This window comes from Pogoniulus pusillus, chromosome 7 (assembly GCF_015220805.1).
Source record: "Pogoniulus pusillus isolate bPogPus1 chromosome 7, bPogPus1.pri, whole genome shotgun sequence".
Classification (NCBI taxonomy): Eukaryota; Metazoa; Chordata; class Aves; order Piciformes; family Lybiidae; genus Pogoniulus; species Pogoniulus pusillus.
The window spans coordinates 40,301,716-40,583,587 of record NC_087270.1 but is presented as its reverse complement, the minus strand read 5'-3'; the positions used below and the strand labels follow the sequence as shown (position 1 = coordinate 40,583,587).

The window sequence follows — 281,872 nt, the reverse complement described above, 5'->3', positions numbered from 1 at the left end:
TGAGCAACAGGACCTCCCTTAGAGCCCTGCTCTCTGCTCAGAGGTGTGCTATAAATACCAGGATCCCCAGCCTTGCCACTCAGCAGCATCCACACCAAGACTTCTTCAGCCCTCCTCTCTCCAGCCTTGCTGAGCTCTTCACTGAGCCCCAGCCATGAGGTTCCTCTGCCTTGTCCTCACTATCTTCCTACTGGTCTCCTTCACTGTCCCAGGTAAGAGGGTGAGGGAGGTGATGGGAGGTGAGCAATGGTGGGAGAAGCAGAGTGATGAGGGGCAGAGTGGACCATGATTGACAGGCAGCTTGGGCAAATGTGGTCTCTGCTGGCTTTGAAGGCTGTGATCTTGCTGCCCATATGAAGCTGTCAAGTCCTTTGGGGGTGGAGATGGGTGCTGGTCTTCTGCAAGTGTGCAGGTGGTTTGGTCACTCCAGATTGCCTTCAGTGGGCCTTGATCTTCATGTTCTTTAAAGCAAAACCAAAGCATGCTGCAGTGTGCACATTTTGAATGTTTCAGATGTATTTGACTCCTTCCAGGTCAGGGTGAGCTGGGCCTGGTGCAGCTAATCCAGTCATGGAGTGCCAAGGGTGTGCTGGATGTCCTCCTCAGGCAGTAGTGATGGTTCCTAGTCAGATGATGCCACCTTCTGTAGCAAACCAGGTGTCTTAGGCAGCAGTGTGGATGTGTGGAGAATGGAGCAGGACCTCTCCAGAAGGATCCAGAGCACAGAGAGTGGTGATGAATGGTGCCACATCCAGTTGGCAGCTGTCACCAGTGGTGTGCCCCAGGGACCAGTGCTGGGACAGTTCTGTTCAATGTCTTTATTGATGATCTGGAGCAGAGGATTGAGTCCAGCATCAGTGAGTTTGCAGATGACACCAAGCTAGGAGCAGCTGTGGAGCTGTTGGAGAGTAGGAGAGCCCTGCAGAGGGACCTGGCCAGGCTGGATGGGTGGGCAGAGGCAAATGGGATGAGACTGAACAAGGCCAAGTGCAGGGTTCTACACTTTGGCCACAACAACCCCAAGCAGCACTCCAGGCTGGAGCCAGAGTGGCTGAGATCAGCCAGGCAGAGAGGGAGCTGGGGGTGCTGGGAGAGAGGAGCTGCAGAGGAGGCAGCAGTGCCCAGGTGGGCAGCAGAGCCAATGGCATCCTGGGCTGGCTCAGGAGCAGTGTGGGCAGCAGGACAAGGGAGGGTTCTTGTGCCCACCCCTGTGCTCAGCACTGCTCAGGCCACCCCTTGAGTGCTGTGTCCAGTTCTGGGCTCCTGAATTCAAGAGAGATGTTGAGGTGCTGGAAGGTGTTTGGAGAAGGGCAGCAAGGCTGGGGAGGGGCCTGGAGCAGAGCCCTGTGAGGAGAGGCTGAGGGAGCTGGGGGTGTGCAGCCTGCAGCAGAGGAGGCTCAGGGCAGAGCTCATTGCTGCCTGCAGCTGCCTGCAGGGAGGCTGTAGCCAGGTGGGGTTGGGCTCTGCTGCCAGGCAAGCAGCACCAGAAGAAGGGGACACAGCCTCAAGCTGTGCCAGAGGAGGTCTCATTTGGATGTTGTTAGGAAGTTGCTGTCAGAGAGAGTGATTGGCATTGGAATGGGCTGCCCAGGGAGGTGGTGGAGTCTGTGTGGCTGGAGGTGTTGAAGCCAAGCCTGGCTGGGGCACTTAGTGCCATGGTCTGGTTGCTTGGCCAGGGCTGGGTGCTAAGGTTGGACTGGCTGAGCTTGGAGCTCTCTTCCAACCTGCTTGATTCTGATTCTAAGAAGGAGTTCATCCTTCAGACCAGTGCCACACATCACCTGGGTGTGACCACAAGGTACAGAGACTATAATCTTGACCCAGCCACTCTCTCTGTGTCTCTCCCTTGCAGGCTATGGGCAGATGGTGAAGTACTGCCACAAGTCTGGGTACTGCTCCAGCAAGTGTGGCAAGGCAGAGGTGTGGTCCTTGTCCTCTGACTGCAAGCAGTACTGCTGCATCCCATACACCTGGAAAGGGAAATAAGAGCTGGAAACCAACGTTCTGGGGAAGAAGAGGCACCAGGATGGCTTCAGGAGCAGCTTCTCAACTGTCTAACCCTTTCCTTGTTCTCTCTTCTCAATAATTAAAAGGAGTCAAACAAAAAAGGGGCTGTAACTGTGGTGTGTGTGGTGTGCTGATTTGTGTTCCATGATCCTACAGAAAGCCCTTGGGCAGCTTGGGCAAACAGAATCCCAGCTTCTCCAAGCCCAGCCCAAGGAGTTCCTCAGCAGTAGGTCTCACTGTCCTTGCTGCACAGAATTCACAGCTAAGGCACTTAGCATAGGGAGTTTTCCTCTCCCTTTCCCACAGTGAGTGGTGGGTGGAACAGGTCTGGCTGGAATAACACTCTCCTGGGTGTCCCTTTCCCCACTCATCCTCATGGATCTTATGTGTGGGAGGGAGCCTGATTCAGTCCTGGGGCTGAAGAAATTGCTGTGCAGCTGAGATGCTGGCAAGAGTGTTGTTAGCATGACTGGGTAAGAAGTCATGCATGGGGACAGGATTTTACCCTCCCTTCAGCACCTCCCAGGGACCTTCTTGAGCAGGATGTGTGGGACATGATCATCCATGGGGGCAGGATTTTACCTTCTCTTCAGCATCTCCTAGAGACCTTCTCAAGAAGGATCTGTGGGACATCATCATCCATGGGGGCAGGATTTTACCCTCTCTTCAGCATCTCCTAGAGACCTTCTCAAGAAGGATGTGTGGGACATCATCATCCATGGGGGCAGGATTTTACCCTCTCTTCAGCATCTCCTAGAGACCTTCTCAAGAAGGATCTGTGGGACATCATCATCCATGGGGGCAGGATTTTACCCTCTCTTCAGCATCTCCTAGAGACCTTCTCAAGAAGGATCTGTGGGACATCATCATCCATGGGGGCAGGATTTTACCCTCCCTTCTGCATCTCCCAGAGTTATATATAACTACTATATATGACAGTGATTGGCATTGGAATGGGCTGCCCAGGGAGGTGGTGGAGTCTCTGTGCCTGGAGATGTTCAAGCAGAGCCTGGCTGGGGCACTTAGTGCCATGGTCTGGTTGATTGGGCAGGGCTGGGTGCTAGGTTGGGCTGGCTGAGCTTGGAGCTCTCTTCCAACCTGGATCATTCTATGAATCTAGGATTCTACTGCCCACACTGCTCCTGAGCCAGCCCAGGATGCCATTGGCTCTGCTGCCCACCTGGGCACTGCTGCCTCCTCTGCAGCTCCTCTCTGCCAGCACCCCCAGCTCCCTCTCTGCCTGGCTGCTCTCAGCCACTCTGGCCCCAGCCTGTAGTGCTGCTTGGGGTTGTTGTGGCCAAAGTGCAGAACCCTGCCCTTGGCCTTGTTCAGTCTCATCCCATTGGCCTCTGCCCACCCATGCAGCCTGGCCAGGTCCCTCTGCAGGGCTCTGCTACCCTCCAGCAGATCAACACCTGCTCCTAGCTTGGTGTCATCATTGTGGCACTTACAGAAGCAAGAAGGCATGAAGAGGCCACAGCTTCCATGCTTAATTTCAATAAAGGTGTCACAGAAAAAGAAGGTGATTGGTGAAAAGAAGACAGAAGGGACAACTGAAAGAGTTAAATCCTTGCAAATAGAATCTTTGCAAGCAGCATGGGAGCTATTTGAGGCCACTGCAGTGGAGGCTCAGGGGAAAAATGTGTGAGACCTACTACAAAACAGCCCCAAGACAGAGTAAAAGAAGAAAGGTCAGAGCAGAGCAGTGGGGTGAGTGGGGCTGTTAGAGGGAAGGAGCTGAAACTGTATCCAAGCAAGGAAAATAGAAAAGATAATAAGCTGTGCCTGGCAAAGTGTAAAGCACAATCACAGAATCACAGAGTCAACCAGGTTGGAAGAGAGCTCCAAGCTCAGCCAGTCCAACCTAGCACCCAGCCCTGGCCAAGCAACCAGACCATGGCACTAAGTGCCCCAGCCAGGCTTGGCTTCAACACCTCCAGGCACAGAGACTCCACCACCTCCCCGGGCAGCCCATTCCAATGCCAATCACTCTCTCTGCCAGGAACTTCCTCCTAACATCCAGCCTAGACCTCCCCTGGCACAATAAGGTAGCTCAGCAGAAAATTGCAGGAAGAACTTGCAAAAGGCAGAGAAAGCTCTTAAAATAAGCTTGGTTTTTTTTATTTAGACATGAGGAAGAGGAAGGCTGATGAAGAGCTTGCAGGGCAGGAGATGGTCAGAGCAGTGAAGTCAATACAAGCTAAGGCCACTCCATAGAAGCTGAATTAAATCCCTGCAGCTGTGCTGCTCACCTTGCAAGACAGGAGGGAGGTCTTGATGCTGACCTCTCCTTTGTGGGAACTCATCAAAGGACTCAAATATAAAGGAGGCAGAAGACAGCAAACAAGGAGTGCTGTGTCCAGTTCTGGGCTCCTCAATTCAAGAGAGATGCTGAGGTACTTCAATGATCTCTGATCACGTTGGGTGCTTCTGTGCTCCACAGCCTCCCTGGGCAACCTGTGCCAGGGTCTCACCACCCTCACTGCAAGCAATTTCTGCCTAACATCCAGTTTCAATCTCCCCTCTGCCACTTCAAACCCATTCCTCCTCCTCCTTACATTACCAGACCTTGCCAGTAGTCCCTCCCCAGCCCTCCTGTAGCCCCCTTCAGATCCTGGAAGGCCACTCCAAGGTCTCCTGGAAGCCTTCTCCTCTCCAGGCTGCAGAGCCCTAACTCTCTCAGCCTGTGCTCAGAGCAGAGCTGCTGCAGCCCTCTCAGCATCTTGGTGGCCTCTTCTGGACTGGCTCCAACACTTCCATGTCCTTCTTGTGCTGGAGGCTCCAGAACTGCACCCAGGACTCCAGGTGGAGTTCTGCTGTAGAACCTCTCCTGGTGCTCCCCACCCCAGCATGTGAATGAATCACACAGCACACAGAAGTCAGATCTGCCTCTATTTACTTCACAACACTGAAGGTCTGCATCACAAAATGAGCACAGGGCTGGGAGCCCCTCCATGAGTGCTGCTCTTCCTCCACAGCTGGGCCCTGTCACAGTCATCTTCCCTTTTTGGGTGGGGGGATGCAGCAGTACATCTTCCCGCAGGTGTGGCTGAAGGTCCACTCGTCTCTTTTGGCACACAAGTGGGCACAGTACCCATCACAAGCACCCTTATACTGCCCACACCCTGTGATGAGAGGGACAGAGAGATGGGTTAGAAAACCAAATGACAGAGGTTGTAGGAGGGCAGAGCTCCTAAAGTTACCTACTCATTGACTCCAGGGTGGCACTGATGCACAGGACCTCTGTGTTAGACTCACACAGGATTTAAATGATATAGAAGCATAGAACCATAGAATCAAGCAGGTTGGAAGAGAGCTCCAAGCTCAGTCAGTCCAACCTAGCACCCAGCCCTGGCCAGTCAACCAGACCATGGCACTAAGTGCCCCAGCCAGGCTTGGCTTCAACACCTCCAGGCACACAGACTCCACCACCTCCCTGGGCAGCCCATTCCAATGCCAATCACTCTCTCTGACAACAACTTCCTAACAACATCCAGCCTAGACCTCCCCTGGCACAACTTGAGGCTCTGTCCCCTTGTTCTCTTGCTGCTTGCCTGGCAGCAGAGCCCAACCCCACCTGGCTACAGCCTCCCTGCAGGCAGCTGCAGACAGCAATGAGCTCTGCCTTGAGCCTCCTCTGCTGCAGGCTGCACCCCCCCAGCTCCCTCAGCCTCTTCTCACAGGGCTCTGCTCCAGGCCTCTCATACAATCATAGGATCGGTCAGGGTTGGAAGGGACCACAAGGAGCAGCCAGTTCCAAGCCCCCTGCCATGCCCAGGGACACCCTACCCTAGAGCAGGCTGCACACAGCCTCAGCCAGCCTGGCCTCAAACACCTCCAGCCATGGGGCCTCAACCACCTCCCTGGGCAACCCATTCCAGCCTCTCACCACTCTCCTGCTCAACAACTTCCTCCTCACCTCCACTCTCACTCTCCCCACCTCCAGCTTTGCTCCATTCCCCCCAGTCCTGCCTCCCTGACAGCCTCAAAAGTCCCTCCCCAGCAGCTTTTTTGTAGCCCCCTTCAGATCCTGGAAGGCCACAAGAAGGTCACCTGGGAGCCTCCTCTGCTCCAGCCTGCACAGCCCCAACTCTTTCGGTCTGTCCTCAGTATGCAGATGTGGTGCTCAGTGACCTGGTTTGGTGATGGTCTTGGCAGTGCTGGGTTGATGTTTGGACTCAATGATCTGACAGGTCTTACCCAACCTGAATGACTCAATGATGCTGTGGTGGGACCCTTGCCTTCTGTTGCCACTGAGCTGGGGGACTGCTGGACCAAGCTGGGGAGGGGCCTGGAGCACAGTCCTGTGAGGAGAGGCTGAGGGAGCTGGGGGTGTGCAGCCTGCAGCAGAGGAGGCTCAGGGCAGAGCTCATTGCTGCCTGCAGCTGCCTGCAGGGAGGCTGTAGCCAGGTGGGGTTGGGCTCTGCTGCCAGGCAAGCAGCAACAGAAGAAGGGGACAGTGTCAAGTTGTGGCAGGGCAGGTCTAGGCTGGATGTTAGGAGGAAGTTCCTGGCAGAGAGAGTGATTGGCATTGGAATGGGCTGCCCAGGGAGGTGGTGGAATAGCCATCCCTGAAGGTGTTGAAGCCAAGCCTGGCTGGGGCACTCAGTGCCATGGTCTGGTTGGTTGGGCAGGGCTGGGTGCTAGGTTGGACTGGCTGAGCTTGGAGCTCTCTTCCAGCCTGCTGCATTCTGTGGACACTTAGGTGCCATCTCTCCACCAACATCAGGGCTGCAGCTTGCTGGCAAGATGCCTTTCACAACAGACAGGCACATGCAGTGTGGAACTCAGCTCCCCCCAAAGCTGAAGCTGAATTGGGTGAATCATCAAAGCCAGCTTCAAGCAGCTGATCTGCACTGCCATAGCTGGGGGAGGCAAAGCAGCTCACTCCACCCCGAGGTGTAAAGGCTGGAGAGGGAGCAGGCAAACGCAGCCCCAGCCCTGGGTTTAGCCTCACTTTCTCTGCCCTCATGCAGGGTTGCCTTACCTGGGCTGGCCAAGGAGAAAAGCAGGAGCGTAGCAAACACCCAGCAGAGCAGCCTCATGCCTGGAGGCCAGGCGAGATCTCAGCAGGCTGGGAGCAGGGAGGGTCGCAGGTGGCTGCAGGAGGCGCCTGGGAGGCTCTGGGTTTTATAGAGGGACTGCAGGCACAGGGAGGGCAGCAGAGGAGCAGCCTGAGCAAATCCCCCTCCCGGCAGGTGCTGTGTGCCTGCTGCTGTGGGCAGTGTCACCCTGACCCGCTGCTCCTGCTCACAAAGAGCAGCCACGGCCCTGTGCCAGGGGGCTTCTCCTCACCCCTCACCAGCTGCATCCACCCACCCGGGCAGACAACAGCAATATCTCCTCCCCGAGAGCCGGCTGCCAGCTCTCCACTGGCACCAACCTGCCCTGCTGGCCAGGGGCTGCCAGCTCTCCACTGGCACCAACCTGCCCTGCTGGCCAGGGGCTGCCAGCTCTCCACTGGCACCAACCTGCCCTGCTGCCCAGGGGCTGCCAGCTCTCCACTGGCACCAAAGTGCCCTGCTGGCCAGGAGCTGCCAGCTCTCCACTGGCACCAACCTGCCCTGCTGGCCAGAGGGCTGCCAGCTCTCCACTGGCACCAACGTGCCCTGCTGCCCAGGGGCTGCCAGCTCTCCACTGGCACCAACGTGCCCTGCTGGCCAGAGGGCTGCCAGCTCTCCACTGGCACCAACCTGCCCTGCTGCCCAGGGGCTGCCAGCTCTCCACTGGCACCAACCTGCCCTGCTGCCCAGGGGCTGCCAGCTCTCCACTGGCACCAACCTGCCCTGCTGCCCAGGGGCTGCCAGAGCTCCACTGGCACCAACCTGCCCTGCTGGCCAGAGGGCTGCCAGCTCTCCACTGGCACCAACGTGCCCTGCTGGCCAGAGGGCTGCCAGCTCTCCACTGGCACCAACGTGCCCTGCTGGCCAGGGGGCTGCCAGCTCTCCACTGGCACCAAAGTGCCCTGCTGGCCAGGGGCTGCCAGCTCTCCACTGGCACCAACCTGCCCTGCTGCTCAGGGGGCTGCCAGCTCTCCACTGGCACCAACGTGCCCTGCTGGCCAGGGGGCTGCCAGCTCTCCACTGGCACCAACCTGCCCTGCTGGCCAGGGGCTGCCAGCTCTCCACTGGCACCAACGTGCCCTGCTGGCCAGGGGCTGCCAGCTCTCCACTGGCACCAACGTGCCCTGCTGCCCAGAGGGCTGCCAGCTCTCCACTGGCACCAACCTGCCCTGCTGCCCAGGGGCTGCCAGCTCTCCACTGGCACCAACGTGCCCTGATGCCCAGGGGCTGCCAGCTCTCCACTGGCACCAAAGTGCCCTGCAGGCCAGGGGGCTGCCAGCTCTCCACTGGCACCAAAGTGCCCTGCTGGCCAGGGGCTGCCAGCTCTCCACTGGCACCAAAGTGCCCTGCTGGCCAGAGGGCTGCCAGCTCTCCACTGGCACCAACGTGCCCTGCTGGCCAGGGGGCTGCCAGCTCTCCACTGGCACCAACGTGCCCTGCAGGCCAGGGGGCTGCCAGCTCTCCACTGGCACCAACCTGCCCTGCTGGCCAGGGGGCTGCCAGCTCTCCACTGGCACCAACGTGCCCTGCAGGCCAGGGGGCTGCCAGCTCTCCACTGGCACCAACGTGCCCTGCTGGCCAGGGGGCTGCCAGCTCTCCACTGGCACCAACCTGCCCTGCTGCCCAGGGGCTGCCAGCTCTCCACTGGCACCAACCTGCCCTGCTGCCCAGGGGCTGCCAGCTCTCCACTGGCACCAAAGTGCCCTGCTGGCCAGAGGGCTGCCAGCTCTCCACTGGCACCAACGTGCCCTGCTGGGTTCTTTATAACCCCCTTTTAAGTACTGAAAGCCATGATAAGGTCTCCCTGAAGCCTTCTCTTCTCCAGGCTGAACAACCTCAACTGTCTCAGGCTGTCTTCCTAGCAGAGGTGTTCCAGCCCTCTGCTCACAAATGAGAATCACAGAACCATAGGATCAAGCAGGTTGGAAGAGAGCTCCAAGCTCAGCCAGCCCAACCTAGCACCCAGCCCTGGCCAAGCAACCAGACCATGGCACTAAGTGCCCCAGCCAGGCTTGGCTGCAACACCTCCAGGCACAGAGACTCCACCACCTCCCTGGGCAGCCCATTCCAATGCCAATCACTCTCTCTGCCAGGAGCTTCCTCCTCACATCCAGCCTAGACCTCCCCTGCCACAACTTGACACTCTGTCCCCTTGTTCTGCTGCTGCTTGCCTGGCAGCAGAGCCCAACCCCACCTGGCTACAGCCTCCCTGCAGGCTGAAGTTGAAAGGGGCTGCAAAGCATCAGATGACAGGATTAACATTCCAGTGGATCTGCTCTTGCTTAAAGAGATAACAAAGAAAACCTTAATTCAGTGGCAGGGGAAGGCTGCTCTCTGCTCTACAGGCAGGAATGGCTACCTAGAGAATACAGAACAAGGAGTTTCTGCCTGCCTGCCAGCTCTGCAGGGAAACTTGGGGTTGCAGGCACAAGTGAGCAATGTTATGGCGTTGGGAAACCAGCACCAATTGTCCTCCATGGGCAAACAAAAGCTGAGCTCCTAAAGCACAGGACGTACACACTGCACCCTGCAGCCCTTTCAAGTGCCTTCATCCAGCTTTGTGCTCCAAGGAAGCACTCAAAGGGCTTAAGGGCTCTGAAAATGACAGGGAATCATGATATGACCTTTGGGGGAAGACTGAAGTGAGTGGGATAGTGATGACCAGGAAAAAGAAGACATGGCAAAGACAAAAGTCCTTGATCCATGAAAAGCAACACCTGGGAAAGCTGTGGTTTGTTCCTGGGGGCCAGGTCAAAGAGTCACAGAATGATGGGGATTGGAAGTGGCCTCTGGAGATCACCAAGCCCAAGCCCCCCCTGCCACAGCAGGGTGACCCAAAGCAGGTTGCACAGGATCACATCCAGACAGGTTTTGAATCTCTCCAGAGAAGGAGACTCCACAACCTCTCTGGGCAGCCTGTGCCAGGGCTCCATCATCCTCACAGGGGAAAAGAAATGTATTGCCCTGTGCTGAGGTGGAGTTTCCTCTGCTCCAGCTCTGCCCCTGTCCTGTCACTGGGCACCACAGGAAATAGGCTGGCCCCATGCTCTTGGACCCCACCCTTTAGATCAGAGAATCAGAGAATCAAGCAGGCTGGAAGAGAGCTCCAAGCTCAGCCAGCCCAGCCTGGCACCCAGCCCTGCCCAACCAACCAGACCATGGCACTGAGTGCCCCAGCCAGGCTTGGCTTCAACACCTCCAGGCACACAGACTCCACCACCTCCCTGGGCAGCCCATTCCAATGCCAATCACTCTCTCTGACAACAACTTCCTCCTCACAGCCAGCCTAGACCTCCCCTGGCACAGCTTGACACTCTGTCCCCTTGTTCTGTTGCTGCTTGCCTGGCAGCAGAGCCCAACCCCACCTGGCTACAGCCTCCCTGCAGGCAGCTGCAGACAGCAATGAGCTCTGCCCTGAGCCTCCTCTTCTGCAGGCTGCACACCCCCAGCTATTGATCAGCATTGATAAAATCCCCTCTCACAGGCTCACAGATGTCAAGGGTTGGAAGTGACACTAAGAGATCATCCAGTCCAACCCCCCTGCCAGAGCAGGACCACACAATTTAGCTCAGGTCACACAGGAACACATCCAGACAGGCCTTGAAAGGCTCCAGTGGAGGAGACTCCACAGCCTCTCTGGGCAGCCTGTGCCAGGGCTCTGGGACCCTTCCAGGCAAGAAGTTCTCCTTGTGCTGAGCTTTCCTTAAGCTTTTTCTTTTTTTAATGGCAATGTCAGGTTGGGGTTTTTGTTTGTTTGTTTGTTTTGGGTTGGGTTGGGTTGGATGTTTTTCTGGGTTTTATCTGCTGTTTTCCAGGCACCCTCTTATGGTATCCTAAGCCTCCTCCCTAACTGGCTGTAAGGAATTCAGACACATCATTTGTACAGAGTTTAGAAATGTTTTCCAAGTTCTCATCTTTAGTCTAACTGCCACTGAGACAGCAGCAGACATTTTGCTGCCCTCATGCTGAGACTTGCAAGTAGGCTGCAGAGGAGGCAGCAGTGTGCCCAGGTGGGCAGCAGAGCCAATGGCATCCTGGGCTGGCTCAGGAGCAGTGTGGGCAGCAGGACAAGGGAGGTTCTTCTGCCCACCCCTGTGCTCAGCACTGCTCAGGCCACCCCTTGAGTGCTGTGTCCAGTTCTGGGCTCCTCCATTCAAGAGAGATGTTGAGGTGCTGGAAGGTGTCCAGAGAAGGGCAGCAAGGCTGGGGAGGGGCCTGGAGCAGAGCCCTGTGAGGAGAGGCTGAGGGAGCTGGGGGTGTGCAGCCTGCAGCAGAGGAGGCTCAGGGCAGAGCTCATTGCTGCCTGCAGCTGCCTGCAGGGAGGCTGTAGCCAGGTGGGGTTGGGCTTTTCTCCCTGGCACCCAGCAACAGAACAAGGGGTCAGTGTCAAGCTGTGCCAGGGCAGGTCTAGGCTGGATGTTGTTAGGAAGTTGTTGTCAGAGAGAGTGATTGGCATTGGAATGGGCTGCCCAGGGAGGTGGTGGAGTCTCTGTGCCTGGAGGTGTTGCAGCCAAGCCTGGCTGGGGCACTTAGTGCCATGGTCTGGTTGCTTGTTGAGGGCTGGGGGATAGATTGGCCTGGCTGAGCTTGGAGCTCTCTTCCAGCCTGCTTGGTTCTATGATTCTATGATTCTATGATTCTGTGATTCTATGATCCATCTGCTGCCTTTTGCAGGTGCAGGGTTGAGGATATTCCCTAATTTTGGATCATCATCAGCTTCTGTCCCTTCACCAGTTGCCTTTTTTTTTTCACTCCCCATCCCCTGTCCCCCCCTGTCTGTTTATAAATCCATTAAAGAGCCCAGTGATCTGTGGTTGGAAAAGTTCCTTTGCAGGGCTCTGCTCAGGTTTGAAAGCCCAGGAGGGGGTTGTGAGGAGCAGGTGATGATCAAAGTGCAGCTGGCTTAGCAGGAGCTCCCAGCCCCAGTGCTCCTGCCCATGGCTGAGTGGAGTGAAAGGGCACAACAAAAGATGCTACAGTGGCCAGGAGCTTTGCTCCATTGATCAGAGGAATGTTGTAGATGTGGTCCTCCTCAGAGATGGAGCTGGGAACAGAGGTCTCTTCCCAGCCAACAGTGCATCCCTCATGGGGATGAATCTGGACAATGGAGGCAGAGTTATCTGTGTGCCCTGGCCACAACTCAGCCTGAGCCCAAGTGCCAGAGGTTGGGAAAGAAAGGCCTGGAAGGCTGTGATAGGGATCTTGTTCCCCACTCCCCATTGTGCCTGCAGATCCCCATCAGGTCCCTGTGACCCATCAGCTGGCTCTGCTGCTGATAACCACTTTTCATCTGTGCTCTCATCAAAGCCAGTGTGTTGAAATCCTACTTGCTGCTGGGGTGAGGAGGTGGCTGCCAGCCCACTTGGGTGCACATGGGGAACTCTGGTTCTTGTGCCATCACTGCAAGTCCAGGGATAAAGAGATTTGGACTCATTCCCACTCTCTCCTCACCATCCTCCACTCAGCAGGGAAGTGCTCTATAAAAACCAGCAGCTTCAGCCTCCCTGTATGCCACATCCTCCCTTCCAGCTCTCTCTGAGACTCCTCTCTCCAGCCTTGCAGAGATCCCAGCTCAACTCCAGCCATGAGGTTCCTCTACCTTGTCTTTGCTGTCTTCCTACTGGTCTCCCTGGCCACCCCAGGTAAGATGGAGAATAGGGTGAGAGGAGCTGACACCAGCTGAGATTCTTTTAAACTAACCTTACCTCTTTAAAATGCAATCACTAATATGGAGGAGGCTGCTAAAAGCTGGCCAGGACTTCTTTCCAGGGACAGTGAAATAAGGACCAACCCCAGACAGACCTGTGGGCATTGAGTCCAGCAGCAGTGAGTTTGCAGATGACACCAAGCTAGGAGCAGGTGTGGAGCTGTTGGAGCGTAGCAGAGCCCTGCAGAGGGACCTGGCCAGGCTGCATGGGTGGGCAGAGGCCAAGGGGATGAGACTGAACAAGGCCAAGTGCAGGGTTCTGCACTTTGGCCACAACAACCCCAAGCAGCACTGCAGGCTGGGGCCAGAGTGGCTGAGAGCAGCCAGGCAGAGAGGGAGCTGGGGGTGCTGGGAGAGAGGAGCTGAAGAGGAGGCAGCAGTGCCCAGGTGGTCAGCAGAGCCAATGGCATCCTGGGCTGGCTCAGGAGCAGTGTGGGCAGCAGCACAAGGGAGGTTCTTGTGCCCCTGTGCTCAGCACTGCTCAGGCCACAGCTTGAGTGCTGTGTCCAGTTCTGGGCTCCTCCATTCAAGAGAGATGTTGAGGTGCTGGAAGGTGTTGAGAGAAGGGCAGCAAGGCTGGGGAGGGGCTGGGGGTTTGGAACTAGATGATTCTTGTGGTCCCTTCCAACCCTGACTGAATCTATGATTCTGACCACAGTTGCACTCACAGTTGGAGGTAACAAAAGGGCATTGCAGAGGGCCACAGAGGCACCTATCCTCTCCTGACCCCTCTCTCTCTGTCTCCTTGCAGGATATGGGCACGTAAAGTACTGCCACAGCGTTGGGTACTGCTCCACCAAATGCTCCAAGGTGGATGTGTGGTCCACTTCCTCTGACTGCAAGTACTACTGCTGCATCCCACCCATCTGGAAGGGGAAATAGGAGCCAAAGAGGAAGCACCTGGGGAAGAAGAGCCATCGTGGTGGCTCTGGGAGCAGCTTCTCAACTCTCTAACCCAATTGTCATCCCCTCCTTGCAATAATTAAAAAAGAGGGGGAAAAAAAGTAGAAGTAACTCTGTGTGTGTGTGTGTCTGGTGTGGGTTTTTGTGTCCCCATGGCTCCACACAGAGCATTAGGACAGGCTCTGGATCTCCCCACCTCCAGCTTTGCTCCATTCCCCCCAGTCCTGTTACTCCCTCACAGCCTCAAAAGTCCCTCCCCAGCTTTTTTGTAGCCCACTTCAGATCCTGGAAGGCCACCAGAAGGTCACCTGGGAGCCTCCTCTGCTCCAGCCTGCACAGCCCCAACTCTTTCAGTCTGTGCTCACAGCAGAGCTGCTGCAGCCTCTGAGCATCCTCCTGGCCCTTCTCTGGACACTCTCCAACATCTCCACAGCCCTCTTGTAATACGAGCTCCAGACCTGGATGCACCTGGCATAACAGGAAGCCTTCACCTCCTACATGTGCTAGGGGACAGGAGCTCAGTTCCAGGTGTGGTGACCTACAGTGGTGGTCTTTCAGTCCATGCAAGCTGAGCAGTCAGGCAGGTGGTGCCACGGCAGCATGCACAGCCTCACTCTGCTTTCTCCTGCAGGTGTTGTTCAGTTGGTGCATATTGGGGAGCTCCTGGGGGTCTGAGCTCATGCAAGAGGAGATTTCCAGGACAGTGACTACAAACAGGATGCTCACTTAGCACTTTGGAGTGAGCCGCCCAGGGAGGTGGTGGAGTCTCTGTGCCTGGAGGTGTTGAAGCCAAGCCTGGTTGGGGCACTTAGTGCCATGGTCTGGTTGACTGGACAGGGCTGGGTGCTAGGTTGGGCTGGCTGAGCTTGGAGCTCTCTCCCAACCTGCTTGATTCTATGATTCTATACATGGCTGGCAGCTATAGAACCATGGGTGGCCATCACCCTCTAGACACACAGCTGGAGAGCAGCTGGGACATCTCAGATATGTACCCAAGATGCCAGAGTGGCTGAGCTTGGAGGTCTCTTCCAACCTGCTTGATTCTGTGATTCTATTTTCTGATCTAGGAGAGTAAGAGAAAATTGGAAGATTTCAGGAGGTCTCAAATGGTGCTGTCTGCATTCAGGCAACTGCACTGAGGCCCAGATGACTTCAGCCTGCTGTCCTCACCTTCAGGCAGTCAGAATGTTTTTGCAGGGAAGCTTATTCCAAATTCATAACAACTTGCACATCCAGTGCCACAGCACTTCACATTCTAGTAGAGGGTCTAGGTCCTGGCATGCAGATGGGAAGGCTTTGGTCTGCATAAGACCAGTCATAGGATCACAGGCTCACAGGATGTCAGGGGTTGGAAGGGACCCAAGGTTGTCATCCAGTCCAACCCCCTGCCAGAGCAGGACCCACAATCTAACACAGATCACAGAGGAACACATCCAAACAGGCCTGGAAAGGCTCCACAGAAGGAGACTGCATAACCTCTCTGGGCAGCCTGTGCCAGGGCTCTGGGACCCTTACAGCCAAGAAGTTCCCCCTTGTGCTGAGCTGGAACCTCCTGTGCTGCAGCTTCCATCCACTGCTGCTTGTCCTATCCCAGGGAGCAGTGAGCAGAGCCTGTCCCCACTCCTGACCCCCAGCCCTCAGATATTGAAAAACATTGATTCAATCCCCTCTCAGTCTTCTCCTCTCCAGACTAAGCAGTCCCAGGTCCCTCAGCCTCTCCTCACCAGGCAGTGCTCCAGCCCCCTCATCATCCTCACAGCCCTCTGCTGGATGCTCTCAGGTCTTTGTTTTGGAAGGGAGGAAGAAGAGATTGCAGACTGGTTGCTGTTACACTGCCTACCACAGCCACCCCTGCAAGCCACCAGCAAGTCCTCCTGAGCAGGGACTGGTAGCCCAAGCTGCTCAAAAGCTTTGGCAGTCAGACTGAGTGGGAGCCCAGCTCCCAAGGGAGAGTCACCTGTAGAGGCCACATGAGATCTCTTCAAAGAGCCTGTGCCAAATGGGCACACAGTGGCCAGAGAGTCAGGTGGCCACTGGGTTGGAGTGACATAACATCCCCACTCAGCAGCAAACAATGTGTCCCTGCACAGCAGGCAAGTCATGCTCCTCCTTAGCACTGTCCTCTCTGCCTATAAATACCAGGATCTCCATCCTTCCACTCAGCAAACTCAAGACCTCTCTGCAAGGCTTCACCCCACACCTGCTGTGCTCCAGCCATGAAGTTCATCTATGTTGTGTTTGCTGTTTTTCTCATGGCCTTGATGGCCACCCCAGGTGAGATGGCAAATGATAGGGAGCAGGATGAGACATAAGAGAGAATCACGAAGGAACTAAGGTGGAAAAAAGACTTTTCCAGGCAAGTAGGTGTGGGTATCCACCTGGAGTGCTGCAGCCAGGTCTGGAGCACCCAACACAAGAGGGATGTGGAGATGCTGGAGTGTGTCCAGAGCAGGGCCAGGAGGATGCTCAGAGGGCTGCAGCAGCTCTGCTGTGAGCACAGACTGAAAGAGTTGGGGCTGTGCAGGCTGGAGCAGAGGAGGCTCCCAGGGGACCTTCTTGTGGCCTGCGAGGATCTGAAGGGGGCTACAAAAAAGCTGGGGAGGGACTTTTGAGGCTGTCAGGGAGTGACTGGGGGGAATGGAGCAAAGCTGGAGTTGGGGAGAGTCAGAGTGGAGGTGAGGAGGAAGTTGTTGAGCAGGAGAGTGGTGAGAGGCTGGAATGGGTTGCCCAGGGAGGTGGTTGAGGCCCCATGGCTGGAGGTGTTTGAGGCCAGGCTGTGTGAGGCTGTGTGCAGCCTGCTCTAGGGTAGGGTGTCCCTGGGCATGGCAGGGGGCTTGGAACTGGCTGCTCCTTGTGGTCCATTCCAACCCTGACTGATTCTATGATTCTAAGGTTTTGGCTGGGTTCAGCTGGTGAGACTTCTGCACTGGAATCACATCATCCTACATGTAGACATCCAGCATTTGGGGTTCTCCATTTGAACTGGGCATCCTCATCTCCATTTGAACTGGGCATCCTCATCTCCATTTGAACTGGGCATCATCTTAAGAGAGTGACCTCTTAAATTCATCATGGTAGCTGGGCATGAGCAGATAGGACCATAGCAATTCAGTTCACCTGGAGCTGAGCACCCAGGGTGTGACTGCAGAGGTAAATTCATCAGTGGCAGCACTGAGGTCTCAGCTTGACATTTGAACCAAGTCTTCCAGCCCATGTAATTGGCAGCAGTGTCTTTGGCTCACTCTTGCCCTTGGCCAAGTAGTACATACTCAAACCACTGCTGAGACAAGTGCCCATGGTCCATTCCCAGGTAGCAGTGTGGCTGTGGGCACTGCAAGGAGAACACTGACTGTGCAGTGGAGGGATTTCTGTGCTGCTGACCCTGATGAATTAGTCACTGCAGACATAGCTCTCTTCCTTCTATTCTACAGACACCAAGCAGTCAAAAAAGAGCTGCAGTGGGCATTGCTCCAGGACATGTGGCAAAGGAGAGGAGGAGGAGGAGGAGCACACTGAAGACTGCAGGAGGATGCACTGCTGCCTGACACACAGGAAGAGGAAGTAGAGCAGAGACTTTTGGTGCTGAGGAGGGACAGAGTGATGTCTGCATTAGTTTCCTCTTTGATGGAAATGCAGTTTGATGCTTGCAGTAAAAACCATCACTTCTCACCCCAAAGTGTGCTGTGTGGTTTGTTATCTCCCACATTTTCACATGCAGAGGATCAGGAAAGATCTGGTCAGTCTTGCCAGAGAAGTTTGTGTTTGTGGGGATGCTGTGGTCCAGTGCAGATGCTGCACTTTCTCACACCAGCCTCATCACAGCAGCAGTCCTGAGTGAGCCTCTCAGTAGTCTGCTCATGTGAAGTTGCATCTCTGTGTGGTTTGAACCCTGCAAGGATGCTCAGATGCAGGCAGTGGATTGGTATCAAGGAGAAATCCACTGTGTGCCACATCACTGTCTTGGTGGGAGAGCTTGTGTCCTTTTGCAATGCAGATCAACTCAGGAACAGACTCCACAGAGCAGTGTTCTCCTGCCTGCTTTAGCTGCCCCCCACTGAGTTCCCAATCCGACCACACATCCCGGAGGAGCTGCTCCAAGCACCGCAGCTGTTGAGGAAATGCTGTGGGAACAACCCAGACTGCTGGATAGAATAAAGTCAACCAGGTTGGAAGAGAGCTCCAAGCTCAGCCAGTCCAACCTAGCACCCATCCCTGGCCAAGCAACCAGACCATGGCACTAAGTGCCCCAGCCAGGCTTGGCTTCAACACCTCCAGCCACAGAGACTCCACCACCTCCCTGGGCAGCCCATTCCAATGCCAATCACTCTCTCTGCCAACAACTTCCTCCTAACAGCCAGCCTAGACCTGCCCTGCCACAACTTCACACTCTGTCCCCTTCTTCTGTTGCTGCTTGCCTGGCAGCAGATCCCAACCCCACCTGGCTACAGCCTCCCTGCAGGCAGCTGCAGGCAGCAATGAGCTCTGCCCTGAGCCTCCTCTGCTGCAGGCTGCACACCCCCAGCTCCCTCAGCCTCTCCTCACAGGGCTCTGCTCCAGGACCCTCCCCAGCCTTGCTGCCCTTCTCTCAACACCTTCCAGCACCTCAACATCTCTCTTGAATTGAGGAGCCCAGAACTGGACACAGCACTCCAGGGGTGGCTTGAGCAGTGCTGAGCACAGGGGTGGGCACAAGAACCTCCCTTGTGCTGCTGCCCACACTGCTCCTGAGCCAGCCCAGGATGCCATTGGCTCTGCTGCCCACCTGGGCACTGCTGCCTCCTCTTCAGCTACTCTCTTCCAGCACCCCCAGCTCCCTCTCTGCCTGGCTGCTCTCAGCCACTCTGGCCCCAGCCTGCAGTGCTGCTTGGGGTTGTTGTGGCCAAAGTGCAGAACCCTGCACTTGGCATTGTTCAATCTCATCCCATTGGCCTCTGCCCACCCATGCAGCCTGGCCAGGTCCCTCTGCAGGGCTCTCCTGCCCTCCACAGCTGCTCCTAGCTTGGTGCCATCTGCAAACTTCCTGCTGCTGAACTCAATCCCCTCAATCCCCCTGGATCTGCCAGCACGTTGAGGCTGATGTACAATGAAGAGGAAATCCAAATCCCTCTTCCAGGAGGAGGCAAAACATGACCACTTTTGCGGGCAGAAGCCAGCAGCAGCAGAATCCCCAGAGCAGTGCTAGAGAAAAGACATAGAGCAGCTCTCTGCTGCTCCTGAACCCAGGCTCCCAGGGGCACTGCCAGCTGCGGCGCCAGGCAGGAAGGTGAGAGGGAGCTCCTGGTGGCAGCCCAGGTGGCTGGCGAGGAAGAAGATTTGGGGAAGGCTGCCATCTTTTGGATGTCTTCAAAACAACGGCACTTGCTCAGGGAATGCTGCTCAGGGACCTGGGAGGTGTCACCTCAAGGCTCTTCAGTCGGGGGTGAGATGCAGCTGCAGCTGACTGGAGTCTGCTCTGCTCTAGGCTCCTGCAGACCGGTTCAGTTCTTTATTTAGGACAAACTAGGATCAGGTCTGGAAGAGATCTGGCAGATTTTCTGTCTGGCTTTTCGTGCCCTCCAGCAGAGGCTGCATCTGCAAGGATGGAGCTGCACATCTGGAAGGCAATATTCAAGCTGCCTGCCACTTGGCTGGCTCAGGTCCTGCAAGGCAGACAGAGGATGTGGGTGGAAGAGCTGCAACCAGGCTTGGGACATTGATCTTTGGGGGTCTCTCTCCCTATCCCTGCTGCTATCAGGTGCATTCAGGGGGTCCTTTTACCTTTCCAATGAAACCTTTTGGATGTTTGAATCGTAGAATCAAGCAGGTTGGAAGAGAGCTGCAAGCTCAGCCAGCCCAACCTAGCACCCAGCCCTCAACAAGCAACCAGACCATGGCACTAAGTGCCCCAGCCAGGCTTGGCTTCAACACCTCCAGGCACAGAGACTCCACCACCTCCCTGGGCAGCCCATTCCAATGCCAATCACTCTCTCTGACAACAACTTCCTAACAACATCCAGCCTAGACCTGCCCTGGCACAACTTGAGGCTGTGTCCCCTCTTCTGCAGGCATTTGTTTTATCTCAACCTAATTGAAACCTCAAGTTTGAAATGCTCTTCCTATAATAAAGATAAAGCAACTCATCTTTTGCATGAACAACGTGAACAAATGAGTTTTATAGCATTAAAATAATTGCTCCTCAATTCAAGAGAGATGTTGAGGTTCTGGAAGGTGTCCAGAGAAGGGCAGCAAGGCTGGGGAGGGGCCTGGAGCACAGCCCTGTGAGGAGAGGCTGAGGGAGCTGGGGGTGTGCAGCCTGCAGCAGAGGAGGCTCAGGGCAGAGCTCATTGCTGTCTGCAACTGCCTGCAGGGAGGCTGTAGCCAGGTGGGGTTGGGCTCTGCTGCCAGGCAAGCAGCAACAGAAGGGGACAGAGTGTGGAGTTGTGCCAGGGGAGGTCTAGGCTGGATGTGAGGAGGAAGTTGTTGTCAGAGAGAGTGATTGGCATTGGAATGGGCTGCCCAGGGAGGTGGTGGAGTCTCTGTGCCTGGAGGTGTTGAAGCCAAGCCTGGCTGGGGCACTTAGTGCCATGGTCTGGTTGCTTGGCCAGGGTTGAGTGCTAGGTTGGACTGGCTGAGCTTGGAGGTTGATTCCATGACTCTATGATCTGACCCATATAGTAAGCAAATACATAAGACCAAAGTCCCAATATAAGCACTGGAATCTAGGCAAAGAATTCCAGCAGCACTCCATGCCCTAAAATCAGGAGGATTCCTGGTGTGAGGTGCTAGGTTGGACTTGATGATCTCGAAGATCTGTTGCAACCTGGTTAATTCTGTGGTTCTGTGCCCATCTGAGGCACCAGATCCAATTCTGGCCACCTCAGTCCTATACCCCTCTGATCAAATGTTCTCTCCACCACTCTGTCTTGCAGGCCCAGCTGCTCCATGGCCTTACAGCATGCACCAGAGCACCTGCCTGCCTCATGGCCCACTTTCCAGCAGATTAAACATTTGTCTAATGGTCATAAGCTGCTTAAATATGTCTTGGGTAAAGCCCCTTTGTTAGTGCCCTGAGAATAAGTGGTTCCCTGCTGGGACCACTGCTGTGCATCCCCCCACACCAAAGCATTTCTTATGTTTGTGTCATCTGCTGTCTTTTCCTTTCTTGCATCCAGCCTGTTTATCTCCTTTCCATTGGCATGGAGGAGGGAAGAGTTTGTCCCAAAGACAGTCTGTAGGCCTGCATCTCTTTGCCACCCTGTCCCACCTCTTTGGGATATTCCAGTGCAAGTTTCTACCCCTGATCCCATTCAGGCACTTAGTGCCATGGCCTGGTTGATTGTTGAGAGCTGGGTGCTAGGTTGGACTGGCTGAGCTTGGAGGTCTCTTCCAACCTGCTTGATTCTGTGATTCTATGGTTCAGTCTTAATCTAGGAAGCCAATACCACAGTGTTTAGGCTCTTCCAGTGTGTGATATTTTGAGCCACCTTGACAAAACCCAGATAAAACTGCAGCTGGAATATCTTTTTCTTCCAGGATTTTCTGTCTTCACAAGCCCAGCATCTCTACACTTCCACAGCTTGCCCTCCCCTGCCATCTCTGACCAAGCTGAATCCTTTAGCCTAGCCCCAGAGAATATCAAATGGGAATCACAGAATCACAGAATCAGTCAGGGTTGGAAGGGACCACAAGGAGCAGCCAGTTCCAACCCCCCTGCCATGCCCAGGGACACCCTACCCTAGAACAGGCTGCACACAGCCTCAGCCAGCCTGGCCTCCAGGCATGGGGTCTCAGCCACCTCCCAGGGCAACCCATCCCAGCCTCTCACCACTCTCATGGTGAAGAATTTCTTCCTAACATCCAGTCTGAATCTACCCATTTCATTTTCACAAGGAGGAAGAATTTAAGTGAGAGTGCTCCATAGCCACTTCAGCAGCCCCTTGGACAGCACATGGCATGGGAGGATGATCAAGTTGGGCAGTGTAGGAAATATCTAGGAGCAGCTGTGGAGCTGTTGGAGGGTAGCAGAGCCCTGCAGAGGGACCTGGCCAGGCTGGATGGGTGGGCAGAGGCCAATGGGATGAGATTGAACAAGACCAAGAGCAGGGTTCTGCACTTTGGCCACATCAACCCCAAGCAGCACTACAGGCTGGGGCCAGAGTGGCTGAGAGCAGCCAGGCAGAGAGGGAGCTGGGGGTGCTGGCAGAGAGTAGCTGAAGCTGAGGCAGCAGTGCCCAGGTGGGCAGCAGAGCCAATGGCACCTGGGCTGGCTCAGGAGCAGTGTGGGCAGCAGGACAAGGGAGGTTCTTCTGCCCACCCCTGTGCTCAGCACTGCTCAGGCCACCCCTTGAGTGCTGTGTCCAGTTCTGGGCTCCTCCATTGAAGAGAGATGTTGAGGTGCTGGAAGGTGTTGAGAGAAGGGCAGCAAGGCTGGGGAGGGTCCTGGAGCAGAGCCCTGTGAGGAGAGGCTGAGGGAGCTGGGGGTGTGCAGCCTGCAGCAGAGGAGGCTCAGGGCAGAGCTCATTGCTGCCTGCAGCTGCCTGCAGGGAGGCTGTAGCCAGGTGGGGTTGGGCTCTGCTGCCAGGCAAGCAGCAACAGAAGAAGGGGACAGAGTGTGGAGTTGTGGCAGGGCAGGTCTAGGCTGGATGTTAGGAGGAAGTTGTTGTCAGAGAGAGTGATTGGCATTGGAATGGGCTGCCCAGGGAGGTGGTGGAGTCTCTGTGCCTGGAGGTGTTGAAGCCAAGCCTGGCTGGGGCACTTAGTGCCATGGTCTGGGTCTGGTTGCTTGTTGAGGGCTGGGTGCTAGGTTGGACTGGCTGAGCTTGGAGCTCTCTTCCAACCTGGTTGACTCTGTGATTCTCTGATGTGACCCAGCCTGTAAGCAAATACATAAGACTAAAGACCCAATTTAAGCACTGGAATCAAGGCAAAGAATTTCAGCAGCACTCCATGCCCTAAAATCAGGAGGATTCCTGCAGGGCTTATGCTATTAGAGGGGGACAATGGGACGTGCACATCATGTGATGCTAAGCTCTGGCTCCTAAGCTGTGGCTCCTTGAGGATTACAGAAGGAAAGTATGTGGGGGAGGTGACTGGGATGGAGGAACAGGGAATGGCTTAGCATTCCCAGGTTTGAGAGTGTCATGGGGGTTGGTGGCTGTGATTCTCTCTGGGAGAGAGTGGTCTTGTAAAAGGGATGGACTTGTGGGCTGAATGGGGAGATGGAAAAGAGGAAAGGTGATGCTATTGCCCAGCAATGCAGGGAGATGTGGGATGCCCACCTCACGTGGGAAGTCTCAGGGCAGTGGCTTTGTGGGCAGTAGGGTTGGAGCCCAGTCCCTCAGCTCCCACCACTAATGGGGCAAGTGCCAGGAGAGAGGAAGCAGCACAGTGGTGTAAGGGAGATGTGGAGGAAGGAAAGGAAGCAAGATGACCAGCTAGGGAAGGCAGAGATAAGGCAGGAGGAGTTCCAGGTGCAGAACATGGCCAGAGACATAAAGGGGGAGGTTGTGTTAGGCAAGACAATGTGATGGTTTGTAAGTGACTTTCACAGGGAAGGACTGGGTAGGAGCTGGGCCTGTGGCTTGGTGGAGGAGAAGAACAAGTGAAGAAAATGGTGCCAGGGAATGAAGACAATTCAGCCAATGCCTGTGTGACTAAAAGGGTTTAGATGTGGTCCTGGGGGACTAGGATGGTCTGGTGTTTTGCTGGTGGGAAGAGTTGGGTGCTCAAAGTCAACAGCAGCAGATGATTGCCTATAGAATCAAAAAGGAATCAAAGTGCATCCAAAGCTGCTCCTAAGGTCAGGTGTACCCTTGGCAAGAGAGGGTCCAGGCTTATCATGTCCAAGTCTGGCGGCAAACACAGCCCAGCATGGACATGTTCAGTATCATAGAATCATAGAATCAAGCAGGCAGGAAGAGACCTCCAAGCTCAGCCAGCCCAACCTAGCACCCAGCCCTCAACAAGCAACCAGACCATGGCACTAAGTGCCCCAGCCAGGCTTGGCTTCAACACCTCCAGGCACAGAGACTCCACCACCTCCCTGGGCAGCCCATTCCAGTGCCAATCACTCTCTCTGACAACAACTTCCTCCTAACATCCAGCCTAGACCTGCCCTGGCACAACTCCAGACTGTGTCCCCATGTTGTGTTGCTGGGTGCCTGGCAGCAGAGCCCAACCCCACCTCCCTAAAGACTTCTCTGTGGTGGGAGTCCCAGGCCCAGTTGGACAGACTTGTTGTCAGCTGTGCTGCAGGCATTAGTGGTGTCTCCAGCATGCTTTTGTGGTATCCACACATCACACACCTGGAGGCATCTCCCATCCCAACCCACAACCAAACAGTCCCTTTGTCACCCTTGGAAAGGCTCTTACAGCATCTGCCTTTGAGCTTGACTTTGACCACCTGCCCCTGTCAGATGCCCATGTCCTGCTGTGCTCTAGGAGGGTACATCCAGACCCTGTGCTGGAGAAGGATCTCCTGTTGGAGGCATCTGTAGACTACAGAGGGAGCACAAGATTATGAGATGCAGGAGAAGCACTCCCACACTCCTGTGCAAAGCCACCCTGAGGGACAGAAGCCTGAGCTATGCAAATATCTCGTAGTAAAGGGTGGCAAACAGAGATAAAGCACATTCCTGTCTCGTTTGGGTCTGTACTTGTTTGGGTCAGTACTTGTTTGGGTCAGTGCTTGTTTGGGTCTGTACTTGTTTGGGTCAGTACTTGTTTGGGTCAGTGCTTGTTTGGGTCAGTGCTTGTTTGGGTCAGTACTTGTTTGGGTCAGTGCTTGTTTGGGTCAGTGCTTGTTTGGGTCAGTACTTGTTTGGGTCAGTGCTTGTTTGGGTCTGTACTTGTTTGGATCAGTACTTGTTTGGGTCAGTGCTTGTTTGGGTCAGTGCTTGTTTGGGTCTGTACTTGTTTGGGTCAGTGCTTGTTTGGGTCTGTACTTGTTTGGATCAGTACTTCTTTGGGTCAGTGCTTGTTTGGGTCTGTACTTGTTTGGGTCAGTGCTTGTTTGGGTCTGTACTTGTTTGGATCAGTACTTGTTTGGTTCAGTACTTGTTTGGGTCTGTACTTGTTTGGGTCAGTGCTTGTTTGGTTCAGTACTTGTTTGGGTCTGTACTTGTTTGGATCAGTACTTGTTTGGGTCTGTACTTGTTTGGGTCTGTACTTGTTTGGATCAGTACTTGTTTGGGTCAGTGCTTGTTTGGGTCAGTGCTTGTTTGGGTCTGTACTTCTTTGGGTCAGTGCTTGTTTGGGTCTGTACTTGTTTGGATCAGTACTTCTTTGGGTCAGTGCTTGTTTGGGTCTGTACTTGTTTGGATCAGTACTTCTTTGGGTCAGTACTTGTTTGGGTCTGTACTTGTTTGGGTCAGTGCTTGTTTGGGTCTGTACTTGTTTGGGTCAGTACTTGTTTGGATCAGTACTTGTTTGGGTCAGTGCTTGTTTGGGTCTGTACTTGTTTGGGTCAGTACTTGTTTGGATCAGTACTTCTTTGGGTCAGTGCTTGTTTGGGTCTGTACTTGTTTGGGTCTGTCCTTGTTTGGGTCAGTACTTGTTTGGATCAGTACTTGTTTGGGTCAGTGCTTGTTTGGGTCAGTGCTTGTTTGGGTCAGTACTGGTTTGGGTCAGTACTGGTTTGGGTCAGTACTTGTTTGGGTCAGTGCTTGTTTGGGTCTGTACTTGTTTGGATCAGTACTTGTTTGGGTCAGTGCTTGTTTGGGTCAGTGCTTGTTTGGGTCTGTACTTGTTTGGGTCTGTACTTGTTTGGATCAGTACTTGTTTGGGTCTGTACTTGTTTGGATCAGTACTTGTTTGGGTCTGTACTTGTTTGGGTCTGTACTTGTTTGGATCAGTACTTGTTTGGGTCAGTGCTTGTTTGGGTCAGTGCTTGTTTGGGTCTGTACTTGTTTGGATCAGTACTTGTTTGGGTCTGTACTTGTTTGGATCAGTACTTGTTTGGGTCTGTACTTGTTTGGGTCTGTACTTGTTTGGATCAGTACTTGTTTGGGTCAGTGCTTGTTTGGGTCTGTACTTGTTTGGGTCAGTGCTTGTTTGGGTCAGTACTTGTTTGGGTCAGTACTTGTTTGGGTCTGTACTTGTTTGGGTCAGTACTTGTTTGGATCAGTACTTGTTTGGGTCTGTACTTGTTTGGGTCAGTACTTGTTTGGGTCTGTTCTTGTTTGGGTCAGTGCTTGTTTGGGTCAGTACTTGTTTGGGTCTGTACTTGTTTGGGTCTGTACTTGTTTGGGTCTGTACTTGTTTGGATCAGTACTTGTTTGGGTCAGTACTTGTTTGGGTCAGTACTTGTTTGGGTCTGTACTTGTTTGGGTCAGTACTTGTTTGGATCAGTACTTGTTTGGGTCAGTACTTGTTTGGGTCAGTACTTGTTTGGGTCTGTTCTTGTTTGGGTCAGTGCTTGTTTGGGTCTGTTCTTGTTTGGGTCAGTACTTGTTTGGGTCAGTACTTGTTTGGGTCAGTACTTGTTTGGGTCAGTACTTGTTTGGATCAGTACTTGTTTGGGTCAGTGCTTGTTTGGGTCTGTACTTGTTTGGGTCTGTACTTGTTTGGGTCAGTGCTTGTTTGGGTCAGTACTTGTTTGGGTCAGTGCTTGTTTGGGTCAGTGCTTGTTTGGGTCAGTGCTTGCTTGGGTCAGTGCTTGTTTGGGTCTGTACTTGTTTGGATCAGTACTGGTTTGGGTCTGTACTTGTTTGGATCAGTACTTGTTTGGGTCAGTACTTGTTTGGGTCAATGCTTGCTTGGGTCAGTGCTTGTTTGGATCAGTACTGGTTTGGGTCTGTACTTGTTTGGGTCTGTATTTGTTTGGATCAGTACTTGTTTGGGTCTGTTCTTGTTTGGGTCAGTGCTTGCTTGGGTCAGTGCTTGTTTGGGTCAGTACTTGTTTGGGTCAGTACTTGTTTGGGTCTGTGCTTGTTTGGGTCAGTACTTGTTTGGGTCTGTACTTGTTTGGGTCAGTACTTGTTTGGGTCAGTACTTGTTTGGGTCAGTACTTGTTTGGGTCAATGCTTGCTTGGGTCAGTGCTTGTTCATCTGGGATGAAAGCAGCAATTTAGCAGTGTGGGTGACAGTCTGTGCCCCAAAGGCTTTCCTTTCCAGCCTTAGACATAGTTGCAGGGGCTTTAGTTTCAAACATGCTAGAGCAGGACAACGCTGTGCAGCTGCTGTGACCAGGACAGGGGCAAAGCAGAGGAACTGTAGAGCAAAGACCTTCATCAACGGTGTCAGCTCATAAAATAGGAGGCAAAATTGTAACTCATGCAAAGAAAAGAAGCCTCCCTTTTGCTGGAAAAGTGAAAACGCTGCAACCAAGTAATTAGCCCAGCCCTGGCTAAGCAGTCAGAAAGCATCAGGCATTGCTGGGCAGTGCTGAGGGAAGGACCGACAGGGCTGGCTGGCATTTCAGCCCAGCTTCCTTTCACTTGAGCAATTCACTCTTGAGGCTCTTGCTTTAGTCACTTTTACAGCTCCTTGCACTCAAGGCTGCAGCAGCATGGGCTTGAAGAGAGCTAAATGACTTTTTTTGTGGCATTGTTTTGCTTGAAGCCAGCATTGGGTTGTTTTTATTTCCTCCTCCTTAAGTAGCTGTTCCTGATGGTGCTTGGGACACTTGGAGGAGGTTCAGTGAGAACTGTGGCCTCTGGACTTCTTCTTCTCTACAATCTCCCCTGAAAGCTTAGCTAGGTGTATCAAGCAGGTTGGAAGAGAGCTCCAAGCTCAGCCAGCCCAACCTAGCACCCAGCCCTACAAAATCAACCAGACCATGGCACTAAGTGCCCCAGCCAGGCTTGGCTTCAACACCTCCAGGCACAGAGACTCCACCACCTCCCTGGGCAGCCCATTCCAATGCCAATCACTCTCTCTGCCAGGAGCTTCCTCCTAACATCCAGCCTAGACCTCCCCTGACACAACTTGACACTCTGTCCCCTTCTTCTGTTGCTGCTTGCCTGGCAGCAGAGCCCAACCCCACCTGGCTACAGCCTCCCTGCAGGCAGCTGCAGACAGCAATGAGCTCTGCCCTGAGCCTCCTCTGCTGCAGGCTGCACACCCCCAGCTCCCTCAGTCTCTCCTCACAGGGCTCTGCTCCAGGCCCCTCACAGCCCCCCTGGGCAGCCTGTGCCAGGGCTCTGGCACCCTCACAGGGAAATAATTCTGCCCCATGTTTACATGACACTGCCTATGCCTCAGCTTCCACGACTGCCCCTTGTGCTGGCACTGAGCATCACCCAGCAGAGCCTGGCTCCAGCCTCCTGGCACTCACCTTTACATATTGATAACCATTGCTGAGGTCTCCTCTCAGTCCCCTCTTCTCCCAGCAGCTCAGCCCCAGCTCCCTCAGGCTCTCCTCCTAACAGAGCTGTTCCATTCCCTTCAGCATCTTTGTGGCTCTGTGCTGGACTCTCTCAAGCAATTCTATGTCCCTCTTGAACTGGGGGGGCCCAGAACTGGACACAGTACTCCAGATGTGGCCTCACCAGGGCAGGGTAGAGGAATAGGAGAACCTCCATTGACCTACTGGCTGTAGCCCTTCTAAACCACCCCAGCATGGCATTGGCCCCCCTGGCCACAAGAGCACACTGCTGGAGGTTCAGTGTTTCAGTGTCCCCTGAGGACTGAGGGCTTCTTCATCCATCCTCATTCCTCAACTGGGCAAAGTGCCACCTGCAGTCTCCAAGGATATTTCAGACTTGGCTGCATAAGTGCCCTCTGGTCCTTTCTTGACGTTTCAGACTATGGTCTGCTGTTGAGGCTCCCTCCTGAGGCAGTTTCCCACCCGTGGCAGCAGAGTGGCTCACTGTAGCACATTAATTGCACCCTCCCCGTGCCGTCATCTCCCCAGCTCTCACGCTGGCATTGCCATGCCCACTTAGACCACCAGCTCATCAAATCCTGCTTCCTGCCTCCAGCAATGGCCAAAAGATGAGGCTTCAAAGCTCCCCTTCCTAGCACACCAAACCACCTGCCCAGTTCCGGGGGGGCAGGTGGAAAACCTCTCTCCATGCTGCCGCTGCAGATCCACTTATGCGCTGAAGCATGAGATTGGATTACCTTTATTAGAGGAACTTTGCATGCAGAGCTGCAAGGCTTCATGGCTGTGCAATTAGCCAGTCACAGCAGCTGACTCAGTGACCTTCTTTGGCAGGGAAGGCCATAAATGTGCTGCAAGCAGTGGAGAGGCCTCGGATTTGCTGCACCTCCCATGGAACTTTACCTTCAACAAGTGGTGTCCAGTGGCTGATAGAATCATAGAACCATAGAGTCACAGAACCATAGAGCCACAGAACCACAGAGCCACAGAAACATAGAGCCACAGAAACATAGAGCCACAGAATCATAGAGCCACAGAACCATAGAGCCACAGAAACATAGAGCCACAGAACCATAGAGTCATAGAATCAAGCAGGTTGGAAGAGACCTCCAAGCTCAGCCAGTCCAACCTAGCACCCAGCCCTGGCCAAGCAACCAGACCATGGCACTAAGTGCCCCAGCCAGGCTTGGCTTCAACACTTCCACAAACTCCCTGGAGGTGTTCAAGACCAGGTAGGATGAGACCTTGAGCAACCCCTGTACTCAGCACTGGTCAGGCCACACCTTGAGTGCTGTGTCCAGTTCTGGGCTCCTCCATTCAAGAGAGATGTTGAGGTGCTGGAAGGTGTTTGGAGAAGGGCAGCAAGGCTGGGGAGGGGCCTGGAGCAGAGCCCTGTGAGGAGAGGCTGAGGGAGCTGGGGGTGTGCAGCCTGCAGCAGAGGAGGCTCAGGGCAGAGCTCATTGCTGTCTGCAGCTGCCTGAAGGGAGGCTGTAGCCAGGTGGGGTTGGGCTCTGCTGCCAGGCAAGCAGCAACAGAAGAAGGGGACAGAGTGTCAAGTTGTGCTGGGGGAGGTCTAGGCTGGATGTTGTTAGGAAGTTGTTGTCAGAGAGAGTGATTGGCATTGGAATGGGCTGCCCAGGGAGGTGGTGGAGTCTCTGTGCCTGGAGGTGTTGAAGCCAAGCCTGGCTGGGGCACTTAGTGCCATGGTCTGGTTGCCTGCACAGGGCTGGGTGCTAGGTTGGACTGGGTGAGCTTGGAGCTCTCTTCCAACCTGGCTGATTCTATGATGCTAAGGTCCTATACAGTGATCTGCAAGACTTAGATGAAGAGTTATTGTTTGCTGCTGTTTCAGCTGCTTCTACTTCTTTTTCTGGTTGGTTTTTTTTTTCATTCTGGCCTAAAACTGCCAGAGCTTGTTATCCTCTCAAAGATTCAACCTGAGCATTTGTGCTGCAGAATCCCCTGTGCCCCTTTTTATCAGCCTAACTAGCAGATAACTGAGTTCCTCATGCTTCTCTTTGAGGAATCTTTGCTATCCTCCAGCTATGCTTTACTCCCATCCAGTTTCCCTTCTCTATTGCCCTCAGCAGAGCAGGAGGCACAGGTTTCTCCAGTTACTGGCTGAGCATCCTGCAGGAGATGCAGCAAGGAGCACTTTATGACACTCCTCCAAAGACCAAAGACTCTACTCATAGTTTTCATGCTCTGGAAACCCAAGAAGCAAGACTCAAAGCCTCACCTACTCAAAGCATCCAGAGCTGTTGAAGGACAGGTCTGGCTCTGAACATTCCCTTGCTCCCTTTGTCTAGTCTGGGTCCCTCTTGCCTAACTTCAGCCCTCTAAACGTTGGGTTTCTCATGCAGTGCTCAGCACTATCACCACAGTCAGTGGGAAAGAGGATGGGCTTCTCCAGACCATGGTTCACTTTGTTCCAAGGTGCATGTCTAAACCAGAGGAATTACCTTCAAGATAGGCTGCCATCCTCTCCCAAGTCCTTCAGAAACAAATCTGAAGGACCAGCTTGAACAAGATGTGCAACTTTAGATGCCTAAACCAAGGTGAAACAAATTCCCATGCCTGGCTTCATATTTAGGAACCTTATACAGGAGAAGGTCAAGGGAGGTGATTCTCCCCCTCTGCTCTGCTCTGCTGAGACCCCACCTGGAGTACTGCATCCAGCTCTGGAGCCCCCATTACAAGAGGGCTGTGGAGATGCTGGAGTGTGTCCAGAGCAGGGCCAGGAGGATGCTCAGAGGGCTGCAGCAGCTCTGCTGTGAGCACAGACTGAAAGAGTTGGGGCTGTGCAGGCTGGAGCAGAGGAGGCTCCCAGGGGACCTTCTTGTGGCCTGCCAGGATCTGAAGGGGGCTACAAAAAAGCTGGGGAGGGACTTTTGAGGCTGTGAGGGAGTGGCAGGAGTGGGGGGAATGGAGCAAAGCTGGAGGTGGGGAGAGTGAGAGTGGAGGTGAGGAGGAAGTTGTTGAACAGGAGAGTGGTGAGAGGCTGGACTGGGTTGCCCAGGGAGGTGGTTGAGGCCCCATGGCTGGAGGTGTTTGAGGCCAGGCTGGCTGAGGCTGTGTGCAGCCTGCTCTAGGGTAGGGTGTCCCTGGGCATGGCAGGGGGCTGGGACTGGCTGCTCCTTGTGGTGCCTTCCAACCCTGACTGGTTCTGTGATTCTAGGAAAAATTCTTCCCTTGCTTTACCAAGGAATATTCAAGTTTATGTATCTCTCCCTTCCAGTCAACTTTAAATGCCACTGAAGTTGCTGTCACTGTAAATCAGAGTCATCAGAACTGCCTTCCAATGCAGAACTTAGAGCTGAGAGGAAAGGAGACCACTGTGAAGCAAACACCACTGGATGAGGCATTGTAGAGGCAGTAGCTCAGGGATGACTCCAACCTCAACTCACAGCTGGGCAGATTGATGGACCTGTGGCATGCACCACCCTGGGGAGCAGCCTGCCCCAAGGGCATTACAACAGCTGGACCTGCTCAAACCAAGGATACACTTAGGATTTGCTCCCTCATTTTGGCCAGTGGCAGGTTCCTATGAGAAAAGCAAGGCCAGGGCAAGCAGGTGTGATACAGACCCCTTCTATCTTTCCACTTTATGATCATTTTCAGCTCAGGAGATGCCTTAAGCCTGTTGCTATTTGCCTGCAATGGGTTGCTCTTCCTAGTTCTGGAAGAGACAGTGAACAGTTGGTCCCTATTCACAATTCTCAAGTCCTCCAGGGCTTTGCAGCCTCTTGGACAGCCCATGCAGAACATGTCACAAGTCTCACTGCCTAGCCTTGGTGAGTGGATGTCCCAGAAGTACTCATGCTCTGGTAGTTTTGCAGGCAATGATTTCTTTTCCAAGCACTGGCACAACCTGTGGCCAGCTGCTGGTCCCCAGTGATGACTGATCAGTTGGCAAATGGAGCTTTCCTCTGACAGAAATGTGCATCAGCTCCAAGGAGGAACTGCAGGCTGTGTGGGTTTTGAGTCCCCAGTGAGCTCAAGCTGGACAATGAGAATTGGGGATGATGGTTTACAGAATGACAGAATGGTTTAGGTTGGAAGGGAGCTCAAGGATCAGCCAGTTCCAACCATAGGCAGGGACATCTCCCATTAGAACAGGTTGCTCAAAGCCTCATCCAACCTGGTCTTGGACACTTCCAAGGAGGTTGTGGAGCACAGAAGCACCCAACGTGATCAAAGATCAAAGATCACGTTGGGTGCTTCTGTGCTCCACAACCTCCCTGGGCAACCTGTGCCAGTGTCTCACCACCCTCAACCTGTGCCAGTGTCTCACCACCCTCACTGCAAGCAATTTCTGCCTAACAGCCACTTTCAATCTCCCCTCTGCCACTTCAAACCCATTCCTCCTCCTCCTGTCATTACAAGACCTTGTCAGTAGTCCATCCCAGCCCTCCTGTAGCCCCCTTCAGATACTGGAAAGGCACTCCAAGGTCTCCTCAATTTGTTTGCTTTTGTTTTGGGCTATTTTTGCTCATTGCTGTCTGCAACTCCCTGCAGGGAGGCTGCAGCCAGGTGGGGTTGGGCTCTGCTGCCAGGCAAGCAGCAACACAACAAGGGGACACAGTCTCAAGCTGTGCCAGGGGAAGTCTAGGCTGGATGTTGTTAGGAAGTTGTTGTCAGAGAGAGTGATTGGCATTGGAATGGGCTGCCCAGGGAGGTGGTGGAGTTGCTGTCCCTGGAGGTGTTGAAGTGGGGCCTGGATGGGGCACTTGGTGCCATGGTCTGGTTGGCTGGATGGGGCTGGGTGCTAGGTTGGACTGGATGATGTTGGAGGTCTCTTCCAACCTGGTTGATTCTATTTTAGTCTATCCTGAAGTGGTGTAGCCTGGGAGCTTTAAACATGTGCTTTCCACATAGTAAGAAGTTAACTGTAATTTAATATTTGTGTTAATTAGGAGGGTTAGGTGCTAGGTTGGACTTGATGATCCTAGAGGTCTCTTCCAACCTGGTTAATTCTGTGATTCTGTGGTTCTGTAGTGATTGGCATTGGAATGGGCTGCCCAGGGAGGTGGTGGAGTCTCTGTGCCTGGAGATGTTGAAGCCAAGCCTGGCTGGGGCACTTAGTGCCATGGTCTGGTTGATTGCTGAGGGCTGGGTGCTAGGTTGGACTGAATGAGCTTGGAGGTCTCTTCCAACCTGTTTGATTCTGTGATGCTATGAAAGAACTTGGTTGCCCCATGCTAGGACTCTCTAGGCTTGGTCTTTTCAGTATTACTGTGGAAGTGGAGTAGGTTGGGGGGGGGTTTAATTTATTCCCTTAGACCAACAGAAGATGCTTTTCTCAGGGACACAAAACAAAGTCCACTCCATTTCCTGCAGCCCAATTTCCTTCAGTGCTGGCACTTCATGAAGAGGTCTATAAACACAGCAACTAACTCAGCTTGGCAAGGGTACATTTCCCCAAGCAGCACACTGCTGCTGTTTGAGGGTGGCCTGACAAATCCTTTGACATGACATAAGGAAAGATTTAGGAGTGGTTTGGGAGCATAATAAATGAATCTCCCATCGAGTCAACTCTACATTCCTTGGATCTACCAAGCAATCACAGTAAGCCCTTTAGGATTACCTGAGACAAATGCCTGTCTGCACAACAAATCACCTCAGATTGCATATGACAGCCGAGTGAGACGTCCTTTCAGAGCAGCACCCAGCAGCTCTCTGCTAGTTTGAGGCTAACTGGAATGGTTTAATGAGAGAAATCAGGTGCTAGGCTGTGAAAAGGAGACAGTGGGGATGGCTGCTGCACTCAGGGGCTTGCTGAGATGCCCAAAACCAAGAACACAGACAGTAGATAAAGCAGTGGGTCTCTGTTGCAGCTGGTGCCTGTGCTTTGTCCCTGGGGCTGCTGTGATGTAAGTAATCCTTCTGCTTTCTAACCCCCTTGGCTGATCCTCCAAACTCACCTTGCACATAAGGTATACTCTGGGGTGAGGTAGAAGGGTGGAAAGAAGGTGGAAGGGTGGTTGAGAGTCCCTCCTGGGGACTGCTTTCTGGGAGGGCTGCTGTGTTTCTGTGTCATGGAATCATAGGATTGTAGAATCACAGAAACATAGAACAATAGAATGGTAGAATCATAGCAACATAGACTCATAGAAGGTTGGAATCATAGAATCAAGCAGGTTGGAAGAGACCTCCAAGCTCAGCCAGCCCAACCTAGCACCCAGCCCTGGCCAATCAACCAGACCATGGCACTAAGTGCCCCAGCCAGGCTTGGCTTCAACACCTCCAGGCACAGAGACTCCACTACCTCAATCCAGAGGGACCTGGACAGGCTGCAGAGCTGTGCCCAGGCCAACCTCATGATATTCAACAAGGCCAAGGGTTAGGTCCTGCACCTGGGTGGGTGCAATTCCAATCACAGCTCCAGGCTGGGTGGAGAATGGCTGAGAGCAGCCCTGAGGAACAGGCCCTGGGGGTCTGGGCTGATGAAAAGCTCCACAGGAGCCTGCAGGGTGAGTGCAGCCCAGACACAACCCTGTGCTGGGCTGCAGCAAGAGCAGTGTGGGCAGCAGGGCAAGGGAGGGGATTCTGCCCCTTGGCTCTGCTCTCCTCACACCCCACCTGCAGTCTGTGTGCAGTTCTGGAGCCCCCAGCACAAGCAGGACATGGAACTGTGGGAGCAAGGCCAGAGGAGGCCACCAAGATGCTGAGAGGGCTGCAGCAGCTCTGCTCTGAGGACAGGCTGAGAGAGTTGGGGCTGTGCAGAATGGAAAAAAGAAGGGTTTGAGGAGACCTTGGAGTGGCCTTCCAGGATCTGAAGGGCTGGGGAGGGACTATTGACAAGGGCTTGTAATGACAAGAGGAGGAGGAATGGGTTTGAAGTGGCAGAGGGGAGATTGAAAGTGGCTGTTAGGCAGAAGTTGTTTGCAGTGAGGGTGGTGAGACACTGGCACAGGTTGAGGGTGGTGAGACACTGGCACAGGTTGCCCAGGGAGGTTGTGGAGCACAGAAGCACCCAACGTGATCTTTGATCACGTTGGGTGCTTCTGTGCTCCACAACCTCCCTGGAAGTGTCCAAGACCAGGTTGGATGAGGCTTTGAGCAACCTGTTCTAATGGGAGCTGTCCCTGCCTATGGTTGGAACTGGCTGATCCTTGAGCTCCCTTCCAACCTAAACCATTCCATGATTCTACTACTCATCGAGCATCACCCAAACACACCCAAATGCCCAAAGATGAAGAGTTTGAACACACACAGAGACACCCTGAAATCTTCTTTGCTACAAAATTCTGCCTCTGAAGCCACATCTGTGCTTGTGCAATTAACACTGCTGGTTTAGCAGACACTAACTGCACCCTGAGTGCAAAGAACATCCTTCTGGAGGCGGCACAATACCAACTCTTATTTCTTAACCATTGACTAATTACCAGGAGATCTTAATTACATGGTGTGTGGAGGCACTAATAAGTTTACACATGTGTCTTCTCAAGCATTTGCCTCCCTCTCTCTTAAATAAAACCCCAACAAAACAACAACCTCACCACTCTCTCTCTTTTCTTCCCCCTTCAATTAGGCAGCAGAAGATACTGGAAAAGGCTGTAATGGTGGCTGATTAGAAGGCCAGCATCTAAACACTCATCCTTGTGGAGAGAAGAAAGGCTCAGAGCATGAGGGAGACTCCTAAGAGAAGCTAAGCAGAGCCTGGAGAGCTTGGACAACTTGAAGGCTGGCCAGGAGTTGGGGGGGACAGGTTCTGCTCACTGCTCCCTGGGATAGGACAAGGAGCAATGGATGGAAGCTGCAGCACAGGAGGTTCCAGCTCAACACAAGGGGGAACTTCTTGACTGGAAGGGTCCCAGAGCCCTGGCACAGGCTGCCCAGAGAGGTTGTGGAGTCTCCTTCTCTGGAGCCTTTCCAGGCCTGTCTGGATGTGTTCCTGTGTGATCTGTGTTAGATAGCATTGTCCTGCTCTGGCAGGGGGGTTGGACTGGATGATCTCCTTGGGTCCCTTCCAACCCTAACATCCTGTGAGCCTGTGATATTTGGTGAGGTGAGAGAAGAGAGACCTTTGGAGTAGTTGACCAGTTTAAGAGGGACAGGGATCTGCTGGAGAAGATCCAGTGGAGGGCAGTGAGGATGATGAGGGGAATGGAACACTGCCTGGTGAGAAGAGGCTGAGGGACCTGGGGCTGCTTAGTCTGGAGAAGAGAAGGCTGAGAGGGGATTTAATCAATGTTCATAAACATCTGAGGGCTGGGGGACAAAGATCACATTGGGTGATTCTGTGCTCCACAACCTCCCTGGAAGTGTTCAAGACCAGGTTGGACAAGATCTTTAGCAGACTGTTCTTTGATCACATTGGGTGATTCTGTACTCCACAACCTCCCTGGAGGTGTTCAAGGCCAGTTTGGATGAGACCTTGAGCAACCTGTTCTAGTGGGAGGTGTCACTGCCTATGGCAGGGAGGTTAGAACTGGCTGATCCTTGAGGTCCCTTCCAACCTAAACCATTCTGTGATTCCATGGTTCTCTGGTTCTACTCTGGCATCTTGGGGCAAAGCTTTGGCTCCTTAATTAACAGACTCAGCAATGCTGTGCATGCTGGCAGACAGAAGAACTGATAAGAACACTTGCCAAAGCTGGGCAGGCTGCTGAGGTACACATATCAGGAAGCACAGCATGTGCCTGAAACAAGACTTCTAAGTATCCATACTTCACTTTTAGCTGCTGTCTGAAAGAGCCACACAATCATTTTTGCCCTGCAGATGAGAGACCTTAAGCGTCCGTTTCAAGCTGGGCAAATCTCCTCTCTCTCTCTCCTGAGAGATTAAATGACCTCTTGCAAGGCCAAATTAATTGTAAGCACTTAAAAAGAGAGAAAAGGAAAGTGGTGATGCTTTTAATATGGTATGAGGATAAAAGGAACTGTGAAATAATGTGTTTCTGTTCTCCTACCAAGAGATCTTTGGTCTATCATAGAACAAGCTGTACTTATGGCCCATGTCCTCATACCACTTAATGCCAAGTGGTGAAGCCAGATGGATGTTCCTCTTCAAAACAGGTTGAAAGTTCATAATGCTGTGTGAAAGTAGCACCTGCCAAGGATGAGGACATGAAGGAGGAAGATTCCTGCAGAAGCAAGCCCTTTACTTCTGCTGCTGTTGAGAAGAAGCTGACAGCTTTTAGACAGAATAGATCTTATAGAATCACAGAATCTAGCAGGCTGGAAGAGAGCTCCAAGCTCAGCCAGCCCAACCTAGCACCCAGCCCTCAACAACCAACCAGACCATGGCACTAAGTGCCCCAGCCAGGCTTGGCTTCAACACCTGCAGGGATGGTGACTCCACCACCTCCCTGGGCAGCCCATTCCAATGCCAATCACTACCATACAGAAACATTCTTTGCCTCAGTTAAGATGTGAAATCCAGCTCTGCTTCTTCCCATGGCCCCTGGCTGTACAATGGCTCTCCCAGGGCCCTAGAAGAAGAGAAAAGCTCTGTGCTGTGCAGTTTGCATTGGTACAGTGGCCAATTGCATGCAGCCAGTTCAGAAGGGCAATCATCACCTGATAAGGGTATTTTTCACTGAGCTCCAAAGAGCAGTGTGACACACTGACAATAGCAACCAACCACTCCATGAGACATGTCTCTGCCCTTCATAGTCAATTAAATCATTGGAGCCCCATGGGGGGAAGTACGAAATGCTGTGTAGTTGCTTTTCCTAAATCCCAGCTTGGAAAAGCACCAAGCAAGTGCATCAAACTGGAGGTCTTAGCTGTTAATGCATTTCCAAGGGGAGAAATATATAGTTCCCTGCATCACTTCCTACCTTTTTTTGGCTGATGAAGTCATACTGCTTCTTCCTAAGGGGTAAGCACTTAGGTAAGCACTTGAGGACAACTGAGGGGATCAAGTGGTGCTGAGCTTCATGGGGATGCTGCAAGCATTGCCAGGCTTTGCAAGGGAAAGGCTTTACAAAGAACCACAGAATCAAGCAGGTTGGAAGAGACCTCCAAGCTCAGCCAGCCCAACCTAGCACCCAGCCCTCCACAACCAACCAGACCATGGCACTAAGTGCCCCAGCCAGGCTTGGCTGCAACACCTCCAGCCACAGAGACTCCACCACCTCCCCAAGCAGCCCATTCCAATGCCAATCACTCTCTCTGACAACAACTTCCTGACAACATCCAGCCTAGACCTCCCCTGGCACAGCTTGAGACTGTGTCCCCTTGTTGTGTTGCTGCTTGCCTGGCAGCAGAGCCCAACCCCACCTGGCTACAGCCTCCCTGCAGGGAGCTGCAGACAGCAATGAGCTCTGCCCTGAGCCTCCTCTGCTGCAGGCTGCACACCCCCAGCTCCCTCAGCCTCTCCTCACAGGGCTGTGCTCCAGGCCCCTCCCCAGCCTTGCTGCCCTTCTCTGGACACCTTCCAGCACCTCAACATCTCTCTTGAATTGAGGAGCCCAGAACTGGGCACTTCTCAGTTAGCTCTCACTTCTGCCTGTGCCTTCTTTCTGGCAGTCTGGTCTCTGGTTGTCTCTGCCTTAACTCTTTAATCTGACCTCACCCTTTTTCCTCTAGCCTCCTTGTCATCTTTTTTTTGGCATCCCACCTCAGATCTCCTCAGATTAACCACGTGAGATATATGTGGGCTGATCTGGTTATTTCTGAAGGGAGAAAAAGAGGGAGGAGAGAGGAGGTTTTGGGTTAAGGATCCTCCTGGGGACTCTGATTGTTCTGGAGGGGTTTTATTATTATTTTTAATTAGCATATAACTGTAAATCTTTGTGTATATCTGCTTGCACAGTGTGCTAAGATGTAAATAGAGCTTCGTTCCTTAACTTCCAGACATCTGAGTCTAGTCTGGGTGGTTTTCTTCAGTGTGTGCGTGGGGGGTGGGTGCAGGTAACTCCCAAACCATCACCATTTGAAAGGCATTCCCCCTAAAGTGTGAACCACTCAAAACTTCTCAGCTGCATGTGAGATTGTAGAACTGCAAGGAACAGGGATTAGGAGTCAAGAAGTTGGTCCAGCTGTGAGGACACACTGTGTTCAGCTCTTTCAAGGTATCAGTGGGGGCTAACATGTGACTACTGACAGCTCCTGATAACACTTCTCTGTCCATGGCATTGCTAAACTGAAAGTGGAAAAAAAGAACCTCCTAAGCCTTCAAATAGAAAAGTGCTGCAACTGGAGAGCTTCATCAAACATTCTTCACACTCTTAGAGGCAGTTCTGAGGAGGACTGTGAGGTGGCTTCTCAATATGTAACATTTTGGCACTTAGAATCATAGAATCATAGAATCAAGCAGGTTGGAAGAGACCTCCAAGATCATCCAGCCCAACCTAGCACCCAGCCCTAACCAATCAACTACACCATGGCACTAAGTGCCTCATCCAGGCCTCTCTTGAAGACCCCCAGGCACAGAGACTCCACCACCTCCCTGGGCAGCCCATTCCAATGCCAATCACTCTCTCTGTGAAGAACTTCTTCCTAACATCCAGCCTAGACCTACCCTGGCACAACTTGAGACTGTGTCCCCTTGTTCTAGTGCTGGTTACCTGGGAGAAGAGGCCACCCCCCACCTGGCTACAATGCCCCTTCAGGTAGTTGTAGACAGTAATAAGATCACCCCTGAGCCTCCTCTTCTCCAGGCTAAACACCCCCAGCTCCCTCAACCTCTCCTCGTAGGATTTGTGCTCCAGGCCCCTCACCAGCTTTGTTGCCCTTCTCTGGACATGTTCCAGCACCTCAACATCTTTCTTGAATTGAGGGGCCCAGAACTGGACACAACACTCAAGGGGTGGCCTGAGCAGTGCTGAGTACAGGGGCAGAAGAACCTCCCTTGTCCTACTGGCCACACTGTTCCTGATGCAGGCCAGGATGCCATTGGCTCTCTTGGCCACCTGGGCACACTGCTGGCTCATCTTCAGCTTACTATTTATCAGTACCCCCAGGTCCCTTTCCTCCTGGCTGTTCTCAGCCACTCAGTCCCCAGCATATAGCGCTGCTTCCTGCACCTTTTCCAGAGACCTTGATGCCACAAAAGAGCCATCACAGGGAGACAAGCATCACCCAAAGCAGCCTTGTGTCAGTTCTCCTCTGACAGATACACATATCACAGAATCACAGAGTACAGGGAGTTTGTGGGGACCTCTAGATATCATCAAACCCAACTCCCCTGCTAAAGCTGCTTCATCCAGAGCAGACTGCACAGGATTGCATCCAGGTGAGTCTGGGTAATCTCCAGTGAAGGAGACTCCACAACTCCTCTGAGCAGCTCACAGGAAAGAAGTTTCTCTTCATGTTCAGGTGGGGTATCCTGCCTTCCAGTTAGTGCCCACTGCCCCTTGTCCTGTCACTGGGCACCACTGAAAAGATTCTGGCCCCATTCTCCCCATTTGGACTGGCTGATCCTGATGGTCCTTTCCAACCAGAGCAATTCATAGTGACTGGATGCTGTGCTGAGGGATTTGGGTTAGTCAAGGACTTGTCAGTGTGAAACTAATGGTTGGACTCAATGAGCTTGAAGGTCTTTGCCAGTCTAAGCAATGCTGTGAGTCTGTGATTCTTGACCCCTGGGTTTTAGCTGTTGGTAGGCATTGAGAAGATCCCCTCTCAGCCTTCTCTTCTCCAGGCTACACAGTCCCAGGTCTGTCAGCCTTTCCTCTCACTTCTCACAGCTTCTTTGTAGTCTCTCTTGAACTCTCCCCATAGTTCCTTGTCTCCCTTGAACTGGGGAGCCCAGCACTGAACACAAGTACTGAGGTGGGATTCAAGAGGCCTGAGAGAAAACTCACAAGTCCATCAACAGAAGGACTGACCTAGGTGTGTGTTCCAAGTCAAGTTCACACAACAACTATTGAGTTTACCCACACATCATAGAATCAAGCAGGTTGGAAGAGACCTCCAAGCTCAGCCAGTCCAACCTAGCACCCAGCCCTAGCCAGTCAACCAGACCATGGCACTGAGTGCCCCAGCCAGTCTGCATCCATGCTGCAGAGACTTCAACGTTGTGGCAAAGGAAGCTGAAGTCTTTTCTGCCTCATGCATGAATAACAAAGCCACCTGCAATATTCCAGTGGTGGATGCTTGATTGTTAGTGATGATGCATGAGGCAGAAATAATGCAGTTTGATTTCTAGAGACAATCCCAAGTTGAGCTTGCAAGGCTGTCAGCCCACACTCGTTTGACTTGGGAACTGAGCAAACAACATGGAAGTAATTGATGGAAACTAATGACACAATCAGATGTCATTTTTTCTGACCTACTTTGCTTAAAGTAAACCCCCATTAATTGTAATTATCTGTGCTGGTAACAGAGTACTCCACACCCACCCCAAACACTCCACTGGATCCACCCCCCAGTTATTTAAATCAGGTGGCTTCAGATTTACACAACTCCAGTTCTGGCTTGCTTACCTCTCCATAGAGAGTGTTTGTTCCCCTGACCTGAATAAATGCATGGAAGATGAAAGTTGTGCTGGGGGAGGTCTAGGCTGGCTGTGAGGAGGAAGTTGTTGGCAGAGAGAGTGATTGGCACTGGAATGAGCTGCCCAGGGAGGTGGTGGAGTCTGTGTGCCTGGAGGTGTTGAAGCCAAGCCTGGCTGGGGCACTTAGTGCCATGGGCTGATTGCTTGTTGAGGGCTGGGTGCTAGGTTGGACTGACTGAGCTTGGAGGTCTCTTCCAACCTGCTTGATTCTGTGACTCTATGGAAGTGTCTGTCCCATACCTTTGGCTGAAGGTGCTTGTGGCTCCCAAGGCGGTGAGGGATTTGTGGGCTGCCTTGCACACAGCTGCCTCTCTGCTGCACGCTAAGCAGTGCTCCAGCAGGATCTGGAGAACATCATGGGATAATCAGGAATTAAGATGTAAGTGATGGAGATCTCACTTCTGGCCACCCACAGAGTCATGTATCCGTGAGTCATCGCCTGATGCAGGAAGGAACGTAGCGTGCCGCGCACCGAGACGGACAAGACCTTTCCAAGGAGAGGTGGTCTGGGCTGGAGCACCTTTCAAGGGCTCTCATCCCCACTGTTTATTGTTCCACACTGGCATGCAACATCCTTCCTAGAACTATGAAGCACTGTGTTAAAAACAGTTCCTTTTTGGGTTGGCTTTCTGTTTAGTTTTCCGTTTTAGTCTCTGTTTTTAGTCTCTCTTACTCCTACTGGAAGGATCTTCCTATTCCCAGACTAAATATATTCATGGACAGTTCCTACTCATTTACTCTTTCAGCTGTTGCCCTTCAGTGTCACAACGCCTTTCCCTGCACTTGCATTTCTTTTCCAGGATGTATTTATAGGCAGAAAACATATTCCCTCTCCAGCCTCCTTTTGCTAATTTAAACAAGGCAAATTCTTTCAGCCCACAGTAGAAAGACACAGAATCAGCCAGGGTTGGAAGGGACCACAAGGAGCAGCCAGTTCCAACCCCCCTGCCATGCCCAGGGACACCCTACCCTAGAGCAGGCTGCACACAGCCTCACACAGCCTGGCCTCAAACACCTCCAGCCATGGGGCCTCAACCACCTCCCTGGGCAACCCATTCCAGCCTCTCACCACTCTCCTGCTCAACAACTTCCTCCTCACCTCCACTCTCACTCTCCCCACCTCCAGCTTTGCTCCATTCCCCCCACTCCTGCCACTCCCTCACAGCCTCAAAAGTCCCTCCCCAGCAGCTTTTTTGTAGCCCCCTTCAGATCCTGGAAGGCCATAAGAATGTACCCTGGGAGCCTACTCTGCTCCAGCCTGCACAGCCCCAACTCTTTCAGTCTGTCCCCATAGGAGAGCTGCTGCAGCCCTCTGATCAACCCAGTGGCCCTTCTGTGGACACACTCCAGCATGTCAAGACTGCCTGTCCTGTCAAGACAGACTGCCCAGCTGATCAATGCCCAGCTCTTCCCTGAACATAGAATTATAGAATCATAGAATCAAGCAGGTTGGAAGAGACCTCCAAGCTCATCCAGCCCAACCTAGCACACAGCCCTCAACAATCAACCAGACCATGGCACTAAGTGCCCCAGCCAGGCTTTGACTGAACACCTCCAGGCACAGAGACTCCACCACCTCCCTGGGCAGCCCATTCCAATGCCAATCACTCTCTTTGCCAACAACTTCCTCCCAACATCCAGCCTAGACCTCCCCTGGCACATTCCAGCTTGAATCTGCTCCTCTAGGACACAGCTGGCCACACCTGCACCGATACCCCCAGTCTCACCACTACATTGTATTGTGTCACATAATGCCCAAGGAAATGCTGCTCTTCATTTACTGTGCCAAAGCTACAATCCTTAGCTGCTGTCTTCTCCCACCTGCATGTCTCACTGCATAAGTTTGGGCTGTTTTTGTATCAAAGCAGATGACTCTTCTGCCCCCTGATTGGTTCATGAATTGCAATCTGCACCTACACTTCTATATAAATAATGGGACAAAATAGTTTGATTACTTCTGTGCTGTTTTGCTTTGGGCTTCTCTTTTTTTGTTTGCTTATATTTTTCTTCCCCCTTCCAAACCATATGTAGCAAATGTGCTACACAGAAAAGTTTGGAGCGATGAGGAAAGCTTCCATTTATGTCTCACAGTGGTGCAAAACAAAAGTTTAAGCTTCATACAGGTGCATTTCGTAGCAACCCTGAGGAGAGGGACCTGGGGCTGATGCTGGAGGAGAAGCTCAACAGGAGCCAGCAGTGTGCACTTGCAGCCCAGAAAGCCAAGCAGAGCCTGGGCTGCAGCAGCAGCAGTGTGGCCAGCAGGGCCAGGGAGGGGATTCTCCTCCTCTGCTGTGCTCTGCTGAGACCCCACCTGGAGTCCTGCATCCAGTTCTGGAGCCCCTGGGACAAGAGGGATGTGGAGATGCTGGAGTGTGTCCAGAGCAGGGCCAGGAGGATGCTGAGAGGCTGCAGCAGCTCTGCTGTGAGCACAGACTGGAAGAGTTGGGGCTGTGCAGGCTGGAGCAGAGGAGGCTCCCAGGGGACCTTCTTGTGGCCTTCCAGGATCTGAAGGGGGCTACAAAAAAGCTGCTGGGGAGGGACTTTTGAGGCTGTGAGGGAGTGGCAGGAGTGGGGGGAATGGAGCAAAGCTGGAGGTGGGGAGAGTGAGAGTGGAGGTGAGGAGGAAGTTGTTGAGCAGGAGAGTGGTGAGAGGCTGGAATGGGTTGCCCAGGGAGGTGGTTGAGGCCCCATGGCTGGAGGTGTTTGAGGCCAGGCTGTGTGAGGCTGTGTGCAGCCTGCTCTAGGGTAGGGTGTCCCTGGGCATGGCAGGGGGGTTGGAACTGGCTGCTCCTTGTGCTCCCTTCCAACCCTGACTGATTCTATGATTCTAAATATGGATATGGAAATGAACAAGATGACTGCTAGCCTTCACAGAATCATAGAATGAAGGCAGTTGGAAGGAACCGCTGGAGTTCAGCATTCCAGGCTCTCACCACTCTTGTGCTGAACGACTTCCTCACATCCAGGCTCTCAGCAGAGCAGAGGAGGAGAATCACCTCCCTGGCCCTGCTGGCCACACTTCTGCTGCTGCAGCCCAGGCTCTGCTTGGCTCTCTGGGCTGCAAGTGCACACTGCTCACCACCATTTAAGTTAGGAACCAAAAATAAGGAACTCTCTGCACCATCTGAATTCAGCATCACAGAGATCTGCAGGATCCTGTCCTCTGTGATTCCATTATGACAGCAGTTTTCTCCTTCTGAAGAACTTTGTGCCAGAGTTTTCAGGCCCTTCAATGACTTTGCTTTGGCCACACATGCATCAGCATGCATTCACCCAGAGAGGTCACAAAGCCTGGCTTTCTGTTTCCTGGATCCAAGCTTCAGGCTTCACAAACTTTAGGGCTCCTTCAAGATGACTTGGAAAGGCTGAATATAGGCTTCCCAGGCTGCTTGTTTAATATATGCAAGTCCTCCATCTCTTTAAGTTCATTTTCCCTCCTGGGAAAAAGCATTTTACCTACATTTGTGAACCTTCTCACCTGCTTGGGTTTCTTTTTCCCTGTTGAAATTCTGCCTCTGCAAAGCAGAAACTTTGGCAGATGGTTCTGGAGCCCTGGATCCATCAGCCTTGATATTTTCCTATAGTTAAAACAACAATATACAAGAGAAGAGAAGGGAAAAAGATAAAGAGAGAAAAAGTAGGAGTGAAAGACCAACAGAAAGAAGCAAAAGGAGATAGAGAAGGAGCATCTGGAAGGGACACACATCAAACAGGGAAAAAAATGTCCAGACAGAGAAGGAGAGATGTAAACCCACAAAGGACAGCACAAACCAGCACAGAGACAGTGGATATGATGAACAAAGAAATCTGAACAGGTAGAAAGAGAACCTGGAGGAGCAGTACCTTCAATCTGGTGTACCCAGCCTGCAAGCAGGTCATTTGCAGAAATATGTGCCTGAGGTGCAGCTCAGCCCCAGACAGATCCCAAAACAAGAGCTGAGAGCTGTTTGCTCAGTTAGCTGGAGGTTTGCCTCCTTCAACAAGCAGCTGGGCCAATGGAGGTGGCTGGTCTGCTCAAGCCTGTAAGAACAGGATGGGAGAAGCAGGATCCCTCAAAGGAGGGACAGCTGCAGGGAAGGATAAAGCATATGGGATCCTCGTGTTGGAAGGACAGGGACAGGAGGACACTGCAGTGGAGGGTTTAGGAGGGCACTGAGGCCATGCAAGGCTGGGATGCCGTGGGTGTGCTCCAAGAGTACTGCTATGTGATAGAGGACCTATGGGATGGGGACGAGACAGGAGTTCTCCCTCCCTAGTGTGGCCAAAGGAAGGGAAAAGGCAAAGAGAAACCGAGTGGAGAGCCCGGACTTGGCAAGTGCTAGGATGCTTTGAGAGGTGGGATCTGGCTGAGGGAGGGCTAAGGACAACCTGGCAGCAAAGTGGCGGTCCTGGGATTCGAGGGCAAAGAGGTGATAGAACAAAGGAGGTTGCACTGCAGGATGGGGATCTGAGGGCTAAGACACTGGACTGGGGAGCTGATCTGGGAATGGGATGAGATGGACACAAGGGCCCCCAGCTAAGGATGGTCTAGGGGATGCTGGCACCAGTGCAGAGTGATCGGAGAAGCAGCAGCATGGAACCTGTGGGTGGCGGCACAGAGGGAAGGGGGAGAAGAGCAGTGAGCGCTGGGGCAATGGGAATGGGACAGCAGCGGGTGCTGCTGCAGTGGGAACGGGTGGAGTCGGAACAAGGCAGAGGGCAACAGCGGCTGCCAGTGCAATGGGGCTGGGGCAATGCTAGGTGCTGCCGCAACGGGAACTGGCGACACCGCCCCGGGGCAGCGGGCAGCGGGCCGAGCGCTCCGGACACGGGGCAGAGCGCGGCGCCGGGTGCAGGTGCGCAGGGGTGCCGGCAGAGAGCAGCACCGAGCGCGGGGGACGGGGCGAGCGACGCAGCCCTCTGCGGTGCGCGGCCGGGGACGGAGGGCTGCGGCTCACTGCCGATCGCCGGCCCGGCCCGGCGCACCCCAGCCCGGCCGGGTGGCAGCGCTGCCCGGCTCGGTCGCTAGGCGGCTCGCCCCGTCCTGCGCGGGCACGGAAGCACCGCCCCCGGAAGCGGCGGGCGGGCAGGCGGGCGGGCGGCGGGTGGGGGGGTGTCGGGAGCGGGGACGGGGGGGGCAGAGCGAGCGAGCGCGCCCGGCGAAGGGGCCGGAGACGCGGCGGCGGCGGCGGCGGCAGCAAGATGGCGGCCAAGTCGGATGGCGGCGGCGGCGGCGTGGGCTTCGCCCAGCTGCACAACCTGGACGAGGCGGCGGCGGCGGCGGCGGCGGCGGGCGTCTGCGGCGGCAGCGGCGGCGTCGGGGCAGCGGCGGCCGAGGGCGCGGAGGAGCCGGGCGGCAGCAGCTCCTTGCACATCTGCCACTGCTGCAACACGTCGTCTTGCTACTGGGGCTGCCGGAGCGCCTGCCTGCGGAACCTCTTCGGGCGGGCGGCCGCCGCCGCCGCCGCCGAGCCGCTAGCCCCGCGCCCCGCCGCCGAGGGGCCGCCACGGGCGCCGGAGGGCGGTGAGGCGGGAGAACGACCGTGGCTGGACTGCCTGTGGATCGTGCTGGCGCTGCTGGTGCTGCTGGGGGACGTGGGCACGGACCTGTGGCTGGCGCTGCACCACTACGGCCGGCGGGACTACGTCTGGTGCGGCCTGACGCTGGCCTTCGTGCTGCTGCCCTCGGTGCTGGTGCAGATCCTCAGCTTTCGCTGGTTCGTGCAGGACTACACGGGCGGCGGACTGGGAGCCGTGCAGGGCCTCAGCAGCCGCGGGCCGCCGATGATGGGGGCCGCCGTCCGGCGGGGGGGACCCGCCGGCGGGGTAGGAGGAGCCGGCGGCACCGCCACCCCCGGGGCGCAGCGCCTCTGCAGGATCTCCGTCTGGGTCTGGCAGTCCGTCATCCACCTGCTGCAGATGGGGCAGGTCTGGAGGTAAGGGAGCGGCCGGGTCTCCGTCCCCCCCTACCCCGACCTGGCGGGGAGCGGCGTTGGCCGTCAGCTCGGTGCCCGACATGGCGGTGGGGCGGCGCGCCCGGGGCGGGGGTCCCCGGCCCCTGGCTGAGTGGAGTGGGTGGGTTTGAGAGGAGTCGGTGTCCTCTGGCTGAGATGGGGCGGATGGGGGTCACCGTCCGCCGTGTTCCGACGTAGACGTGGGTCAGTGTCAGCCGTGCGCCGACATGGTCGTGGATCACTGTCGGCTCGTGGTGGAAGGTGGACGTGAGTCAGTTTCACCTCACGGTTTGAGGTGGGTCGCTGTCCTCTGGTAGAGGTGGAGCATACGGGCGTTAATGTCAGCTCGTGGTTTGAGACGGGGGTCACCGTCCCCTGGCCAGGGTGGAGCCAGTGGGGGTCAGTGTCACCTCATGATCTGAGGTAGGTCACTGTCACCTAGCTGAGACGGGAGGCACGGGCATTTCTGTCATCTGCTGGTCCGAGGTGGGCATGGATGAGTGTCACCTCAAAGTCTGAGATCGGTCAGTGTCACTTATTGAGTTGGGGTGGAGGTGGGTCTGTGCCCCCTGGCTAAGGTAGAGTAGATGGGCATCACTCTCACCTCATGGTTCAAGGTGGGTATGGGTCAGTATGGCTTCATTATCTGAGATGGACATGGGTCAGTGTCACCTTATGGTTTGAAGTGTCGTTAGGTCTCTGTCCACTGGCTGCGGTGAGGTGGAGAGGGGTTGCTGTCAGCTCATGGTCTGAGATGGATCTGGGTTAGTGCCACTTCATGGTCTAAGTGGGTTGTGGTCAGTGTGGTGTCCTCCACATGGAAAAGGAGGGCAGATTAAGGGGTTGCTCCCACTTTGGGTGAGGAGAGGTTCCAACAAAATGAGCCTGGGAATCTGAGGTGGGGAACGTGGGGGGAGTCATTGTCATGGTCTGAGATGGATGTGAGTCAATGTTCCCCTGGATGGAGCAGATGCAAAGGCCCCTTTTATGCCAAGGGGACATCCAAGGGGAAGAGAAGTTCCTCCAAAATACGTGTGTAGGTCTGAGGTGGGAGGGATGGGGTTTGGTGGTCCAAGCATGATGTGGTTCTGTGGAGATATGGGTTGACTCCTGCTTCACTGAGGAGACCCCTGAAGGGAGGAGACGTGACTCAGAAACGATCATCTGAGGCTGGGGAGATGAGAATGGGGTCTGCTGTCATCTCATGATCTGGAGGGGACACATCTTTGTGCTCCTCATAAGCGTGGGGAGGGGAAGAGGTTCTGGCTCTCTCGGATGGTGCCTCAAGGGATGAGGTGGGCTTTTGCCACCCCACTGAGATGCGGCAGGACAGGGCGGGGGGATGGAGCTGTTCTTTTGGACAGGAGCTGCTGGGATGGGGGAGGACGCCCCAGGGGAGACAGAATGGAGGCAGGCTCGGGGCTGGGGGTGACCCTCACATCAGCAGCACTGCAGAAGGAGAAAGTCCTGTGGCCCTGGGGAGGCCTTGCCCCACCACTCTTTCTGGAGTTGGGGGGGGCGGGGGGTAGCAAGGCAAAGGCTTGAAAGCAGGGGGCTTGATCTACAGAGAATCTGCGGGGGGCGTGAATGGCGGACCTCCGGCTGCCGAGTGCTGGATGTGCCGCTTCTAGGGGATTGCTGTCCTCCTGGCGTGGATCGACCCTCTCCCCTCGTAGATGCTGAGGAGGTGAGGGTCGCATCCATCTCTGTGTGCTTCTCCCTACCCGGTGAAGGGAGAGCTCCCCCCGGCTCGGTGGCCGCCCCACACCGAGGGGGTGGAAAAACGCAGCGTGATGCCTCGGCTGCGGCTCTGGCAGGAAAGGAAACCTTCTCCTCGGCCAGGCAGCGGGGGAAGTGGGGACGGCATTGGGGCTGCCGGTGTGAGGCTGAAGGTCGGGGACGAGGACTGTTCCCCTCTAGTAGGAGAGGTCGCGGGCTAGAGGAGACACTGACCAGAGGATGGGTCTGAGAAGAGACCCCAGGCTCAGAGGGAATTAAAAAGCATCCTCCGGAGCGAGCTGGAAATTGCGTTATCCTCTCCCAAAAGAGAAGTGGGAGGAGGCAGGGAGGGATTCTCCAGGATGAAAGCCTGTAGAGGCAAACGCTACCACCGAGATCTGACGGGCAGGGGTGTTGTAAGGACAGCTGTAAAGACCCGGCGTGGCCCAGCGTCCTCTGAGATGGGACCTGAGTTAATGATGGAAGGGGCGTGTGATGTGGGTGATGCAGGGCGGAGGGAGTCTCTGCCTTGTGCCGCGGGGTGGTGGATGCACCTCTGCACCCCGTGGGTAGGTTAGACCGTGGGGAAGAGGCTGCAGGTGGGGCTGGGTGGGTTTTGTAGCTTTAAAAATCATTCTTAGTGAGACGATGCTGAATTTGGAGTGACGGCACGTCATACGAAGCTCTGGAGGGACTTGCGTGAGGAGTTAATACCTCCGTGCCGGTGTTTCCCAGGGGAATTAACGGGGCAAAAATAACCTCCCTGGTAGATTTTAGGATTTTTAAAGGAATTTTGCATGAGAAAAAGCTGAAGGGGAAGGCAGAAAGCCATGACCGATGGGGAGGTCTTTTTTTCCCTCCCTACCTTTGGGTCGTCGAAAGGGTTAACTCTGCTGCCTAATGAAATTGGTGAAGAAGTGGCTGGAGTTAAGATGGAGACAGCATGGTTGAGCCTGGGGGAGGGGTGCGTGGGTGGAGGCAGGGGGAGGGCCTTGACACCTCTTCTGAGGACACGGCTCTCTCCAGAAAATGAATATACACATCAAAGATCGTTCTTGTTGCGATGGTTTTTTGAAAGGAGCCGAGGAGGTTGGGGGGGATCTGGTTGGGAAGGACATGTGAAATACACCCCTAGGAAATGAGCCCACGGAGTCGAGCAGTGCAACATCAAACACATATTTCTTCTGCATCTTCAATGTCATTTGTGTAGCGTTCAAAGAACATCGGTTCTCCGCTTCTGCTTGAGGGGGGGGGGTGATCTAGTTTTTGTGTTCGGTGGCTTGGGTTTTCTTTTTGCGGCCGATGTTTAGGCTGGGGGATGGCAGGAGGGGGAGATGTCTGTGGGTGATGCATGCAAAGATGATGGATTGGTACGTGACCCTTTCGTCTGCTTTCCCTGGTACTGAGCCCATCAGCAAAAGCAGTTCTCAATGCAGATGCTCCTCTGGCAAGTTGTTTGGGGTTTTTTTTGTCCTTTTGAAGCCAGGCAAAAAGCAACGATTGTGTATTAGCTGCGGTCGTGCCACGGCTCGCCTGAATGAACAAACGGGGAGGGGGACACTGAAGCGATGAGACGGAGGTGGTCGGGTTGGCTTTTTTGTTTTGATACTCTGGAGCAGAGCTCGAGTTGCCCAGACTTTTCCCTGCTGTGGTGATGCAGAGGAAAAAAACGTTTCCTTCCAAGGTTGTGCAGCGCTGGGACTGAAAAGGAGCTCTGCAGAAATCACGTTAGGTGAAATCAGGGAGTCTTCTCTCCTGTTGATCGCGGATGCCGCTAGCACACGGCTCCTGCTTGCTTAAGGCACGCTGGACAGCGTGGAGCTGCCTCCCAGCACCTGACGAGAGCAAGAATTAACTTCATGGGATTTGTGGTCTGGCATCCCTGAGGGTGTCTTTTGGCATTCCCACTGTAGCTATTGCAAACGCCCTTAAGCTTAATCTTGGATGCGGCGATGGGACTGATACTGGAAAGCGCCGTTTGAGCCGCGTTTGCCTGCAGCCTAATCGCTTCGTGCCGGTAAGAAGTTTGTACGTGGAGGAGGAGGAGGAGACTTGAGCTGATGTAAGTTGAGTGTGTAATGCTGCGAGCCCGTTTTCCCCCGTGATCGTGGCTACGCACTGCCACTCACATGGCGTCATCAGGGTTGTACGTTCTGGCGTACGACGAGGCGCAGAGTGTGGAAGGGACAGCTTGGAGCTGCGTGGAAATGCTCATCCTGAAGAGGCTGGGGTTTGACATGAGGGAATAACACAGTTCCTGAAGGGATTTCTTTCCCTAAGTGTCAAGGTGTCTTGTCAGTAAGATGCTGAATAAAATCACTTCGTACAGCAGAAATACAAACATACAGCAAGCTCTTATTTTAGCAGGGTTGCCTCTTCGTTTTGGCACAACAGTGGCAGAAGCAGTTTGCTTTTCATCTTTCTGGATGGGAGCTTTGTCATCTCTTCATGTCCTTGCTTGTCTTATTTGAATGTTTGACCAGACAGATGTGGGGAATGCAAGTTCTGAGGAGAAGCTTAGTAGTGTTACTGCTGGATTTTTGTGGTTACTTTTTCTCAGCTGAGAATCAAAGGTAGGGTTAGTGCTGTCTGCTTGGAGTAGCTACTAGAAATGAAGAGTGCATATGCATTGTAAAAAATGTGTGTATATATATTTTTTTATTCATATATATATTTATTCATATATATATATATATATATATTTATTCATATACTGGATGAGGCACTGAGTGCCATGGTCTAGTTGATTGGCCGGGGCTGGGTGATAGGTTGGACTGAATGAGCTTGAAAGTCTCTTCCAACCTGCTTGGTTCTGTGATCTCTAATGGCATTCCCACTGATAAAGCTCAGCTCCTGAGGTTTTGACCTCTACAAATCTACAATTGGAATCATAGAATCACAGTATCACAATATCACAGTATCACAGTATCATCAGGGTTGGAAGAGACCTCACAGATCATCAAGTCCAACCCTTTACCACAGAGCTCAAGGCTAGACCATGGCACCAAGTGCCACGTCCAACCTTGCCTTGAAGAGACCTCCAAACTCATCCAGTCCAATCTAGCACCCAGCCCTGTCCAGTCGACTAGACCATGGCACTAATGTTCATTTTTCATCTCAAATCTCTTAGATTTTTTTTATGTGAGATAAAATCTCCTTCTCTGAAGAGATTCCAAACCTACCTGGATGCAATCCTGTGCAGCACACTCTAAGTGACACTGCTTTAGCAGGAGGGTTGGACTAGATGATCCTCAGAGATCCCTCTGACTGCCACCATGCTGAGATTCTGTGATTATCTTAAGAACTAGATCAGTTCCCCCAGTCTGTCCCAAAAGTGAAGGATACCAGCTGGGGCACATTCCACTTGCTCTCAAGCTGCAGAAGGTTTTTCATTGAGGAGGGATGTTGCAGTGCTGTGGTTTTGCTGGAAGTAGGCTAAAGGCAGGTCAGCCATGGGAACTTGCTTTTTGCAGGGCTCTTGCTTTCTTGAAGCCATTCAGCTGTGTAAATCCAGGAAAAAACAGTTTTGCTTTGGAAGTTTTCATATCTTGGCTACTTGCACAAGTTGTATTAATGATATGTCCACTGCACCTTTGTTTAACCTCTGTTCTAAGTGGGTTAGTGGGTCGAGATTGCTGTCCTGGAGCACAGAGTTTAGAGAGCATAAAGCTCTGTTGTGGCATGCTGTTAGAGAAAACATTATTGGATTCCATTGGATTAACTCTATGTGGAGTTTGAGCTAAAATGAGTGGTGATCAGCAGGAAGATTACTCCCTGCCTTTTGGACTGACAGGAAGGGTAAGTTTCATGACTTGACTGTAACAGGGTTTTGGGATGTTGTCTTTAAAACTGTTTTGGATGCATATATAGGGAAAAAAAAGGAATGCTGTACAAAAAAAAAAAGCCATGGGAACCAGAACAATCCTTGTCACAGTGCTGAGAGTAAAAAGCATTTTTATGTGTGTATATATATATTTAAAAGAAAATTTTCCTGTGATGGTTTGGGTGTTGTACCCCCCCCCCCTAGAAATCACCCAGACTAGAGTCAGCCAGCTCTGGAAATTGAATGAAGCTTATATTTACAGCTTAGCACAATATAGAAGCAGATATTTACAGCATATACAGTTATAGACAGAAATATACAAGGTAAAAGGTAATACAGAAACACAACAGCCCTGCCAGAAACCTGAGTCCCCAGGAGGGGCTCCCAGACGCCCTTCATCTTCCCCCTACCCCTCTCAACCATGCCCCAGTCCCAAAGAAGAATGGAGGTTCAGCCAGGGGGTTAGGAAGCAAAGTGGATTAGCCAAAGAAACAGCTGAGATGGCTGAGGTTAGAGATGCAGCTCAGCCAGTTCCCCAGCAGTAGAAGCCAGTGCCTTACCTATGCTTTTATTTCTTGTTCTACATCTCAGCAAGCCTATGAGGGAAGCAGACATCACCATTGTTTTCCTTCCATAGCCTGCAATCTAATTCTTCTCCCCAAAGCATTCTATCTAGCTTCAAACTAGCACATTTCCCAAGGCTGGGTGAAAAGTTTGACATATCATTTCTGAGTGGAAACCTCAAATCTATATGTTGTTCCTCTTTTTGCATGTCCGGAGGTGGAAGGATGAATCAGTGGGTTTAAGTGGAAGATGTGGTATTTAATGTCTACAGGGTGAGTGGGTTTAGACTCTGCTAAAATACTTTCTTCTGGGATGAACTGTTGAGTTAGGGATGTGCTACTTTGAGTTGTCTAGAAATACAAGCAGCTGCAACTTAGGAGATACCCACTTGGGTCCCTTGAAGTGGGAGACATCTGCTTGTCGAGCGACTTGTGAAGAAGAAGCTGCTGACCTAAAGCCGTCTTGGTTTGGGCCGTACAGAGCCTCTCTGTAAATGTACTGCCTGCCCTGGCACACTTGGATGTTTTCTTTCAGCTTTCTCTGGTTAGCTTGTCTGGCAGCTGAGTTTTCCCCTTCAGCCAAGTTTTAACAGCTTGCTTTTATGCTATGGAGTTTTGTCAGCTTTTGACAAGTTGGCAGAGGGAAAACATTCTGTGATAGATGATAAATATGTTCTCCCTACAAAAGCAGGTCTGGGGTATAACTTTTTTTCCAGTGTGGTGGTTCTCCCTTCCAAAAACCTTATGGGCTCAGCCTCCTTCAGGTTCTACAAGTTCCCTACAAGTGCTAGGTCGTAGGTGTAGAGGTCCAAAGACGTTGACTCTGAAGCGCAAGGCAGGCAAGTCGTGTGTGTGGATAAAGAAGAATCATCATGACCACAGTAAAAAGCTTCATCACTTGAGTAGGGTCTCCATTGGTTTTAGGTGGTGGCCAGGCCCTGTGTCTTGTTGAGTGCTACCCACTAGAGGGGGTCAAACCACAGATGTTGGAGCAGATCTGCTGTGCCAGCCTTGGGAGGGCAGAGTTTTCTCCAAACCTTTTCTTGGGAGGAAAAAATGTGCTGCCCTGACCCAGTAGGAGCTTGCCTTGCCTGTGCAGTTCAGTGTTTCTTCACCAACAGCATGGCTTGGATAGGTGGGGAAGTGGGATTGAGAGGAGAAACTGGACTTTGCTTTCCTCTTGGATGTGGGGAAAGGATTGAGGAAGAGCCATGTGGGTACAAGGTGCCCTGTGGGTTAGGTAGCCCTGCGGTGACAACTGCTTGTCACCTCTTCACCATGCTGTGTGGGGAGGAGGAAGGAGAAACAGAAGCATCTTGGTGACCTGACTTTGTTCCTACTGGAACTAGCATCAAGTTTGCATGGCTTTCAGGATATGGTAATTCAGAGAGACCACCTCTAGGAGTCTGAAACCCCTAGGGGAAGGTGGCTGTTTAGATGTTGGGTTGCAGACTGTTTCCCTAAGCGTTGCTACTTGCATGGTCTTGGACCAGACTGTTCCTTTTCAGTTGCTCAGGCTTCAGGCTGAGCTGCAGGAAGGACAGTTGTGCCACCTTTTTATCTAGGTGCCCTATGGCTTTATCTCTCATGCCATTGGCAACCTGAAAGTGCCTTTCCTGGTGGAGGAAAGGCAGTGTGAAGGGAAGGAGGAAAGCTGGCTCACCCTTTTCCTTGTTAAAATTATAAGCTCTCTATTTTCCACCCTTCTAGACACTTCCATTTTGCTTTTAGCTGCATTGAGCAAGCTTTATTCCTTGCAGTAGTTCTCCTCTCAGTACAAATGTAGGTTATTCAGGGAGCATTTCTCCTAATGAAAAGGATGGAGGTAGAACTGATGGTGATAAAGCATCTCTTTGGAGGAGAGCTGCTTCCTCTGCCTCGAGACTGCAAGGAACAGAAATTGGACGTCAAACGTGTAATTTTCCTTGGGGAATGAAGGTGAACCTGTGGAGAAGTCCTGATCCTTCACAGAACTTCTCCTTCTGCCTTCATTTTGCTTTGTTTCCCTTGAATCCTGACTTGATTTTTGGCACCTCACTGTCACAGAAGATCAGTGGTAGTGTAAGCCACTGGTTTAAAACCATAAAACTTTTCGTGAGGAGGAACTGGAATCCCAGTAGTGCTTTGATACAGCTAGAGACAAAACGAAGCTGTAATGAGAAGCATAAGCAAAGAGCACGTGCCAAATATTGGTACCTCATCCATCCACCTCCTTCTGATGTGCTGGGATTCAGACTGATGCTCCGCTTTGCTGCCACTGCTTTAAGGCACTGAGGTGCTTTTCCCAAGCAGGGGAAGAGCTTCCCTGGGGAGAGGGAGCTTTAAGAAACCCTCAAACCGAGCAGCAGTCTGGCGGTGGGAGGAACAGCTTGTGTTTGTAACCCTATGGAGAGGAACAGCATGACCTTTGCAGGCAGCTCAACAGGCACATCCCACGTCCTTGAGGGACTGGTGGTACTCGCAGTGGCAAGGATGTTCTGCAAGTCTCTTCCGAGTTGTGGGACTTGGCATTGGGCTGTGTCCCATGGCTGGCAGCAGGTCCCTGTGCATGGATTGTTATTTGCAGCCCCCCTCACTCTGGGAATCTGTGTTGCCTGCCCCCCTGTATTCCATTTCAGCCTGTGTTTGGCGATATGTAACTGTGGTAGGAGCTGTGTTTGCGTTGCTCAGGAGGAGTCTCAGCAATTGCTGTTTGTCTGCCCTTGGGCAAATCTGACCCATGGACTGAGTACTCCATTAAAGTATGCCCCTACTTGGATGGCTGAGCTATGTGTCTGTGTCTGCTTTTGTCATACCAGGATAAATGGATGTGTTATTCCTTCCACCAATGTCTCAAAGCCCTTGCTGAACCAGCAGCTCTGTTAGAGCAAAATCTGGTCTTAGCCAAGGCACCAACAAAAAAACCCAGAATGAGAGGCAGTCTTAAATGTGTCCCCAAAACTATAACAGGATCTGAAGACTCTGCTTCTCCTCGTGTCTCTTTTCTTCTGAACTCTGTGAGAGCTCAGGTTCACCTATGAAATATTTACAGGCTGTCCTTAAGTGACTTCAGCTGCACAGAAGATCTTCTGCAGAATTGGCAGCTTTGCTGGAACCTCCTGTCTGAAGCCCAGAGCCTTTCTCACGAAGACCTCCTCATTCTCTGCTCCTCTCTGCATGGTAACTCCTTAGGATGGTTTGGCTTACCTACTGCAGAGGCTGTTGAGGACTTTTTCATCCCAAATAAATATCTGGGTGACTCTGCTTTAGCAGGGGGGGTTAAACTAGATGATCTCCAGAGGTCCCTTCCAACCCCTCACCATTCAGAGATTCTGTGATCTGGGTATTATTGTATCCTCTTTTGCAGAGGATGGGTTGAGGGAATAAGTATGTTCTCACTTGTCCAGAACCCCTTGGGAGATAGGATCAAGACAGGAGTGCATCATAAATGCTGCCTTAGTGCCCTGCTGTAGATGGGCAGTGAACAGGAATGAAGAGAAACAAGGTGGTTGTAAGCAGGCTTAAATTAGCACTACGGAGGGCTGCACTCCTGCTGGGCTGCTCTACTCTATTCCCCTTTCTACTTTTGCAGGCCATCTTGCTGTGGGAAAGATTTGCTGTAACCTCCCTCCAGTTTGGCAGAACTCTTAATTAAAATCTCTTCAGAAGCCACAAAGCAAAAGGCTCTGGCACCCAGAGCTGTCTTTATCATCTTTCTAATTAAACTTGTACTAGAAGCAAATCAAACCCAAGTGATGGAGAAATGTGGCCAGGTGCTGGAGCCTCCTTGAGCTCCTAAGTCTTGCACAGTGGAGTTATCTGTAGGACAGCAGTGGGGCAAGGCTGCTGGAGCATGCTCCTGCTTCACAGCTCTCTGCAAAAGTAAATGAAGGATGTTTTCTTGTCCCATCAGTGGGATGGCTCAGGATTGTCTGCTAAAGTAGGAGGATGACAAGTATCAAGGATGACGTCCCTGGAGGTGCTTGGTCGAAGACTGGATGAGGCACTTAGTACCATGGTCCAGTTGGCTGGATAGAATCATAGAACCATAGAATCAAACAGGTTGGAAGAGGCCTCCAAGATCATCCACTCCAACCTAGCACCCAGCCTTAGACAATCAACCAGACCATGGCACCAAGTGCCTCATCCAGGCTTTGCTTGAACATCTCCAGGCACAGCGACTCTACCACCTCCCTGGGCAGCCCATTCCAATGCCAATCACTCTCTCTGACAACAACTTCCTAACAACATCCAGCCTAGACCTCGTCTGACACCTCCCTGTGTTCTCTTGCTGCTTGCTTGCCTGGCAGCAGAGCCCAACCTCACCTGGCTACAGCCTCCCTGCAGGGAGTTGCAGACAGCAATGAGCTCTGCCCTGAGCCTCCTCTGCTGCAGGCTGCACACCCCCAGCTCCCTCAGCCTCTCCTCACAGGGCTCTGCTCCAGGCCCCTCCCCAGCCTTGCTGCCCTTCTCTGGACACCTTCCAGCACCTCAACATCTCTCTTGAATTGAGGAGCCCAGAACTGGACACAGCACTGAAGGTGTGGGCTGTCGGACTGGATGATCTTGGAGGTCTCTTCCAACCTGACTGATGCTGTGATTCAATCCCTGTGTCTAGCAAAACCACTGTTTCCCTGGTTATAACAAAAAGAGAGTAGTTTAACTCTTTGTGCTTGGTTCCCCTCCATTGGCATTAGTGGATGATAGGACTGGCAGTAATGTTTGATGTACCAAGCCCAGACGACAGCAGTAAAGCACCAGGAGTAGCTTCGAGTTTGGGATTGGAATTCATCCCAGTTATGTCTAAGCAAGGGAAAAAAAAAGAGCAACAGAGGCCAATGTTGCTGAAGTAAAAATTGTAAAGAGTGGTGTAAGCAGAAGGCATTTAAATAATGTAAACAGTCTGGCATGGGAGGAAGGATGGGAGGCGTTCCAGAAACAAAGGGAAAATAGTTCTAAACCATACCACTCTAAAAAGAGTTGCTAAAAATACTGCAACTCTTGGATTGCAGAGATTATCTCAATTAGTGCTTTTCAATGTATCTTTACAACAGAGTTGTAGGAGTTCACAAAAGATAATAGAGCCTACGAGATACAGAGAAGTGATATTAATTTGTTTAATTAAAAGGAGGAAGGGCTTCCTAAAATAAGATTCACTTATCTTTGGTCTCAGAGAGGAACGAGGTTAGAGGCAGGAAACTGCAGCTTGTGGCATGGTAGGGCTGGGAGTAAGAGCTCCTTTCTTAGAATCATGGAATCAAGCAGGTTGGAAGAGAGCTCCAAGCTCAGCCAGCCCAACCTAGCACCCAGCCCTGCCCAATCAACCAGACCATGGCACTAAGTGCCCCAGCCAGGCTTGGCTTCAACACCTCCAGGGATGGCAACTCCACCACCTCCCTGGGCAGCCCATTCCAATGCCAATCACTCTCTCTGACAACAACTTCCTAACAACATCCAGCCTAGACCTCCCCTGGCACAACTTGACACTCTGTCCCCTTCTTCTGTTGCTGCTTGCCTGGCAGCAGAGCCCAACCCCACCTGGCTACAGCCTCCCTTCAGGGAGCAGTAGACAGCAATGAGGTGAGCCCTGAGCCTCCTCTTCTCCAGGTTAAACAACCCCAACTCCTCAGCCTCTCAGTGACTTTCAATAGCAAATCCCTACCCCTGGGATTAATGTGCTATGAGAGCAAAATGGTGTGATTTTACATTTCCAAGAGGATTTTGTTTGCTGTTTTGGGAGAGCAGGAATTGGCTCCAGTAGGGAAAAAAAACCCTAATGCAGATATCAGAGCTTTCAGGTGCACACAATTTTACCTGGGCAGCTCTAGAGTGATTTGCCATTGGAAGAAGAGGAGGCTCAGGGCTCAGCTCATTGCTGTCTACAGCTACCTGAAGGGAGGCTGTAGCCAGGTGGGGTTGGGCTCTGCTGCCAAGCAAGCAGCAACAGAACAAGGGGACAGAGTGTCAAGTTGTGCCAGGGGAGGTCTAGGCTGGATGTTGTTAGGAAGTTGTTGTCAGAGAGAGTGATTGGCATTGGAATGGGCTGCCCAGGGAGGTGGTGGAGTCTGTGTGCCTGGAGGTGTTGAAGCCAAGCCTGGCTGGGGCACTTAGTGCCATGGTCTGGTTGCTTGTTGAGGGCTGGGTGCTAGGTTGGGCTGGCTGAGCTTGGAGCTCTCTTCCCACCTGCTTAATTCTATGATTCTATGTTCTTTATGCCCTCTTTGGCTTCGGAGACACGCTAACATGTCAGCATCGATGTCCAGCCTCAGCTCTGCCTGTACAACCCTTGGCCTGAGGGAGAAGCATGCATTTTTATCCAGCTATATTTTACAAAGTGTAGGTAGGGAGAAGACCCTCACGCAGATGTAAATTAAATTTCATCCCCTCCCCCCCCCTGGAGATGTATATTAAAATGTTAAGTAGCACTAAGCTCTGTATCCCAGCTCAGCAATATTTCGAGGCGCTTTATTGCTTTAATGGAGGGATAAAATAGAACCTGCAATTATAGTAATTTTTTCTAATTGAATATTTTGCTTTATTCTTTCCCTTTCAAAGCATGACTGTAAGTATTAGCCTTCAGAAAGCTTTGGAAATATTTATACATTCCCTTTCTGGCAGTGGATGTAAATAAGCTTTTTCTTGGGCAGACCGTTTCAGGCTGTCCTGGCTGGGGGAGTGGAACAGCTCCAGAAAGCAGTGGGCAATAAAGCTTCCCCTGCTCAATGTGGCCATAGAATCATAGAATCAGCCAGGTTGGAAGAGACCTCCAAGATCTTCCAGTCCAGCCTAGCACCCAGCCCTGGCCAATCAACCCGACCATGGCACTAAGTGCCCCAGCCAGGCTTGGCTTCAACACCTCCAGGGATGGCGACTCCACCACCTCCTGGTGACTCCACCATCTTCCCCTGGGAAATACAAACTCACCTTCCCCTGGGAAATACAAACTTCCCATCTGTTGGAGAGGGAGGAATGTGATGTTGCAAGCAAAGCACTTTCCATCACCCTCCTTGGGCTTGACATGATTGTCAGGCATCTCTTTTATTGAGTTGTTGTCCACACAGGTCTGGTGCTCGGCAGCCACTCTCTTAACCCCAGGCTGAGTTCTGCATGGGTGGGTGAGATCCTTGATTTCTGTCACACAGGCTGAGTTTGGGGAGAAGTAGAGGAAAAAGCACCTTGTGGATCTTGCTTGAGCAAATTGTAAATGGCAGATAAAAGCAAAACTTGAAGGGCAAGGTCCTTGCTCCAAACCATTTGAGATGGTGGGGCAGCGATGCTGGCAGTACAGATGATGTTAGGTCCAGCTGGAGAGCTGTACCCAGTGGAGTTCCCCAGGGATCAGTGCTGGATCCAGTCCTGTTCAGCATCTTCATCAAAGGCATTGATGAGGGGACAGGCAGACAGAGTCTGCTCAGCAGGTTTGCTGATGACACCAAGCTGGGAGGCTTGGCTGATCCAGCTGGAGGCTGTGTGGCCATCCAGCAGGACCAGGACAGACTGAGAGCTGGGCACAGAGGAACCAGATGATGTTCAACAAGGACAAGTGCAGAGTCCTGCAGGAATAATAGGGAAGGAATAGTAAACTGCAGCAGTACAGGTTAGGAGGTGATCTGCTGGAGATCAGCCCTGTGTAGAGGGACCTGGGAGTGCTGGTGGAGAACATCCACAGCACAGCAATGTGCCCTTGTGGCCAAGAAGGCCAATGGGATCTTGGGGTGCATTAAGCAGAGTGTGTCCAGCAGATCAAGGGAGGTTCTCCTTCCCCTCTACTCTGCCCTGGTGAGACTTCATCTTGAATACTGTGTTCAGTTTTGGGCTCCCCAGTTTCAGAGGGACAGGGATCTGCTGGAGAGGATCCAGCAGAGGGCTGCAAGGATGATGAGGGGACTGGAGCACTGCCTGATGAGGAGAGGCTGAGGGATGTGAGACCTGGGGCTGCTTAGTCTGGAGAAGACTGAGAAGGGATTTAATCAATGTTTATAAATATATGAAGACTGGGGGTCAGGAGAGGGGGACAGGCTCTGCTCACTGCTCTCTGGGATAGGACAAGGAGCAATGGATGGAAGCTGCAGCACAGGAGGTTCCAGCTCAACACAAGGGGGAACTTCTTGACTGGAAGGGTCCCAGAGCCCTGGCACAGGCTGCCCAGGGAGGTTGTGGAGTCTCCTTCTCTGGAGCCTTTGCAGGCCTGTCTGGATGTGTTCCTGTGTGGTCTTGCTCTGGCAGGGGGGTTGGACTTGATGATGTCCTTGGGTCCCTTCCAGCCCCTAACATCCTTTGATCCTGTGAGATGGGGAATGAACTTGCATCATGGAGTCATATAATGCTTAGGGCTGGAAAGGACCTCCAAAGGTCACCTAGTCCAACCTCCCTGCAGTCAGCAGGGACATCCTCACCTAGACCAGAGCCCCGCTGAGCCTCACCTTCAATATCTCCAGGGAAGGGGCCTCAACTAATCATACTGACTACATTATTGGCTGTTGATGGAGGTTTTTGAAGTAGCCATTTTTGGTGACACAAAATGCTAAGTTTTCAAACATCAGTTTTCAACTTCAGCCTCCAGCAGGCAGAAAGATGCAGTTAAATTAACACAAGAACTGCGCTGTGCCTTCGCGGTGCCGAATCTCTGCTTTAAAGAGTGAGAGTTGCTGATACCTCCTCCCCACGCACATCCATGGTGGGATTGCTATCAGCTTTACACTGTTGCAGTGGCTGTCTCCTCTTCCAAAGGGAACTTTTGATCCAATAAACTGCTTATCTTGTGTAGTTGTCCTTTCATCTGGAGTGGGTGGTGGGCGAGGGCTGATTGAGGGCTCGGTGTTGTGGTTCGGTTATGAACATTAATTAGGAGATGGAAATAATTTGGAGCAGTGTGTACCAACGACTCTGCAAGCACTGTCTGCTGAAGTGCACCTCTGCCTCCCTCAAGGGACACCTACAGCTAAGAGTCCAGGGAGGATGAGAAGTCATAGTTCTTGGAGATCTCTTCCAACCTGGTTAATTCTATGATTCTATAAGCAGATGGCAAAAAAAGACTCAGTGATGGCAAAGGTACTTTCATCTTGCAGGGAAGAGGTGTTCTCTAAGAGGACTTTGGGGAAAAAAAGCCACCTCAGTGTATGGAGGCAGTCACAGAATCATAGAACCAGTCAGGGTTGGAAGGGACCACAAGGAGCAGCCAGTTCCAACCCCCCTGCCATGCCCAGGGACACCCTACCCTAGAGCAGGCTGCACACAGCCTCATCCAGCCTGGCCTCAAACACCTCCAGCCATGGGGCCTCAACCACCTTCCTGGGCAACCCATTCCAGCCTCTCACCACTCTCCTGCTCAACAACTTCCTCCTCACCTCCACTCTGACTCTCCCCACCTCCAGCTTTGCTCCATTCCCCCCAGTCCTGTCACTCCCTGACAGCCTCAAAAGTCCCTCCCCAGCTTTTTTGTAGCCCCCTTCAGATGCTGGAAGGCCACAAGAAGGTCACCTGGGAGCCTCCTCTGCTCCAGCCTGCACAGCCCCAACTCTTTCAGTCTGTGCTCACAGCAGAGCTGCTGCAGCCCTCTGAGCATCCTCCTGGCCCTGCTCTGGACACACTCCAGCATCTCCACAGCCCTCTTGGATTAGAGGCTCCCTATTACAAGTCCAACTGGGGTATGTAGTCAGATACAGGCTGTTGTGCCAACACCTTGACTTGATGACACGGTGAGGAGGTTGCTGTAGTGCTTTGTTTCCCAGCATTTGTTTTGGCTGGGCAGGGGATGGCTTCTTTGGGGTGAAGTGCCTCGCCAAGTCGTGCGCATCAGCGTGGGAGCTGGAAGTTGAGGCTCTCACATCAGCATGTGGCTGTCCTGGCAAGCTGCACCACAGGCTTTGGTGCCTTTGTTTTTGTGAAGGACACAAAATTCCTCAGTGTTTAATCTTACCTTCTCACTCTAGTTCTCTTGTCACACGCTGATGTAAATGCGGTCTACAGCTGGCATTGGGAAAGGCTTCAGCCCCAAAATCTCCTGACACTCACTTCTGGATGATACATGAACCCCTCAATAAGTCCATCTCAATCCTTTATTCTGCTGAAAGTTGCTCCTCTGAAAAAGAGGCACACAAAATCCTACCAGAGGCTCTCATAAAGCCTTGCCTGCTGGGAACTCCCCTCAACGGCCACAACCTCCACTTGTGAGCTGAGCAGTGGCAGCACTAACCTTAGAATCATTAATGCTGGAAATGACCTTTATGATCATCCAGTCCAACCCTACCCTGAATCAGCCAGGGTTGGAAGGGACCAGATGGATCACCTAGTTGTCAGCAAGCTAGGAGCAGCTGTTGATCTGTTGGAAGGTAGCAGAGCCCTGCAGAGGGACCTGGCCAGGCTGGATGGGTGGGCAGAGGCCAATGGGATGAGATTGAACAAAGCCAAGTGCAGGGTTCTGCACTTTGGCCACAACAACCCCAAGCAGCACTACAGGCTGGGGCCAGAGTGGCTGAGAGCAGGCAGGCAGAGAGGGAGCTGGGGGTGCTGGTAGAGAGGAGCTGAAGCTGAGGCAGCAGTGCCCAGGTGGGCGGCAGAGCCAATGGCATCCTGGGCTGGCTCAGGAGCAGTGTGGGCAGCAGGACAAGGGAGGTTCTTCTGCCCCTGTGCTCAGCACTCCTCAGGCCACACCTGGAGTGCTGTGTCCAGTTGTGGGGCCCTCAATTCAAGAGAGATGTTGAGGTGCTGGAAGGTGTCCAGAGAAGGGCAGCAAGGCTGGGGAGGGTCCTGGAGCAGAGCCCTGTGAGGAGAGGCTGAGGGAGCTGGGGGTGTGCAGCCTGCAGCAGAGGAGGCTCAGGGCAGAGCTCATTGCTGTCTGCAGCTGCCTGCAGGGAGGCTGTAGCCAGGTGGGGTTGGGCTCTGCTGCCAGGCAAGGTGCAACAGAACAAGGGGACACAGCCTCAAGCTGTGTCAGGACAGGTTCAGGCTGGATGTTGTTAGGAAGTTGTTGTCAGAGAGAGTGATTGGCATTGGAATGGGCTGCCCAGGGAGGTGGTGGAGTCTGTGTGCCTGGAGGTGTTGAAGCCAAGCCTGGCTGGGGCACTTAGTGCCATGGTCTGGTTGGTTGTTGAGGGCTGGGTGCTAGGTTGGGCTGGCTGAGCCTGGAGGTCTCTTCCAACCTGCTTGATCCTATGATTCTCTGATTCTGGTTCCCCCCCCCCCCGCTGTGGTCAGGGAGAGCTCACACTAGGTCAGGCTCTGATCCTGCTCTCTTCAAAGCAGGACGCTAGGAGAAGCCACCTCCTGCGGGTGCGTTCCTCTCGCAGCCCACAGGCGCTCCGGGGGTGCCACCATGTGTCACAGATGCTCAGCCTCACAAATGCCTCCCGTGTGCCTGTCACTGACTGTCAGCAGGCTGTGATGGCTGTCAGAGGGCAACCGTCTGCATCAGCAGGGTCGCTTGGTCCCTTGCTCCCTGCCCTGCGTGGCTGGGCTCAGTCTTTGAACCAGCAGCTGCTTTGCTTTTCAATTGGGCACTTCAGATCTGGGATAAAAAAACCCAAACCATCAAAGTGAACCTCACTGTTGGTGGATACAAGGGGGAAGAAAAAAAAAAAGAATCAAAAAGAATCAGGACACTCAGTAGGACTTGAGGGAGTAATAAATCTGTTCTATATTTAATCTGCTATTTATCGCAGCGTCACTATGAGACCACTTCATTTGGCTACTTTAACTGTGGCTAAGAATAACTGAATACTTGGAATATGGAGAAAGTGGCTGGTACCTGGTGGTAGCTGATGGGATCCAGCTTTAATAGTTATTGATTGGAGTTTTCATAAAGCTCCCAGTAATGTCACATCTTAGCCACTGTATGTTGGGAGTTAAAACCCTCACAGTTATTTCGGATGAGAAGGAATTGTAGATGTTCAGTTTAAGCATCCTTCAGTAGCTAAAGGCCTTCTTGTGGCCTGCCAGGATCTGAAGGGGGCTACAAAAAAGCTGGGGAGGGACTTTTGAGGCTGTGAGGGAGTGCCAGGAGTGGGGGGAATGGAGCAAAGCCGAAGGTGGGGAGAGTGAGAGTGGAGGTGAGGAGGAAGTTGTTGAGCAGGAGAGTGGTGAGAGGCTGGAATGGGTTGCCCAGGGAGGTGGTTGAGGCCCCATGGCTGGAGGTGTTTGAGGCCAGGCTGTGTGAGGCTGTGTGCAGCCTGCTCTAGGGTAGGGTGTCCCTGGGCATGGCAGGGAGGGTTGGAACTGGCTGCTCCTTGTGGTGCCTTCCAACCCTGACTGATTCTATGATTCTAAACACAGGCAGGACTGGAGAGCTGCCTGGTAGAAAAGGACCTGGGGGTGTTGGTGGCCATCCAGCTGGACGTGAGCCAGCAGTGTGCCCGGGTGGCCAGAAAGGCCAACAGCATCCTGGCCTGCATCAGTCTCAAGTTGTGCCAGGGGAGGTCTAGGCTGGATGTTAGGAGGAAGTTGTTGTCAGAGAGAGTGATTGGTATTGGAATGGGCTGCCCAGGGAGGTGGTGGAGTCACCATCCTGGAGGTGTTGAAGCTAAGCCTGGCTGGGGCACTTAGTGCCATGGTCTGGTTGATTGTTTGGGGCTGGGTGCTAGGTTGGACTGGCTGAGCTTGGAGGTCTCTTCCCACCTGCTTGATTCTCTGATTCTCTGATTCTATGGTCTGGTTGATTGGTCAGGGCTGGGTGTTAGGTTGGACTGGATGAGCTTGGAGGTCTCTTGTGACCTGTTTACTCTATGATCCTCTCTGATAATGCCCAGTATCTCAGAGTGTGCAGGAGAGTCTGAAAACCCCAACATGCTCTGCTAAGAAAAGAAGAAGTAACCCTAAGTAAGAGGAACGTTTTCCTTCCAGAAATTCTGGAGAGCAAAAAGTAAGCTTAAACACTGCTTTTTAGTCCCAACCCCCTGACTGAGCAGCATAGCAGTTACCTGAAGAATCCTTCCACCTGAATCATCCTTCCAAACACACCTTAATTGATGCTTTATTACCATGCGTACACAGCCGGGTTCCAGTCTTTGTTTTCCTGCTCTGCAGCTGAATAATCCCCTTTACAGAGCTGTGTTTGTGTCTGGTATGGCTTGTTGCACAATTAAGGCTTCGTTAAGGGCTCTCATTATTTCAACTTCTTGTGGTCGAGCCCTGCCTGGGACTAACCACTGAGTTTTCTGTTTGAACACACAGATCTCGCTGTAATTCTCCGCTGCTCCTTTCACCAGGGACTGGCTCTTTGGATCACAGCATCACAGTATCATCAAGGTTGGAAGAGACCTCAGAGATCATCAAGTCCAACCCTTTACCACAGAGCTCAAGGCCAGACCATGGCACCAAGTGCCACGTCCAGTCCTGCCTTGAACAGCTCCAGGGACGGCGACTCCACCACCTCCCCGGGCAGCCCATTCCAGTGTCCAATGACTCTCTCAGGGAAGAACTTTCTCCTCACCTCCAGCCTAAATCTCCCCTGGCACAGCCTGAGGCTGTGTCCTCTTGTTCTGGTGCTGGCCACCTGAGAGAAGAGAGCAACCTCCTCCTGGCCACAACCACCCCTCAGGTAGTTGCAGACAGCAATAAGGTCTGCCCTGAGCCTCCTCTTCTCCAGGCTAACCAATCCCAGCTCCCTCAGCCTCTCCTCGTAGGGCTGTGCTCAAGGCCTCTCCCCAGCCTCGTCACCCTTCTCTGGACACGCTCAAGCATCTCAATGTCCCTCCTAAACTGTGGTTCCTGGGAGCTGAGCAGTTTTTTAGCAGTGAGGGTAAATTATTTCTGACCCTTCTGTTTTTCTTGTTGCTCTTTAACTGTGCCATCAGCTCCAAAAGAAAAGACCTGCTACAGCTACCGAGAGCGACCTAAGTGCAGCAGCGTGGAGTCAGGATTGGAGTTTCATTTCTGATGGCTTTACTGCCTTCTCTGTGTGGGGCTGGATTATTTCCCCCTCTCTTTTAGGGGCTTAGGGGATTTGTAAACCAGCACTCCTAACAAAGGTGGCTGAAAAACTGGGAAGGGCACAGCTCTTTTGCTTCTCTGAATGAATTTGTTTTTCGGTCCTGAAAGCGCATTTAGGGGGAGATGGAGAGGGAAGGCAAAGTCATGCTTTTGTTTTGGAGAGGAGCTGCCAAAGTATTTCACATAGGAATTGATGAGCAAGGATGTACCTAGTGTAAATTTGTTAGTTAGTGCCATTTCCCACACTGAAATTTGAGCTCAAAGCTTGTTAAGCCTACTCATTGCTCTGGAGATCATCTAGTCCAGCCCCTCTGCTAAAGCAGGGTCACCTAGAGCAGGTTGCACAGGGTTGTGTCCAGGTGGGTTTGGAATCTCTCCAGAGAAGGAGACTTCCACAACTTCTCTGGGCAGCTTGTTCCAGTGCTCCCTCACCCTCACAGGAGAGGTTCTTTAAGGCCACAATATGTTCTCCCCAGGACCTTCTCTTCCCCAGGCTGAACAACCCCAACTCTCTCAGGCTGTCCTTACAGCAGAGGGGTTTAGCTCTCAGATCAAACCTTCATGCAGGAGCATCTTCACTTTGCTTAGAGCCCCAGGCAATGTGACATAGAATCATAACATCATGAAATCATAGAATCAACCAGGCTGGGAGAGACCTGGGTCCAGCAGAGGGCTAGGAGGATGATGAGGGGACAGGAGGGCATGGCTGATGAGGAGAGGCTGAGGGACCTGGGGCTGTTTAGTCTGGAGAAGAGAAGACTGAGAGGGGATTTAATCAATGTTTATCAATATTTGAAGGCTGCCAGGAGGGGGGGGGACAGGCTCTGCTCACTGCTCCCTGGGATGGAACAAGCAGCAATGGATGGAAGCTGCAGCACAGGAGGTTCCAGCTCAACACAAGGGAGAACTTCTTTAATGTAAGGGTCCCAGAGCCCTGGCACAGGCTGCCCAGAGAGGTTGTGGAGTCTCGTTCTCTGGAGCCTTTCAAGGCCTGTCTGGATGTGTTCCTCTGTGATCTGTGTTAGATAGTATTGTCCTGCTCTGGCAGGGGGTTGGACTGGATGATCTCTTTGGGTCCCTTCCAACGCCTAACATCCTATGATCCTATGACCTCCAAGGTCATTCAGTCCAACCTATCACCCAGCTCTATCCAATCAACTAGACCATGGCACTAAGTGCCTCATGTTCAAAAGGAACCTCCTGGATTCTGGTTTGTTGCCCCTTATCCTGTCTCTGCACCACTGAAGAGTCTGGCACCATTGCCTTGACCCCTTTAGATACTGGTGAGCATTCATAAGGTCTCCTCCCATTCTACTCTTCACCAGGCTAAACAGCCCCAAGTCTCTCAGTGTTTCTTCTCCAGAGAGATGCTCCAGTCTGACAGGGACAGTGTTTCTGGTGGGGCTCAGATGCTGAGTCCTGCTCAGCTGCTGTGAAGCTGCTGCTTGAAAAGGACCACAGTCCTCAAACATCATAGCATCATAGAATCATAGAATCAACCATGTTGGAAGAGACCTCCAAGATCATCCAATCCAACCTAGCACCCAGCCCTGTCCAGTCACCTACATCAAATGCACTTTAGGGCTGGATATTTCATCTAGCCTTGACTCTTGCAGTCATTGAAAGGGTTCTTGCCTTGGTAACACTTTCCACTGGGTATAGTATTAATTGGTTGTGTCAATTAACTGAGGACTAAACTTCATTAGGCTGCCATTATCATTGCATTTGTGTTCTTGCTGTCCTAAATCCTCAGTGAAAACATCTGGTAGTCTCTCAGAATAGAAGTCTGCATTATTAGGATCAATTTCACTGCCATAAAAAAAGTGGATTTTTACTGATTAAACTTAAAGAGCCATCACCTTTAAAGACATTTATTTTTCTGCCAGTCTGTTTTCCAGGAAGAAACCATTTGCTGAGAAACTTAGTCTGTGCTGCCTGTAACTGTGAGCTGGTGTTTGTATTTGCTGTGTGGCTCTCTGTTGAGTGCTCCAAAATGAGCAGTGTCCTCCTCCTGCTTTGGCATTACCCATCTTCTGGTTTTGGCTCTTTGCCCTTTTTCTTTCTGTGGGAGCATGTTCAGCAAGCTAGGAACAGGGGTGGAGCTGTTGTAGGGTAGCAGAGCCCTGCAGAGAGACCTGACCAGGCTGCATGGGTGGGCAGAGGCCAGTGGGATGAGACTGAACAAGGCCAAGTGCAGGGTTCTGCACTTTGGCCACAACAACCCCAAGCAGCACTACAGGCTGGGGCCAGAGTGGCTGAGAGCAGCCAGGCAGAGAGGGAGCTGGGGGTGCTGGGAGAGAGGAGCTGAAGCTGAGGCAGCAGTGCCCAGGTGGGCAGCAGAGCCAATGGCATCCTGGGCTGGCTCAGGAGCAGTGTGGGCAGCAGGACAAGGGAGGTTCTTCTGCCCCTGTGCTCAGCACTGCTCAGGCCACCCCTGGAGTGCTGTGTCCAGTTCTGGGCTCCTCCATTGCAGACAGATGTTGAGGTGCTGGAAGGTGTCCAGAGCAGGGCAGCAAGGCTGGGGAGGGTCCTGGAGCAGAGCCCTGTGAGGAGAGGCTAAGGGAGCTGGGGGTGTGCAGCCTGCAGCAGAGGAGGCTCAGGGCAGAGCTCATTGCTGTCTGCAGCTGCCTGCAGGGAGGCTGTAGCCAGGTGGGGTTGGGCTCTGCTGCCAGGCAAGCAGCAACAGAACGAGGGGACAGAGTGTCAAGTTGTGGCAGAGGAGGTCTAGGCTGGATGTGAGGAGGAAGTTGTTGTCAGAGAGAGTGATTGGCATTGGAATGGGCTGCCCAGGGAGGTGGTGGAGTCTGTGTGCCTGGATGTGTTGAAGCCAAGCCTGGCTGGGGCACTTAGTGCCATGGTCTGGTTGATTGGCCAGGGCTGGGTGCTAGGTTGGGCTGGCTGAGCTTGGAGCTCTCTTCCAACCTGTTTGATTCTATGATAAGAGAAATGCCACTTAAAAGCTTGAGAAATACAGGCTGCCTTCACTGCAAGCACTCTGCTAGAGCTCAGAAAGGCAGACTGGTAGGAGCAGGGAATGAGTGTGAAGATTTACTGCTGCAAACACACAATCTGCTCCCGCGTCCTTTGCTCCATGATCCTAACAGTAACACTGAAATGCCTTTATTTGCACGTTCAAGGATATATTTTACTCTTCCTAATGGTATGAGTAGAATTATAAAAAGAAATTTCTCCTATAAATTAGGCTGTGTACCCAGCCCTGTGCAGGAGCTGTTATTTTCCTCCATTCATACAGCATCACAGAATGGTAGAGGTTGGAAATCACCTTTGGAGATCATCTACTCCAAACCCTCTGTTAAAGCAGGGTCACCCAGAGCAGGCTGCACAGGATTGCACCCAGACAGGTTTGAAATCTCTCCAGAGAAGGACACTCCACAACCTCTCTGGGCAGCCTGTTCCAGTGCTCTGTCACCCTCACAGGACAGAAGTTTTGTCTCATGTTCAGAAGGCATTTGTGTTCCAGTTTGTGGCCATTGCCCCTCATCCTATCACTGGGAACTACTGAGAAGAGTCTGGCCCCTATCCAGACACCATCCCTGGGCGTCTTCAAGAAAAGCCTGGATGAGGCACTTAGTGCCATGGTCTAGTTGATTGGATAGGGCTGGGTGATAGGTTGGACTGGATGATCTTGGAGGTCTCTTCCAACCTTCTTGATTCTATGATTCTATGATTCTGGACCCCCACCCTTTAGATTTTAGTAAGTATTGAGAAGATCCTCTCTCAGACTTAGAAAATCATAGAATTGGTTTGGGTGGAAGAGACCTTTAAGATTGAGTCTGGCTTCATTTCTCTAGGCTAAACTGCCCAAGTTCTCTTAGGCTTTCATCCTTCATGATGATAAGTCTCCCTTATCATCTTTGTAGCTCTCCTTTGGAGTCTCTTCCAACAGTTTCTTGTCTCTCTTGCTTCCACTTCTGCCTGTCTCTGCAGCTACACAGACCACAGTAATGGGGCTGACTGGCAGGCATGAAGAGTTAGCTGCAGTTAAAACCTGTGGATTCAGGCAGCAAAGAGATGTTGTTGGTTTCTGATCTCATGCTCTCTTCCACACCCTACCCCTCTTGCAGGAGTTCTGTTGTCTAATAGCATCATATAGCCTTGGGTCAGACCAGGAGGTTAATCTAAATGAGGCTGTTCTCTGCCCTGTGCTTCCTGACTCTGTGCTGGCTTCCCTTTGATGGAGACCATTCCTAGGGGGTCCTGCAGTCCTCCAATCGTTCCTTTGGTGAACTAAAGGAATAAGTCTGTGTCCTGCATGGATCAGGGCTCTGGGTGACAGGTGTAACTAGCCATTGTCTGGAGCATCCTGTGATCTGCAGTGACTGCCTGAGCAAAAGGTAGAAATCACAAAGAAAGCATCAATGTTTGGTGTTTTTAATGGAGTTCCAATTCAAGTACAAAATTCCTTTCTCTTTTTGGGGGGTTATTATTTTTTTTGACCCCTAGCAGTTACTGAAAACAGTTTGCAATGCTTGAAAGAACCTTTCTAGGAGTACAGGAAAGTGCAGCTGAAGCATTTGTACCTTCAGACATCTCAGGCCAAAATGTTGCACAGCTCAGTACCGAGTTTCTGATGGTGAACAGAGTGCAGCAGAAGGCCTTGGATCCAGGCAGGTGTGGTGTGACTTTGCTCCAGGTTACCATGGCACTTGTGCCTTAGGAAGTTTCTGAGCAGGAGGTGGGGTGTATTTTCCACCTAAACATAAGGAAAAGCTTCTTTCCTCTGAGGGTGACAAAGCACCTGAACAGGCTGCCTAGGGAGGTTGTGGAGTCTTCTTCTCTAGTGAGATTCAGAACCCACCTGGGTGTGATCATGTGCAGCCTGCTGTGGATGAGTCTGCTTCAGCAGAAAGGTGGGACTGGATGATCTCCAGAGGTCATAGAAGCAAGCAGGTTGGAAGAGACCTCCAAGCTCATCCAGCCCAACCTAGCACCCAACCCCGGCCAATCAGCCAGACCATGGCACTAAGTGCCCCAGCCAGGCTTGGCTTCAACACCTCCAGGCACAGAGACTCCACCACCTCCCTGAGCAGCCCATTCCAATGCCAATCACTCTCTCTGCCAGGAGCTTCCTCCTAACATCCAGCCTAGACCAATCTTGGCACACCTTGAGACTGTATCCCCTGAGCCTCTTCTGCAGGCTGCACATCCCCAGCTCCCTCAGCCTCTCCTCATGTGATGTCCATGGCCACTGCAGAGGGGTGGACTAGACAACCTTTAAAGGTCCCTTCTGAGCCAAACCAGTGTACGGTGGCAACTACTGCAGAGAGCTCAGCACCTTTCAGCAGGTGGGAAACTCAGCTCTGAAAAGAGGACATGAGCATTTGAAGACTTCCTCAGGGTCAGATCCTGTCTCCCACTTGGGATGCAGATGCTAATGAGCAGGCTTGGTTTTACACCAAGGCATGAAACCAGGAACAGCTTCAGCAGCAATGATGTATTCTTGACCTAGTCATTAAGTTATGGTTTCTCCTGCTTTTGCCTTTCTCTGCCTTTTGGAGTACTCACCACAGGGCCTGGATAGAATTGGGTCCCCACTGATTTTGCTGCAGCAGATTGTGGTAGCAGCTGGAAGATGTACAGCTTGTTTTGAAGAAAAATGCTGAACCAGGAGAAGCAGTGAGAAGAGATTTAGCCAAGATCTGTTGGCTAAATACTTTGCAGGAAGCTACCAGTGGTGTAGTAACAAATCCCAAAGGCCATAGCTATTTGAAAAAGAAAAAGCTTCTTTCTCATTTCTGCTTCCAGGTAACAATTTTTGGCTCCTGCCTTGGAGCTGTCAGGGCAGGGGAGGGTTAGGGAGAAGGTGAAGGGCTGATGGGTGAATTGAGTAATATAATTGCTTCACCAAGTGGCAGTATGGAATCTTATGTGGGGTTCTGAATTCCTAAGAGGAAGAAACAAAGTGAAAAAGATGTTGAATTCAGTATCTCAAGAGCTTTCTGTGGTCCTGCCTTACAGGAGGGAACACTCCCAATATCTCCAGCCTGGCCATGTTGTGCAGTCAACTGTACTTTCCTGCTAGAGTTATTTGTTTTCTCAAGGCAGAACCAAATCTGTAGGACTCTCTTCTGAGGTTTTATTTGTTGCTTCTTTGGTTTTCTTCCCTCACCTTTTACATTTCTGAGTAACCTCTTCCTTGCATTTCCTTTGGGTCACTGAGTCTGGTACTGCTGCTTTCAAGGTTTGCTTGGAGCAGGCACAGGCAAGCAGGCATCTGTGCTTCATATCACATCTCAAACAGGAAACCATCAGCTGCACGTTGCCATCAGCTGGGGGTGTGCAGCCTGCAGAAGAGGAGGCTCAGGGCAGAGCTCATTGCTGTCTGCAGCTCCCTGAAGGAAGACTGTAGCCAGGTGGGGTCGGGCTCTGCTGCCAGGCAAGCAGCAACAGAACAAGGGGACACAGTCTCAAGCTGTGCCAGGGGAGGTCTAGGCTGGATGTTAGGAGGAGAGAGAGTGATTGGCATTGGAATGGGCTGCCCAGGGAGGTGGTGGAGTCTCTGTGCCTGGAGGTGTTGAAGCCAAGCCTGGCTGGGGCACTCAGTGCCATGGTCTGGTTGCTTGGCCAGGGCTGGGTGCTAGGTTGGACTGGCTGAGCTTGGAGGTCTCTGCCAACCTGCTTGATTCTATAATTCTATGATCCCAGCCCTGTGGAGAGCACAATTATTCTCTGGTACCTCATCCCCCTGCTGCTAACTCACCTGCTCTATCTGAGCACTAAACTGATCCGGATCCTATGGAGACTTTTCATCTCCAGCAGGACTGCAGGTCACAAGTTTGATGTTCTACAGGATGTGAGTGGAGACTGTTATTGATTGTAATGTTCACTGCAGTTATTTATTGCATTCATTAGCAGGAAGAGATGAGAGAATATCTTACTCTATTAAGTTGTTCCAGAGACACCTAGATAGTGAAAAAATGAAGTCAACATTGGGGTAGAAGTGGTGGAAAACAGCTATGGTCAATGTAAAGATCTGCCACTCAGCCTTTTAAACTGAATAATGTGCAGATTCAGTGTGATTATCACTTTCTGTGGCTGGTAGTGCTGTCTGAAGGGACCTAAGTGACTCTTGACTGAGGTAGTTGAGGTCCATATTGAGATCACAGAATCATAGAATCAGACAGGCTGGAAGAGAGCTCCAAGCTCAGCCAGTCCAACCTAGCACCCAGCCCTGGCCAATCAACCAGACCATGGCACTAAGTGCCCCAGCCAGGCTTGGCTTCAACACCTCCAGGCACAGAGACTCCACCACCTCCCTGGGCAGCCCATTCCAATGCCAATCACTCTCTCTGACAACAACTTCCTCCTAACATCCAGTCTAGACCTGCCCTGGCACAGCGTCAGACTGTGTCCCCTTCTTCTGTTGCTGCTTGCCTGGCAGCAGAGCCCAACCCCACCTGGCCACAGCCTCCCTGCAGGGAGCTGCAGACAGCAATGAGCTCTGCCCTGAGCTTCCTCTGCTGCAGGCTGCACCCCCCCAGCTCCCTCAGCCTCTCCTCACAGGGCTCTGCTCCAGGCCCCTCCCCAGCCTTGCTGCCTTTCTCTGGACACCTTCCAGCACCTCAACATCTCTCTGGAATTGAGGAGCCCAGAACTGGACACAGCACTCGAGGTGTGTCCTGAGCAGTGCTGAGCACAGGGGCAGAAGAATCTCCCTTGTCCTGCTGGCCACAGTGTTCTCAATAGATGGCTGTCTCCTCTATTTCTCAGTGCCTTGACTTTGGATGCATGCCTCCACAGGATTTCAGCCAGAGATAAACACCTCAAAACTGCTCTTCTGTTGTAAAGGTAAACTTCTAGCAAAGCAAAGACCAAGCTGAAAGGATTAATGTGATTTGCTGGAAGAAAGAGGTAAAATCCGGAGCAGAGCAAGGATGTTTCCTTGTGCTGCCCTCTTAATTTCCTTCAAGTTTACCAGCAAGTGGACACTTTGGTATTACTAGGGGAAGGTGAATGTCTGCAAAAGACATTGTAACATTTTCTGACTTGACTGGTTATCTTTTCTTGGAGGTGTTCAAAAAGAGACTGGATAAGACACTTAGTGCCATGGTCTAGTTGATTGGATAGGGCTGGGCGATAGGTTGGGCTGGATGAGCTTGGAGATCTCTTCCAATCTGGTTGATTCTATGATTGTATGAACATGGATGTGATCATGGAGACCTTACTCTCTAAAGCTACATGAAGAGAGGTTGTGGCAAAGTGGGAGTCACTCTCCTCTCCCAAGGAGCAGGCTCAGGGCAGAGCTCATTGCTGTCTACAACTCTCTGAAGGGAGGTTGTAGCCAGGTGGGGTTGGGCTCTGCTGCCAGGCAAGCAGCAACAGAACAAGGGGACAGAGTGTCAAGCTGTGGCAGGGGAGGTCTAGGCTGGATGTTGTTAGGAAGTTGTTGTCAGAGAGAGTGATTGGCATTGGAATGGACTGCCCAGGGAGGTGGTGGAGTCTGTGTGGCTGGAGGTGTTGAAGCCAAGCCTGGCTGGGGCACTTAGTGCCATGGTCTGGTTGGTTGGCCAAGGCTGGGTGCTAGGTTGGGCTGGCTGAGCTTGGAGCTCTCTTCCAACCTGCTTGATTCTATGATTCTATGACAAGGTGAAATGACCTCGAGTTGCACCAAGGAAGATTTAGGTTGCATGTTAGGAGAAGTTGCTTCCTCAAAAGAGTTGTCAAGCCCTGGGTTGGAGGAATTGGTGGAGCTACTATCCCTAGAGGGCTTTAAAGCACATGTAAATGTGGTGCTGAAGCACATGGTTTGATAGTGACCTGACAATGCCAAGTTAATGGTTGGGCTTGATGACCTTAGAGATGTTTTTCAACTAAAGTGACTCAAGATTCCGTGACATTTACTCAACATTCAGCTTTGACTGGAGGCTTTTCCAACCCAGAATCAGCCCAGAGCTCAATCCTGCTGTTGTGGTGCCCTATTTCCTAAGCAAAATAAAACTTGTCATTTGGCCACAGGGGCCTCAGAAGGAAGTCAGTGACAGAAGTGGCAGGAGAACCAAGCTGAGTGCAGCTGAATTGAATGCATGGAAGAATGGCCTTTTTTGGGGGCATTTTTTTTTTGGTTAACAATTGCATTGATAATTAAGCTAACAATTTAGTTAACAATAAGAATCATAGAATCATGGAATCTGCCAGCTTGGAAGAGACCTTCAAAATCATCCAGCCCAACCTAGCACCCAGCCCTGGCCAAGCAACCAGACCATGGCACTAAGTGCCCCAGCCAGGCTTGGCTTCAACACCTCCAGCCACACAGACTCCACCACCTCCCTGGGCAGCCCATTCCAATGCCAATCACTCTCTCTGACAACAACTTCCTCCTCACATCCAGCCTAGACCTGCCCTGGCACAACTTGACACTCTGTCCCCTTCTTCTGTTGCTGCTTGCCTGGCAGCTGAGCCCAACCCCACCTGGCTACAGCCTCCCTGCAGGCAGCTGCAGACAGCAATGAGCTCTGCCCTGAGCCTCCTCTGCTGCAGGCTGCACACCCCCAGCTCCCTCAGCCTCTCCTCACAGGGCTCTGCTCCAGGCCCCTCCCCAGCCTTGCTGCCCTTCTCTCAACATCTTCCAGCACCTCAACATCTCTCTTGAATTGAGGAGCCCTTCAGATATCTGCAGACAGCAATGAGGTCACCCCTGAGCCTGCTACTTGGGAGAGGAGAGTGACTCTCATCTTGCCACAACCTCCCTTCATGTAGTTGTAGAGAGTAAGAAGTTCTCCATGATCACATCCATGTTCATACAATCATTGAATCAACCAGATTGGAAGAGATGTCCATTAACATCCAGCCCAACCTAGCACCCAGCCCTATCCAGTGAACCTGACCATGGCATTAAGTGCCTCATCCAGGCTTTTCTTGTGCACCTCCAGGGATGGCAACTCCAGTCCCCCACCCCAACCTACATTTATGCTGTGCTTTAAGCAGACAGAACTTGTAATAAATAAAGCCATCCCACCTTGTGTGCACAGCAGAAACCACTGGAGCTGAATTGAAAGCAATAAACCCCATTGCAGCACTTGGATTTTTGTTTTCAATCCTGTTTGTGGAAGGCTGATAGTTTACACAGGGCTTTACAAACACAGATAAGAGACACTTTGCCTGCCCAGGGAGCCCTGATATGAGGAGAGACTGAAAGAGTTGGTGCTGTGCAGGCTGCAGAAGAGGAGGCTCCCAGGTGACTTTCTTGTGGCCTTCCAGGATCTGAAGTGGGCTACAAAAAAGTTGGGGAGGGACTTTGAGGCTCTCAAGGAGTGCCAGGACTGGGGGGAATGAAGCAAAGCTGGAGGTGGGGAGAGTCAGGCTGGAGGTGAAGAAGAAGCTGTTGAGTATGAGAGTGGTGCGAGGCTGGAATGGGCTGCCCAGGGAGGTGGTGGAGTCTGTGTGGCTGGAGGTGTTGAAGCCAAGCCTGGCTGGGGCACTTAGTGCCATGGTCTGGTTGCTTGTTGAGGGCTGGGTGCTAGGTTGGGCTGGCTGAGCTTGGAGCTCTCTTCCAACCTGCTTGATTCTGTGAGTCTATGGTTTGAGGACATCAAGCATGTAATAATGCCAGTCCTTGTTGCCTTGCCTCTTGACTCGGGAGGGATCCCCTTCGCGGTGGAGGCAGAGGAGGGTTAGCACAGTGCAGCTCGGGTTGCATCTGGAGCACGTAGTGATGCTCTGTGCCGAGCCTGCTAGCTCTCAGGAGGCTTTCCTCTTGCTCGTGGTTGCTCTTGCATCAAGCACTTCAGGCAGGCTGAAAAGTGCTCCTGCAGGAGCTTATTGTATTCTCCTGGTGCCAAATGGGTCAAAATCCCTGGTGTGGTCCTTGCAAACTGCAGAGCTGGCAGGAGAAGGAGTAAATCGAGAGACCCTGGGAACGTTATGGGGAGATGGTCGTTAACCAGCATTCATGTGTAAAAAGCAGCGTCTAGACCTTCAAACGCTGCTGAGAGCCTTTGAGTAACCATTTTTGTTTTGTTCTTGCTCAGTGTGTTAATCACTGTGATTAAAATGCTTAGCCACCGTGGAGCTAGAAGTTGTATAAATTAGTCAGTGAGCAAATCCAAACAGATGGGGCAGGAAAAATTAGTGTCTCTGGCAGGGCCAGCCTTAGACGAGGCAAGGCCAAGGAAGATTTAGGGGCAGACCCTAAATAATGTGAGAAAAGCAAATTTGCCAGGCCACTGAGCCAGCCAGACCTTCCCAAACTCTTGCTGCTGTAAGGCTTTGCCTCCCCAGGCCCTTTTTTTTCTGCCTCTAGAGCCTGTTGCTGTCCTCACTTGATCACCAGGTTGCAGGATGCTGCAGACAGGCCTGGAAAGTACTCTTCTCTTACACACCACAGAGTGGTGTGCATGCTGTCCCTGTGCTGCAGAACTGGGCACCTCAATTCAAGAGCAGCGTTGAGGTGCTGGAAGGTGTCCAGAGAAGGGCAATGAAGCTGGAGAGGGGCCTGGAGCACAGCCCTGTGAGGAGAGGCTGAGGGAGCTGGGGGTGTGCAGCCTGCAGCAGAGGAGGCTCAGGGCAGAGCTCATTGCTGTCTGCAGCTGCCTGCAGGGAGGCTGTAGCCAGGTGGGGTTGGGCTCTGCTGCCAGGCAAGCAGCAACAGAAGGGGACACAGCCTCAAGCTGTGTCAGGACAGGTCTAGGCTGGAAGTTGTTAGGAAGTTGTTGTCAGAGAGAGTGATTGGCATTGGAATGGGCTGCCCAGGGAGGTGGTGGAGTTGCCATCCCTGGAGGTGTTGAAGCCAAGCCTGGCTGGGGCACTTAGTGCCATGGTCTGGTTGCTTGGCCAGGGCTGGGTGCTAGGTTGGGCTGGATGAGCTTCGAGTTCTCTTCCAACCTGCTTGATTCTGTGATTCTATATTGTGGACTGCATCCAAAGCACCCTGGTCAGCAGGTTAATGAAAGTGCATTCTGCCCCTCTGCTCCACTCTAATGAGACTCCACCTGAAATGCTCTGTCTGCAGCACAGGAGAGACATGGACTTGTTGGCCTGGGTCCAGAGTAGGTCACAAAATGGTCTCAGAGATGGAACTCCTGAGCTGTGAGGACAGGCTGAGAGAGTTGGGGTTGTTCAGCTTGGAGAGAAGGCTCTAGGGAGGTCTTGCTGTGGCCTTTCAGTGCTTAACAGGGGTCTGTAGGAAAGATGAGGACAGAGTTTTTATCAGGAACTCTTGCACAGAACCAGGAGTGTTGATTTTAAACTGGAAGGGAGACTCAGCATAGATCCAGCAAAGATGATTTTTAATGCTGGGGGTGGCGAGGCACTGGCACAGGTTGCCCAGAGAGGTGGTAGATGCCCCATTCCTGGAGATATTCCAGGTTAGATTGCAGGAGGCTGTGAGCAACCTGGTCTAGTTGAAGATGTCTCTGACTATTGCAGGGGAGGTGGACTAGATGACCTTTAAATGTCCTTTTCAACTCAGAATGTTCTATGATGCTGAATTGGATCTGAGGCAGTGCCAAACCAGTGTCAGCATGGTCCTGCTCAGGTTAAGTTTTGTTCCTGGTTTATTTTTCTGTGCCAGAGGGATTTTGACTGATGATGCTACTGGACATTGGGCTAAGGGGCAGCAAAAGCTTCTGGGCTGTGGAGCAAGAGAGGCTGGATGGGGATGGGTGTTTTGGGGAGCAGGTTTCTGCTCGGAGCTCAGCAGTGCAATGTCAGAGCTTCTGTGGGGTTCAGAACGAGCCAGCACAGCTCAGACACTTAAGTGGCAGGAGGTGAAGTTCTGACCCTATTGAAGTCCTTTGAGACAAGATATCAGAGGAGGCCACCTCTGTTAGTGCTAGAGTGAGGTTGGGGACTTTCTCCATCTCCTGGAGTGCTGAAAGCAGCTTCTGCTGTGGCACACACGTGCTGGGGAGCTGTGCTGCTGGTGGGTGCGTGGGGCTGGCAGTCAGCAGCAGATGGGTTCAGAAAGCTTCATGAGAGGCAGCAATGAGAGCTCCAGTGGAACACATTTCCAGAAATCACATGCTTGATGATCTCTGAGGGTACCTTCCTGGCTGCTGGTACTCTTCTCTGACCCCAGGCAATGCAGTGTCATTTGAAAGTCGCTCTGCCTGTTTGTTTGGGTTTTCTGCTTTGTCTTCTTTGAGTTTTGGGGTTGTGGGTTTTTTTTCTTGATTTCCTCATCTCTTGAAGTGTTTCCCTCCTGTCCTCAGATGAACCATCCATCTTGAGAGCAGCCCTGTGGAGCTGCTGGTGGATGAAGAGCTGGACATGAGCCAACCATGTGCACTTGCAGCCCAGAAGGCAAATCGCATTCCGGGCTGCATCAAAAGCAGTGTGGCCAGCAGGCTGAGAGGGGTGATGCTGCCACTCTGTCCTGGTGAGACCTCACCTGAAGGACTGCATCCAGCCCTGGGGCCCCCAGCACAAGAGAGCCTTGGAACTGCTGGAGTGGGTCCAGAGGATAGCCACAAAGTTCAGTCATAGAATCATACTCAGGGCTGGAAGGGAGCACAAGGAGCAGCCAGTTCCAACCCCCCTGCCATGCCCAGGGACACCCTACCCTAGAGCAGGCTGCACACAGCCTCACACAGCCTGGCCTCAAACACCTCCAGCCATGGGGCCTCAACCACCTCCCTGGGCAACCCAGTCCAGCCTCTCACCACTCTCCTGCTCAACAGCTTCCTCCTCACCTCCACGCTCAAGCTCCCCACCTCCAGCTTTGCTCCATTCCACCCAGTCCTGCCACTCCCTGACAGCCTCAGAAGTCCCTCCCCAGCAGCTTTTTTGTAGGCCCCTTCAGATGCTGGAAGGCCACAAGAAGGTCACCTGGGAGCCTCCTCTGCTCCAGCCTGCACAGCCCCAACTCTTTCAGTCTGTGCTCACAGCAGAGCTGCTGCAGCCTCTCAGCATCCTCCTGGCCCTGCTCTGGACACACTCCAGCATCTCCACATCCCTCTTGTAATAGAGGCTCCAGAGCTGGATGCAGTACTCCAGGTGGGGTCTCAGCAGAGCACAGCAGAGGGGGAGAATCCCCTCCCTGGCCCTGCTGGCCACACTGCTGCTGCTGCAGCCCAGGCTCTGCTTGGCTCTCTGGGCTGCAAGTGCACACTGCTGGCTCCTGCTGAGCTTCTCCTCCAGCAGCACCCTCAAGTCCCTCTCCTCAGGGCTGCTCTCCAGCCACTCACTGCCCAGCCTGCATTGGTGCTTGGCATTGCCTCGGCCTAGCAGCAGGACCTTGCCCTTGGTCTTGTTAACCCTCCTGAGCTTGGCTTGTGCCCACCTCTCCAGCTTGTCCAGGTCCCTCTGGCTGGATCCCTGCCCTCCAGCCTGGCTGCTGCACCACACAGCAAACTGTTCAGACTAGAAACTGTGGTGACCAGAGGGCTGGAGCACCTTTCCTATGAAGGCAGGCTGAAAAATATTGTGGTGTTCAGCTTGCAGAGCAGGTTCCAGGGTGAACTTATAGCTGCATTTCACTATCTGAAGGGGACCTCCAGGAAGGCTGGGAAGGATCTTGTAGTGATAGAATGAGAGGCAATAGTTTGAAACTGGAGCAGGGGATGTCTAGATTGGACATCAGGAGGAAACTTTTTACAATGACAGTGGTGGAACACTGGAACAGGCTGCCCAGGGATGTGGTGGAGCCTCCTTTCCTGGAGACCTTCAAGATCAGACTTAGAATCATAGAATCAAGCAGGTTGGAAGAGACCTCCAAGCTCAGCCAGTCCAACCTAGCACCCAGCCCTGGCCAATCAACTGGACCATGGCACTAAGTGCCCCAGCCAGGCTTGGCTTCAACACCTCCAGGCACAGAGACTCCACCACCTCCCTGGGCAGCCCATTCTAATGCCAATCACTCTCTCTGGCAGGAACTTCCTCCTAACATCCAGCCTAGACCTCCCCCAGCACAACTTGAGACTGTGTCCCCTTGACATGACCCTGGGCAGCCTGATCTAGTTGGAGGTGTCCCTTCTGACTTCAGGGGGGGATTTGGACAAGATGACCTTTGGGGATGCTTTCCAACCCTGTGCAGTCTATGAGTCTGTCTAGGTAAGGCTCAGCACAGCGTATGGACCTTGAATAGTTGTCCTTATTCATCACTCTGCCGGGGTGACTGAGACATGAATATGGAGCCCAGTGTGTTAAACTGCCCAGTGACCACAATTCCAGCTGCAGTGCCAATATTTTATTTGCAGCCTGCTCTATTGTTGCTGCCAGGAAAATGCTGACATCTGTTTTATGTAACACATCAGATGTGATCCAGGCTTGCTTTGCAGAGCTCGAGTAGCATTGCTACGGCCAATTGTTCGACACAGCCTTTTGCTACCTTTGCTGACATGCTTAATAAAGATATTTTCATGACTCTAGATTCACTCTGAATGCCATTAGCTGCTGCCTTTCTCAGGAAGCTGAACACAGCTCGCAGTGCTACACTCCTCAGGTTTGCCTCAGCAGCCCCTTTGGGTAGGACTTGAGAGCATCCAAACCCTGGTAGTAAAAAGCGCCTGCACTGGGTGGTCTAACCTGGTCCTCTGCTTTCTGTCCATCACTTAGGACAAGGCAAAGCTGGGGGGCATTTTCCCAGGGATTGGGATAGGAATAACTGAATATCCTGGCACACAGGAGATCTGGCAGAGAATAGAAGGCAAGAGTCTGCTGTCAGCCTTTGTTGTCCTGTGGTATCCATGTGTTGCCTTGGCAGTGTACAGAGTCCATAGACTGGAGTCCTGTGCAGCTAGAATATGGAATCATGATGCTAGCAGAGCAGGAGCTGGGTCCTGTAACTGCCTTAACCTGGGTTTAGTTTTCTTTTCCACTTAGAACCATCTGCAGTGGATATGGTTTTGCATGTGCTGGGAATAAATACTCTGCCAGTGGAGTTTGAAAGAGTTTAGCCTGGATTTGGTTTCCTTTTCCACTCAGAACCTTCTGCAGTGGATAACTGTGGCAGTGTTTTGGTTTTGCATGTGCTGGATTAGTTTCAACCTGGATTTGGTTTCCTTTTCCACTTAGAACCTTCTGCAGTGGATATGGTTTTGCATGTGCTGGGAGAAAATACTCTGCCAGTGGAGTTTCAAAGGGTTTAACCTGGGTTTAGTTTCCTTTTCCACTCAGAACCTTCTGCAGTGGATAACTGTGGTGGTGTTTTAGTTTTGCATGTGCTGGATTAGTTTTAACCTGGATTTGGTTTCCTTTTCCACTCAGAACCTTCTGCAGTGGATATGGTTTTGCATGTGCTGGGAGAAAATACTCTGCCAGTGGAGTTTCAAAGGGTTTAACCTGAGTTTAGTTTTCTTTTCTACTTAGAACCTTCTGCAGTGGATAACTGTGGTGGTGTTTTGGTTTTGCATGTGCTGGATTAGTTTCGACCTGGATTTGGTTTCCTTTTCTACTTAGAACCTTCTGCAGTGGATAACTGTGGTGGTGTCTTGGTTTTACATGTGCTGGATTAGTTTCAACCTGGATTTGGTTTCCTTTTCCACTTAGAACCTTCTGCAGTGGATATGGTTTTGCATGTGCTGGGAATAAATACTCTGCCAGTGGAGTTTCAAAGGGTTTAACCTGGATTTAGTTTCCTTTTCCACTTAGAACCTTCTGCAGTGGATAGCTGTGGTGGTGTTTTGGTTTTGCATGTGCTGGATTAGTTTTAACCTGGATTTGGTTTCCTTTTCCACTTAGAACCTTCTGCAGTGGATATGGTTTTGCATGTGCTGGGAGAAAATACTCTCCCAGTGGAGTTTCAAAGGGTTTAACCTGGGTTTAGTTTCCTTTTCCACTTAGAACCTTCTTCAGTGGATAGCTGTGGTGGTGGTTTGGTTTTGCATGTGCTGGATTAGTTTTAACCTGGATTTGGTTTCCTTTTCCACTTAGAACCTTCTGCAGTGGATAACTGTGGTGGTGTCTTGGTTTTGCATGTGCTAGATTAGTTTTAACCTGGATTTAGTTTCCTTTTCCACGTAGAACCTTCTACAATGGATATGGTTTTGCATGTGCTGGGAGAAAATACTCTGCCAGTGGAGTTTCAAAGGGTTTAACGTGGATTTGGTTTCCTTTTCTACTTAGAACCTTCTTCAGTGGATAGCTGTGGTGGTGGTTTGGTTTTGCATGTGCTGGATTAGTTTTAACCTGGATTTGGTTTCCTTTTCCACTTAGAACCTTCTGCAGTGATTAGCTGTGGTGGTGGTTTGGTTTTGTATGTGCTGGGAGAAAATACTCTGCCAGTGGAGTTTTAAAGGGTGATGTGATTGACAGCAAATTACTTTGGATGTCTCTGTACTTAAAGAGTTCTCCTAGGAGAGTGCTGCATCACTGAACATCCCTGTGGAGAGGGGATCAGGCTCGTATCACATCTCTTCAAAAGAGGTTTTACCTGCTCCTCAGGGAAGTGTCTCCAACCACTGTGGTTTTGTGCTTAGCTTGTGAGGTTGAGGAATTTTCACCAGAAAAAAAACTACCAAACAAACCAAAATGGCTTTGACACCATTCAGCGAGTGCTAGACACTCTGGAGCCTGGGACAGACAGGAACCTCAGGAAGTTTAGCAAGGCCAAGTGTAGGATCCTGGGGTGTATTAAGCAGAGTGTGTCCAGCAGATCAAGGGAGGTTCTCCTCCCCCTCTATTCTGCCCTGCTGAGACCTCATCTTGAATACTGCCTTCAGTTTTGGGCTCCCCAGTTTCAGAGGGACAGGGATCTGCTGGAGAGGGTCCAGTGGAGGGCTAGGAAGATGATGAGGGGACTAGAGGGCATGGCTGATGAGGAGAGGCTGAGGGACCTGGGGCTGCTTAGTCTGGAGAAGAGAAGACTGAGAGGGGATTTGATCAATGTTTATAAGTATCTGAGGGCTGCCAGGAGAGGGGGGACAGGCTCTGCTCACTGCTCCCTGAGATAGGACAAGGAGCAATGGGTGTAAACTGCAGCAAAAGAGGTTCTGCCTCAACACAAGGGGGAACTTCTTTACTGTGAGGGTCTCAGAGCCCTGGCACAGGCTGCCCAGAGAGGTTGTGGAGTCTCCTTCTCTGGAGCCTTTGCAGGCCTGTCTGGATGTATTCCTGTGTGACCTGTGTTAGATTGTGTGGTCCTACTCTGGCAGGACCATATGGACTGGCAGGACTGGATGATCTCCTTGGGTCCTTTCCAACCCCTGACATCCTGTGCTCCTGTGATCCTGTCAGTGACCATTTTGCATAGACCTTTAAATAAGCACTTGGAAGATACCATGTTCCTGATGAGGTAAATGGTAAGCTGTGCACAAGTTGGAGCTCTGGGGTTGGATGGATTGCTGAGGTGACACCTAAGATGTGGGGCAGTGAGGCGGCTGGACTCTGCAATTCCAGAGTGTCTGCAGTGAGGAATGTGGCAGAGTGGCTAGGAAAAAAAGGCAACATGATCAAGTGAAACAAATCCAATGGGATGGTGTTCAATAGCCCCAAGTGCAGGGTGCTGCACTTTGGCCACAGCAACCCCATGCAGAGATACAGGCTGGGGTCGGAGTGGCTGAGAGCAGCCAGACAGAGAGGGATCTGGGGGTGCTGATTGATACCTGCCTGAACATGAGCCAGCAGTGTGCCCAGGTGGCCAAGAGAGCCAGTGGCATCCTGGCCTGCATCAGGAATGGTGTGGCCAGCAGGAGCAGGGAGGTCATTCTGCCCCTGTACTCTGCACTGGTTAGACCACACCTTGAGTGCTGTGTTCAGTTCTGGGCCCCCCAGTTTAGGAGGGACATTGAGATGCTTGAGCGTGTCCAGAGAAGGGCAACGAGGCTGGGGAGAGGCCTTGAGCACAGCCCTACAAGGAGAGGCTGAGGGAGCTGGGATTGGTTAGCCTGGAGAAGAGGAGGCTCAGGGCAGACCTCATTGCTGTCTACAACTACCTGAGGGGTGGTTGTGGCCAGGAGGTTGCTCTCTTCTCTCAGGTGGCCAGCACCAGAACAAGAGGACACAGCCTCAGGCTGTGCCAGGGGAGATTTAGGCTGGAGGTGAGGAGAAAGTTCTTCCCTGAGAGAGTCATTGGACACTGGAATGGGCTGCCCGGGGAGGTGGTGGAGTCGCCGTCCATGGAGCTGTTCAAGGCAGGACTGGACGTGGCACTTGGTGCCATGGTCTGGCCTTGAGCTCTGTGGTAAAGGGTTGGACTTGATGATCTGTGAGGTCTCTTCCAACCCTGATAATACTGTGATACTGTGATACTGTGAAAAGGATGTCTAAAGTTAACTGCAGCGTGATGGGAACTCATCACACTGGTGAGAGCTGCTGGGAGCTTTGTCACTGCTTCAGCACTGTCACCCTGCTGTCTTGAAAGCTTTAGTACACATTCGTTTTCTCCCTGTGCTAGGAGACTCCTTCCCAATTTGATCTGGTTTCCCTTAGGTACCTGGAGAACAGTGACTAATGTTTAGAAGAGACAGTGGGTGCATCTCTGTGACTTTTCAAAAGCCTTAGAAGAAAACCTGATTAGCACTTTCCATAGTGATGTTTAGCTGCTTCTCTTGATGTGCTGTCACATTCTTGTCAAGGAAGATGCATCTGAGCCATGAAAAGAAGCAGAGAGCACGTGGTCATCAGTCTTCTTTTGAAATCACTTGATGCTTGTGGTGATCAATGTGTGCTAGAGATAATGCCTCAGTCCCTGGAGGAACTTAGGAATGCTACCAATTTCAAACAGACTCTGCAGTGTATGTTTTGAAGGTACCGAATAGATGGGAGAGTGTGTGAAAGTGGAGAGGAGGAAAAAGCCTCTTTTGCTCCCCATGGATTAAAGGGTGTGTTAGACAGTCCCTGAGTGAGAGTCATAGACTAGAATCACAGAATCAAGCAGGTTGGAAGAGAGCTCCAAGCTCGTGCAGTCCAACCTAGCACCCAGCCCTGGCCAAGCAACCAGACCATGGCACTAAGTGCCCCAGCCAGGCTTGGCTTCAACACCTCCAGGCACAGAGACTCCACCACCTCCCTGGGCAGCCCATTCCAATGCCAATCACTCTCTCTGCCAACAACTTCCTCCTGACATCCAGCCTAGACCTCCTCTGCCACAACTTGACACTCTGTCCCCTTGTTCTGTTGCTGCTTGCCTGGCAGCAGAGCCCAACCCCACCTGGCTACAGCCTCCCTGCAGGCAGCTGCAGCCAGCAAGGAGCTCTGCCCTGAGCCTCCTCTGCTGCAGGCTGCACACCCCCAGCTCCCTCAGCCTCTCCTTGTAGATGATCTCCCAACCCAAACCATTCCATGATTCTATGATCTCGTTGCTCTTTCACAAGTAAGTTTTTCAGAAGTGATGCCAAACCTGACTCCAGGGCTCTGCCTTTCCTCCTGCAGCTGCTGCCTGTCCCAGCTCAGACACAGCAGCCTCCAAGTCATCACAGTGCCCAGCACTAAGGCAGGGTGTGTGATAGATCTCAGCGTGTCCTGTAGATCTGTGCTTGCTCTGTATTTTGGGCTGGTTACTGAGGTTTTGTTCGATTGTGTTGGTTTAGCTCAGTGGGAGGTTATTTGAGACGGGAATGAAAGGCTCAATGAGCAGTGAAGGCTTGAAGAGGTGTTAAAGAGGCAATTCTAGGCCTATAATGCTTTAGGTTCCTTTGTTTTAAACCTTTTTCTTGCTGTCTTCTCAGCAAGAGTGGTTCTGAGCAGCACTGGAGTTAAGACTTCAGACAGAGACTAACTCCTGTAGGAGGAGAGAGTCTCTGTTCAAAGGGAGAGGAGTTAGGGCAGAGATGACCTGGGAGTCAGAAGAGCTACGGATGTAAGGAGAGCAGATGCAAGGAAGAGATTTGGAAGAAGTTCTGTTTCCTAGGAGCATCCTGGCCTGTATCAGCAATAGTGTGGCCAAAAGACTAGGGCAGTGCCCTTGTGCTCAGCACTGGTGAGGCTGCACCTCAGATGCCATGTTCAGTTTTGGGCCACTCACTCCGAGAAGGATGTTGTTGGAGCATGTCCAGAGATGGGCACTGTAGCTGCTGAGAGGTCTGGAGCAGAAGTCTTGTGAGGAGTGTCTGGAGGAAGTGAGATTGTTCAGCCTGGAGAAGAAAATGCTGAGGGGAGACCTTCTTTCTCTCTATAAATGCCTGAAAGGAGGTGGCAGCAAGATCAGATTGGTCTCTTTTCTCATGTAATGAGCAATACAACGAGAGGAAAGAGCCTCAAGTTGCACCAGGGGGCCTTTGTGGTGGATATAAGGTAAGATTTCCTCTCTGAAAGTGTTGTCAAGGGCTGGAACCGGCTGCTCAGGGAGGTTGTGGAGTTGCCATCACTGGAGTGTTGAAGAATCAGAGAGTCATAGAATCTTGGAATCAAGCAGGTTGGAAGAGACCTCCAAGCTCAGCCAGCCCAACCTAGCACCCAGCCCTGGCCAAGCAACCAGACCATGGCACTAAGTGCCCCAGCCAGGCTTGGCTTCAACACCTCCAGGCACAGAGACTCCACCACCTCCCTGGGCAGCCCATTCCAATGCCAATCACTCTCTCTGGCAGGAACTTCCTCCTAACATCCAGCTTAGACCTTCCCTGCCACAACTTGAGACTGTGTCCTCTTGTTCTGTCACTAATTTAGGTTGTGCTGGTGACTCCTGCTGTTGGCCAAGGTAGAATGCATCTGTCAGAGGAGTGATGGGAGAAGTGTTCTCATGTCTAGGCAAAAACTCTTGGTGTGTTTTTATTGTTGTTTCAAGCAGAGTTTTCACTGCTGCCAGGTGGAAGGCACCAACAGTGACCCAGTTCAAGAGGGATGTAGAACTGCTTGAGAGTGTCCAGTGCAGAGCCACAAGGATGGTTAAGGGAATGGAACATCTCTCTTACAAGGAGAGACTAAAGGAGCTGAGTGTCTGCAGCTTAGAGAAGAGGAAACTGAGAGGTGACCTCAGCAATGCTTATCAATACGTAAAGAGTGAGTGCCAGGCTGGAGCCAGGCTCTGCTGGGTGATGCCCAGTGCCAGGCCAAGGGGCAATGGGTGGGAGCTGAGGCATAGGAAGTTCCATGGAAACATGAGGATGAATTTTTACCCTGTGAGGGTGGCAGAACCCCAGAAGAGGCTGCCCAGGGGGGTTGTGGAGTCTCTCTCTCTGGAAAAATTCCAAACCCACATGGATGTGTTCCTGTGTGACATGGTGTAAGTGATGCTGCTCTGGCAGGGGGGTTGGACTGGATGAGCTTTGGAGATCACTTCCAGCCCCTGACATTCTGTGATTCTGTCATTCTGTGATTCTATAGTTTTATGATTCTATAGTTCTGTGATTCTATGATTCTATAGTTCTGTGATTCTATAGTTCTGTGATTCTATAGTTCTGTGATTCTGTGATTCTATAGTTCTGTGATTCTACAGTTCTATGATTCTATGGTTCTATAGTTCTATGATTCTATGGTTCTATAGTTCTATGGTACTATAGTTCTGTGATTCTATAGTTCTGTGATTCTGTGATTCTATAGTTCTATGATTCTGTGATTCTATAGTTCTATGATTCTATGGTTCTATAGTTCTATGATTCTATAGTTCTATGATTCTATGGTACTATAGTTCTGTGATTCTATAGTTCTGTGATTCTGTGATTCTATAGTTCTATGATTCTATGATTCTATAGTTCTATGATTCTATGGTTCTATAGTTCTATGATTCTATGGTACTATAGTTCTGTGATTCTATGATTCTATAGTTCTGTGATTCTGTGATTCTATAGTTCTGTGATTCTGTGATTCTATAGTTCTGTGATTCTATAGTTCTATGATTCTATGATTCTATAGTTCTATGATTCTATGATTCTATAGTTCTATGATTCTATGATTCTATAGTTCTATGATTCTATAGTTCTATGATTCTATAGTTCTATGATTCTATGATTCTATAGTTCTATGATTCTATAGTTCTATAGTTCTATGATTCTATAGTTCTATGATTCTATGGTTCTGTGATTCTGTGGTTCTATAGTTCTATGATTCTATAGTTCTATGATTCTATAGTTCTATGATTCTATAGTTCTGTGATTCTATAGTTCTGTGATTCTGTGATTCTATAGTTCTGTGATTCTATAGTTCTATGATTCTATAGTTCTATGATTCTGTGATTCTATAGTTCTATGATTCTATAGTTCTGTGATTCTGTGGTTCTATAGTTCTATGATTCTATAGTTCTATGATTCTATAGTTCTGTGATTCTATAGTGCTGTGATTCTATAGTTCTGTGATTCTATAGTTCTATGATTCTATGGTTCTATAGTTCTATGATTCTATGGTTCTATAGTTCTATGGTTCTATGGTTCTATAGTTCTATGATTCTATAGTTCTGTGATTCTATAGTTCTGTGATTCTATAGTTCTGTGATTCTATGGTTCTATAGTTCTATGATTCTATAGTTCTGTGATTCTATGGTTCTATGATTCTATAGTTCTATGATTCTATGATTCTATAGTTCTATGATTCTATAGTTCTGTGATTCTGTGGTTCTATAGTTCTATGATTCTATAGTTCTATGATTCTATAGTTCTGTGATTCTATAGTTCTGTGATTCTATAGTTCTATGATTCTATGATTCTATAGTTCTATGATTCTATGGTTCTATAGTTCTATGATTCTATAGTTCTATGATTCTATAGTTCTGTGATTCTATAGTTCTGTGATTCTATAGTTCTGTGATTCTGTGATTCTATAGTTCTATGATTCTATAGTTCTGTGATTCTGTGGTTCTATAGTTCTATGATTCTATAGTTCTATGATTCTATAGTTCTGTGATTCTGTGATTCTATAGTTCTATGATTCTATAGTTCTGTGATTCTATAGTTCTGTGATTCTATAGTTCTGTGATTCTATGATTCTATAGTTCTATGATTCTATGGTTCTATAGTTCTATGATTCTATGGTTCTGTGATTCTATAGTTCTGTGATTCTATAGTTCTATGATTCTGTGATTCTATAGTTCTATGATTCTATAGTTCTGTGATTCTGTGGTTCTATAGTTCTATGATTCTATAGTTCTATGATTCTATAGTTCTATGATTCTATAGTTCTATGATTCTATAGTTCTGTGATTCTATAGTTCTGTGATTCTATAGTTCTATAGTTCTATGATTCTATGGTTCTATAGTTCTATGGTTCTATGGTTCTATAGTTCTATGATTCTATAGTTCTGTGATTCTGTGGTTCTATAGTTCTATGATTCTATAGTTCTGTGATTCTGTGGTTCTATAGTTCTATGATTCTATAGTTCTGTGATTCTATAGTTCTGTGATTCTGTAGTTCTATGATTCTGTAGTTCTATGATTCTGTGAACAGTGTGGCAGAGGCTGTATATGGAGGGCTTCACAGAAGGAAGTGCTAAGACCAAGTATTGACTTCTTTCTCCCTATTTTATGCACTTGGATTATCAGTTGCTTTTCAGAAACAGGCTCTTCTTAACTACCCCTTTGCCTTTTTCACCCTTGCCAAAGTGTTTTGCACATGATCAGTGAAAGAAGGTGGCAATGTGCCTGTTTCCTCTTCTAAGTGAGGTGCTGCAGTGCTCTTAGACCTAGCATCTGTCTGCACCTCTCCTAGCTGCCTACACATCCTTGTCCACTTGCTGAGCATTCCCTGCCTGACATTTCTGCTTGGGTGTGTGTGAATCTGTACCATTGATATTGCAGCTAAAGTGTAGTGTAAGATCAGATGACTTATAAAAGGCAGGATTAAACCAGATCTCATTTCATCAAAATAGATGCTGTGAAACCACATCTAACTTTTCAAGTGAGTGAGAGTACTCCTGCAGAGATGTACTCTGTCAAATTATGCTCTCGAGAGGCTGAGGATAGTCACAGAATCAGCCAGGTTGGAAAAGACCTCTGAGGTCATCGAGTCCAACCTATCACCTAACCCTTCTCATTAACTAACCCATGGCACTAAGTGCCCTATCCAGTCTCCTTTTAAACACCTCCAGGGATGGTGGCTCCACCACCTCCCCAGGCAGCCCATTCCAATGCCAATCACTCTTTCTGTGAAGAATTTCTTTCTAATCTCCAGCCCAAACCTGCCCTGGCACAGCCTGGGGCTGTGTCCTCTAGTTCTATCCCTGGGTGCCTGGGAGACGAGACCAACCCCACCTGGCTACAGCCTCCTTTCAGGTAGTTGTAGAGAGCCTCCTCTTCTCCAGGCTGAACACTCCCTGGAGTGTCTCTCTTTTGGCTTCAGGGCATTAAAATCCAACCTCTGATCTTGATACTGTGTAAGAGATGACCTGATGGGTCAAGAGCTGGCACAGAATTTCAACCCCGTGATGTGTGCAGTGATGGCATCGTGCTGGGTTTAATACAGGTTTTGCCTGCCAGGGACCCAATTGGTGTACTCAAATGGACCCTGAGCATGGGCATCAGTCCAGCACCTGGTGGCAATCTCTGAACTGGTGACTTACAAACCAAGGAAAGCAGCTTGACCATCTCTAAAGGAGGTAACAGACCCTGGTTCAGTTCTTGCAGTGCAGTTAGCGCTGCAGACGGTCTCCGGAGTGGTTTTGGCAGAGGAAGGTTTGGCACCAGTGCAGCATCACCTGGTAGCACCCTCCCTCAATTAACTGGTGGCATGGCCCATCTGTGCTAGCTGCTGCCTCAGATCCTGCCCCCAAAGTTCCTAATCTAGGACAGGTAGGCAATGAATGAGGCTGCAGCACAATGGTGCTGCTCTGTCAGCAGCAGCAGATTTGGGTGAAGTTCAGCCACAGGGCAGGTGGCAAATGAAAAACCTTGCATTGCTTGAGAAAGGACATTCTTCATCTGCTCACCTGGGAGGCCATCAGGGAGTTGTAAAGGAGAAGCCTTTATGTGATTTGGTGGTTCTAAATGGGTTAAAAAGGCTTCATGTCCTTGCTTTTAGCACAGCAGCAAGTCAGTAACAAATTCCTCCAGCTCCTCTCCCAGGCTGCAGGCAGCTTCTAGTAACTCTGCTACAGAGGGAAGGAGTGGGTTGATGGGCATCTGCCTTTCCCATCTCCTGAAGGGTTTTGGTCTCTTATGAAGGCACAGCATGGGTCAAGATGAGCCACTGGTTTGATATTTAAGTGTGTTGACAGCAATGAATATCATTTGCTGAAGGGAGGTATAAAAATGAGACCCAAATTATTGGACTGTATCAACTTGGAAGTCTCTTCCAACCTGGTTGATTCTATGATTCTGTGATATGATTACAGAAGCACAGAATGTCAGAGGCTGGAAGGGGCCTTGAAAGCTCATCCAGTTCACCCCCCCTGCCAGAGCAGGATCACCTAGACCAGATCACACAGGAACACATCCAAAAGAGGGAGACTCCACAACCCCCCTGGGCAGCCTGTTCCAGTGCTCTGTCACCTTCACAGGGAAAAAAAATCCTCCTTGTGTTTGCATGAAACCTGTGCCTCAGCTTCCACCCATTGCCCCTTGTCCTGTCATCAGGCATCACCCAGCAGAGCCTGGCTCCAGCCTCCTGGCACTCACCTTTACATATTGATAAGCATTGCTGAGGTCACCTCTCAGTCTTCTCTTTTCCAAGCTACAGAGCCACAGTTCCCTCAGTCTGTCCTTGTAAGGAAGGTTTCACTCCCTTACTTGTTTTCATGGCTTAGGATAAGGATTAGAGCCACTTGCAATTTAGAGTTCTTCAAGAGGAGGAAACACAGGTTCTCTTAATCATCTTAATTCTGTCCAAGTCTTGAAGGTAGCTATTGATAGCTTAGGAGTAACTTAATGCTAAAAGCTGGGGAGGGACGTTTGAGGCTGTCAGGGAGTGCCAGGGCTGGGGGAATGGAGCAAAGCTGGAGGTGGGGAGAATCAGAGTGGAGGTGAGGAGGAAGTTGTTGAGCAGGAGAGTGGTGAGAGGCTGGAATGGGATGCCCAGGGAGGTGGTTGAGGCCCCATGGCTGGAGATGTTTGAGGCCAGGCTGTGTGAGGCTGTGTGCAGCCTGCTCTAGGGTAGGGTGTCCCTGGGCATGGCAGGGAGGTTGGAGCTGGCTGATCCTTGTGGTCTCCTCCAACCCCGACTGATGATGTGGTTCTCTGAATCCAGTTCCAGAATCTAGCTCCTGATTCTGATTCCTAAAGCCTGGATGAGGCACTTAGTGCTATGATTTAGTTGACTGGACAGGGCTGGGTGCTAGGTTGGACTGGATGAGATTGGAATTCTCTTCCAACCTGGATGATTCTATCTGCCACTAATTTGAGTCTGGGACTTCTGCCACAGCTGCAGTGGTGACAGTGACATAACTGCCACCAGCAGGGATGAGTTCAATATTGGTTTGTGTATATTTGTGTAGATTGCATATTGTTGGTAATATTTTCTATCCCTTTGTTTTCCCCTGTGGGAAGGGGTTAATAAAGAGCATTTATCACTCATCCAGTGGCTAGCCCACTTTAACCCAAGCCAAGCTCCCAACCCAACTTGCCACACCAGCTGGGATGTCCAGCTTCTGCTTTTACTCTTGCAATTAGTCATGAAGAAATCCAGAGCTGTATTGCTCCCTGGGAGAGAAAAACCAAAGCAAGGAAGCCCAGCTCTGGTGAGAGCATGAATGTGCTCATTGAAAGCATCATTTAATGTTTATAAAGCACCAGGGATCAGAGGGATGTTGTAACTTCAGCTCAGAGATTGTCATTAAGGAAAAGCACAACACACTTAAAGCACTTTGAGGCTGCTGAAACAGTGAAGCAAACTGGTTGTAGGTTGGTAGGGAATCTGTGTCACTCTTCCAAAAGTTTATAGCTGTGGGTAGGAGGAGGAGAAGTGTCATCTTATCTCCAGGATCTAAAACATCCTGATTGTATCACATAGAATCAACCTCCAGAATTCATGCCTGAGAAATGTGAAGGCAGAGAAAAGTGCTTGCTTTGGCAGAAGGGCTCTGAAGCTTCGTGACCACTGGCATTTGTGTCAAGCCAAGGTTATTTACAGGCTGCCATGAATCAGAGAATCATAGAATCAAGCAGGCTGGAAGAGGCTTCCAAGCTCATCCAGCCCAACCTAGCACCCAGCCCTGGCCAATCAACTAGACCATGGCACTAAGTGCCCCAGCCAGGCTTGGCTTCAACACCTCCAGGCACAGAGACTCCACCACCTCCCTGGGCAGCCCATTCCAATGCCAATCACTCTCTCTGCCAACAACTTCCTCCTAACATCCAGCCTAGACCTGCCCTGCCACAACTTGACACTCTGTCCCCTTCTTCTGTTGCTGCTTGCCTGGCAGCAGAGCCCAACCCCACCTGGCTACAGCCTCCCTGCAGGCAGCTGCAGACAGCAATGAGCTCTGCCCTGAGCCTCCTCTGCTGCAGGCTGCACACCCCCAGCTCCCTCAGCCTCTCCTCACAGGGCTGTGCTCCAGGCCCCTCCCCAGCCTTGCTGCCCTTCTCTGGACACCTTCCAGCACCTCAGCATCTCTCTGCAATGGAGGAGCCCAGAACTGGACACAGCACTCAAGGGGTGGCCTGAGCAGTGCTGAGCAGAGGGGCAGAAGAACCTCCCTTGTCCTACTGCCCACACTGCTCCTGAGCCAGCCCAGGATGCCACTGGTTTTCTGGGAGCTCTTAAATGCTGGGCTAACAGTGATGAAGGCAGCTGAATCAGCCTGGCTGCACGCTGGTGGTGTGAGTGGTGCATGGAGAGGTTGCAAAGCCAGAGCTGAGCAAGCAGCCAGCCAGCCATTCCCAGGATTATCTGAGGGTTTTCCTGCTGCTCAGGCTGAGAACCAGAAGCATGTGTTCTCCCTGAGCATAGCTGGCTCTGTTGGCAAAACTGTTACAAAACATCTAAGAAAACTATCAAGTGGGTTGAACTTCCCAGGTTTTACATTTGCAGGAGAGGCAGTCAAGATTTCTCCACCAGCAACAGATTGCATCCAATCCAAATTAGGTGGTTACCATCTGCTTTCACACAGGCTTTGAAAACACAGAGCAAACCCTCCACAGCATGGGTGAGGAAGATGGTGGGGAGAGTGTTTACAAATCTGTGTTTACAGGAGTTGGACTTAATGTGCAGATTGATTTGGAGTCAGACTCCACTTGAATAAGACTTGGACTGAAATGCTGAGTGCCATTTGCTTGCAGGGTAGTTTAAAATGTGAGCTTCTCAAACCTCTGCCTAGCAAAATCATAGAATCATGGAATCAAGCAGGTTGGAAGAGAGCTCCAAGCTCATCCAGCCCAACCTAGCACCCAGCCCTGGCCAATCAACCAGACCATGGCACTAAGTGCCCCAGCCAGGCTTGGCTTCAACACCTCCAGGCACAGAGACTCCACCACCTCCCTGGGCAGCCCATTCCAATGCCAATCACTCTCTCTGACAACAACTTCCTCCTCACATCCAGCCTAGAGCTCCCCTGCCACAGCTTGACACTCTGTCCCCTTGTTCTGTTGCTGCTTGCCTGGCAGAAGAGCCCAACCCCACCTGGCTACAGCCTCCCTGCAGGCAGCTGCAGACAGCAATGAGCTCTGCCCTGAGCCTCCTCTTCTGCAGGCTGCACACCCCCAGCTCCCTCAGCCTCTCCTCATAGGGTTTGTGTTCCATGCCCCACCCAGTCTGGTTTAGTACTATAATCCTTTGACACCTTTCTGGTCTCAGGCCACCATAACAGACTCTGGTGATAAGTTCTGGAGTCTCAGTGGTGCAGTAGAATCCCTCAGAATATTTGGAGGAAAGAATAAGATTTTATGACTGTAAAGCTGGGTCTAGAACTCAGCACTGCTCAGGCCACCCCTGGAGTGCTGTGTCCAGTTCTGGGCTCCTCAGTTCAAGAGGGATGTTGAGGTGCTGGAAGGTGTCCAGAGAAGGGCAGCAAGGCTGGGGAGGGGCCTGGAGCAGAGCACTGTGAGGAGAGGCTGAGGGAGCTGGGAGTACAGTGCCAGAAGAACCTCCCTTGTCCTGCTGCCCACACTGCTCCTGAGCCAGCCCAGGATGCCATTGGCTCTGCTGCCCACCTGGGTACTGCTGCCTCATCTGCAGCTCCTCTCTCCCAGCACCCCCAGCTCCCTCTCTGCTGGCTGCCATCAAATTACTCTGATCCCAGCTTGGGCTTGTTTTGGCCAAAGTGCAGAACCCTGCCCTTGGCCTTGTTCAGTCTCATCCCATTGGCCTCTGCCCACCCATGCAGCCTGGCCAGGTCCCTGTGCAGGGCTCTCCTACCCTCCAGCAGCTCCACACCTGCTCCTAGCTTGGCATCATCTGCAAACTTACTGATGCTTTACTCAATCTCCTGTTCCAGATCATCAATAAAGATACTGAACAGGACTGGGCCCTGCACTGGTCAAGGGCCACATCAGATCTGATCCTCATTATCTTCAGGGATAGGACCTTAATCACATCCCTGGACAGCCTGTGCCAGCATTTCAGCACTCTCATAGTAAAGAACTCCCTCCTGATGTCCAACCTAAATCCACCCTGCTCCAGTTTAAACCACTCCACTTGGCTTAGGCTTTTCTCAGCTGTGTGAGTGACTCAGAGAGCTTTCTGGTAGCAGATGAGGCAGGAGAGGGACTTTTACATCAGTGAAGATGCAGATACAATAAAGGGAGTTGTTGAAAGGTTCCTTTATTGGTCATTTCCTTGCCTAGTTTTTACAGAGCCTCACATGGTGATGGATCTCCCAGGTGCTGCTCAGAGGAGAGGTGAACAACTTCAGCACACACAGAAAGCAGCACTGACACAAGGCACGAGGCCATACAACATCTGGCCTCCCTGACTCCCTTAGTTCTTAACTGGAAATCTTCAGCTGGATCATCACTTCCATCCCAGCTCATTGAGGCTGCTGTTAGAGGAGGTGTGGGTATCATTTATTCTGGCATTTACACTGCTGGGATGGTTTAAAGTGGTGAGTGAGAGTGAGACCCTGAGTCTTGTGGTGGTTTCTTTCTGTTCTAATGAAGGATGCACAGCTGGGTGCAGTAGCCTTTAACCAAACCCTGGAGCATCTCTTCATTACTCTAATTCACAGTAGTGCCTGGGAGACCTGTTGTGAATAAATGAGTGGAGGAGACAAGAAAAAAGGCTCATTGTGTCTTAGAGCTGCTTTGTTCTTTTACTTTGCTAATTATAGTTCTGGTTTTAATTATGGAGGCTCTTTTATTGCTGGTTGTGTCATCCTGGGCACTGTTATGGGTGGGACAGCTCAGGCAGAGAGGAAGGCAGCTGCTTGCTAGGCAGAGAGGGCTGGAGCCGCTCGCTAGGATTTACTCGTGTGACCTTCTGACACAAGAGTGGGTTGATAAATCTTTGCTGACAAGCATGGAGGCATCACCACTTGCAATTTGCAAACGTGAAACAGCAGCAATTAGGGCAGAGCAGCCTCAGAGCCCCAGCTCTAGGAGTTTATTTAAGGGAAGATGGATTTGGTGCGAGGTGTTGATGGAGAACGTTTTGTTTTTGCCAGGTTCCTGGAAAGCTCTTTGTAATAAATTGCTCATCTTTGGAGGCCTGTGAGAAATAACCATGGATTGCCTTTTATCAGCCTGTAATGTGCTTTCATCACTCCAGAGAAGTATGTGGCAGTGATACCCAGTTGGTCCCTGGAGAAAGCCGAGGAGACATCGCTAACGGCTCCAGAGTTACAGGCTGCCTGCCTTAAAATGGAGCTTGCACTGCCTTGTTAGCACAAAGATCTCTCCAGTGTTATCACCAAAGTGCTGCTGCTCATTCCTCACACGCAGAGTTACTCCTCTCTAATGGTGCAAGTGATTTAGCTCAGTAATGCTGGAGTCAAAAACAATTCCTTTTTGAAGTGTTGTGATTTATTCTTTCTTCAGGCTCTCCGCGCTGAAATGACTTTCCAGTCGTGAGACTCCGTTAGTGTCTCAGACTCTTGTCTTCAGAATCACAGAATCAAGCAGGTTGGCAGAGACCTCCAAGCTCAGCCAGTCCAACCTAGCACCCAGCCCTGGCCAAGCAACCAGACCATGGCACTAAGTGCCCCAGCCAGGCTTGGCTTCAACACCTCCAGGGACAGCAACTCCACCACCTCCCTGGGCAGCCCATTCTTTTCAGAGACACTCCTGTCTTGAAACTCCAAAGCATCTTTAAGTTGTCAGCACAGGAAGGACATTAACCTGTGACAGGACATTAGCCAGGTGCAGAGGAAGCCACAAAAATGATCAGAGGGCTGCAACACCTCTGCTGTATAGGCAGGCTGAGAGAGTTGGGGCTGTTCAGCTTGCAGAAGAGAAAGCCCCACAGAGACCTTGGTGCAGCTTTGCAATACTTAAAGGGAGCCTATGAGAAAGATTGGGTCATGTTTTCATAGGATCACAGAATCAGGCAGGGTTGGAAGGGACCACAAGGAGCAGCCAGTTTCAACCCCCCTGCCATGCCCAGGGACACCCTACCCTAGAGCAGGCTGCACACAGCCTCAGCCAGCCTGGCCTCAAACACCTCCAGCCATGGGGCCTCAACCACCTCCCTGGGCAACCCATTCCAGCCTCTCACCACTCTCCTGCTCAACAACTTCCTCCTCACCTCCACTCTCACTCTCCCCACCTCCAGCTTTGCTCCATTCCCCCCACTCCTGCCACTCCCTGACAGCCTCAAAAGTCCCTCCCCAGCTTTTTTGTAGCCCCCTTCAGATGCTGGAAGACCACAAGAAGGTCACCTGGGAGCCTCCTCTGCTCCAGCCTGCACAGCCCCAACTCTTTCAGTCTGTCCTCACCCTCTTTTTCAGGAGGGTTTGCTATGACACAACAAGGGATGATGATTTTAAACTAAAAGGAGGGAGATTTAGACTAGGGGAGAGTAAGAATTTTGTTACACTAATGGTGGTGCAAACACTGGCCCAGGATGTCCATAGAGACAGAAGCAGCCCCATCCTTGTAAATCTACAGGATGGTTGAGGCTCTGAGCAACCTGATGTGTTGGTGTCTCTGCTCTCTATGGAGAGATTGAACTAGATGACCTTTAAAGGTCCCTTGCAACCTAAAGCACTCTATGATCTAAATATTACTGAGGGGCAAAATCTGTGTGGTACAAATGACATTGAGATAATAAAAGGGTCTCCAATGGCTGTTCCACAAACGTTTTCTGAGAGCAGCATCAGAAAGTCTCCAGGTGTTAAGTGGTGTAACCCTGCCATATGGCATCCTGGGCTGGCTCAGGAGCAGTGTGGGCAGCAGGACAAGGGAGGTTCTTCTGCCCCTGTGCTCAGCACTGCTCAGGCCACCTCTTGAGTGCTGTGTCCAGTTCTGGGCTCCTCAATTCCAGAGAGATGTTGAGGTGCTGGAAGGTGTTTGGAGAAGGGCAGCAAGGCTGGGGAGGGGCCTGGAGCACAGCCCTGTGAGGAGAGGCTGAGGGAGCTGGGGGTGTGCAGCCTGCAGCAGAGGAGGCTCAGGGCAGAGCTCATTGCTGTCTGCAGCTACCTGAAGGGAGGCTGTAGCCAGGTGGGGTTGGGCTCTGCTGCCAGGCAAGCAGCAACAGAAGAAGGGGACACAGTCTCAAGCTGTGCTGGGGGAGGTCTCGTCTGGCTGTTGTTAGGAAGTTGTTGTCAGAGAGAGTGATTGGCATTGGAATAGGCTGCCCAGGGAGGTGGTGGAGTCTGTGTGCCTGGAGGTGTTGAAGCCAAGCCTGGATGAGGCACTTAGTGCCATGGTCTGGTTGCTTGGCCAGGGCTGGGTGCTAGGTTGGACTGGCTGAGCTTGGAGGTTTCTCCCAACCTGCTTGATTCTATGTTTCTATTTCTTAAGGAAATATTTTTGCCCCCCCAAAATGTTAATTTGTAGACTCAACTCCACAGTTGTCAAATCCTGTGCAACACTCAGCAGGGCTTGAAGGGGGAAAAGAATGATTAGAGAATGATTATTTGGTTCCATCTTCCATTTGAAAAGGAAAAAAAGAGGGGGAAAAAAAAGAAAAAAGAGTGGTGACAGTAAAGTTCTCAAAGGGTTCATCTGAGCCCGACTAGGGATAGGGTTTTATCAGATTATGAGAGTGCTTTCATTACCTGGAGGTATATAATATGTTAGCCTGTGAAATATACACTTGGGCAATGAGAAAATGAAGGTCACAGAACTCTGGCTGGATCCCTGCCAGGGAGTGCATGAGAATTAAACACATCCTCCATGCATTGCTGGTGGCACAATGTAGAGCTACCCTTTCTGCTGCAGAGAATCATAGAATAGAATCATAGAATCAACCAGGTTGGAAGAGACCTCCAAGATCATCCAGTCCAACCTAGCACCCAGCCCTATCCAATCAACCACACATGCAGCCTGGCCAGGCCCCTCTGCAGGGCTCTGCTACCCTCCAACAGCTCCACAGCTGCTCCTAGCTTGGTGTCATCTGCAAACTTACTGCTGCTGGACTCAATCCCCTGCTCCAGATCATTGATAAAGATGTTGATCAGGACTGTCCCAGCACTGATCCCTGGGGCACAGCACTGGTGACTGGATTGGTATTATTAGTGGTAGCACTGAGACAAAACAGGAGGAGGTTTGAAACAAGGGCTGGGCTCTAGAAGCAACTTGTTTAAATGGTCACTGAGAAACTAAAGGTGCTGGGACAGAAGATGAATTGCAGGTCTGTTGCCAGGGGCTTGGGGAGAATCAGAGATGGACTGCAGAGCAGAGAGCACTGCTCTGTGCAACACACAGTGGCTCTTTTTGTCTTCTCCAGGTGTAAAAGCAGTGATTACTTAGGTGAGTGCATTGCAAACCCTCCCCTCATTGAGCACCTCGTAAAATAGTGCTAAATCTGTTACATGGAGGATGCTGCTGAGAGTCTTTGTGTTAGGGCAGGCTGGCAAAGCAGCAGGCTCTCTCGTCCATGTGGCAGCTGAGGAGCGTGAACAATGCAGGGCAGTTACGTGCTCAGAGGTGCTCCAAGCAAGGAACAGAGGTTCCTTACAGGCCAGGAGGAGGAGGAGGGATTAATGGCATGTTTGTGGAAAAAGAGGGCAAGTGCTTATGCATCATGGACCCCAATCCTGTCCTCAAGGGCGAGAAGCTCAACAGGAGCCAGCAGTGTGCACTTGCAGCCCAGAAAGCCAAGCAGAGCCTGGGCTGCAGCAGCAGAAGTGTGGCCAGCAGGGCCAGGGAGGGGATTCTCCTCCTCTGCTGTGCTCTGCTGAGACCCCACCTGGAGTCCTGCATCCAGTTCTGGAGCCCCTGGGACAAGAGGGATGTGGAGATGCTGGAGTGTGTCCAGAGCAGGGCCAGGAGGATGCTGAGAGGCTGCAGCAGCTCTGCTGTGAGCACAGACTGAAAGAGTTGGGGCTGTGCAGGCTGGAGCAGAGGAGGCTCCCAGGGAACCTTCTTGTGGCCTTCCAGGATCTGAAGGGGGCTACAAAAAATCTGGGGAGGGACTTTTGAGGCTGTGAGGGAGTGACAGGACTGGGGAGAATGGAGCAAAGCTGGAGGTGGGGAGAGTGAGGCTGCAGGTGAGGAGGAAGTTGTTGAGCAGGAGAGTGGTGAGAGGCTGGACTGGGTTGCCCAGGGAGGTGTTTGAGGCCAGGCTGTGTGAGGCTGTGTGCAGCCTGCTCTAGGGTAGGGTGTCCCTGGGCATGGCAGGGGGGTTGAAACTGGCTGATCCTCGTGGTCCCTTTCAACCCTCCAGGTGAGAGGCTGGCATGGGTTGCCACTGAACAATTGCCCTTCTCACAGCTCCCAAAGTTTGGAAACATCATCACTACAAAATGCAGAGTTACTGGAAAGGTCTCTTAAAGTCATCATGTGGGACTTAATTAGCATTTGAGGCTGATCTCTTTTCATTTGGGCTAATCTTGTCCAAGGGTTAGACTTGTACACAGTGAGCCAGATCCTGCTGGGGTGGTGCTGATTTAATGGCAGAGGCTGTGGCATCTGAGAGCAGAAATGCTGCTGAAATATCATGTGCCAGGGCACGGTGACTTTCCAGAAGAGTCCAACATTCATGGCCCTCTCTGAGCTTTTTGGGGACAGTTTGTGGGGGATACTTTTGTGTCCCTGACTGATGTGAGGCACTGAGTAGTGTTGTAATTATTACAATCAACAACACCTTAAGGAAGCATTGCTTTGAGGGTGAGACAGACGGGTGAAATGCTGGAGACAATCAGAGGTCAACTAGTTAAGCTTTACTTCTTGAGTACCCTTCTTGGGGTTAGAGAGTGCTTCCTTTAAGAGTATTTACAGTGTAATCTGTGGAGATGAGTGTCAGAGAGCCTTTGAGGGAATTAGTGCAATTCAGTTGAAGAATACTTTACATTCAGGAGCTGCTGAAGAACACAACACTGCCTGAACACGTAAGGGATGCTCTTCTGCTCTCCCACTGCTGCGTTTTACAACTGCTTGTCCACCTGTCAGACTGGTTTGGGTCTTCACCATGGCCTGATCATAGAACCATAGAATCAAGCAGGTTGGGAGAGACCTCCAAGCTCATCCAGCCCAACCTAGCACCCAGCCCTAGACAATCAACCAGACCATGGCACTAAGTGCCCCAGCCAGGCTTGGCTTCAACACCTCCAGGCACAGAGACTCCACCACCTCCCTGGGCAGCCCATTCCAATGCCAATCACTCTCTCTGACAACAGCTTCCTCCTAACATCCAGCCTAGACCTCCCCTGCCACAACTTGACACTCTGTCCCCTTGTTCTGTTGCTGCTTGCCTGGCAGCAGAGCCCAACCCCACCTGGCTACAGCCTCCCTGCAGGCAGCTGCAGACAGCAATGAGCTCTGCCCTGAGCCTCCTCTGCAGCAGGCTGCACACCCCCAGCTCCCTCAGCCTCTCCTCATAGGGTTTGTGTTCCATGCCTCTCCCCAGCCTTCCTTCCCTTCTCTCAACACCTTCCAGCACCTCAACATCCCTCTTGAATTGAGGAGCCCAGAACTGGACACAGCACTCAAGGTGTGGCCTGAGCAGTGCTGAGCACAGGGGCAGAAGAACCTCCCTTGTCCTGCTGCCCACACTGCTCCTGAGCCAGCCCAGGATGCCATTGGCTCTGCTGCCCACCTGGGCACTGCTGCCTCCTCTGCAGCTCCTCTCTCCCAGCACCCCCAGCTCCCTCTCTGCCTGGCTGCTCTCAGCCACTCCGTCCCCAGCCTGTAGCACTGAAGCACAGGGTTTGTGAAATATGCTCCTGCTTTGGGGAGAGGAGAGTTGAATAATCCACCAACACCCTGCTTGTGGTGAAAGATGGGACCTCACAGAATCACATCATGGCAGGTGGTGGAGTGGAGGAAGTTCTTCACAGAGAGATTGATTTGCCATTGGAATGGGCTGCCCAGGAAGGTGGTGGAGTCTCTGTGCCTGGGAGTGTTCAAGAAAAGCCTGGCTGGGGCACTTAGTGCCATGGTCTGGTTGACTGGACAGGGCTGGGTGCTAGTTTGGGCTGGCTGAGCTTGGAGGTCTCTTCCAACCTGCTTTATTCTATCCAGAGAACCTGACTCTCAAGTCATGGATTTGATTTAGGAGAGGATGCTATGCTGGAGGTCTTTCACATTTCCATGCCTTTATTTCCCCATGTCCTCCCCCAAATGTCTAACAGACTTGGCCACCACTTAGCACAAGTTAGCCCTGCTGCTGGATCATCCTACAGAAGCTGCTTTGATACTACCACTGAGGAGCCTGGGTGGTCAGGCACTGGAGCAGGCTGCCCAGGGAGGTAGTGGTGTCATTATCCCTGGAGGTGTTTAAAAGGAGAGTGGATGTGGTGCTTGAAGCTATGGTCTAATGATGAAGGCTGCTGGGATGCAGGTGGGACTGGCTGATCCTGGTGTTCCTTTCCAACTACAGCAATTCATAGTGATGAGATGTTGTGCTGAGGCATTTGGGTTAGGCAAGGACTTGTCAGTGTGAAACTACTGATTGGACTCAATCTTGAAGCTCTTTTCCAATCTAATTCTGTGCTTCTGTGAATTTGATTCATTCAAAAGGTTCTCTTCTTAGAGAAGGTTCTGGAGGTAGATGTTTTCCTGTTTCCTCTCTCATGCCTTCTTTCTAATCCAGGTTTATCAGCAGCCTTCCCCATATGTTCATTCAAGGCAGCAGTGCCTCAGTGTGTAACACTCTGGTTAAGTCCAGCTGTATTAACCTCTTATCTGACTTCTCCTGCAATAATTTTCCTACCCAGCAGAAAAGAGGAGAATGACCTCTCTCTAATGTGGGTATTCATACCACAAGAAGAAAGAAGAGTATGGATTACATTTAGACTCTTACTTTGGAAGTACCAGTCTGAGTTGATGGAATTGGTCTGTTACTGCTCCCTAAGGTGTACTATAAACTTGTAATGGAGGCACAGGGCATAAATAAATGCTTTAAGCAGTTAAGCTGGAAGTCTGGATCTTCACCTTTCCCTCTTCAGTCTCCACTCCTCCCTCCTGCCTGGCACCATGATGATTTGAAGGGCTCTGTATCTTATTTTCATGTGGCTGCCTTGGAGACCTTTTGGGCCAACTTCCCTCTGGACTATCTACAAACATTAAAAGATGTTTGAAATTACTCAACCTCAGCAATGCTTGAAATTGAGCCATGGTCTATTGTGTCAACAGAGTGCTTCAAGTGGTGAGTGCAGGAGCCAGAATAAAGGTTTCCAGCTCTGGTGCTGACCACAAAACTGCCTTATTAAATGGTATTTCCCCTCTCTGGTAGCTTAGATCATAGAATCAGCCAGGGTGGAAGAGACCTCCAAGCTCAGCCAGCCCAACCTAGCACCCAGCCCTGGCCAAGCAACCAGACCATGGCACTAAGTGCCCCAGCCAGGCTTGGCTTCAACACCTCCAGGCACAGAGACTCCACCACCTCCCTGGGCAGCCCATTCCAATGCCACTCTCTCTGACAACAACTTTCTCCTAACATCCAGCCTAGACCTCCCCTAGCACAGCTTGAGGCTGTGTCCCCTTGTTCTGTTGCTGCTTGCCTGGCAGCAGAGCCCAACCCCACCTGGCTACAGCCTCCCTGCAGGCAGCTGCAGACAGCAACGAGCTCTGCCCTGAGCCTCCTCTTCTGCAGGCTGCACACCCCCAGCTCCCTCAGCCTCTCCTCACAGGGCTGTGCTCCAGGCCCCTCCCCAGCCTTGATGCCCTTCTCTGGACACCTTCCAGCACCTCAGCATCTCTCTTGAATTAAGGAGCCCAGAACTGGACTAGTGCTGCTCTAGTTGCTTATTTGTCCATCTTCCTCTGTTTTATTTGGGTCCTCTAAGCAATGAGAAGATCAAAACAGTCTCTTCAAGTCCTGCTGAAAAACTTGTTCCTGCTTTTCCTTTGTGTGCTTGGGGCTGGTGAGGAGCCTAGAGCTGAGGGCTCTAACCTCAATGGTTCTATGATTCTGCTTTTCCTTTGTGTGCTTGGGGCTGGTAAGGAGCCTAAAGCTAAGGGCTCTAACCTCAATGGTTCTATGATTCTGCTTTTCCTTTGTGTGCTTGGGGCTGGTGAGGAGCCTAAAGCTAAGGGCTCTAACCTCAATGGTTCTATGATTCTGCTTTTCCTTTGTGTGCTTGGGGCTGGTGAGGAGCCTAGAGCTAAGGGCTCTAACCTCAATGGTTCTGTGATTCTGCTTTTCCTTTGTGTGCTTGGGGCTGGTGAGGAGCCTAAAGCTAAGGGCTCTAACCTCAATGGTTCTATGATTCTGCTTTTCCTTTGTGTGCTTGGGGCTGGTGAGGAGCCTAGAGCTAAGGGCTCTAACCTCAATGGTTCTATGATTCTGCTTTTCCTTTGTGTGCTTGGGGCTGGTGAGGAGCCTAGAGCTAAGGGCTCTAACCTCAGTGGTTCTATGACTTTGTGCTCCAGACATATCTACACTGTCCCAACTTCAGGAGCAACAAAAGAACTGGAGAGCATTGAGCCTGAAAGGCTGAACATCAAGAAATGAAAAGTTCCATGTCTGATGATATTTAAACCCTGTGATTAAAGCACTTTTGCAACGTTGTCAATTCCAACTACAAGGCAGCTGCACTGCTGGAAGAAACAGGAGCAAAAGCTCCTTGCTGAAGGATTCAATCTGACCCAAGTCTTGGTGTGGGGTGAGGAGGCCACCATCCAGCTGGAGCAGAGCAGTGATGATTTTCTATTTCTGAATTGCCTTTGGAATTGTGGAAGAATGAGAGGGGGAAAAAAAAAAATCCCTGCCTCTGAAGGTTTAATGTTGCTGATAAACTCAGATAGGACTTTGCAGTGATGACTATTGGCCTGTTTGGGGCATTAAGGCAGCAGGAGAATTTGGATCATTTAATGGATGGGCATGAAGGCTGAAGGGAAGGAGGAAGGTCTTACCATGAAGAGCATTTGGAGATGACATTTCAGCCCTGTGGAGGAGGACTTGAGGGCACTGATGGACTAAAAGCTGAGCATGAGCTGTCAGTGTGTGCACGCAACTCAGAAGCTGGCTGTGTCCTGGGTTGTAGCCAGAGCAACATGGACAGCAAGTCAAGGGAGGAGGTTGTGCCCCTCTCTTCCACCCTGGTGAGACCCCCACCTAAAGTGCTGTGTCCAGCCCAGAGGCCCTCAGCACAGGAGAGACATGGACCTGTCAGAGGGACTCCAGAGAAGGCCACAGAAGAGATCAGGGGGCTGGACCCCCTCTGCTGTGAGGGCAGCCTGAGAGAGTCAGTGTCATTCAGCTCTCTCTGGAGAGCCCTTATTGTGCCCTTTCAGTCCTTCAAGGGGGCCAATAAGAAAGGTGGGGGCAGAGTTTTTAGCAGGGCCTGTTGTGACATGACAGGGGGGATGGTTTTAAACTAAGAAAGGAAATTTAAACTAGAGAAGGAAGTTGTTCACACTGAGGGTGGTGACACAGGGAGGGGGGGAGATGCCTCATCCATGAAAACAGTCCAGGTCAGGTTAGAAGGCCTCTGAGCAACCTGATCTAGTTGAAGATGTCCCTGGTTGCTGCAGAATGGTTGGACTAGATGATCTTTGAAGTCCATTTCAATCCAAACCATTCTCTGATTTCATTGAATGAAGTAGGTCAGAAGAGAGCTCCAAGCTCAGCCAGCCCAACCTAGCACCCAGCCCTCAACAATCAACCAGACCATGGCACTAAGTGCCCCAGCCAGGCTTGGCTTCAACACCTCCAGGCACACAGACTCCACCACCTCCCTGGGCAGCCCATTCCAATGCCAATCACTCTCTCTGCCAGGAACTTCCTAACAACATCCAGCCTAGACCTGCCCTGGCACAACTTGAGACTCTGTCCCCTTGTTCTGTTGCTGCTTGCCTGGCAGCAGAGCCCAACCCCACCTGGCTACAACCTCCCTTCAGGTAGCTGCAGACAGCAATGAGCTCTGCCCTGAGCCTCCTAAGCTGTGTGTGGCTCCCTGCACAATTGGAGAATTGCTTACATTTTTAAGGTGGCTTTGACTTGGTTTTCACTCTTTACAAGCAACACATAAGGAGGCTGAGGACCTTAGATGTCCCCTGCTCTGTGACAGAGTCATTTCAGGTGGGTGAGGATGGATGGGTTGTGAGTGGTACCAGCAGCCACAACCTCATGGCTTCAGAAGAGCTCTGAAATCTCCCAGCAGCTGAGCCGCTGCCACCACCACATTTCCCCTTCCACTGCCAGCTTCCAGCCTGCAATCTCCACTCTGAACATGGCATTCATCTGAAGCATTCATTAAAACAGGGAATTATTTGCATCTTATTGGCATTATTACATGGAAATAAAGCTGCTGCTGGTTCTTCCCCTCCCTCCCTGTATCTTTCATCACCAGCCTTTCTAAGTGCTCTGAATCCTGTTTGTTGTGTGACAAACTGGGGCTGATAAATCTCGTTACTCACTTGAATGGCTGGGAGAACTCACTGCACATTACTGAATTTTGTGAATTATGTAATCAATGCAGGACTAAAATGAAACCCAGAGCCTCTCACAGAGCCCTTACAGACTTCCCCTTCCTGAGCAGTTCCAGGGAAATGTACACAGGGATTAAAATTTAAGCCTAATTCTTTGGATTGGTTTTTAATCGATATTTAATAAGCTACCTATTGAGTGTCTGTGGACCCAGAGCAGATCTGCTCTTGGGGCTCTGCTGGGAAGCACAGAGTGTGCCCATGTAAGAGGAAGAAGCTGGAACCCAGCCCTGTGAGGAGAGGCTGGGGGGGGTGCAGCCTGCAGAAGAGGAGGCTCAGGGCACAGCTCATTGCTGTCTGCAGCTGCCTGCAGGGAGGCTGTAGCCAGGTGGGGTTGGGCTCTGCTGCCAGGCAAGCAGCAAGGGAAGAAGGGGACACAGTCTCAAGTTGTGGCAGGGGAGGTCTAGGCTGGATGTGAGGAGGAAGCTCCTGGCAGAGAGAGTGATTGGCATTGGAATGGGCTGCCCAGGGAGGTGGTGGAGTCTCTGTGCCTGGAGGTGTTGAAACCAAGCCTGGCTGGGGCACTTAGTGCCATGGTCTGGTTGCTTGTTGAGGGTTGGGTGCTAGGTTGGGCTGGATGAGCCTGGAGGGCACTTCTGACCTGGTTGACACTAAGATTTCATTTCAGGGAGGAGGAAATGCCTAAAACCTGAAGGCTCATGGAAGTGATACCTGGCATGCATGCATCAAACAGAACATATTGGCTTAAGCAAGATGTGAGCATGGCACTTTGGGACACAGTTTCAAGGCCATGGTGGTGCTGGTTTGAAGGTTGGGTCTGATGCCCAGGGAGAGCTTCTCCAATCTAAACAAAGACCACACAACATTACTCACCCAAGAGCTGCCAGCTCTGCCAAGGACTTCAGCTCATCAGGAGCAAGCAGAAAGCAGCAGCTAAACACAAAGAAGCTCATCCTAAGCAACAAGACCCAACCAGCACCTGTGAGTGATGACAAAATGACCATCATGTACCTAGCCTGCATGACCGGGGGGCCAGCAGGGCCCCCCGGCCTTTAGATCCCCTCCACCAGTCACCCAGTGAGCCCCAGGGGCACTCACCAGTGAGGATCCCAGGAGGATCTTCTGCCCAAATGGGCAAGCTTGGGGCTTGCCTTGCCTGGGCCCATTAAATAGGGCAGCAGGCAGGGAGGGCAAAGTGGTCACACCTGGGGTGGGAGGAGCCTCTGACAGAAGCCAGGTGCTGTGGGTTTGGGGGCAAGGGGAGGGAGGGTGGGAAAGGGAGGTGGTGCTGAAAGGATGGAGATGGAGAGGAAAAGGATGGAGATGAATTTGGGGGGAAGTGGAATGCAATATGGGGTGGGAAGGGGCAAATATGGTGGGAAAAGGGAGGTGGTGCTGAAAGGAGGGAGATGGAGAGGAAAAAGATAGAGACAAATTTGGGGGGAAGGGGAAAATGCAGTGTGGGGTGGGAAGAGGGGGCAGATATGGTGGGAAAGGGGAGGTGGTGCTGAAAGGGGGGAGATGGAGAGGAAAAGGATGAAGATGAAAAGAGGAAAATGAGGGAAGAGGAAGGAGATGGAGAGGAAAGGAGGAAGATGGGGGGAAAGAGAAGGTGGAGAGGAAAGGAGGGAGGTGGGAGAGAAGCGTAACACAAAGGTGGTGCTGCTCGACAGGGGAGCTGGACTAGGTGAGCTTTCAAGGTAGCCCCTAACATTCTGTTATCATCAGGTCCACATCCACGTGCTGAGGGCTCCATAGCTGGACACAATACTCCAGATGAGGTCTTCCCAGGGCAGAGTGCAGCAGCAAGTTATTGTCTCTCCATCTGCTGGCCACGCATTTAACGCAGCCCAGGATGCCCTCAAAAGCATTCTCCAGCCAAACACAGCAGCTACTTGGAGTCTGTTTTGCTTGAGTCTCCTCCCACTTGATCACCTTTGGATATTGCAGTTTATTGGAAAGGACTCATAGTTGTAGGGTGTGATTTACTCTAATGGGGCACTGCCTGCTTGTTCTCTAACCAAATTGCATCAAAATAGCTCTGGAAATCTTCTTCCACTACCTGTGTCTGAAGTCCCAGTTTTTATTGACAGGCAGCTGACCAAACAGCTGTCAGGCTTCAACTGGACATCTGCTAAGAACTTGTTTTATTTCTCCTCTGTGCTAAAATGGGCTTTAGAGAGATGTTTAGAGGCTCAAGGGTGACCTCATTGCTGTCTACAACTCCCTGAAGGGAGGCTGTAGCCAGGTGGGGTTGGGCTCTGCTGCCAGGCAAGCAGCAACAGAACAAGGGGACAGAGTGTCAAGCTGTGGCAGGGGAGGTCTAGGCTGGATGTTAGGAGGAAGTTCCTGCCAGAGAGTGATTGGTGTTGGAATGGGCTGCCCAGGGAGGTGGTGGAGTCTGTGTGGCTGGAGGTGTTGAAGCCAAGCCTGGCTGGGGCACTTAGTGCCATGGTCTGGTTGCTTGTTGAGGGCTGGGTGCTAGGTTGGACTGGCTGAGCTTGGAGGTCTCTTCCAACCTGCTTGATTCTATGATTCTGTGATTGCCATGGAAAGAGAAGCAATGTTTTGGAGGCAAACAGTCTGCAAGCCCCCGTTTAAATGGGAAAGGTTTGTCTCTTAAGTACGACATTGAATAGAAGGGGATTTTATTCCCCCTAAATCCCCCCCCTGATTCTAGAGAAAGCAGCTTGAGATCTCAGTAAGAGAATTAACACATGGGTTAAACTTACAATGAGAAGCAGTACTTGGAAAATGCCTATTCAGATGCTGTTAAGGAAATAATAGGATTAGTTCTTGTGGTGTCAGAGTGGATTCCTCGGAGCGCGGGCTGCGTGCTGCCACGCGTGCGGGCTGTGCTGCTGGCCTGGCCGTGAAATCAGGCACAATGAAGACAAAGATGACTTTTCTGGCAGGCAGTTTGGTTGAATGTTTAAGCCAGTCCTTCTGCACACACATCTGACAGGTAGCTCATGGTCACAGCTAAGTCACTAACAGTCACTCTCCGATGCGCTTATTGGCAACCCGGACGGTTTTAATTGGTGGAGGAGAAGCTCAACAGGAGCCAGCAGTGTGCACTTGCAGCCCAGAAAGCCAAGCAGAGCCTGGGCTGCAGCAGCAGAAGTGTGGCCAGCAGGGCCAGGGAGGGGATTCTCCTCCTCTGCTGTGCTCTGCTGAGACCCCACCTGGAGTCCTGCATCCAGTTCTGGAGCCCCATTACAAGAGGGCTGTGGAGATGCTGGAGAGTGTCCAGAGCAGGGCCAGGAGGATGCTGAGAGGCTGCAGCAGCTCTGCTGTGAGCACAGACTGAAAGAGTTGGGGCTGTGCAGGCTGGAGCAGAGGAGGCTCCCAGGTGACCTTCTTGTGGCCTTCCAGGATCTGAAGGGGGCTACAAAAAAGCTGGGGAGGGACTTTTGAGGCTGTGAGGGAGTGGCAGGAGTGGGGGGAATGGAGCAAAGCTGGAGGTGGGGAGAGTCAGAGTAGAGGTGAGGAGGAAGTTGTTGAGCAGGAGAGTGGCAAGAGGCTGGAATGGGTTGCCCAGGGAGGTGGTTGAGGCCCCATGGCTGGAGGTGTTTGAGGCCAGGCTGTGTGAGGCTGTGTGCAGCCTGCTCTAGGGTAGGGTGTCCCTGGGCATGGCAGGGGGGTTGGAACTGGCTGCTCCTTGTGGTCCCTTCCAACCCTGACTGATTCTATCAGAGAATCATAGGATCAAGCAGGTTGGAAGAGACCTCCAAGCTCAGCCAGTCCAACCTAGCACCCAGCCCTGGCCAACCAACCAGACCATGGCACTAAGTGCCCCAGCCAGGCTTGGCTTCAACACCTCCAGGGATGGCAACTCCACCACCTCCCTGGGCAGCCCATTCCAGTGCTTGAGAACCCTTTCCATAACATCCAGCCTGAAGCTCCCCTTGTCTTTCATGGAAGCAGTTTTCTCTTCATTTCAACCATCTCTTGGAAAACACAATACATTATTTTTATTCCTTATTTTTTTAACCTGTTATTTCCATTATGCATTTTGTGACCACCCATTTATTACTCCAGTGTGTGTGTGTATGTATATGTATATTATATCCATCACTTAAGATAAAGCATTTTGCCTCTTCAGGGCCACTGATTTATTTGTTTATGTTCACAATTCATTGTTTTGAGTTTCTCCTCTCTGCCATTTCATACTCACCCATGTTGTATGTTTGTTTTTAGCCTGAGCCAAAGGCACGAAGCATTAAGGCTGAGTTGGGGTTGTTTTGCCATCATCTGATTTCATCATAGAAGGTGCTGATGGAGATCGGTGCTCAACAAGGCCTCCAGCAACGTGGTAATGAGGGGGAGAAAAAGAAAGGCTTCTGTTGGGCTCTGACTCTTCTCTTTCCATGGCTTCTGAGCCAGCTGCTGCTTCTCCTCACAGCTTCTCCTCCTTTTTCTGCCTGGTTCTCTTTGGTGTAGGGTTGGAAGCATAGAATCACAGAATCAGGCAGGGTTGGAAGGGACCACAAGGAGCAGCCAGTTCCAACCCCCCTGCCATGCCCAGGGACACCCTACCCTAGAGCAGGCTGCACACAGCCTCACACAGCCTGGCCTCAAACACCTCCAGCCATGGGGCCTCAACCACCTCCCTGGGCAACCCCTGCCAGCCTCTCACCACTCTCCTGCTCAACAACTTCCTCCTCACCTCCACTCTCACTCTCCCCACCTCCAGCTTTGCTCCATTCCCCCCCAGGCTTGGCACTCCCTCACAGCCTCAAAAGTCCCTCCCCAGCAGCTTTTTTGTAGCCCCCTTCAGATCCTGGAAGGCCACAAGAATGTCCCCTGGGAGCCTCCTCTGCTCCAGCCTGCACAGCCCCAACTCTTTCAGTCTGTGCTCACAGCAGAGCTGCTGCAGCCCTCTGATCAACCCAGTGGCCCTTCCCAGTTGTGGGAATGCCAGAGCTCCCCCAACAGCCAGAGCTTTGGGAGCAGAGGGGCTGTCAGGCAGCATTTAACCAAGTGAAAAGCTGCATGAGTGACACCACGTTTTGTACAGACAGGTACCTGGCAGATAGCAGCAAATTTATCCAGCAGATAACAACAGTGGATGGAACAACCTCAGGTTAAGATTTCACTTCATAGCTGAGTGCAGGTCTGAGAAGACACAGAGTGCTCCTTGAAGCTGGAACTTAAGAAGGATCAAAAAGAGCCAAAAAAACCCCAACCCCACTTTACAGATTGGTCGATTACAGAGAGTGTTTGCTGTTTTGACACAAGATATATTTAGGAGGGGAGGGTGTGTGTGTGTGTGTGAAGCTGTCAAAAGAAGTTTCTTCACGTTCTGAACGGAGAGATGTGTGCAGTTCCTGCTGGCTGCTCTCAGCTGCAGCTAAGGAAGGGCTTGTTTCAGCTGGAGTGTACCTTTTAGCACAGGGTTGCTTGATGCTTACTGGAGTAATCTTGGCAAACTGAGCAGTCTTACAGGTCTGCTGGGCAGTAATGTGTCATGTGAGGTAGATTGCAAGGAAGACATGGACCTGTTTTAGAAGCATGGAATCATAGAATCAGGCAGGTTGGAAGAGACCTCCAAGCTCAGCCAGCCCAACCTAGCACCCAGCCCTGGCCAATCAACCAGAGCATGGCACTAAGTGCCCCAGCCATGCTGAACAACTTCCTCCTCACCTCCAGTCTGAATATCCAAAGGTGATCAAGTGGGAGGAGACTCAAGCAAAACAGACTCCAAGTAGCTGCTGTGTTTGGCTGGAGAATGCTTTTGAGGGCATCCTGGGCTGCGTTAAATGCGTGGCCAGCAGATGGAGAGACAATAACTTGCTGCTGTACTCTGCCCTGGGAAGACCTCATCTGGAGTATTGTGTCCAGCTATGGAGCCCTCAGCACGTGGATGTGGACCTGATGGAGCAGGTCCAGAGGAAGGCCATGAAGATGATTACAGAATGTTAGGGGCTACCTTGAAAGCTCACCTAGTCCAACTCCCCTGCCAGAGCAGCACCACCTTTTTATTACACTTCTCTCCCATCTCCCTCCTTTTGCCTCCACTTCCTCTTTCCCTCCATCTTCCTCCTTTCCTCTCCACGTCCTCTTTCCCATCTTCCTCCTTTCCTCTCCATCTCCTTCATTCTACCTCATTTTCCTCTTTTTATCCCCATGCTTTTCCTCTCCATCTCCCTCCTTTCAGCACCACCTCCCCTTTCCCACCATATCTGCCCCTTCCCACCCCACATTGCATTCCACTTCCCCCCCAAATTCATCTCCATCTTTTTCCTCTCCATCTCTCTCCTTTCAGCACCACCTCCCCTTTCCCACCATATCTGCCCCTTCCCACCCCACATTGCATTCCACTTCCCCCCAAATTCATCTCCATCTTTTTCCTCTCCATCTCCCTCCTTTCAGCACCACCTCCCCTTTCCCACCATATCTGCCCCTTCCCACCCCACATTGCATTCCACTTCCCCCCAAATTCATCTCCATCTTTTTCCTCTCCATCTCCATCCTTTCAGCACCACCTCCCCTTTCCCTCTATATCTGCCCCTTCCCACCCCACACTGCATTTCCCCTTCCCCCAGATTCATCTCCCTCCTTTTCCTCTCCATCTCCCTTTCATCACCACCTCCCCTTTCCCACCATATCTGCCCCCTCCCCACCCCACACTGCATTCCCCCAGATTCATCTCCATCCTTTTCCTCTCCATCTCCATCCTTTCAGCACCACCTCCCTTTCCCACCCTCCCTCCCCTTGCCCCCAAACCCACAGCACCTGGCTTCTGTCAGAGGCTCCTCCCACCCCAGGTGTGACCACTTTGCCCTCCCTGCCTGCTGCCCTATTTAATGGGCCCAGGCAAGGCAAGCCCCAAGCTTGCCCATTTGGGCAGAAGATCCTCCTGGGATCATCACTGGTGAGTGCCCCTGGGGCTCACTGGGTGACTGGTGGAGGGGATCTAAAGGCCGGGGGGCCCTGCTGGCCCCCCGGTCATGCAGGCTAGGTACATGATGGTCATTTTGTCATCACTCACAGGTGCTGGTTGGGTCTTGTTGCTTAGGATGAGCTTCTTTGTGTTTAGCTGCTGCTTTCTGCTTGCTCCTGATGAGCTGAAGTCCTTGGCAGAGCTGGAAGCTCTTGGGTGAGTAGTGTTGTGTGGTCTTTGTTTAGATTGGAGAAGCTCTCCCTGGGCATCAGACCCAACCTTCAAACCAGCACCACCATGGCCTTGAAACTGTGTCCCAAAGTGCCATGGTCACACCTTGCTTAAGCAAATGTGTTCTGTTTGAAGCATGTATGTCAGGTGTGACTCCTATGAGCCTTCAGGTTTTAGGCATTTCCTTCTCCCTAGAATGAAATCTTAAAGGTAGCCAGGTCCCAAGAGCCCCTCCAACCTCATCCAGCCCAACCTAGCACCCCACCCTGGCAATCAACCAGATGGGTCCTCAAGGTTAGGCTCAAGAAGGCTCTGAGCATGTGGAAGATGCTAGTAACTGACCTGGATGACCTCTGGAGGTCTCTTCCAACCCATTCCACCATTCTATACTCAAGGGATTTTCCTTTCTGTCATCAGACATTAAGATAATGAAGCACAGTGCAAACATCTTCCTCTTGCACACACAGAGATGGGTTCTGTGCTTTCTAGCACAGCCACAGGTGCAGATCTGCTGTGGGCTTGCACTGCTCCTTGCATGCATTGCCTCACTCTATCCTCCTCTGTGGCTGTTCTTTTCTTACTAGCAGCAGCTGCTGCCTTCTAACAACAAGTGCATATGCATATTGAAAGTGTGTGTTTTAAGGGTGCCCATTTATAACTCACATTTACCAGAGCAATGACATCAGTATGACATAATGTATCTGCTAATCATTCTCTCGTGTGGTCTGACCTTTGTGTAACTTGATTTTTTGGTGCCTTTTGTCCAGCAGGGTATTTTTGTGTTGGGGGTTGATTTACACTTGAAAGCAGGACATTTCTGCTGGAGCTCTTTTGCCTTTAGCAGTTAGCAGTATCCTTGCACAAGTCAAGTGATTCCACACTTAGCAGTGTGGAAGGTTGTCCCTTCTCCCAGCTGGGTATCTCCATTCCTCCTTCAGTAGCATTTTTGTTTTGCACCTGCCTATACAGAATCTTGTCTTAAAGGCTGTGGAGTGGTTGCTTTACCCTCCTGAGATTTATTTTTTCTCAGCTGCTTCTGTTTGTCTTGAGGTTAAGAGGCCAGTCAGAGAATCATGGAATCACTCAGGGTTGGAAGGGAGCACAAGGAGCAGCCACTTCCAACCCCCCTGCCATGCCCAGGGACACCCTACCCTAGAGCAGGCTGCACACAGCCTCACACAGCCTGGCCTCAAACACCTCCAGCCATGGGGCCTCAACCACCTCCCTGGGCAACCCAGTCCAGCCTCTCACCACTCTCAAGCTCGACAACTTCCTCCTCACCTCCACTCTGACTCTCCCCACCTCCAGCTTTGCTCCATTCCCCCCACTCCTGTCACTCCCTGAGAGCCTCAAAAGTCCCTCCCCAGCCTTTTTGTAGCCCCCTTCAGATGCTGGAAGGCCACAAGAAGGTCCCCGGGAGCCTCCTCTGCTCCAGCCTGCACAGCCCCAACTCTTTCAGTCTGTGCTCACAGCAGAGCTGCTGCAGCCCTCTGAGCATCCTCCTGGCCCTGCTCTGGACACACTCCAGCATCTCCACAGCCCTCTTGTAATGGGGGCTCCAGAACTGGCTGCAGTACTCCAGGTGGGGTCTCAGCAGAGCAGAGGAGGAGAATCCCCTCCCTGGCCCTGCTGGCCACACTGCTGCTGCTGCAGCCCAGGCTCTGCTTGGCTTTCTGGGCTGCAAGTGCACACTGCTGGCTCCTGTTGAGCTTCTCCTCCAGCAGCACCCCCAAGTGCCTCTCCTGAGGGCTGCTCTCCAGCCACTCGCTGCCCAGCCTGGATTGGTGCTTGGCATTGCCTCCACCCAGCTGCAGGACCTTGCCTTTGGTCTTGTTGAAGCTCCTGAGGTTGGTTTGTGCCCACCTCTGCAGCCTGTCCAGGTCCCTCTGCATGGATCCTGTCCTCCAGCCTGGCTGCTGCACCACACAGCTTGGTGTGGGCAGCAAACTTGCTGAGGCCACTATCCATGGCACTGACAGTCTGAGCTACTTGCCTTGGCTCCCTCAGTCAGCAGTACTGACACTGCAGTGTGGCCTCTCCTAGTGGTCCTCTTCCTCCCTGGCCTCCAGCCTTGACTGGACACCCTCCTCTCTTACACCATCTGAAAGGAGGCTATAGCAAGTTGGGGGTCAGACTCTTCCAAGTGACAAGCAGTAGGACAGGAGGAGACAGCCTCAGGTTGTGCCAGAGGAGGTTTAGGTTGGACATGAGGAAGAAAATTTTTCTCCAGAAGAATTGACAAGCCCTGGACGAGTCTGTGTAGGGAAGTGGTAGAGTCCCTGTCCCTGAAAGTGCTGAAAAGCTGTGTGGTTGAGGTGCTGAGTGACCTGGTGTGGTGGTCACCTGGGTTAGCAGTCAGACTTGGTGATCTTAAAAAGCTTTTGCAGCTCAAAGCATTCCATGATCTCCTGGCAGCGGACATTGGGTGAGATGAACTCTGCCTCCCTATCAGCAGGAGCTGATCTCTGACACTTCTTTCCCTGAGTGCCTAAGCCAGTGAGAGCTGCAAAACTGTTCCTGTTGCTGCAGGATGGGGTTGGCCATGCAGCAGGGAGGTTGGTGTGGTGATTCCCATGCAACAGCTTGCCCTGGATCGGAGCCATGTGGCCAGTAGCCCTAGACGGGTGATGTGCGTCACTGCTTAATCAAAGCCATCAGCTGGCATCCTCTGCCTGTGCCAAGGGGGAGCCTTTGCCAGTCTCACTGAGGGATTTAATTCTTTCCTCCTGTGCAATGCCATCTCCACAAAACCAATGGCTGCAGATATCCTTATAGAGCTTGGGCTTTCCAGGGTGGAGGAGCCATATGGAAAGCTTTATGTGCCAATGACAGGAGCACACCATGGGAGCCCTGGGATGCTGCAGTCCTGCCGTGTGCCTGAGTGCTGTCAGCTTCAGTGGTCACCAGTAGAACCTGCTTGATGGTTCAAAATGCCATTTCCAGTCAGCCAGAAACCCCAGCAGAGCACTCTGCTGCCTTACAAAGGAGGAGAAGGGGGAAAAAGTAAATCCTTCTTAGGGCAAAATCCACTGGCATTACTGGGGAGACTTTCATCAATACCTTTACTCTCTCTGTGGCTGTTGGATCTTCTTGATGAAATGCTTTACACTGTAGTGAGTGAGGTGTTCTCTGTCCCTGAGATGCAATACATCTGATGGGATGTAGATTCCTTGAGGAGCCACTCACCAAACCTCAACTAAGCACAAGTAAGCTCCTTTTCCAGAGGAGGCTGTACCTTACAGTTGTGCTTCTTGCTGACAGGTCTGAAACTCATCTCTTTGTGGTTCCATTCCACTCCAGCTTCTGAACATAAAGCCAAATGCCTATGAGTGCTGTTGGCATGCCAAGATTTCCCCTGGTGTTACTTTGTCCAGAAAATGAGTGTAATCCTCCAGTTCTGCTGAGTTTTTTTGCTTCCAAGGAAAGGGAACATGAGAGAACACAGAGTTAAAAACCAAATCCAAATCCTCTTGTACTAAGCAGCAGGTTTTTTGTCAGGTCCTTCAGTTCCTGTAGCTCTAAAGCATTCTTTCAATCTTTATTTCCCCAGCCAGAACAGTGTGGCCAGCAGGGCAAGAGAGAGGATTCTGCCCCCTTTAGTCTGCTCTTACCAGACCCCACCTGAAGCACAGCATTAAAGATCTCTTCCATCACAAACTATTCTGTACTGTGTACAATTCTGGAGCCCCCAACACAAGCAGGACATGGAACTGTTGGAGCCAGTCCAGAGGAGGCCACCAAGATGCTGAGAGGGCTGCAGCAGCTCTGCTGTGAGGACAGGCTGAGAGAGTTGGGGCTCTGCAGCCTGGAGAAGAGAAGGCTTCCAGGAGACCTTGGAGTGGCCTTCCAGGATCTGAAGGAGGGCTGGGGAGGGACTGCTGACAAGGTCTTGTAGTGACAGGAGGAGAAATGGGTTTAAACTGGCAGAGGGGAGATTGAAAGTGGCTGTTAGGCAGAAGTTTGTTTGCAGTGAGGGTGGTGAGTCACTGGCACAGGTTGCCCAGGGAGGTTGTGGAGCACAGAAGCACCCAATGTGATCAAAGATCACATTGGGTGCTTCTGTGCTCCACAACCTCCCTGGAGGTGGTCAAGACCAGGTTGGATGAGGTCTTGAGCAACCTGTTCTAGTGGGAGGTGTCCCTGCCTATGGCAGGGGATTGGAACTAGATAATCTTTGAGCTACCTTCCAACCTAAACCATTCTCTTTTATCTTTAGTTGATTAATTAATGTTTGGAGCATTACAGTTTATTTATTTAATGCTTTTCTTTTCTTTTGTCTTTAGGTCTGAATGGTTTTTATGGGTGGTGAGATGCTCCACTGCTTGGATCAATGTGTTTCATTTAATGGTGGGAAGGAGTTGGATTTTTTGGAGGGTGGTTTGTTGGAGGGGTTTTAAGTTGCTGTAATTATGAGCCAGGTGAGCTGTATCTATGTATATAAACACCTACAGCATTGTCTGTGTGCATGGAGCTAATAAAACCATCCCAGCACAGAAACATCACAGGACCATAGAGATTGGAAGGGACCTCCAGAGATCATTGAGTTCAACCTCCCTGCCAGGGTAGTCTGCACAGGTAGGTTTTGTAAGTCTCCAGAGAAGGAGATTCCACAACATCTCTGGACAGCCTGTTCCACCCTCTTGGTAAAGAAGTTTCTTATGCTGAGGTGAAACCTTTTATGTTCCATTTTGTAGCCACTGCTTCTTGTCCTATGGCTGTGGACCACCCAGAAGGCTGCTACAGAAAACAGTAGAGGGAAGGGAGAAGTTTTTGCCAAGGAGCTGTTCAAACACAGCCATGATCACAGAATCAAGCAGGTTGGAAGAGATCTCCAAGCTCATCCAGTCCAACCTAGCACCCAGTCCTGGACAGTCAACCAGACCATGGCATGGACTGGATGAGCTTGGAGCTCTCTTCCAACCTGCTTGATTCTATGATTCTTGACACTAGATGACCTTTAAATGTCCCTTCCAAAGCATTCTGTGTTCCTGTGCTCTTGTGGTTTAGTGAGATTCCTGCTACGATATGAATGACCTGGAGGAGGTGGGGAAGCCTTCCCCATAATTAGCAGGTGAGGCTGAAGCTGTATCTGCTGGAAGGATGAGATCTCTCAACACTGAAGTTTGCAAAGCCTCAGCTGAGGCCCAGAACAACATGGACACACCTGGGCACACTGCTGGCTCATGTTCAGCCTGCTATGGACAGACCTGTCTAATGATGCCTTGCCTTCACTGCACACCCACTGTCCCTGGCCATAGGGTTCCTTTGACAAGCCTGCTAAACACAACTCTCCTCTGCTGAACCTTACAGAAGAGAGAGGTTTTAACTTGCAGCCTGGTGTGTAGGCAGAGTTCAGAACTCTCCACAGAAGATTAATCAAGTTAGAGACTTTAGCTTTGATCCCTTCCTGCCAGCATAGGATTATTCTGCATCGCACTGGGTTTGAAGTTCTTGTCTAATCCAGTTTTGTGTGTCTCAGGGGACTGAGCTTGTCATGACTCCTGTGAAACAGTTGTGTGGTGTAGCCTTGGACTGAGAAGTGCTTACTTGATGCCTGGTTTCAATTTGCATTGCTTTTACAGCATCCCATTTCGTCCTGTGCCATGTACCTGATGTTGCTGCTTCACAGACGTTGCACCGGGTTGGAAGGGAGCCTCAAAGGTCATCTTGGCTAACTCCCTCTCAGCAGGAACACCTCCAGCTAGATCAGCCTGCCCAGGGCCACGCTGAGTCTGAGGGCTGAGCAGGAAGCAGTTCAATGACATTGAACAAGGGCAAGGGTAAAGTCTTGCACCTGGGAAAGAACAACCCCAGGCATCAGTATAGGTTGGGGACTGACCTGCTGGAAGGCAGCAAAGGGGAAAAGGCTTTGGAGGGGGTCCTAGCTCATGTGAGGTTGCCCATGAGCCAGCAGTGTGCTCTTGTGGCCAGGGGGGCAATGCCATGCTGGGGTGTATTAGATGGGCTGTTGCTAGCAGGTTGAGAGTGGTTCTCTTGCCCCTCTACTCTGCCCTGCTAAGCCACATCTGGAGCACTGTGTTCAGTTCTGGGGCCTCCAGTTCAAGGGGGACATGGAACTGCTTGAGAGAGTCCAGCCACAGAGATGCTGAAGGGACTGGAACAGCTCTGTTGTGAGGAGAGCCTGAGGGAGCTGGGGCTGTGCTGCTGGGAGAAGAGGAGACTGAGAGGTGAACTCATCAATGCTTATCAATATGTAAGGGATGAGTGCCAGGAGGCTGGAGCCAGGCTCTGCTGGGTGATGCCCAGGGACAGGCCAAGGGGCACTGGGTGGAAGCTGAGGCATAGGAAGTTCCATGGAAACATAAGGAGGAATTTTACCCTGTGAGGGTGCCAGAGCCCTGGAACAGGCTGCCCAGGGGGGCTGTGGAGTCTCCCTCTCTGGAGATACTCAACACCTGCCTGGATATGTTCCTGTGTGATGTGGTGTAGGGGATGCTGCTCTGGCTAGGAGGTTGGACTGGCTGAGCTCCTGAGGTCCCTTCCAGCCTCTGACATTCCATGATCTCGAGTGTCTGCAGGGATAGGAACTCAACCACATCCCTGGGCCTGCTGTTGCCTTCTTTTACTTCTCTCATTGTAAAGAACTCTCTCCTGATGTCCAACCTAAACCTGCCCTGCTCCAGTTTCAACCCCCTGCCCTCCAAGCCCTTCTAAGCAGTCCTTCCCCAACCTTCCTGTAGGTCCCCTTCAGTACTGAAAGTACTGAAACTCTGTGGCTTTCAGGGGGTCGTTGTGCTGCTTGGTATGCATGAGTTAAACCACCTTCGAAGCCCATTCTTGCAGACAACCTCTGCGTGCCTCGCTTGTAGCTCTGAGCTGCTGAAGGTATTTACATACCAAAGGGCTCGCAGAGTCCAGTGTGGATCACAGTGCATGGAAACAACAGGCGTGAAACAAGATTAAAAGAGCTGTGTGAGCAGAAACATTGCTCAGCAGGGCGGAGAGGAGCAGGGTCACGTTAGTCTTTGCCAGCAGAGGGGAAGCTTGCAGCAGTCAGCCCTGAGTGGGGGTTCCTGTAATGCATTGTCTTTTGTGCACGATGAGTTTGTAAAACCCTGTTTTGCTTCCTAATAAATGTGTGTATATATATTTTGAGCTTAAAATACTTGTCTGTCATCTTTTGAAGTGCCTTTTCACTGGCAATCTATGCTGGCAGTGTTTCCTTCTTACTGCCAGAGTTCTGGATGATCCTGGGGGTCCCTTCCAACCGTAGCGATTGGATGCTGTGCTGAGGGATTTGGGTTAGTCAAGGACTTGTCAGTCTGAAACTAAAGCTTGGACTCGAGGAGCTTGAAGGGTTTTGCCCATCTAAGCAATTCTGTGATCCTGTCCCCGGCATAAGAAGAACACAGAGCTGCTGGAGAGAGTCCAGAACAGGGTCACAAAGGGTTGGGGCATCTCTGCTGGTGAGGGTAGGCTGAGGGGGCTGGGGTTGTTCAGCCTGGAGAAGACCTTAGAGCTGCCTGACAGGATCATAGAATCAAGCAGGTTGGAAGAGAGCTCCAAGCTCAGCCAGCCCAACCTAGCACCCAGCCCTCAACAAGCAACCAGACCATGGCACTAAGTGCCCCAGCCAGGCTTGGCTTCAACACCTCCAGCCACAGAGACTCCACCACCTCCCTGGGCAGCCCATTCCAATGCCAATCACTCTCTCTGACAACAACTTCCTAACAACATCCAGCCTAGACCTCCGCTGGCACAGCTTGACACTCTGTCCCCTTCTGTTGCTGGGTGTCTGGCAGCAGAGCCCAACCCCACCTGGCTACAGCCTCCCTGCAGACAGCAATGAGCTCTGCCCTGAGCCTCCTCTGCTGCAGGCTGCACACCCCCAGCCCCCTCAGCCTCTCCTCATAGGATCCTACAGGAAGGCTGGAGAGGGACTTTTCCTGAGGGTGTCTAGTGACAGGACAAGGGGGAATGGTTTTAAGCTGGAGTAGAGTAGATTTAGACTGGATCTTGGGAAGAAGTTTGTCAGTCCAAGGGCGGTGAGACTCTGGAATAGTGTGATGGTTTGTGTGTTCCCTGCCCCCCAACACTGGGAATCACCCAGACTAGGCTCAGCAGCTCTGGAAATTGAATGAAGCTTTACGTTTACAGCTTAGCACAAGATACAAGCAGATAGTTACAGTATCTGCAGCTAGAGACAGAAATAGACAAGTTAATGGTAACACAGAAACACAGCAGCCCTGCCAGAAACCTGAGTCCCCAGCAGGGGCTCCCAACCACCCTGCCACCTTCTCCCACCCCTCTGCCTTACCCAAGATGTTGCCTTGTGCCCAAGATAGTTTGGAGGGCTGGCCAGGGGGCTTAGAAGTAGGTGGGTTAGCCACACAGACAGCAGGTTAGGTTAGAGTGAGATGCAGCCCATGAAGCCCAGAGAATGGCTCTGTTACCTATATTTATGTTCTTACCCATCCCAGCAAGCCTATGAGTGCAGCAGACATCACCACTGTTCTCCTTTCACAGCCTGTGATCTAGTTGTTCTCACCAAAACATCCTAGCTAGCTTCAAACTAGCACAAATAGGTTGGCAGGAGAGGCTGTGGATGCCTCCTCCCTGCAACTGTTCAAAGCCAGGTTGGAGAAGAAGCCTTGAGCCAAGCTGATTTAGTTGAGAAGCAACCCTGCCCGTGGCAGGTGGGAGTAGATGATCTGTGAGGCTCCTTCCAACGTAAGCCATGCTATGGTTGCCCACACCAGGCATGGCAGGAGCAGAGCAGCAGAGCATTTAAGCAGATCATCTATTTTAGGAGCACAATTGATGTATGCCTTGCTGGGCTGGACTAAAGCTTGTGCAGAGCTGTGCTGAGCAAGCACCCAGATCGGTCCCAGGGACATTTCAGGAGCTGCCTTGTGGAGCAGGAAGCACTGCAGAGAGGTCAGAAACACAGTTTGTACACTGAAAATGTGGTTTATAGGTCAAGAGTTAACATTTCCAGTTGCTCAAGGTAGCTGTATTCTAGTGGGAAGCCCAAGAGATCCCAGCACTGAACCTCATCAGTTATTCCTGCCTGGTCCTCCACCCCTTGCTTGTGCTCACCTTGTAGCAGTGGTTCATTGCTCTGGAAGAGTGGGGACAGCCCTGCAAAGAAAGCCCCTGCAGTGTTTCTAGAAGGAGGAGAGGGTAAGCAGAGAGGTGAGAAAGGATGGAGGCAACAGGGAACCTGGAGGCAACAGGGAACCTGAAGGCAATGTGAGGAGGAAGCTGTTGAGCAGGAGAGTGGTGAGAGGCTGGAATGGGTTGCCCAGGGAGGTGGTTGAGGCCCCATGGCTGGAGGTGTTTAAGGCCAGGCTGTGTGAGGCTGTGTGCAGCCTGCTCTAGGGTAGGGTGTCCCTGGGCATGGCAGGGGGCTTGGAACTGGCTGCTCCTTGTGGTCTCTTCCAACCCTGAGTGATTCTGTGAGCCTCAATACTGTGGTGTGCACACACCTCAAATACCCCATCCAGCCCTGGGATACCCAGCACGAGAAGGACACAGAGCTGTTGGAGCAACTGCAGAGCAGAGCCACAAAGGTCATCCAAGGGCTGGAGCACCTCTGCTATGAGGACAGGCTGGGGGAGCTGGGGTTGTTCAGCCTGGAGAAGACTCTGGAGGGATTGTAGAGCTGCCTTCCAATACTTGAAGGGAACAGGTAGGCTGGAGATTGATAGAGTGAAAGAGTTGGGGCTGTGCAGACTGCAGCAGAGGAGGCTCCCAGGGGACCTTCTTGTGGCCTTTCAGGATCTGAAGTGGGCTAGAAAAAAGCTGGGGAGGGGCTTTGAAGGCTGTGAGGGAGTGGCAGGAGTGGAGGGAATGGAGCAAAGCTGGAGGTGAGGAGAGTGAGAGTGGAGGTGTGCTGGTTTAGACTGGGGTGGAATTGATGCTCTTCCTAATACAGAGCCAGAGAATGGTTTAGATTGGAAGGGACATTTGTATTTCTCTAGTCCAACCTTGTAGTTAAGCAGGCACATCTGCAGCTAGGTCAGAGGTCTCTTCCAACCTGGCTGATTCTGTGAGGAGGAATTTTTTCCCTGTGAAGGTGCCAGCGCCCTGGAACAGGCTGCCCAGGGTGGGGGTTGTGGAGTCTCCCTCTCTGGGGATACTCAAAACTCGCCTGGATGTGTTCCTGTGTGATCTGCTCCAGGGGATGCTGCTCTGGCAGGGGGGTTGGACTGGCTGAGCTTTGGAGGTCCCTTCCAGCCCCTGGCATCCTGTGATTGTGTGACCTTTGGAGGTGCCTTCCAACCCAGAGCACTGTGTGAACCGTGGAGGCTGGCACCAGCTGCTGCCAGTGCACATCCCCAGCCCGCAGGCTGCTCCGGATCCTGCAGGAGGCTCTGCCCGAGATCTATCAGGTGCCCTACTTAGTTTAACATGTTTGGGTGAGTTTATTTTCTGTTTCCCTCTCCTCACTTTAGTAAAATAATTTTCACAACCCTTTGGGGTATTACCTGCTTTTAGAATCTTTCTATAATTAAATTTACAAATCCCTTCTTGAGCTGGTGCTGGATAAAACCTCACCAATGGCATCTTTTGTGCCTTAACCTATATTTATGTTACTTCTCTTCCTTCTGGCAGTAATTATCCTGGCTCTAGGCCTAGGATTAATCCATGAGATGCTGAACATGCTTGAATTTCCTCCTTCCCCCCCCCACCTCTATTTTTTCCCTCTCATCTTATGCAGAACTGAGCAGAGCCTTTTAAAACCCATTTCCTGTGAAGCAGTTTAACTGTTCCCCCCTCTTAAGTGACTCACAGGAGGAGCCACAGCAAAGGTTAATTGATCCTGTGCTGTGGATACAGAAAGGAGAAATGATTCAACCTCCATCATGGAGGGGCTTGGCTGGTCCTGAGCCTGATGATGCAGTTTTCACTGCGTAGCCAAGAGACCATCACCCATCATTGCCTGCACAGATGGGCAGAGTCCAATGGGATGGTGTTCAATAGCTCCAAGTGCAGGGTGCTGCACTTTGGCCACAACAACCCCATGCAGAGATACAGGCTGGGGTCGGAGTGGCTGAGAGCAGCCAGACAGAGAGGGATCTGGGGGTGCTGATTGATACCTGCCTGAACATGAGCCAGCAGTGTGCCCAGGTGGCCAAGAGAGCCAGTGGCATCCTGGCCTGCATCAGGAATGGTGTGGCCAGCAGGAGCAGGGAGGTCATTCTGCCCCTGTACTCTGCACTGGTTAGACCTCACCTTGAGTCCTGTGTTCAATTCTGGGCCCCCCAGTTTAGGAGGGACATTGAGATGCTTGAGCGTGTCCAGAGAAGGGCAACGAGGCTGGGGAGAGGCCTTGAGCACAGCCCTACGAGGAGAGGCTGAGGGAGCTGGGATTGGTTAGCCTGGAGAAGAGGAGGCTCAGGGGTGACCTTATTGCTGTCTGCAACTACCTGAGGGGTGGTTGTGGCCAGGAGGAGGTTGCTCTCTTCTCTCAGGTGGCCAGCACCAGAACAAGAGGACACAGCCTCAGGCTACACCAGGGGAGATTTAGGCTGGAGGTGAGGAGAAAGTTCTTCCCTGAGAGAGTCATTGGACACTGGAATGGGCTGCCCGGGGAGGTGGTGGAGTCGCCGTCCCTGGGGCTGTTCAAGGCAGGACTGGACGTGGCACTTGGTGCCATGGTCTGGCCTTGAGCTCTGTGGTAAAGGGTTGGGCTTGATGATCTGTGAGGTCTCTTCCAACCTTGGTGATACTGTGATACTGTGATACTGTGAAGAGACCTCCAAGCTCATCCAGTCCAACCTAGCACCCAGCCCTGGCCAATCAACTAGACCATAGAATCATAGAATCAAGCAGGTTGGAAGAGACCTCCAAGCTCATCCAGTCCAACCTAGCACCCAGCCCTATCCAGTCAACCAGACCATGGCACTAATGATAGAATCAGGCAGGTTGGAAGTGACTTCCAAGCTCATCCAGTCCAACCTAGCACCCAGCCCTGGCCAATCAACTAGACCATAGAATCATAGAATCACGCAGATTGGGAGAGACCTCCAAGCTCATGCAGCCCAACTTCTGAGGGCTGTCAAGCTGCTAAAAAGCTGGGTAGGGTGTAAAAGCATCATGAAGGCTCCACCAGTGGTCTGGTGGGGCTGCTGCATCTGTGCAGTGGGACACTGCTGATGTGCTATGGCTTTGGAGCTGTTGGGCTTGAGACATTGAGAGCTGCCTTGCAAAGAAGGGCTTAGGAGTGCTGGTGGGTGAAAAGCTGGACTTGAATTGGCAAGGTGTGCTTGCAGTCCAGAAGGCAAAGTGTTTCCTGGACTGCAATCAAAGCAGCCTGGCCAACAGATTGGGGGAAGGGATTCTGCCCCTCTGCTCTGCACTGGTAAGGTCTACCTTGAGTACTGTGTCCAGCTCTGGGGGTCCATGGACCTCTTGGAGTGGTGTGATGGTTTTGGGTGCTACATGGGGCAGCCCAGGGAGGTGGTGGAGTCACCATCCCTGGAGGTGTTGAAGCAAAGCCTGGATGAGGCACTTAGTGCCATGGTCTGGTTGATTGTTGAGGGCTGGGTGCTAGGTTGGGCTGGATGAGCTTGGAGGTCTCTTCCAACCTGCCTGATTCTATGATTCTATGATGTGAAGACAGGCTGAGAGAGTTGGGACTGTACAGCCTGGAGAAAGGAAGGCTCCAGAGAGACTTTATTGTGGCCTCTTATGTGTTGTCCCCAGGGATTTTTTCCATAGCAAACCTTTCTGTAGCCATGGGTTTGCAGCCTGTCTGAACCACACTAAGAGATGGAGCCACAGAGATCTGAATGTAGCAGTGCTTGGCTGTTTTCCCTAGGAGGAGTGATCATGGGGATGAATTTGATTGCCTCTAGAAAATTAGTGTTGATTTCAGAGAAGAATATTTTATTACAGTGTTTGCATTGGCATTCTCTTCATAGAATAATGGCTAAGAGTTTGCAGTGTTTCCTGTGCTTGTGTTTATTTAATGGTTTCATCTATTCCCTCTGAGTGCTGGCTGGGAGGAGAAAAAAAAAGAGGTGGGGGGGGGGGGAGGGGGAAAAGGTTGGCTGCCTACTCTTAATATCCCATCATAAAATAAAATCACTAATCCCAAAGGTGGAGTTGCAATTGAAAGAAAGAAAACCAGCCCTGGAAGTATTAACACTGAATGATGCACAATAGAGACTGACCCTGGTGGTTGCCTGAGCTGTGGAAGACAGTGAGGTTGTAGCACCTTCTGAAACTGGATGCTGTTGTTTTCATCCCTGAGTGGAGGTTTGGACATCAGGGTTTAAGGATCACTGGGTTGAAACTGGCTGCTGTGCTCAGTCTTGCATCTTTACTGCATTGAATGCTCCAGGATCACCTGCCTGTGGGAGAAAATCATAGAGTCACAGAATCAGGCAGGTTGGAAGAGAGCTCCAAGCTCATCCAGCCCAACCTAGCACCCAGCCCTATCCAGTCAACCAGACCATGGCACTAATCATAGAATCATAGAATCATAGAATCAACCAGGTTGGAAGAGACCTCCAAGCTCATCCAGCCCAATCTAGCACCCAGCCCTATCCAGTCAACCAGACCGTGGCACTAAGTGCCTCATCCAGGCTTCTTTAACACCTCCAGGGATGGTGACTAGAGAGGAGATTCAGACTGGGCAGAAGGACCTTTGAGGATCCCTTCCTGTGAATCTGTAAAAGAGGAGATTCAGACTGGGCAGAAGGACCTTTGAGGTCTCTTCCAACCCCCAACATTCTGTGATTCTGTGAATCTGTGATGTCCCTCAGCATCTCCCTTTGACAAGAGGCACAGGGATGTGGAGAAGCAGGAGCAGAGGAGTCCAAGCGACCACTTGCTGTCATCTACTGCCTTCAGAGACTCACAGTGGGCAGCAGAAAGGCTCCTTTATGGCACTGTGTTTACCAAAGCTGCCTGGAGGAGGTTATTTAACCATCAGTGGTTTGAACCATGCTCTTGACATAATTTGTCCCCATCTGCACCCTTAATACCAGCCTCTTCTCTGCTCTGAGTGACTCTCAGGGTTACTCATGTGCTTTTCCCTTGCAGTCAGCTCCTCTGCCAGCTCCTGTGGCATTTAGAGGTGCTGAGCCTGATCTCTGCTGCGTGGCTCCAGCAGCTACCAGACCCTGTGTGAGAAACAGCACTTGTAGAAGCTTGTGCAGACAGTGGGCTTCAGGCTGGAGCTGCATGGAATGGGGACACAGAGTAGGGCAAGGGATGCTGTGAGATTGGGGTGCTGAGGCCTGATTTATCTGGGGCAGTTAAGGAGGCAGGGATTATGAAATACATCGTTAACCAACAAGTACCCAACTAGACAAGTGCCAACATGGGCACCAACCTGTGTGCCAATGCAGACACCAACAAGTACCCAAGTACCAACACAGGCACCAACCTGTGTGCCAATGCAGACACCAACAAGTACCCAAGTACCAACACAGGCACCAACCTGTGTGCCAATGCAGACACCAACAAGTACCCAAGTACCAACACAGGCACCAACTTGTGTGCCAATGCAGACACAACAAGTACCCAAGTACCAACACAGGCACCAACCTGTGTGCCAATGCAGACACCAACAAGTACCCAAGTACCAACACAGGCACCAACCTGTGTGCCAATGCAGACACAACAAGTACCCAAGTACCAACACAGGCACCAACCTGTGTGCCAATGCAGACACCAACAAGTACCCAAGTACCAACACAGGCACCAACCTGTGTGCCAATGCAGACACAACAAGTACCCAAGTACCAACACAGGCACCAACCTGTGTGCCAATGCAGACACCAACAAGTACCCAAGTACAAACACAGGCACCAACCTGTGTGCCAATGCAGACACCAACAAGTACCCAAGTACCAACACAGGCACCAACCTGTGTGCCAATGCAGACACCAACAAGTACCCAAGTACCAACACAGGCACCAACTTGTGTGCCAATGCAGACACAACAAGTACCCAAGTACCAACACAGGCACCAACCTGTGTGCCAATGCAGACACCAACAAGTACCCAAGTACCAACACAGGCACCAACCTGTGTGCCAATGCAGACACAACAAGTACCCAAGTACCAACACAGGCACCAACCTGTGTGCCAATGCAGACACCAACAAGTACCCAAGTACCAACACAGGCACCAACCTGTGTGCCAATGCAGACACAACAAGTACCCAAGTACCAACACAGGCACCAACCTGTGTGCCAATGCAGACACCAACAAGTACCCAAGTACCAACACAGGCACCAACCTGTGTGCCAATGCAGACACCAACAAGTACCCAAGTACCAACACAGGCACCAACCTGTGTGCCAATGCAGACACCAACAAGTACCCAAGTACCAACACAGGCACCAACCTGTGTGCCAATGCAGACACAAGTACCCAAGTACAAACATAGGCACCAACCTATGTGCCAATGCAGACACCAACAAGTACCCAAGTACCAACACAGGCACCAACCTGTGTGCCAATGCAGACACAACAAGTACCCAAATACAAACACAGACACCAACTTGTGTGCCAATGCAGACACCAACAAGTACCCAAGTACCAACACAGGCACCAACCTGTGTGCCAATGCAGACACAACAAGTACCCAAGTACCAACACAGGCACCAACCTGTGTGCCAATGCAGACACCAACAAGTACCCAAGTACCAACACAGGCACCAACCTGTGTGCCAATGCAGACACAACAAGTACCCAAGTACCAACACAGGCACCAACCTGTGTGCCAATGCAGACACCAACAAGTACCCAAGTACCAACACAGGCACCAACCTGTGTGCCAATGCAGACACAACAAGTACCCAAGTACCAACACAGGCACCAACCTGTGTGCCAATGCAGACACCAACAAGTACCCAAGTACCAACACAGGCACCAACCTGTGTGCCAATGCAGACACAACAAGTACCCAAGTACAAACACAGGCACCAACTTGTGTGCCAATGCAGACACCAACAAGTACCCAAGTACCAACACAGGCACCAACCTGTGTGCCAATGCAGACACAAGTACCCAAGTACAAACATAGGCACCAACCTATGTGCCAATGCAGACACCAACAAGTACCCAAGTACCAACACAGGCACCAACCTGTGTGCCAATGCAGACACCAACAAGTACCCAAGTACCAACACAGGCACCAACCTGTGTGCCAATGCAGACACAACAAGTACCCAAATACAAACACAGGCACCAACTTGTGTGCCAATGCAGACACCAACAAGTACCCAAGTACCAACACAGGCACCAACCTGTGTGCCAATGCAGACACAAGTACCCAAGTACAAACATAGGCACCAACCTATGTGCCAATGCAGACACCAACAAGTACCCAAGTACCAACACAGGCACCAACCTGTGTGCCAATGCAGACACCAACAAGTACCCAAGTACCAACACAGGCACCAACCTATGTGCCAATGCAGACACCAACAAGTACCCAAGTACCAACACAGGCACCAACCTGTGTGCCAATGCAGACACAACAAGTACCCAAATACAAACACAGACACCAACTTGTGTGCCAATGCAGACACCAACAAGTACCCAAGTACCAACACAGGCACCAACCTGTGTGCCAATGCAGACACAACAAGTACCCAAATACAAACACAGGCACCAACCTGTGTGCCAATGCAGACACCAACAAGTACCCAAGTACCAACACAGGCACCAACCTGTGTGCCAATGCAGACACAAGTACCCAAGTACCAACACAGGCACCAACCTGTGTGCCAATGCAGACACAAGTACCCAAGTACCAACACAGGCACCAACCTGTGTGCCAATGCAGACACAAGTACCCAAGTACAAACATAGGCACCAACCTATGTGCCAATGCAGACACAACAAGTACCCAAATACAAACACAGGCACCAACCTGTGTGCCAATGCAGACACCAACAAGTACCCAAGTACCAACACAGGCACCAACCTGTGTGCCAATGCAGACACCAACAAGTACCCAAGTACCAACACAGGCACCAACCTGTGTGCCAATGCAGACACCAACAAGTACCCAAGTACCAACACAGGCACCAACCTGTGTGCCAATGCAGACACCAACAAGTACCCAAGTACCAACACAGGCACCAACTTGTGTGCCAATGCAGACACAACAAGTACCCAAGTACCAACACAGGCACCAACCTGTGTGCCAATGCAGACACCAACAAGTACCCAAGTACCAACACAGGCACCAACCTGTGTGCCAATGCAGACACAACAAGTACCCAAGTACCAACACAGGCACCAACCTGTGTGCCAATGCAGACACCAACAAGTACCCAAGTACCAACACAGGCACCAACCTGTGTGCCAATGCAGACACAACAAGTACCCAAGTACCAACACAGGCACCAACCTGTGTGCCAATGCAGACACCAACAAGTACCCAAGTACCAACACAGGCACCAACCTGTGTGCCAATGCAGACACCAACAAGTACCCAAGTACCAACACAGGCACCAACCTGTGTGCCAATGCAGACACCAACAAGTACCCAAGTACCAACACAGGCACCAACCTGTGTGCCAATGCAGACACAAGTACCCAAGTACAAACATAGGCACCAACCTATGTGCCAATGCAGACACCAACAAGTACCCAAGTACCAACACAGGCACCAACCTGTGTGCCAATGCAGACACAACAAGTACCCAAATACAAACACAGACACCAACTTGTGTGCCAATGCAGACACCAACAAGTACCCAAGTACCAACACAGGCACCAACCTGTGTGCCAATGCAGACACAACAAGTACCCAAGTACCAACACAGGCACCAACCTGTGTGCCAATGCAGACACCAACAAGTACCCAAGTACCAACACAGGCACCAACCTGTGTGCCAATGCAGACACAACAAGTACCCAAGTACCAACACAGGCACCAACCTGTGTGCCAATGCAGACACCAACAAGTACCCAAGTACAAACACAGGCACCAACTTGTGTGCCAATGCAGACACCAACAAGTACCCAAGTACCAACACAGGCACCAACCTGTGTGCCAATGCAGACACAAGTACCCAAGTACAAACATAGGCACCAACCTATGTGCCAATGCAGACACCAACAAGTACCCAAGTACCAACACAGGCACCAACCTGTGTGCCAATGCAGACACCAACAAGTACCCAAATACCAACACAGGCACCAACCTGTGTGCCAATGCAGACACAACAAGTACCCAAATACAAACACAGGCACCAACCTGTGTGCCAATGCAGACACAAGTACCCAAGTACAAACATAGGCACCAACCTATGTGCCAATGCAGACACAACAAGTACCCAAATACAAACACAGGCACCAACCTGTGTGCCAATGCAGACACCAACAAGTACCTAAGTGCAGTGTCCTGCAGCTGGGTGGAGGCAATGCCAAGCACAAATGCAGGCTGGGCAGTGAGTGGCTGGAGAGCAGCCCTGAGGAGAGGGACTTGGGGGTGCTGCTGGAGGAGAAGCTCAACAGGAGCCAGCAGTGTGCACTTGCAGCCCAGAAAGCCAAGCAGAGCCTGGGCTGCAGCAGCAGCAGTGTGGCCAGCAGGGCCAGGGAGGGGATTCTCCTCCTCTGCTGTGCTCTGCTGCTGAGACCCCACCTGGAGTACTGCATCCAGCTCTGGAGCCCCTGGGACAAGAGGGCTGTGGAGATGCTGGAGAGTGTCCAGAGCAGGGCCAGGAGGATGCTCAGAGGCTGCAGCAGCTCTGCTGTGAGCACAGACTGAAAGAGTTGGGGCTGTGCAGGCTGGAGCAGAGGAGGCTCCCAGGGGACCTTCTTGTGGCCTTCCAGCATCTGAAGGGGGGTACAAAAAAGCTGGGGAGAGACTTTTGAGGCTGTGAGGGAGTGGCAGGAGTGGGGGGAATGGAGCAAAGCTGGAGGTGGGGAGAGTGAGAGTGGAGGTGAGGAGGAAGTTGTCGAGCATGAGAGTGGTGAGAGCCTTGACCCAGCTGCAGGACCTTGCCCTTGGTCTTGTTGACCCTCCTGAGCTTGGCTTGTGCCCACCTCTGCAGCCTGCCCAGCTCCCTCTGGATGGATCCCTGCCCTCCAGCCTGGCTGCTGCACCACACAGCTTGGTGTGGGCAGCAAACTTGCTGAGGCTGCACTCAGTGCCTCTGTCCATGGCACCCACAAAGATGTTGAACAAGACTGGTCCCAGGACTGCTCCCTAAGGGACTCCACTTGTCACTGGCCTCCACTTGGCCATGGTATGGTATGTGTGGGGCAGGGTCTCCTGCCTGTAGAACGCTGGTTGTGATGTGCTGTGGTGGAAAGGAGAGGTGAGACATCCCAGCTCATCTTAAAAGCCAAGAGTAGGTTGCCCACTGGTTCTGTGCCACGTGAAGCTTCTTCTTCTCTGTGTGCCTTCTGCCCTGTGTAAAGTGCTCATCCTCTCCTCCCTGGGAAAGGAGTTGCTCTGCAAATTGCAGATGTGGTTATTAAATGAAACCTCCTTTTTACAGTGAGCTTTGAAACCCTTTTGATGTGTGAGCAGAGCCAGGATTGCAGAAGATGTGGGTTGGGTTGGGGGTTTTTGTGGCTGTTGTTTTTGGTTTGATTTTATTTTGTTTTTCAAAAGTTAAAACTCAAACCTGGGGAGAAAATTCCCAGGAGGGAAGTTTAGCTGCTTTCAAAGTGGTTTGCAGCACTTTCCCTTTGAGTGTGGGCAGGAAGATTTCTCTCCCCTTCCAAACAGGCAGGATCTTATTTGCAAAACCCCTCTGGGCTTTCTGATAGGCTCCAGACCTGGAGTTCCTGATGATGATGGTGATGATGATGATGATGATGATGATGTGAAGTTATCTGGACCACAGGGATCCAGCAGGACTGTGATCCTGCTTGGCAAAGAACCTTCATGTCACTTCCTTAGCTGTAGTGGTAGCTGGGGTCTTTCAGGCTCAGGGATCCCAAATATGCCATGCTTGGAGTCTGCCTGGCTAACAGGAGCTGCAAAGAATCAGAGAATCACAGAATCAAGCAGGTTGGAAGAGAGCTCCAAGCTCAGCCACTCCAACCTAGCACCCAGCCCTAACCAATCAACCAGACCATGGCACTAAGTGCCCCAGCCAGGCTTGGCTTCAACACCTCCAGGCACAGAGACTCCACCACCTCCCTGGGCAGCCCATTCCAATGCCAATCACTCTCTCTGACAACAACTTCCTCCTCATATCCAGTCTAGATCTGCCCTGCCACAGCTTAAGGCTGTGTCCTCTTCTGTTGCTGCTTGCCTGGCAGCAGAGCCCAACCCCACCTAGTTACAGCCTCCCTGCAGGCAGCAATGAGCTCTGCCCTGAGCCTCCTCTGCTGCAGGCTGCACACCCCCAGCTCCCTCAGCCTCTCCTCACAGGGCTCTGCTCCAGGCCCCTCCCCAGCCTTGCTGCCCTTCTCTGGACACCTTCCAGCACCTCAGCATCTCTCTTGAATCGAGGAGCCCAGAACTGGACACAGCACCCAAGGGGTGGCCTGAGCAGTGCTGAGCACAGGGCCAGAAGAACCTCCCTTGTCCTGCTGCCCACACTGCTCCTGAGCCAGCCCAGGATGCCATTGGCTCTGCTGCCCACCTGGGCACTGCTGCCTCCTCTGCAGCTCCTCTCTGCCAGCACCCCCAGCTCCCTCTCTGCCTGGCTGCTCTCAGCCACTCTGGCCCCAGCCTGTAGTGCTGCTTGGGGTTGTTGTGGCCAAAGTGTAGAACCCTGCCCTTGGCCTTGTTCAGTCTCATCCCATTGGCCTCTGCCCACCCATCCAGCCTGGCCAAGTCCCTCTGCAGGGCTCTCCTACCCTCCAACAGCTCCACAGCTGCTCCTGGCACGGTGCTGTCTGCAAACTTACTGCTGCTGGACTCAATCCTCTGCTCCACATCATCAGTAAAGATGCCAAACAGGACTGTGCCCAGCACTGATCCCTGGGGCATACCACTGGTGCCAGCTGCCAACTGGATGTGGCACCATTCACCACCACTCTCTGGGCCCAGCCCTCCAGCCAGTTCCTGACCCTGTCAGAGTGACTCTGTCCAAGCCAGGAGCTGCCAGCTGTGCCAGGAGCTGCTTGTGGCAGATGGTGCCAAAGACTTTGCTGCAGTCCAGGTAGACTCCATCCCCAGCCTGCCCCACATGCACCAGGCAGGAACCTGATCATAAAAGGTGATCCTGATCCCTTGTCCCAGGCTGGATTATGTTAGGGCTCAGTAGTTCAGAGCACTGACACAAGCAGGCACAGGTGGAACCCAGGCTCTGGCAGCTCTTCCAGGAGCAACCTGCAGCCACAGCTGATGTCAGAGGAAGTGTAGCTGTCAGTGGCTTCCAGCTTGGTCCCTCTGGTCCCTTCATTCCTGGGATGTTCTGCTTCTGAAGCCTGCAGGGAAAATGCCACTGGCTGATGTAATTTGAGACCCAGCAGTGGGGGAAACCCCGCAGGGATTCAGCACCAGCTCACTGCCACCTTTGCTGAGCCCACAGCTTCTGCAGTGAGGAACTGCTGTGCTCAGGTGTCTGTGCCTATCTGTGCCTCACATCAGAAGGGTTTGTGTCAGAGAGGAAATGCCACCACATGTGACAAAGCCCTGGCTGCTCTCACAAACATCACTCCAGACATTTGTCCTGCTGCAAGCCCAGGTAGTGCCCTGGTCCTGAGTGAGGCAGAGAAGAGCCAGGCAGGCAAGGAGCGGTCAGCTGGAGCTGCAGATTGAGGGTCTGTGAGTTCAGGGTCAAGTAAATGTCCTAGAATCATAAAGTGGTTTGGTTCAGAAAGGACCTTTAGAGGTCCTCTAGGCCAACCCCTCTGCAGTGACCAGGGACATCTTCAACTAGATCAGGTTGCTCAGAGTCACAGAATCAGAGAATCAAGCAGGTTGGAAGAGAGCTCCAAGCTCAGCCAGCCCAACCTAGCACCCAGCCCTGGCCAAGCAAACCAGACCATGGCACTAAGTGCCCCAGCCAGGCTTGGCTTCAACACCTCCAGCCACACAGACTCCACCACCTCCTTGGGCAGCCCATTCCAATGCCAATCACTCTCTCTGCCAACAACTTCCTAACAACATCCAGCCCAGACCTCCCCTGCCACAACTTGACACTCTGTCCCCTTCTTCTGCTGCTGCTTGCCTGGCAGCAGAGCCCAACCCCACCTGGCTACTGTCTCCATCATGTCCATGTAGGGTTTGAATCTTTCCAGAGTAGAAGACTCCACAACTCCTCTGGACAGCCAGGTCCAGTGCTCTGTCACCCTCACAAGAAAAACAGCCTTTCCTCATGTCCAGGTAGGACTTGTGCTCCACCTCAGCATCTCTTCCCCCTTTTAAGTTATCACAAGTATTTGTTGGGGAGCTTTGCCCCTGGCTGTTGTTTTGTGCCATTCCTTCCATCCTCTGGCTGTCTTCTGTGCCATTCCTTGCAGCCCCTGGCTGTCTTCTGTGCCATTCCCTGCAGCCCCTGCTGTGTTTTGTGCCATTCCCTGCAGCCCCTGGCTGTCTTCTGTGCCATTCCTTGCTTCCTCTGGCTGTCTTCTGTGCCATTCCCTGCAGCCCCTGGCTGTCTTCTTTGCCATTCCCTGCAGCCCCTGGCTGTTTTCTGTGCCATTCCCTGCAGCCCCTGGCTGTCTTTGGTGCCATTCCTTGCTTCCTCTGGCTGTCTTCTGTGCCATTCCTTGCAGCCCCTGGCTGTCTTCTGTGCCATTCCTTGCTTCCTCTGGCTGTCTTCTGTGCCATTCCCTGCAGCCCCTGGCTGTTTTCTGTGCCATTCCCTGCAGCCCCTGGCTGTTTTCTGTGCCATTCCCTGCAGCCCCTGGCTGTCTTCTGTGCCATTCCCTGCAGCCCCTGGCTGTCTTCTGTGCCATTCCTTGCTTCCTCTGGCTGTCTTCTGTGCCATTCCTTGCAGCCCCTGGCTGTCTTCTGTGCCATTCCTTGCTTCCTCTGGCTGTCTTCTGTGCCATTCCTTGCAGCCCCTGGCTGTCTTCTGTGCCATTCCCTGCAGCCCCTGGCTGTCTTCTGTGCCATTCCTTGCAGCCCCTGGCTGTTTTCTGTGCCATTCCCTGCAGCTCCTGGCTGTCTTTGGTGCCATTCCCTGCAGCCCCTGGCTGTCTTCTGTGCCATTCCTTGCAGCCCCTGGCTGTCTTTGGTGCCATTCCTTGCAGCCCCTGGCTGTCTTTGGTGCCATTCCTTGCAGCCCCTGGCTGTCTTCTGTGCCATTCCTTGCAGCCCCTGGCTGTTTTCTGTGCCATTCCCTGCAGCCCCTGGCTGTCTTTGGTGCCATTCCCTGCAGCCCCTGGCTGTCTTCTGTGCCATTCCCTGCAGCCCCTGGCTGTCTTCTGTGCCATTCCCTGCAGCCCCTGGCTGTCTTTGGTGCCATTCCTTGCAGCCCCTGGCTGTCTTCTGTGCCATTCCCTGCAGCCCCTGGCTGTCTTTGGTGCCATTCCCTGCAGCCCCTGGCTGTCTTCTGTGCCATTCCTTGCAGCCCCTGGCTGTCTTTGGTGCCATTCCTTGCAGCCCCTGGCTGTCTTTGGTGCCATTCCTTGCAGCCCCTGGCTGTCTTTGGTGCCATTCCTTGCAGCCCCTGGCTGTCTTCTGTGCCATTCCTTGCAGCCCCTGGCTGTCTTTGGTGCCATTCCTTGCAGCCCCTGGCTGTCTTTGGTGCCATTCCTTGCAGCCCCTGGCTGTCTTTGGTGCCATTCCTTGCAGCTCATCTCCATTCCAGTGCTCAAGAGGATGTGAAATTGCAAAGCATGGAGGTGGAGCCACTGGGAACCTGCAATCTTGCTCTGCTTAAACCCTGTGGTCCTGAATTCAGCCCTGTGCAGCCCTAGATGAAAACTGCTCCAGGTGAGCACTCCTCTCCCTATATTTAGCAGAGAGAAAGTGACTTGCAGGTGACTCCTCTTGCTAGTGAACACCACTCTGGCTATATTTAGCAGAGAGAAGGCAACTTGCAGAGTCACTCATCCCATCTTTAGGCAGGTGTGTCTCAGGCCACCTCCAACCACACTCTTGTCCTACTTCACAGCTTGTCTCAAAATGGAAATAACAAAGTCTCCAGGTTCTCCTGGCCCTGTCATCCTCCCCCAACCTACACACAAGTTGGGATGTGGATGTCCAAAAGTGCTTGAAGTGCCACCTCTGTACCAGCTGCTGTTTGGTTCTGCTGGGAGCTGTCCTGTCACACAGGCTTGGGAAACAAAACCATGACAGCCAGGTGGTGGAGTGGCTCCAACAGCCTCTTTTGTTTGCCTCTTGGCCCTTGAAAGGCAAAAATGATGTCACAGAGAAAAGGTGAAGGCATGAGAAGGTTCCATGTGACACTGACACCTGAAGTTAGCAAGTGAATTGCATAACCTGCCCTGACACACTCCCAAATCCTGCCTCTTCTTTGTGCTGTGTTACAAAGGAGGATGTGAAGAGTGCAGAGCAGCTCTGCTTGGTGGTGTCCCAGTGCAGCCCAGCAGCCTCCATGGGGCAGTGACTGGTGCCAGGTTCACAATGCTGGTGCAGATGAGTTATAATTAGGTCTTGTAAGGAGGAATGGGTTTGAATTGGCAGAGGGGAGGTTGAAACTGGGTGTTAGGCAGAAGTTGTTTGCAGTGAGGGTGGTGAGACACTGGCACAGGTTGCCCAGGGAGGTTGTGGAGCACAGAAGCACCCAACGTGATCAAAGATCACGTTGGGTGCTTCTGTGCTCCACAACCTCCCTGGGGGTGTTCAAGGGCAGTTTGGATGAGGCTTTGAGCAACCTGTTCTAGTGGGAGGTGTCCCTGCCTATTGCAAGGGGTTAGAACTGGCTGAGCTTTGAGGTCCCTTCCAACCTAAACCATTCTATGGTTCTGTGATCACAGAATGGTAGGGGTTAGAAGAGACCTCCATAGATCATCCAGTCCAGCTCCCCTGGCCAAAGCAGAATCACTGAGAACAGGCCACACAAGAACATATCCAGGTGAGTTTTGAAAGCCTCCAGAGAAGGAGACTTCACAACCTCTCTGGGCAGCCTGTGCCAGTGCTCCAGCACCCTCACTGTGAGGAAGTGTCTCCTCCTTTTGAGGTGGAACCTTAAAGGTGGTGAGGCCACCCCTTGAGTTCTGTATCCAGTTCTGGGCTCCTTGGTTTAAGAGAGATGTTGAGGTGCTGGAAGGTGTCCAGAGAAGGGCAGCAAGGCTGGGGAGGGGCCTGGAGCAGAGCCCTGTGAGGAGAGGCTGAGGGAGCTGGGGGTGTGCAGCCTGCAGCAGAGGAGGCTCAGGGCAGAGCTCATTGCTGTCTGCAGCTGCCTGCAGGGAGGCTGTAGCCAGGTGGGGTTGGGCTCTGCTGCCAGGCAAGCAGCAACAGAAGGGGACACAGTGTCAAGCTGTGCCAGGGGAGGTCTAGGCTGGATGTTGTTAGGAAGTTGTTGTCAGAGAGAGTGATTGGCATTGGAATGGGCTGCCCAGCGAGGTGGTGGAGTGGCTGTGAGTTGAAGCCAAGCCTGGCTGGGGCACTTAGTGCCATGCTCTGGTTGATTGGCCAGGGCTGGGTGCTAGGTTGGACTGGATGATCTTGGAGGTCTCTTCCAACCTGCTTGACTCTATGATTCCTGTGCCTCTGCTGGTACCCCTTAAAGAGAAGGAGATCTCCACAAGGGGTAAGTGCTGGGGGCAGATTAAGTCCCAGGCTTACCCAAGAGCAAGCCCTAATGAGGCATTGTGTTTCCTGGCTGCTAATAGCAGCGATGGGGAGGCAGCCACAAGTGAAGAACTGCATCACACAGAAGGCTTTAAACCTCCCCTAGAAGGATTTCTTGCAGGGAGGATAATAATGGCACAAGCACAGTGAAGTACGAGGAGGTACTCCCAGGCAAATGAGCTCCTGTGGCTAAGAGAGAACAAGGCAAGAAAAAGAAGGAAGAGGAGGGGGTTGAAGCAGCTGGGCTGGGGCAGAACTGAGTCCTGGAAATACTCCAGGCTTTGGAAACCATTTGGCTTCTGGTTCTTGATGGATCCCTCATGAAGCTTAACAAAGACTGGAATACAAAGATATGTTAATGCCTTTTTCCTTGGGAGCTGTTTGCCTCTCCTTGTGGGCTAGGGGATTTGATCCTGAAGCCTAAAACCAGGGATAATGGATGTAATCCTAAGCCAAGGGAACATGCCAGCTGAGTGAGCAGGTTAGAAGCCTGTCTCCTCAACACCTGGGAGTCATGGGGTGACATGCAAACAGCAGAGTGTTTCATTCACTGCTGCCCACTTGATCATCACAGTCATAGAATCTAAGATCACCTTGGGTGCTTCTGTGCTCCACAGCCTCCCTGGAGGTGTTCAAGGCTAGGTTGGATGAGATCTTTAGCAGCCTGTTCTTTGATCACCTTGGGTGCTTCTGTGCTCCACAGCCTCCCTGGAGGTGTTCAAGGCCAGGTTGGATGAGATCTTTAGCAGCCTGTTCTTTGATCACATTGGGTGCTTCTGTGCTCCACAACCTCCCTGGAGGTGTTCAAGGCCAGGTTGGATGAGATCTTTAGCAGCCTGTTCTTTGATCACATTGGGTGCTTCTGTGCTCCACAGCCTCCCTGGAGGTGTTCAAGGCCAGGTTAGAGGAGGTCTTGAGCGACCTGTTCTAGTGGGAGGTGTCTCTGCCTATGGCAAGGAGCTGGAACTGGCTGAGCTTTGAGGTCCCTTCCAACCTAAACCATTCTGTGATGCTGTGGCTGCATAGAAGAGGCTGTAGAAAGGTCTCTGCAGAAAGCTTTCTCCTGATGCTGTAACTTTTCTTACTCATGGCCACTGAGAGGAGTCAGGAGTGAATGATTTAGTGAAGAGCCCAGAGTGGAAGAGGCTGAATAGCTGGCAGCTGTTCTGCCCATTCCTTCTTCATACCCTGACTGGGTTGATCATAGAATCATAGAATCAAGCAGGTTGGAAGAGACCTCCAAGCTCAGCCAGTCCAACCTAACACCCAGCCCTGTCCAGTCAACCAGACCATGGCACTAAGTGCCCCATCCAGTCTTGTGTACCTTCAGGGATGGTGACTCCACCACCTCCCTGGGCAGCCCATTCCAATGCCAATCACTCTCTCTGCCAACAACTTCCTCCTAACATCCAGGGAATCGTTCTGGGAACATGAAACTGGGCAGCAGGAGGACTCAGAGCTGCAAAGATGATACTGGTCTGTGCCCACAGCACCTTGTGGGTGGGCTGCAGATCAGCAGTGACCCTCATCAGCCATCAGGCTGGAGATTTTAAAGCCCTTCTGGGCAAAGTCCTCATGCATAGCATAACTGTGGCTTCTTTAAGGTCTAATAGATGCTACTGAAAAATTAATAGTGCACTTATGGATCTTAGTTAAGGAGTCTGCTCTGGGCAGCAGCTGAATGTCCCTGTTGATGGGGGCTGAAAACCTAGAGAGCTAAATGTTGCTTGCTATTTATTCCCTCTTATTTAGCATCTATATTTAATGTTTGGCCTCTTCCAGTGGCTTAGCAAACGTGCACAAATTAATTGGCAAGGTACTGACTGCAGTGCATGGAACAAGCAGAGCCCTACTAATTAGGGTGGAGTGGTGATGTGTTTCTGTTCAACAGGCTCCTTCTAGGGCTCCTGTTTGCTTGCTTCCTTCCAGTCCAAGTGCAGCTTTCAGCTACACTTCACTGATGGGGGAAACCCAAGATTCAGCAAAGCTGCTTTAGAGAATCACAGAATGGTTTAGGTTGGAAGGGACCTCAAGGATCAGCCAGTTCCAACCATAGGCAGGGACAGCTCCCACTAGAACAGGTTGCTGAAGATCTCATCCAGTCTGGTCCTGAACACCTACAGGGAGGTTGTGGAGCACAGAATCACCCAATGTGATCAAAGATCACATTGGGTGATTCTGTGCTCCACAACCTCCCTGGGCAACCTGTGCCAGTGTCTCACCACCCTCACTGCAGGCAACTTCTTCCTAATAGAATATTCCCCACCCAGCCTGGAGCTGTGCTTAGGATTGCACCCACCCAGGTGCAGGATCCTCATTCACAGGATCACACAGGATGTCAGGGGTTGGAAGGGACCCAAGGAGATCATTGAGTCCACCCCCCCCTGCCAGAGCAGGACAATACTATCACAGGAACACATCCAGACAGGCCCTGAAAGGCTCCAGAGAAGGAGACTCCACAGCCTCTCTGGGCAGCCTGTGCCAGGGCTCTGGGACCCTTACAGTAAAGAAGTTCCCCCTTGTGTTGAGGCAGAACCTCTTTTGCTGCAACTCACAGCCATTGCTCCTTGTCCTATCTCAGGGAGCAGTGAGCAGAGCCTGTCCCCCCTCTCCTGGCAGCCCTCAGATACTTATAAACATTGATCAAATCCCCTCTCAGTCTTCTCTTCTCCAGACTAAGCAGCCCCAGGTCCCTCAGCCTCTCCTCATCAGCCATGCCCTCCAGTCCCCTCATCATCCTCCTAGCCCTCTGATGGACCCTCTCCAGCAGTTCCCTGTCCCTCCTGAACTGGGGAGCCCAAAGCTGAACGGAATACTCAAGATGAGGTCTCAGCAGGGCAGAGCAGAGGGGAGGAGAACCTCCCTTGCTCTGCTGGACACACTCTGCTTAATGCACCCCAGGATCCCATTGGCCTCTTGGCCACAAGGGCACATTGCTGTGCCATGGGTAACTTGTTAGCCACCAGCACCCCCAGGTCCCTCTCCCTTTCCAAAGGGTGTTATTGTAGAAGGGAAATACAAGAGGAGATAGAAGGATAGACATGATTTCATTTCATGATCTCAAAGGAGTTAATCTTGTTCTCTTTTCAGTTCTTTTCTCCTTTCCTCTCTTTCCCCTCCTGTTCTGAAGGCTGATCAGATAACATTCCAAACATACCTGCCTGGGCAGGTATCTCACATTAATTGCACTGCAGCAGATGAGACCATTTCAATAAATCCTCCAAGCACATTTTAGACCTTAATCAAGTGGTAACCTGTCTGGCAGTGCATTGCAAGTGAGCCAGCTAATTTCACCCTGGTTGGAAGAAGGCTTGTTTCATAGAAGTGATTAATGACTTAGGAGCTGGAGGTCACTCTCTTATTGCAGTCAATTCTCTCTATTACAGGTGCACTTCTCTTTTGCATCCATACCTAGGAAAGAGTTGTCTGCATGTCTTCCTCTGCTGAGTAACTTCTTGCCTCTCAACCTTATCTAGCCAAAGATCTCCCTGTAGAATTAGTGGCAATATAGAGGAGCAGGGAATGAATGCAGGGGCAGATGAGCTTGTGTTTGCTTGCCCAAGAAAATCATCATGGGGTTGGAGCATCTCTGCTGGAGAGATCAAGAGAGCCAATGGCATCCTGGGCTGGCTCAGGAGCAGTGTGGGCAGCAGGACAAGGGAGGTTCTTCTGCCCACCCCTGTGCTCAGCACTGCTCAGGCCACACCTTGAGTGCTGTGTCCAGTTCACAGTATCACCAAGGTTGGAAGAGACCTCACAGATCATCAAGTCCAACCCTTTACCACAGTGCCCAAGGCTAGACCATGGCATCAAGTGCCACATCCAACCTTGCCTTGAACTGCCCCAGGGATGACGACTCCACCACCTCCCCAGGCAGCCCATTCCAGTGCCCAATGACTCTCTCAGTGAAGAACTTTCTCCTCATCTCCAGCCGAAATTTCGAGTTCTGGGCTCCTCCATTGCAGAGAGATGTTGAGGTGCTGGAAGGTGTCCAGAGAAGGGCAGCAAGGCTGGGGAGGGTCCTGGAGCAGAGCCCTGTGAGGAGAGGCTGAGGGAGCTGGGGGTGTGCAGGCTGCAGCAGAGGAGGCTCAGGGCAGAGCTCATTGCTGTCTGCAGCTGCCTGCAGGGAGGCTGTAGCCAGGTGGGGTTGGGCTCTGCTGCCAGGCAAGCAGCAAGAGAAGAAGGGGACAGAGTCTCAAGTTGTGGCAGGGGAGGTCTAGGCTGGATGTTAGGAGGAAGTTGTTGTCAGAGTGATTGGCATTGGAATGGGCTGCCATGGGAGGTGGTGGAGTCTGTGTGGCTGGAGGTGTTGAAGCCAAGCCTGGCTGGGGCACTTAGTGCCATGGTCTGGTTGGTTGGGCAGGGCTGGGTGCTAGGTTGGGCTGGCTGAGCTTGGAGGTCTCTTCCAACCTGCTTGATTCTATGATTCTCTGTTCCTGGCCTTAGCAAGAGCACTGGAACTGGTAGGTTTGCCTCCAACCCAAAGGATTATATGTTTGCATGCTCACCCTCCAGAAGTCTGCCTGCTTCCACCCAGTTTGGAGTCTCTCTAGGTGCTTTGCTCTTGCTGCTGCTTCTCTGCCTTGTGTTAAATGCCTCACAGTCTCCCGTGGGATGGATAAATTGGCAAAAATCACCTCCAAGTGAGTGGTGAGATTGAGTCCTCCTGCTGCTGCAGCCCTCTGAGCATCTTCGTGGCCTCCTTTTGACTTACTCTAACGGTTCATTGTCCTTCTTATCTTGCGGGCTCCAGAACTGCACGCAGTACCCCGGGTGGGGTCTGAAGAGGGCAGAGCAAGGGAGCAGAATCCCCTCCCTTGCCCTGCTGCCCTCGCTGCTCTCGCTGCAGCCCAGCGCACGGTTCGTAAGGACCATCCCCTGCGACCTGCTGCCTCAGCCCACTGCCTCCAGGATGCCGATAACGCTGGTGCAGCTTTGAAGCCTCCCGAGAAAGCCTTAGTGCTGGGTTCACCCCGGGCACTGAGACTTTTGGACACGGCTTTTAAGGAGGCTGGGGAGATGCTGCGCCGGAGGGGAGCGCGGCCAGCGTACGGCAGCAGCTTCGCCGCCGCCGCCGCCGCTTTATCCGGCATCAGGCTTGGCTAATCCCCTGTGCCTTTAAACGTGATGCACATCAAAGCCAAACAGTGCAGAGGAATTCCCCCTTCCCACTCCCGCCTCCCGGTCCTCGCCCCCTCCTTTTTCGTTTACATTTGAGGAGCTGGGTTGTGGCTGACACAGATTTGTAGGCGTCTCCATGGCGACAGAGCCGGGCACGTTGGCTGGGGAGCCTGTTCAGTGTGAAGTTCCTGATTTCAGCGAGGTCACTGCGTGGTTTTCCTTCCCCTTCTCTTCTTTTCCTTTCCCTTTTCTTTTTCCTGCAGCTCTGAGCTGCCCTGGGGAAGCAGGAGAGCTGTCAGTGCCCCTGCCTCCCCCAGCCTCGCCAGGGGTGCTCCCTGGCTGCAGCTTGGCTCTCCTGAAGCTGAGCCAGCAGTGCCCAGGTGGGCAGCAGAGCCAATGGCATCCTGGGCTGGCTCAGGAGCAGTGTGGGCAGCAGGACAAGGGAGGTTCTTGTGCCCCTGTGCTCAGCACTGCTCAGGCCACCCCTGGAGTGCTGTGTCCAGTTCTGGGCTCCTCAATGCAAGAGAGATGTTGAGGTGCTGGAAGGTGTCCAGAGCAGGGCAGCAAGGCTGGGGAGGGTCCTGGAGCAGAGCCCTGTGAGGAGAGGCTGAGGGAGCTGGGGGTGTGCAGCCTGCAGCAGAGGAGGCTCAGGGCAGAGCTCATTGCTGCCTGCAGCTGCCTGCAGGGAGGCTGTAGCCAGGTGGGGTTGGGCTCTGCTGCCAGGCAAGCAGCAACAGAACAAGGGGACACAGTGTGAAGCTGTGTCAGGGCAGGTCTAGGCTGGCTGTTGTTAGGAAGTTGTTGTCAGAGAGAGTGATTGGCATTGGAATGGGCTGCCCAGGGAGGTGGTGGAGTCTGTGTGCCTGGAGGTGTTGAGGCCAAGCCTGGCTGGGACACTTAGTGCCATGGTCTGGTTGATTGTTGAAGGCTGGGTGCTAGGTTGGACTGGATGAGCTTGGAGGCTCCAGGCCCCTCACCACCTTTGCTCCCTTCTCTGGACACCTTCCAGCACCTCAACATCTCTCTTGGTTTGAGGCTGGGCCCAGAACTGGACACAGTGGGTCATCTTCTTCACAAGGTTGCCAAGCTAAGAAGAAGCCATCTGGCCTCTCATTACCTTCAAACTCCTCCCTTAGGTGTTCCTTAGACTTGACTTTCCCCTTTTATCCATGGTATGCCCCCATGCTTGACTGTACTTAGCCTGAAGATAGCAGCCCATATTTCATGGCTTTTGAAGTGCAGACACCAATGCTGGGCTGGTGTCTGCCACAAATACCACCTCTGCTGGCCTCATCAACGTCCTTTGGCTTTTTAACTGCAAGTGAAAAGCCAGGGGGAGGTGGTCCTCTTCAAACCCCAGTGCCCTGTGCTACCTTTAAATGTCCTACATCAGCAGGTGGGTTTGGTATCCTGGCTGGAAAAAGCCCAGGGGTGTGCTAATTGAATTAAACTCCTTCCTGTAAAGCACTGGGCTCTTAAGGTCAGTGTGCAATGAAACACACAGCCATAACTGAGGCATTGCTTCACTCATGTGCATGCTGGAAGAAAGACTCAGCTGATTGATGTACCTACTGATGTGCTCCTTGGCTAAAGGCTTGCCTGACATTTCAGGCTCATCTGGGCTCCATGGGAAGGCTTGAATGTTTCCTGCACACTGGAATGACTTTGATGCTTTGTCTCTTTATCTATAAGGGATTGGAACATCTCTCCTGTGAAGAAAGATTGAGAGCTGTGGAGGTGTTTCCCCTTCCAGAGAAGGGCAGCAAGGCTGGGGAGGGGCCTGGAGCACAGCCCTGTGAGGAGAGGCTGAGGGAGCTGGGGGTGTGCAGCCTGCAGCAGAGGAGGCTCAGGGCAGAGCTCATTGCTGTCTGCAGCTGCCTGCAGGGAGGCTGTAGCCAGGTGGGGTTGGGCTCTGCTGCCAGGCAAGCAGCAACAGAAGAAGGGGACAGAGTGTCAAGTTGTGCCAGGGCAGGTCTAGGCTGGATGTTGTTAGGAAGTTGTTGCCAGAGAGAGTGATTGGCATTGGAATGGGCTGCCCAGGGAGGTGGTGGAGTCTGTGTGGCTGGAGGTGTTGAAGCCAAGCCTGGCTGGGGCACTTAGTGCCATGGTCTGGTTGCTTGTTGAGGGCTGGGTGCTAGGTTGGACTGGCTGAGCTTGGAGCTCTCTTCCCACCTGTTAAATTCTGTGATTCTGTGTTTCGTCTTGAGAATGCTGAGGGGGAGGATCTTGGCAGTGTCTCTAAATATCTGAGGGATGGGTACCAAGATGAAGGTTCCAGGCTCCAAGCTAGGAGCAGGTGTTGATCTGTTGGAGGGACCTTGCCAGAGTGGGCAGAGGCCAATGGGATGAGACTGAACAAGGCCAAGTGCAGGGTTCTACACTTTGGCCACAACAACCCCAAGCAGCACTACAGGCTGGGGCCAGAGTGGCTGAGAGCAGCCAGGAGGAAAGGGACCTGGGGGTGCTGGGAGAGAGGAGCTGAAGATGAGGCAGCAGTGCCCAGGTGGGCAGCAGAGCCTGTGGCATCCTGAGCTGGATCAAGAACCTCATTGCTGTCTACGACTACGTGAAGGGAGGTTGTAGCCAGGTGGGTTTGGGCTCTCCTGCTTTGAGAGATAAAAGAATCAGCATGTGTGTGTGAACATGTACATATGTGGGTGTCATTACAGCAGAGGGAATGGTGTTGGGGTCTTGCCCACCAGGCAGGAGGGGGACTACAAAAAAGCTGGGGAGGGACTTTTGAGGCTGTCAGGGAGTGCCAGGACAGGGGCAATGGAGCAAAGCTGGAGGTGGGGAGAGTGAAGCTGGAGGTGAGGAGGAAGTTGTTGGTGATGAGAGTGGTGAGAGGCTGGAATGGGTTGCCCAGGGAGGTGGTTGAGGCCCCATGGCTGGAGGTGTTTGAGGCCAGGCTGTGTGAGGCTGTGTGCAGCCTGCTCTAGGGTAGGGTGTCCCTGGGCATGGCAGGGGGCTTGGAACTGGCTGCTCCTTGTGCTCCCTTCCAACCCTGACTGATTCTATGATTCTATAATTCTGTGATCCTTGTGGTGCCTTCCAACCCTGACTGATTCTGTGATTCTATGCATGGATAATAAACAAGAGAGTTGTGGGCACCTGGAGGAAAGCTGTGTGGCTGTGGTGAGGATGTAAGCAAGGGAAAGGGCTCCTTCTGCTCCTCAAGAGTGAGAAGTTCACTCAGCCATTGCAAGATGAACAAAACCACACTGGGGCCTTGGCCTGAGCACCCATCAGGAGCTCTGGAACCATAGAATCAGCCAGGTTGGAAGAGACCTCCAAGCTCATCCAGTGCAACCTAACACCCAGCCCTGGCCAATCAGCCAGGCCATAGAATCATAGAATCAAGCAGGTTGGAAGAGAGTTCCAAGCTCATCCAGTGCAACCTAGCACCCAGCCCTGGCCAATCAACCAGGCCATAGAATCATAGAATCAAGTAGGTTGGAAGAGACCTCCAAGCTCAGCCAGTCCAACCTAACACCCAGCCCTGGCCAATCAGCCAGACCACAGAATCATAGAATCAAGCAGGTTGGAAGAGAGTTCCAAGCTCATCCTGTCCAACCTAGCACCCAGCCCTATCACAGCAGGTAAGAGGAGATCACCACACTGCTGTCCCTGGGGCTGCTCAGAGCTGAGGAGGGATAAAACCTGGCTTTGCTCCCGCAGAACACCAGGAATCATGTCCATTTTCTGCCAGAGTTTGTCCTTTGCCTGCTACTTGTAGGCTACAAAAAGGTCATATTATCAGGACAAATGCAGTCCCCAGGCTTGGAGGAGGTCTGTTATTACTCTGAAGTGAAAACACTGAAATCAAATAATGGCAGGCTTTGCAGTAGTCCCTCTGTACAGAGAGCTCTGGAGGCTTTGCTGCCTCCCTAGGAAGGGAATCGCAGTCTGGGGGTGAACTCTCCTCCTGCTTTAGGCATTTCTCAGGGTTGATTTTTGGCTTTGCCTTGGACTTCCTTTTTCTGTGTTTTGTTTGCCTGCTGACACTTTAATAAAAGATGCTTCAGTTTCCTGTCTGCAGTACTTAAAAAATAATTGGGAGGGAAGGCCAGGGGGTAGCTTTTCATCAAGTGTCTCATTTTCCTTGCTGACAAAGTCAGGGTGGCCCAGGAGCTATGGATGAACATTGCTGCTTCACCAGGAGAAATGCAAGTGGAGAGGATTTGCACAAGTTCAGGCTCTCCCAAAATGAAGAGCAGGAGGTTCCAGCCCTGCTCCACTGAGGAGACACCAGCACAGGTCCCATCTCAGGAGACCTGTTGAAATCAGAGGCTGCTGCCTCTCTTCTTGCTCTTTGGTCTCTCCTGCCAGGCAAGCAGCAACAGAACAAGGGGACACAGTCTGAAGCTGTGCCAGGGGAGGTCTAGGCTGGATGTGAGGAGGAAGCTCCTGGCAGAGAGAGTGATTGGCATTGGAATGGGCTGCCCAGGGAGGTGGTGGAGTCTGTGTGGCTGGAGGTGTTGAAGCCAAGCCTGGCTGGGGCACTTAGTGCCATGGTCTGGTTGGTTGTGGAGGGCTGGGTGCTAGGTTGGGCTGGCTGAGCTTGGAGGTCTCTTCCAACCTGCTTGATTCCACGATTCTATGGTTCTATGGCTGGGGCTGTTTCTTCCCATCACTTGGCTTTCCCTCAGTTTGTGCTGCTCACAAGGCAGCTTTGGGCATGCTTGGTGGAGTGCTTTCAAACCCTTCTCTGTGCAGGCCTCCTAGGTGTCTCTGGGGAGGCTTCTCACCTCCTTTGGCTGTCTGCAGCACCACCAGGCTGATGGCACTTCTGCAGCAGAAGGAGAGATCGCGTGTGAGGAGCAGCCATCACCTTTCTGCATGGGCTGTTTGCCTGCCCCCAGGCTCCTCAGAGCAGATGCTGCAAATTTAGATTCCTGGTGTTTCACAGAGTCACAGAGTGGCAGGGGTTGGGAGGGACCTCTGGAGATAGTCCAGTCCAGCCACCCTTCTAAAGCAGGGGCACCTAGAGCAGGTTGCCCAGGATCACATCCAGGCAGGTTAAGTGTTTTCCATGGAGGGGACTCCACAACCTCTCACAGAATCACAGCACCATGCAGGTTGGCAAAGCCCCTCAGGATCACCAAGTCCAACCTCTAACCCTACTCTGCTAGATTCACCTTAAAGCACATCCCTAAGCACCACATCCAAACCACCCTTCAACACAGCCAGGGTGGGTGACTCCACCACCTCCCTGGGCAGCTCATTCCACTGCCTGACCACTCTCTCCATGAAAAACGTTTTCCTAATGTCCAGTCTAAACCTCCCCAGCCTCAGCTTGAGGCCATTTCCCCTTCTTCTGTCTCATATGAGCAGAGCCCAGCAGCAGCCTCTCTGCAGTGTCCCTTCAGGTAGCTGTAGACAGGAATGAGGTCTCCCCTCAGCCTCCTCTTCCTCACACTACCCATCCCCAGCTCCCTCAGTCACTCCTCATAAGATTTATCCTCCAGGCCCTTCCCCAGCTTCATTGCTCTCCTCTGGACCCCCTCCAGCACCTCCACATCTCTCCTGTATTGCAGTGCTCTCTGGGCAACCTGGTCCAGGGCTCCATCATCATCGAAGTGAAGAAGTTTTTCTTGCTGTTTGCATTTTGCCAGCATGCACTGGAGCCTTTCTAGCACCACTGCTTGTGATGAAGCTAAATGTGGTTGTGCTCTGGGAGACAATGTGTGTTCACCTAAGACAGGGAGCAGGCACATGCTCCCAACTCCCAAAAACACCACCTGAAAGCACAGCTTGCAAGGTAGTGGTACCCAAGGCTGAAATTTGATTTGGGAGGAAGATGCTGTTCAACTTCTGCAGAAGGGGATTGGTCTCTTCTGCCAGGCACCCAGGGACAGAACAAGGGGACACAGTCTCAAGCTGCACCAGAGCTGGTTCAGGCTGGATGTTGTTAGGAAGTTGTTGTCAGAGAGAGTGATTGGCATTGGAATGGGCTGCCCAGGGAGGTGGTGGAGTCTCTGTGCCTGGAGGTGTTTAAAAGGAAGCTGAATGAGGCACTTAGTGCCATGGGTTTTAGTTAATTAGAAGGGTTAGGTGTTAGGTTGGACTGGATGATCTCAGAGGTCTTTTTCAACCTGCTTAATTCTGTGATTCTGTGACTCATAGAATCATAGAATCAAGCAGGTTGGAAGAGAGCTCCAAGCTCAGCCAGTCCAACCTAGCACCCAGCCCTGGCCAAGCAACCAGACCATGGCACTAAGTGCCCCAGCCAGGCTTGGCTTCAACACCTCCAGGCACAGAGACTCCACCACCTCCCTGGGCAGCCCATTCCAATGCCAATCACTCTCTCTGACAACAACTTCCTCCTAACATCCAGCCTAGACCTGTCCTGGCACAGCTTGACACTCTGTCCCCTTCTTCTCTTGCTGCTTGCCTGGCAGCAGAGCCCAACCCCACCTGGCTACAGCCTCCCTGCAGGGAGCTGCAGACAGCAATGAGCTCTGCCCTGAGCCTCCTCTTCTGCAGGCTGCACACCCCCAGCTCCCTCAGCCTCTCCTCACAGGGCTGTGCTCCAGGCCCCTCCCCAGCCTTGCTGCCCTTCTCCAAACACCTTCCAGCACCTCAGCATCTCTCTACAATGGAGGAGCCCAGAACTGGACACAGCACTCAAGGTGTGGCCTGAGCAGTGCTGAGCAGAGAGGCAGAAGAACCTCCCTTGTCCTGCTGCCCACACTGCTCCTGATATTCTGTCAAGGCAACCCAACTCTTCCCAACCTGAGGGTCACATCATGCACTCCACTTGCCAGTCCACTAAATGCACTAAGTGCTAATTTGGTAGGGATTTTTTCCCCCCATCTGCTTTGTGCACTGGAAATAGTCTCCTTCCTCTGGCTATCCTTGGGAGCTCTTCAAGGAGGTTAAAAATACAGCTGTGAAAGCTGTGATAATAAATGTCCCCTCAGGACCGATGTGAAGCCTTCCAGATATGCTACAGATCCAGGGCAGAAGCTGACAGAAGTAAAGCTGTAAGCTCTCGTTGCAGGATGAGAACAAGAAGTTGCAGGGTGAGGTCTGCAGAGCAGTGCTTTGTTTCCTAGGAGCTGTTCTGCTCCTGCTCTTGTCTGTGCATCTCCATAGGTGGAGTCACTCAGTGGGAAGGAGAGTAGTGAACCCAAAGCATTGCTTGCAGCCACACTTCAGGCTGTTAGGAAGAACCTGTGGACCATCGCCAAGAGGTGTTTGGGATGGAGCTTGCTGTTGTTGTGCATTAGGGTTTAGATGCAGTAAGCTCCAGGAGCAGCTTCTGGTTTATGTGTGCACACCTGGACAATGTAGCCAGGTGCTGAGAGCATGTGTCTGAAAGGGGCTGAAAAAGCTGGGGAGGGGCTTCTGAGGCTGTCAAGGAGTGGCAGGACTGGGGGGAATGGAGCAAAGCTGGAGGTGGGGAGAGTGAGAGTGGAGGTGAGGAGGAAGTTGTTGAGCAGGAGAGTGGTGAGAGGCTGGAATGGGTTGCCCAGGGAGGTGGTTGAGGCCCCATGGCTGGAGGTGTTTGAGGCCAGGCTGGCTGAGGCTGTGTGCAGCCTGCTCTAGGGTAGGGTGTCCCTGGGCATGGCAGGGGCTTGGAACTGGCTGCTCCTTGTGCTCCCTTCCAACCCTGACTGATTCTATGACTCTATGATTCTACCTCTGGGCACTGATTTTAGACTATGTGGATCCAATATCTGGATCCAGTGGGATCCCAGCAGATCAAAAAAGTCCTCTGCCTCAGTTTCTCCTCTGTCTTGACTGCACATGCTCTAGACCTGGGGCAGTTTCTGCTCCAGTGCATGGCCAGCATCGTTGGAGTATTCAGGGGTGTCTTAGGGATGGAGATTAAATTTCACATCAGCAGTCCTTAGAACTCGCAGACACCTGGCAAAGGGCAGCTCTGTTAGCACAGTCTGACAGAGCAGCACACCAAGCCAACACTTCTGGGATGCACAGGAAATAAAGTGGGTCATGGCCAGTTCTCTGAGGGCAGGCAGCATGGCACAGCTCACATCCATCTGGCTAAACTCACCCATCCTCCAAAAGAGGCTGGCCGTGTGCCGGCTGGAAAGTGGCCATGGGAAACCTTCAGGCATGGCCAGATACTGTCTGGGAGGATCATTGGTCTTGGCTGGCCAGGACTGGGTGCTAGGTTGGACTGGATGAGCTTGGAGGTCTCTTCCAACCTGCTTGATTCTATGATTTTATTGACCATGATTCTGTTGATTCTGTTGACCAAAACCATGCTTGGGGCCATGGCAATGATTTAGTGGCATGGATGATACCAGACCAGGATGGAGTGTTGTGTCCTTCTCCTGGCTGTGAGCTGCAGTTGTTTAGCCTGGAGAAGGGGAGGCCCCTTCAGATCCTGGAAGGCCACAAGAAGGTCACCTGGGAGCCTCCTCTGCTGCAGCCTGCACAGCCCCAACTCTTTCAGTCTGTGCTCACAGCAGAGCTGCTGCAGCCCTCTCAGCATCCTCCTGGCCCTGCTCTGGACACACTCCAGCATCTCCACAGCCCTCTTGTCCCAGGGGCTCCAGAGCTGGATGCAGGACTCCAGGTGGGGTCTCAGCAGCAGAGCACAGCAGAGGAGGAGAATCCCCTCCCTGGCCCTGCTGGCCACACTTCTGCTGCTGCAGCCCAGGCTCTGCTTGGCTCTCTGGGCTGCAAGTGCACACTGCTGGCTCCTCTTGAGCTTCTCCTCCAGCACCCCCAAGTGCCTCTCCTGAGGGCTGCTCTCCAGCCGCTCACTGCCCAGCCTGCATTTGTGCTTGGCATTGCCTCCACCCAGCTGCAGGACCTTCACTTGGTCTTGCTGAACCTCCTGAGCTTGGCTTGTGCCCACCTCTGCAGCCTGCCCAGGTGCCTCTGGATGGATCCCTGCCCTCCAGCCTGGCTGCTGCACCACACAGCTTGGTGTGGGCAGCAAACTTGCTGAGGCTGCACTCAGTGCCTCTGTCCATGGCACCCACAGAGATGTTGAACAAGACTGGTACCAGGACTGATCCCTGAGGGACTCCACTTGTCCCTGGTGCCATGTCAGTGATAGGTGTGGGCTGGGTAAAACGAGGCACTCAGGAACCAGGTTGCTACATAAATGAAGCTCAGGAAGGCTCATCCAATCCTGCCAGCTCCTCTCATGTAGGAACTCATGAGAGCCCTGAGGGTGGATGGGGATCTCTCTGCCAGCACTGAGCATTCCAGATGCAAATCTACCCTGCCCTCCTGGCCAGCAGTGTCACTAGGGCTGCATCTGAGCTCAGACAGATGCCTTCAGCATCTTGCAGTGCACCACATTGTCTTCTTGTGGCATGGGGGAGAAGCTGTGGAGCTCATTGCTGAAGAGAGCTGTGAATGCTAGAGGTTTATGTAGCTTCAAAGGTCATGAGCCTCAGAAAATCTGGGGGGGGGGACACACACCCAATAACAAAACAGACCATCTCATCTCTAGAGGTATTACCTAAGATTGGGAGTGTTGTGGGAAACCAGCACTTGACCCAGTTCTTAGGCTTGCCTTGGGAATCTGTTACTGCATACTGCTGGAGACAGCAAATGGATGAGTCTGCCCCAGCACAGCAGTTTCTGACATCTTAGATGATTTTATCCAGCTTGAGCAATTCAAAGGAGCTTGGATTTGTGACCCTGCTTTGGGCTTCTCTCAAATGGCTCAGTCTGTGCTAGCAGAGCATCACAGAATGGCAGGGACTGGAAGGAACCTCTGGAGGTTGTCAAACTCAAATGGTTTAGTTCTGTGCTAGCAGAGCATCATAGAATGGCAGGGACTGGAAGGAACCTCTGGAGATTGTCTAACTCAAATGGCTCAGTTCTGTGCTAGCAGAGCATCATAGAATGGCAGGGACTGGAAGGAACCACTGGAGGTTGTCTAACTCAAATGGCTCAGTTCTGTGCTAGCAGAGCATCATAGAATGGCAGGGACTGGAAGGAACCACTGGAGGTTGTCTAACTCAAATGGCTCAGTTCTGTGCTAGCAGAGCATCATAGAATGGCAGGGACTGGAAGGAACCACTGGAGGTTGTCTAACTCAAATGGTTCAGTTCTGTGCTAGCAGAGCATCATAGAATGGCAGGGACTGGAAGGAACCACTGGAGGTTGTCTAACTCAAATGGTTCAGTTCTGTGCTAGCAGAGCATCACAGAATGGCAGGGACTGGAAGGAACCTCTGGAGATTGTCTAACTCAAATGGTTCAGTTCTGTGCTAGCAGAGCATCACAGAATGGCAGGGACTGGAAGGAACCTCTGGAGATTGTCTAACTCAACCTCCCTTCTAAAGCAGGGTCACTCAGAGCAGGTTGCCCAGGATCCTCTCTAGACAAGTTCTGATTCTCTCCAGAGAAGACTCCACAACCTCTCTGGGCAACTTGTTCCAGTGCTCTGCCACTGTGACCTGAGAGGTTTTCCCTTAAGCACAGCACCTCATGGTGCAGAGTGTACAAAAGGCTGTGGAGAAGAGTTTAGGTTCCAAGGGGCTGCTTCTAGCCCAGAGGCAGCATTGTGACTGCTGTGTGACTTCAGAAGTGTGGTAGAAAATCCACCTCCCCCACTAAGGTATCATCTCCAAGGGCACATCCATATACATGCAGCCTTCACTGCAGGGAGCCTGGCTTGTACCTAATGTGTTGCAGCTCTTGCAGCTCCTAAAATTACCCCTTTCTCCAGTTCTCCCAGCTTTCTGTGTTAACCCAAATGGCTCTTCTAAGTGGGGGACCATTTCCCAGGGCTGCTCACAGAATGGCTGTGGTGTTCATCTGCGTTGGGTGGGTGAGCAGCCCTCCTGAATTAACGGAGAGCAGAGCTTTGCTGCTCTGAGTGGTGTCGATGCTAATGGTCAGGGGCACGCAGCAGAGTGGCTGAGGAGCTTCACCTGGTGGGAGCAGAGGCAGGAACTGCCCTTCAAGAAATCTCAGATCAGATTTGGGCAATCTGTGAGCCACATGAAAGAGCTGCAAGGCTCTTTAGGGTGCATTCTGGTGTCAACGTGGTGTTAAAGCCATGTGCAGCTGGATGTGCAACTGGATGGGGCTGGTTTGGCCCACGGAGAGCCCTCTGAAGAGGCAGCTGCTGCTGAGTGAAGCAAGTGCCCTGCCTAACATAGCCACTGGTTTCTTCCTGCAGAGAGAGAAGCTGCACAGCACAGAGTTCCACTGGAGTAGGGTGCTGTTGTGTAAATGCATGTGTGCAGCTTTGCTTTGAAAAGACAAAGCATAAGCTCATCTCTTCCCTCCCAGTGGAAGATGTCACAGCCAGGAGCCTTTCTTCCTATGAGCATCCTCTCCTGTCCTGCTTCTGCAGATCCTGGCCTGGCCTCAGGTAGAATCACAGAGTCAGTCAGGGTTGGAAGGGAGCACAAGGAGCAGCCAGTTCCAACCCCCCTGCCATGCCCAGGGACACCCTACCCTAGAGCAGGCTGCACACAGCCTCACACAGCCTGGCCTCAAACACCTCCAGCCATGGGGCCTCAACCACCTCCCTGGGCAACCCATTCCAGCCTCTCACCACTCTCCTGCTCAACAACTTCCTCCTCACCTCCACTCTGACTCTCCCCACCTCCAGCTTTGCTCCATTCCCCCCAGTCCTGCCTCCCTGAGAGCCTCAAAAGTCCCTCCCCAGCTTTTTTGTAGCCCCCTTCAGATCCTGGCAGGCCACAAGAATGTCCCCTGGGAGCCTCCTCTGCTCCAGCCTGCACAGCCCCAACTCTTTCAGGCTGTGCTCACAGCAGAGCTGCTGCAGCCTCTCAGCATCCTCCTGGCCCTGCTCTGGACACACTCCAGCATCTCCACAGCCCTCTTGTCCCAGGGGCTCCAGAACTGGATGCAGTACTCCAGGTGGGGTCTCAGCAGAGCACAGCAGAGGAGGAGAATCCCCTCCCTGGCCCTGCTGGCCACACTTCTGCTGCTGCAGCCCAGGCTCTGCTTGGCTTTCTGGGCTGCAAGTGCACACTGCTGGCTCCTGCTGAGCTTCTCCTCCAGCAGCACCCCCAAGTCCCTCTCCTCAGGGCTGCTCTCCAGTCACTCACTGCCCAGCCTGCATTTGTGCTTGGCATTGCCTCCACCCAGCTGCAGGACCTTGCACTTGGTCTTGTTGCACCTCCTGAGCTTGGCTTGTGCCCACCTCTGCAGCCTGTGCAGGTCCCTCTGGATGGATCCCTGCCCTCCAGCCTGGCTGCTGCACCACACAGCTTGGTGTGGCAGCAAACTTGCTGAGGCTGCACTCCGTGCCTGTGTCCATGGCACCCACAGAGATGTTGAACAAGACTGGTGCCAGAACTGCTCCCTGAGGGCCTCCACTTGTCCCTGGTGCCATGTCAGTGATAGGTGTGGGCTGGGTAAAACGAGACACTCAGGAACCAGGCTGCTACATGAATAAAGCAGCCTGTCCAGGTGCCTGCACCCTCGCTGTGGGTAGCTCTGTTGTGCCAGAGGATGAGGATTACCAGCACAGGGATATTTTCTTCACCTCCAGTCTCAGAGCCTGGTTCCCTCCACCCATCAAAGGAGCAGAATCTATTCCCTTTCTCCCTGTCACTCCTGAACTGCTCCCAGCCAGACACTCGTTGCTTGAAGCGATGTTTGATTTAACCAGAGGCAACTTAATGCCGTAGTCATCAGTCAGATCTTGACACTATCAAGGCCTGGGAGATAAAGGAGCAAATTAAAAGGGAAAGGAATAAAAAGAGAGAGAGAGAGAGAGAGAATAATAGCAAAAAAAAAAAAGATCCTATCCTCCAAGATCTGATTTCATGTTAAATGTTTTCATCTTCGGAGGGAGCCCTGCCAGCTGATGGGGAGCGTCTGCTCCTTTCACTCCCTCGTACAGCGCAGCCGTTCAAAGGGAAGGGGAACATTGGCTCCCGCAGGAGATGAATGGCTGCTGACTGCTGGACCTGGCCAGCCTGCGGGCTTGCCAGCCTGCTACAGCCTGCTACAGCCTGCTACAGCCCGCAGCCAGCCTGCCCTTCGCTTCTTCTCTTTCTCTTCTGCTTTCTTATTCTTTCTTCTTTTTTCTGTCTTTCTCTTCTTCTCTTTTTCTTTCTCTTATTCTCTTTCTCTTTCTTTCTCCTTTTCTTTCTTATTCTTTCTCTTATTCTTTTTCTTTAATTTTCTTTCTTTCATTCTCTTTCTCTTTGTCTTTCTCTTTTTCTTTCTTATTCTTTTTCTTATTCTTTCTCTTTTTCTTTCTCTTTGTCTTTCTCTTTTTCTTTCTTATTCTTTTTCTTTTTCTTTCTCTTTTTCTTTCTCTTTCTCTCTTTCTCTTTTTCTTTCTTATTCTTTCTCTTATTCTTTTTCTTTCGTTTTCTTTCTTTTATTCTCTTTCTCTTTGTCTTTCTCTTTTTCTTTTTCTCTTTTTCTTATTCTTTCTCTTTCTCTTTCTCTTTCTCTTTCTCTTTCTCTTTCTCTTTCTCTTTCTCTTTCTCTTTTTCTTTCTTATTCTCTTTCTCTTTCTCTTTTTCTTTCTCTTTTTCTCTTTCTCTTTCTCTTTTTCTTTCTTATTCTTTCTCTTATTCTTTCTTTCTTTCTTTCTTTCTTTCTTTCTTTCTCTCTCTTTTTCTATTTTTTTTCTTTCTATTTTTCTCTCTTTTTTTATTTCTCTTTCTTTCTCTTTCTCTTTCTCTTTTCCTCTTTCTTTCTTTCTTTCTTTCTTTCTTTCTTTCTTTCTTTCTTTCTTTCTCATTCCCTTTTTTTCTCTTTTTCTTTCTTCTTCTTCTTCTTCTTCTTCTTCTTCTTCTTCTTCTTCTTCTTCTTCTTCTTCTTCTTCTTCTTCTTCTTCTTCTTCTTCTTCTTCTTCTTCTTCTTCTTCTTCTTCTTCTTCTTCTTCTTCTTCCTCTTCTTCCTCTTCTTCTTCTTTTTCCTTCCCTTCCCTCCCTTTCCCTTTTCCTTTCTTTTCCTGACTTTCTGAACGTGTTGATTATGTTTCCAACAGAGCAAGCAGCTGCCTTCCTATTTTATACAATCCCAAAACCTGGAATTGGGAGGGTTGAGTGCAGTTAGTATTAAATGACTCTGCCTGCACTCTTCCCTGGTTTTCAGGTCCTGTCCTAGGAATTCTGTAATCAGGAAACCCCTTTGTATTCTCCAGTTGACTTCAGGACATCCCTGCCAGCTTATCCTAAAACATTGATGTTACCCCCAGACTCTTTTTAGGGTGGTGTTTTTTTAGGGTGCAGTGTGGTGTAAACATGATCCTGTTAAGTTTCTTGCATTTGGGCAACTCACAGAAGTGAGGTAGTTCCTGGAGCCTCAGTGCTGGTTCTCTGAAGGGCATCATCTGAGCAGTGCTGCCTCAGAGGTGCACAGCCTCTTCCTTTCAAAACGGAGGCAAGCTCAGCTGTGTGCACAAACTTCCTCTTGTGTCATCCTGCACCTGCCTCTCAAGCAAGGATGGAAAAGGAAATATGGATCAATTAGCAATACCTCTGGAGAATTCTCTTTGCATCATTAATCATCTGTGAGCTATACCTGACAGCTTAAGGGTCACAGGATGCTTCCTTATCCCTGCTGTGATTAAATACACCTCTAGAAAGTATTCTGGGGGCTTTTCAACGTTCCTGTCTGAAATGGCTATGCAATTCCAAACGATGCCAGCTGATCTGCATCCAGGCTCCTCTGCAGTGAGGGTGTGACAGTGCTTATGCAAAAGGAGAAGAGTGTCAAAGTGCTTGGTCTCACCTGGAAGTCAGTCCTCTGATTGCAGAATCATCGAATCATTTAGGTTGGAAAAAACCTTTAAGGTCATCAAGGTCAAACATTATTCAAGCATCAGACCATGTTTTTATGGTCACTGTTACCAAATGTCACAAACATGGTAGCTTAGTAAGAGTTCAGATGAGAGTTCTGAAGTTCAGTGCCTGATAGGCTGGATGTGAGGATGAAGCTCCTGGCAGAGAGAGTGATTGGCATTGGAATGGGCTGCCCAGGGAGGTGGTGGAGTCTCTGTGCCTGGAGGTGTTGAAGCCAAGCCTGGCTGGGGCACTTAGTGCCATGGTCTGGTTGCTTGTTGAGGGCTGGGTGCTAGGTTGGGCTGGCTGAGCTTGGAGGTCTCTTCCAACCTGGCTGATTCTGTGATTCTCTGATTCTAGATGACTGGATAGGGCTGGGTGCTAGGTTGGAATTGATGATCTTGGAGGTCTCTTCCAACCTGCTTGATTCTATGATTCTGTGGTCTGGTTGATTGGCCTGGGCTGTGTGCTAGGTTGGACTGGGTGAGCTTGGAGGTCTCTTCCAACTTGCTTGATTCTCTGATTCTGAGGTCTAGTTGATAGGAAAGAGCTGGGTGCTAGGTTGGACTTGATGATCTAGGAGGTCTCTTCCAACCTGGTTGGTTGTATGATTCTAAGCTTAGGGTTCCTCTGGCCCCAGCAGCTGGCTCAGGGGTGGGCACTCTGCAGCTCCTCGCAGGCACTGTGCTTTTCGACTGTGTGCCTGGCAATATTCCCTTGCTCAGAAGAGCTTTTTGGGTTGGATTCCTCCTGCCACACATTTTCTACACAAAGATCCCGTCTGCCACCTAATAAACTCAGCGTGCTAGCAGCCAATGGTCTGCTAGCTCTGAAGCAAGTGGCTCTGTTTCTACTATCACAGGCAACTTGATTTGTAAACAGCTACTTAAGTGGGTGTTGTTAGCAGTAGAGCAGATGGGCAATACAGCTGCCTGCTCTCCCTCCCCTGAATTCACTCCCCTCCTTCAAAATCACAGTTTCTTCCCATTTTTCTCTGTAATGTGGATTTTTTTTTTTTCCTTTTAAATTAAAGTTTACAAAGATTTTTTTTTTTTTAGTATTTTTTTCCCTTAAAGTGCATTACAGGAGGGAGAAAATTGCTCAGTGAATTTCAAGAGGGGGGAAGGAAAAAAAAAAAAGCCAAACCCTGGATGGCAACCTCCAATGTTACCTTAAAAGCACTGTGAAAGCTACCCACACATCTTCACTTTGCTTAACTCTCCCTGCTTGAGTAACTGTGGATCTCAATGGGACTGCTTGTGTGGGCAGAGCACAACATGAGGATCAACTTTCCTCACGCACAGAAACCCGTGACTAATGCTGCAATCCACAGCCAAAGCACTCATTTTCCTCCCTGCTTGATGGAGTTACTCACCAGTCCTTAAGCAGGTGCTTCCCTGAAGGCTGCATCCAGGCTTGGAAGTAAGATGAGGCCGGGAGAGTATGGTGTAAAATCATAGTCATAGAATCATAGAATCAAGCAGGTGGGAAGAGACCTCCAAGCTCAGCCAGTCCAACCTAGCACCCAGCCCTCAACAATCAACCAGACCATGGCACTAAGTGCCCCAGCCAGGCTTGGCTTCAACACCTCCAGGCACAGAGACTCCACCACCTCCCTGGGCAGCCCATTCCAATGCCAATCACTCTCTCTGCCAACAACTTCCTCCTAACATCCAGCCCAGACCTCCCCTGCCACAGCTTGAGACTGTGTCCCCTTCTTCTAGTGCTGGTCCCTGGCAGCAGAGCCCAACCCCACCTGGCTACAGCCTCCCTCCAGGTAGCTGCAGACAGCAATGAGCTCTGCCCTGAGCCTCCTCTGCTGCAGGCTGCACACCCCCAGCTCCCTCAGCCTCTCCTCACAGGGCTCTGCTCCAGGCCCCTCCCCAGCCTTGCTGCCCTTCTCTGGACACCTTCCAGCACCTCAACATCTCTCTTGAATGGAGGAGCCCAGAACTGGACACAGCACTCAAGGGGTGGCCTGAGCAGTGCTGAGCAGAGGGGCAGAAGAACCTCCCTTGTCCTGCTGCCCACACTGCTCCTGAGCCAGCCCAGGGCAGCAAATCTGATGAGGAGCCTGGAGCAGAGCCCTGTGAGGAGAGGCTGAGGGAGCTGGGGGTGTGCAGCCTGCAGCAGAGGAGGCTCAGGGCAGAGCTCATTGCTGTCTGCAGCTGCCTGCAGGGAGGCTGTAGCCAGGTGGGGTTGGGCTCTGCTGCCAGGCAAGCAGCAACAGAAGAAGGGGACAGAGTGTCAAGTTGTGGCAGGGGAGGTCTAGGCTGGATGTGAGGAGGAAGTTGTTGTCAGAGAGAGTGATTGGCATTGGAATGGGCTGCCCAGGGAGGTGGTGGAGTCTGTGTGGCTGGAGGTGTTGAAGCCAAGCCTGGCTGGGGCACTTAGTGCCATGGTCTGGTTGCTTGTTGAGGGCTGGGTGCTAGGTTGGGCTGGCTGAGCTTGGAGGTCTCTTCCAACCTGGTTGATTCTTACTGACAGAGACTTTCTTGCTGCTGGCATGCAGGGAGTGGAGGTTGGTTCTGAATCATAGGATCATAGAATGGTTTAGGTTGGCAGGAACCTCAAAGCTTATCCTGTTCCAAGCCCCTGCCTTAGGCAGGGACATCTCCCGCTAGAACACATCACTCAAGGTCTCATCCAGCCTGATCCTGAGCACCTCCAGGGAGGTTGTGGATCACAGAATCACTGAATGTGATTGAAGATCACTGGCAACCTGTGCCAGTGTCTCACCACCCTCACTGCAAACAAGTTCTGCCTAACATCCAGTTTCATTCTCCCCTCTGCCAGTCCAAACCCATTCCTCCTCCTCCTATCATTACAAGGCCTTGTCAATAGTCCCTCCCCAGCCCTCCTGTAGGCTCTCTTCAGATACTGTAAGGCCACTCTAAGGTGTCCTCAAAGCCTTCTCTCCTCTAGGCTGAAGAGCCTGATGCTCACAGGAGAGGTGCTGCATTCCTCTGATCAAGCAGCAGCACTTGGGTGAATGGTGGCAGTGAAGGGGTTGGGACAAGGGCAGAAGGACATGACCTTTGCTAGGGACAGGGGTTTGCAGAAGGCTCTTCTCCTTTCCCCCCACGAGGAGAATTTCTGGCAGAGGACACTTCTGCCTTGCTGGTTTCTGGCTGGAGCCTTGTTGAGTGGGGCTGGTTATGTCTCCTGCCTCTGGCCTCCATCCATGGCTATCAGAGGACTCTGTGCAATAGCCAGAGCCACTTGTGCTTGCTTCTGTCCCTGGACCTGAGCCCAGCCATTTCCCTCCTTTCCATGAATGAAGTGGAGGGACTTGGCTGTGTGCCTGAACCCTCTGGGCTTTTATCAATGGCACCAACAGTTTGTCAGCTCCGTGATGCTGAGTCACGGTGAGATCTCCTTACTGTTCCTCAGTACCTCATGTGCTGGGGCTCAGCCTGCCCTGCCCACAGCTGTGGTTCAGCCCAGCTCTGCAGAGAGACAGCAATCTGCAAGGAAGGGGTTTGCCTGGACCTCTTTGGACACAGGTGTGCACACAACTGCACATAGACTCATAGAACCACTGACTTATAGAATCCACCAGGTTGGAAGAGAGCTCCAGGCTCAGCCAGCCCAACCTAGCACCCAGCCCTGGCCAATCAACCAGACCATGGCACTAAGTGCCCCAGCCAGGCTTGGCTTCAACACCTCCAGCCACAGACTCCACCACCTCCCTGGGCAGCCCATTCCAATGCCAATCACTCTCTCTGACAACAACTTCCTAACAACATCCAGCCTAGACCTGCCCTGGCACAGCTTGACACTCTGTCCCCTTGTTCTGTTGCTGCTTGCCTGGCAGCAGAGCCCAACCCCACCTGGCTACAGCCTCCCTTCAGGTAGTGCCCTCACTTAGGGACAGCACCACACCCTCCAGACCCTTCCTGCTCCTGGCACATGCTTCAGGCTGCAACCACAGGCTCACCTCTGCCATGGTTTGAGAACAGAATGGATTCTGCTCAGTGATTTTACTTCCCAGCTGAGTCCCCTCTCAGTGATGGCACTTTCTGAAGCCAAGGGCATGTTTGCACAGCCAGTGGCTGCTGCCAGCACTGCTAACACTGATGTTTAGAGTTACTGCCCAGGACAGGGGGGTGCAGAAAGCCTCCTGCTTATATTTGCTCTTGTGCAAGGTCACTGATAAATCTTGTCTATCATGTTTGGGTGCAGTAAGTAAGAGGTGACACCTGTGGGGAGGAGCAGACAGGACAGGTGACCCTAAACAGACCAAGGGGCTTCCATCCCAAGTGTCACAGCCAGTGTAACATCAAGAGATCACAGGGGGCAAGGCTCTTCTTCAGTGGCTGGTGTGCATGGAGGATCTGTCCATTGAGCCTTCAGTGGCTGCTGTGCATGGAGGATCTGTCCATTGTGCCTTCAGTGGCTGGTGTGCAAGGAGGGCTCTGTCCATTGTGCCTTCAGTGGCTGGTGTGCAAGGAGGATCTGTCCATTGTGCCTTCAGTGGCTGGTGTGCAAGGAGGATCTGTCCATTGTGCCTTCAGTGGCTGGTGTGCAAGGAGGATCTGTCCATTCTGCCTTCAGTGGCTGGTGTGCAAGGAGGATCTGTCCATTGTGCCTTCAGTGGCTGGTGTGCAAGGAGGATCTGTCCATTGAGCCTTCAGTGGCTGGTGTGCAAGGAGGATCTGTCCATTGTGCCTTCAGTGGCTGGTGTGCAAGGAGGATCTGTCCATTGTGCCTTCAGTGGCTGGTGTGCAAGGAGGACTCCTCTGTCCATTGAGCCTTCAGTGGCTGGTGTGCATGGAGGATCTGTCCATTGTGCCTTCAGTGGCTGGTGTGCAAGGAGGACTCTTCTGTCCATTGTGCCTTCAGTGGCTGCTGTGCAAGGAGGACTCCTCTGTCCATTGTGCCTTCAGTGGCTGGTGTGCATGGAGGATCTGTCCATTGTGCCTTCAGTGGCTGGTGTGCAAGGAGGACTCCTCTGTCCATTGTGCCTTCAGTGGCTGGTGTGCAAGAAGGACTCTGTCCATTGTGCCTTCAGTGGCTGGTGTGCAAGGAGGACTCTTCTGTCCATTCTGCCTTCAGTGGCTGGTGTGCAAGGACTCTGTCATCATAGAATCAAAGAATCAGTCAGGGTTGGAAGGGACCACAAGGATCACCTAGCTCCAACCCCCTGCCATGCCCAGGGACACCCTACCCTAGAGCAGGCTGCACACAGCCTCAGCCAGCCTGGCCTTAAACACCTCCAGCCATGGGGCCTCAACCACCTCCCTGGGCAACCCATTCCAGCCTCTCACCACTCTCATCACCAACAACTTCCTCCTCATGTCCAGTCTGAACTTCTTGAGTATAAGGGTCCCAGAGCACTGGCACAGGCTGCCCAGAGAGGTTGTGGAGTCTCCTCTGGAGCCTTTCAAGGCCTGTCTGGATGCATTCCTCTGTACCCTGAGCTAGATTGTGTGGTCCTGCTCTGGCAGGGGGTTTGGACTCGATGATCTCCTTGGATCCCTGCCAACCGCAGACATCCTGTGAGCCTGTAATTAAAGATGTGCAAGGGCCCAAGCTCATGGGCAATAGTGAGGATGCTTCAATGCCTGCCTCTGTTTCATTCAGTGGTGCAGACAAAGGCTTTCTGTCCCATCTCTGCCTCCACTGCATCCTCTGCCTTTGGAGCATCTCTCTTTGCAACAACTCCCAGCCCTGCCCAGGCATTTACCCAGCAGAAATATGACTTTTAATTACTATTTTTTATGACTTCCCTTTCATAATTGCACTGAGGGCTCTCTGCTGTTCTGCTTTAATCTGCATCCTGAGAAATCACTTTCTCAGCCATCATCTACTGAATGGGAAAGGGAAATACAGCAATGGGCTTGTTGGTAGCAAAGGAATGTGGGACCTGCTTTAGTGTTCAGCTAGCTGATGTCTCCACAGCTAGTGGCATGGAATCATGGAATCCTAGAGCAGTTTGAAGGAGGAGTCTGTGGTCACCAAAGAGCCTTATGTCATCATTGGAGTCACCTCCAGCCACCTCACACACAAGAGGTGTCCAAGACACACAGGAGCAACCCATCTCTGGAGGTGCCTCTGGCTGCAGGTGGCATCTCAGGTGACAAAGTGACTCACATGAGGGGCTCTGGTACTGGTGCAGTGACCAGAGAGTGCAAGGCTGGCTGTGAAGGCCAGAGTGCAAAGTGCCTGTGTGGAGGCAGCACAGGAATCATAGAACTGTAGAACTGTTTAGGTTGGAAGAAGTCTTTAAGATGATCAAATGGAACCTTCAACCCAACACTGCTAAGTCACCTCAAACCATGTCAGAGAATCATAGAATCAAGCAGGTTTGGAGAGACCTCCAAGCTCAGCCAGCCCAACCTAGCAACCAGCCCTGGCCAAGCAACCAGACCATGGCATTAAGTGCCCCAGCCAGGCTTGGCTTCAACACCTCCAGCCACACAGACTCCACCACCTCCCTGGGCAGCCCATTCCAATGCAAATCACTCTCTCTGCCAGGAGCTTCCTAACAACATCCAGCCTAGACCTCCCCTGCCACAACTTGACACTCTGTCCCCTTCTTCTGTTGCTGCTTGCCTGGCAGCAGAGCCCAACCCCACCTGGCTACAGCCTCCCTTCAGGCAGCTGCAGACAGCAATGAGCTTTGCCCTGAGCCTCCTCTGCTGCAGGCTGCACACCCCCAGCTCCCTCAGCCTCTCCTCAGAGTGTTTGTGTCCCATAGCACCACAGCCAGTGGTGCCCAGTGACAGCACAAGGAACAACAGGTGCAGGCTAGGACACAGGAGGTTCCACCTCAACATGAGGAGGAACTTCTTTACTGTGATGGTGCTGGAGCACTGGAACTAGGTGCCCAGAGAGGCTGGAGTCTCCTCTGCCCTGCTGAGACCTCATCTTGAGTGCTGCCTTCAGTGTTGGGCTCCCCAGTTTCAGAGGGACAGGGATCTGCTGGAGAGGGTCCAGTGGAGAGCAGTGAGCATGATGAGGGCACTGCAGCACTGCCTGATGAGGAGAGGCTGAGGGACCTGGGGCTGCTTAGTCTGGAGAAGAGAAGACTGAGAGGGGATTTAATCAATGCTCATAATCATCTGAGGGCTGGGGGTCAGGAGTGGGGGACAGGCTCTGCTCACTGCTCCCTGGGACAGGACAAGCATCAATGGGTGTAAGCTGCAGCACAGGAGGTTCCTGTTCAACACAAGGGGGAACTTCTTGCCTGGAAGGGTCCCAGAGCCCTGGCACAGGCTGCCCAGAGAGGCTGTGGAGTCTCCTTCTGTGGAGCCTTTCCAGGCCTGTCTGGATGTGTTGCTGTGTGATCTGTGTTAGATAGCATTGCCCTGCTCTGGCAGGGGGGGGTTGGATTTGATGATCTCTTTGGGTCCCTTCCAACCCCTGGCATCCTGTGAGCCTTCTCTGGAGGCTTTCAAAACCCCCCTGGATGGGTTCCTGTGCAGCCTGTTCTAGGTCATCCTCCTTTGGCAGGGGGTTTGGACTCTAAGACCTCTAAAGATACCTTTCAGCCCCTGACATTCTGTGATTCTGTGATCTTCATCCAGGGCTTGAGACCCATGACACAGAGACATTAGCTGAAGAGAGAGCTTTGCAGAATAACCTCTCTGTAAGCCATTGATCCAGTCCTTGGCCCCTGTCCTGGGCATTGCACAGAGGGATGATCCAGGATGACCTGCATGCAGCCATGGCAGAGGAGTCAGCAAGGCAGCTCCTGGCTGGACATCCTCGCTGCACTGATACAGGGCTGGATGATTGTTCAGCATCTCTGTGGGTGCCATGGACACAGGCACTGAGTGCAGTCTCAGCAAGTTTGATGATCACTCCAAGCTGTGTGGTGCAGCAGCCAGGCTGGAGGGCAGGGATCCATCCAGAAGGACCTGGGCAGGCTGCAGAGGTGGGCACAAGCCAAGCTCAGGAGGTGCAACAAGACCAAGGGCAAGGTCCTGCAGCTGGGTGGAGGCAATGCCAAGCAGAAATGCAGGCTGGGCAGTGAGTGTCTGCAGAGCAGCCCTGAGGAGAGGCACTTGGGGGTGCTGCTGGAGGAGAAGCTCAACAGGAGCCAGCAGTGTGCACTTGCAGCCCAGAAAGCCAAGCAGAGCCTGGGCTGCAGCAGCAGAAATGTGGCCAGCAGGGCCAGGGAGGGGATTCTCCTCCTCTACTCTGCTCTGGTGAGACCCCACCTGGAGTACTGCAGCCAGTTCTGGAGCCCCTGGGACAAGAGGGCTGTGGAGATGCTGGAGTGTGTCCAGAGCAGGGCCAGGAAGATGCTCAGAGGCTGCAGCAGCTCTGCTGTGAGCACAGACTGAAAGAGTTGGGGCTGTGCAGGCTGGAGCAGAGGAGGCTCCCAGGGGACCTTCTTGTGGCCTTCCAGCATCTGAAGGGGCCTACAAAAAAGCTGGGGAGGGACTTCTGAGGCTGTCAGGGAGCAACAAGACTGGGGGGAATGGAGCAAAGCTGGAGGTGAGGAGCTTGAGAGTGGAGGTGAGGAGGAAGTTGTTGAGCAGGAGAGTGGTGAGAGGCTGGACTGGGTTGCCCAGGGAGGTGGTTGAGGCCCCATGGCTGGAGGTGTTTGAGGCCAGGCTGTGTGAGGCTGTGTGCAGCCTGCTTTAGGGTAGGGTGTCCCTGGGCATGGCAGGGGAGTTGGAACTGGCTGCTCCTTGTGGTCCCTTCCAACCCTGACTGATTCTATGGTTCTGTGGTTGGCAAATGTGTGATGACTCACAAAGCTGCTCAAGACAAGCAACTTCAAACCTTGTAAGAGAAGCTCCTTCTGGCAACAGAACCCCTCCTCCCCACCCCCCCAAGCCCTTAGATTCTCTTAGAGCACAGCAGTGTGTGATATATAATTGATCATGGTTATTCCTGGTACACTTCTTGTAATGAAACTTTAATGCTGGGGACAGCTTTGTGTGTGCATGGACCTATGCAGTGTGTAGCTAAATCTTCATGCTCTTAGCACAGGTCCTCCCTGGTTGTTCTGGCAACCAACTGAACCTGAGCTTTTCCTTTCCCTCATGGTCAGTGAGGCCAGCCCCATATTTTGCTGGTGCAGGTGTTCCCACCAAAGCCAAGGCTCCAGCTCTGTTCCCAGCCCATGTTAAAACACCACTCAATGGGATACAGAAGAGTTTCCCATACCAGTTCCTTCCTCGCCTGCCCTGAGGATTTGGCTGCCCAGAAGTAGCATCTCCATCACCTTTGGACCCTGTTAGGAAGAACTTCAGCTGGCAGCAGCAGGCTCTCACCCCTCAGCCAGCTTCCTTGTAGGAAGCTGAGCAATTTGGAGCCCTGCAGTGTCAGGCAGCCTGCCTTTCTCTTGACACTGATAAAGTAGGCTTGCAAACAGATTCCAGCAGTGACAGCATGGTGATTTCCCCTCACCTCTCCTTGATCTTCCCATTGAATGCCTGGCATTCTCCAAAGAGCACAAAACACTCCATCTCATGGCAGTAATTAGCTGCAGGGGGGTAATTATCTCCCTCTCCAATGGTCCGAGGTTCATGCTGAGCTGTATTTACCCCTCCATTGATTTATTTCCATAGGCCAGGGCAGGCAGCACTAAATACAACTCCCTCATTGCTGATGTCCAACTATGAGCCCCATGCTGGAAAGCAGGGGGATGAGGTCTACAACTCCCTGAAGGGAGGCTGTAGCCAGGTGGGGTTGGGCTCTGCTGCCAGGCAAGCAGCAACAGAACAAGGGGACAGAGTGTCAGGTTGTACCAGGGCAGGTCTAGGCTGGATGTTGTTAGGAAGTTGTTGTCAGAGAGAGTGATTGGCATTGGAATGGGCTGCCCAGGGAGGTGGTGGAGTCTCTGTTGCTGGAGGTGTTGAAGCCAAGCCTGGCTGGGGCACTTAGTGCCATGGTCTGGTTGATTGGCCAGGGCTGGGTGCTAGGTTGGCCTGGCTGAGCTTGGAGCTCTCTTCCAACCTGCCTGATTCTGTGATTCTCTGATTTAGATTAGATATAAGGAAGAGGTCTTTTACACTGAGAGTGATGAAATGCTGGTGCAGGTTTCCCAGAGAGATGATAGATGCCCCATCCTTAGAAGCATTGCAGGTCAGGCTGTATGGGGCTGAGAGCAACCTGCTCCAGTTGAAGATGTGCCTGTTGACTGCAGGGTGGTTGGATGTGATCTGTTAAGGTCCCTTCCAACCCAAGGCATTCTGTGATTCAGAATGTGTTTGATCAAATGAATGGAGTGAGGAAGAGGGTTCATTATATACCCTCTCCTATGGCCATGTCTTCATGCTGATTGTGGATCTCACCTCCCTGTCAGCATAGAGTCATAGAGTGGTTTAGATAGGAAGGGACCTCAAAGCTCAGCCAGTTCCTGCTCCTTCCCATAGACAGGGACACATCTCACTAGAACAGGTCACTCAAGGCCTCATCTAACCTGGCCTTGAACACCTCCAGGGAGGCTGTGGAGCACAGAAGCACCCAACGTGATCAAAGATCAAAGATCCCATTCTGTGCTTCTGTGCTCCACAGCCTCCCTGGGCAACCTGTGCCAGTGTCTCACCACCCTCACTGCAAACAACTTCTGCCTAACAGCCACTTTCAATCTCCCCTCTGCCACTTCAAACCCATTCCCTCTCATCCTGTCATTACAAGTCCTTGTCAATAGTCCCTCCCCAGCCCTCCTGTAGCCCCCTTCAGATACTGGAAGGCCACTCCAAGGTCTCCTCAAACCCTTCTTTTTTCCACTCTGCACAGCCCCAACTCTCTCAGCCTGTCCTCAGAGCAGAGCTGCTGCAGCCCTCTCAGCATCTTGGTGTCCTCCTCTGGACTGGCTCCAACAGTTCCATGCTTGTGCTGCGGGCTCCAGAACTGCACACAGTCTGCAGGTGGGGTCTGAGGAGAGCAGAGCCAAGGGGCAGAATCCCCTCCCTTGCCCTGTGCCCACACTGCTCTTGCTGCAGCCCAACACAGAGTTGTGTCTGGGCTGCACTCACACTGCAGGCTCCTGGGAGCTTTTCATCAGCCCAGACCCCCAGGTCCTTTTCCTCAGAGATGTGCAGAGCTGTTGATTGCCCCAGGCAGCTTGCCTGCACCCTCTCTAGCCCTGGACGCTCCTTCATTGTCCTTTCCTCAGCTGCACTGACCAAAGTCCTCTCTGTGTTTTCGGTCCCACCATGTGGCCACTCTCCCCTGCTGGCTGCAGACTCTCCTAGCGGTGTCTGTAGAGATGAGTTCATGTCCTTGGTGGATGTTCAGCCAAAGCAGCTGGCATTCGAATCTATCCCCTGGAGCAGAGGGCAAGCCACTGAAAGGATGTTATGTGAGTCACCATCTCATTTCATCTGTTGCTAAAAGTTACTACTGCAGCCTCCCTGACATCAGCCAGGGCAGCCATGAATTAAAAGCACTGCCAGCACCCAGGAGATGTGCTAAGGCCATGGCTGAGTGATTGATTACTGTAAGTTGTAAATGAAACAGAGGCAGGACCAAAAAGCTGGAGGTCAGTCTTCTCTACCCTTGCACTGCCACCATCATCCCTAGTGCCACTTCAGCCCTGGCAAATGCAGGCTTGCTCAAAGCATCCCTGCCGCAGCTGGGCAGTTGGCATAGGCCAAGGGCTAGCCTCAACAGGTGGCTGACACAGAGGGACTCTTCTTAGGAGCATGAGAAGGATTCATAATGTGGGCATGGCCATACTTCAGGGCTGAAAACCAGGCTCAGGCATGGCTTTATTCTGTTGTGGAGATGTAACCTCAGCCTCAGTTTTGGCCTCACGCTCTGCAAGCTTTGCCTTTGTGCATTTCTCACCTCCCAGCTGCTCCCAGCGTCCATCTCCCCTGGCTGCCTTTCCAAGGAGAGTCATAGAACAGAATGATAAAAGGTTTTCAGTCACAAGGGACCTCTAAAGGCCATCTACTGCCACCTCCCTGCTGTCAGCAGGGCTATCTTCAGCTACATCAAGTTGGTTAGAGTCCCATGCAACCTAATCTGGCATGTTTCCATGTGTGGGACATCTGCCTTCTCTCTGGGCAATCTGGGCCAGCATCCCACTGCCCTCAGGGGAAAAAATATTCTTCCTACTGTCTAGTCTGAATCACAGAATCATAGAATCAGACAGGTTGGAAGAGACCTCCAAGATTATCCAGTCCAACCTAGCACCCAGCCCTCAACAGTCAACCAGACCATGGCACTAAGTGCCTCATCCAGGCTTTGCTTCAGCACCTCCATGCACAGCGACTCCACCACCTCCCTGGGCAGCCCATTCCAATGCCAATCACTCTCTCTGACAACAACTTCCTAACAACATCCAGCCTAGACCTCCTCTGGCACAACTTGACACTCTGTCCCCTTCTTCTCTTCCTGCTTGCCTGGCAAAGCCCAACCCCAGCTGGCTACAGCCTCCCTGCAGGCAGCTGCAGACAGCAATGAGCTCTGCCCTGAGCCTCCTCTGCTGCAGGCTGCACACCCCCAGCTCCCTCAGCCTCTCCTCACAGGGCTGTGCTCCAGGCCCCTCCCCAGCCTTGCTGCCCTTCTCCAAACACCTTCCAGCACCTCAACATCTCTCTTAACTCAATGCTACCCCCACATCCTACTCAGTAGGATCTGGGTGAAGACAATCCCCAGCCCGTCAGGCTTCTTGCCACTCCAAGATTCAACTGCAATGTGGAGCTTCCTCCAAGCACCCAGACCAAGGGTGTTGGCCCCATGGCAGCCCTGCAAAATCCCAAGCAGGATGCACACACACCACAGGCTGTGCTTTGCACTGGTGTTGGTGAATGCTGCATCCTGGAGAGGCTCCTGTAAGCCAACCGTTGTCATGGTAACCAGCCAGTTGATGCAGAGGCGGAGGGGGGTGCCAAGAGTGCAGAGGATTCAGGGGGCTGAGGGGTTCCCCATCATCTGTCAGCACAGAGAATCTCTCAGGGCAGAGGGATCTCACTGCTGCTTTCCACACTGGGGCTCAGCAGCTTGCCAGCTGAGCTCCTCCCTGCTGGCAAGGCTGAAGTTGATGGATTTGTCTGCATGGTTCTTTCTCTGACTCAACCCATTCCTCCTTGAAGGAAGGAAGGAAGGAAGGAAGGAAGGAAGGAAGGAAGGAAGGAAGGAAGGAAGGAAAGAAAGAAAGAAAGAAAGAAAGAAAGAAAGAAAGAAAGAAAGAAAGAAAGAAAGAAAGAAAGAAAGAAAGAAAGAAAGAAAGAAAGAAAGAAAGAAAGGAAGAAAGAAAGGAAGAAAGAAAGGAAGAAAGAAAGGAAGAAAGAAAGGAAGGAAGAAAGGAAGGAAGAAAGGAAGGAAGAAAGGAAGGAAGAAAGGAAGGAAGAAAGGAAGGAAGAAAGGAAGAAAGCAAGCAAGAAAGTAAGCAAGAAAGAAAGGAAGAAAGAATGAAAGAAAGAAAGAAAGAAAGAAAGAAAGAAAGAAAGAAAGAAAGAAAGAAAGAAAGAAAGAAAGAAAGAAAGAAAGAAAGAAAGAAGGAAAGGGAGGGAGGAAGGAAGGACGGATGGAAGGAGAGAAAGAGGGAAAGAATGCAAGAAAGAAAGCAAGAAAGCAAGGAGGAAAGCAGGAAAGGAAGGAAGAAAGGAGGAAAGGGAAGGAGGGAGGGAGGGAGGGAGGGAGGAAGGAAGGAAGGGAAGAAAAAGAGGGAAGGAGGGAGAGAAAGACAGAAGGAAGGAAGGAAGGAAGGAAGGAAGGAAGGAAGGAAGGAAGGAAGGAAGGAAGGAAGGAAGGAAGGAAGGAAGGAAGGAAGGAAGGAAGGAAGGAAGGAAGGAAGGAAGGAAGGAAGGAAGAGGGAAGAGGACAGGAGGAAAGAAATGAAGAAAGGAGGTGTTGAAGCCAAGCCAAGCCTGGATAGGACACTTAGTGCCATGGTCTGGTTGACTGGAAAGGGCTGGGTGCTAGGTTGGAGTGGATGAGCTTGGAGGTCTCTTCCCACCTGCCTGATTCTATGATTCTGTGATACCATCATCTAGCAACAGCTGAGTGCTGAAGGCAAATGCAGCCACTCCTCCTTCTGCCTTCCCTAGAAAATAGCCTCACCCTGCCCCTCATCAGGGAGCTCTGAGAAGTACCCTCCACTGGACTCTCTCCACTAGTTGCTTCTCTTTCTTGAGTTGGAGAGCCCAGAATTGGACACTATACTCCAGATGTGGCCTCATTGGGGCAGAGCAGATGGGGAGAAGAACCTCCCTTGACCTGCTGATCTCATATTCTAAATGCACCTCAGGACACTATTGGCCTCCTTGGCTACAAGGGCACATTGCTGGGTCATGGTTAACTTAGAATCATAGAATCAGTCAGGGTTGGAAGGGACCACAAGGAGCAGCCAGTTCCAACCCCCCTGCCATGCCCAGGGATACCCTACCCTAGAGCAGGCTGCACACAGCCTCAGCCAGCCTGGCCTCAAACACCTCCAGCCATGGGGCCTCAACCACCTCCCTGGGCAACCCATTCCAGCCTCTCACCACTGCTCAACAACTTCCTCCTTGTCCACAGACAGAACAACTCATGTGAGAGGCGAGGCATAAGAGTAGGGTGAGACACTGGAAGAGACAAGAGCATGGCCAAGAAGGAGCCCACCATGGAGAAGCAGCTGAAATCTATCCCTGGCCAAAACCCTTTCTCTGCTGGGATTTCCAATCAGCCTCTGAATGCTGTGGAAATCACAGACATATTTATTTGCTTCCAGCTCTTCATTCTGCACTGAACCTGATAGTGGTGATGGATATTAGGGCTGATTGGACATGGCTTATTATTATTGTTATTATTCCATCTGCAGAATGTATAACTCACTCTTGCAACACTCTGCCTCTTCTTTCCTGCTCAAGCCACTCCTGAGGACCTGCTCCAATGTAGTCCCAGGGATTGGGAATGGCTCTGTAGCAGGATTTTGTTTTCTTATTAGAGCTTTGGGTTTGTTCTGCCTTTTCTCTCTCCTCCTCTTTTTGCTTTTTCGTTTTTAGATGTAGGGAAAAAGCTCTAAAATGTTGTGAATAGTGAGCCATGGTGTCATGGTGTCAGCCACCTCATCAGCCAGTTCCCTGAGCCCACAGATAGAATCATAGAATCATAGCAGATTAGAATCAAGCAGGTTGGAGGAGACCTCCAAGCTCAGCCAGCCCAACCTAGCACCCAGCCCTGGCCAAGCAACCAGACCATGGCACTAAGTGCCTCAGCCAGGCTTGGCTGCAACACCTCCAGGCACAGAGACTCCACCACCTCCCTGGGCAGCCCATTCCAATGCCAATCACTCTCTCTGACAACAACTTCCTAACAACATCCAGCCTGAACCTGTCCTGGCACAACTTGACACTCTGTCCCCCTCTTCTGTTGCTGCTTGCCTGGCAGCAGAGCCCAACCCCACCTGGCTACAGCCTCCCTTCAGGGAGCTGCAGACAGCAATGAGCTCTGCCCTGAGCCTCCTCTGCTGCAGGCTGCACACCCCCAGCTCCCTCAGCCTCTCCTCACAGGGCTGTGCTCCAGGCCCCTCCCCAGCCTTGCTGCCCTTCTCAAACACCTTCCAGCACCTCAACACTGCTCTTTAATTGAGGGGCCCAGAACTGGACACAGCACTCCAGGGGTGGCCTGAGCAGTGCTGAGCACAGGAGCAGAAATACCTCCCCCAGCCCAACTGGAGACTGTGCCCCTTGTTCTGTTGCTGGTTGCCTTGGAGAGGCTAATTAGTGTCCAGGAGAGTCCTTCTGTGAGTGTGTTTGCCTGGCAGCATATTGCATCCATCTGTATCTGTTTATTTAAAGTCCAGATCTGTTTTCTGTTGCTGTCCATAGGAACAACCATTTTAGAAGTCAGTTTGGTTTCTAATCTCTTGGGACTCTGAGGACACTTTATATTTAGGGAACAATACACACACATCCCCCACCATGCTCCTGACCACTTGCTAGTGCCCAGCAGAAGGAAACCTTGTGCCCCAGGGGTTGGGGACTTGGAGTTTTGAAGGTGAAGCTTGCAGGGCAATCCTTGCAGCATGGAGTGCAGCTCCTGCCTGATGGTGCCAGCAGCATGCTTGTGCCATTAATAACAAGGGAGCTGTTCGTGATGCTTTGGTTTGGCTGAGGCAGGATGTCCTTGGTGATGGGAGAGGGGAATGTGGAGCCGTGTCTGGATGGCAGGAGGGGGCAGGAGGCTGTTTGGTGTGTGTATGCGTCCCTGTGCCAAGCAGGCACTGAGGTTGAGGACATGCTTTTTTAGGGGTGGTAGATCAGAGCCTTCACTCCCATGAGGTGGGGACACAGCATGGAAATAGGCAGGCAGGCGTGGTGCTGGGGTGTCAGCAAGGAAGGACACAGGTGCGTGATTTGGATGAGGCATCCTGGCATCTCCTTGGCTGCCTGTGCCCAGCTGGTCCTGTTGCTTGGTGCTGCAGTGGGGACAAGATTTTTGTGCAGGCAAACATCACCACTCCAGTATCAGCTGTTCCTGAAATGACCCCAGCGTCACAGGACCCATCCCTTTAGCTGTAGCAGTGGTGCGGTAGAGGAGGGGATAGAGGAGGGAGAGCGATGGAGGGAGGAGGAGAAGGAGGAGGAGGAGGAGGAGGAGAGGGAGGCTGGGAACTGATTACGTGGGAGGCATTTTGTCCAGCACCAGCAGCAGCAGCAGCAGCAGCAGCAAGGATGCAGATGAAAGAAGCATCCTGCCCGAGGGAAAAGGCAATGGTGAGGACAGTCTGCTGTGCCCACGAGTGAGCTGCCATGGGGGCACCCAGCTCAGCACCCCCCTGTTCCTGAACACTCCTCCATCCTGCTCGGCTGTGTGGCTGCTGGGGCTGGGATTAAGATGGATAGATTGGTGAGAAGAGTTTGGTGTGACTGGAATAGAAAGCACAGTGGCTGCTTGCTGACTTGAGGGCATGGATCCAGAAAATAGCCTTGCTCAGGAGATGATTACTTTACTATTGGAGCTTGTCCTTAAAATAGCAAGCTGGCTCCTCGCTGCCCCTCCTTCCCCCTTGCCTGTGATATTCCTAGCCATGGCTGTGAGGTGCCTGCAGTGTCCCCCTTCCAATTTGTTCCTTATTTAGTCCCTTATTATCCATGTCTCATCATGCTTTCTAAAGATGTCCTTGAAGGCCTCCTGCATACCGCTTGGCTCATGGAGGGGGCAAAGCTCAGCTCTGACTGTTGCTTTTGTAGCAGAGGAAGGCTTGGGAGGATCTGGTCCTTCCTGGAGAAGAAAAAATCCCTGCCAGGGCAGCCACAAGGTGATAAATGCAGTGTGGGATTCCCCACGCCTGGGCTGATGCTGGGCTGTCACTCCGGAGCATCACTGGGGAGCATCAAACCGCCATGAAGGGCCATAAAGGTGCTCAGAGGCTGCAGCAGCTCTGCTGTGAGCACAGGCTACAAGAGTTGGGGCTCTGCAGCCTGGAGAAGAGAAGGCTCCCAGGAGACCTTATAGTGGCCTTTCAGTATCTGAAGGGTGCTACAAGAAGGCTGGGGAAGGACTACTGACAAAGTCTGGTAATGACAGGATGAGGAGGAATGGGTTTGAACTGGCAGAGGGGAGATTGAAACTAGGCCAGGCTGAATGAGGCTGTGGCCAGCCTGACCTAGGGTAGGTTGTCCCTGCCCATGGCAGGGAGGTTGGAACTAGACAATCCTTGTGGTCCCTTCCAACCCTGACTGATTCTGTGATTCTGTGATTCTGTGATTCTATTCTGTGATTCCAGCTGTTAGGAAGGAATTCTTTCCAGTGGAACAGGTTTCCAGGGAGGCTGTGGCTGCTCCCTCCCTGGGGGTGTTCAAGGCCAGGTTGGATGAGGTCTTGAGCAACCTGTTGTGTAGTGGGAGGTGTCCCTGCCTATGGCAGAGGGTTGGCACTGGCTGATCCTTGAGGTCCCTTCCAACCTAAACCATTCTATGATTCCATGAAAACCATTCTCTGGGCATCTCCTCCTGGGTGCAAGCCCTGGGGCAGGGTCCTGTAAGGCCATGCAGTAAGATTGGTAGGCAGAGATGGGCAAAATGGCAGCAGAAAGCTGTCTGCTTGATCTGTCTCTGGCCACTGGGCTTTTATTTGGTGTGGTGAGCAGCAGCGAGAGAAACGAAGCCTAAAACAGAGCGAGGAGCAACCCAGGGCCATCAGCAAGCCCTTGGAGCTGAAGCTCTCAGCACAAGCAGAGCCTCATGCTGTCACCATGACCAGGGGGGAGAACAAAGTCCGTGCCACATCCCGTGGGTGCATTTGCATCTTCTGCTCTGGCATGGCCAAAGCCACCCGTGGCAGAGGATTCAGCAGCGCTGGGGGCTGGAGGGGGAAGCAGCAGACCTCTTCCACCGGCTCAGCTAGGAGAGCGTGAGTCAGAGACCTCAGCGAGGGGTCTGAGCTCATTTCAGGGCTAAACTTAGTTCAGAGAGTCCCAGCAGCCCCTCGGGAGCGTTGCCACGTTGAGATGGATGCCCTGGAGCAGGATTTTGTAGGCCAGGCCATCCGGTGGTAAAAATATTCCCTGCTGAACGAAAGAGGCTTTTGTTCTTGCGGGGCTGCTGCTGCGCGGCCGCCTCTCGCCTGCCCCTGGCCTGCCTGTGCTTACACTGCTGCCAGAAGGAAAAGCAGGCAGATTCCTGGAGCTGGGAATGTCCTGGGAGAGGAAAACTGGGGTCGTACCTCCGTACATAGGTCATCCGCAGGGAAGCAAGGGGAGCCATAGGATGTCTGTGCCGCTGAATCCAACCTCATCTCCTGTGCTGATCAGGTGCCTGCCTGGTGAGCGTGGGGCAGGCTGGGGATGGAGTCTACCTGGACCAAAGCAAAGCCTTTGGCACCATCTGCCACAGCAAGCTTCTGGCATGGCTGGCAGCTCCTGGCTTGGACAGAGTCACTCTGGTATGGGTCAGGAACTGGCTGGAGGGCTGGGCACAGAGAGTGGTGGTGAATGGTGCCACAGCCAGTTGGCAGCTGGCACCAGTGGTGTGCCCCAAGGAGCAGTGCTGGGCACAGTCCTGTTTGGCATCTTTACTGATGATCTGGAGCAGGGGATTGAATCCAGCATCAGTAAGTTTGCAGATGACACCAAGCTAGGAGCAGCTGTGGAGCTGTTGGAGGGTAGCAGAGCCCTGCAGAGTGACCTGGCCAGGCTGCATGGGTGGGCAGAGACCAATGGGATGAGATTGAACAAGGCCAAGTGCAGGGTTCTGCACTTTGGCCACAACAACCCCAAGCAGCACTACAGGCTGGGGGCAGAGTGGCTGAGAGCAGGCAGGCAGAGAGGCTGGGGTGCATGTGTCACCAGCACATGGACAATACGAGTGACCTTTGCCAGGCAAAAGGCAGGAATGGGGAATATGGAAGAGAAACCAAGGAGCTAAGGACAATCTAGAACCAACAGCTAACTAATCTCCTTAAGGGAGCTTTCTGGAGCCAGCCTGGTAATTTGGGGGATTTATTTTTTTTCAAGACTGCCCATTCTGGGATTAGCTCTCAGGAGCACAAGGACCGGAAGCATTTGTCAAGCTATTTGTGACTCAGCAGCTGGAAAGTGCTGATTAGGGTCAGTGGCTGACGTCTGAACAGCATCTAAGGCTTTATTATATTATCCAAAAAAGGCCAGAGCCTTTTTTTTTTCCCCCTCTTTTCTTGTTTCCCTTTTTTTTAACAGCCCAGATTCAGAACAGAGTCCCCAAGCCTTCCAGAAGGACTGGGAGCACAGGAGAGGAGTAGATGCTGTAGGGAAGTTTTAGTCCCTTGCTGCAAAGTTGTTCAAGTTTCCCTGTCCTAGGTGCTTCCAATCAGTTGTGCTTCCTTAAGGTGTTCCCTGTCAATCCAGGCAAGATGAATAACCCAAAACCATCCACTCTGGTGTCTGGCTGGCTGCTGCCCCTTGCAGATGTGGGTGGCCAAGAGAGCCAATGGCATCCTGGGCTGGCTCAGGAGCAGTGTGGGCAGCAGGACAAGGGAGGTTCTTCTGCTCACCCCTGTGCTCAGCACGGCTCAGGCCACCCCTTGAGTGCTGTGTCCAGTTCTGGGCTCCTCAATTCAAGAGAGATGTTGAGGTGCTGGAAGGTGTTTGGAGAAGGGCAGCAAGGCTGGGGAGGGTCCTGGAGCAGAGCCCTGTGAGGAGAGGCTGAGGGAGCTGGGGGTGTGCAGCCTGCAGCAGAGGAGGCTCAGGGCAGAGCTCATTGCTGCCTGCAGCTGCCTGCAGGGAGGCTGTAGCCAGGTGGGGTTGGGCTCTGCTGCCAGGCAAGCAGCAACATAAGGAAGGGGACAGAGTGTCAAGTTGTGCCAGGGCAGGTCTAGGCTGGCTGTTAGGAGGAAGTTGTTGTCAGAGAGAGTGATTGGCATTGGAATGGGCTGCCCAGGGAGGTGGTGGAGTCTCTGTGCCTGGAGGTGTTGCAGCCAAGCCTGGCTGGGGCACTTAATGCCATGGTCTGGTTGCTTGGCCAGGGCTGGGTGCTAGGTTGGACTGGATGAGCTTGGAGCTCTCTTCCAACCTGGGAGAGCCTGGATGATCTGGGAGGTCTCTTCTCTGTGATTCAATAGCAAAACTTAGTGACTTACAGGGCAAAATCATGCCTGACCTGTATGATAGACTTTGCAAACTGAGTGTCCCATTCACAGGGCTGCTCTTGAGTGAGTTGAAATGAGGTGAAGGCAAAAAATCTGTGTGCTTGCTGATAGACAGAGAGAGAGGCAGACAAAGAAAAAGATTACTTTGGAGAAGAACCAGAGATGGCCTTAAGCCTCATCTATCCAAGGGCTTACTCTGGACTAGGTGCTTGACATTAGGGGTCCATAATTAATTCCCTGTGTTGATGCTCTTATTCCAGATTCAGACATGCCTCACTTCAAATTAGTTCAATCCACCTGGGACCCTGCCACAAAACCGGGTTAAGAAATTAGCACAGATCAACTGAGCTTTGAATAACCAACTGGATAGGCAGGAAAGCCCCTGGAAAATGCAGTGGAATTCAGCTGAGTTTTACATGTCAGAGAGGAGGATGAAGTCACACAGCAAGAGCTGTTGTGGAGCAGAAAACATGCACATGAGCAATAACCCAGCCCTCAGCTGATGCACAGCAATGTTTGAAGTTGCAGTGATGTGATGAAGGGGAAGAGCCCCCAGCACCACTGGGAAATAGCTCTTAGACTCTGAGCTCTCTTCCTGCTGGAATCAGAGTGATTCTTTTTTCTTCCTCTGAACATAAACCTGCGGAGAAGATGTCACAGATCAGTAGCTTGACTAGGAGAAGGGATTGGGAGAGCTCTGTTCTGAGTGCAGAGCTGATCATAGTATCATAAAATCACAGTATCACAGTATCATCAGGGTTGGAAGAGACCTCACAGATCATCATAGAGTCATAGAATCATATCATCATATAATCAAGGAGTCATAGAGTCATAGAATCATAGAGTCATAGAATCATATCATCATAGAGTCATTAAATCATAGAGTCATAGAATCATATCACAGAGTCATAGAATCATTAAATCATAGAATCATAGAGTGATAGAGCCATTAAATCATAGAATCATAGAGTCAGAATCATATCATAGAGTGATAGAGTCATTAAATCATAGAATCATAGAATCATAGAGTCATATCATCATAGAATCATAGAGTCATAGAATCATATCATCATATAATCATAGAGTCATAGAATCAACCAGGTTGGAAGAGACCTCCAAGTTCATCCAGTCCAACCTAGCACTCAGCTCTATCCAGTCAACTAGACCATGGAATCATAGAATTAAGCAGGTTGGAAGAGACCTCCAAGCTCATCCAGTCCAACCTAGCACCCAGCCCTGGCCAATCAACCAGACCATGGCACTAAGTGCCTCAGCCAGACTTTGCTTGAACACCTCCAGGGAGGGCGACTCCACCAAGTCCAACCTAGAATCTTACTCTACAAGACTCACATTAAACCATATCCCCCAGCACCACATCCAAACCACCCTTAAACACATCCAGGGTGGGTGACTCAGCCAGCTCCCTGAGCAGCTCATTCCAGTCCCTGACCACTCTCTCCGTGAAAAATGCTCCCTGTTTATCCCCAGTGGTGCCCTGTGATAGGACAAGGAGCAATGGGTATAAATCACAGCACAGGAGGTTCCACCTCAACATCAGGAGGACTTTTTTTACTGTAAGGGTCCCAGAGCCCTGGCACAGGCTGCCCAGAGAGGTTGTGGAGTCTCCTTCTCTGGAGCCTTTCAAGGCCTGTCTGGATGTGTTCCTGTGTGATCTGTGCTAGATAGCATTGTCTTGCTCTGGCAGGGGGTTGGACTGGATGATCTCCTTGGGTGCCTTCCAACCCCTAACATCCTGTGAGCCTGTGAGCCTGTGGTTGGACTAGATGACATTTAAAAATCCCTCCTAACCCAAAAGATTTGATGATTCCATAATTTTCCTAATGTCCAATCTAAACCTCCCCAGTCTCAGCTTGAGGCCATTCCCTCTTGTTCTGTATCCAGTTACCTGAGAGCAGATGCAAGAAGCAGCCTCCCCACAACGTCCCTTCAGGTAGCTGTAGCCAGCACTGAGGTCTCCCCCCCCCTCAGCACAGAATGAGAGAGAAGGTCTCAGCTGCCCCTCAGAAGATTTGTGCTTTCAACCCTTTACCAGCAACAGAAGAAGGGGACACAGTCTCAAGTTGTGTCAGGGGAGGTCTAGGCTGGATGTTAGGAGGAAGTTGTTGTCAGAGAGAGTGATTGGCATTGGAATGGGCTGCCCAGGGAGGTGCTGGAGTGGCTGTGCCTGGAGGTGTTGAAGCCAAGCCTGGCTGGGGCACTTAGTGCCATGGTCTGGTTGCTTGTTGAGGGCTGGGTGCTAGGTTGGGCTGGCTGAGCTTGGAGGTCTCTTCCAACCTGCCTGATTCTATGATTCTATGGTCTAGTTGATTGTCTAGGGCTGGATGCTAGGTTGGACTGGATGATCTTGGAGGTCTCTTCCAACCTGGTTGATTCTATGATTGACTTTTGCTTCTTTCCACACAAAATATCATAGGGAATACTTCATTTCTCTGACCTTGCTGTGCTGGTGAGTGAGGCAAGAGCTTGGACCTTGGCAGAGAGACCCTGTGCTCTCCATCAGCTGTTGGTAGCATTGTGCCACAGCTCCACAGAGAGTGGCTCTTCACTTTCCTGTTGCTTTCCTCAGCTCGATGGGATTGCAATATTGTTTGTTGGGAAAAGCCTCCACTGGCATGAATTCAATAAATCCCTGCCTGAGTGCAGGAAGGGAACTTTTCAACAGTCCCAGAGGAGACTGCAAGAAGATTCCTGATTTATTTATGGAGAAAGATGAGGTCCCATCAGTAATCAATCTGAAGTGCTTTAGAATGCAACTGCCTGCTCTGCCACAGAGGTTTCTGGCTTTGCTGCTAGCACGAGATAGGGCAAAAAAAAGAGAGAGGTGAAGATTTCTCTGAGGCTAGGACTGGGGTATTGCTGAGAGGAGAAGAAGCTGGCACAAAGCAGCCCACCTCAGGCTGGGACACTCCTAGCAAGTGATCTTCCTGATTTACTCAGCCTTTCTTTTACAATCATTGAATCATAGAATCAGTCAGGGTTGGAAGGGAGCACAAGGAGCAGCCAGTCCCAACCCCGCTGCCATGCCCAGGGACACCCTACCCTAGAGCAGGCTGCACACAGCCTCACACAGCCTGGCCTCAAACACCTCCAGCCATGGGGCCTCAACCACCTCCCTGGGCAACCCATTCCAGCCTCTCACCACTCTCCTGCTCAACAACTTCCTCCTCACCTCCACTCTCACTCTCCCCACCTCCAGCTTTGCTCCATTCCCCCCAGTCTTGTTGCTCCCTGACAGCCTCAGAAGTCCCTCCCCAGCTTTTTTGCAGACCACTTCAGATCCTGGAAGGCCACAAGAAGGTCACCTGGGAGCCTCCTCTGCTCCAGCCTGCACAGCCCCAACTCTTCCAGTCTGTGCTCACAGCAGAGCTGCTGCAGCCTCTCAGCATCCTCCTGGCCCTGCTCTGGACACACTCCAGCATCTCCACATCCCTCTTGTCCCAGGGGCTCCAGAACTGGCTGCAGTACTCCAGGTGGGGTCTCAGCAGAGCACAGCAGAGGGGGAGAATCCCCTCCCAGGCCCTGCTGGCCACACTTCTGCTGCTGCAGCCCAGGCTCTGCTTGGCTTTCTGGGCTGCAAGTGCACACTGCTGGCTCCTGTTGCTCAGATGCTTTCTTGTAGTCCTGTCCTCTTCAGACCTCCTGAGCAACAACTTTAGAATTATAGAATCATAGAACCAAGCAGGTTGGAAGAGAGCTCCAAGCTCAGCCAGCCCAACCTAGCACCCAGCCCTGGCCAATCAACCAGACCATGGCACTAAGTGCCTCATCCAATCTTTTCTTGAACACTCCATGGTATAAAACCAACACAGAGTCATGAGTTGTACTGCTGGGTGTATCACACTTGAGTCTTAAAAGTGCCTGAAAATGGCTTCAGTTATCAACTCATCTTTCATTTTACTGAGCCCCTTGCAGACTTCAACTCTAGGGATGAACTGGGCAGTGCCAGGACTTGGCCTGGGGCAAACAGCATTGGCATAAGTGGTTCCTAGGTGCATTTTGTGGATTAACACAGGGCAAGAGTACTGTTGGAATGGTACTTTAAAAGTGGAAGATTGAAGAGGAAGGTGCTCCTTCATGATTTGAAACCCCATCCATGGATTTAAAACCCCATCTAGGTTTTGCTCTAAGTAAGTGTGGAGAGGGAGCTGGGGGTCCTGGTGGCTAACAAGTTACCCATGGCACAGCAATGTGCCCTTGTGGCCAAGAAGGCCATTGGGATCCTGGGGTGCATTAAGCAGAGTGTGTCCAGCAGATCAAGGGAGGTTCTTCTCCCCCTCTACTCTGCCCTGCTGAGACCTCATTTTGAATACTGCCTTCAGATTTGGGCTCCCCAGTTGAAGAGGGACAGGGATCTGCTGGAGAGGGTCCAGAAGAAGGCTATGAGGATGATGAGGGGACTGGAGGGCATGGCTGATGAGGAGAGGCTGAGGGACCTGGGGCTGCTTAGTCTGGAGAAGAGAAGACTGAGAGAGGATTCAATCAATGTTTATAAACATCTGAGGGCTGGGGGTCGGGAGGGGGGGACAGGCTCTGCTCACTGCTCCCTGGGATAGGACAAGCAGCAATGGATGGGAGCTGCAGCACAGGAGGTTCCAGCTCAACACAAGGGAGAACTTCTTGAGTGTAAGGGTCCCAGAGCCCTGGCACAGGCTGCCCAGAGAGGTTGTGGAGTCTCCTTCTCTAGAGCCTTTCCATGTCTGGATGTGTTCCTGTGTGATCTGTGTTAGATAGCATTGTCCTGCTCTGGCAGGGGGGGGTTGGACTCAATGACCTCCTTGGGTCCCTTCCAATCCCTAATGTCCTGTGATTGTGTGATCCTGTGACCTGTGCTGCACATAGAGCTGCAGGGCAGGGGGAGGGTACCAGGATTAGTAACATACAATATCTCTGAAGTCAGGAAGGGGAATATCTCTGTACGATCATCTATCTCCTGCCCCATGATGTGCCCAACTGAGACAGCTTAGGTCCCCAGGGAGGCTGGCACTAACGAGCCTTGGAGTGAACTTCTCAAGTGCAGTGAGGTCAGACCTCTTGCAGAGCTGCCCTTTGGCTGTGAGACTCAGCCCTCAAGAGATTAGGGTGACCAAGGATCTTTGTCAATTTGGACCAGATGATGGTGAAGCCTTTCTCTTCACATTAGCTTCCTCTGGATGTGCTCCCTAAGGGAATGATTATGGTGATGATGCTAATGTGGAGATGCTAGCCTGGCTTTCTCAGCCAGGTCTGCAGCAAGAACAGCAGCCATGCTTGCTGGGGGAAGGCAAGGTGGTTTGAAGGTAGTGCATGGGGAGGTTAGAGGGAGGCCACAGCTCTTCCTTCAGGAGCCACACTGGGAATGGAGTTTGCTGTGCTGGCAAACCTCTCACAGGTGCTCTTCAGACAGGACTACTGCTATTTCCTCTGCTCTGCCCTGGTGACACCACACCTGAAGTATTGTGTCCAGTTTTGGGCTCTGCAAATCAAGAGAGACAGGGATGGCTGGAGACAGTCCAGTGGAGTGCCACGAGGATAACTTGAGCAACATCCCAGTGAAGAGAGACTGAGAGCTCTGGGGCTGTTTAGATTGGAGAAGAAAAGACTGAGAGGAGATATGATCAAGATCTGAGAGGAGGCTCAGAGGTGACCTCATTGCTATCTACAACTCCCTGAAGGGAGGCTGTAGCCAGCTGGGGTTGGGCTCTGCTGCCAGGCAAGCAGCAACAGAAGAAGGGGACAGAGTGTCAAGTTGTGGCAGGGCAGGTCTAGGCTGGATGTTGTTAGGAAGTTGTTGTCAGAGAGAGTGATTGGCATTGGAATGGGCTGCCCAGGGAGGTGGTGGAGTCTGTGTGGCTGGAGGTGTTGAAGCCAAGCCTGGCTGGGGCACTTAGTGCCATGGTCTGGTTGGTTGGCCAGGGCTGGGTGCTAGGTTGGACTGGCTGAGTTGTGCCTCATTGCAAGCCACCTTGACTTGCAAACAATCAATTTTGTGCCATTGTTAATTCAGCCAAAATTAGGCAAAAGTGTATCTTTTAGAACAGTTTAAGCTATTCTTTTCCAGTCACCCCATCAGTTGCTTGACTTTCTCTCTCTGGTGATGCCTTCCTTTTTGACAGGGGGAATCCTAAAGCAAGCAGGGACAGGAGTATTTCCCCTTTGGGTTCTCAGGCTGTGCTCTTGCCCTTCAAATCTTTAAGGGTGACAGAGCACTGGAGCAGGCTGCTCCAGTGGAGTCTCCTCCTTTGGAGAAACTCCAGACCCACATGGATATGGTCCTGTGCAACTGCTCTCAGCAACCCCGCTTTAGCCTCAATCAAAACAGTAGCTGTTTGCATTGTTAGTGCAGACAGCAACTGATCATTGGCCAATTTCACCAATCAGTATACTTCCCAGATTCACTGTCTTTGTTAAGCAATGTATTACATCTTTAGGACAGTGTCCAGACAGCCCAAATGAGCTTTATTAACTAACTGCCAATAATCCCCTGCTTGTCACAAGAGGGAGCCTGGGGAAATACAGAGAAAGACTTTCTCATGCTTGTTGAGTTTCTCTCATCGGTGCTTCCTGGGTCACAGCTTGTGTCCTAGCCTGAAAATCTGATCCCAGTTGGATGCATATAGAATCATAGAATCATAGAATCAGCCAGGTTGGAAGAGACCTCCAAGATCATCCAGCTCAACCTAGCACCCAGCCCTATCCAGTCAACTAGACCATGGCACTAAGTGCCCCAGCCAGGCTTTGCTTCAACACCTCCAGGCACAGAGACTCCACCACCTCCCTGGGCAGCCCATTCCAATGCCAATCACTCTCTCTGACAACAACTTCCTCCTAACATCCAGCCTAGACCTCCCCTGGCACAACTTGAGACTGTGTTCATCTCTCAGTTCACCACTGTTTCCCACTGGGAGAGCTACACCAGAAGGTGGAGTGGGTAGGTGTAGATTGGGCATTAGGAGAAAGCTTTTTCATGGAGAGAGGCACTGGAATGAGCTGCCCAGGGAGGGTGTTGAGTCACCCAGCCTGGATGTGTTTAAGGGTGGTTTGGATGTGGTGCTTGGGGATATGGTTTAAGATGAATCTTGTAGAGTAGGGTTCTAGGTTGGACTTGGTGATCCTGAGGGGATTTGCCAGCCTGCATATTGCTGTGGTTCTGTGATTCTGTGAACTCTCTCTTCCATAGAGCTACCTGTGCTTAGTCCTTCCTATGCCACCACTGTCCCAAAGTCCACCCACTGGCTCAGATGTCTCTTTCATAGAATCACAGAATCAAGCAGGTTGGAAGACACCTCCAAGCTCATCCAGTCCAACCTAGCACCCAGCTCTGGCCAAGCAACCAGACCATGGCACTAAGTGCCCCAAATATCTTTGCAGATATTGTGATTTTGTTATGGTCCAACAACCAAATGTGACCTTTTTTCAAGCCACTGACTTCACTCCCTGAGAATTCTTGGTAGACTTAAAACTGCAGTGAACTTTGCACACTGTGGTGAGGCTCTTGGTGACTACCACCCATGCTTTGAGACTTTGCTGTGGCTTGTCCTGCTGGTGAGGGGCCTGGAGCACAGCCCTGTGAGGAGAGGCTGAGGGAGCTGGGGGTGTGCAGCCTGCAGCAGAGGAGGCTCAGGGCAGAGCTCATTGCTGTCTGCAGCTGCCTGCAGGGAGGCTGTAGCCAGGTGGGGTTGGGCTCTGCTGCCAGGCAAGCAGCAACAGAAGAAGGGGACAGAGTGTCAAGTTGTGGCAGGGGAGGTCTAGGCTGGATGTTAGGAGGAAGCTCCTGGCAGAGAGAGTGATTGGCATTGGAATGGGCTGCCCAGGGAGGTGGTGGAGTCTGTGTGCCTGGAGGTGTTGAAACCAAGCCTGGCTGGGGCACTTAGTGCCATGGTCTGGTTGATTGTTGAGGGCTGAGTGCTAGGTTGGACTGGATGATCTTGGAGGTCTCTTCTAACCTGGTTGATTCTATGATTCTGGGATCCTGGTGGCCTTTCTCAGACATCCCTTGGACATATCATTTACTGGCTCATTTCTGAGCCTTAGCTTGACTATAGCTGGGATGCCCCATCATGTGAGCACCATGAAGTATAGCTGGGATGCCTCATCATGTGAGCACCATGAAGTATAGCTGGGATGTCTCATCATGTGAGCACCATAAAGTATAGCTGGGATGCCTCATCATGTGAGCACCATGAAGTATAGCTGGGATGTCTCATCATGTGAGCACCATAAAGTATAGCTGGGATGCCTCATCATGTGAGCACCATGAAGTATAGCTGGGATGTCTCATCATGTGAGCACCATAAAGTATAGCTGGGATGCCTCATCATGTGAGCACCATAAAGTATAGCTGGGATGTCTCATCATGTGAGTACCATGAAGTATAGCTGGGATGCCTCATCATGTGAGTACCATAAAGTATAGCTGGTATGTCTCATCATGTGAGCTCCATAAAGTATAGCTGGGATGCCTCATCATGTGAGCACCATGAAGTATAGCTGGGATGCCTCATCATGTGAGTACCATGAAGTATAGCTGGGATGCCTCATCATGTGAGTACCATAAAGTATAGCTAGGATGCCTCATCACGTGAGCACCATAAAGTATAGCTGGGATGCCTCATCATGTGAGCACCATGAAGTATAGCTGGGATGCCTCATCATGTGAGCACCATGAAGTATAGCTGGGATGCCCCATCATGTGAGCACCATGAAGTATAGCTGGGATGCCTCATCATGTGAGCACCATGAAGTACAGCTGGGATGCCTCATCATGTGAGTACCATGAAGTATAGCTGGGATGCCCCATCATGTGAGCACCATGAAGTATAGCTGGGATGCCCCATCATGTGAGCACCATGAAGTATAGCTGGTATGTCTCATCATGTGAGCACCATGAAGTATAGCTGGGATGCCCCATCATGTGAGTACCATGAAGTATAGCTGGGATGCCTCATCATGTGAGCACCATGAAGTATAGCTGGGATGCCCCATCATGTGAGTACCATGAAGTATAGCTGGGATGCCTCATCATGTGAGCACCATAAAGTATAGCTGGGATGCATCATCATGTGAGCACCATGAAGTATAGCTGGGATGCCCCATCATGTGAGTACCATGAAGTATAGCTGGGATGCCCCATCATGTGAGCACCATGAAGTATAGCTGGGATGCCCCATCATGTGAGCACCATGAAGTATAGCTGGGATGTCTCATCATGTGAGTACCATAAAGTATAGCTGGGATGTCTCATCATGTGAACACCATGAAGTATAGCTGGGGTGCCCCATCATGTGAGTACCATAAAGTATACCTGGGATGTCTCATCATGTGAGCACCATAGTTGCTGTCTACATCAATCACAACACATGCGTGATCCTCTGTCGCAGCTCTGATCCTGCTTCCCAGTGGACTCTGCTTTCAGCCCCATTAATGACCATAATTATTTTCCTAAGCATAAATTGTTCCTAATGACCACAGTCATTTGTAGCATGATAGCACAGCAAATGATGCATCCATGGGCCAGGATGAAGCCAAGGAACAGACCTTTCAAACCCCATTAGACGTCGGGCACACATATCATTTACAGAGTGCTTTGGACCTTGCTGTTTGCTCCTCCTGTTGGTCTGGAAGTTCAAAGAGGATGCCACTTCTCCTTGGCTTCTTTTGTTGGTTGTGATCAAGGGCAGTCTTGGGAGTATGCTTCCTTTGCCCACAGCTCCAAACTCAGTATTTAGCCCAGGCAGATGGAGAGACTCAAGAGGTCTCTTTCGATTGCTGCTCACTGAGTGGCTTGCAAATTTATTACATATTTCAAGGGAATCTGTCAAATCAAATTTGTCTCAAGTGATTCAGCACTGCAAGCTGCAGGTTAGAGGTAGCCTTCTTCTCTGAAACCTATGCCATTTTGGTTTTTCATACCCATCACTCCATCTAATCTTCACTATTTTAGTCTCTGCTTTGGGGCTTTGTCAAAAGTATCTGCAGCTCAGGCTAAATGTAAGCCTTGGATGGCATTTCCTTAGAAGACTTCATCACACATGATTAACTCATTTGTAGCCTTAATTAGATCTCACTTCTGGATGACTATTGCAAGATCTATAAGCTGCTCTTCGGCTGTTGAGTTGGTAGTTGTGCCCTGCACATAGGCACCAAGCTCTGACTCTGCAGTTAGCACTGTAAGCAGAAGCACTGCCCAGGGAGGTGGTGGAGTCACCATCCTTGGAGGTGTTGAAGCAAAGCCTGGGTGAGGCACTTAGTGCCATGGTCTAGTTGATTGGACAGGGCTGGGTGCTAGGTTGGACTGGATCATCTTGGAGGTCTCTTCCAACCAAGTTGATTCTATGATTCTGTGGAAAGCCTGGCTGGGGCACTTAGTGCCATGGTTCTGGTCGATTGTCTAGGGCTGGGTGCTAGGTTGGACTGGATGAGATTGGAGGTCTCTTCCAACCTGCTTGATTCTATGATTCAGTGATTCTATGGTCTAGTTGATTGGCCAGGGCTGGGTGCTAGGTTGGACTGGATGAGCTTGGAGGTCTCTTCCAACTTGCTTGATTCTATGATTCTCAAAGCAGAGTGTTTTCATCTAACCTTCCAACTGGGAACTGTACCCTGTCCAGGACCACTTTGCTCACCAATCTCAGGAATCCACCTAAACATGAAGGGGAACTTCTTTAAGGTAAAGGTGACAGAGAACTGGAGCAGACTGCCTGGACAGGTGGTGTAGTCTCCATCTCTGTAGGCATTAAAACCTCACCTGGACATGTTCCTGTGTGACCTTCTGTAAGTGAACTTGCCTTGGCAGGGGGATTGGACTTGATGACCTCTGGAAGTCCCTTCCAACTCCTGCCATTTTGTGATTCTTTGATCTTGGAATCACACCATATTTGCTGCCATTAAATAGCTGTTTCTCTCTGTCACACTTGTTATGAGAAGCCATCCAAGTGATGCCTCTGAGCTTGAAACTTAACAAAATGTCTAGAGAAGGAAAGGGAGAGGGAAAGTCATGGAGAGGGAAAGAGAAATACTTCTGAAGACCTGAAGTTGTCTGTACTTCCTTTGTTGGACTGAAAACCCCAGGGAAGCAAGAGGCTGTGTGTAAGAAGAGGTTTTTTAGGTCTGAGAGACTTCCAGCATGCCCTTAGGCTCCCAGTGTTGTCAGAAGTGGTCTTAGCTGCTGCTTGAGAGAGCAGGTACCCTTAGAGCACTGCTGCTGGTTGTGAACACTGTGGCTGTGATGACTCTCATCTGCAAAATGAGCTCAGCCCTGCCTGGGAGCAGGCAGAGGTGATTGTGTGCATAAGCAGATGGTTGTCCTGAGCCCAGAATGGCACTTACTGAATGGCTGTGAACCTTAGGAATGGATTTAGGGCAGGGATCATCACCCTTGAGCACAACTCCAGACTGTGTCTCCTTCTTCTGTTGCTGCTTGCCTGGCAGAAGAGCCCAACCCCACCTGGCTAAAGCCTCCCTGCAGGTAGTCATAAATAGCAATGAGCTCTGCCCTGAGCCTCCTCTGCTGCAGGCTGCACACCCCCAGCTCCCTCAGCCTCTCCTCACAGGGCTGTGCTCCAGGCCCCTCCCCAACCTTGGTACCCTTCTCTGGACACCTTCCAGCATCTCGGGATACTCAAGATACAAGCCAAGAGACTTGGTGATCCTAAAGGTCTTTTCCAACCTGGATGTTTCTGTGTGATTCTGTGCTCACTGCAGGGATGTTGGACTAGATGACCTTTAAAGGTCTCTTCCAATCCAAACCATTCTATGATTCTCTGATGCTCCTTTACCCAGGAATAGCTCAGTCCATTGAGATGTGCCCTGCATTGGTTTTGCCTGGGCAGACCTCCAGCTGCTTGGCTTCACTTCATGATAGAGTGAGGGAAGGAGACAGCTCCCAGCTGCACCTCCTGCTTCTCCAAATGGAGCTGATTTTGTGAGCTCATTCGTTGCAGGCAGGACTAAATCCAGATGTTAGGCAGGAGGCTGGGCTGATCCTGTAGACTTCCTCAGCCCGAGGAGTGTTAATTTGATCCATGCTGCTGTGGTGAGGGGAAAACACGGGGGCGGGCTGGCTGAACACAGGGATTCTGGAAAGGGGGATGGAGAATTTAAAGGGATCTGGGTGGCTTAGTGCTCCATTTGGGGCTTTTTTCCCTTTGTGATTCCCCTCCTCGCTTTTTATCTTCCGTATTTGCATATATGAGGTGGGCTCCGGGGGAAGCTTGCTAGGCATAGAAATGTAATCAATTCAGTTCTCACCAGTCTGGTCACCCTGAGAAGAGAGGAGTGGAGAACAAATAAATAAATAGATAAAGGGGGGAAAAAGGATACAAGAAAAAAGAAAAAGAAAGAAAGAAGGAAAGAAGGAAAGAAGGAAAGAAGGAAAGAAGGAAAGCAAGAAAGCAAGAAAGAAAGCAAGAAAGCAAGAAAGCAAGAGCAAGAAAGCAAGAAAGAAAGAAAGAAAGAGGAAAGATAAGAAAAAAGGAAAAAGAGGGGTAAAAAGGAAAAGGAAAAAAGAGAAAAGGAGAAAAAGGAAAAGGAAAAAAGAAAAAAATGAAAAGGAAAAAAAGGGGGAGAAAAGGCAAAAAAAAAAAGGAAAAGAAAAAAGGGGAAAAAAGAAAAAAGAACAAAGAAAAAATGAAAATAAAAGGAAAAGGAAGCAAATAAAAAGGGAAAAAAAGAAAAAACGGAAAAATAAAATAAGAAAAATAAAAAAGGGAAATAAAAGGGAAAGGAAACATATTTTAAAAAAGGAAAAAAGAAATAAGGAAGAAAAAAGGAAAAAAGAAAAAAGGAAAAAGGAAAAAAGAAAAAAGGAAAATGGAAAAAAGGGGGGAAGGCAAAAGAAGCAAAAAAAGAAAAATAAAAATGAAAAAGAAAAAGAAAAAGAAGTGGGGGATAAAGAGAAAAAAACAACAGAAGAAGGAAAAACTTAAATAAGAAAGAAAAAAGGAAAGAAGGGGGAAAAGGAAAAAGAAACAAAGAAGAAAATAAAAATGAAAAAGGAAAAAAAAGAGGTGTGGAAGGAAAAAAGCAATAGAAAAAAGGGGGAAAAAAGAAATAAGAAAGAAAAAATGAAAAAGGGAAAAGGAAAAAACAATAATGAAAAAAAAGGAAAAAGAAAAAAATGGAAAAGGAAAGAAAAAAGAAATAAGAAAGAAAAAATGAAAAAGGGAAAAGGAAAAAACAGTAATGAAGAAAAAAGGAAAAAGAGAAAAATGGAAAAGGAAAGGAAAAAGGAAAAAAAGAAAAAAGAAAGGAGAAGGGGAAAAAGAAAAAACGAAAATGAAAAAGAAAAAAGGAAAAGAAAGGAGAAATGAAAAGAGGAAAAAGACAAAAAAAGAAACAAAAAAGAATAAAGGAAAAAAAAAAGAATAAAGGAAAAAGACAAAAGAATAAAGGAAAAAGAAAAAAGAATAAAGGAAAAGGAAAAAAAAAAGGGGGGGGGGGGAGGAGAAAAAAAAGACAAAGAAAGAAAAGAGGAAAAAGGAAAAACCGAAAAAGAAAAGGAAAAAAGGCAAACAAAAAAAAGGGGAAAAAAGGCAAATAACAACAAAAAAAAAAAAAAAAAAAAGGCAAGAATGCTACAGAGAAAAATTAAAGAAAAAGAATGATGCAAGCAGGCAAGCACCGGAGCTGGGGGTGGCTCAGAAGGGGCTGTTCGCGGCGGCAGCCCCGAGCCCCGGTGGGCACGGCGCTGGCTGTCGGGAGCAGGCAGAGGATGACATCACCTTCTGCTGCGCACGAGTTCCCCGCAAGCCGGAGGAGTGAGCTGGCTTTTACGCACGGCAGGTGAGCAGCAGCCGGGGAGGGAAGCTGAGCCGCTCTCAGCCCTGCACCACAAAGCTCTCAATTTAGGGGGGATGCTGTTCTTAGCGTGGGATCTCCTCTTTTCGTACCCTTCCCCCTGTGACCAGGCTCTTTTTTTTTCCGCGGTTCACACAATCGCAGGATGCCAGGGGCTGGAGGGGACCTCCAAAGCTCATCCCCCCTGCCAGAGCAGCATCCCCTAGGGCAGATCAGGCAGGAACGCATCCAGGCGGGTTTTGAGTATCTCCAGAGAGGGAGACTCGTTCTTCAGCACTGCCGTAGGAGGAGGGATTGCCTGGAAGAGAAGCCGATGCAGAACTGCCCAGCTCCTCCTCGCAGGATGACATAATGCTCGGTGTGGTCTCTGAACTCATGCTTTGCAGAGGAGGGGTCTGCTGGGATGCGGCACGGTTAGAGAGCTACACCCACGGACTGGTTAGGAGTGCTGGGTGCATGCCAGCAGCGGTGGGAATTCAGGAGCAAAACTGGACGAAGGAGGAATCTGCCCCTGATTTTACTACCTGGTTTTCGAACGCTTCCTGCCCTCCCCACATTCCACACATGGACTCTCCTCTTCCCCAGGGCAGCTCACCCTCTGCTTTGGGGTATTTAAATAACAATTAAGAAAGAGGTTCCTTTGTTTCAGGCTGATCGTTCCATTTTATTTGGAGTTAAGTGCTGGCAGGGGAGATGGAAGCACTCGATGCTTGGAATGTCAGACAGCAGATCACATTTCCTATCCTTCTTGCTCCTTATTTTTTTCTTGTTTTGGCTGCGTTTTTACTTGGAATGCAAAGCTGCTACCCACAATCGTACAGCCCTTCCCCTGGCTCCAGCTATTTTTCAGCTAAGTATTCTTTCTCCAAGGTGTTAAGACATTTAGGCTGAAAAGCAGATTGTGCAGCGGTGGTAGAAGCATCGAATAGCAGGGGCTGGAAGGGACCTTGAAAGATCATAGAATCATAGAATCAAGCAGGCTGGAAGAGAGCTCCAAGCTCAGCCAGCCCAACCTAGCACCCAGCCCTGGCCAAGCAACCAGACCATGGCACTAAGTGCCCCAGCCAGGCTTTTCTTGAACACCTCCAGGCACAGAGACTCCACCACCTCCCTGGGCAGCCCATTCCAATGCCAATCACTCTGACAACAACTTCCTCCTAACAGCCAGCCTAGACCTGCCCTGGCACAACTTGACACTCTGTCCCCTTGTTCTGTTGCTGCTTGCCTGGCAGCAGAGCCCAACCCCACCTGGCTACAGCCTCCCTGCAGGCAGCTGCAGAGAGCAATGAGCTCTGCCCTGAGCCTCCTCTTCTGCAGGCTGCACACCCCCAGCTCCCTCAGCCTCTCCTCACAGGGCTGTGCCCCAGGCCCCTCACCAGCTTTGTTGCCCTTCTCTCCAGCACCTCAACATCTCTCTTGAACTGAGGAGCCCAGAACTGGACACAGCACTCAAGGTGTGACCTGAGCAGTGCTGAGCAGAGGGGCAGAAGAACCTCCCTTGAGCAAAGAGAGTTGGGAGGGTTTTGCTGTGGAGATTCTGGGCTGCCATTGCAGCCTGCACCCTGTCTTTGCTCACCTACTCTCTCCAGGCTGGTGGCAGGGTCAGCAAGCACAAGAAAGACTTTGGAAGAGCCCCATTAAATCTCTTTCTCTTCTTTCACTGCCACAGTCTGGGAAATTACACTGGCTGTCAGGGTTGAAGACAGCTTTATCAGATGCTGGGCTTATCACAGCTCACCTTATGCATGGTGACAAGCTGCATTGACTGCATTATTAATCTGACAGGCAAATGCTCCCGTGCAAGGGGGGAAAGGCAGGGATATGAACCATTAGATCCAAGGATCTTCCTTGCCAGGGTGTGGAGGGGCAGCAACCCTCCCTGTCTTCCCCATTAGATGTGCTGTCTAGGCCACCACTGCCAAACTGCTCAGGAGAATTGGGCCTGATGACCTAAATGCTGCTCCAAAGTTCATGGATGCATGACAAGACCCTTGTTGGCATCAGTAAAGAAGTGTTCTGTCAATTCATTGCATTCAGTGGTGTTTAATGAGCCAAATGAGGAGGGTTTGAGGAAGTCTTTATCATTTGTTGCTGATGGGGTTGTTCAGCCTGGAGAAGGCACCACAGAAACCTATTGCAGCATTCCAGTCATAGACTCATAGAATCAGTCAGGGTTGGAAGGGGCCACAAGGAGCAGCCAGTTCCAAGCCCCCTGCCATGCCCAGGGACACTCTACCCTAGAGCAGACTGCACACAGCCTCAGCCAGCCTGGCCTCAAACACCTCCAGCCATGGGGCCTCAACCACCTCCCTGGGCAACCCAGTCCAGCCTCTCACCACTCTCCTGCTCAACAACTTCCTCCTCACCTCCACTCTGACTCTCCCCACCTCCAGCTTTGCTCCATTCCCCCCACTCCTGTCACTCTCTCACAGCCTCAGAAGTCCCTCCTCAGCTTTTTTGCAGGTCCCTTTCAGATACACCTGTAGAAATTCTTGGTGTTCCCTTTGACTTCCCTGGCTGGATTCAATTCAAACCCTGCCCTGGCTTTTCTAACCAGATCTCTGGCTGCTCGGGCAGTCTAGAGCAGAGGGCTTTCTTTTACCCTACTGTTTGTTGTCTCCTGGAATATCCCTCTTTGAGACCCTTACAGATCTCTATGCCAGTTCTGGGGTAGTGTTGATTCAACCCATGTACTGACAGCAAAGTGGAAGCAGAAGGAGTTCCACAGTGACACTCTATCGCGAGAGATACAACACGGTGTAAGGTACTAACAGCAGGGGATGCCTTCTCATCTGGTGCAGTAACCACCCCTTCCACTGCAGAAAAGCTTCATTTCCAGGGCTGCTTTTAAAAACAGAGCTAAAAGCATGCATTTTGGACAGATTCACTCTGTGCTGGATCAAGAACTGGCTGGATGGCAGAGCCCAGAGAGTGGTGGTGAATGGTGCCACATCCAGTTGGCAGCTGGCTGTGCCCCATGGATCAGTGCTGGGCACAGTCCTGTTCAACATCTTTATTGATGACCTGGATGAGGGGATTGAGTCCAGCATCAGTAAGTTTGCAGATGAAACCAAGCTAGGAGCAGGTGTGGAGCTGTTGGAGGGTAGCAGAGCCCTGCAGAGGGACCTGGCCAGGCTGGATGGGTGGGCAGAGGCCAATGGGATGAGATTGAACGAGGCCAAGGGCAGGGTTCTGCACTTTGGCCACAACAACACCAAGCAGCACTCCAGGCTGGGGCCAGAGTGGCTGGAAGCAGCCAGGAGGAAAGGGACCTGGGGGTACTGATAGATAGTAGCTGAAGATGAGGCAGCAGTGTGCCCAGGTGGCCAAGAGAGCCAATGGCATCCTGGGCTGCATCAGGAGCAGTGTGGCCAGTAGGACAAGGGAGGTTCTTCTGCCTCTGTGCTCAGCACTGCTCAGGCCACACCTTGAGTGCTGTGTCCAGTTCTGGGATCCTCAATTCAAGAGAGATGTTGAGGTGCTGGAAGGTGTTTGGAGAAGGGCAGCAAGGCTGGGGAGGGGCCTGGAACACAAACCCTGTGAGGAGAGGCTGAGGGAGCTGGGGGTGTGCAGCCTGCAGCAGAGGAGGCTCAGGGCAGAGCTCATTGCTGTCTGCAGCTGCCTGCAGGGAGGCTGTAGCCAGGTGGGGTTGGGCTCTGCTGCCAGGCAAGCAGCAACATAAGGAGGGGACACAGTCTCGAGTTGTGCTGGGGAAAGTCTAGGCTGGATGTTGTTAGGAAGTTGTTGTCAGAGAGAGTGATTGGCATTGGAATGGGCTGCCCAGGGAAGTGGTGGAGTCTCTGTGCCTGGAGGTGTTGAAGCCAAGCCTGGCTGGGGCACTTAGTGACATGGTCTGGTTGCTTGGCCAGGGCTGGGTGCTAGGTTGGACTGGCTGAGCTTGGAGGTCTCTTCCAATCTGGTTGCTTCTATGATTCTATGATATCTAGGCAGTGGTGGAGCCAAAAGTAGACCTTGGGTACCACCTGATGCGCGATTGCCTTACCGTAGCCTTCCAAAGGCAAGAGGATAGGCAGGGCTCTGCCCTCTTTGCAGTGGTTTATCTCCTGTAAAAGACCACCTTTGTACTACAGCTTTTCTTCAGAAGTTTAATTAAAATGTTCTCTTGCTTTCCTTTTGTCCTCTACAAAAAAAATATGAGGGGGGGAGGGGGGGAAAGGGAGAAGGCTAAAAATAAAGGGGAAGTGAAGTTAAAGCATGCAAATGTTGATTAAAAAATATCAACCCACTCTACTGTGAAATGCTAACAATGGTTCCCATGGCTCCTGTCTCCTGAGTCACAATAGCCCCAGTAGGTGAACTTTGGTTTCTCAAAGCACAGCCCCTTCTTGAATGGGCACCATTGGTTGCTGACACCCAGAAAGGCAATAGCTGCTGCAGGAGATGAAATCACCTAGTGGGCTCCTGTGTTCACAAAGCAGTGTCAGCCATAAGCCAACTCAAAACACATTTCACATCTCTGAGCAGTGTGAGTAGGTAGTAATGGGAACAGACCACCAACAGGGACCATGACTTTTTGGCTTTCTTTCCCTTTCTTTCCATTATTTGCATGGGTGACTCAAACCTGGGTAGCTTTCTGGAGGCAAAAAGCCCCTCAGTGGTAGGAATCTGGTGATGTTCTTGAAAGGAATTGACAGAATCACAGACTGCCAGTGTGGTGGGGGTTGGAAGGGACCTCTGAAGATAGAATCCTGGAGTCAACCAGGTTGGAAGAGAGCTCCAAGCTCAGCCAGTCCAACCTAGCACCCAGCCCTCAACAATCAACCAGACCATGTCACTAAGTGCCCCAGCCAGGCTTGGCTTCAACACCTCCAGGCACACAGACTCCACCACCTCCCTGGGCAGCCCATTCCAATGCCAATCACTCTCTCTGACAACAACTTCCTAACAACATCCAGCCTAGACCTGCCCTGGCACAACTTGACACTCTGTCCCCTTCTTCTGTTGCTGCTTGCCTGGCAGCAGAGCCCAACCCCACCTGGCTACAGCCTCCCTGCAGGCAGCTGCAGACAGCAATGAGCTCTGCCCTGAGCCTCCTCTGCTGCAGGCTGCACACCCCCAGCTCCCTCAGCCTCTCCTCACAGGGCTGTGCTCCAGGCCCCTCCCCAGCCTTGCTGCCCTTCTCCAAACACCTTCCAGCACCTCAACATCTCTCTTGAATGGAGGAGCCCAGAACTGGACACAGCACTCAAGGGGTGGCCTGAGCCGTGCTGAGCACAGGGGTGAGCAGAAGAACCTCCCTTGTCCTGCTGCCCACACTGCTCCTGAGCCAGCCCAGGATGCCTTTGGCTCTGCTGCCCACCTGGGCACTGCTGCCTCTTCTTCAGCTCCTCTCTGCCAGCACCCCCAGCTCCCTCTCTGCCTGGCTGCTCTCAGCCACTCTGGCCCCAGCCTGTAGTGCTGCTTGGGGTTGTTGTGGCCAAAGTACAGAACCCTGCACTTGGCCTTGTTCAATCTCATCCCATTGGCCTCTGCCCACCCATCCAACCTGGCCAGGTCCCTCTGCAGGGCTCTCCTTACCCTCCAACAGCTCCACACCTGTTCCTAGCTTGGTGTCATCTGCAAAATTCCTGCTGCTGGACTCAATCCCCTGCTCCAGATCATCAATAAAGATATTGAACAGGACTGTGCCCAGCACTGATCCCTGGGGCACAACAGTAGTGCCAGCTGCCCACTGGCTGTGGCACCATTGACCACCACTCTCTGGCCCCAGCCCTGCAGGGGTGGAGTACCCTCCCTCCCTTCTTGCAGGTGATGGGTGAAGACGATGCAGAGCAATTCCCTAGCCCAGGTGCTAAGGGCACTCACTCTAGAAGCTCATTATTGTCATCCTGTTACACCACCTCCCACTCTGAGTCTCTGTGAAGAAAACAAACCCCAAACAGTCACTCATTAGGTCTTCAGTTGTCACTTGCTCTTCACCCATTTCACAGCAATATTTAGCACTAACACAGCACTTGGACCAACCTGAGGGAACTTATTTTGTCTGGTGACTGAAGAGTAATAGTAACCTCAGTGTGCTCCTCCAGAGCTTGCTCTTTTTCCTCCTCCTCCTTTCTTTTGCACAGGCCAGCAGATTTCTACTCACAGTCAATGCACTTGCTAGAAAACAATTAGCTGCCAATAAAGATCCCCTAACCCACTCAGTCACCAGAGTGCAAGGCAGGAAGCAAAGGTCAAAGAAGTGCAAAGAGCTGTAGGTTGTTTCTATATTCTTGAACCAGCTGCCCCAGTGCCTTCAGAAAACAGCACAGGAGGTGGCTTTGGTGCCCCCCAACCACCTCCCTTCTGTGATGTGGCCCCATGCAAAGAGTTTGTGCTGACCTTTGCAAGCAGAAGATGGGATGTGGACAATCACAGTTCAGCCAACACAGCTTCTCCCTGAACAGCTTCATGGGCTTCAGTTGGGACAGCTTCATAGAATCACAGAATCATAGAATCAAGCAGGTTGGAAGAGACCTCCAAGATCAGCCAGTCCAACCTAGCACCCAGCCCTATCCAGTCAACCAGACCATGGCACTAAGTGCCTCAGCCAGTCTTTTCTTGAACACCCCCAGGGACAGCAACTCCACCATCTCCCTGGGCAGCCCACTCCAATGCCAATCACTCTCTCTGACAACAACTTCCTCCTAACAGCCAGCCTAGACCTACCCCGGCACAACTTGAGACTGTGTCCCCTTGTTCTATTGCTGGTTGCCTGGGAGAAGAGACCAACCCCCACCTGGCTACAACCCCCCTTCAGGTAGTTGTAGCTTTTGAGGCAGTCCTGGAAAATCCAGGGCAAAGCTATCCCTGTCCAAGAGTTTATCATTATCATAGAATCAACCAGGTTGGAAGAGACCTCCAAGATCATCCAGTCCAACCTAGCACCCAGCCCTATCCAGACAACGAGACCATGGCACTAAGTGCCCTGCTGCAGTCATGAGGAGCAGGCTCAGCAGAGCCTGACCTAACTCGACTTTTGGGTGGAATTTGCTGAGAAACTTGCAATGAGGCATGCTTGGCACTGAAAGCAGCAACAGTCCTGCTGGGCCAAGCTGGCTTTGAAGTCCACCAAGTGCAGGTTGAGCAGCAGCAGGATGGTGTGAAACCAAATCAAGCACACAATGCTGCGTCCCAGGAGGATGCAGGAGGTTCCCCCTGAGCTAGCTGTGCTGCTGCCAGCTTAATAACAGAATCCACCTCAGGGTTTGAAGGTGTCTGCTATTTATTCCTAAATGCTTGGCAGCAGGAGCAGGACTTGTCCATTCTGACTGTGCTGCAAACAAAAGGGCTGCAGAGAGCCTTCCTTTTGCTAGGTTAGAACTGTCTCCAAACCATGTCATATCTGGCCAGCAGGTCAAGGGAGGTGATGCACAGAGTCATAGAACCAACCAGGTTGGAAGAGAGCTCCAAGCTCAGCCAGTCCAACCTAGCACCCAGCCCTCAACAATCAACCAGACCATGGCACTAAGTGCCCCAGCCAGGCTTGGCTTCAACACCTCCAGGCACAGAGACTCCACCACCTCCCTGGGCAGCCCATTCCAATGCCAATCACTCTCTCTGCCAGCAACTTCCTAACAACATCCAGCCTAGACCTGCCCTGGCACAACTTGAGACTGTGTCCCCTTCTTCTGTTGCTGCTTGCCTGGCAGCAGAGCCCAACCCCACCTGGCTACAGCCTCCCTGCAGGCAGCTGCAGACAGCAATGAGCTCTGCCCTGAGCCTCCTCTGCTGCAGGCTGCACACCCCCAGCTCCCTCAGCCTCTCCTCACAGGGCTCTGCTCCAGGCCCCTCCCCAGCCTTGCTGCCCTTCTCCAAACACCTTCCAGCACCTCAACATCTCTCTTGGATTGAGGAGCCCAGAACTGCACACAGCACTCAAGGAGTGGCCAGAGGAGGTACCAAAAATGATCAGTGGCCTTACAGAGGGGGGGGGTTGGCCACTGCAGCCACCAGGCAGTGGCAGCTTCTCACTCCCATCTCTTCCTATCGACACAGAGCAGTTTTGTTACAAACAGGTTGGTGGATTTAATTAGAAGCAGGAAAATATTTTGATTTGTGATTCCTACCCACCTTGGCTCCTTCCCTCCCTCTCTGCTCTCTGGTTTCACGCTTGTCAGAGCAGATATATATATTTCAGATCTATATTTTATCATCACAAGCCTCTCCTTCAGTGCTACAGGCAACGCTTTTAGCCCAGCTTACAAGTAGCTCTTCAATTACTATTGCTTGCTGTAGTGGCTTTCCAGGAGAGGCAGAGACCTGTGTCCTCACTGCTTTTCTCTCTCTGCACAGCAAGATGTTCACCTCTTCTCACAGCATGTTGCCTGGCTCTCCTGGGTTGCATGGTCATCCTTTGTCATACAGGCATAGAATCCTTTAGCTTGGGAGAGACGTTTAAGGTTGTTGAGTCCAACCATTAACCCAGCACTGCCAGGTCACTGCTAAACCATTTCCATCAGCACTACATCTACATACCTGTGCTAGAAGAGGAAGCTCAGGGCAGAGCTCATTGCTGTCTACAGCTACCCAAAGGGAGGCTGTAGCCAGGTGGGGTTGGGCTCTGCTGCCAGGCAAGCAGCAACAGAACAAGGGGTCACAGCTTCAAGTTGTGGCAGGGGAGGTCTAGGCTGGATGTTAGGAGGAAGTTTTTGGCAGAGAGAGTGATTGGCATTGGAATGGGCTGCCCAGGGAGGTGGTGGAGTCTCTGTGCCTGGAGGTGTTGAAGCCAAGCCTGGCTGGGGCACTTAGTGCCATGGTCTGGTTGCTTGGCCAGGGCTGGGTGCTAGGTTGGGCTGGCTGAGCTTGGAGCTCTCTTCCAACCTGCTTGATCCTATGAGTCTATGAGTCTGTGGAGACTACACCACTTCCCTGTGCAGTCATGGTGGAGAGCTGTTCCTCTTTGCCCTGACTTGCACTCAGTTCAAGGTTGTTTCCTGTGTCTGCTTTCTCCCTTAGCAGACATCAAGGATGAGCTTGGAGGTCTCTTCCAACCTGGTTGATTCTATGGTTCTAAGGCATTAACAAGTCAGCCCTTCTGGATAGCTACCCTGGTGATTATCAAGAACCAAACTAAATTCCAGGGCAAGGACAGCAGGAGAGGAACATCTCTGCAGCCACTGAGTTTGCCAGATGCATGTCTGAGCTTGGGTTTGATCCATGATTTAGTATGAAAGAAATTCCTTCCTCTCTATGTTTGTCTGGGACATGTTTGTGTAGTATCAGAGGAGTCTTTTTCATCATCATTTCTAGATCAAATATGAAGTCACACATCCCAGAATAAGCCCTGGGAGATAGGATTTGCAGTGAAGGGGATGCAGCTTGAGGGTGTAGGGATGAGGCAACTGAGCTTGGATCCCCAGCACACAACTACTGCTTAGCAGCCAGGAGCAGCGATATGATCTCTGCTGCTGGAGTTGCTGCAGTGGCTCCAGGGAGTCTCTGGCCAGACCCAGCCTCTGCAGCTCTGGAGAGAAACCAGATAAAGGCAGGGGAGCAATTGAGGCACCAAGATGATGAGCAAAGTTCAGCTCATGTAATGCCTCAGAGAGTGTAGGGATGGAAGAAGGACAGTGTGAGCTTGGCCATGGTCTCTTGATGCCTCCACGTGGAGCAGCATCCTCATAAAGTGACTTTGTCCTTAGCTTTAGTTACAAGAGATACCAAGACCCAGTTGCTTCCTTCAGTCACCACTGAGAATGCCTTTGCCTTCCCAAAGGCAAAGTGCTGTGCCCTTGAGTGCTGTGCCCTTCTCTGGACATGTTCCAGGCCCCTCCCCAGCCTTGCTGCCCTTCTCTGGACACCTTAGAGCACCTCAACATCTCTCTTGAATGGAGGAGCCCAGAACTGGACACAGCACTCCAAGGGTGGCCTGAGCAGTGCTGGCACATGGGCAGAAGAACCTCCCTTGTCCTGCTGGCCACAGTGTTCTTGAATCAGTCCGGGCTGGAAGAGACCACAAGGGTTGGAAGGGACCACAAGGATCATCTAGTTCCAGCCCCCCTGCCATGGGCAGGGACACCCTACCCTAGATGAGGTGCTGCCACATGTCCTGTCGAGCTGGTGACCTGCAGTACCCTATGCACTAGAAAATCATGTACCAGAGGGAGAAGTCAAGGCCATCACCCCATCCCACTGGTGCTGGATGCACCACAGCATTGCCATCAGCCACCTAATCAGTGGCCCACAGTTCAAGGGGGACATGGAACTGCTTGAGTCCAGCACAGAGCCACAAAAATGACAAAGGGAATGGAACATCTCTCTTATGAGGAGAGCCTGAGGGAGCTGGGGCTGTGCTGCTGGGAGAAAAGGAGACTGAGAGGTGACCTCAGCAATGGTTATAAAGATGTGCGCAGGTGAGTGCCAGCAGGCTGGAGCCAGGCTCTGCTGGGTGATGCCCAGGGACAGGCCAAGGGGCAATGGGTGGAAGCTGAGGCATAGGAAGTGTCATGTAGACATGAGGAGGAATTTTTTTCCAGAGCCCTGGAACAGGCTGCCCAGGGGGGTTGCGGAGTCTCCCTCTCTGGAGGTATTCAAACCCACCTGGATGCATTCCTGTGTGATCTGCTCTAGGCGATCCTGCTCTGGCAGGGGGGTTGGACTGGCTGAGCTTTGAAGGTCCCTTTCAGGCCCTGATATTCTGTGATCAGAGCTTTCCTTGCCTGACTCCTCACCCAACCTCCCCTACTGCCTCTGACCCAGTGCTTCAGCTTCCAGAATGGTGGTGCCATCCTGCAGCAGTGATGGGCTGTGGGAGCCAGGGGTTAAACCACACCAGCTGCAGGTCCTGCTCCCAGCATGTCTGCAAAGAAGCTCACTCCTCTGAAGCCAGCCATGGAATCTTTCCCTCACTGAATGGTGAGCCTGAAACTCTTTGACAGCCTCCCTTGAAGGCACTGTCAGCTGTGCTTGTCTTGGACGCTGCACCTCAGGCACAGGCAGCTTCTCCATGATTTGGGATGATAGAGGATGGGGCAAGGGAGTTTTTTTTTTTTCACTGCAATTCCTTCTTCAGGGGCCTGCCCATGCAACTTCATAGTGGTATGGCATTGTATGAGTGATCTTCCAGGATCTGCTGAACACCAGGCAGCCTGTGAGCCATTCTGCCAGCTCCCAGCAGGCCTGGGAGAGCTCAGACCTCTTACACATATGGAATCACAGAATCAGTCAGGGTGGGAAGGGACCACAAGGAGCAGCCAGTTCCAACCCCCCTGCCATGCCCAGGGACACCCTACCCTAGAGCAGGCTGCACACAGCCTCAGCCAGCCTGGCCTCAAACACCTCCAGCCATGGGACCTCAACCACCTCCCTGGGCAACCCATTCCAGCCTCTCACCACTCTCCTGCTCAACAACTTCCTCCTCACCTCCACTCTCACTCTCCCTACCTCCAGCTTTGCTCCATTCCCCCCAGTCCTGGCACTCCCTGACAGCCTCAAAAGTCCCTCCCCAGCTTTTTTGTAGCCCCCTTCAGATCCTGGAAGGCCATAAGAAGGTCACCTGGGAGCCTCCTCTGCTCCAGCCTGCACAGCCCCAACTCTTTCAGTCTGTGCTCACAACAGAGGTAGTTGTGCTTCCCCTGACTGACAAGGCAAGGGTGGGAGTCTCTGCATGCCTGCACCCAGGCAGAACACTTCTGAGCACAAGAAAGGCATCTCAGAGTGAAGCTGCTTACTCTCCCCTGAGGCAGAGAATTTGTCAAGATGGGGAAACACCAACTGCTGCAGAAGCTTTGATGGGAGGGGTTTTATTCGAGGCCCAAAATGGTCTTTGGTCTCCATGTCCCATCTTCCAGTGTCCCTGCAGGGATGGGACACATCTCCCATACCTTGGCATGTCCAGGGAAGAAGGAGACAAGGAATTAGAAGGCACTTCTGCAGATGTACACATAGCCTCTCTGTTACAGCTCTTTCCCACCAAGCTGAGGAAGGCAAATTTGATCTCTCCTACCCTCCAAGATCTTAGAATCATAGGATCATAGAATCAACCAGGTTGGAAGAGACCTCCAAGATCATCCAGTCCAATCTTCAGGCCATTGAGGAGGTTGCTGTTAAGTTCACACTAAATAAGGCTTGAAGATAAGCTTGATGTTGGGAGGAAGTTCCTCACAGAGAGAGTGATTTGCCAGAGAGAGTGACTGGCATTGGAATGGGCTGTCCAGGGAGGTGGTGGAATCATAGAATCAACCCAGTTGGAAGAGACCTCTAAGATCATCCAGTCCAACCTAGCACCCAGCCCTATCCATCCAGGGAGTCGCCGTCCCTGCAGGTGTTGAAACAAAGCCTGGATGAGGCACTTAGCGCCATGGTCTGGTTGACTGGCATGGGCTGGGTGCTAGATTGGACTGGCTGAGCTTGGAGGTCTCTTCCAATCTGGCTGTTTCTATGAAATGAATGAGGCAGTGCCTTGGGTTAGTTAATCAGAATGTATTAGGTGACAGGTTGGACGCGATGACCTCGATGGTCTCTTCCAACCTGCTTAATTCAGTGATTCTGTGACTTGATGCCCTTAAAGGTCTTTTTCAGCCTAAACAATTATCTGATCTGCAAAGGAGGGGTGCCATATGGCCTGATCAGAGGGGCTGCCTGCAACCAGCCTCTGCAGGAGCTGCCCAGCTCTCCTCTGTCTCCACACTTTGGATCAGTCTGTGCCCTCCTGTGCATGCCAGTAGCCACGAGGGGAGCATTTTTCCTGTGAAAGCCACTGAGCAGCAGGTTTCATCTCCCAGGCACCTCAAACACTGAGCAAAACCTCTCCCTCTGCTCATTAACACACAACTGGGAGAGAGGCAGCAAATTCCTAATGACTCTGCTCGGCAGTGAGGAGCTGCCTCTTTTGTTACGTACCATGGCAGAGCTGGTTTCACCTTTGATTCCTCTGATAGGAGGAGAGGACTGCTGATACCAAGGGCTGAAAGAAGGCATCATCAGGAGAGGAGAGGAGAGGAAGGCACATCCTATTCTTTTCTGCATGTAAAGAGCTGGGCTGGCTAATGGGGAGGTTTGCATAGCATAAAACATCTCACTTTGGAATGGCTGTGGCAATTTAAATGGGGGAACTAAGAGACAGGTGGGGATTTCTTCTTCTTCCTTCCTCCTCCTCCTCCTCCTCCTCCTCCTCCTCCTCCTCCTCCTCCTCCTCCTCCTCCTCCTTCTTCTTCTTCTTCTTCTTCTTCTTCTTCTTCTTCTTCTTCTTCCTTCTTCCTTCTTCCTTCTTCCTTCTTCTTCCTTCTTCTTCTTCTTCTTCTTCTTCTTCTTCTTCTTCTTCTTCTTCTTCTTCTTCTTCTTCTTCTTCTTCTTCTTCTTCTTCTTCTTCCTCTTCTTCCTCTTCTTCCTCTTCTTCCTTCTTCCTTCTTCCTTCTTCCTTCTTTGTCCTTCTTTTTCCTTCTCCTTCTCCTTGTTCTCCTCTTCCTCCTTCTCCTTCTCCTTCTCCTTCTCCTTCTCCTTCTCCTTCTCCTTCTCCTTCTCCTTCTCCTTCTCCTTCTCCTTCTCCTTCTCCTTTCTTCCTCCACCTAATTCTCCTTCTCCTTCTCCTTTCTTCTTCCTTCTCTTTCTTCTTCTCCTCCTCCTCCTTTGCCTTCTCCTCCTTCTCCTTCTTCTCCTTCTCCTTCTCCTTCTCCTTCTCCTTCTCCTTCTCCTTCTCCTTCTCCTTCTCCTTCTCCTTCTCCTTCTCCTTCTCCTTCTCCTTCTCCTTCTCCTTCTCCTTCTCCTTTCTTCCTCCACCTAATTCTCCTTCTCCTTTCTTCTTCCTTCTCTTTCTTCTTCTCCTCCTCCTCCTTTGCCTTCTCCTCCTTCTCCTTCTTCTCCTTCTCCTTCTCCTTCTCCTTCTCCTTCTCCTTCTCCTTCTCCTTCTCCTTCTCCTTCTCCTTCTCCTTCTCCTTCTCCTCCTTCTCCTTCCCTTTCCCTTTCCCTTTCCCCTTCCCCTTCCCCTTCCCCTTCCCCTTCCCCTTCCCCTTCCCCTTCCCCTTCTCCTTTGCTTCCTCCTCCTCCTTCTCCTTCTCCTTCTCCTTCTCCTTCTCCTTCTCCTTCTCCTTCTCCTTCTTCTTCTGTGGAGTAGGGTTATGGGTTGGACTTGATGATCACAGAATCATAGAACATTAGATTCAGTCAGGATTGGAAGAGACCACAAGGATCATCTGGTTCCAACCACCCTACCATGTGCAGGGGCACCTCACACTAGATCAGGTTGCTCAGAGCTACATCCAGCCTGGCCTTAAGAACTTCCAAGGATGAGGCTTCCACCACCTCACTGGACAACCCACTTCAGCGTCTCAACACCCTCATGGTGAAGAACTTCCTAACATTCAGTCTGAATCTACCCATTTGTAGCTTCATTCCATTCCCCCTAGTCCTATCACTGTCTGACAGCCTAAAAAGTCCCCCCCCCATCTTTCTTGTAGGCCCCTTCAAGATACTGAAAGGCCACAATAAGGTCACCTGGGGTTGTTTAGCTTGGAGAAGAGGAGGCTCAGGGCAGACCTCATTAGTGTCTACAAGTACCTGAAGGGAGGCTGTAGCCAGGTGGAGTTGGGCTCTGCTGCCAGGCAAGCAGCAACAGAACAAGGGGACACAGTCTCAAGCTGTACCAGGGCAGGTCTAGGCTGGATGTTAGGAGGAAGTTGTTGTCAGAGAGAGTGATTGGCATTGGAATGGGCTGCCCAGGGAGGTGGTGGAGTCTCTGTGCCTGGAGGTGTTGAAGCCAAGCCTGGCTGAGGCACTTAGTGCCATGGTCTGGTTGATTGGCCAGGGCTGGGTGCTAGGTTGGGCTGGCTGAGCTTGGAGCTCTCTTCCAGCCTGCTTGATTCTATGATAAGACTGCATGGGGCAATTAATGCCAAGGTCGAGTTGGTTGGCTAGGGCTGGGTGATAGAATGGCCTGGATGATCTTGGAGATCTCTTCCAACCTGCTTGATTCTATTCTCTTCTATTCTACTCTATTCACCTGGTGCTGATCCTGAGGGTCTTTTCCAACCTGACTGTTTCTGTGATTCTGTGAATGAGAGTTACTGAAAGACATATGAAAAACCCCAATCATTTTCTTTCCCCCAGCCCATACCTCAAAGGATACCATTTGCTCTTAGGTGGCTGGGCACATTCCTCTCCATCACTGAGCAGATGTCGTGGTCCATTCCATCTTCACTTGCTTGCCCTATGGCTACTACAGCACTTGTTTAAATTACAATGCATATATCCATTGTTGTCTTCCTTTCCCACTGAAAATCAACCAGCCCTTGCAGTGCTGCTATTTACTGAGCATTGTTGGCTTTTTTTGGTGGCTTCTTTTTTTTATTGTTATTATTTTGCAGGCATTACATGATTTACTAAAGCATTAATTTCCTATAGCAAAAGTTATAATGGCATACAAAAGTAAAATTGATTTTGAATTACCATGGCAAGCTTGCAGAACACTGCCATTATTCAGGAGAGTGGGTGAAGGCTCTGCAGTCTTCACCACTGTGGAGGAAAATCCATTCTGTGTGATCATGGGCTCTGGAGTGATGCTGCTTTGGACATAGCATAGCATCACAGAGGCACAGAATCAAGCAGGTTGGAAGAGAGCTCCAAGCTCAGCCAGCCCAACCTAGCACCCAGCCCTGGCCAAGCAACCAGACCATGGCACTAAGTGCCCCAGCCAGGCTTGGCTTCAACACCTCCAGGCATAGAGATTCCACCACCTCCCTGGGCAGCCCATTCCAATGCCAATCACTCTCTCTGACAACAACTTCCTCCTCACATCCAGCCTAGACCTCCCCTGGCACAACTTGACACTCTGTCCCCTTCTTCTGTTGCTGCTTGCCTGGCAGAAGAGCCCAACCCCACCTGGCTACAGCCTCCCTGCAGGCAGCTGCAGGCAGCAATGAGCTCTGCCCTGAGCCTCCTCTGCTGCAGGCTGCACACCCCCAGCTCCCTCAGCCTCTCCTCACAGGGCTGTGCTCCAGGCCCCTCCCCAGCCTTGCTGCCCTTCTCCAAACACCTTCCAGCATCTCAACATCTCTCTTGAACTGAGGAGCCCAGAACTGGACACAGCACTCAAGGTATGGCCTGAGCAGTGCTGAGCACAGGGGCAGAAGAACCTCCCTTGTCCTGCTGCCCACACTGCTCCTGAGCCAGCCCAGGATGCCATTGGCTCTGCTGCCCACCTGGGCACTGCTGCCTCAGCTTCAGCTCCTCTCTCCCAGCACCCCCAGGGCCCTCTCTGCCTCTCTGCCTGGCTGTTCTCAGCCACTCTGTCCCCAGCCTGTAGTGCTGCTTGGGGTTGTTGTGGCCAAAGTGCAGAACCCTGCCCTTGGCCTTGTTCAATCTCATCCGTCATCATCCTTCTGCCTTGCTTGTTTCTCCCCTCCAAATCTGACTATTGCAAGGTTTGGGACAATTAGACAGCTTGGGCCAATTTGGGTCCCAAACTGAACCCAATTGATAATGAGTATCCAAATCAGGAACAGGGCTGGATACAATGAGGCAAGACTCTATTTTTACTGGGGCTTATTGACTGAAATAAAATCCTTCCATGAGGAATCTGAAACTCTTCATCTGTGGGGGTTCCCCTGAATAGATGTTCAGTATAATGTCCATTGCATCACTGCTGTGGTTCAACTCTGTCCCTAGAAGCCAAGAAACTCTGGCTGTGGGAGCTGGGGGTGTTTAGCCTGGAGAAGAGGAGGCTCAGAGGTGATCTCATTACAGTCTACAACTACCTGAAGGGACATTGTAGCCAGGTGGGGGGTGGCCTCTTCTCCCAGGCAACCAGCAATAGAACAAGGGGACACAGTCTCAAGTTGTGCTGGGGTAGGTATAGGCTGGATGTTAGGAGGGAGTTCTTCACAGAGAGAGTGATTGGCATTGGAATGGGCTGCCCAGGGAGGTGGTGGAGGCACCGTCCCTGGAGCTGTTCAGGAAAAGCCTGGATGAGGCACTTAGTGCCATGGTCTGGTTGATTGGATAGGGCTGGGTGCTAGGTTGGACTGGCTGAGCTTGGAGGTCTCTTCCAACCTGGGTGATTCTATGATTCTATGAAAGGAACTGATGTCAGAGACCAAATCTACTTGGAGTAGTAGCAGCTTTTGCTTGAGTAGCTAAAGTTCCTTTACTTGTCTTCAGGTGTTTTCTCACTCACATGTAGGCATGGAGTTGTGGGGCATGTGTGCACACACAAGTGGCATGGTCTGAGATGTCCTGTGAGATGTCTTGAGTGGACTCAGAGATGATTGACAGATCTCACCAGTGTCATAGCATCATAGAATCAACCAGGTTGGAAGAGACCTCCAAGCTCAGCCAGTCCAACCTAGCACCCAGCCCTATCCAGTCAACCTGACCATGGCACTAAGTGCCTCATCCAGGCTTCTCTTGAACACCTCCAGGGACAGTGACTCCACCACCTCCCTGGGCAGCCCATTCCAATGCCAATCACTCTCTCTGACAACAACTTCCTCCCAACATCCAGCGTATACTTCTCCCAGCACAACTTGAGACTGTGTCCCCTTGTCTTAGCACAGTAACCAGCCCAAGGTAGGCAGAGGTCACTCAAAGGGTTCAGACCTGCTGGGGGTCATCTTTCAGGCTGGTGTCTCCTGAAGCCTACCTTTCAGACATCTTTTCCCCAAGGAAAAGTGATTTCAGCTTCACTTTCCATTCATGCTGGTCTGTAGGATTATCTGGACTGGTTTATCAACTTCATCCCTAACCACTGTGACATGGCTGGGTGAACCAAAGCCAGCTGATAAAGTATGAGGACAGGAGTGGTGGCACCAGAGAGGGCTTTTCTCCTCCCTGCCAGTCATGCACAAAGCAGGATGAGACACAGCCAAGAATGCATTTGTGTTGGGCTGTGGGGTTTTGTGGCAGTGGACTGCCAGTGCAGCTCCCAATCCCCCTGGATTCCTGGTGTGCACCTTCCCTGATGGCTGAGACAAGGCAGTGTCAGTGGGAAACCAAGGGTCAGGTTCTGACTCCTGCACCAAGCTCCCTTTGTGCTCGCAGGTGATTTATTGCCTCTCTCAGTGCCTCGGTCCCCTGCTGTTAATAACACATCCTCTTCTTTGCTCTCTTTCTGCCCTTGTCAGTTCAGATTGTAAATTCTTCAGGGCAAGAAGTGCCTCTTACTATGAGCATGCACTGGGCTTAGTACAATCAAACTCTGGTCTCAGCAGAAGCCTTTTAACATTGCTATCATAGATATAAAAGTAATACTTGGGAGCCAGGACTACTCCTGGGTTCTATATCCAGGTCCTTCAAGCTTACACTGCAGCCAGAGACAGGGTACTTTGTCCTTTGCTAGAATCAAGCACCTCTAAATTAGCAGTTGGAATGGGAGAGGAAAGAAGATCTCTATCTTTTGGGGAGGTTTAAGTTGGACAAGAGAGGTTTACGTTGGACATTGGGAACAGTTTCTTCCCTGAAAGGGTTGTCAAGCCCTGGAATGGACTGCCCAGGAAGGTGAAGGTGTCCCCATCCCTGGAGTAATTTAAAACAAGGGTAGATCACAGGATCACAGAGTTTCTTAGACTGGAAAAGACCTTCAAGATCATCGAGTCCAGTCGTTAGTTTCACACTGAGAAGTCCTTGACTAAACCAAATCCCTCAGCACAGCATCTCATCAGCAGCCAGGCTGGAGGGCAGGGATCCATCCAGAGGGACCTGCACAGGCTGCAGAGGTGGGCACAAGCCAAGCTCAGGAGAGTCAACAAGAGCAAGGACAAGGTCCTGCAGCTGGGTGGAGGCAATGCCAAGCACAAATGCAGGCTGGGCAGTGAGTGTCTGGAGAGCAGTCCTGAGGAGAGGCACTTGGGGGTGCTGGTGGAGGAGAAGCTCAACAGGAGCCAGCAGTGTGCACTTGCAGCCCAGAGAGCCAAGCAGAGCCTGGGCTGCAGCAGCAGAAGTGTGGCCAGCAGGGCCAGGGAGGGGATTCTCCCCCTCTGCTGTGCTCTGCTGAGACCCCACCTGGAGTACTGCATCCAGTTCTGGAGCCCCTGGGACAAGAGGGCTGTGGAGATGCTGGAGAGTGTCCAGAGCAGGGCCAGGAGGATGCTGAGAGGCTGCAGCAGCTCTGCTGTGAGCACAGCCTGAAAGAGTTGGGGCTGTGCAGGCTGGAGCAGAGGAGGCTCCCAGGGGACCTTCTTGTGGCCTTCCAGCATCTGAAGGGGGCTACAAAAAAGCTGGGGAGGGACTTTTGAGGCTGTGAGGGAGTGGCAGGACTGGGGGGAATGGAGCAAAGCTGGAGGTGGGGAGAGTCAGAGTGGAGGTGAGGAGGAAGTTGTTGAGCAGGAGAGTGGTGAGAGGCTGGAATGGGTTGCCCAGGGAGGTGGTTGAGGCCCCATGGCTGGAGGTGTTTGAGGCCAGGCTGTGTGAGGCTGTGTGCAGCCTGCTCTAGGGTAGGGTGTCCCTGGGCATGGCAGGGGGGTTGGGACTGGCTGCTCCTTGTGCTCCCTTCCAACCCTGACTGATTCTATGATGCTATGATTCTAATCACTATGAATTGCTATGGCTGGAAAGGATCACCAGGACCATCCAGTCCAAAATGATGTGCTGTGCTGAGGGATATGTTTCAGTGGTAACCTGGCAGTTGACAGTTGGACTTGATGATCTTAAAGGTCTCCTCCAACCAAAATGATTCTGTGGGTAGCTTCAATGTAGGGTTGATGTGGTGCAATAACCAGTTGTGAATAACTACTCTGAGTTAGATTTGGCTTCCTACAGAACTGGTTCCTTGCCCAAAGGATGAACAATTTAAAAGGCTAAACTTACTCCTAGGGCTGGACCAACACCAGGGCTCTGTGGACAGTGTCTTGGCTCTGCTGCATGGCTGCTGTGTTGATGCCTTGCACTTCCCAACCTCCTCTGTTTGCTGCCTTCATTAACAAAGCTGTCCATGGAGATGTATCCTGCCTGTGTACCACTCTCTGCTGCCTGCAAGCCTACTGAGTGAGCTCCAAAACCTCTTTGTATGCTGTTTCTCTTTTCTAAACACTGAGCAGTGACAGCTCAGTCAAAGGCCATAGCTGGTGACAGGAGGATGAGCAGCCCTGGAGGTTGCAAGGACAGAGGGTCCTGGTAGCTGTGGCTTGCAGGGACGTAAAGATTCTGCTGTCAGTCTCACAGCAAGGGATTCTTCAAGTCAGTGCATGCTGTGGGCAGCAGGGCCAGAGAAGGGCAAGCTCTCCAGGCATCAGGCAGGAGTCCTGGGTGGCTCCCCATGGGCAGAGCATAGATGGAGAAATTCTGCTGCTCTGCTCTGCTCTGCTCTGGTGAGACCTCATCTGCAGTGCTGGGTCCAGCTCTGGACATCTCAGCACAGGAAGGAAAGATACCTGTGGGAGAAGGCTCCAAGGAGGCCACAAAAATGATCAGAGGGCTGAAACCCCTCTGCTGTGAGGACAGCCAAAGAGAGCTGAGGTTATTCAGCCTGGAAAAGGCTCCAGGGATATATTATTGTGGCCTTTCAGTACCTAAGGACTGAATACTGAATAGAGGACTTAAGGACTGAAGAAATATGGGGACAAGTTTTTTTTCATTAGGGTCTGTTGGAACGGGGCAAGGGGTGATGGTTTGAAACTGAAAGAGGGGAAATTTAGATTAGATGTTAGGAAGACAATTTTCACACTTGAGGGTGGTGAAAAACTGGCCCAGGTTGCCCAGAGAGCTGGTAGATACCCCATGCATGGAACCGTTCCCTGTCAGCTTGGGTGGGCAACTTGATATAGAATCACAGAACCAAACAGGTTGGAAGAGAGCTCCAAGCTCAGCCAGCCCAACCTAGCACCCAGCCCTCAACAAGCAACCAGACCATGGCACTAAGTGCCCCAGCCAGGCTTGGCTTCAGCACCTCCAGGCACACAGACTCCACCACCTCCCTGGGCAGCCCATTCCAATGCCAATCACTCTCTCTGACAACAACTTCCTAACAACATCCAGCCTAGACCTCCCCTGGCACAACTTGACACTGTGTCCCCTTGTTCTGCTGCTGCTTGCCTGGCAGCAGAGCCCAACCCCACCTGGCTACAGCCTCCCTGCAGGCAGCTGCAGACAGCAATGAGCTCTGCCCTGAGCCTCCTCTTCTGCAGGCTGCACACCCCCAGCTCCCTCAGCCTCTCCTCACAGGGCTCTGCTCCAGGCCCCTCCCCAGCCTTGCTGCCCTTCTCCAAACACCTTCCAGCACCTCAACATCTCTTTTGAATTCAGGAGCCCAGAACTGGACACAGCACTCAAGGGGTGGCCTGAGCAGTGCTGAGCACAAGGGTGGGCACAAGAACCTCCCTTGTCCTGCTGCCCACACTGCTCCTGAGCCAGCCCAGGATGCCATTGGCTCTGCTGCCCACCTGGGCACTGCTGCCTCCTCTGCAGCTCCTCTCTCCCAGCACCCCCAGCTCCCTCTCTGCCTGGCTGCTCTCAGCCACTCTGCCCCCAGCCTGTAGTGCTGCGTGGGGTTGTTGTGGCCAAAGTGCAGAACCCTGCACTTGGCCTTGTTCAATCTCATCCCCTTGGCCTCTGCCCACCCATGCAGCCTGGCCAGGTCCCTCTGCAGGGCTCTGCTACCCTCCAAAAGCTCCACAGCTGCTCCTAGCTGGGTGTCATCTGCAAACTTACTGATGTTGGCCTCAATCCCCTCATCCAGATCATCAATAAAGATGTTGAACAGGACTGTGCCCAGCACTGCTCCCTGGGGCACAGCACTGGTGACAGCTGCCAAGCTGAAGATGTTCCTGCTCACTGCATGCAGTTGAACTATATGATCTTTAAAGGTCCCTTCCAACCCAAGCCATTCTGTGGTTCTAAATGACTACCATGGGGGGCAGAAGAGCTTTCCTGTCAGTGGCAAGGGGAGTTGGCCTGCCTGGACTGATGGCCTGTTGTAGAGATTCTCTCACTTAGCTGAAACCCAGGAGCTCCATGCAGTTGTCCATGGTAGGCTCTCAGCACTGTTCACGATGCTGTGGGTGTTCCAGTTCGTCCCCAGCTATGGGTCTAGAAGGGCTCAGTTCTTCTGCACATCTTGTGTCCTACTTGCCAGCAGTCTGAGGGTATCTTTGGTACTCTCTGAAACAGTCCTGGATGCCTCTGGTCTCCAGCTTCTTAAGGGATGCCTTGGATAAAGCACCTGAGGGATTGTCCTATGTGGGAGCTTTCACTGACAGGCAAGACTTGCTCTGTGAGTGGAGAAGAACACAGAAGCTATGGGACAGGCTCTGTTCTGGGCAAGGGCTATGCATGGCATCTGCCATCCTCCTGAGACCAAGTTAAGAGGTAGCTGGAACAAAAGAAATATTGCAGCCAGCTCCTGCTCCAGCTGCCAGATGGAAATGCATTCATGGGATCATAGGATCAGTCAGGGTTGGAAGGGACCACAAGGATCAGCCAGTTCCAACCCCCTGCCATGCCCAGGGACACCCTACCCTAGAGCAGGCTGCACACAGCCTCACACAGCCTGGCCTCAAACACCTCCAGCCATGGGGCCTCAACCACCTCCCTGGGCAACCCATTCCAGCCTCTCACCACTCTCCTGCTCAACAACTTCCTCCTCACCTCCACTCTGACTCTCCCCACCTCCAGCTTTGCTCCATTCCTCCCAGTCCTGACACTCCCTGACAGCCTCAAAAGTCCCTCCCCAGCTTTTTTGTAGCCCCCTTCAGATGCTGGAAGGCCACAAGAAGGTCACCTGGGAGCCTCCTCTGCTCCAGCCTGCACAGCCCCAACTCTTTCAGTCTGTGCTCACAGCAGAGCTGCTGCAGCCTCTGAGCATCCTCCTGGCCCTGCTCTGGACACACTCCAGCATCTCCACAGCCCCCTTGGAATAGGGGCATTCTGTTTGAGTGAGAACTTTACTTCCCACAGGAAAATCTTTTCCTACCTGTTCCTTTTCCTGGGGAAGTACATCCATCCAGAGCAAGTGAGACCTCAAAATGGGATATCAGAATGATGGTGAGGAAGTGAGAGGCATCTGATAGGAAAGTGATGCCAAGGAGATGGGAGACATCTGCTTTCAGCCATCAGATCTCAGCTAGTTGTCTGGACCCATCTGTAGTCGAGGGAAGGAGACAGGAAATCTGTAGGAGGTGTTGCAGACACATATCTTGGGCTGGGATGAATGGAAATCTCTGTCTCCTTCTCCTTGTTGATGAAAGATGAAACTGAGAAGATGAGTTTAAATTAGCTTCCCCACTTTTGGGCAGCTGAAGTATGGGAGGAAATCCCATTCAAGGATACTTGGGTCTGCCTCTGTGGCTCCAGGAAAGATCTTCAGACATGTGAACAGGAGCTTCCACAACAGGCTACAAACAGCTGGAGCAAACTGCTCCTAATCCTAGGCAATGAGTGGCTGGAGAGCAGCCCTGAGGAGGAGAACTTGGAGGTGCTGGTGGAGGAGAAGCTCAACAGGAGCCAGCAGTATGCACTTGCAGCCCAGAAAGCCAAGCAGAGCCTGGGCTGCAGCAGCAGAAGTGTGGCCAGCAGGGCCAGGGAGGGGATTCTCCTCCTCTGCTGTGCTCTGCTGAGACCCCACCTGGAGTACTGCATCCAGCTCTGGAGCCCCTGGGACAAGAGGGATGTGGAGATGCTGGAGAGTGTCCAGAGCAGGGCCAGGAGGATGCTCAGAGGCTGCAGCAGCTCTGCTGTGAGCACAGACTGAAAGAGTTGGGGCTGTGCAGGCTGGAGCAGAGGAGGCTCCCAGGTGACCTTCTTGTGGCCTTCCAGGATCTGAAGGGGGCTACAAAAAAGCTGGGGAGGGACTTTTGAGGCTGTGAGGGAGTGGCAGGAGTGGGGGGAATGGAGCAAAGCTGGAGATGGGGAGAGTGAGAGTGGAGGTGAGGAGGAAGTTGTTGGTGATGAGAGTGGTGAGAGGCTGTCATGGGTTGCCCAGGGAGGTGGTTGAGGCCCCATGGCTGGAGGTGTTTGAGGCCAGGCTGTGTGAGGCTGTGTGCAGCCTGCTCTAGGGTAGGGTGTCCCTGGGCATGGCAGGGGGGTTGGAACTGGCTGCTCCTTGTGGTGCCTTCCAACCCTGACTGATTCCATGATTCTGTGTTTGTACTGTGTCTACCCCCAGAGGCTTGGGGCTAGCAGAGAGGGGAACGTTGACACAAAACATTCCTTGCACCCAGAGGAAAAAGCTTTTGTGAGGAAAGCAAGGCAAAAGAGGACCCAACCCTTAGAAGGTGCCGAATCAGCATCCTGCTTTTAGCTGTCACCTCAAGAGGCTGGGCAGGCAGGCAGGGGGGCTAGAAGCTGGAGGCTTAGTTCACTCTGCAGCCTGAAGCTGACTCAAGCCTGCAGCATCTCCTTTCCAGCAGCATCCACATGAGGCTGTGTTCAGAACCCAGCCTGCTGGCACCTGTCCACACCATGAGGCTGAGGAAATGTTTCCAGCTGCAGGGAGTCGAGTCTTGGTGTTATCCTCTGCGGGCCACCCTTTGAGCCAGCAGATGAGAGCCTTCCTGACATGCTCCTTGTCTCAGGAGACATTTAAGTGTTTAGCCACAGCAGCCCCAGCACAGCAATCAGAGCTTTGTCTCTTCAGTTGGCTCAGAGTAGCTAACGAGTTTGCCTTGATGTTTGATGGCCAAGGTCAAGCCTTTCTTTCACAGCCAGCAAAGAAGGGAACTGCACCTATAAGAAAGAGGTTGAACCCACAAGAAGGGATTTGAACCCACTAGAAAGGGTTTGAACCTACAAGAAGGGGTCTGGACTCAGCTGGGCACTCCCTTGAAAGGCAGGAGAGGGCACAGAGATTGCTCCTAGTTGGGTGTTGAGGTCTGAGCTAACAGATGGGATGGTGTGTTGGAGGCAGGGGAAGGTGGAAGAGGAAATGGTGAAGCTTTTGGTGGCCTCCTGGTGCTGGAGGAGCCCTCCTGTGTCTGCCTGCAGTAGCTTCCCTTCTGTGGGGACTCAAACATCTCAAGTTTTAGAGTAGGATTTGAGGGATTTGCATCCTGGAGTGAGATGCTTAGAGTCAGCTGCGACTATTTAACAGTCAGGGCTTAGCTTTGGAGGTAAAGGGCAATTTGAGTCAGATTCAGAGTTGCAGTGGAGGGGTTGTGTCAAATCCCAGCTCCCTGGGGTGACACGTGTGCTGCTGAGCTCTGTGAGCTCAGCTCTGTGGGAAGGACAGCTCCTGGAGTCTTTTTGAGCTGGCTGCTGATGGCAGGTCCCTCCTACATCTTCTCCACAAAGGTAATAGGTGCCATATGCTATGTCCTATCATGTTGGAGCTCCTCACTCCTGTGAAGATCAAGGCAGGACTTGAGTGGCACAGGATGCCAGGATTGAAGGATGTTAGGGGTTGGAAGGGACCCAAGGAGATCACCAAGTCCAATCCCCCTGCCAGAGCAGGACCACACAATCTAGCTCAGATCACACAGGAACACATCCAGACAGGCCTGCAAAGGCTCCAGAGAAGGAGACTCCACAGCCTCTCTGGGCAGCCTGTGCCAGGGCTCTGGGACCCTTCCAGGCAAGAAGTTCCCCCTTGTGTTGAGCTGGAACCTCCTGTGCTGCAGCTTACACCCATTGATGCTTGTCCTATCCCAGGGAGCAGTGAGCAGAGCCTGTCCCCACTCCTGACCCCCAGCACTCAGATAGTTATAAACATTGATTAAATCCCCTCTCAGTCTGCTCTTCTCCAGACTAAGCAGCCCCAGGTCCCTCAGCCTCTCCTCATCAGGCAGTGCTCCAGTCCCCTCATCATCCTCATAGCCCTCCTCTGGACCCTCTCCAGCAGATCCCTGTCCCTCTGAAACTGGGCAGCCCAAATCTGAAGGCAGTATTCAAAATGAGGTCTCAGCAGGGCAGAGTAGAGGGGGAGGAGAACCTCCCGTGATCTGCTGGACACACTCTGCCTAATGCACCCCAGGATCCCATTGGCTTTCGTGGCCACAAGGGCACATTGCTGTGCCATGGGTAACTTCTTAGCCACCAGGACCCCCAGGTCCCTCTCCTAACTAAAAGTGCCTGGATGCATCTGAGGACTGTGCCTGCAAAATTCCTCTTTTGAACATGTGCACAGGTAGCTGGCACATCCCAGAATCAACAGTAGAGACTGGAAGGGACCTCTGGAGATCATCTAGTGCAGCCCCTGCTAGAACAGACTCAGATAGAGCAGGTTGCAGGGTGGTTCCCCTGAGCTGTGGCAAACAGCAGATGAACAGCAGGTTGGAGGGAGGACAGGTCACAGGAACATGGGGCAATGTGAAAAGCAAGGTCTCAAAAGCAGCAGACTAATTTTGGCACTTCAGGTCAGCTATGGAGATGTGGCCATGGAGAAACAGATCATGGGAGAGGGCTACCTATGGAGGACTCAGGGAGAAAGAACATTTGGGGCTAGCAGTGAGGCTCCTTGTAGCCAAAAGAGGAGATCCCTTTGCTGCTCAGCTGACTCCAGTGTACACCAGAGGGTTTTTTGCTTCCTAAAAGGAGGCTGTGGTGAGGCTGGAGCTGGTCTCTTCTCCCCAGTTACTAATGATAAGGCAAGAGGAAATGGCCTCAGGTTGCTTTAGAGGAGGTTTAGGTTGGCTGTTGGGAGGAAGCTCTTTCCTGAGCAGATGGTCAGGCACTGGAACAGGCTGCCCAGGGAGGTGGTGGAGTCACCATCCCTGGAGGTGTTTAAGAGGAGAGTGGATGTGGTGCTTGAGGTCTAGTGATGAAGGATGCTGGGATGAAGGTTGGACTGGGTGATCCTGGTGGTCCTTTCCAACCAGAGCCATTCATAGTGATGAGATGTTGTGCTGAGGGATTTGGGTGAGCCAAGAACTTGTCAGTGTGAAACCAATGATTGGACTCGAGGAGCTTGAAGGGCTTTGCCCATGTAAGCAGTTCTGTGATCCTGTGACTCTGTGATTCTGTAATCCATAACTGCAGACCCTGCAGCTGTGTTTCCTTCAACTCCTCAACAACCACAACATCTGCTCTGCTCCTTAATTGTCTCAGCAACGCTGCAACCAGAAGGACCAGGACAGTGACTGTCTCCCTGAACCCAGCACTGGCGAGGCTGCACCTCAAATACTGGGCTCAGTTTCAGTCCACTCACTACAAGAAGACCATTGAGGTGCTGGAGCATGTCCAAAGTAGGGCAGCAAAGCTGCTGAAGGGTCTGGTAGGGCCTTTCCAGCCAAAACCATTCTGTAAGAGCAGATCCCTGGAGTGCAGGAATCTCTTTCAGTCCCATCCCACCAGGCAGGTGCATCACCTTTCCCAGCCAGTTCTGCAGCACCTGACACACAGCCTGAGCTTACCCAACCACCCTGGCCACATGCCTTCCTCCTTGGGAGGAAAACTTCCATGCTCTCTGTTGCTTGGGATCCTTGCCACTCTGCAGGAGGTGAAATCATTTGTCCAGGAAGCAATGCTCTGTGGGATCAGAGAAAGGACAAAACAGAGGAGCCAGGGCTTTGGAGTCAGCGTGCAATGCCAGCAGGGAGAGGCTGCATGTTTGCACTTCCAGCAGGCATTTGGGCAGCAAATGGCAGAGCTGCTGAATTATTCCACAGGAGAGGGGAAAATCCATTCATTCATTACAGAAATCAATAGCCCCCACATGTCATGGGAGCTGGCCTTCCCCTGGAGAGGCCACAAAAATGACTGAGGAAGTTGAGCATCTTCCTTACGAGGAGAGACTGAGGGAGCTGGGGCTTGGAGAGGAGGAGATTAAGGGGGGACATCATTCATGTCCCCTCTGGAGAAGAGGAGGCTCAGGGGTGACTTCATTGCTGTCTGCAACTCCCTGCAGGGAGGCTGTAGCCAGGTGGGGTTGGGCTCTGCTGCCAGGCAAGCAGCAACAGAAGAAGGGGTCAGAGTGTCAAGTTGTGGCAGGGGAGGTCTAGGCTGGATGTTGTTAGGAAGTTGTTGTCAGAGAGAGTGATTGGCATTGGAATGGGCTGCCCAGGGAGGTGGTGGAGTCTGTGTGGCTGGAGGTGTTGAAGCCAAGCCTGGCTGGGGCACTTAGTGCCATGGTCTGGTTGGTTGTTGAGGGCTGGGTGCTAGGTTGGACTGGCTGAGCTTAGAGGTCTCTTCCAACCTGCTTGGTTCTATGATTCTGTGTTTATAAGTATGTGCAGGGTGAGTGCCAGCAGGCTGGAGCCAGGCTCTGCTGGGTGATGCCCAGTGACAGAGCAAGAGGCAATGGGTGGAACCTGAGGCATAGGAGGTTCCATGTGAACCTGAGGAAGAATTTTTTCCCTGAGAGGGTGACAGAGCCCTGGAACAGGCTGCCCAGGGTGGGTTGTGGAGTCTCCCTCTCTGCAGATATTCAAGACTTCTCTGGATGCATTCTAGTGTGATACTGCTCTGGCAGGGAGGATGAACCAGGTGTGTTTTCAAGGTCCCTTCCATCCCCTGACATTCTATGGTCCTATGATTCTAAGTGTAAGATGGAAGAGACCTCCATTGCTCTGCTGATGAGAGTAGAAACTCTGCCTGGGCTCAGCCAGAGAAAGGTGCCTGTAGAGATTATCACAGTATCACCAAGGTTGGAAGAGACCTCACAGATCATCAAGTCCAACCCTTTACCACAGAGCTCAAGGCCAGACCATGGCACCAAGTGCCACGTCCAATCCTGCCTTGAACAGCCCCAGGGACGGCGACTCCACCACCTCCCCGGGCAGCCCATTCCAGTGTCCAATGACTCTCTCAGGGAAGAACTTTCTCCTCACCTCCAGCCTAAATCTCCCCTGGCACAGCCTGAGGCTGTGTCCTCTTGTTCTGGTGCTGGCCACCTGAGAGAAGAGAGCAACCTCCTCCTGGCCACAACCTCCCCTCAGGTAGTTGCAGACAGCAATAAGGTCACCCCTGAGCCTCCTCTTCTCCAGGCTAACCAATCCCAGCTCCCTCAGCCTCTCCTCGTAGGGCTGTGCTCAAGGCCTCTCCCCAGCCTCGTCGCCCTTCTCTGGACACGCTCAAGCATCTCAATGTCCCTCCTAAACTGGGGGGCCCAGAACTGAACACAGTACTCAAGGTGTGGTCTGACCAGTGCAGAGTACAGGGGCAGAATGACCTCCCTGCTCCTGCTGACCACACCATTCCTGATGCAGGCCAGGATGCCACTGGCTCTCTTGGCCACCTGGGCACACTGCTGGCTCATGTTCAGGTGGGTATCAATCAGCACCCCCAGATCCCTCTCTGTCTGGCTGCTCTCCAGACACTGACCCCAGCCTGATTATTCCATGATGACTCCTGAGTTATGTCTAGATCGATGAGCTCAGCAATTCATTGGTGCTTTTGGGATGTCTCTCAGCTAAGCCTTTTACCATAGTCAATGTTAATGCAGACATCCCCCACGCAGCGCCAGGCAGCTGCCTTGGCTCCATCAGGCATGCAAGAGGCATTCATCTGGGCTGCAGAAGGAGCCTTCAGAGTAGCAGGAGGTCGAAAGGACAATGAAAGGCTTCATTTCCTTTTGTATTAGGCACACATCTTGATCTTCAAAGAGGAGACATCCAGCAGGGAGGGGAAGGCAGCGACCTCTTGAATGGACAGCTGAACTGGGTGATGGGTGTGGAGAACTGCAGAGTCATTTGCATTGGTGGGGGTTGGACTCTTCTGCCAGGCAACCAGCAATAGAGCAAGGGGACAGTGTCAAGCTGTGCCAGGGGAGGTCTAGGCTGGATGTTGTTAGGAAGTTGTTGTCAGAGAGAGTGATTGGCATTAGAATGAGCTGCCCAGGGAGGTGGTGGAGTTGCCATCCCTGGAGGTGTTGAAGCACAGCCTGAATGGGGCACTTAGTGCCTTGGTTTAGTTGACTGGATAGGGCTGGGTGAGCTTGGAGGTCTCTTCCAACCTGGTTGATTCTATGATTCTATGAAGAGACCTTTAAGACCAACAACTGCAACTGTTAACCCAATGCTGCCAAGCCTGCTGCTAGACCTTGTCCCTCAGCATCACATCCATACAGCTTTCAAGTATGTCCAGGAATGGTGACTCCACCACTTCCCTGGGCAGCTTGTGCCAGGGCTTTACAACCCCTTCAGGAAAGAAATGATTTCTGATGTCCAACCTAAACCTCTCCTGGCACAGTTTGAGTCTGTGTCCTCTTAACCTATTGCTTGTTACCTGGGAGAAGTGATCATCCTCAATCTCTCTACAACCTCCTTTCAGGTAGTTGTAGAGTGAGAAGGTGTCCCCTGAGCCTCCTTTCCTCCAGACTAAACAACCCCAGTTCCCTCAGCTGCTCTCCATAAGAATTGTGCTCCAGGACTTCAGTGCTTGCCTTTGGACCTGCTCCAGCTCCTCAATGTCCTTCTCTTAGTAAGTGCCCCAAAACTGAACCCAGAATTCAAAGTGTGGCCTCACCACTGCTAAGTACAAGGGAACAATCCCTGCCTTAGTCCTTTGTAGTTCCCTTGCAACTGAACTGCTCTATTTTATTGCATTCCATTCTGTTCTATTCTGGTTTGTTCTGTTGTGTTCCATTACATACCTATTCTGTTCCCATTCCCTTCCCTTCTGTTCTATTCTGTTCCATTACATTTCTATTCTATTTCTCTTCTCTTTTCTCTTCTATTCTCTCTTCTCTTCTCTCTTCTCTCTTCTCTTCTCTCTTCTCTTCTCTCTTCTCTTCCCTTCCCTTCCCTTCCCTTCCCTTCCCTTCCCTTCCCTTCCCTTCCCTTCCCTTCCCTTCCCTTCCCTTCCCTTCCCTTCCCTTCCCTTCCCTTCCCTTCCCTTCCCTTCCCTTCCCTTCCCTTCCCTTCCCTTCCCTTCCCTTCCTTTCTCTTCTCTTCTCTTTTCTCTTCTCCTCCCCTCTCCTCCCCTCCCTTCCCTTCCCTTCCCTTCCCTTCCCTTCCCTTCCCTTCCCTTCCCTTCCCTTCCCTTCCCTTCCACCCTATTCCTATTCCTACAAAACACCATCCCCCACACCAGTTTCCCCCCACTAGCTCAGGGGCAGCCACTTAACCTCTGTGTCTGCATTTCTGCACCTAACTGTGCATGAACATCAGTCCCTTGGGCTGGGCTTCAGGATCCTGCACCTCGCAGCCCAGATGCTGTTCACTGGTAGAGAGTCCTGTGACCACATTTGTGTCACTTGGATTGACTGTCTGCTGGCACAAGAAGACTCAGCTGTACCCAGAGGGGGGTGAAGCTAGAACATGGTCAGGTGGCTGCACTTTTATTAAGCTCCAAGCAGAAAGTGCCTTTAAAATTAGTAGGAGGGGAGGTTGGGAAGGGGAGGAAGAAAAATCCCTGTAATACTGGTTATTACTGTATCTGGGCTCTTTCTTCTCCTGAACATGACCACTAGAAAGTAGTCCTCTTTGTCATGTTATTTAGAGTCAGTCTTAATTAGGAGTTACCTATGAAATGAAACAGCTGCAAGCAGAGTCACCCACAGGCTCCTGCAAGGCTTTGTTCTGTTATATACTTAGTGGGAGCCCCCAGGCCCCCGCAAGCAGGAAGGAGTACTGCAAGCAGGCAGAGCTGCTGGCAGGCTCATGGCTAATCACAGGGCAGGGAAGAGGCTTGTGAAATTACTGCAAGAGAAGCAGGGAAGGATGCTCCTGTGAACTTCTGAAGCATGCTGAGGGAGAAAGGGATGTTTCTGCAGGGATCAGCACAAATATAGAATCACAGAATCAACCAGGTTGGAAGAGACCTCCAAGATCATCCAGTCCAACCTAGCACCCAGCCCTAGACAGTCAACCAGACCATGGCACTAAGTGCCTCATCCAGGCTTTTCTTGAACACCTCCAGGCACAGTGCCTCCACCACCTCCCTGGGCAGCCCATTCCAATGCCAATCACTCTCTCTAACAACAACTTCCTCCTAACAGCCAGCCTATACTTCCCCCAGCACAACTTGAGACTCTGTCCCCTTGTTCTGTTGCTGCTTGCCTGGCAGCAGAGCCCAACCCCACCTGGCTACAGCCTCCCTTCAAGTACTTGTAGACAGTAATGAGCTCTGCCCTGAGCCTCCTCTGCTGCAGGCTGCACACCCCCAGCTCCCTCAGCCTCTCCTCATAGGGTTTGTGCTCCAGGCCTTTCCCCAGCCTTGTTGCTCTTCTCTGGACACCTCACAGTACCTCAGCATCTCTCTTGAATTGAGGGGCCCAGAATTGGACACAGTATGCTGAGGTAAGGACTTCTACACCTTCCAAAAGTACTGTGTCTCTTCTTCTGATGGCTCACAACATCATTGGTTGCAGAACCATGGAATGGTTTGGGTTGGAAGGGTCCTTTAAAGGTCATCCAGTCCAACTCCCATGCAGTAGGGAGGGACCATCATCAACAGCATGGGCTGCCCAGGGAGGTGGTGAGGTTGCCATCCCTGGAGGCGTTGAAGCCAAGCCTGGATGGGGCACTTAGTGCCATGGTCTGGTTGACTGGACAGGGCTGGGTGCTAGGTTGGACTGGCTGAGCTTGGAGGTCTCTTCCAACCTGCTTGATTCTATGATTCTATAGTGACTTTTTGTGATGGCCAAGGTAGATGCCACTCATGAACTGCCCCGTGTCAGTTTCAATGCACCCACTACAAGATCCTTAATCCAAATCTTCAAGCTTTTAGCCAAGCAGTCTCCTGGGGAAGAAGATCTCAGCACCCACTGGGGCAGTGGGTGGAAGTTGAGGCATAGGAAGCTCCATGGAAACGTGAGGAAAAATTTCTTCACTGTGAGAGAGACAGAGCACTGAAACAGGCTGCCCAGGAGGCTGTGGAGTCTCCCTCTCTGGAGGTATTCAGGACCTGCCTGGATGCATTCTAATGTGATCTGGTTTAAGTGATCCTGCTCTGGCAAGGGGCTTGGACTTTGGAGGTCCCTTCCAGTCCCTGCCGTGCTGTGATCCTGTGAGCTCTGCTCTGCTACACAGGCAGAGTGTGCCAGCTCTGCTGCCCCTGCACTTTCACATTTCCCAGCTCGTTAATATTTATTACCTCTGCTGCTTTGCATTACTCATCAGCTATTCCTGGCCAGAAGAAATGCACTGGTGGGCTCTGAAGCCTGTAGCTGCTCTGTTCTTTAAGGGGGCTCTAAGTGCAACAGCAGCCTTGCAAACACGCACAGGCTGCAGGCTGTGCTCGGCCACTGCAACCTCCTGGGGCTTTTGAGGCATCAGGTACAAGAGAATTAACTGAACCTTCCCATCCCCTCACTGTGGCTTTTAAAAGGCCACAAGGACTTTCAGGATTAAAGGAAGCCTATTAAGAAAGAGTGGGACCATTTCTTTTTCAGCAAGGTCTGTTGTAACAGGACAACTGGGGATCATAGAATCAACCAGGTTGGAAGAGAGCTCCAAGCTCAGCCAGACCAACCTAGCACCCAGCCCTGGCCAAGCAACCAGACCATGGCACTAAGTGCCCCAGCCAGGCTTGGCTTCAACACCTCCAGGCACACAGACTCCACCACCTCCCTGGGCAGCCCATTCCAATGCCAATCACTCTCTGAAGCTGGAGTTGAGACATCACCTCTTGGGTCCTGCAAGCACTCTGAACTCCTTCCTGATCTTCTTAGTCTGTAGTGTGGCTGTTGGTGAAGGGAGTCAGATGCCATTTATGTGCTGGAGTTTTCCTTCCAGCCTGCAGCTGATACCAAAGACTCCTGCTCCTCATGCCAGATTAAATTATAGAAGGGCCATGGGGAAAGACCTTCCCCAATTCTCCCTCCACCTGACTGAGTGTGTCCAGAGCAGGGCCAGGAGGATGCTGAGAGGCTGCAGCAGCTCTGCTGTGAGCACAGACTGAAAGAGTTGGGGCTGTGCAGGCTGGAGCAGAGGAGGCTCCCAGGGGACCTTCTTGTGGCCTTCCAGCATCTGAAGGGGGCTACAAAAAAGCTGGGGAGGGACTTTTGAGGCTGTGAGGGAGTGTCAAGAGTGGGGGGAATGGAGCAAAGCTGGAGGTGGGGAGAGTGAGAGTGGAGGTGAGGAGGAAGTTGTTGGTGATGAGAGTGGTGAGAGGCTGGACTGCGTTGCCCAGGGAGGTGGTTGAGGCCCCATGGCTGGAGGTGTTTGAGGCCAGGCTGGCTGAGGCTGTGTGCAGCCTGCTCTAGGGTAGGGTGTCCCTGGGCATGGCAGGGGGGGTGGAACTAGAATCATAGAATCAGTCAGGGCTGGAAGGGACCACCAGGATCAGCTAGTTCCAATCCCCTACTAGCTGATCCTTGTGGTCCCTTCCACCTTGACTGATTCTGTGATTCTATGACTGTATGATTCTGTGATCCAGAGTGGCCATGATGACCTTGCTCCCGACTTTTCTGGTCCCTCTGTATGGAGGTGCAGCTGGCTGGCCAGCTCTGGCGAGATGAGAAGGGTTAAGCTCTTTCCTGGCAGGCTGGGAGGACGCCGTGTGATTTCTCAGAGGCAGGGAGGCAGGCAGGCCCCTGCTAATGTATGCACAGCTTCTGTGAAACTAAAAATAGCCAGGATCTGAGGCTGTTCTTCCAGGATTTCACAGGCACTCACCCAATTTTTAGCTCCTTCTTCTCGAAGGGATGGCAAAACGAAGGCGACAGCCTCAGCCCTTGCGCAAAGCCACCCTGTTGGGAGCCTCTCTCCAGGCAGCTGGGGGATGCTCTGCTGGAGGTATGCTCCCAAGTCTGTGATGGTCCCTTGCGAGGCTGGGGTGAGCCCCCAGCCTTCCTCATTGCTGCAGGGCAGCACCCAGAGAGTTTGCTGATCTTGGGGAGCCCTGAAGCTTTGCTCTGCAGCATCTGCCCACTGCAGCCAGAGGCAAGTCTAGGGTTCTGACTGGAGCAGGCTTTTTTCAGCCCCACCAGGTCCTCAGGAATCAGCCTTCTTTGTCATAGTCAAGGTTCTCTCACCCTAAACTCCTTCAGCTTGGTGTTATTCTGGTGTACCATTAAAAAGTCCCCTCTTAACTGGCAGAGTCTCTCCTGGAACATCCACTTGCTCAGCTCTACGAAGCTGAGGAAGTGCAAGAGAGGCAGGAGAGACTTTGCTGTGCTGAAAAGTCTTGGTTAGTGTGGTGGTTTGGCTTCTATCCCACACCCCCCCACACTTTTAAAATGCCCCAGCTAACTCAGATGGGCTCTGGGAATATAAATGAAGCTATTTATTTACAGCTAGCACAATATACAAGCAGATATGTACAATATATACAGTTACAGACAGAAATAGACAAGTTAAAAGTAATACAGAAACACAACTCCCCTCCCAGAAACCTGAGTCCCCAGGAGGGGCTCTCAACCACCCCTGCACCTTCCCCCTGCCCCTCTCAACCTTACCCCAATCCTGAGAAGGAATAGAGGTGCAGCCAAGAGGTTAAGGAGCAAGGTTAGTGGCAGTGAGGTTAATGAGATGTTGCTCAGTCTAAAGCCAAAAGCAGAGTGAGACAAAATGGAGAATGTTATCACAGTATCACAGTATCACAGTATCACCAAGGTTGGAAGAGACCTCACAGATCATCAAGTCCAACCCTTTACCACAGAGCTCAAGGCCAGACCATGGCACCAAGTGCCACGTCCAATCCTGCCTTGAACAGCTCCAGGGACGGCGACTCCACCACCTCCCCGGGCAGCCCATTCCAGTGCCCAATGACTCTCTCAGGGAAGAACTTTCTCCTCACCTCCAGCCTAAATCTCCCCTGGCACAGCCTGAGGCTGTGTCCTCTTGTTCTGGTGCTGGCCACCTGAGAGAAGAGAGCAACCTCCCCCTGGCCACAACCACCCCTCAGGTAGTTGCAGACAGCAATAAGGTCTCCCCTGAGCCTCCTCTTCTCCAGGCTAACCAATCCCAGCTCCCTCAGCCTCTCCTCATAGGGCTGTGCTCAAGGCCTCTCCCCAGCCTCGTTGCCCTTCTCTGGACATGCTCAAGCATCTCAACTCAGCAGGACTGTGAGAGAAGAGACACAACCATGTTTTCCTTTCATAGCCAGTTATCTACTTTCTCTCACCAAAACATTCTAGCCTGCTTCAAACTAGCACAGTTAGAGATTTCAGATCCTGCTTCAGCATCACTGAACTTGATGACCAGTGAGAGAGTAAATGATTTCAGTGAATTGTGTCCTAGAATCCATGTCAGTTCCATGATCTTCCAGAAAGAGATCCTCTTATCTTCCCTAGCTGCCAGAGCCTGGGAATAGGAAATGATTGTCTCTGAGCAAGGGGACCAGCTCCTAGGTGTGTTCCTCTTTGGCTCTGAGGTCCACATCACTTCTTAAAGGTTTAGACTGCAGGCAACCTGCAGGCTTTGTTCAGAGTTTTGGACTTGTCACCCCAAACTTCCACTAAGAAAGTGGGAAACCTTTAGGAGAGGAAATCTTCACACTATGCCTCCATCTCCAGGGAATTCACTTCTAGTTACAGCCTTTGCTTCCCCCTGTGCTATTCTGCATCCTCCACCAAGTGTTCTTAGAGGCTTGCAGACAGATGTGAGGAGAGGCTGAGGGAGCTGGGGGTATGCAGCCTGCAGCAGAGGAGGCTCAGGGCAGAGCTCATTGCTGTCTGCAGCTGCCTGCAGGGAGGCTGTAGCCAGGTGGGGTTGGGCTCTGCTGCCAGGCAAGCAGCAACAGAAGAAGGGGACAGAGTGTCAAGCTGTGCCAGGGCAGGTCTAGGCTGGATGTTGTTAGGAAGTTGTTGTCAGAGAGAGTGATTGGCATAGGAATGGGCTGCCCAGGGAGGTGGTGGAGTCTCTGTGCCTGGAGGTGTTGAAGCCAAGCCTGGCTGGGGCACTTAGTGCCATGGTCTGGTTGATTGGCCAGGGCTGGGTGCTAGGTTGGGCTGGCTGAGCTTGGAGGTCTCTTCCAACCTGCTTGATTCTATGATTCTATGTTTCTGCAGCACCCCTCACTTCAGTGCCCTCTCTAGCAGGCCCTGCTACTCTTACCCAGCATGGAGATGCTTCCCACATGAAAGTCAGAAAAAAGGGCTGGTGCTGGAGAGATCTTTGCAGGTTTTTTTACCTGGTTTAGGACTCACAAAATAATTGACACTGACAACATATTTGACAGGTAAAAATGTAAGCATAATTTCTACGAGCCTGGCTGGAAACTGCAGCAAGTCCTGCTACAAAGCTATTCTCTGACTCTGTTCATGTAGTAAGCAAAGGTCTGGAGATGTCAGGACTCCAGGAATTTGGAGAACTGTCACACAAAGTAGTCCCAGAAACATTCCCTCAGACTAAGCAATATTAGTATGGGCAGCTCATGGAGTTTTGCCTCTGGAGCCTTTAGCTGCAGTGATGTCCTTGCCCTAGTTTTCTGCCCCATGCAGCTGCGGGAGGTTATGACCCTGGTGTCTGCCAGCAGGATGAAGGCCACACCTGCAGCCCTGCCATGTGGTTCCACAGCCCCAAATATCTGATTCACCCATCAGTGAAAAAGGAATTCAATAAAAAAGAAAGGCCTCTGCAGGAGGCAATAAAAATGCTTCAGCATTGGTGAGGTTAAACCTCAAATACCGAGTTCAGTTTTGGACCCCTTGCTACTACAAGGACATTGAGGTGATGGAGTGTGTCCAGAGAAGGGCAAAGAAGCTGGTGAAGGGTCTGGAGAACAAGTCTTGTGAGGAACAACTGAGGGAATGGGGTTTGTTTAGCCTGGAGAAAAGGATGCTGTGATGGTTTTGGTGTTACCTGCCCCCCAACTCTTATGAAATCACCTAGACTAGACTCAGCCCAGCTGGAAATTAGAATCAACTTTATATTTACAGCTTAGCTCAAGAGACAAGCAGGTAGTTACAGTATATCATAGAACCAAGCAGGTTGGAAGAGAGCTCCAAGCTCATCCAGCCCAACCTAGCACCCAGCCCTGGCCAGTCAACCAGACCATGGCACTAAGGGCCCCAGCCAGGCTTGGCTTCAACACCTCCAGGCACAGAGACTCCACCACCTCCCTGGGCAGCCCATTCCAATGCCAATCACTCTCTCTCTCTGCCAACAACTTCCTCCTAACATCCAGCCTAGACCTCCCCTGGCACAACTTGACATTCTGTCCCCTTCTTCTGGTGCTGGGTGCCTGACAGCAGAGCCCAACCCCACCTGGCTACAGCCTCCCTGCAGGCAGCTGCAGACAGCAATGAGCTCTGCCCTGAGCCTCCTCTGCTGCAGGCTGCACACCCCCAGCTCCCTCAGCCTCTCCTCACAGGGCTGTGCTCCAGGCCCCTCCCCTGCCTTGCTGCCCTTCTCCAAACACCTTCCAGCATCTCAACATCTCTCTTGAATGGAGGAGCCCAGAACTGGACACAGAACTCCAGGGGTGGCCTGAGCAGTGCTGAGCACAGGGGCAGAAGAACCTCCCTTGTCCTGCTGCCCACACTGCTCCTGAGCCAGCCCAGGATGCCATTGGCTCTGCTGCCCACCTGAGCACACTGCAGCCTCATCTTCAGCTCCTCTCTCCCAGCACCCCCAGCTCCCTCTCTGCCTGGCTGCTCTCAGCCACTCTGGCCCCAGCCTGTAGTGCTGCTTGGGGTTGTTGTGGCCAAAGTGCAGAACCCTGCCCTTGGCCTTGTTCAGTCTCATCCCATTGGCCTCTGCCCACCCATGCAGCCTGGCCAGGTCCCTCTGCAGGGCTCTCCTACCCTCCAGCAGATCAACATCCCCAGTGGTATTTGAAAACCATGCAGATGTGTTGCTGAGGGACTCTGTTTAGTGCTGAACCTGTCAGTGCTGGGTTAAAAGTCAGACTTGAAGACCTTAAAGGTCTCTTTCAACCTAAAGAACTCTATGTTTCTGTGAGACCCTGTGCCCCATTTGGCTGGCATTGTAACCAAAGCAGTAACTTCAGAGGAACTGCAAGCATTTGCCATTAGAATGGGCTGCCCAGGGAGCTGGTGGAGTCACCATCCCTGGAGATGTTGAAGCCAAGCCTGGCTGAGGCACTTAGTGCCATGGTCTGGTTGATTGTTGAGGGCTGGGTGCTAGGTTGGGCTGGCTGAGCTTGGAGGTCTCTTCCAACCTGCTTGATTCTGTGATTCTGTAATTCTATGCTTAGCCTGAAATTATCAGTCACAGCTCCCTGTTTTGTCCATCAGAGCTCCCAACTTGCCAGCCACAAGTTAAATCAGCCTGCAAACATCAAAGCTGGTAGGAAGTAGATCCTAAAAAATCCTGCTGCATCATTATTTTATTGTGTCTCTCCAAACTAATAGATGGAATTGGCTCTTTTTAAGGAGAGGTTGATTTGTAGACTTGCTTTAAATAGTGAAAATGATCTCCAGCTGAAAATCATTTCTGCAATGATCGTGCTTAAGTGCTGGAACAGGTTGCTCAGGGAGCTTGTGGAGGCTCCATCCTTGGAGATTTTCAAAACTCAGCTGCAGAAGGCTATGACCAACCTTTGCTAACTTCCAAGTTAGAGGGGAGGCTTGCACCAGAGACCTCTAGAGGTCCCTTCCAACCTAAATTATTCTGTCACTTTATGATGTGATCCTCCCCAGTGTACAGTTTATGGAATAAATCAGATGCCTCTTCGATGGTTGGTGTACAGTAAAGCTGTCTGTGCCTTAGAACAGCTTTAGACTGACTTAGGATATGAATTTACTGGTTCCTTCTGTGCAGCAGAAGCCAGGCTTTGTCATTGTTTGAGTGTCTTCCTCATGAGGAGAGCCTGAGGGAGCTGGGGCTTCTTACTTTGGAGAGGAGGAGGCTAAGGGGTGACCTCATTCATGTTTGTAAGTACCTCAAACATCTCTCTTGAATTGAGGAGCCCAGAACTGGACACAGCACTCAAGTTGTGGCCTCACCAGTGCTGAGTAACAGGCTCCTCCTGTTGAGGTCCTGGAAGGTGTTTGGAGCAGGGCAGCAAGGCTGGGGAGGGGCCTGTAGCAGAGCCCTGTGAGGAGAGGCTGAGGGAGCTGGGGGTGTGCAGCCTGCAGCAGAGGAGGCTCAGGGCAGAGCTCATTGCTGGCTGCAGCTGCCTGAAGGGAGGCTGTAGCCAGGTGGGGTTGGGCTCTGCTGCCAGGCAAGCAGCAACAGAACAAGGGGACAGAGTGTCAAGTTGTGGCAGGGCAGGTTCAGGCTGGATGTTAGGAGGAAGTTGTTGTCAGAGAGAGTGATTGGCATTGGAATGGGCTGCCCAGGGAGGTGGTGGAGTCTCTGTGCCTGGAGGTGTTGAAGCCAAGCCTGGATGAGGCACTTAATGCCATGGTCTGGTTGATTGCATAGGGCTGGGTGCTAGGTTGGAGTGGCTGAGCTTGGAGCTCTCTTCCAACCCTGACTGATTCTATGAGTCTAACTTGCTGATGGTGGCATGCTGCACATTTGAGCTTTTTAAGTGTCTCTGAAGTGTGGAACAAGCTCGGTTTGTGTTCAGCCACATTCTCCTCCAATAACAAAGAGAATGTATTGAAGGGACATTATCACTGCTTAGCAATATCAAAGGAAATGTGAGAGCTGGGATTGTTTAGCCTGGAGAAGAGGAGAAGAGAAGAGGAGGCTCAGGGGTGACCTTATTACTGTCTACAACTACCTGAGGGGTGGTTGTGGCCAGGAGGAGGTTGCTCTCTTCTCTCAGGTGGCCAGCACCAGAACAAGAGGACACAGCCTCAGGCTGTGCCAGGGGAGATTTAGGCTGGAGGTGAGGAGAAAGTTCTTCCCTGAGAGAGTCATTGGACACTGGAATGGGCTGCCCGGGGAGGTGGTGGAGTCGCCGTCCCTGGAGCTGTTCAAGGCAGGGTTGGACGTGGCACTTGGTGCCATGGTCTGGCCTTGAGCTCTGTGGTAAAGGGTTGGACTTGATGATCTGTGAGGTCTCTTCCAACCCTGAAGATACTGTGAGACTGTGATACTGTGATACTCTGAGGATGGAGCCAGACTCTGGAGGTGTTCAAGGCCAGGTTGGATGAGGCCTTGAGCAGCCTGTTCGAGTGGGAGGTGTCCCTGCCTATGGCGGGGGGTTGGAAATAGGTGAGTTTTGAGGTCCCTTCCAACCTAAACCATTCTATGGTTCTCTGATTCTCTGATTCTATGATTCTATGCTTAGCTCAGGCCAGGATCTATGGTTTTTTGATTCTCTGGTTCTCTGGTTCTCTGATTCTCTGCTTAGCCCAGGCCAGGCACCACTCCCCCAAGGTGGCTCGGATGCAGCCCTTGACTCTGGAGGAGTTTGATGCCATGGAGGCAGGCAGACAAAGCTGTGGTTTATCTACACCTGGATGGATCCCAATAGTTACTACTTCGGTCCTCAAATTAGGAGCAATAATTATCCATCTGTGAATCCTTATTTGTGTCCCTGCCTATGGCAGGGGATTGGAACTGGATGAGCTTTGAGATCTGTTCTGACCTAAACCATTCTATCATTCCATGGTTCTCTGATTCTATGATTCTATGATTCTATGCTTAGCCCAGGCCCAGAACTATGATTCTCTGATTCTATGATTCTCTGATTCTATGCTTAGCCCAGGCCAGGAACTATGGTTCTATGATACTGTGATTCTCTCATTCTCTGATTCTCTGATTCTATGCTTACCTCAGGCCAGGAACTATGGTTCTGTGATTCTCTCATTCTCTCATTCTCTCATTCTCTCATTCTATGCTTAGCTCAGGCCAGGAACTATGGTTCTATGATTCTCTCATTCTCTCATTCTCTCATTCTCTGATTCTATGCTTAGCTCAGGCCAGGAACTATGGTTCTATGATTCTCTCATTCTCTGATTCCATGATTCTATGCTTAGCTCAGGCCAGGACCTATGGTTCTATCATTCTCTGATTCTCTCATTCTCTGATTCTATGATTGTATGCTTAGCTCAGACCAGGAACTATGGTTGTATGATTCTCTGATTCTCTCATTCTCTGATTCTATGCTTAGCTCAAGCCAGGAATTATGGTTTATGATTCTCTGATTCTCTCATTCTCTGATTCCATGATTCTGTGCTTAGCTCAGGCCAGGAACTATGGTTCTATGATTCTCTGATTCTCTCATTGTCTCATTCTCTCATTCTATGATTCTATGCTTAGCTCAGGCCAGAAACTATGATTCTCTGATTCTGTGCTTACCCCAGGGCAAGAACTATGGTCCTATGATTCTCTAATTCTCTGATTCTATGGTTCTCTGATTCTATGATTCTCTGATTCTATGCTCAGCCCAGGCCAGAAACTATGGTTCTATGGTTTTCTGATTCTCTGGTTCTCTGATCCTGTGCTTACCCCAGGCCAGGAACTATGGTTCTCTGATTCTCTGATTCTGATTCTATGCTCAGCCCAGGCCAGAAACTATGGTTCTATGGTTCTCTGATTCTCTGATTCTCTGATCCTGTGCTTACCCCAGGCCAGGAACTGTGGTTCTATTGTTTCTCTGATTCCCTGATTCTGTGCTTAGCCCAGGCCAGGAACTATGGTTCTATGATTCTCTGATTCTCTCATTCTCTGATTCTCTGATTCTCTGCTTAGCCCAGGCCAGGAACTATGGTTCTATGGTTCTCTGATTCTCTCATTCTCTCACTCTCTGGTTCTCTGATTCTCTGCTTAGCCCAAGCCAGGCACCACTCCCCCAAGGTGGCTTGGATGCAGCCCTTGACTCTGGAGGAGTTTGATGCCATGGAGGCAGGCAGACAAAGCTGTGGTCTATCAGCACCTGGGTGGATCCCAATAGTTACTCCTTCGGTCCTCAAATTAGGAACAATAATTACCCATCTGTGAATCCTTATTGCTAACTTGCAATGCAATAGCAGAGAAAAGAAGGATAAGAATCACTCACAAATGTCGATATTGAGCAGGTTAATTGTGATGGCAACTGTGTTTGATTTAGAGAGCATTTTACTTTCATGCTCCCCTGTTGCTTGCATCTTATATTCCTATTTTTTTTTTAATCTCTTAGAATGAAAATAATTCATTAAGATTAAAAAAAAAAAGCAGGCCAAAGCCACAGCTGGTGTAAATTGCCAGAGCCCTGTGGATGCCAGCTTGCTCCAGCTGAGATCTGGCCTTACATAACCTCACTTTAAGGGTACATTCAGGCAGCCTCCTCTGCAAACCTTCCAGCCGAGCCATTACACATGTCCTCGTTTCCTCCCTTCCAAGGAGTGGGCTTTTAAACTGTAAACACCCTCCAGTGCATAAGGATAATGGCCCCTCGCAAGAGTTAGCAGGAGTGCCTAAGAAGGAGACAGCAGGAGGCTGAGCCACCAGCTGAATAATGTGACCCATCCCACCCCTTTTCTTCCAGGACTGAGCACTAGGCAAGAAGGTTAGAGCCAGAGGATGGTGATGGTAATGGTGCCCATCCATATGGTAGGCATTCCTACCAGGACATCTAGAACACCACCATGCTCCTGTAGGGCCAAGACAAAGCAAAGTTGTCTGGAGAGACACAGAGGAGGTCAATGAGGTGCTGGGGAGGGAGTTGTACCCCTTGTCCTCTGGGTCATGATGAGTTCTTCTCATCCAAAGGGCCATGGGAGGTGCTGCAGGTGTAAGTTAACCAACTCAGCTAACTCAGTAGAGTCAATTTTCTGATTTTCTAGTTGATTGGCTAACTCATCCAGTCCAACCTAGCACCCAGCCCTGGCCAGGCAACCAGACCGTGGCACTAAGTGCCTCACCCAGTCTGTTTTTAAACATCTCCAGGGACGGTGACTCCAGCACCTCCCTGGACAGCCCATTCCAGTGCCAATCACTCTCTCTGACAACAACTTCCTAACAACATCCAGCATAGACCTGCCCTGGCACAACTTGACACTCTGTCCCCTTGTTCTGTTGCTGCTTGCCTGGCAGCAGAGCCCAACCCCACCTGGCTACAGCCTCCCCGCAGGCAGCTGCAGACAGCAATGAGCTCTGCCCTGAGCCTCCTCTGCTGCAGGCTGCACACCCCCAGCTCCCTCAGCCTCTCCTCACAGGGCTGTGCTCCAGGCCCCTCCCCAGCCTTGCTGCCCTTCTCCAAACACCTTCCAGCACCTCAGCATTTCTCTTCAATTGAGGATCCCAGAACTGGACACACCACTGGAGGTGTGGCCTGAGCAGTGGTGAGTCCAGGGGCAGAAGAACCTCCCTTAGAGGTAGAACTTTGGAGTATCACAGAATCAACCAGGTTGGAAGAGACCTCCAAGATCATCCAGTCCAACCTAGCACCCAGCCCTATTCAGTCAACTAGAACCATCTCCCCTTCTCTCTCCTGCTGGCATCCTGGGGCTGTCTCCAAGGGTTATTTGTCCACTTTTATGGAGCCAGTGGCTCCTTCCAAACCTGCTTGGGCACAGAGACAGCAGTGACTTTGCTCCATGCAGTTTGTGTGCTACCGCAACATGCGTAGTAAATAGGAATGTGGGTAATTATACCAACAGGAATTCTGGGAACCCTGCCAGGACAGAGGGGACAGCCAATCCTTTGTGCATTTCCAGAAAATCACCCCCTCCCCCCCCAAAATCCCCCCTCCCAGCCCCAAATTAGTTCTGTCTCTTCAAGCTACGAGGGGACTTAGAGCTAAAAATACAGGAGCGCACACAAATGCACACAGTGGGAGATAAAAATAGCCTTCAAAAACAAGCAGATGAAAAAAAACCCAGCCCAAAGTTAGGCTCCTGTATCCAAAATTAAGCTCTTAAATAAATAAATTAGCCTGATTTTCAAAAGCACAGAGCAGTGAATGGCTTTCACTGACATAAGAGGAAGCATCGTGTTGCTGAAGATTGAAGATCAGCCCTGAATATGGATTTGGAGGTCTAATTATAGGATCCTGTTTGCTACCAGCTTGACCGAGAACAACAAATTCCAGGTGCAATGACATTGATTATTCTTTTTTCCTTCCTTTTATTTTTTTTTCCTTCAGAGCTTGTCTAGTAAAGGTAGGGGTGGGGGGGGGGGGTTGGGGACACCAAACCTCAAAGAAGTAAACAATACCACAAAGAAACAGGTGTAGTGGAATAAAACTGCTTACGCCAGCGCCGCGCATTGGGGTTGGGAAATGATGCTGAGCACTCGTGAGGGTTAGAGCTGGGTGAGATTTTATGTACTGATTAATTAAGTGTTTCATAGAATCACAGAATCAACCAGGTTGGAAGAGAGCTCCAAGCTCATCCAGCCCAACCTAGCACCCAGCCCAACCTAGCACCCAGCCCTAGGGCAACCTGTGCCGGTTTCACCACCCTCAGTGTAAAAACATTTCTCCTCTCTATCTAGTCTGAATCTCCCCTCATTTAGTTTCAAAGCATCAACCCTTGTCCTGTCACAACAGGCCCTGCCCCCAGCATTCTTATAGCACCTCCTTTAAGTACTAAACAGCCACAGTAAGGTCTCCTCCTGTCATAGAATCATAGAATCAAGCAGGTTGGAAGAGACCTCCAAGCTCATCCACTCCAACCTAGCACCCAGCCCTCAACAATCAACCAGACCATGGCACTAAGTGCCCCAGCCAGGCTTGGCTTCAACACCTGCAGGCTCAGAGACTCCACCACCTCCCTGGGCAGCCCATGCCAATGCCAATCACTCTCTCACAAGGTGATGGATTAATTGTTCCTGGAGATGTTCAAGAGAAGACTGGATGAGGCATTTAGTGCCATGGTCTAGATGACTGGATTGGGCTGGGTGCTAGGTTGGACTGGATGAGCTTCGAGGTCTCTGCCAACCTGCTTGATTCTACGATTCTATGACAACTCTACCACGTCCCTGGGCAGCCCATTCCAATGCCAATCACTCTCTCTGCCAACAACTTCCTCCTAACATCCAGCCTAGACCTCCCCTGGCACAGCTTGAGACTCTGTCCCCTTGTTCTGTTACCTGTATTTATCATCCTACCAGGTAGAAAACCTCCTTTTCCCACTTATTCTTGCACTTTCTCTACTGAAAACTCCCCATCAGCTGGCATGGATTTTTACTCCCCCCCTTTTCCTCTCTCTGTCAGCTTTGGGTCTGAAGAATGCATGGACCAAAAAAGAGAATGCAAAGGGAAGATCATTTCCCTTCTGCTGCAAATGGTCCTTGGAGCTGTTTTGCTCACACATGATTAATGTGGAAGGCTGTGACCTTCCTCTGGCCAATATTATGCCCAGAGATTCCTGAGGTGGTAGTTGTGTAGGGACAGATCTGTCCTCTTGGGTCTTCCAGCATAGATCAAAGTAGGCAGGGTTGGGGTTTATGGTTTCAAGGAAGTGTGTCATAGACTCATTGAATCATAAACTGGTTTGGGTTGGAAGGGACATTTAAAGGTCATCTAGTCCAGCCTCTCTGCAGTGAGCAGAGCTTCAGCTGGATCAGTTTGCTCAGAGTCCCGTTCAGTCTAAGGAACGGTTCCAGGGATGGAGCTTCTACCACCTCTCTCGGCAACCTGTGCCGGTTTCACCACCCCTCAGTGTAAAAACATTTCTCCCTTCTGTCTAGTCTGAATCTCCCCTCATTTAGTTTCAAAGCATCAACCCTTGTCCTGTCACAACAAGCCCTGCCCCCAGCATTCTTATAGCATCTTCTTAAAGTACTAAAAGGACGTAGTAAGGTCTCCTCCTGTCATAGAATCATAGAATCAAGCAGGTTGGAAGAGACCTCCAGGCTCAGCCAGTCCAACCTAGCACCCAGCCCTGGCCAGACCATGGCACTAAGTGCCCCAGCCAGGCTTTCCTTGGACACCTTCAGGCACAGAGACTCCACCACCTCCCTGGGCAGCCCATGCCAATGCCAATCACTCTCTCACAAGGGGACACAATTTCAAGTTGTGCCAGGGGAGGTCTAGGCTGGATGTTAGGAGGAAGTTGTTGTCAGAGAGAGTGATTGGCATTGGAATGGGCTGCCCAGGGAGGTGGTGGGGTCACCATCCCTGGAGATGTTCAAGTAAAGCCTGGATGGGTCACTTAGTGCCATGGTCTGGTTGCTGGGCCAGGGCTGGGTGCTAGGTTGGACTGGCTGAGCTTGGAGGTCTCTTCCAACCTAGATGGTTCTATGATTCATCAAAAGTAACCCAAAACTGGAGACAGCTGATGGGCACAGCAATGCAGAGGAGCTGAGGTCTATAAAACATGAGAAGGGACTGAAAGAAAGAGGGGATTTTTAGTCTGGAGAAAGGCAGGGTTTGCATGGTAACTACGTGCAAAGGGGTAAAAGACTGCTGCAGGGTGAAAAGGAAGGAATTGTTCTCCTTCTCCATGCCTGAGATGATGATAAATTACTTCTTGACCTTCAGAAGAAGAGTTTAGGTTCCATGTACTAGCAGGAGCAGGAGCTCCTGGGAAGGGGAAGCCATGCAAGACTACAGGACAGGTTTAGTGACTGCCTCCCTGGAAAGAGTTCGGCAGAGGTGATGCTGCCTTTGCCCGTGCACAGCACTTTATGGACACCACCACCTGGGTGGCTTTCAGTGGCTTTGTGCCACTGATGGTATTAAAAACCCAGTTGGAAGATCCTTCCTCCTGCTTTCTCCGTGAGCCGTCGCAGCTCCCTCTCCCCGCCGCTGCCTTTCGGGCTGAGCTGAGCGCTCTGATATCTGGTGAGAGGAAGGCAGAATTCCTGTGTCATCCTGCAGCTCCTGGGGCTCAGCACTTCCAGAGCGAGGCCGGGACAAGGGCAGTACCCCCGGGCACTGGGCAGCGGGAGGAGAGCCGGTGTCGGTGGGAGAGCGAGCGGCCGGGGGCACTGCGCCGGTGCCAGCCGCTGTCCCTCCGCCGCGCCGGGACTGGCGCAGCGCTTTCCCGAGCGCCGAGCCCCATCTGCCGGCTTTCCTCTGCCACTTTTTCTGCTGTCCTTGTGTCTTTCGGGATTTTTCTTCTGCGCTTGTGGTCTGTGAGCGGAAAGCAAGGACGAGGTGCGCGCCCTGCGGCGCTGCTCCGCTCCTGCCCCTGCTGCCCCTGCCCGGCAAGGATGTGGAGATGCGGAGGCCACCGAGGCTGCTGTCCTTTCCCCCTGCTCTTCCTTGCTGGGTGATCTCACCCCGAGCGGCAAGGAATGAGCTAATCGTTTTGGCCAACCCCCAGCTGGTGCTGTGAGCCCCTCCCAGAGCCTCCAGAAGGCACTGTCATCTTGGCGCCTGAGCTGGGCCAGATGAACGGTCCTGTGAGGTGATGCTCCTGCCCGCTAACGAGCTGGGATGGCCAGCCCTAGAGCCCATGTGAGGAGCAGTCATAGAACCACAGAATCTACCAGGCTGGAAGAGAGCTCCAAGCTCAGCCACTCCAACCCAGCACCCAGCCCTGGCCAAGCAACCAGACCATGGCACTGAGTGCCTCAGCCAGGCTGTGCTTGAACAAAAGCTGGAGAGGGACTTTTGAGGCTGTCAGGGAGTGGCAGGACTGGGGGGAATGGAGCAAAGCTGGAGGTGGGGAGAGTGAGGCTGGAGGTGAGGAGGAAGTTGTTGGGCAGGAGAGTGGTGAGAGGCTGGAATGGGTTGCCCAGGGAGGTGGTTGAGGCCCCATGGCTGGAGGTTTTTGAGGCCAGGCTGTGTGAGGCTGTGTGCAGCCTGCTCTAGGGTAGGGTGTCCCTGGGCATGGCAGGGGGCTTGGAACTGGCTGCTCCTTGTGGTCCCTTCCAACCCTGACTGATTCTATGATTCTGTGATTCTGTCCAGTGTTGCCCAAGGTCTCAATAACTGACCAGTGCCAAGCTAGGACCTTCTATGGGTCACACATTCTGAAGGTGAAAGTAGCGTTTCATTGCTCTACCTATGATGACATAGGGTCAGGTCTCTAGAGTCTGTGGGGGAAGCTCCTTATTAGAGCACTGAAGAGGCTCAGATGATCTGTCAAACCACCTCCAAGTGTTACAACCAGTATTTGTCAAGCAAATTCCCAACATGAAAACAAAGCGAGGGAGTTGTTTTCTTGTGCAAATGTTTCAGAAGCATTCCCACACACACACACACACTTCTCATTTGGGTGATGCAAGGCAAAAGTTTCCCACTCCTGCAATACACAAAACTGTTCCTCAGATCTTGCAGGAGATAGTGGTTAGTGCCATGGTCTGGTTGACTGGATAGGGCTGGGTGCTAGGTTGGAGTTGATGATCTTGGAGGTCTCTTCCAACCTGGTTGATTCTATGATTCTCTTTCCCCCCAAACAAATGACCCACAGCCCAATCCTCCTCAGGTTCTGCTGTAGTGATAGGATATGGGGCAATGGCTTCAGAACAGATTAGATCAGATACTAGGATCAAGTTCTTTACCGTGAAGGTAGTGGAACACTGGAGCAGGTTGCCTGGGGAGGTAGTTGAGATGGTTTGGGTGTTTCCCACTCCCTCCTCTTGTGAAAATCACCCAGCTGAGCTGGAAATTAGAATGAAGGTTTATATTTACAGCCTAATTCAATAGAGAAGCAGATATTTAGAATATATCATAGAATCAACCAGGTTGGAAGAAAGCTCCAAGCTCATCAACTCCAACCTAGCACCCAGCCCTAGACAGTCAACCAGACCATGGCACTAAGTGCCCCAGCCAGGCTTGGCTTCAACACCTCCAGGCACAGAGACTCCAACACCTCCCTGGGCAGCCCATTCCAATGCCAATCACTCTCTCTGCCAGGAGCTTCCTCCTAACATCCAGCCTGAACCTGTCCTGACACAAATGGAGACTGTGTCACCTTCTTCTGTTGCTGCTTGCCTGGCAGAAGAACCCAACCCCACCTGGCTACAGCCTCCCTGCAGGTACTTGTAGACAGCAGTGAAGTCACAGCTATAGACAGGAATATACAAGTTTAAAAGGTAATACAGAAACACAGCAGCCCTCCCAGAAACCTGAGTCCCCAGGAGGGGCTCCCAACCACCCTTCCACCTCTCTTCCACCCCTCAACCTTATCTCAGACTTTGCCTTATGTTCAAGGTGACTTTGGAGAATTGACCAGAGAAGTTAGGAACCAGAGGGATTAGTTACACAGACAGCAGGTTAGGGAGAGAAGGGAGGCAGCCAGAGCCAGAGAGCAACTCTGTTATCTATGTTTATGTTCCTGTTTTCAAACATCTCAGCAAGCCTATGAGTGCTTGTTTCCTTTTCACCATTAGTTTCCTTTTCATAGCCTATCATCTAATTCTTCTCACCAAAAGAAGACTGGATGAGGCACTTAGTGCCATGGTCTAGTTGATTGGATAGGGCTGGGTGCTAGGTTGGACTGGATGAGCTTGGAGGTCTCTTCCAACCTGGTTGATTCTATGATTCTATGATTCTATGGTTGATTGGATAGGGATGGGTACTAGGTTGAACTGGATGAGTTTGGAGGTTGCTTCCAACCTGCTTGATTCTGTGATTCTATAATTCTATGGTCTGGTTGATTGGCCAGGGCTGGGTACTAGGTTGGACTGGATGAGCTTGGAGCTCTCTTCTAACCTGCTTGATTCTATGAAACTATTCCTGCTAGCTTCAAACTGGCACAGTAGTTGAGGCTCCATACCTGAATATATTCAAGGTCAGGATTGACAGGGCTCTGAGCAACCTGATCTAGTTGATTCTATGATTCTATATCCCTGCTGACTGCAGAGGGGGTTGGACTAGACGACTTTGGGAGGTCCCTTCCAACCCAGACCATTCTCTGATCCTACAGTTCTACGATTCTGCATTTCTCTGATTCTAGGATGCATTCCAAAGCCTCACACTCCTCTTTTCTCCCTGTTTCCTGCAGGTATATCCGAACTATGTACCTGGGGATCCAGAGCCAGAGGCGGAAGGAACACCAGCGGCGCTTCTACTGGGCTATGATGTACGAATATGCAGACGTGAACATGTTGCGCCTCCTGGAGACCTTCCTGGAGAGCGCCCCTCAACTGGTGCTACAGCTCTGCATAATGATCCAAAAGAACCGTGCAGAAACATTACCATGTAAGTGGCCCCCTTCGTCTCCCCATCCCCAACCTCCTGGCTTCCCCTCCCCACCGCCCCCCTCGACTCAACCTGGCTGCCACTCGGGACAAATCTCATTCCGGCTCCGCACTGTGTTCTCTGGGTAAAACTTCTGCTTGTTCTGCTGAGAAAATAAAACAGGATCAAGGCAAAGATGAGATGCAGCTCTTCCACACTCAGTTGCTCCAAAGGAATGGTGATGGTAGCAAGAGGAGGCAAAGGTCACTCATGGTTTAGCACCTAGCACTGTGCTGTCACAACCAGTCCCTGCCTCAGGCTCCCTCCCTGGTTTAGCACCTAGCACTGTGCTGTCACAACCAGTCCCTGCCTCAGTTCCCTCCCTGGTTTAGCACCTAGCACTGTGCTGTCACAACCAGTCCCTGCCTCAGTTCCCTCCCTGGTTTAGCACCTAGCACTGTGCAGTCACAACCGGTCCCTGCCTCAGTTCCCTCCCTGGTTTAGCACCTAGCACTGTGCAGTCACAACCAGTCCCTGCCTCAGTTCCCTCCCTGGTTTAGCACCTAGCACTGTGCAGTCACAACCGGTCCCTGCCTCAGTTCCCTCCCTGGTTTAGCACCTAGCACTGTGCTGTCACAACCAGTCCCTGCCTCAGGCTCCCTCCCTGGTTTAGCACCTAGCACTGTGCAGTCACAACCGGTCCCTGCCTCAGGCTCCCTCCTGGTTTAGCACCGAGCACTGTGCAGTCACACCCAGTCCCTGCCTCAGTTCCCTCCCTGGTTTAGCACCTAGCACTGTGCAGTCACAACCAGTCCCTGCCTCAGTTCCCTCCCTGGTTTAGCACCTAGCACTGTGCAGTCACAACCGGTCCCTGCCTCAGGCTCCCTCCTGGTTTAGCACCGAGCACTGTGCAGTCACACCCAGTCCCTGCCTCAGTTCCCTCCCTGGTTTAGCACCTAGCACTGTGCAGTCACAACCAGTCCCTGCCTCAGGCTCCCTCCCTGGTTTAGCACCTAGCACTGTGCAGTCACACCCAGTCCCTGCCTCAGTTCCCTCCCTGGTTTAGCACCTAGCACTGTGCAGTCACAACCAGTCCCTGCCTCAGGCTCCCTCCCTGGTTTAGCACCGAGCACTGTGCAGTCACAACCAGTCCCTGCCTTAGGTTCCCTCCTTACACAAGCAGGATGATAAAACTGGCCTGATTTCAGTTTGTGTGGACAAAGACCAATGGTTCAGTGTCTGTGCAATGCTCTGAGGGTGCGAAGTGTAGTTTGTGAAGGGAGATTTTTAATAGCTTAAACCCTGTAGGACCTTTCCTGAGGAGTATCCAGAAATTCAGGTTTAGCCATTGGTGCCATGGTTCTCAGCAAGTCAAAGAAATGAGAGTGAGGAAGGCAGTGGAGAGGACTCTGTAGGACAGAGATTTTGTAGAACAGGTATAGAATGGAATCATAGAATGATTTAGGTTGGAAGGGACCTCAAGGACCATCCAGTTCCAACCCCCTGCCATAGGCAGAGAGAACTCCCACTAGAACAGGTTGCTCAAGGCCTCATCCAGCCTGGCCTTGAACACTTCCAGGGAGGTTGTGGATCACAGCATCACGGAATGTGATCAAAGATGCTTGCCTAAAGATGATGAGCAGAGGTGTAGAAGCAACCACAGAGAAGGGTTTGCTCATTGTGATGCCCTTTGCTGCAGTGATGTCCCCAGCATGGGACTAGCTGAGAAGCAGATGCCTCTGTCCCAGCCCTGGGGAGGGCAGCTCTACCAGCCAATGCTCACGGGTCATCAGCTTGAGGGAGGACTGTCCTTTTCAAGGACCAGCAGCACTATCAGCTGATGAGCAGCTGGGCTGTTCAGCCGCTGCTCAAAGCTCGTACGGCAGGGGTGGCACTCGGCTGCCTCGTTGTGGCCATTTCTGACAGCCCTGGCGAGTTCCAGGGAGCTCAGACTGGAACTGGGCAGTTCTTCAGGGTTAAATCTGGCTCAAGGTCACTGCTATGGGCAGCATCGGGAAGCCGGAGTGCTCTCCTCTCCCTCCACATTTCCAGCATGTCCATCGGGGCTCCTTCCAGTGGCCTCCTTTCTCCTGTTTATGCAGTGTTCGTCTGAAACCTCTCATCAGGAGCTCTCCAGGCCTCCAAAGTGCTGACATGATGAACATGCCTTCCTACAGCTCCTGCTAGGGCCGCTCTCGCTTGCCAGAACCCTTTTCCCTGCTGCTTCCAGCATTACTAACCCTGCTGCAGGCGCCGAAGCCGCCACAACGCAGGCGCCTTGCCAGGGCGCTATGCAGGTCGCCGGGCTCGCTGCAGGGAGCCCCGGGCGAAGTTTGCTGGCCTCTCTTGTGCTGCAAGGCAGACGACACGGCCGAATAATCCCCCTAGGCTTACGAATCTGTGCCTCTTTCAGCTGGCCACTCGCAGGCATGGCTGCCTAATCCACCGAACAAGCTGCATCATTTTCCGCCCCCCTCCTCCTCTCCCTTCCCCAGCTATGCAGCTCCTCCCTTCCTCCAGCGCACCGAGCAGGCTGCGCTCTCTTCCGAGGCAGCGCACGTCCCCCCCTCCTCTCCGAGCCCCGGAGGGCTCTTTGCCTGCCACGCTCCAGCAGCCGAACTCTCAGGGTCCCCAGCGCACCTTCTCCCTGCCTCCCCCCTTGCCCGTGCCAGGGATGCGGTCGAGCATCTCGGGGCTGCGCGCTGAGCGGCGGCGGCTGGAGCTGAGCAGCAGAGCTTGCTCGGTGCTCCTGACTCAGATGCAAGGCTTTCCTAGAGCTCCTCCATGCCCCCTTCAGTGTTTCTGCCTTCCCCTCCTCCTCCTCCTCCTCTTCCTCCTCCTGGCCACTACGTAATTATGTAAAAGGAAATTAAATGCTGAGAGGAGCTGTTATGAAAGGGAGTGTCAGAGATTTCCCTTCGAGCAGGTGGAAACCAGAGGAAGCTGGATGCTGTAAGGAAAGCAGCACGTTTAAAAACCAAATCAAGTCACTCCTAGCTCACCGTGCCTGTGTGAATGTGGCTGGTCACACGAAGAGGCCACTTCTGCCTCTAAACAGGAACATTAGCAGCTGCATCACCGAGGGATGCACACTGGCAAGACAGCCCACAGCAGGGCTTATAAAGCCAGGTACAGCCTGTGCTGATGTGTCCAGACTCCAGCTATCTCCATATGGCTCACACAGTCCCTTATGGACTCATTTAGTGCTAGAACAAGGTCAATTTGCCATTTTATATAGCGTACAACCCCCCTTCCTACCAAGCTCAGTCCTCCCTGCTCATAAGATGCAATGCCAAGACCTGTGCAGGAAGCCAGCCTTCTCCAAATGAGTCAGCTAAGGTCTCCTTCTCCTATCCCTGTGTAAGGAGATTGAAAGAGGGAGTTACTGGAATCACCAGTAGGAAGTTTTGCTTTTTTCTCCTAATTCCTGTGTTAATGTAGCTGTTGAGGTAAGAAGAGTAAAGACACTGGAGGTCTCTACTCCAATCCAGAATATCTCCCCCAGAGGTGTTTGGAAGCACAGTGGCAGAAAGTGTTGACTTGCCTGTTGTGGAGGGAGTAGGGGAGCACTGCAAGGACTAATGGAGGGAGATGCAACCAGGCTGCTGCATTGCTTCCTGGTTTCCATATTGGGTGGGTGGAAGACAGAGAAGCCTCATCATAGCTTACGAGAGGTGACCTGGCAGCGTGCATTTGTAGTCCACAAACATAACTGTATCCTCAGTGCATGGAAGATAGAGAAGCCTCATCATAGCTTACAAGAGGTGACCTGACAGTGTGCATTTGTAGTCCACAAACCTAACTATATCCTGAGTGCGTCCAAGACAGAGTGGCCAACAGGTTGAGGTAGGGGGTTCTGACCCTCTACTGCACAAAGACCCACCCCCCCCCCCCCCCCCGAAGTACTGCATCCAGCTTTGGAGCCCCTGACATAAGATGGATATGCACCTGTTGAAGTGAGGCCAGAGAAGGGTCAGAAATATGATCAGAGGGCTGCAATATCTCTGCTATGAAGAAAGGCTGAGAGGGTTGGGGTGGATCAGCCTGGAGAAGAGAAGCCTCCAGGGAGACATTAGATGAAGCTGGGGAGGGGCCTGGAGCACAGCCCTGTGAGGAGAGGCTGAGGGAGCTGGGGGTGTGCAGCCTGCAGCAGAGGAGGCTCAGGGCAGAGCTCATTGCTGTCTGCAGCTGCCTGCAGGGAGGCTGTAGCCAGGTGGGGTTGGGCTCTGCTGCCAGGCAACCAGCAGCAGAACAAGGGGACAGAGTGTCAAGTTGTGGCGGGGGAGGTCTAGGCTGGATGTTGTTAGGAAGTTGTTGGCAGAGAGAGTGATTGGCACTGGAATGGGCTGCCCAGGGAGGTGGTGGAGTCTCTGTGCCTGGAGGTGTTGAAGCCAAGCCTGGCTGGGGCACTTAGTGCCATGGTCTGGTTGACTGTTGAGGGCTGGGTGCTAGGTTGGAGTGGCTGAGCTTGGAGGTCTCTTCCAACCTGGTTGATTCTATGATGTGGACCTACTGGAAAGATGGAGAGGGACTTTTTTACAAGAGCACTTAGTGGTAGAACAGGGAGCCAGGGCTTTAAACTGAAAGAGGAGAGATTTAAATTAGGTGTAAGGAAGAAATTCTTAACTGTAAGGGTGGTGAAACACTGGAACAGGTTGCCCAGAAAGGCAGTAGATGCCTCAATCTGGATGTGTTCAGGACCAGGTTGGATGGAACTTCGAAAAACTGGAGTCCCTGGGACAAGAGGGCTGTGGAGATGCTGGAGCATGTCCAGAGCAGGGCCAGGAGGATGCTCAGAGGCTGCAGCAGCTCTGCTGTGAGCACAGACTGAAAGAGTTGGGGCTGTGCAGGCTGGAGCAGAGGAGGCTCCCAGGTGACCTTCTTGTGGCCTTCCAGGGTATGAAGAGGACCTACAAAAGATGGGGAGGGACTTTTGAGGCTGTGAGGGAGTGGCAGGAGTGGGGGGAATGGAGCAAAGCTGGAGGTGGGGAGAGTGAGGCTGGAGGTGAGGAGGAAGTTGTTGAGCAGGAGAGTGGTGAGAGGCTGGAATGGGTTGCCCAGGGAGGTGGTTGAGGCCCCATGACTGGAGGTGTTTGAGGCTGTGTGCAGCCTGCTCTAGGGTAGGGTGTCCCTGGGCATGGCAGGTGGTTGGAACTGGCTGCTCCTTGTGGTCCCTTCCAACCCTGACCAGTTCTGTGATTCCATGATTCTACCTTGATCTAGTGGAAGGTGTCTCTCAGGGGTTAGGGCTTAACTCGAACTAGGACAGCATCCTTGACTATGCCAGGGAGAGTTGGACCTATCTGATCTTAAAGGTCCCTCCCCACCCAAACCATTCTGTAATTCTGTGATTTTACCCTGAGAGGTACCTTTTGGAGAGGCTGGTTAGAATCTGTGTTCATTGCTCCTTCAGTGCTCAAAGGCCACATCAGTTTCACCAATGGGCCCATGCTCACCCAGGAGATCTCCTGCATCTTCTGACACTACCAGCAGCTGGAGCAGCAGTGCTGGAGGTGGAACATGAGGTCAAATCCTAGCCTCATTTAAGCTTGGGACCACAACCTTGGGATTTCATCAAGTTCAGGATATATTTCATCATAATATCCCAAGCACCAGAGCAGATCCCAGCTGAGCTGCCACTGGCCCATGACTTGGGAAGAGTAGAAAATAGCACAGAGACAAAAGAGGTAAGAACTTGGTGTACTCTGTCAGGTGAGCAGATCTGACCTGGATGGTGCACACTGAGAGCCTGAGCTGGAGTCCTTTGTGCTGTGGCTGCTGGGACAAAGGGGCTGATGTCAGCTCCTGAATGTTTATGTGGAAGGAGCTGGTGTTGGTGTGCAGGCCTTTTGTGAAGCTCCATCCATGGGTCCAAAATGAGGAGAAAAGATGGAAAATGAGGGAGGAAGGATGCCTCTAAACCAGGGAGCAGTCTGTGTCCAAGGTGGCTGAGGGAGGTGAGATGTTGACATTTCTCAGGGGAATCTGAACAGAAGCTACATGATGCGTTTAGATCTAGCCTTAGGGTGAGGCAGAAGGAGGTGACAGGACTCAAAAGGATGTAGCCTTGTCCTTCACTCATCTGTCCTGGGGATTTAGGAGAGGATGAGATGAAAGAGTGTACATCTGTCTCTGATCCCTGGAAAGCACTGGTCAGAGGACCTCTCCTGGTTTAAATAGCATGGTGTATTTGCAGGAGGAAATGGGAATCACAGAGTCCTTTGGCTTGGAAGAGACCTTTAAGATCAAGCCTGACCATTAACCCAGCACTGCCAGTTCCAGCACTAAACCATCTCCCCAAGGACCAAATCTACATATCTTCTAAAGTCCTCCAGGGATGGTGACTCCAGCACTGCCCTGGACAGCCTTCCCCGGGGCTTGACAGCCCTTTTGGAGAGGAACATTTCCCTTGTGCCTGACATAAACCTCCTCTGATGCAACTTGAGGCTGTTTCCTCTTCTTCTGTTGATTGTTACTCGGGAGAAGAGACTGATCTCCACCTCAGTCCAGCTGCCTTTCTGGGAGTCGTAGAGAGTGAGGTCTCCCCTCAGCCTCCTTTTCTCCAAGCTAAACAACTCCACTTCCCTCAGCTGCTCCTTGTAAGAGTTGTACTCTAGACCCTTCACCAGCTTTGTTGCCTTTCTTTGGGCATGCTCCAGCACCTCAATTTCATTCCTGAAGCAAAGAGCTCAAAACTGAACCCAGTATTTGAGCTGCAGCTTCACCATTGCTGACTACAGGAATAGAACAAGGGGACACAGTCTCAAGTTGTGCCAGGGTAGGTATAGGCTGGATATTAGGAAGAAGTTCTTCACAGAGAGAGTGATTGGCATTGGAATGGGCTGCCCAGGGAGGTGGTGGAGGCACCGTCCCTGGGGGTCTTCAAGAGAAGACTGGATGAGGCACTTAGTGCCATGGTCTGGTTGATTGGATAGGGCTGGGTGCTAGGTTGGACTGGATGATCTTGGAGGTCTCTTCCAACCTGGTTGATTCTATGATTCTATGATTCTATTCTATGACAATCACTGCCCTAGTCCTGCTGGCTGCATGATCACAGAATCAGTCAGGGTTGGAGGGGACCACAAGGAGCAGCCAGTTCCAGCCCCCCTGCCATGCCCAGGGACACCCTACCCTAGAGCAGGCTGCACACAGCCTCAGCCAGCCTGGCCTCAAACACCTCCAGCCATGGGGCCTCAACCACCTCCCTGGGCAACCCAGTCCAGCCTCTCACCACTCTCCTGCTCAACAACTTCCTCCTCACCTCCACCTGACTCTCTCTACCTCCAGCTTTGCTCCATCCCCCCCTAGTCCTGCCTGATGTTAACAACAAACACAACCCAGCAGCCCAGCTCTCCATACCACAATCACTCCTAGAAGATGCTCTCCCTCACTTTGTGCAGAACAAACCATCCTTACCACTCCTTACCCTGCAGAGGTGCCTGTTCCTCTGTGCTGAATGGAAAGGAGCCAGCATAACCAGCTTAAAGGAGACCCCCAGCTTCTAAGCAGTTAGTGAGGTGAGAAGGATTGGGGTTTTTCAGCATAAATCTCCTCTTAAAGAGGTTTCCTTTCACTTTTTTTTTTTCCCCTTGGCTTTCCTTTTTTTTTCCCCAAGTGGCTACTGTAAGACTTCAGTGAGATTTAGCAGAACCCCTAACGCCCTTCCACTCGTGTCAGGAGTGCTTTACGCACCGCTTTCGCTGGGAGGCTGCCTGCAGGAGGCTGCAGCTTCCCCCCACCTCCCCACCGTCGAAAAAGGGCTGTCTGTCTGTCCAGCCAGGCTCTGCCTGTCTCCTCTGTAACCCTGCTGTGGATCTGAAAGAGATTTGCAGCGTAAGCCCTTCATTATGCAAAGTCCTGGTGAACCCTCTGGGGTTTGGGGAGGTGTCTGCACTCCCTGCAGCCTGCAGTAAGCAGCCTGGAGCTGCTCCTGTGGTTAAGAAACAAGCATCAGTAGCTTCAGCTTTCCTGGGGGTGCCTTTATTCTTTAAAGAGAGTAACTCCTCCTTTTTTTAGGCACTAAAAGGGATTTTAAACACCTGGGCTTAAAGATGGGCTCCCAGGGGACATTCTTGTAACCTTCCAGGATCTGAAGGGGGCTACAAAAAAGCTGGGGAGGGACTTCTGAGGCTGTCAAGGAGTGCCAGGAGTGGGGGGAATGGAGCAAAGCTGGAGTTGGGGAGAGTGAGAGTGGAGGTGAGGAGGAAGTTGTTGAGCAGGAGAGTGGTGAGAGGCTGGACTGGGTTGCCCAGGGAGATGGTTGAGGCCCCATGGCTGGAGGTGTTTGAGGCCAGGCTGTGTGAGGCTGTGTGCAGCCTGCTCTAGGGTAGGGTGTCCCTGGGCATGGCAGGGGGGTTGGAACTAGAATCATAGATTCAGTCAGGGTTGGAAGGAACCACAAGGACCATCTAGTTCCAACCCCCTGCTAGATGATCCTTGTGGTCCCCATCTAGTTCCAGCCCCCTACTAGATGGCACTAAGTGCCCCAGCCAGGCTTGGCTTCAACACCTCCAGGCACAGAGACTCCACCACCTCCCTGGGCAGCCCATTCCAATGCCAATCACTCTCTCTGACAACAACTTCCTCCTGACATCCAGCCTAGACCTCCCCTGCCACAACTCGAGACTGTGTCCCCTTGTTCTGTTGCTGCTTGCCTGGCAGCAGAGCCCAACCCCACCTGGCTACAGCCTCATGTCCTCACTTTTTCTGTACCATGTCTAGGGGAAAGAAGCAGAGATTGGTAGAAGTAGGAAGGAACCTTTGGGAATTGCCTAATCCAACCTGTCTGCTAAAGCAGGCTTTCTCAGAGCAGGTTGGCCAGGATTGTGTCCAGGTGGGGTTTAAATTAGAGGAGACACCACAGCTTTGCTTGGCAGCCTGTTCCAGTGCTCTGGCAGCCTCACAGGAAAGAAGTTGTGCCTCCTGTTCAGATGGAGCTTCCTGTGTTTCAGTTTGTGCCTGCTGCCACTTTTCCTGTCTCTGGGCAACACTGAAAATTGTCTGACTTCATCCTCTCAAAACTTGCCCTTTAGATGTTGGTAAGCATTGGCAAGGCCTCCTTTCATTTTTCTCCAGGCTGAACAGCCTCAGGTCTGACAGCCTCATTGGACAGATGCTCCAGTTCCCTCATCATCATCAGAGGTCTCCAGTGGGCTCTTTCCAGGAGCTCTCTCTTCAGCTGGGGAGCCCAGAGATGGACCCAGCAGTCCCAATGTGGCCTTTACTAGGGCAGAATAGAGGGAGAGGAGCAACTCCCTCAGCCTGCTGATCACACTCTTCTTAATGCACCCAGCAAGACATTTGAGATCAGGGCTTGCACTTTCCCCCCAGGGCACTCCGAGATATTCTTCTGTGTCAGTTAGGTTAGAATACTTCTGTGGTCTTTGCAAGGTATTGGAGGATGAGCAGAGGATTTGGGCTACTCATTGCCCTCACTGCCCAGAGGAGGCATTCCCTGTCAGGATGCTCTAGGGTAGGGTGTCCCTGGGCATGGCAGGGGGGGTTGGAACAGGCTGCTCCTTGTGCTCCCTTCCAACCCTGACTGATTCTGTGATTCTATGAGTGGGTTTGGGATGAGTCAACCTCAAGTTTAACACTTCTGCACCTCAGTGAAAGGTTTCCTGTGTGGGTGCTAATGAGTTAAGTCTAATGTGGAGATTTATTTCTCAGTTAGCTTTCCCCTGGTGACAGGCTGATAGTTAACCAAGAATGTGCTGTCAATTATGGATGCATTGGGAACTACACACGATCTGAAATGTATTCCTGGGGTAGGAAAGATCCCAAATATCATTGTGCAGGAATGATTTAAGATCAAATGCAGGCTGGGCAGTGAGTGGCTGGAGAGCAGCCCTGAGGAGAGGGACTTGGGGCTGCTGCTGGAGGAGAAGCTCAACAGGAGCCAGCAGTGTGCACTTGCAGCCCAGAAAGCCAAGCAGAGCCTGGGCTGCAGCAGCAGAAGTGTGGCCAGCAGGGCCAGGGAGGGGATTCTCCCCCTCTGCTGTGCTCTGCTGAGACCCCACCTGCAGTATTGCATCCAGTTCTGGAGCCCAAATACAGGAGGGCTGTGGAGATGCTGGATTGTGTCCAGAGCAGGGCCAGGAGGATGCTCAGAGGCTGCAGCAGCTCTGCTGTGAGCACAGACTGAAAGAGTTGGGGCTGTGCAGGCTGGAGCAGAGGAGGCTCCCAGGGGACCTTCTTGTGGCCTTTCAGCATCTGAAGGGGGCTACAAAAAAGCTGGGGAGGGACTTTTGAGGCTGTGAGGGAGTGGCAGGAGTGGGGGGGAATGGAGCAAAGCTGGAGGTGGGGAGAGTCAGAGTGGAGGTGAGGAGGAAGTTGTTGAGTAGGAGAGTGGTGAGAGGCTGGAATGGGCTGCCCAGGGAGGTGGTTGAGGCCCCATGGCTGGAGGTGTTTGAGGCCAGGCTGTGTGAGGCTGTGTGCAGCCTGCTCTAGGGTAGGGTGTCCCTGGGCATGGCAGGGGGGTTGGAACTGGCTGCTCCTTGTGCTCCCTTCCAACCCTGACTGATTCTATGACTCTATGAACAGGAGATGAGGTAAAGTCCACCAGGATCACACTCTTGTCTTTGCCTTGGATGGGGTTGAAGGCATCTTCTTTCCTTCTCTCTCTCAGGGAGTCAAAGAAATGAGTGACATCCATCTCTCAGACCTGGCTCCTTGTGTGACAGAAGCGGCATGAGCTGAAAAGCAGCTGCTCATTGCCACGTGGGCAGGGGACCCTGGCAGTTGTGTGCTTGCTGAAGGGGCTTGGCAGGGAGACACCAGGGTAATGGGGGTCGAAAGTTACTCCTGTTCAACCACAGTTTCCCTTTAAATGTTCATCACCAGACCGAGGAGGCACCTCACAAACTGCCCACATGGCTCCAAATGCATAAGCAGCTCACCTGGGAGGCCACTCATATGACTCAGGTGCAGTGCCAGACTGGGGCATATGGCCCTGTCCCTGCCTTCCCCTCCTCCTCACCAGCGCCGGATGACAGAGAGCAATTTGGTGCCCTGCTGGAAGCGAGTCGCTGGTGCCGGGCCAGTTCCCAGCAGCATCAAAAAGCCATCTCCACAGTTGGCAGTGGGCACTGAGGACGTCTTGCTCTGGCATGCTGAGAACAGGCCAGGCCTGAGGCGTGCTGGCATCGAGTGCCACGGGCAAAGCCTGTCCTGTCATCAGCCCTATTGTCCCAGCGCGGTGGGGAAGGGCTGGCCAGGAGCCTCCGAAGCCGTTCTTTTGCCAAGGGGCTTTGGAGCAAACCCAAAGAGAGAGGTCATGCTTCAGCCCATCCCCACCTGCAGCTTCTCTGTGCACCACCTTGCCATGGCTCTGGCTCTGTTCCTTGGGGGTGCAGCTGCAAAGCCTTCTGCTCCACACCGCGAGCCACCGGCACGCACCTGATGCACCATGGCCGATGGAGATGAGTCACCATGCACGGGACAGCCTTGGCAGGTGGCCAGCACTGCCAATTTTAGCCTCTGCAAGACTGGAGTCATCCTTGGAAGGGGCTTACATCATCAGAGCACCACACAAGTATTAGCCCATGCTGTGTCTAGCAGCTGCAGGCTGGCTGGGGAACCGAGGCACAGAGAGAGAGGTTTGAGTAGCCTCAGGTCATGGCGGCAGGGGTAGGTGGGGAGGGGGAATCTCTGTGCTGCAGACTCCCCAGGAGCAAGTTCATACCAAGCAGATTCCAAGTAGGAACCTGAGGCTTTGTTTTACAGGTCATTTGATGCTGCAGGCTTTCTTGGAGACACCTCTGGGGGTAGATTTCATAGCATCATAGAATCAGTCAGGGTTGGAAGGGACCACAAGGAGCAGCCAGTCCCAACCCCCCTGCCATGCCCAGGGACACCCTACCCTAGAGCAGGCTGCACACAGCCTCACACAGCCTGGCCTCAAACACCTCCAGCCATGGGGCCTCAACCACCTCCCTGGGCAACCCATTCCAGCCTCTCACCACTCTCCTGCTCAACAACTTCCTCCTCACCTCCACTCTGGCTCTCCCCACCTACAGTTTTTCTCCATTCCCCCCACTCCTGGCACTCCCTCACAGCCTCAAAAGTCCCTCCCCAGATTTTTTGAAGCCCACTTCAGATCCTGGAAGGCCTCAAGAAGGTCCCCTGGGAGCCTCCTCTGCTCCAGCCTGCACAGCCCCAACTCTTTCAGTCTGTGCTCACAGCAGAGCTGCTGCAGCCTCTCAGCATCCTCCTGGCCCTGCTCTGGACACTCTCCAGCATCTCCACAGCCCTCTTGTCCCAGGGACTCCAGAGCTGGATGCAGGACTCCAGGTGGGGTCTCAGCAGAGCACAGCAGAGGAGGAGAATCCCCTCCCTGGCCCTGCTGGCCACACTGCTGCTGCTGCAGCCCAGGCTCTGCTTGGCTTTCTGGGCTGCAAGTGCACACCGCTGGCTCCTGCTGAGCTTCTCCTCCAGCAGCACCCCCAAGTGCCTCTCCTCAGGGCTGCTCTCCAGCCACTCACTGCCCAGCCTGCATTTGTGCTTGGCATTGCCTCCACCCAGCTGCAGGACCTTGCCCTTGGTCTTGTTGCACCTCCTGATCTTGGCTTGTGCCCACCTCTGCAGCCTGTCCAGGTGCCTCTGGATGGATCCCTGCCCTCCAGCCTGGCTGCTGCACCACACAGCTTGGTGTGGGCAGCAAACTTGCTAAGGCTGCACTCAGTGCCTCTGTCCATGGCACCCACAGAGATGTTGAACAAGACTGGTCCCAGGACTAATCCCTGCTGGACTCCACTTGTCACTGGCTTCCACTTGGACACTTGGAGATTTGTGATTAGGGCATGGTGAAAAGTGTGTGCTTTGCTCTCTGCTGTGCAGCTGCCTAGTGAGGTGCCTGGGAATGCAGCTCTTCATTCTCGGGCTGCTCCAGAGTGCACCTCTGGGGTTCATATCACATCTAGAGAACAATGCTAACTCTGGGTGAACAGAGAGCACAAAGGCACTGAAATGCCCCCAGAAAGATTTAAATGGGGAAGATGCTGAGTGGGTGCTGGGCAGGGACTTCTCTGCTTTTACCCCTAATGTAGCCAGAGCATTTCAGGTTGCTGCAACTGGCTCAAAGTTGCTGGGTATTGAAGGGAAGAACTTTCTTGTTCCAGAAAGTGTCAGCTGTTTTGTGTGAGTAGCTTGGGGTGGCAGCTGTGAGGGTCTAGGAGTGGAGCAGATTTACTGAGGCAGTGGAAATCTCCTGAAATGACCTCTGTCCTAAGTGGCATTTGAGCAACCTCACGCTCTCAGTGTCCTCAGTGTGTCTGCATCTTCACATAGGCAAATCTCTGCTGGGAGACCTCATCCACCAGGCATGGTCGTTTCCCTATCACAGGAGCCCATCTCTGATACACTCTGAGGTGCAAAGAGAGGCTTGCAGGAGAGAAATGGATGTGTAGTGTGATCCCAGCCTGTCTCTGGGGGAGGTGGTATCTGTTGAAGAGGCAGCCTCAGCCTCTGAACTTCTGGGAGGCCAAAAGGACCCAGGAGAGACAAGCCAAGCTGAGCATGACCTCACCACTGGGTGCTGGTGTGTCGTTGAGTTCCTGCTACACATAGAATCACAGACCCAACCTCACTTGGGCTTTGGCAGAGCATGGGAAGCAGAGGGAGAAACAGGTTTCAGCTGCTGTCCCTGGTGCCTTCAGCTACCCCACTGCGAGACAGCACCAGCTGCATCACAGCCATTTCTGTCACTCCCCCTCACAGAAGTGCTCTGCCAGACTCTAATAGTGCCAGCCCTGGGTACTCTCCAGGAGTGTTGAGATGCTGTTTTCCTTTCCCCTCACCTGCAGTTATGCTGAGATGATTCCACCATTTCCCCCCCTGCCCCCCTACATAATAACAAGGATCTACGAGGCATAAGGTTAGCAAACTCTGAGCTGCTGACACATCACTTCTAAACACACTGAATGAAAACCTCTTGGCTTGGCTAGTGAGTGTGAACCAAATTAAGCTTCTTTCCTCTTCCCCATCAGGCCAAAAGCAGTTCCAGAGCTGGGATGAAGTTATTTCACAGCATCACAGTATCACAGTATCACAGTATCACCAAGGTTGGAAGAGACCTCACAGATCATCAAGTCCAACCCTTTACCACAGAGCTCAAGGCCAGACCATGGCACCAAGTGCCATGTCCAATCCTGCCTTGAACAGCCCCAGGGACGGCGACTCCACCACCTCCCCGGGCAGCCCATTCCAGTGTCCAATGACTCTCTCAGGGAAGAACTTTCTCCTCACCTCCAGCCTAAATCTCCCCTGGTGCAGCCTGAGGCTGTGTCCTCTTGTTCTGGTGCTGGCCACCTGAGAGAAGAGAGCAACCTCCTCCTGGCCACAACCACCCCTCAGGTAGTTGTAGACAGCAATAAGGCCTATAAGATCTCTGTGTCCAAGCCAAACCATTAACCAGAGGAGGTTTACAGGATCCATGTTTTGTGCTGAAACGTTGCCTTGATGTCACTTCATCTCCAAGGAACTGGATCATAGAATCATAGAATCAACCAGGTTGGAAGAGACCTCCAAGATCATCCAGTCCAACCTAGCACCCAGCCCTATCCAATCAACCAGACCATGGCACTAAGTGCCTCAGCCAGGCTTTTCTTGAAGACCCCCAGGGACGGTGCCTCCACCACCTCCCTGGGCAGCCCATTCCAATGCCAATCACTCTCTCTGTGAAGAACTTCTTCCTAATATCCAGCCTATACCTACCCTGGCACAACTTGAGACTGTGTCCCCTTGTTCTATTGCTGGTTGCCTGGGAGAAGAGGCCACCCCCCACCTGGCTACAATGCCCCTTCAGGTAGTTGCAGACAGTAATAAGATCACCCCTGAGCCTCCTCTTCTCCAGGTGTATAGGGTTAACACTCCTGGGGGAGTAACCCTGAACCTGACCCTAGGGGTCTTGGCCCCTCCCCAGGGGTGGGCCACACTCCAGGTGATGGTTAGCCCACTCCCCCCACTTCCTGTGGTATAAAAGAGACAGGACCTCCCTGTCTCTTGCTCTCTTTTCCTGCGTTCACTCTACACACACACTCATACTGCATACCAGCACAACACGTGGCAGCCACCAGGCAGAGACACCATCACACTACTCGGGTTGTATCCATCCCTGTTTTGTATTTTGCTGTTTTCCCTTCCTTATCCTTTGTAAACTCCCCTGCCCCCAATACCTTTTTCTAAGTTATTGTTAAATTTTTCCTTTTTAACTTCCAAATCGAGTGAGATTGATTTATTTGGGTGTCCCTACCTTTATCTCTCTCCCTGTCTTTTGGGGAAAGGAGGGGGAAGAGGGGAGGGCACTCTATAAATTCTATAAATTGTCATTGGGTCTACCAAATTTATAAGAGTCTCTGGGAACTTGCATTTGAACCCAAGACACCAGGCTAAACAGGCCCAGCTCCCTCAACCTCTCCTCATAGGATTTGTGCTCCAGGCCCCTCACCAGCTTTGTTGCCCTTCTCTGGACACCTTCCAGCACCTCAACATCTTTCTTGAATTGAGGGGCCCAGAACTGGACACAGCACTCAAGGTGTGATCTGACCAGTGCTGAGTACAGGGGCAGAATAACCTCCCTTGTCCTGCTGGCCACACTGTTCCTGATGCAGGCCAGGATGCCATTGGCTCTCTTGGCCACCTGGGCACACTGCTGGCTCATCTTCAGCTTACTATCTATCAGTACCCCCAGGTCCCTTTCCTCCTGCCTGCTCTCAGCCACTCTGGCCCCAGCCTGTAGTGCTGCTTGGGGTTATTGTGGCCGAAGTGCAGAACCCTGCCCTTGGCCTTGTTAAATCTCATCCCATTGGCCTCTGCCCACCCATCCAGCCTGGCCAGGTCCCTCTGCAGGGCTCTCCTACCTTCCAACAGATCAACACCTGCTCCTAGCTTGGTGTCATGAAAGGGGAGAGAAGCAAATCACAGTCTGAGGTGAGCCCATGCACCTCAGCTCCTCAAGGAGTGCTGAGGTGAAGGCTGGAGAGGAACTCAGAAGAGCTGCAATGTTTCTGGGCTCAGTGAGGACATCTTAACTGAGCAAAAAGAAAGGTCTTAGGAAGCCTTCACATTTCAGGACATGAGTCAGCCTGTAGCTGGCAAGGTGTGGGAGGGCAACTCTGTGTGAGCAAGCTGTTTGTCCTTGTGCTGCCCTGGGCATGGACTGTCATGTTTAGAAAGCCAAAGCAAGCCTTATGTTAGGAGGTTCCAGTGGGATGCAGTGGTAGAAGATCCTCTTCTTGTTGCCCAGATCTAGTTGAAGATTGGTCTCTACAGTGAGTAACTTACTTTGCTGCCTGCCTTTCCCAGACAGCAGTGTTCTATTTCTTATGGACCGCTGAGACTGTGGCCTGTGGGTGTCAGGTCCTGGGCTGTGCCTGCTCCTTGGAGGAAGGTCTCAGAAGATCTCCCTAGCAAGGGAGCAGATGGTGAGGACTTCAGACCCCTTGCCTCATGAAACCAGTGTTTTTCATGGGAGAAGAGCCAAGGACAGGACACTGCTGTAACATCTCTTCCTACTGACAAGCCCTGGGTTTCCATCCCAGGTCACCTCATCTGTGAGTAGAGTGCAGAGGTGTCACAGAGAAATGAGGAGGTCATTCCTAGGCCAGAAGTTCAAGTGATGCACACCAGAGGTGGAATAGTGCTCACTTGCCTTAATGGAATGGTGGCATGCTGGAGAAACTGGTGAAGGAAGTGGCTCAAAAGCCTTTGAGGGAAATAAATGGCAACATTATCTACACAGCTCTTTATCATTTACATACTGGCAACGAGGAGTATTTGCCCATGTGCAAAGTTAAAGTTAAAGGGGCAGAATGAAGGAAAGAAGATAAAAGTCATTCCTACCTCTGGAAAGAAAGAATCATAGAATCAGCCAGGTTGGAAGAGAGCTCCAAGCTCAGCCAGTCCAACCTAGCACCCAGCCCTGGCCAAGCAACCAGACCATGGCACTAAGTGCCCCAGCCAGGCTTGGCTTCAGCACCTCCAGGCACAGCCACTCCACCACCACCCTGGGCAGCCCATTCCAATGCCAATCACTCTCTCTGACAACAACTTCCTAACAACATCCAGCCTAGACCTCCCCTGGCAAAACTTGACACTCTGTCCCCTTCTTCTGTTGCTGCTTGCCTGGCAGCAGAGCCCAACCCCACCTGGCTACAGCCTCCCTTCAGGGAGCTGCAGACAGCAATGAGCTCTGCCCTGAGCCTCCTCTTCTGCAGGCTGCACACCCCCAGCTCCCTCAGCCTCTCCTCACAGGGCTGTGCTGCAGGCCCCTCACCAGCTTCATTGTCCTTCTCTGGACACCTTCCAGCACCTCAACATCTCTCTCAAATTGAGGAAAAATGGAAGCTTGCAGGTCCAACTCCAGCAGAAACAAATTAAACCAGCCCAAGGTTCTAATCAGAATCATAGAATCAAGCAGGTTGGAAGAGAGCTCCAAGCTCATCCAGTCCAACCTAGCACCCAGCCCTGCCAACAGATAGCCTTACTCTACAAGGTTCACCCCTAAACAACATCCCCAAGCACCACATCCAAATGACCTTTAATTCTGGCTTCTTTTACTCTGGTCCAGATAAATAACATCAGGTTAAAAATCAAATGGGGGGGAGGGAGTGGGGTGAGGGAGGCAACTCTCAGGCGATGTTGTTACAGAAGCAGAACCTGGCTTGGTCATTTTTGCATGCAAATACATTTCCACTCTGTGTGCATCAGAGTGAGAGCCTGTGCCTTGATTCATCCTGAGCTCCAGGGGAGGAATGTGCCACCCAAAGGGGAAAAGAGGAGAGCAGGGTTCGCAGCACAGAGAGCTGAGCAGCCAGCAAGTGATGGGGAGGAGGCGAGCTGTGGCGCCTGGCATTTAGCAGGCGCTGCGTTCGCACGCAGGTTGATGGAAGGTTTAGTGGCACACTGAGGATTTGCTGTCCAGCTCACCTGGGAGAAATGTTGGTGTCTTCCCCCCCCCTGTTTGTTTTAGTAGAGTCTTCAGGAGAATTAACGTCAGAAAGGAAATAGAGCAGTATTTAGGCATCGTTTTGAGCTTTAAAGGGACAGGCACCACAGTAAACGTTTGGGGATGATGCTACAGTAAGTGCAATCGAAGTACTTACAGCCACTGACCTCCAGCTGGCTGTTCATAGAATCATGGAATCATGGAATCAGCCAGGCTGGAAGGGACCTCCAAGCTCATCCAGTCCAACCTAGCACCCAGCCCTGTCCAGTCAACCAGACCATGGCACTAAGTTACTCATCCAGGCTTTGCTTCAACACCTCCAGGCACAGAGACTCCACCACCTCCCTGGGCAGCCCATTCCAATGCCAATCACTCTCTCTGACAACAACTTCCTCCTAACATCCAGCCTAGACCTCCCCTGGCACAATTGGAGACTCTGTCCCCTTGTTCTGCTGCTGCTTGCCTGGCAGCAGAGCCCAACCTCTCCTGGCTACAGCCTCCCTTCAGGCAGCTGCAGACAGCAATGAGCTCTGCCCTGAGCCTCCTCTTCTGCAGGCTGCACACCCCCAGCTCCCTCAGCCTCTTCTCACAGGGCTGTGCTCCAGGCCCCTCCCCAGCCTTGCTGCCCTTCTCTGGGCACCTTTCAGCACCTCAACATCTCTTGAATTGAGGAGCCCATTTGTGATGCAAACTGCACATACTCCCAGGGAAAGGAACCTTTCTCCTCATCTCCTGTGTGCAAGGCAGGAAAGGGATCTATTGTTCATTTCAAATACTCCTGTGTGTGATTTCTCTACTGCTTTTATTAGACTGGTTGTAAACCCATGTCATAGAATCATCAAAGAATCAACCAGGTTGGAAGAGACCTCCAAGATCATCCAGTCCAACCTAGCACCCAGCCCTAGCCAGTCAACCAGACCATGGCACTAAGTGCCTCATCCAGGCTTTTCTTGAAGACCCCCAGGGACGGTGCCTCCACCACCTCCCTGGGCAGCCCATTCCAATGCCAATCACTCTCTCTGTGAAGAACTTCTTCCTAATATCCGGCCTATACCTACCCTGGCACAACTTGAGGCTGTGTCCCTTTGTGTAGCTGCATAGCAGGAATCAGCCAGATAGGCCATCATGCTGGGCTTATTCCTGGGCATATATGGGCTTTAAAACCAGCAAAGTCAGCTTAAGAGGACTTCTTGTTTTGAGGATGTGGAGTTTTCAAAGACCCTCATTAGCTCTCTGAGGTAGTGGGGTGTTTTGTTTGGGTTGGGTTGTTGGTTTGGTGTTTGGGTTTTTTTTCTCCTGGGCTACCAGTAGGAGCTGAAATTCATCCTGCTCCTATCAGCTTCATCCAAGCTCTAAGAGCTTCTCTTGAACTGAGAGTGGTTCATGCTCCTCTCCTCTGGTATCATATCACTACCTGTGTTATACTGTAGCCCACTCATGTTTTCATGATCCCATCCTCTTGTTTCTCTTCTCAGAGACTGCTCCTTGGTCCAGCACTCTACTCAGAAAGTTTAGCTTTATGTAGTTGTCTTATTTAGCACTGTTTTCTTGTTTCTCTTCACCATTTGCTGCTGCTTGGTCTCTATTCCATATGTTTACCCCTGAGGATTGTTCATTAGGTCCTCTGAGAAAGGCAGAATTAGAATCATAGAATCAGTCAGGGTTGGAAGGGAGCACAAGGAGCAGCCAGTTCCAACCCCCCTGCCATGCCCAGGGACACCCTACCCTAGAGCAGGCTGCACACAGCCTCAGCCAGCCTGGCCTCAAACACCCCCAGCCATGGGGCCTCAACCACCTCCCTGGGCAACCCATTCCAGCCTCTCACCACTCTCATCACCAACAACTTCCTCTTCACCTCCACTCTGACTCTCCCCACCTCCAGCTTTGCTCCATTCCCCCCACTCCTGACACTCCCTCACAGCCTCAAAAGTCCCTCCCCAGCAGCTTTTTTATAGCCCCCTTCAGATGCTGGAAGGCCACAAGAAGGTCCCCTGGGAGCCTCCTCTGCTCCAGCCTGCACAGCCCCAACTCTTTCAGTCTGTGCTCACAGCAGAGCTGCTGCAGCCTCTCAGCATCCTCCTGGCCCTGCTCTGGACACACTCCAGCATCTCCACAGCCCTCTTGTCCCAGGGGCTCCAGAACTGGATGCAGGACTCCAGGTGAGGTCTCAGCAGAGCACATCAGAGAGGGAGAATCCCCTCCCTGGCCCTGCTGGCCTCACTTCTGCTGCTGCAGCCCAGGCTCTGGTTTGCCCTCCTGGCTGCAAGTGCCCCTACATGTAGGAGCCTCTACAGTAGGAGCTGAATTCTGTCTGAAATGCCTTGGAGAGGTGCACTGTGATGTGAAGATCTATTCCTTGCTTTAGCATGGGTTTTGTGTGAGACCTTGAGTAAAACCTTCATATCTTAGTGCTTCATCTATCAAGTGTGGCCACTACTGCACTCTGCCTCACTGTCCAGAATGTAGATTTCAGTGACTTCATGCCACATTACTAAGGGGACCTGGCAGACTAATTCTTGTGATGTGTCACCCAAGACACATGGGCCTGACTCCTCAATAGTGCTGACTACAGCCTGTGAGTCACTTTTTGCTTCCTAGGAGGTGAGAAGAGCAGTTAAAGGGCTGTTGTACAGTCCAGCACAGAGAGCTTGAGCTTAACTGCAGTCTATATCACTCTGACAGTCTGGCAGGTGGGATATAGATCTCAGGCATGCAGCCACAGGCATTCCAGCCCTGTAAGAGCTGATGCCCTCCAAGCTTGAGAATGCCCACAGAGACATGGCAGTGTATGGAGGCTGCTTTCTGCTTCCCAAGCTAAACACAGAGGGAGGAGTGGGAGTGGGTTTGTTGAAGTGACTTCAGTTTTAACTTGGATAAACAAACCTTGGAAGGGAGTTGAAACCTACTCATGCTGGATGAAGGTGCGTCAGTGACCATGTGTCAGTGACCATGTGTCAGTCACCATGTGTCAGTCACCATGTGTCAGTCACCATGTGTCTGTCACCATGTGTCAGTCACCATGTGTCAGTCACCATGTGTCAGTCACCATGTGTCAGTCACCATGTGTCTGTCACCATGTGTCAGTGACCATGTGTCAGTCACCATGTGTCAGTCACCATGTGCAACACTCAAAATCAAAAGGAACAAATACTGCCCATGTGATGCAACTTACCTGGACTTTGGGGTCTGGTTATAACTCGAGAGATCTCTTACTGTTCATAGAATTCATCAGAGTTGGAAGGGACTGCAAGGATCACCTAGTTCATAGAATCAGCCAGGCTGGAAGAGAGCTCCAAACTCATCCAGTCCAACCTAGCACCCAGCCCTGGCCAAGCAACCAGACCATGGCACTAAGTGCCCCAGCCAGGCTTGGCTTCAACACCTCCAGCCACAGAGACTCTACCACCTCCCTGGGCAGCCCATTCCAATGCCAATCACTCTCTCTGACAACAACTTCCTCCTAACATCCAGCCTAGACCTGCCCTGCCACAACCTGGGACTGTGTCCCCTTGTTCTTCTGCTGCTTGCCTGGCAGCAGAGCCCAACCCCACCTGGCTACAGCCTCCCTTCAGGGAGCTGTAGCCAGCAATGAGCTCTGCCCTGAGCCTCCTCTGCTGCAGGCTGCACACCCCCAGCTCCCTCAGCCTCTCCTCACAGGGCTGTGCTCCAGGCCCCTCCCCAGCCTTGCTGCCCTTCTCTCAACACCTTCCAGCACCTCAACACCCCTCTTGAACTGAGGAGCCCAGAACTGGGCACAGCACTCAAGGTGTGGCCTGAGCAGTGCTGAGCACAGGGACAGAAGAACCTCCCTTGTCCTGCTGCCCACACTGCTCCTGAGCCAGCCCAGGATGCCATTGGTTCTCCTGCCCACCTGGGCACACTGCTGCCTCAGCTTCAGCTACTCTCTACCAGCACCCCCAGGTCCCTTTCTACCTGGCTGCTCTCCAGCCACTCTGTTCCAACCCCCAGCCATGGACAGGGACACATCACATTAGATCAGTCTGTCCAGAGCCTCATCCAGCCTGGCCTTAAACACCTTCAGGGATGAGGCTTCCACCACTTCCATGGGCAACCCGTTCCAGGGTCTCATCACCCTCGTGAGGAAGAACTTCTTCCTAACATCCAGTCTGACTCTACCCATTTTTAGCTTTGTTCCATTCCCCCCAGTCCTGTCACTGTCTGACAGCCTAGAAAGTCTCTCCCCAGCTTTCTTGTAGCCCACTTAAGATACTGAAAGTCCACAATAAGGTCACCTGGGAGCCTCCTCCTCTCCAGACTGAACAGCCCCAACTCCCTTGCACTAGAGAAGTGGAAAAGAATGGAACAGTTAATTCCACTGTTTGGGATAAGTGTACATGGTATGAATATGTCAGAGGCTAAAGTAATAGGGGAAAGTCATGGTCAAGGTGATAAAGGCCAAAGTGTGCTTTGTCTTTTAAGTCTTTATGAAATAGACTCATAGAACCAGTCAGGTTTGGAAGGGACCTCAAGGATCATCTAGTTCCAACCCCCCTGCTATGGGCAGGGACACCCTGCCCTAGATCAGGCTTCCCACAGCCTCATCCAGCCTGGCCTTAAACAGCTGGGGAACAATTTCTGTGCTTACACTGTAAGTCCATGTCCCATGCTCCATAGAATCATAGAATCAAGCAGGTTGGAAGAGACCTCCAAGATCATCCAGTCCAACCTAGCACCCAGCCCTATTCAGTCAACCAGACCATGGCACTAAGTGCCTCATCCAGTCTTTTCTTGAAGACCCTCAGGGACGGTGCCTCCACCACCTCCCTGGGCAGCCCATTCCAATGCCAATCACTCTCTCTGTGAAGAACTTCTTCCTAATATCCAGCCTATACCTACCCTGGCACAACATGGTTCCTGTTGATGTCCACCTACTCATTACACCTGCTGACACCCAGGTCCAGATCCTTCTCAGCACTAGTATGCCAAAATTCACATTTTCCACACTCTTGAATGTCTGTGCAACAGCAAGAATATGCCAAAGTGTCTAGAGATCCCTCACACACACACACACCCAGATCTCAGTGCAAAGGAGGAGGCAACAAACAGTTTTGTAAGGGTAGGACTCATCCCACCTGACTGTTGGTGTTCACAAGTGCCCTCCCTCCTCTGCCAAGGGATGGAGTCAGACACTTTGGGAGCATGAGTCAGCCCCTCCTTGTCCCACACAGGGATCTTAGGACAGGGTGAATCACTTTCTGGGGGTGTCTGCTTCTTGCTGCTGACTGGAGGAGGTGTTCAGATGACTCTCAGCAGGCAGGGCACCGTGCACTGCGAATGACTCAACGCACACACTCTCAGCAAGCTTTGTGCAGCTTACAGCAAAGGCTGTCATTAGTGTAGGCTCCTCCAGTGGAAATATTTCAGTGGGAAAAGCCTTTATGTGTACACTGGGGGTTTGTTTCTGCTGTTTTGTTCCTCTCTCTATTCTGGAATAAATGAACCCAATGGAAACATTTTTAAGGCTGTGTGACACATCTGTCTCTTGTGGATTGGTGCTGCTTGGGTTTGGGCAGAGAGGTACATCTAGTGCTGCACAGGTTTCTAGCATGAGAGTGCTCAAATGAGACAATCATAGAATCAACCAGGTTGGAAGAGACCTCCAAGCTCATCCAGTCCAACCTACCCCCCATCCCTATCCAGTCAACCAGATCATGGCACTAAGTGCCTCATCCAGGCTTTTCTTGAAGACCTCCAGGGATGGCAACTCCACCACCTCCCTGGGCAGCCCATTCCAATGCCAATCACTCTCTCTGTGAAGTCACAATAGGTGACTTTTTTGGTTGTGTTTGTTTGGCTAATGATGGGAAGTTTTTTAAACTGAGGAGCTAGAGGATACTGCAACAGGCAGTGGGATCATAGAATCATAGAATTCTATGGGGACACTATAAGTACTATGCAGCATGGAATCATAGAATCATAGAATCATAGAATCAACCAAGTTGGAAGAGACCTCCAAGATCAGCCAGTGTCCCTCACCCTAAGACTTCCAGTCTTCCAAATGTTAAGTCTATACAGTATAGGATCATAGAATCATCCAGGTTGGAAGAGACCTCCAAGCTCATCCACTGTCCCTCACACTAAGACTTCCAGTCTTCCAAATGTTGAATTTATACAGTATAGGATCATAAAATCATAGGATCAAGCAGGTTGGAAGAGACCTCCAAGATCAGCCAGTGTCCCTCACCCTATGAATTCCAGCCTTCCAAATGTTAAGTCTATACAGTGTAGGATCACAGAATCATCCAGGTTGGAAGAGACTTCCAAGGTCATCCAGTGTCCCTCACCCTAAGACTTCCACCCTTCCAAATGTTAGGTCTACCAATATTGTAACACTCTTGATAGGTTAAAAAAAGTCTAAACTGTATCTCTTTGGGGCTGAGGCTGTACACTTTCAGAACTTTCCATCTATCAGAGTCCTCAAGTTCTATATGCAAATGTTTGTTAGAATCACAGAATCAGTCAGGGTTGGAAGGGACCACAAGGATCATCTAGTTCCAACCTCCCTTCCATGGGCAGGGACACCCTACCCCAGAGCAGGCTAGGTCTTAGGACTTGGGGAAGTTCCACCTAAACATAAAGAAAAGCTTCTTCTCTGTGAGGATGACAAAGCCCTGGAGCAGGCTGCCCAGAGAGCTTGTGAAGTCTCCTTCTCTGGAGAGATTCCAAACCCACTTGGATGTGATTCCAGGCAACCTACTCTGAGTGACCCTGCTTTAGCAGTGGGGCTGGACCTCGAATGCTGTGTCCAGTTCTGGGCTCCTCAATTGCAGAGAAATGTTGAGGTGCTGGAAGGTGTTGAGAGAAGGGCAGCAAGGCTGGGGAGGGGCCTGGAGCACAGCCCTGTGAGGAGAGGCTGAGGGAGCTGGGGGTGTGCAGCCTGCAGCAGAGGAGGCTCAGGGCAGAGCTCATTGCTGTCTGCAGCTGCCTGCAGGGAGGCTGTAGCCAGGAGAGGTTGGGCTCTGCTGCCAGGCAAGCAGCAACAGAAGAAGGGGTCAGAGTGTCAAGTTGTGGTTGGGTAGGCCTAGGCTGGATGTTAGGAGGAAGTTGTTGTCAGAGAGAGTGATTGGCATTGGAATGGGCTGCCCAGGGAGGTGGTGGAGTTGTTGTCCCTGGCAGTGTTGAAGCAAATCCTGGCTGAGACACTTAGTGCCATGGTCTGTTTGATTGTTGAGGGCTGGGTGCTAGGTTGGACTGGCTGAGCTTGGAGCTCTCTTCCAACCTGTTTGATTGTATGATTCTATGGTGGTCTAAAGCTTCCCTCTCTGATAAAGCAACCAAGCTTGCTGGCTTGTGCTTTGCTGGGTTTTCACAAGTCACTCTGAAGCACTGCTGCATGTGTGAGCCCAGAGGCAGGATATTCAGAGAGAGAGACTTGAGAGCTGGTGAGAAAGCACAGTTTGGGTGGCCCTGCAGGCTGGGAGAATTTTAATAGGCAGAGGCATTTTCAGTAGTTTTTCCAAGAGAGGTTGGACTCACTTCAAGAAGCATATTGAGGTCCTGGAGTGGGTCCAGAGTCGACAGACAAGACTGTTGAGGGGGCTGGAGGGGAAGTCTGATGAGGAGAGGCTGAGGGAGCTGCTGTTGTTCAGCCTGGAGAAGAGAATTAGAGAGGACCTTATCACTCTCCTCAACTACCTATAAGGAGGTTGTAGTCAGGTGGAGGTCAGGCTCTTCTCCCAGGCAACCAGTGATAGGACAAGAGGGCATGGTCTGAAGCTGCACCAGGAGAGGTTTAGGTTGGAAATTAGGAAGCACTTCCTCATGGAAAGAATGATTAGGCACTGGAATGGAGTGCCCAGGCAGGTGGTGGAGTCTCCATTCCTGGAGGTCTTTAAGAGAAGATTGGATGGCATGGTCTAGCTGATGGCTTGGTGGCACGGTCTAGCTGATGTCGTGGTGTTGGGTCATGGGCTGCACTTGATCTCAGAGGTCTTTTCCAGCCTCAATGATTCAGTGATTCTGAGATGATCCTCGAGGTCCCTTCAACCTGATATTCAGAGATGAAGGTATACCAACCTTCATGGCCACCTTCTCCATCAGCTCTCACAGAATGGTAGGGGTTGGAAGTGACCTCTGGAGATCACCTAGTTTAAGCTCCCTGGTAAAGGAGGTTCACCCAGAGCAGGTTGCACAGGGTGGCATCTAAGTGGCTTTTGAAAGTCACCAGATAAGGCAATGCTGTGACCTCTCTGGGCAGCCTGTTCCAATGCTCTGTCTTCTCCAAACATAGCTAGGCTGTCAGGGGAGAAATCCAACCCAAGTGCACTTTGGGGTGGGCACCTGAAAAAGCAGATGAAGTTTCTAGACAGAGATCTGAAGAGCCAGTGGACCTCCTTCCCACCCCTATGGGAGTCAGCTGCCTGTGGGCAGAGGGGAAAGGGCAAACAAAACAGGAGAAGAAGAAACTTAGAGATTTCAGGTGGTTTAGGTTTTTAATCCTGGGCAGATGTAACAAGTTGCCCCTTGGGCTTTAATAAAGTGATAAAAGCAAGAAAGAGTTGGACCTATCTTCCAGTATGATACACATCGGAGGTGGAGGGTGTCTGTTACTGTTTGCTTTGCTTGAAACCATCACCATCTTCCATTTAGATGTTCTAGGCCATGCTCCCAGACAAATCTTTACCCAATCAATCTATAGATACCAAATTAATGAGCTCCTCAAACATGGATCTTGGTCCATCATCTGTTCCCTCACCTGCAGAGACGTTGTCCATTGAGCAGAAGTGGGAGCAAAGGAATAAGATGCCAGTGGCCTTTTGTTGTCCCAGCAATCACTGAATTTGGATTGTGATACTTTGCTGAATAAATAATTTACCCTCATGATAATCACTGGCATTGTGTTTGTCAGAGCTTCTGATATGTTTAAGGGGCACTGTTTTATCATTTGGTGCAAATAAGTAGTCTAAGTGTTGGCTGCAGTGGGGAATAAGGCCCCTTTGGAATATCAAGGTACATCTGCCCCGTGACAGGGTACAGAGCCATGAGTTGGGAACTGAGAGCTGGCCCCAGAGCTGGCAATGCCCTCACTGATGGGAGCAGTGCTGCAGGGGCTGAGTGCGCTGGGCAGCGCTGCACACCTGTAGTGGCTCCCTCAGCAGTCCCAGACAAGGCATGGGGATGGACCAGATCCAAGGTCTCTTCAGGTGATTCCACCAGGAGCAGAAGGAGACAGGGCAAGATATATGACTGAGGTTTGGGCATGTGGTCCATCTAAAAGACAAAGCTGGAAGTAAGATACCTCTGATCTAAGTCTTCAGTCCATCCCAGAAACAGAGCTGGGATGCTGCTGGAGAGATTAGATTCTTTGGTTTGGCCTCATTGGGAGAGTGCTGATGAGCCTTGATGTTCCCTTTATGTTTTCATCTACTTGGGACCACAGGGTTACAAAAAAACTGACCAACTGCCTGCTTTTCCCAAAGGCAAATGCAAATAGGGAGTCTTGATTAAGGCAGAGTCACAGGTTCACAGGATGTTAGCGGTTGGAAGGGACCCAAGGAGATCATCGAGTCCAACCCCCCTGCCAGAGCAGGACAGTCCTATCTTACACAGATCACAGAGGAACACATCCAGACAAGAGACAAGTGCAAGGCAGTGTGAATGCTGCTTGTGTGAACTTAGTGGAGAACAAACAAGATCCACAAGGAATGTAGTTGTCCTGCTCTTGTGGCACTACAGGCTGGGGACAGAGTAGCTGGAGAGCAGCCAGGCAGAAAGGGACCTGGGGATACTGGTAGATAGTAGCTGAATATGAGCCAGCAGTGTGTCCAGGTGGGCAGCAGAGCCAGTGGCATCCTGGGCTGGCTCAGGAGCAGTGTGGGCAGCAGGACAAGGGAGGTTCTTGTGCCCACCCCTGTGCTCAGCACTGCTCAGGCCACACCTTGAGTGCTGTGCCTAGTTCTGGGCCTATCAATTCAAGAGAGATGTTGAGGTGCTGGAAAGTGTCCAGAGAAGGGCGATGAAGCTGCTGAGGGATCTGGAGCAGAGCCCTGTGAGGAGAGGCTGAGGGAGCTGGGGGTGTGCAGCCTGCAGCAGAGTAGGCTCAGGACAGAGCTCATTGCTGTCTGCAGCTGCCTGAAGGGAGGCTGTAGCCAGCTGGGGTTAGGCTCTGCTGCCAGGCAAGCAGCAACAGAAGAAGGGGTCAGAGTGTCAAGTTGTGGTTGGGTAGGCCTAGGCTGGATGTTGTTAGGAAGTTGTTGTCAGAGAGAGTGATTGGCATTGGAATGGGATGCCCAGGGAGGTGGTGGAGTCTCTGTGCCTGGAGGTGTTGAAGCCAAGCCTGGCTGGGGCACTTAGTGCCATGGTCTGTTTGACTGTTGAGGGCTGGGTGCTAGGTTGGGCTGGATGATCTTGGAGGTCTCTTCCAACCTGCTTGATTCTGTGATTCCAAGACTCCAGGATAGACCCCTTCCTACAGAAAGTAACCCTCATACTCGGGCTGCAGTCTTTAGGTGGGACCTAGATTTCCAGTTTTCAAGCACTGCTCTAACTGGGATGGGGATGGAGGCTGTCCCCTGTTAGAAGAGCTGGGGTGGAGTGGCAGAGCCAGGGGGTCATGAAGAACATCATGAGTTGCTTCAGAGAACTTCTGAATATGGCACTACAGGGAAATTTAGGCTTGAGGTGAGGAGAAAGTTCTTCACTGAGAGAGTCATTGGACACTGGAATGGGCTGCCCGGGGAGGTGGTGGAGTCGCCGTCCCTGGAGCTGTTCAAGGCAGGGTTGGACGTGGCACTTGGTGCCATGGTCTGGCCTTGAGCTCTGTGGTAAAGGGTTGGACTTGATGATCTGTGAGGTCTCTTCCAACCTTGATGATACTGTGATACTGTGATACTGTGAATGTGGCATCACACTGATATTTCTGTATTTCTCTCCTCCAGACAACCTGACGTGAGTTGAACCTTTGGGCTCCTGATCTTGCCCCAGATGAAATAATGTAGTGAGCAGATGATGTTTTCAACCAAATCTCCTGTCTAACTCAGTGGATCTGTGTGTCTTCCGGCAGGTGTGTCCTCTGTGGCCTCCCTGATGTCCCTGGCTTGGGTGCTAGCCTCCTATCACAAGCTTCTTCGGGACTCTAGGGACGACAAGAAGAGTATGAGCTACAGAGGGGCCCTCATCCATCTCTTCTGGCGCCTCTTCACCATCTCATCCCGAGTTATTTCTTTTGCTCTCTTTGCTTCCATCTTCCAGCTCTACTTTGGGATCTTTGTAGTGGTCCATTGGTGCGCCATGGCTTTCTGGATCATCCATGGTGGGACAGATTTCTGCATGTCTAAGTGGGAGGAGATCCTCTTCAACATGGTGGTAGGGATTGTCTACATTTTCTGCTGGTTTAATGTGAAGGAAGGGCGGACTCGATACCGAATGTTCGCGTATTACACGGTAGTGCTGACAGAGAACGCTGCCTTGACGCTCCTCTGGTATTTTTACAGAGATCCTGACACCACTGACTCCTATGCCGTGCCAGCACTGTGTTGTGTCTTTCTTAGCTTTGCTGCTGGGATTGCTTTGATGCTGTTATATTATGGTGTGCTGCATCCCATGGGGCCAAGAGCTAAGATCTTAGTCAGCTCCTGTTGCGCCGAGCTGCTCTGGGGCATTCCTCTGCCCCCCGATGTTGAGCCCATGGCGCCTCAAACCCCTGGGTACCGGGGGGCCCAGGCTACGCCCACCAGAGCGGTCACGGAGCAACAGGAGGAACTCACAGCTGACACTTGCTTGCCCGTTTTCCAGGTGAGAGCAATGGTACCATCTACTCCATCTGGGCGACCCTACCCCCCCGAGGGGCCTCTCATTAAAATTGACATCCCGAGAAAAAGATACCCTGCATGGGATGCTCATTTTGTAGACAGGAGGTTAAGAAGAACTATCAACATCCTCCAGTATGTCACCCCCACAGCTGTAGGTATTAGGTATAGAGATGGACCTCTCTTATATGAGTTGCTACAATACGAATCTTCACTTTAAAGCTCCTTAAAAGCAAAAGTAAAAAGAGGGGGACCTTATTTTTGTTTACGGTAAACACAGATCATGAAACAAACACAAACCTTCAGATAAGCTTTCTTTCTGGTTGCTGTATGTATAAAAACAAACAAAAACAACAAAAAAAAAAGAAAAAAAAAGATATTCTCTATGTTTTGTAAGTAAAAACAAAAAGAAAAAACTTTTCCTTTTGTTTTTTACACACGAGAAGCAGTATTTCAAACTTCCACATCTAGGATTCACAGGTGGAGAGGGAGGCATCTCCACATCCGTTTTATACCGTACACCAAGTGTAGAACATTATATATGGGATTGGTGCTGATTGAAAAATATATATATATATAGATATATATATTAAAAAAGAAACCAACAAACAAACAAACCTACAACTGCCTTATGCCCTTAGGTGCTGAGTTTCATTAAGTACTGTCACCTTTCTCATGCAAAACTCTTTGATGATTATATGCCAGGAAAAAAAAAAAAAAAGCAAACATAAAAAGCAAAGCAACAACAACAACAAAAAAAAAAAAACACACAACCAAACCTCAACCCCAACCAACTGAAATGCAAACCTTAAAATTATTGAAAAGAAAAAAAAAGGAAGGAAAAAAAATTAGCAACAACAACAACAAAAAAAGATAACCTCAACCCCAACCAATTGAAATGCAAACTTTAAAGTTAAAAAAAAGGAAAAAAATTAGAAACAACAACAACAAAAAAAGAAAACCTCAACCCTAACCAACTGAAATGCAAACCTTAAAGTTAAAAAAAAAGGAAAAAAATTAGCAACAACAACAACAAAAAAAAAGAAAACCTCAACCCCAACCAACTGAAATGCAAACCTTAAAATTATTTAAAAGAAAAAAAAAGGAAGGGAAAAAAATTAGCAACAACAACAACAAAAAAAGAAAACCTCAACCCCAACCAACTGAAATACAAACCTTAAAATAAAAAAAAAAAGAAAAGGAAGGGAAAAAATTAGCAACAACAACAACAAAAAAAGAAAACCTCAACCCCAACCAACTGAAATACAAAACTTAAAATAAAAAAAAAGGAAAAAAATAACAACAACAAAACGAAAACCTCAACCCCAACCAACTGAAATAGAAACCTTAAAATTAAAAAAAAAAAAAAGAAGGGGAAAAAAGAACAACAACAACAAAAAAAGAGAAAACCTCAACCCCAACCAACTGAAATACAAACCTTAAAATTAAAAAAAAAAAAAAAAACAAGAAAAGAAAGAAGGAAAAAATAAGAACAACAACAAAAAAGAGATAAATTAATGGGAAAAAAATCTTGTTGCTCTTATTGGATTCATCAGGAAAAAAAATCCAAATAGATAAAGATAAGAAAGCAAAGCCAATGCAACCCCAATAGAGTTTGATCTTGTCCAATGGCTCAATGACAAAGCATCCCCAGTAGAGTTTGATCCTGTCCAATGGCTCAATGACAAAGCATCCCCAATAGAGTTTGATCCTGTCCAATGGCTCAATGACAAAACATCCCCAATATAGTTTGATCTTGTCCAACAGCTGAATAACAAAACATCCCCAATAGAGTTTGATCTTGTCCAATGGCTCAATGGAAAAGCATCCCCAATAGAGTTTGATCTTGTCCAATGGCTCAATAACAAAACATCCCCAGTAGAGTTTGATCCTGTCCAATGGCTCAATAACAAAGCATCCCCAATAGAGTTTGACCTTGTCCAATGGCTCAATGACAAAACATCCCCAGTATAGTTTGATCTTGTCCAACAGCTCAGTAACAAAACATCCCAATAGAGTTTGAGCTTGTCCAACGGCTCAGTGACAGTATCAGGTCTGTAACTCACTTTGGCCTTTCTAGCACCGTTGGGCCAAGCCTTGCCTGGCGGCGTTAGAAATGCGCTCCCACCCTCTAACCGTTTCCCTCGTGTGAACGGTTGGCTCGTGCCAGATGGAGATGGTAGTACAGAATCTGATCTTGTTTTGAACGCTTTCACACGCCCCCAAAGGCTGCTCACTGTCTGCAGCAGAGCTTGAGTCCAGAACGAAAGAAAGAAATCTGCAGACATCAAAATTCTATGCCAAAAAACCAAAACCCACCCCAAAACAAAACAAAAGAAACCCCAACAAACTGCCCCTTGATATTGAAGCTCATTGACACATATCTAATAACTCTTTCAGTAATAATAAAACTCAGCATAGTAGCAAAAAGCGAGTCAATTTAAAGGCACAATACTTGATCAGTGACTGGCAAAAGAATTTGACCTACTGTATCATTTTAAGGCTGTGAAAAGGCATCCATGTATTATTTGTGATCTCGTGTAAGATCTGTCACGTCTCATTCAGTGCGAGCCTTAAAGTGATTGTAAAGCATCTTTCGTTCCATTGCGGGGGGTTTGGGTTTTGATTTTTTTTTGTTTTGTTTTGTTTTGTTTGTTTTGTTTTTAAGGAAAACAAAACATGAAAAAAAAATCCAAACAAACAACAACAAAAAAAAACACCACAAACAAACAAACAAACAAACAAAAAAACCACCCAATCCGGATTTCAAACAGACAAAACAAACTTAGAACTTAAGCAAACGACAACAGCGAAACAAGCGACAAACTTCTTCGAGCGGTAATAACCTGTACACTGAACTCAACGTCTCGAGATGATTTTTTGGTGCTTTGTTATTTTTGTTGATGTTGTTGTTGTGATTTAGCTCTGAGAATTCTTCGACTCGGTACACGTGGGGAACTGCTGACAAACAAACAAACAAACAAACAAACAAAACAAACCACACGACAGACAGACAGACAGACAGACAGACAAACAACCAACCCAACGGACGGAACAAACTGTCTTGTGTTCGCCTCCTACTGTAAGTACGTGGCAAGGAACACCGCCAGAGGAAAGCCGAGAGCGTGGAGAGAACGGCGTGGGTTTAGCTTAGCCTTCTCGCCGCGAGGAAACGCTGCCACCTCCGCTGATGGCAAAGCCCAGATGGTCACCCTCCTGCCGAGAGCTGTGTGGTTGTCTTGACATTCCCAAATAACCCTGCTCGGTGTCTGAACATTCCCCATCTCTCCGCTTCCGTTTCTGTGCTGGAATCTCCTGCTTTGGGTTCGACCACAGGTTTGCGTCTAATCGACACCCTTTTTTTTCCCCTTCTCTGGAGTATTGGTCCTTTAAAGGAATATTCCTGTTTCAGGGCATCTTTTCAACCCCACCATTCCTCTGCTTGGGGAGGGGGGGGGGGATAGAAACCACCACCACCACCAGAACGAGCTGTTTTTAAGCCAATGCTGTAGTATTTTCTGTGTGCAATTGCAATTTTTTTTATTCCAGAGATACTGTAACTGTCTAGGGTGCAAAGCTCCCATGCTGACCTGTTCTGAAGAGGAGATCAGCATGGAAAGGGGAGGGGGAGATATTTTTAATTATAATTAATTTTTTTTTTTAATTTAAGGAATCAATTTTTTGGTTTTGGGTTGCTTTTTAATTCTGAGAAACGAATACCAATTTTCTATAACAGTTTAAAGAAGCTGAATGCTTTCCTTGCCTGAATATACCTGAAGAGAAACGTTTTGTTTTGTTTCAGTCGGTGATCCTTTGCAGTGTTCTGAGCAAACATTGGGGTTTCTTCAGTTGTATGCGTTTTGTTTTATAGTGGAAACTTTTAACTGCTGCCTGTCCCTGTGAAAGAGGGCAGGACTTGCTCATGCCAAACTAGAGACACATGGCAAAGTTTCTAAGAAGCCAAATTGTCACTGGTACTGTAATTCCCAGTCAAACTCCATTTCAGGCAAATGTTTCTGGGCTCTGATTACGACCAATCTGGTGGTCACATTTTCATGCAAAAGGAGGGATTTTGTCTTGTCATCTCCCATCTGAATTCCCAGTCCCTTGTTTGCTGTGCACATATAACTTGTTTGGAACAGATCTCCAAGCTCATCCAGTCCAAGCTATCACACAGCCCCGTCCAATCATATGTACGTATGCATGCTTGTGAAAAGCTTGCTTTTCCCTTCTCCATGATCTGTGCCCCATAACCAGTCCCTTTTCAAGCATCCTACTAACATTTTGCCCTGTTTCTTCCCTCATTGGTATGCAGTCTCCAAATAAAGAGGTAATTTGTGAAGTGAACTTCCTGCCCCCAGAGGTGCCCACCCACTTACCAGCAACAGGCCTGCCTGGCTTTTTGTTTGACTTACTGTTAGTGCTTGTGTAGCCTCATTCTCATCCAGTGCCCTGAGACTCATGCCCTGTGTAAAAACCTCTCCTTAATCTTTCTATGAAGAACTCTCCTCTGCACATCTGCATTCCATTGGCATAAGCATGAAAAAAGGACTGCTCTTCCTTGAGGATCTTTCCTCTCGGAGACAGCATCTTCATTCTCAAAACACCATGAGAAGGTTTCTCCTGCCAGAGCATCTCAACCTTGAGGTTTGGTTTAGCGATGCGATCCCACCCTCTGGCCCCACTGAACAGTTGGACCCTGCCGCTTCACACCACGACAGTGAAATGAGTCAGTGATCTGCGGCGTGCTTATCAAGAGTCGAGGAAGAAACCCTTCCATGTTGCCTCTCATGATCATCTGCAGCCTGCCTTCCCTCAGGAACGGGACCTTTGCTCCAGACCACAACACCAACAGCCGTCCTCTCCACCCCGTTATGGGAGTGGAGAGGCAAAACACTCTAGAAGTGACCTTACCTCTCAATACAGTGCTAATTTCTCACAGCCAAACCAGCTTGACTAAGGGCTTGACACACTCCTGGTCCAAAGTCCTCCTTCTTCTTGGCTTGTGTTACGGATAACCATGAAGGCAGGTGCCTCCTCCACTGTGTTCAGACTGTTTCATTACGCTTAGTCGCATAAACTTTCTGCCTCAGCTATTAGTCCTTTCTCTGGATGATATCCACTGGCATCTTGATCTAGCAAAAGATTTCCAGTGAGAGCCTCTGTCAACCCTGAAGAGCTACATCTCTTTGAAGGACTTCATTACAGCCTTAATGTAAAACACGTGCTCTACCACTGCACCCAAGGAGTTCATGGTGGACAGCTTGGTGTGGTGACCATTTCTTCTTGGGATTATCTGTGATCTTGTTGCCAAACAGCGCCTTTTGCCAAGCCGAAAGCATGGGGAACAACATTACCCCCAGCTCTTTAATGGTACTAATCTCTATGCTCAGAGTCTAGCTGTTGCCTCCTGGGAATTTACTTTTGTGCCCAGGGTACCTTTAATTTTTGGTGTACATTTTGTCAGTGACTTGGATTTCACTTCATTTTTAACTCTTCAGCTTCTTTCTGGTAAGTTAGCTATGCCACGTCCTACCTTCTTGCCAGAAGATACTGCAGGAGGGTTTCTTTTCATACTGTCGTGGAGAAGACTGAGTCCACATTTATTCTCATCAGAAGATCAGTGGGCAACTTCACTGGCACCTTTGTGCTGTTGAATGCACCCTGGGATTATCTAAACCAGCCAACTATGTCATGCCAGAGCAACGCCGGGGCACGAGTGCTCCATCACCCCCAGTACTGTGTTGTTCAAACCTTCCTTGACCATGCTTTAGTCTCACTCCAGCGAG

General features: G+C 51.7%; 4 protein-coding genes and 1 long non-coding RNA gene across 5 annotated transcripts; 4 read left to right on the top strand and 1 right to left on the bottom strand.

Annotated features, from left to right (window-relative positions):
• Window positions 1-76: 76 nt before the first annotated feature.
• On the top strand, window positions 77-2,092 carry LOC135177175 (cygnin-like). The gene is made up of 2 exons (XM_064146820.1): window positions 77-212; window positions 1,853-2,092. Exons 1-2 carry the CDS (start codon window positions 155-157, stop codon window positions 1,984-1,986), a joined length of 192 nt encoding a protein of 63 aa, XP_064002890.1. The 5' UTR covers window positions 77-154; the 3' UTR covers window positions 1,987-2,092.
• Window positions 2,093-4,886: 2,794 nt separating this feature from the next.
• LOC135177174 (small basic protein 1-like) lies at window positions 4,887-7,188 on the bottom strand. The gene is made up of 2 exons (XM_064146819.1): window positions 6,995-7,188; window positions 4,887-5,132 (listed from the first exon to the last, which is right to left on the bottom strand). Exons 1-2 carry the CDS (start codon window positions 7,050-7,052, stop codon window positions 5,002-5,004), a joined length of 189 nt encoding a protein of 62 aa, XP_064002889.1. The 5' UTR covers window positions 7,053-7,188; the 3' UTR covers window positions 4,887-5,001.
• Window positions 7,189-12,620: 5,432 nt separating this feature from the next.
• LOC135177173 (cygnin-like) lies at window positions 12,621-13,729 on the top strand. Its single transcript, XM_064146817.1, has 2 exons — window positions 12,621-12,712; window positions 13,529-13,729. Exons 1-2 carry the CDS (start codon window positions 12,655-12,657, stop codon window positions 13,657-13,659), a joined length of 189 nt encoding a protein of 62 aa, XP_064002887.1. The 5' UTR covers window positions 12,621-12,654; the 3' UTR covers window positions 13,660-13,729.
• A 32,884-nt stretch (window positions 13,730-46,613) lies between these two features.
• XKR6 (XK related 6) lies at window positions 46,614-277,283 on the top strand. The gene is made up of 3 exons (XM_064146688.1): window positions 46,614-47,347; window positions 246,196-246,392; window positions 275,339-277,283. Exons 1-3 carry the CDS (start codon window positions 46,614-46,616, stop codon window positions 276,301-276,303), a joined length of 1,896 nt encoding a protein of 631 aa, XP_064002758.1. The 3' UTR covers window positions 276,304-277,283.
• Window positions 115,846-123,237, top strand: LOC135177038 (uncharacterized). The gene is made up of 3 exons (XR_010302888.1): window positions 115,846-116,098; window positions 120,397-120,460; window positions 122,858-123,237. It is a non-coding gene; the product is annotated as an uncharacterized LOC135177038 (long non-coding RNA).
• Window positions 277,284-281,872: the final 4,589 nt, after the last annotated feature.

What these genes read in the sequence shown, in the direction of transcription:
- LOC135177175 (XM_064146820.1), top strand. Translation starts at nt 155, where the DNA reads ATGAGGTTCCTCTGCCTTGTCCTCACTATCTTCCTACTGGTCTCCTTC. An exon ending in GGTCTCCTTCACTGTCCCAG is followed by an intron (nt 213 to 1,852) that starts GTAAGAGGGTGA and finishes TCTCCCTTGCAG; the next exon opens with GCTATGGGCAGATGGTGAAG.
- LOC135177174 (XM_064146819.1), bottom strand. Translation starts at nt 7,052, where the DNA reads ATGAGGCTGCTCTGCTGGGTGTTTGCTACGCTCCTGCTTTTCTCCTTG. An exon ending in TTTCTCCTTGGCCAGCCCAG is followed by an intron (nt 5,133 to 6,994) that starts GTAAGGCAACCC and finishes CTCTCATCACAG; the next exon opens with GGTGTGGGCAGTATAAGGGT.
- LOC135177173 (XM_064146817.1), top strand. Translation starts at nt 12,655, where the DNA reads ATGAGGTTCCTCTACCTTGTCTTTGCTGTCTTCCTACTGGTCTCCCTG. An exon ending in GGTCTCCCTGGCCACCCCAG is followed by an intron (nt 12,713 to 13,528) that starts GTAAGATGGAGA and finishes GTCTCCTTGCAG; the next exon opens with GATATGGGCACGTAAAGTAC.
- XKR6 (XM_064146688.1), top strand. Translation starts at nt 46,614, where the DNA reads ATGGCGGCCAAGTCGGATGGCGGCGGCGGCGGCGTGGGCTTCGCCCAG. An exon ending in CAGATGGGGCAGGTCTGGAG is followed by an intron (nt 47,348 to 246,195) that starts GTAAGGGAGCGG and finishes TGTTTCCTGCAG; the next exon opens with GTATATCCGAACTATGTACC. An exon ending in CCGTGCAGAAACATTACCAT is followed by an intron (nt 246,393 to 275,338) that starts GTAAGTGGCCCC and finishes GTCTTCCGGCAG; the next exon opens with GTGTGTCCTCTGTGGCCTCC.